The 288358-nt window shown below is 39.8% G+C and overlaps 4 protein-coding genes across 15 annotated transcripts; 3 read left to right on the top strand and 1 right to left on the bottom strand.

Moving 5' to 3' along the window:
- Positions 1–3231: 3231 nt before the first annotated feature.
- Positions 3232–29620, bottom strand: BRD9 (bromodomain containing 9). Of its 9 annotated transcripts, none has more exons than XM_032998885.2 (18): positions 29496–29620; positions 28747–28967; positions 26867–26999; positions 25091–25151; positions 23938–24082; positions 20990–21100; positions 20042–20217; positions 17783–17911; positions 16822–16954; positions 14452–14527; positions 12603–12698; positions 11717–11849; positions 10741–10852; positions 8866–8904; positions 8350–8421; positions 6790–6892; positions 4996–5163; positions 3232–4230 (listed from the first exon to the last, which is right to left on the bottom strand). In XM_032998885.2, the coding sequence occupies exons 1-18, from the start codon at positions 29566–29568 to the stop codon at positions 4130–4132; spliced, it is 2082 nt and encodes a 693-aa protein (XP_032854776.1). In that variant the 5' UTR covers positions 29569–29620; the 3' UTR covers positions 3232–4129. The 9 variants fall into 9 exon arrangements, with proteins under 9 accessions (XP_032854776.1, XP_032854778.1, XP_032854779.1 ...); XM_032998887.2 differs by having other exon boundaries at positions 17783–17872; XM_032998888.2 differs by having other exon boundaries at positions 20042–20157.
- A 52-nt stretch (positions 29621–29672) lies between these two features.
- TRIP13 (thyroid hormone receptor interactor 13) lies at positions 29673–43159 on the top strand. Its single transcript, XM_032998904.2, has 14 exons — positions 29673–29852; positions 30046–30148; positions 31279–31444; positions 31751–31880; positions 33145–33200; positions 35807–35897; positions 37400–37472; positions 38471–38534; positions 38790–38876; positions 39678–39784; positions 40612–40765; positions 40948–41060; positions 42267–42336; positions 42888–43159. The coding sequence occupies exons 2-14, from the start codon at positions 30057–30059 to the stop codon at positions 42981–42983; spliced, it is 1299 nt and encodes a 432-aa protein (XP_032854795.1). The 5' UTR covers positions 29673–29852; positions 30046–30056; the 3' UTR covers positions 42984–43159.
- Positions 43160–79996: 36837 nt separating this feature from the next.
- Positions 79997–233365, top strand: LOC104366817 (collagen alpha-1(XV) chain). 4 transcript variants are annotated; one of them, XM_032998881.2, is made up of 42 exons: positions 79997–80309; positions 80435–80517; positions 126845–127392; positions 129928–130002; positions 130429–130524; positions 140843–140969; positions 142249–142367; positions 147570–147695; positions 148309–148335; positions 151026–151088; positions 157874–157951; positions 160057–160119; positions 162826–162951; positions 169576–169638; positions 171894–171929; positions 172454–172606; positions 177140–177208; positions 182229–182264; positions 185773–185835; positions 186704–186739; positions 186833–186916; positions 192990–193055; positions 193639–193674; positions 195238–195300; positions 197260–197337; positions 197449–197484; positions 202099–202152; positions 202233–202292; positions 204453–204521; positions 204899–204940; positions 207333–207378; positions 211351–211440; positions 215471–215520; positions 217353–217463; positions 218916–219060; positions 223637–223698; positions 225475–225603; positions 225771–225830; positions 227224–227283; positions 228557–228742; positions 229942–230057; positions 230388–233365. In XM_032998881.2, the coding sequence occupies exons 1-42, from the start codon at positions 80299–80301 to the stop codon at positions 230602–230604; spliced, it is 3858 nt and encodes a 1285-aa protein (XP_032854772.2). In that variant the 5' UTR covers positions 79997–80298; the 3' UTR covers positions 230605–233365. The 4 variants fall into 4 exon arrangements, with proteins under 4 accessions (XP_032854772.2, XP_032854771.2, XP_032854774.2 ...); XM_032998880.2 differs by having other exon boundaries at positions 223634–223698; XM_032998883.2 differs by lacking the exon at positions 130429–130524 and having other exon boundaries at positions 223634–223698.
- Positions 233366–250255: 16890 nt separating this feature from the next.
- Positions 250256–286674, top strand: TGFBR1 (transforming growth factor beta receptor 1). Its single transcript, XM_042806778.1, has 9 exons — positions 250256–250424; positions 257230–257481; positions 257892–258134; positions 264445–264675; positions 272024–272191; positions 272917–273073; positions 279413–279537; positions 280251–280381; positions 282291–286674. The coding sequence occupies exons 1-9, from the start codon at positions 250340–250342 to the stop codon at positions 282414–282416; spliced, it is 1518 nt and encodes a 505-aa protein (XP_042662712.1). The 5' UTR covers positions 250256–250339; the 3' UTR covers positions 282417–286674.
- Positions 286675–288358: the final 1684 nt, after the last annotated feature.

The raw sequence follows: 288358 nt of genomic DNA, 5'->3' as shown, positions 1-288358 counted from the left end.
CACAATAGTGCAGATGCAAATTGTGAGGCAAATTCATGTAGATCACAAAGCAGAGAATGAAGGAGGTCTACAAAAACACTCAAGGGTTTGCCTGCCCTTTACTTGCCAACATTTAACATACAAAATCCTGAAACATTGTTTTAAAGGGACAGCCAAGGCCCAAACGGTCCCTGACATGACTGAATGTGCAAAGACCCGGATGCAAAAAGGCCCCAGAACGTCCCTACCTGCAGGAAGGAGAGCACTAAACCAAGAGAGAGGTTCTGGCTCCGTGCAGTGTCAACTCAGTCAATGTTTTTTTAAAAGAAGTAGCAATGCTGCTATTCCACCCAATATTTTAGTGCTGGTTATGGGTCAGATCAGGATCCTATCCATTCAGCTGCCCCCACAAGCTATGCCCAGCTCACATCGTGCAGTCACAGAAAGCATCTGGGCTTATATGTTAAAGACCAAGTCCCAGTTACACAGCTTGGATACTGCAGTGTTATTTGTCACTGGTAAGAGGAAACTCTATAGAAGAAAACAGAAATGCATTTTATCCTCTTTTACAAACTATGTAGAACTCATAAAAATGAGACTCTGTGTAAACATATTAATCATCAGACTTAGTAAGATTCTTCTTCAAGAGTCTCTTACCAAAAGTTGAAACTCTTTATTCTGTATGAAAACAGTAAAAAAACCTTGCTAAGATATATTCAGCTATCCAGAGGCTGAATAGGCAGGGTGTTTACGCATATGATGATGACTTTATGATGTGTACCAGAATAAAGTTAGGTTTATTTTATTTACTTAAAATAATTTCCTCAGGGGTTATTGTAAATCAAGAATTAATTTAAAATTACCAAATAGAAACATGGAGATGTGACCAAAATCATCTACTTGTAAAACGGTCTTCTTGGTTTCAAGAGGTGCGATCTGTGATTTCATATCCTTCTTGATTCATGTCCTGCTGTAACATTTTTCCACAAACCGAGCCCACAATCTACCCAATCCTTTACAAGGCTGGCACAGGTTACTTCTAGGATCATAACAGCAAAGGTTTGGCTTTTCTTTGGAATGGGTGTGGTGTTTGAATAGTAACCTAAGTGTAAGTGTTGAACCTGAATCTCCATTATTACACAAAATCTACGGTAGAGTAGTATATACACTTGACTTGTCCAAAACATCCCAGAAGTTGTTTTATAGACAATCTCTGGTCCAAGTTCCAAAAAATCCATCCCCACAGAATTACACATTTGGACTTCAGAATCTGTTTACTATATACTCAAAAGTAATCATCATCCCTCATTAAATCACATGATGTGGATCTTGGCTCTGCTATGACCTCTACCCAGTCTCCTCCTGCTATGCCAACCCAACTTTTCTTGGCCAACACAACGTATACACTGTTAATAAAAAAAATAAAAAATAAAAATAAATCAAAGAGCTTGCAGACTAATGATTAAAAATACACTCCAACATTTAAAGCTGCAATAGATAAACAGTACAATTAACCAGCAAACTTTCTACACGACTGTCCTGGGTTGAGTAAGTGGTGGAGTTTTTGGCGGCCACCTATGAGAAGCTTCTCGGAGCTCCCCCAGCTCCACGTCAGCTCCACCTCTGCACCAAAACTGAGCCCATCAGCTGCACCTCTGCGATAACGTATTTAAGAAGGGACATGGTGAGGAGGAGTGGGACTGGTGAGGAGGAGTTGGGGCAGCTGCGTGAACACCAAGGTCAGTGGAGGAATGGAGGAAGACAGGAGGGGGGAGGTGTGCCGGAGCAGAGACCCCCCTGTATCCTGTGGGGAGACGGCAGGGCGGCCCCCCCCTGCCACCCATGGAGATATACAGTGGAGCAGACACTGATTTATGGCCTGTGGTTTTCACCTTGATGATCAAGATGCTGTGCCCAAAGAAGGCTGGGGTCTTGTGGGAAAAGGCAGCCCCGCTGTTGTAGTTGGGTGCTGGGAGGATTGCAGCATGTGGGGGAGTCCCACGCCGGAGCAGCTCGGGAAGGGCTGCAGCCGTGGGAGGGAATCCAGTCGGAGAAAGTTGGTGACCCATGACGGAGCAGTGTGGGGAACGCTGCGGCCCGTGGGAGGGACTCATGTTGGAGAGGGTTTGTGGAGGACTGTCTGCTGTGAGAGGGGGACCACACTGGAGCAGGGGCAACAAGTTCCAGAAGCTCCCCCCACCGCAGATGGCAGAAGTGGCAGCACTGACTGCACCCCCCATTCCCTGCCCCTGCGCCCCTGGGGGAGGAGGTAGAGATATCGGGAGCAGAACTGAGCCCGGGAAGAAGGGAGGGGTGGGGGGAAGGTGTTCTCAAGATGTGGCAATGCTGCTCACTGTCCTACTCTGTTATGTGTTGTTAGTGTCTGTAATAAACGTATGCTCTTTTTTTCTTCCCCTAACGAGTCTGCCTTTTGCTCGTGATCATAAAGGGGGATTTTCCCCCATCCCAGTCCTATCTCAGACCCCAAGCCTGGCTCTCTGTCCCTTCTCATTGCCGGAGGGGAAGGGAGAGAGAGCTGCTGCATTGTGGTTGGCTGCCAATCAGGCCTAAACCACGACAACAACCAAAACTTTCCATCTCAGGCTGAATTGCAAACCCAAGGTACTTCTATCAAAGGGGGCTGACATAGGTAAGATACCTCATTTATCAAAGTGTCTTAACAAAAATCCGTGTTTCTGTTTAGTATTGAGACCAGAATGATGTACTGGCGGGGTGAAGGGTAGGTTGGCTGCAGATTTTTTGTTCCGAGAGAAGCACGGATGCCAAATCCTTCACACCCGAGACGGCTCCTGACTCGGGCAGCCTTGCTCTCGAGCTGCCTTTGCCAGGCAATGCCCGTCTCCTGACCCTCACTTCTCAATTTCCAGCTGGGCCACTGCTCCCTCAACTGTTTGGCAAAACTGACTGACTGGGGGGGGGGGGGGGGGAAGCAAAAAAGGGGGGCAGTGAGGGGCTGGGAAGAGGCAGCTCAGGGGAGGAGGGAGAGGAAACAGTCCAGACCACAGACACCTACAGTGAGTGAACAGACCTCCCTCTTTAATCAAGACTTTGGCATCAACTTTCTGACAGACTTCTTTGTTGGTTCCTAGTAATTCAGTTAATTTTGTTTACAGCTATGTGTGGCATGATAAATTTCATCTTCTGAAGCAGCACAAAAATTCAGACCAAAACCCCTCACTACTTCAGCAAATTTTCTCCTGGCAAGAACAAGATACTTACAAACATCAAAAATGGTTTTGTATTTTTATTAATATTTACAAAATACTCTAAATTCATAACATTTGTCCAGCTTGCATATATGAATGGTACAAAATCCCCCAGTTACATCAGCACTGAATTATAAAAGTTTTATTTTAAAATTGCTCAAAAGCACACTTATCCAGTATTTTTTCCATCCAAGTAAACATACACATCAAATTAAAAAATAAGTATTATATTTTCTTTGTTTCAAGACACAAGGGATCACAAAACCATCCATCTTTTTTAGGTCCATGGTAGAATTCTCACAGTGAGCATTTTAATGCTAGTAATTCTCAAATTAAATATTCTCTAGAGCGATTAAAAAAAGATTTAAGAATATGGGGAAGCAGAAACAGCTTCTACAGATGATTAGGGTTAGGAGGTGGGAAACGTAATAATGATCACAATTCGTGCAGTTCTGTCACTGCTGAAATAAAATACTCATCCTTGGAGATGTTAAAGTTAAGACCTAACAGAACTGGTAAATAATTCTACTAGGAACATTTAATTCACTTCTTAGTTTCTATAAAATACAAATTTTCCTAACACATTATTTGTTGGTTTTCAGTCAAGATTCGCACACGAGTAGACAATGAACTCCCTCAACAAAAAATAAAAAAACCCCAAACAAACAAACAAACAAAAAACAAAACAAAAAAACAACCAAACAAAAAAAACCCCCCAAAACATTAAAAGCAGGTTTTGGTACATTGCTAACAACATGATGTACTAAGTAGGTGTTTTTCTCTTGTTTAATCCAGCATATATGATAATATTATACAGGAATCCTCATAGAAAAGAGGACAAAATTGATGTTTCTGCCATGGACAAAAACTTTATAAAAATCATGATACAATTAAAATACAAAATATACATAGAACATGTCAGATTAGTTAGTAGTGGCATTTGAGGTTTCTGGAGACTGAAGAAATTCATAGGGATCGTGAACCATGTCTTGCTGTTCTCCAACACTGAGATGAGAAGGGCTACCTGTAGAATATGAAAAAAAAAAAAACCCAAAACCCACAAAAAAAAAAACAAAAACAAAAAACAACATCAAAACCTTTAAAAGTGCAGAAAAATAACTGAGAGATACTTATGCATATAAACAGTATGCTTATTTTACATGTTCCTTTGAGACTTTTAAAGCAAGACAGACATTTAAGTGATATTTAAACAAGAGATGTTAAAAAAGAAATTACAAGATTCTTCAATAATCTAGATCTTTTTTGAAAAAAACACTCATTATTCCATTACTCTGAGTTGAAAATTAAAATTACACAAAATGTAATTGAATATCATCAAACCAGTATCTCCCACCTTCTTAGAAATGGCACCCAATTGTTCAGCGGTACGTTACCCTGCCATCCTATCTTATCACTGAATTTTACAGTTGACAATGGAAGGCTATTGTAGAATCCCATGTGTTACTTGCTGCATACAGTTATGCTGAAGTAAAATAAACATTATAGTACACACTCCTGGGTATTTCTAAGAGCATAAAATGCAAGTGCATATATTTGATTTGCCTGTCAGTATCAATTTACTTCATAATTACTTCAATCATGACAAATCAAAAAATAACTATAATCAAAAGTCTTGTTAGTCACCTTTGCAATGCATACTTAAAAATTAAAACATGATCCTGTCATCAGTCAGCACACTGTTTTATGAGAGTAGTTTCATGCAAAGATTTACGTAAATTAAAATGTTAGTTTCAACCAATTTCAATTCGAGCAGAAGTGGTAACTTTACCAAGATGATGCTGGTCTCTCTCAGAGGTATTGGAGAGGGAACTCAAATTGGATGATGGCCGGGATCCCACTCTGTCGGCCTGAGCTTCATGAAGGTCCTGCAGCAGCTTAGTTGTTTCATCCAGATGTAAATGGTTATCATCATGGTCGAGCTCCTTCTTCACTTTCCCTAAGGACCACCAGTTACCAACCAAAACCCATAATCAGCGTATGCAGATCGACTCAGCAATTACCAAGTCACTGTAAAAAAATTCTAAATAAATTAGCACAGGTGTTATCTACTACACAGAAGATCTCAACCTTGAATTTTCTTTTGCACTACCAAAAGGCAACAGCTGCAGATCTGTTTTCGGTTTCAAGAAATACATGTGGAAATACATTTGGCAATACTGGACAATGAAGGAGAGCATCATGGGAAATGGCTGAAACTGAACTGATTCCCAGTATTTAAACAGCTATGAGAGCTTCATTTGTCTTCCTCCTCTGTTGAACTCCAGACAGGAAGCAAAGCATTTACTTTGTAGCAAAGGAGAGAAAGTCAGTAGGAAGATTACTTAAATATCTAACTTAAAATACAGTTAAAATAGAACATTTAATTTACGGAGGTGAAAAAATCCCCATCAGAGGTTTTAAGAACAGTATCTTCTCCAGATACACTGATTTTATAGTAAGCCAAATAAAATTGTGAAGTTTGAAGGAACTGGAAGTATATGCCAACACACACTTTCTTTCACCTGAAGACTTACAAAAAAATTTCTCTTGACTTTAAATAGGAAAATAAACTCCCTTCTCTGTAGGCCATCTTGCTAACTTTGTAAGAATTAATACAAAAAATAATGCCATAAACTCTCTCTGGAAACTAAGTAATCTAAAAGTATGATTATTTACAGAAAGATCAAAGAAAAATATAAGCAGCTTTCAGTGGAGCAAGGAATTCATAGTAAGACTGGTATGTCTAAACATTATCTATAAAACAGACATTTATTAATTTTTTACTGAACTGCAATAAAATTAGTGACAGCATAATCAGAGCTTAAAATTGCTTTTCAAAGAATACCGCATTTATGGGAGAAATTTGTAGAAATTTTTTTTCTTTAAGTTTTGAATTACATTGGTTATGTTTTGTAATAGATAGTTTGGCATCTTTCACATTCTAAATTAAAAGTATCTTAAACCTCAAGCAATAATTTTTTTTTGTGTGATGATATTTTTGAAGACTTTTGACCAGCTCAGCCGCCTGCAGAAACAGGAACATTATGTCTTATAGCATTTAAAGGATACCTATCAAAGATAAGTGTTTGAAACAACATCCCAATACTTTTATACGACTGCCTTATTTGAAGCTAAAGTCTTTCCAACACACAGTTTCTCCTGATTTTTGTTTTGGGACATTCCAAGTGGTTATATGATTGAGCTTCACATACTAACCTACTTCCCAAGTTATTTCAAAAGACAGCATAAGAAACAATACCATTTCTGAGGCAAAGCTCCATGCTGATTCTTAAAAATTTACATTATTATATACACAGCAAGCAAGCAAAGCTGTCATAACTGTGAGGTACAAATTATGTGGTTTCTTCAGAGGTACAGGCAATGTTAGCTTGGCTGGCACATGGATGTCTCAAAGGAAAAACAGACTGAGGTTTCATTTATCTTGTACCTTCCATATACTTTATCTATGTCAAACGTAGACTTACTAATACATTTTGAACTTTGTTATTCTTAGTAAATCCAGCTGTTATTTTGCCTAAATGGTACAACTAAACCATTATTGATGGCTTGTTTAATTACTTACCCAACGAACTTAACATAGAAATATCAAGGGATACATCTGAATATGTTTTCATAGAGAGGAAGTCCAATTCAGAAGTGTTACTGTCTCCAGCAGATTCTCCAACCTATTAAAATACAAGAAACAGAAACACTAGCAGCAGCGACAAGCCGTCATAATAACTTTTTCATGTTTAAGGTAAATGCATGAATCCGTACTCTCAGAAGTGAGCACCACCAGACTCAGCACTGGAACATCCACAACTACCTTGGCCAACCTGCACCCACAAGCAGCTCAAACCTGGTTCCAGGACAGACCAGCCGTATGACTAGCGAGGAACCTGCAGGCTAGTCTAAATATCTTTCATCTCATCCCCTGGGACTGTTATACCAACATTGCCAAATCCTCTGGGACTTGGGTACATGCTCAACTAATCCCTGTCCCATGGCAGAACCCTGGTGGGGGGGAAGGACTATCATGAAGTGCTCCCGGATCCTCTTTTCCCCTCACCTTCCCAATGCAACACTGGATTTACTGAAATTTTTAGTATGCGACTAATAAAACCAGTAAGGTGAGCCTCCCTATACACAGTATCAGCTGCAGCTGGTGTCTCAAGTATTTTTTCTATACATTTGGATAACGAAATACAGCCTGCACTACAACTATTTCATTTTTTCCATACCTGCTGCAATACTGCTATGTAATGGCAAAAGTAAGATATAAAAGTCCTTAAGCTTCAAAACACATTCCAACAGAATTCTCTGAGGTTGCCTATTCCAGCAGGAAGAATAAGACATGCAGGTAAATACACAATAAGGTATTATCTTTTAGAAATGTGAAAATGAAACTTAGAGCTTGCATGAATTCACTTAACCAGTCACCTTCTAGAGAAATACAAACATTTCCACAAAACAGAATAATTTATAAAACTATACATTTTATTATTTGCTATAATGTTATCCATATAATTTTTACGTAAAGTACCACGGAATACAGTGCATCTCTTCTGTTGTCACAAATAATTTGCAAGTTAAAACCTGTACCACTCAAAGAAAGATTTGATTAGTAGCTGTGAAAGCATAAGATATGCATTATTCACTCCTCCTTTCTAATACATGTTTTCAATGGATGTGGTAGAACTCATAAATACTACTGTCTTTTTCCACTTTTACAGAATGATGAATCTCAAATATTCATCAGCAGTATTCAACAATTATATTTCAGATTCCTAAGTGGTCCTTCTGCCTCAGATGTAGTTACGCATGCTGAATTAACCTAGAGAATGCAGAACAACAAGACAGACAAAGCCCATAGCTAAAACAGAGTGAGTGCCAGAGAATCCATTTTCAGTACTGAAAGCTCATTCTAGATATTGTAAGTTTAGTCTCCTACCTCAGAGCATGCATATCCCTGATATCCTTGCACTGAAACAAAATTAATAGCTCAAAACACTCTTTTTTTTTTTTTTTGGCTGTTTGTTTGGCGAGGTTTGGTTTTTCTTTTGTTTGTTCTGGGTCGTGTTTTTTATTGGTTTTGGGTTTATTTTTTTTTTTTTTTTTTTTGTAAACACACAAATCATTTTACCATAATCTGTTTGGAAGAATCCGGACAGGTATTACGCAACTTGTGTTCTTCTTTTATGAGAACTGGCAAAACCTAAAGAACCAAATCATATTTTAGATCTTAGCATTTCACAGCTTATACTTATGTTTCCTAAAAATATTCTTAGTTTGTTTAATTTACTGGTTTACCATGAACAGATCCTCGGCCACCACAGAACACACTATCACGTTTTGTGATGTCTGCGTAGGTCCTTTACAAAAAATAAAGACTAGCTCTTCTGTAAGGGGTGACCATATCCATTCGTGTAAACAGTTTAGAACTAACCAAGACAGCCTCTCAGGACAGCCTCTTCTTTATCATTTACCAAGCTTTTCTCTATTATTATACAGAACAGATGCACATTAAATAAAACTAGGAATTTCAAAGTTGGAAGCCCAGAGAATATCACTTTCTCTATTTTAAATGCTGAGTCACTTTTACCAGTTAAAAAAAAAAAAAAAATTAAAACCAAAAGGACTGAGTATCAGCATAACTTACTTTAACTTCATCCGGTGGTTTTACCGGGATGTTTCGCCTCTGGAAAGGAAGATTACTAACAATTACTTTTATTCAACATCAGAGAAAGACCACTCTCTTGTACAATTTCACATACAAAATGAGGCTAGAGACAGCTTTTACGTAACTGTAATGCAATTACAATTTAGCAATTAAGGTTTTGAGACATTTTAGTATTATGCATTTTAACTAGTCTTTTAGCCTCCTTACGCTGTTTCTTTGCCTGTGAACTTTACATTCAAGTGCAGTATCTCAGTCATTACTTCAGTAACTTCTGATTCCAAATCATTTATGGTTGCACTTTCAGAGATATTCATTCTTACTCAGATGTAGCAGCACAAAATACTCGTGCATAAAACACCATGGCCTACCAGCACTGAAACACATTTCATTGCACAAAATCCATACCTATCCACATACGTGACAACTGAACAGCATTTCTAAATATAAGTAGCCATTCACCATTTGAAAGGTATTCAGAAAGTCTCTTTTGGAACAACATTCATAGAACAAGATGGCAAAAAGGGAAAGGCACCTGTTTTATCATAAAGATAGGCTCTATGTGCTGTGTACACACAGTTCTAGATGCAGAATATTCAAATACTGATTTTGAGCTTTTTGAACCTTTGAAGTTTTTTTGAACTAATCCTTTACATTTCTTCCTGCCTCATATACAGTCTTTTTCCAGTAGGGTCTGGAAAAAAAATACCCAGAAAATTCTGAAGGACCCTCTGTATTTTTAATTCTATTGTCTCCCTTTCCCCAAATATCACCCACTCTATTCTACTTCTAGGTCTGCAGAGATTTAGCATAATCTCATGTCTACCATGTCAGGAGTCGCAGAATGGTTTGGGTTGTGAGGGACCTTAAAGATCACCTCGTCCCATCCCCCTGCCCCGGGCAGGACCCCCTTCCCCCAGCCCAGGGGGCTCCCAGCCCCGTCCAACCTGGCCTTGAACCCTTCCAGGGAGGGGGCAGCCACAGCTGCTCTGGGCACCCGGGGCCAGCGCCTCACCCCCCGCACAGGGAAGGATTTCTGCCTTAGATCTCATCTAAATCTGCCCTCTCCTGGTTTGGAAAAAAAAAAAAAAAAAAAAAAAAAAAAAAAAAAAAAAAAAAAAGGAAGTCTGAATACCTTCCGTCTGCCCCCATGTCTCCCTTTCTTTGATCTTGAATCATTCAGAATGCCATCATTTTAAACAGCAGATAATTATGTCAAACTAACAGTGGTTTTCAGAGTGAAGGTAACATGAAACAAGACTTCCTGGTTTCTGGTAATCTATTTTGTCTTGGGAATGCAAGCATTCCCACTAGGATTATACAGACTCCTGAGAAAAATCTATTCTCCAGTCTTAGTATGAATCTCCTAGGCAAAGTGCTAGGAATTTCCTTCAGACGTACTACATGGAGTTTAAAAGTCAGCACTGTTGGGTAACAGATACCTATAAAACAATATTAACCTATTCTCCAACATTTCAATGTTCCAAATAATTAATTCTTCCACAAGGAATATATTTTGCATTTTAACTAAAAAAAAAAAAAATGCTTAACAAAAGCATGGCAGCATTACGTATCAGAAGCAGATATGTAAGTCATGACACTGAGTGTCAGGGCTGCCCAAACACCGTTCACCTGGTTGGTCCCTCTGCATTGGAGAACTGATCTAGCTGGAAGATTACTCCTCTGCCAATTAATTCTGTTTCTAAGTCAGTTCACTGCGTGGTTGCATGAACAGCTAAGCCAGCACTGCTTAAACTGACAGTGGAAAACAAAGCATCCCATGAAATATTAAAAAACAGAAACAGGTCTGTTCTTGTTACGATGTACTTGTGACATTTTGGCGCCTCAAGGACACACCTGCTTTAGCTGATAAATAGTTTTGGAATGATCTCCACTAGTGATCTGGTCCAGAAGATCATCTACTATTTTCTTGCTGTAATTTCCAGCGTCCTTCACAAATTCTTGTAAGCTAGTAGGAACAGAGATAAAAGCATTACAGAAGATGTTTTCTTTTGTAAAAAATATTTCAACTTATAATATGGTTTTCCCCAACTACATGGCATTACACCTACATTTTCCTTGTTCTTTTACTCTTTTATGTGTCTTCAGAAAAGCAGTTAAGGCCTTCTAGATAAGAAGAGGAAGAAAAAAATTTCCCTTTTTTTTTTTTAAATGGAAGTAAATGTATGTGCAAACTTATTTTTCACAACTACCAGTGTATTTTCACTTGAACTATCATTGGTAGTGGGTTAAAAAAAACACAAAGAAAAAAGTTTGCGATTTATTCTTTCCTTTCAAGACTGACAATTTAATGAATAGTAGCATTTCCCTTTTCTAGTAACTTACTGTTTTGAAACTCGTTGTAAAATATCACTGTTTTAAAGTCACTGAAATTCATTACTTGCATATCTAAACCTACTTAATCGCTGGGTTTAAAGCAAAATGCTAAATCTTTAGCAATCTACAATATCCTGTGGTCAAAGACCATAGTAACAAGATCCATGACAGACTTGCAAGAAAACAGAGTAACTTAAAAGTGCAAATAGGAGAAAAAAAAAAAAAACAAACCAAACACCAAACCCAAAACAACAAAAAACCCAAACCAACAAACAAAAAACCCACACTAAAAAAAAACACCAAACCCCACCCTCACCCACCCAACCAGGATAAAAACTAGCTTCAAGTTTTAAGGTTTTTTTTTTTTTATTTTTTAGAATACATTAAAAAAAAAAAAAAAAATCAGGGTTCAGAGGCTCCTTGTTGGAGTTTAGTCCAAATTGCTTATCATAAAATTGCTATAAGAAGTTGGGCCTCCTAATAAGGAAGGACTTACCTTAAGGCACACTGTATCCCAGTTTCATCACCATACGCCGAGTACAAGAGTTCCATTTCATCTGATTTCAAATCATGAAATATAGAGTTGTTTTGCATGGAAGGTGCTGTACTAGCACTTGTAAGAAAGGTAACTACACAGGTAGAAGAAAGAGAAGAAAAACGATGAAAAAGATCACAGTGGGGGGAGAAAAAAATATTTTTTCTTCTGAAACATATACAGGAAGTGCAGTGTGTTTTTTATCTCCAATTGAAATCAAGAGCAGTATCTCATGGACACTTCTAGAGTCAGTGCAACTATTTTAACCATATAAATAAATGTACCTACAGTACCGGAAAAATAAAGAACTAAGTTAACTACAACACTTCTTTTGTGGAAGAGAGTCATCATGCCATCCTTTTTTATATTTTTGCTTTTTGCATGTGCCTGCTTCACTGTTGCTTGCCAGTCAGTTTTTGGAGACCAGATTAGAGACTACTAAAAAAGTCAATAATACTACAAAAACCCCCTACAGTTTGTGAAATGCTTGTCATACAATACAAAAATGCAAATGACCAAAAGGTTTTTTTCTCAACTCTTAAGCCCAATTGCTCAGGAAAAGTTTTTTCCTCCAGAGAAAAGGGACTATCATTATTGGAAAGCTTCTAGTGTGGCTACAACACTAAGGCAAAACATTAATCCATAAACTCTTAATTAAGTTATGCTTAATAAGCAAAAAAGTCAATTTAATTAGAACTGCATTCTCCTGTAAACGGAATAATTACATATCAAAAATAACCAAGTGAACGTTCATTTGGAGACAGGTATAATCTGAAGTTATTTTGTATCCAGAAATTGCTCAAACACTTAATTAACACAAAGTTAAAACATGTTCTTTGGCATTTACCTTTATTTCTTCGTTCATCTTTAAAACCCAGTGTAGTGAAGCCAGGTAACAATTTGCTTGACAGTGAACTCAGATCCACTGGGTGAGTCTCTTCCTCTAATAATGTAATTTAAAAGATAACAATTTTTAGAAGAACATTCCATGTTTAAACTTTATTTATGGTCAATACTTAGATTCTGCTATTTTAAAAAGTTAAAGTTACCTTAAAGGCTAAACGTATTTTTAATCTGTACATTTTTATTGAGGATGGGTAGTATAATTCAGATTGCTCCATTTAAGTTTCAAATACATGCTGTAAATATGTTACCATCCCTTATTCACAAGGTCTATGGATTATTTATTTCCTTGCCAAAGTATACAGCTGCATGGGATATTGTTCTATTGGCTGATTGATAAACATTCAAGATCCAGACACTATGAAGTGATAAAAGCCACTTCCTAGGTAGACTAAGTGGTAGTTGTCTATAGAAACCCAGACATCACTTATAGACCCTTATTATAATTACCATTATGGCTATAGCAATATTTCTTTCTTCTGAAGTTCTGAAAACTGCTTAATTCAAACGGCTCAAATAATGTGGAATACGCTTTTAAACTCAAAAAAAAATCCCAACAACATTTAGGACACTTCCAGTGACTAAATCTCTCTGGTTGTTATGGAACCCAATGGCAATTATGCTCAATTACTGAACAACAGAAAGCAAGTTTATCCCTAGAACCTTTTTCTAGGATAAAAAAAAAAAAAAAACTACAACAAAAATACAGATTATAGTATTAGCTGTAAATTCAGTGTAACTAGTATTAACTATACAAACAATCAAAAAAGATTCCAGAACACAGAAAGATCAGGAAGCAGCACAGTCCTTTACAGCACACAGTTAAAGTATGGTCTGCTCCCATTACCATCACTGTCTAAATTTTCAGTGGCATGATTTCAGAGGTATGAAATCACATTAATTTTATTACTTATTTTTTTCAGAAATAGGTAAGGGCATGATGACAGCCAAAATGCTCAATTTCATCACAGAAAAACTTATTACCAATTGGAAAAGAATTTACACAGTAACAGAGTTACAGGTCTGTATCTCTCAATCAAAAAATCAGAAATGTGACTAATCAAAAGGGTTCATGCATTCATCAATGCAACAACAGGGAAGCTGTGAATGAATTCTCAAAAGGTAAAGAGAAGGACGTGATAAATCAACGTGACATACAGAAACATAAAGACCATGACATTTCATTCATTACAAACTTTTAAAACTTCTGCACTTTGAGCTTGAAACTAAAGCAAGTGGAAAGCATAAGACGATACAAATAATGTATAGTAGTAACACAAACAGAAACCTACAGAAAAGGTCAAGGAACTGAAGAAAAACAATTAGCAAAACCCAATCAACTTAAAACTGAAATTTAGCCAATTTAAATTAGGAAATTAAAAAAAAAGGTAAAAGATGATTCTGTATTTGCACATTTACATAGAATTACAACATTTTCATTCACCTTCTATTAGATTTTAACACTACAAGGTACTTGGAGCAAAAGCCTGTCTTCCAAGTTCTCTATAAAGTTGTAGCAAAGTAGAAGTGCTTACAAATAGATATTATTTCACCTTCTTACTGTTAGCATCAGTAAAACAGAGCATCTGAATGGTGAAAATTGGAAAGGCAAAAGAGAAGCATCTTTTATTGGAGATACTAAACATAGCTGTTGAGGAAAATAGTTTGGGGAATAAATTCTTAAAACCCCTCATCTATACTACTATACAGGATATGTATGTACAGTTAAGACTTCAAAATCTGCTAGAACATGAAAAATTAGACATGTTTGCTTGAAAGATGATGGCATTTACCTTCTGCTTCTGGATCAGAAGAATTTACTACACTAAATAACAAAGTTCCATCTCCATTTTTTTTCAGATAACCAATCTGTAAATAAAACCACAAAGATAAAGAAACAATCATTCAAAACAGTCCAAAGTCAAAGAAGTTGCTTACTTAGACAGAAAACTACAAAAAGCATTTTTAGCTGTATTCAGATCCTGCACTCTGGTATTCCGTTTTTAATAGAGAATCTTGGGTCACAGCTATTTATCACTGCCTAGAATATGCTTCAGAACAGAAGATTTGAAAGTTCATATATCATATATTCAACTCTTTATTCATCTTCCTAAATCAGATCTAAAGTTTGAAGCTTTCTGTCAAGCCTAGAACACACTGGTTTTAGCAGAACTGTAACTCCTATACACAATCTTTCTCACTGTTTCTTTTCAAATCTAGACTGAACTGCTTGTTTTTGTATCTCACCCACAACTTTCTCCAATTTAGAGGTACTTTTATGAATTTTTTAAAATTCTTAGAGGAAGAACTGCTATGAAAGACCTATCAGAGCACAAAACCCAATGCTAAAAAGACAGCCAGAGATGTGAAAGACAACAGAACACGCCGGGGTCTGTAAAGGCAGAGCCAGAACTGATGCAACGAACTCAGCTGATGTCAGAAACAGACTACACGTGAACCGTCCAAAAAAGACTGCAGCTGCTCAGTAAAGATGGAAAATTAAAACTGTGCTCTCCCTAAAGAAATATTAGCAAATACTTTTGAGTAAATTGCACAATAGCTCTCTCCCCTATTTTGTTTCGTTTTTTTCCCTCCCGCTTAAAAAGTTTTAAACACTCTCCATAAGCAAAGGCAAAGCTCATTTTGGCATATAAGAAAAACAGAGGTCACAAATGCTGAAAAGAGAATGAACAGAACCAGTACCTTCAAGTGATGGCAAAAGTTAACAGCTGAACTTTAGGAACGTGTCAGTGTTACCTAGATTCAGTGGGAACTGCAATGGGCTGTCTAGCCGATTAACAGCCTAGACAATTAAGAGCTGCACACCTGGAACAACTCTTTCTGGAACACGGCAAAACTGACTGCATCAACAAGAAAGGTCTTTTCAGGAAAGCTTGCAATTAGTAGAAGATCGGTGTTGTTTTAGAGGGGTTTTAAAAAGCCACTCTTACTCTGGAGGTTTCAAACAGCCTTCAATTCTAGCAAGTCTAATTATCCAAAGAACCAGAAATACACTGATGAAGCTAAACCTCCTCCCACTGTTCTCTGAGGCTTTACTTCCTAGTCCAGTTGAGCCTGAGGTGGCTACGTAACAAGGGCCATGGTCCAAGAAACAGACATTTAAGTGTGAGACAGAACTATTACCACTAATGCTTCAAAGCAAATGTTTTCTCTGCAACAGTTGTTAAAAAAAAATAGGTGGAAAATGCAGGATGTAGCAACATCCTGATTCTTTTCTCAATTGCAGCGGTGAGTGGAGTATGTGACAGAATGAGAAATGAGGACAAGGTACCACGGTGGTAATAAGACCCCACGTGATGCAAGGGAAACAGGATAAACATATCTCAAGGGAGGCCTGTAGCAAAGGCCCATAGCATCCACTCCAACCGTGGCATGGAGCAATGAAGGAATCCACCATTATCACATAGCTAAGAAAAACACTGCCCACAAACAGATCGTGCAGAGAAAACTGCACTAACAGTGTCACTGAGCTTCTCCTTCTAACCCTTGGAACAGCACAAAACCAAACCCATGGAACAGTATCAGAATCACGTTCAAGATGATCGAGCCTGTGGTTAGCACTGTCCAAAATTCCAACACAGACAAACTACTACAATCTTCTCCTAGTCACTGAAGGATGTCTGTTTTGTACTCACAAGGATGCGCTATAGCTGACAGCTACTACTTGTAGGTACAAAACTACAAGAGGTTCTGGACTTCTCATTGAAAAGAGTCATTTAACACTTAAATTTCTGAATTCCTTAGGCTGGGTTGGAAAAACCTAACAACCCTTCAACCTATGCCAAAGTTTGCTCTTTCAGAGGTTGCAACAGAAAGAAGAGTGTGACGTTATTTTCATCACTTCCAATGCTAAGGGTTGCTATTAAGGGAGCCGGATTCAAGACTAAGCAACATTTCACTGTTTTCTGCAAGTGAATTTCTAAATATGTTCAACACACAGTACAACTCGAGACCCATTTAGGGCACCCTACAATGGGCTTCAGCGGGAACTAAATGATAGACAGTAGTCATACTGGTACTCCATACAGAGCACACATCCTAGATCTCAGAAAATGTAATACTGAAGCCTGTTTCCTAAGATGAAACAAAACATTCAATAGTCAGACACAAAATGGAACTGTGAACTTTGTTGTGCAGTAGACCTTGCTGTTGGGTAGATATCGATTGATCCTGTCCCGAGCTTCATCTGCTGCATGTTCCACTAGTGCCAGGACATGTTCTTCAGCAGTGCTATCTGTCAGGCTGCACGCATTTCCCTCAGGTTCAAATATGCAACTAAGAAAGAGAAGAAGAGTAGCTGTAGAAATTAAAAGCTAAAGTAAAACAAAGGTCTGAATTCTGGGCTTGCTAAATAAAACAATCAGTCCCACTCCTCTCCCAGTGTCAGTCTACTTCAGCATTTAAGTGGTATTATGAAACTGAAGTTTTGCAGAGGGTGAGAACTACCAAACTACTGAACTTCAAAAATGTAATTAATTCTGTACCTTCATGAAAATGAAGTATTACAAAACAGAGACTGGGAGTAAAATTGTATTAATACAAGGTGAATGCTGCATGCGTCCTTAAGTCTCCCACATGCACAAATGTGCCATTTTCACAAATTCCAAATAGAAAGATGCAGAAAAGAAATTACATGATGAGGGAGTGGAGACTCTGTAAATCTAATCTGAGGAAAAAAAACCCACAAGCTGCATTTATGAGTATTATGTCATTTAGTTGCTTGTAAAAGTAGGACACTGCTCCCAGTCTAACAGGGAGTCCTTTAATTCCTATGTTTCTTAATATTGGCAATTAGTATTCCTAATCAGTATCAATCACACCATTCCTTCTCATTGAAATTACCGAATTTAACATTAATCTTTCAGTAGATCCCTTTTCATTAGAGTATCAAAACAATAAAAAAATAACAAATAAGCATACCTAAGATGGAACAGGACATATCTTAGCTATTATATAAAATCAGGGAAAGGTAGTATTATAAGGGGAAGTGTGAAGATATCAGTAGGATATGGCAGTCTTCATTACATTATATATTTAAAATAAACTTTGTACATCAAAATCTTTCAGGGCATTATATGGACATTAGACACTAGGGCCAAACACCTTAGGTACTGGGTAGAGCATCTCCTCACACCAAATCCATTTCTCTCTCCTGGGGTATCTTCTTCCATTTGCTTAGCTAAGAATTTCTCTCTGTATAGAGATTCAGATCCGATACACAAGAAAGTTTTGCTATTAAAGACAATAAAAAGATCACAGGATCATACTATTATGAGACAAATGTGTTACACGATTTTTGTTTCATTGAAAGTTTAAGAAAGGGTGTACACAGCAGGAAACTCCTCAACAACTGGTACTTTCTATCACACTCTACAGAATACTTAACGGACAAGAATTTTGAAAGAATGTTCAGCAGCTTGCAACATCCTGGACAAAATTTTCAAAAACTACTTAGATATTAGGATGTCCAAGTGATCAAGTCACTTTTCAAACTACAGTACAGAGGTCTAAGCTGCTGTAACACTTCGCAAAAATTAACTTCAGCTCATTCTCTGTTTCCAACTGTGAAATATGTAGGCAAAAATATCTGCAATTAGGTTCAGTTCTCCCCCCAAAGCTCTTACTGTACATCAAAAATAAAATCTATCCTACTGATGCCAAAATACAAGGGTTTAAAAGGTCAAGTTAATTAGAAAAAAACAAAAATAATTCCAACTACTAAAGTTACATAAACATTGAAAAGAACAGGAAATTAAATTTATACCACAACTGATTGCGAGGAAACTGGTATCAGGATAAAATTAAAGGTCAGTTATTTTTAATTATCTGAATTCTATATTAAGGTAGATCTTAAAGACAAAGCAGTCTCAATTTCTCGCTCGGTTAGCTACCTGTATTGAAGATGAGCACATAAAAAAGTGGCAAAGTATGAAGTTACTCCTGTAGTGGAGTTTATGCAAGAATTAATCAGAAGAGAAAACCTATTATTCTGGGCACCATACAAACCAAATCATCATGCTTTTTAAAAAAAACAACTAAATAAAACCCAGACCACTTCCCCCCCCCCCCCCCCCCCCCCCCCCGCTGTCAAGTCTTGTTTACATAAAGGTACTTTCAGTTAATTCCTACACACAATCCCTTAAACAAAGAACAAATTACACTTTGATAATTCTTCATGATACAGCAACAGGTACATTTCTGTACACTGACATTAGAATAGTTCCAGCCAAAAAAATTACTCTGTTCAAAAATAATTTTTGAAGATACATGTTGCAGTCTCCTATTTCCACAAAACAACTACATAAAAATACTACTTCCATCAGACATTAAGCAGGATTACAAAAATGCTTGAAGTGCAACAAAAAACATGTGGTTGATTAGAACTCTGAAGTTCACTTTTAACAGAAATGAGAGAGCATGAACTTGGAATAGCAAGTCAGATTTCACTTCTTTTACTTTGGATGTTTACAAAAGAAGCCTGCAGAACATATCTACATGATAAGTTTATTTAAGACATGACTGGTAATGCTCTCCTGCAGTTTAATTTTCATAAAATTCCAGTTGATATAATGCTCTACAATTTAAATTCTACATCTATGCTAGGATGTCTATGTAAGAATACTGAGAACAACATAATTCTCTTGTAAATCAGTTTCTGCTAAAATCTCCTCGTAAGATAGAAAATAAACCCCTTTAGACTAATTTTAGACTTTAGCCATAAAAACATGACTTTGTGACATGGAGGTGTCTATTAGCTGGAAGATAGCTATTGCACTAGCAATGTATTTTACAAAGAAGTTTAATAAAATTTAATTGGGAAGATGTTATAATCTGCTCCAGAAATAATCTCCTGTATCTCTATATTCTACCAGATGAGACTAAAATGAAATAAAATCATTCACTGATCTGGGGCCACTTTGCCCTCTAAGAAAGATCCTGTTTAGGTTTTGATAGAGTCAATAATTTTAGGGAAAAAAAAAAAAAAAAGGCGGGGGAGGGAAGACAAAATGCCAGAAGTATTTGTGGCTATGTTAAAAATAAAAGAACATTTCAAACCACTATGAGAAGAAACTACTCGTTATTTTATACAGATACAAAGAAGGATAAAAATATCTATATATATATATTAACTATAAATGTTTAAAAGAATATGCAGTCATTCATTGACTTGTTTGTTTCAAGTTGGAAATCACTGGGTTATTAATCTAGCTCTATAAATAAACAAATAAACAGAATTGCCCATTTATCCTACGGACCACAAGGAGAAAGGCTGAAATGAGGTCTTTTTCCTCAATTCTCTGCTGCTGTCTAATATTACAAAAGCTGCCACAAACCAGTGAGCATGCCCATTAAAACCTTTACCTAATAACTTCTTTATTTTGCTTTTTGGATTTCTTGGTAGTCTCTGCTTGTACAGGAACAACTTCAGGGACAGGTTCCTCAACTGCTGTGTCTTCATCACCCAAAAGAGCTGCCTGCTGAGAAAAATCCATGTCCTGCATAAACGACATGCTGCGCTTCAAAGCTAACAGCCGTTCCTAGAATCAGAAAGGACAGAGCGGCAGGGACTTAACCTTTCCCTCATAGCCAAGATGCTATGATAATGGGATGGGATGGGAATGGCCATGGCCTTATTTTGTTCTTAATGCCTCGTTTCCAATGGCGATGCAACATGATTTGGTCATGGTAGCATGTCATCAGAATTTCTGCAGCCCAACTATCAAGAGAGAAACAAACAAAAAAAAAAAAACTGCATATGCAAAGACAACTGCCTATTTTACACAAAACTTACCATAACTGCAACACATGCACGCACACACACCCACATGCACACACACACAGAGCAGCTCACCAAAATAATTTTACAAGCCAACAACCACAATGGAGTAAAAACTGTGTTTGCACGTGCACATCTATGAAACCCCTGAAACCTCCCCTACACCCACCACCTTTTAAAAAAGAAAAGCTTTCTTGCTTATGGAGAAATACAACTTAAATGAGATCTCGTTTTCAAAGTTTCAGCCAGAAGCAATACTTTACAGCTGGGTTTTATATACATGGATCTTATTTGCTTCCACTGATGCCAGCAGAAGCAGCTCCTACAGACTTCAGTGGTGCAGATGAGGTTCAGAAATAAGGGTGTGGTTATAACAAGAATGCAATCAAGCCCTAAAATACAGCAGCACTAACAGGCACTGCCATCATTAATCACAGCTGGATGAAATAGCATTTATCATTACTATGTTCCTTTTAAGTACGACCAAAAAAACCCCCAGAGTTTCTGCTTTTTGTTTTTAATAGGTCTCTTACTTTGCTCATCATCTTAAAGCCTGTGTGCAGTATCTTCTTGGCTAGCTTGTAGTAAACAGTGTCTGGTCTGTTGTAAGTCATTGCATTATCACACATCAGTTTAAAATCTGCCTGTAAAATACAAAACAAAAGAACTGTTAAAATTTCAAACTCCTTTGTTAAATGACTGGAAGATACCATTCCACCATGGCAGCTCCGTGAAGAACACAATAATATTTTAGCAGCAAGCTCGTGGAGTAAATGCAAGCCAAAATGTAACACAGAATTGCAAAAGTTCAAGCCCTCTTTGCTGCTTCAAGATGCTCAGTTTTGTTGACAGTTGGATTTCTGGTTATAAAAAAAAAAAAAGCTCAGGCTTTTTCCTGAATGGCAAATGTAACATTTCCTCCTTATGCAAATAGACCAAACAGAAGAAATGGAGAAACTGATAGAAGGAATGAGGCACTAAGGTAATTACTTTTTGGCAGTTTTCCCACCTTCTAAATCAGAAAAGACTTGAGAAATACAACAACATCAGAAAGACAGATAGTGTCTTACATGTCATTTTAATCTTAGTAATGTGAACCCATCTCTGGTCACCTGCACTAAAACAAAAAAAGCAATAAAACTTCAAAGCATAAGAAACAGCCTTCTAGATTCTCATCGCATGCAACAGAACAGCCAAGCCTAGTTTTATCTTCTCTTTTGAAATGTTATCTGTCATACATAATTTCAAGTAATTTTTACTCATGCAAGTTCCCAAAACAAAGGTGCAACAAACTCCACTGTAAATTGAACCAAAAAAAAATGTTGCAGATTGCAAAAGCTTTTTGTAGGGTGCCTTTTTTCTAGTCACATGCTACTCATCTGTAGAGTGAAGCACAGAAAGCACTATTGGAAGCTCTATGAAACACTGAATTAAAAAGACATCATTATATATGCCTCTGAAAATCTCTGAAGTTGACTAATCAACAACCAAGAATCATGCAGTAGTCTTTCCAGACACTTCACAAACTGGACCCTAACAAATTAAACCGGCACCTGATTTAAGAATGTATTTTTCCCTCTTAACTTTTCAATGTTTAAACAGTGATTGTTCAGGCTATTAGGTTTCATTTTTTCTGTAGACACAAACGCAAATGGTTTTTGTGCATGAGTCCATTAAAATTTGATGACCTGATTATGTGCAAAAGTGTATGCAAACAGAACAGTAAGCTTTTGGAAAAGTTAACCCATTGAGTTACAGATCAGTGGACACATAAGTCTTTCTAAAGACTTTCTCTGGCACCCAACAGGTTATTTACAAAAAGTAACCTTGCCCTACCACGATGCTGATCAGATTCTGTAAAAACAAAACATTGGTTTAGTTCCTGTTTCTGTACAGGGATTCCAAAGCAGTGGTCTCCTAATCATCTAGTAGTTATCATCTAGCCCATACTAAGCAAGCAGGTGAGCAGAGTTACAACTGGTAGCCTGTGACTTTCTACGGCATTTAAGCCATCTGTCTTCGCTGAACGAGACCATCACAAAAACAGAAATTGAGAAGACGACACGGAGGAGCAACCTGTGAGCCAAGAAGCAGATAAAGAAGCCCATGTGAGCTATACATCTAGTGATGGCCTTTGAAGTGCTACAGAAAAGGACAGAGAAGAGTCATTTGCTTGCCCAATTTTGAAGTAGACCCTTTTTTCAGCAGCAAAACTAATGAGTTTTCTGCAGCAATTTCCTCTCTTCTAAATTCAGCAAATGGTTCTTGCACATTCTGTTCTGCAACAGATTATTTATTGGCTTGTGACTAGCCTTAGCTAGCTGTAGTAGATGTACCAGAAATGAAAGATAACCCTTCAAGAAGGACTTGGTTTAGCCATCAAAAACCTATAAACTTCTTTTCTGGATTGCACAGAATTACCAAGTCGTAAGCATAATTAGGTACACTCATATCTAGAAAGGGGAGTCCAATCTGTCACTGTAAGACAGACAGACTCCTAGCAATCATTTATCGCTCCTCAGAGTATCAGCGGAAACCAAGTCCTTCAGAAAGAAAAAGAATCTGTCAGTCTCAACACTACTGCAATTTTCATTTTTTTTAGGTTGCTATCTCACATTTCACTATTGCAACCTTGCCTGTGATTAAACAGAGCCATGGAGCTCCCATTCAAACTTCTGTTTTAAGTTGCTGAATAAGACAATCCAACAAGCCAACAGGATTTGGAGACCTGAAGGCATTGCTGATGGCAAAGCACCTACAGGAAATAAGCCATTCTCTACTTACCTTGATGGACCTTTCTAAAGAAGAAATTAACCCTGAGAAGCAAGCCAATGCCCTTTGCCAAGTCTATTATATCAACACCACTCTAGAAAACAGTGATACTGAAGGCAGCTGATAGAACTTCATAAATCAGTTAAAGAAAACTCCTTTTCCTTGCAGGTGCTGGCAATACCATGAAAAGATTTTTGACTGCGCTCTCTGTAAAACCACAAAGCATCCAATAAAGTATGACAGCAATAGCAATATAAGGCAAGTTGCCAATAAATTTGTGAAGTTTCTGCCAAAAGACCATTCCAAATGAAGTTACATGGAAAACGGGATAATGAAAGACAAAAAGGTATGTACTTGTTATCAAATCTTATACAAAATGCTTCAGTACATCCACCTCTTCAACCACTTAAGTATTTGTGGTAGTCTTACTCATGTGTATGTCTAGCAGCATGAATTCCATGGAACTTTTGAGCACATTATTGGCTTCCACAGTAATTTGCAGTAGATTGCAGTAGAATCAGACAAATATACAGCTTCCTCAGTGAAAAACAAAGCAAGAAACCCATTCTAACACACAGAATATACAAAAGTGCTCAGTTCTGAAAAAAATGCACATTAAAGTAATTAATGGAAGAAGGGCTCCTAGTTAAAAAGAATCTGCTATTTCTTACTAAAGAGGTCTGAAATAACTAAATCTCTATCAATTCACCTTGAATTCAGTGACTGATTTGTATTCGTTTGCTGCAATTTTTTCCTTCATCGTACCAAAATCCATGGGGTGTTTTATTATCATGGAATATCCAGGAGCAATTGCATCCGTGACTGGAAAAGCAAAAAACCCATGAGGATCCTTCCTAAAAATAAAAACAACACATTTAGATTTGTAACCCGCAAAGAGAATGATCATTATTTTTATACCACATTAATGGTATAAAAAGAATAGTACCACTTAAAAAGAAAAAAACACAAAAACCACTCTCATAAAACAGAACCATGTTTAAAAAATCTCCTGATACAGGAGAAAAATTTTATTACACATACACATACACAGACTTTTTCAATAAGATTCAGCTAGTTCTGCAATTACCTATTTCTTGTATGCTTTCTGTGTCTCTATTTACACTGCAAATGGGTCTTTTGGCTTCACTGAGTAATAACCTCTTTGATTCTTGTTCATGAGGTCCTCTAAAAATAACTAGTGTTTAATATTTTTAAATTAGTTCCAAATTCAACTTATTGTTATGTAATAAAAAAGGAAAATGAAATATTTTGGGGTTGGGGGGGTGTTGGGGGGGTGGGTGGGGTGTATGTTTGGTTTTTTGTTTTTTTTTTTTTTGTTTGTTTGTTTTGTGGTTTTTTTTTTTTGGGGGGTTGTGGGTTTTTTTTTAAGAACACAATGCACAGGGTTAACATCTTATGGAAAACAGTAAAATAAAAAGCCTCTCCAAATTAAGAGGATTATTAAGTAAGCAGGTATAAACTTACTTTGGTATCTAACAGAAGACACAGACCAAAACAAAATTTCTTCAGAACAGTTCAATCTTTTAAACTATTAAGATTCGTAACTGTTTTTTCATTCCTAAACTAAGTCGTTAATATTTAATAAACTTATAATGGTAATGTATCCTCTGTCCAAAACACTTCCTCACCAAAAGCTAGAATTGAATAGTTGGTAATAATTTTCCTCAACTAATACTGCAAAACTACCAGGTTTGACACGTTTGCAAAGGTTACCAAACACATTACAGCCAGTCTTTAGGCACTATTTTCAAACAGAAAACCAGGATAAGAAGTTGTAAAGTAACACCCCTAAATACGCATTAGACACTGAAACACAGCTACAGATACAACACACTTAATACCTTTGAAGCTGGCGAAGGAAGTGTTCTAGTAATTGCTGGATCGGCGTGCTCTCATTTTCAGCTGCGGTTTGAGACAAAAAACACAGATATGTGGAATGAAACAGAATACAGATATATTTATTTATTTAAAAATGTAAATACCAGAGAGAACATCTTAACTGCAAGTACTGCTTGTATCAATCTGAAGATCAATGAAACATGGATTTCAAAGCAGAAGCACATCAGATTTCTAAGCATACAGTAACTATTTCTTCTCCTTTACTAGTTACTAAGTTTTAATCACAATAAAAACTAGTAGACACTAAATCAGATGCAATGCTAAGTCTAGTAGTTGTTAGGAAATGTATTAGTAAGGTGATATGTATTTATACAGGAAAAGAGAAGTTAAACGTGGATCCTCAAATACTGCAGTTGGGAAATCCACATTCTTACAACGTTATCCATGTAATTTTAATTGTTTCTGTACTGTAACACCCATGCAATTAGTTTCTCTGAATCTTTTAATTCAAAAAGAAGAGTAACAAATAGGTACAGATTTGCTGGCAAGAGAGGTGCTGATTACAATTTCATATCCTGTACAGATTAAACAATAAACACTACACCCTAATTACCTGTTCCATGCACGTACTTCAGAGAGATTGGCTTTAATACGAAGTTTGAAAAACTAAAGCAGCAGCATGTTGAAATCTAGAATTAAAACTCCAACTCTTCATCATGATAATGGAGAGACATTTCCCTTCTTAACAAGAACAGGAAAGACAATCTATATGCTTTTGAATGACATTTTTCAAGCAGATGAAAATAGGTACCTTGTCAATATAGATATCAAGTTTTAGCTTGTCAGTTTTTCAAGGCTCCAGACTACCCAGAGACATAAAGCTTTGACCATAATATATCAGTTACCCCTATTAGGTCACCTTGACAGTTGATGGACACCATTACTTAATCTGTAGCCATAATTAGAAAATTCCTCAGTAAATTACCTGGTTAACAATCTGTTTCAAAGACAAGATTCCAAATATTCCTAAAGACCTAACTTTTTGCTACTAAGTTCTATTTCCAGGCATATGTGTACTGAGATCATGATGTATATGAGAATTCTTCTCAGTAAAAGCTTCCACAGGATAACATTGAGTTTCAACTATCAAGCAATGGTGGCAGATAGAGAAAGCATGGCAAAATCTGAACATAATAAATATGCAGAAGTTACCACACACAGCTGAGAAGTATTTTGGCTGGTGATGAGAATTAAAGAAGATGGTAAATGAAAACTGGGGGGACTATGATCTTTAGAGACACCCTATCACAACTCACTGCCATACTTTTGATGAAATAGAGATACTAAAATTCAAACTCCACATATGTTATAAAAAGACCTTAACAACAGCTAAGCAGTCTCCACTAGATTTTTTCATTTGGACTGAGCAAAACTTAGTTTCACACTTTCTGACCGTTGTTCTTTAAATGCTGAGGAGAAAGAATTCGGGGACCACTATAACAGTTTCATACCAGCTTTATTCTGTCAAGTAATAGCAGCCAGAGACAGGTGTCATTGTCAAGTTCAGTCACATGAAAACAAACCTACCAAAACTCAGAGGCACCAAGAGGAATACTGATTTTTCAGACAGCAGAAAAGTTCTGAATGTTGGAAAAAATAAAGTCTCTAGATTTCAGCAGATCCCTATGGCAATTTTACATTTCGGTACCTTTGACAAAAGCTTTGTTGTGCGTGCTTTTGAAAACACCCAAGATGATTTAATTTTTCGCACTGCTCACCCGGCTGAGTTCTGCATGCTCTGATAGGACGATCTGGAGGAGGCTCAACCTCCACTTTTTTCCCAGGATCAAAGTCATCAGTTTCTCCTTCAGTGTCACACTGTTCTTTCTCTCTTTTCCTCTTTTTCTCTTCCTAGCACAGGAGGAAGACAACAGACTTTAGAAGAACATACTTGAAATGTACAATCTCACATACCAAAAGGTAAGAGACAGTGATTTTTCATTTAGAATACTCAAATCTGTATCTGAGCCATAATACGGTTTAAACAATAGTGCATACATTTTCATTGTCACTTTTTCCATTTTCTTCTCCAATTAAAACTAATATTGTTCGCCTTTTGCCTCTTTTATTTAACATACTATTGTTCTATCATGAGTTACGGTACTTTTACTGAAATGAATGTTAAAAACTCTGAAGCTATTTATATGTAAAACTGCATGATAACAAGCCACACAAGAGAGTAAAGAAAGTTAATTTACTATTCAGTAAAGATCAGTCTGTAGCTCTGCTTTGATCACTGTGTTTTTGTTGCCTGGTGCACTGAACAGGAATCAATAAAGTACATGATAATTTAGGAGGCCTACAGAAGAACGTAAGAAATGCTGTCACAGTGATGGCAAATAATGATCTCTTCCTGAGGTTCAAAGTAAAGGCATACCTGAGTCATTCCTATAATCTTACAGACATTGTTCGTGTTTGCAGAGAAAAGCATACTTCCATTAACCCTGTTCAGACTACAGTTTTGTTACTTATCTATCCGTTAGCTTCTTTTGCATGTGCTAATAATGAAGTTCTAGGGAAAACAAAACAAAACAAACAAACAAAAAAACCCACCCCCCCCAAGTTAGCAAAGGCAAAACAACTCGTTTGATGCTGCAAGATCTTGTATTAAAGACAGTTGTTTTGCTGCATTTCAGCTCCCAGCCATACTCTTAACTGAAACACTTGAAAATGTTTGTACAAATAAAGTCTTCCAATATCTATATTCAAGAGGTTCTGAATGATCCAGAAGATACATCACTGTCAAGTAATACAAGCCTAATGAATAAATCACTTAAAAATGACAGATGCTAGCCATACACACACACAAAGCAGTACCAAAAACCTGTCATATGAGATTAGTAAAGCTACATTACAGAAGATAATTAAAAAAGCAGAGAAGTGAGAAAGTCATTAGTATACAAAAATAAATATTATTAAATTAAACCATAAAGCAAACTATCACTAACACCATCTTTCTGATTTCAGTCTCACTCCTGAAGTTTCAGCACAGACAAAGAAAGGTGACCACACCACTGGTTACTCACAAAGCCCAGAATGCAGGTTAGTCTAAACAAGAGCCAACAAGCCAACAACTACCACAGTACTCAATAGACCGGGTTCCAGGAAACTTTTTTGAGTAAGCCTATCAATTTCAATGTCCAATAACTTGGTACATCTCAGGAACAAAAATGCTGCCTGGATTTATTTGGAAAGCTGAAAACACCCTCCTCAAAGGGTAGCAAAACGTATTTCTGACCTGGCTGAAATACAAAACATCCAACTTAAAAACAGAAGGATTCATACCTACAGACAAAGTAAATGGATAAGAAAACCAAGCACTTACAGGGAACAAGATTTTACTTTGTTCAAAAAGGAATCACAGGGATATCTCTTGTAGGTGGGAGAAATACACCAACACACACACACATGGATTTTTTACATATACATGTCTCTAAACAATACGGTTCTTGCAACAGTGATTAAAACAAACAAACAAACAAACAAACAAACCCCCCACAACAACAAAAAAAGTTCTGGTATTCTGCACCAGATTTTAGATCTCAGAAGCAAGCATGAAGAAGACTGCTATGTCTGAATGCTAAAAATCACAGCTTACCTTTCTCTTTCTTCTTTCTTCATCATCTAGGTGCTTTTCTTTATCCTTCTCTGACTTTTTTTTCTTTTTTTTCTTCTTTTCTTTATGTCGTTCTCGCTCATGATCTGATCTGTCATCATAGTAACTAGAATCATGCCCTGACCCAGAAAGTTCAGTCACTTCACTTCCTCCAACTTTAAGCACCAGCTTTAAAGGTTTTTCCAAAGGTTTATCCACATAATCTGAATTCAAAAAGCAAAACATTTCATAAATGCACAGGAAAGTGACAGTATACTGCAATTAGTGATACTCCTTCTAGAAATACTGTATACGAGAATTTACTGCAGTTTGAAAATGTATGCAATACATTTGGAGAGAAAAGTAATAGCCAAGACTAACAAATTAAAGGTAAGAAACAGTTGTTCAGCACGTTTCACCACCACGATTTTCCACAAACCCGCAGCGCGTAAAGAACACGCTCCTCGGTTTTCCCGGCAAACACCGCAAGACCCTTGCCAGCGCCAGGTGAAGCCATGGCTCAGCCCAGCAGGGCCGCGACCGCAGTCCGTTAACGGCTGCACGAACCCGCCAAGACACGGTTGGTCTACGAAACACCATTGCCCGCCCCGCGTCCCCCCTCCCACCGCCACGGAACCCCACACAACACCGCGCCGCTTCATCCTCCTCCTCCTCCTCCTCCCCGCCCCGGCAGCAGCTCTTCCCACCCCAGGCGCTCTGCTGCGACCCAGCCCGCGGAGCGGGTACCTCACCGCTGTACGCGGTGGCGGAAGCCGAGCGCCATTCCGCCTTCTCTGCCTTGTGTTTCTTGTGTTTCTTCCCCATGGCGGAGCCGGCCCCGCCAGCCGCCTCCGGAAGCGCGCAGCGGAGGGGGGAAGGGGGGGAAGGAGCCTTTCCGCCTGCCGCGGAGGAAGATCCAGGTCAAGGGGGCCGGGCCGAGCCTCGGCGCGCCGGGCCGCCTGTTACGAAAAGGCGGCCGCGGTCTCCCGGTGCGCCGCCTTCTTTCCGCAGGGCTTTCCCGCTCTCCGGGTGGCGGAGCCCTCAGGCTGCTGAGGGGACGGAGGAGCCGCCCTGTCCTAACGCTCCGCGGGCAGAGCCTCCGGTTTGAGGTGATTTCCCGTCCCCACCGCGGAGACCCGCGGGGGTGCGAGTGTGTGGCTGTGTCCGTGTGGCTGTGTCCCGTGGCTGGCGCCGCCATCTCATGAGGGAGAGTGGAAGGACCGGCTGTGCCGTTGCCGCACAACGGTCGCTGCCCGCCTGGTTCTCCTCGCTATCGCTTTTCCCCCTCCTCCTTCCCCTTAGGAGCGAGCAGGATGGATGAAGCCGCTGGGGATTTGAAGCAAGCGCTCCCAAACGTCTGTGACAGCGTTCAGATACACGTGGAAGTTCATCAGAAATCAAGCAGGTCTCTGATCAGAGCTTTACTTGCTGCAGCTCTGCCTGTTGCCTTTCGTCCTTGCGCCTGTGGGAGCGCACAGCGCTCCGCTCTGCCCTCTCTACGCTCTCCTACGAGTTTCCACACAGGTGTCTCTTTCTAAGGGTGAACAAACCCATTTCTCTCAGCTTCTCCTTTTGCGCCGTGTGATCCAGTCTCATAATCGAGTTGGTGGCCGTATTCTGGACTTGCTCCAGTGTATCGTGATCTCTTGCACAGCAGAGCCCAAAACTGCACACCATGCTCCAGATGTGATCTCACAAATAGCCAGTAGACAGAAAGAATCACTTTCCCTAATGTTTGCACTCTTGCTAGCACAGCCTAAATTAAGGTTGGCCTTATTTGTAGCAGGGGCACACTGCTGACTCACTGCCAGCTTGCCCACCCGTACCTTTGGGTCCTTTCCTGCAAAGCTGCTTTTCGTCCAGTTGGCCTCTGGTCTGTACTGTTGTCTGGACAGTAGATGGAGAGACAGGATTTCATGTTTACCTTTGTTTAACTTCAAGAGGTTCCTGTCAAACCGTGTCTCCAACCTGCAGAGGGTTGGATGGCAGCCCTGCTCCCTAATATACTGACAGCTCTCCCTACTTTGGTGTTGTTTATAAACTTGCTGCAACTGCTTTCCACCCCATTGTTCAGGGTGTAAATGAAAATGTAAAACCAGTGTTAGTCCCAACATTGATGATACCACTCCACCTTTTCCTGCCTGACTTACTAGCAGCTCTATTAAGTCTTTGTATCACTAATCACAACCCTTTAAGCTGGACAGTCCAGCCACCCTGTTGTCCTTTTATCCAGTCTTTATCTTACCTCTTTGGCTACCTAGATACTATGAGAGAGTGTGTCCAAGGGGTTGCTAAAGTCAAGGTGTAAAATATCCACTGCTCTCTTTTTATCAGACATAAAAGACAGGGAACTGGGAATTTGCACTGGAAATGCATTACTGGAATTGCACAACTGAGTTAAAGCCTTCCTGAAATCTTAAAATGGTAGTCCTTTTCCTTCAGTTTTAGTCTTTTCTATTGGAATTCTACTGGATATTAATTCATACTTCCTTATAAATGTCACTGCCATAACTAATGCTGTTCTGTTCTTGCTAGTGTGGCCAAGAAAGAAGATATCAGGATGAGTGTCTTAAAGCTGTTGAACAGACATAACATCGTGTTTGGTGATTACAAGTGGACAGAGTTTGATGATGGTTTCCTTAACAGCAACGTGCAGTCCGTGTCGATTGTGGATACCGAGCTGAAACTGAAAGACAGACAGGTATTCCCACTCAAGAATGTACAGCTCTGTGCATATGCATATGAATTAGTTGTAGGCAGAGTAGTGATATCCTAAGGACATAAGCAAGACAAGGTCTATAGGACAATGTAATATCTTTTATTTGTCTGACTGGTATAACCAGGAAAACGTGGATAAGTTTTTGGGCCTACACTCCTTAGTAAGGTCTGAAAAAGAAGTAGGAGGCTTCAAAGCTGAATGCCAGCTGAAAACTGTAACTTTCTTAAGTCACAATTAGCTTTGAATGAGAAATACGATGTATTAAAAGTCTTTTTATGTCCATTCTAGCCTATTGACTTGAGCAAAAGCAATCTTTCCCTTCATATTTTTCATCTGAGTGAAGAAGGACCAAGCTCTGAAAACCTGGAAGAAGAGAATGAGGATATCATTGCAGCTAACCACTGGGTGCTGCCAGCAGGTAACCCTGTGATATTTCTGGAAGGTCTAGAGCAATTCCAATGAAAGAAAATCTTGAAAAGGCTGAAAATGTTTATAGGGTTACCTGTTAAAGGTATTATTTGTATATATTACTTGACTTTCTCCTTTGTCAATGGAACCAATATGTTTGGACTTTATGGTTTTGACCGAACTACTATGGGTCTTTCCACAACATGTCACTTATTTCTGCAATACTTGTGGATGAGTGCAACTGGTCTTGTGGAATAAAATGTATAGTCATAATCAGAAGCATGCAAATTTTAAAATGGACAGGCTTCATTCCAGATTTTTCTTTGGAGACCCACAAGAAACTCATCAGTTTAAACATTCATTTTCCAGAGCCTCCTGCTGGCTTCCAATCCCCAAGACAGTGCTGCTCTTATATTTTGAACAAACAAACAAACTGAAGAGATTTAGAGTCAGAGTGTCTCCTGAAAAGAATAGGGCTTTGCTCTGCAGTAGTATGACCTGCCTACTACTGTCTTGTGCTTGGGGAACTTGGATTCTCTGCCTGGAAGGAGATGTACAGGTGTGAGCTTCAACTCAAAGAGACAGTAATTCTGAGATAATTCTTGCTCTTTCCATGTTGTGAAAAGCCTAACTATCTGTTACAATTCTTCTCTTTGGGAAGAATACAATCTGATACTTTGACATTATTCCCATATTATTGTGGTTTGTAATTGTTCAGTCATTTTGCTTTGCTTTGCTGAAAGCTATAACCTAACTGCTAGAAATGATTGATACCCAAATCACACCTTTAATTTTTTATGCATTATTCACCTACGTGCTTTTTTTCATCCTCTACATGTTGATGTTAAAAAAAAAAAAAAAAACAAACCAAAACAAAAACTGCTAAATGATAAAATTTGTCTTGGAACCCTCCTCCCACCCCATCTTTTCACAGCTCTTTATCTTGTGGAAATGTAAGCCCATCCGCTATTGAGGGTGAAAAGAACGATACTTTTACTTTCACGTTAGGAAATTAAGAGAATTATTTTCTCCTCACAATTATTTGAGAAAACAGAAGTTGTAAAACTGCTGAATTTGTCTGTTAAAAAGTAATGTTCATGTTTTGAGAAATATAACTCATATGTTTTTTTCCATATTAATTGCTGTCATAAATCTGTTCTTAATCCTTAATTTTATTTGAGAATAATTTGAAAACTTCTTTGTGCTGCAGTGGTAGAATACAAGTTCCCAGATTGATTTATCCTAAACAGGTATATAATATATTGCTTTTTCAGCTGAATTCCATGGCCTTTGGGAAAGTCTTATATATGACACTGAAGTAAAATCACACGTAAGTTGAAAGCGAATAACAATTAAAGTTGCTTGAGGAGAAGTAAGAGTTGAAATGTACACTGTTTGAAGTTTGATGCATCCTGTGGAGAAGTTATCTGGAAATCACCAGCTCAAGAAAGAATTCTGATGTCTGCTTATTACACTTCTCTATTTTGAAAGGTAGTATAGTCTTAGCCATTTTGCAAAGCTTTATATTCTTGTTAATATCTTTATATCATTTTTGATAGCTATATACTTTTCTGATGTACACTTAACAAAAGAAGGCAGAGCTGGCATTTTGAGATTAAACATGATATCCCCAATGTTTATCAATATGTAATACTGTGAAGTCAGCTTTGCAAAAAGTCTCAGTTTCCTTGTGGAACTGGGTTCAGTGATGCTTATACCACAAATTATAAAGAATTTCTTCATATGCTTTGGCTTATTTTACAGAAGTCAGAAGTTTACCAGCAGGAGGTGTTGTTTTGGTAGGAACTTAAAACCTCTCAGGAGATTTTAAATTTTGCTTTAAACATATTCATCAGCCCAATTGTAGGAAACAATTAAAGTTTTGTTGAGCAGAGTAGGAATTTACTTTATTAAAATACTCCACCTTGGTTTAGGGCTCATTAATTGCATGTTTTACTAGAAGGAAAGAAGAAAATTGGTGGAAAAAAATAACTGCAAAGAGGCTTAGAGAAACCATACACAGCATTCTTTGAAATCAGTTCCATATTTCTCCACTGTGAAGGTCCCAAAAGACCTGTTGTGTCTTTGGTGTGGGATTTTTTTTAATAAGGCAATTTTGGTGGCTTGCTATTGCTGAAAGAGAAGTGTGCTGCTATCAGCTGCACTTGCAGTGCTTCTCTTCTACTGGCACTCTTGTTACCTTGCAGTAAACTAACTGAGGAAACTAAATCACTAAAACTGTTCAACTTATTGTGTGATGGGCCAATTATCACCTGGTTTTGTCCCAGTAATCGGTTCGCTGTGACCGTACCTGATGGTCATGTAACAGAAGTGGTGGGTGCAGGCTAGGCAGGAGGGGAGGGGAATTTAACTGTGCAGTTTTGGCAGCAGCTGGACAATTCATTTGTTCAGCAGTAACATCAGCCACCACTGTTACTGTTCATACAAATGCGCATTGAATGATTTGACTAGAGTGAGTGCGATCCCACCTGAGTGCTGGTAAGACATTCGGAGGAAAGAAAACAGTTCCATGGGCTCATTTTCTAGTTTGAAGATTCTGTGCATTCATCAAAAGTTGTGATGATAACTGCCAGAGCTTGTAGGACTGCAAAACTGTAATGTGAAATTTAGTATTGTGATATGAGTAAAAACTACAAGTGATTCAATTCAGTTGCTCTATGACAGCACTCATTAAGATGGTTATTGTTTGTTAGAAAAAAAAAAAGCTTCTAACTGAAGTTTTTGGACACAAATAACTAATTCATTAGCTTGTTTGTAATACCATAGATACAGTATTCTCACTTAAGTCTTTATAACCAACTATAGTAAAGCAAAACATTCCAATGATTGTGTGTATTCATTTATAAGGTAAACATCAATTAACACATCAACTTTTGTCTAATTTATGGAACTGCTTTCTGAATCATCTGTGAAATGACAAGACTATTGAATTAGACTTACTGGTGTACTAAATAACAGCAAGTTGATCACTGTTGACTGTAAGTCTATTTTGGTAGAGAGAAGTAGTAGCTTTTAACGACTAAAACTAGAACAACTCTGAAAGTAATTGTGCTGGATGTTCATTCTTTAATCTATGGAACTGACTGGGTACAGTTGGATCCTACAGGCTCTGAAACGTTTGCTGCGAATTTTCAAAATAATACAGTGTCAATATAGAAAAACATGGTAGATGAAGTTCAGGTTTTTTGCTGTTGTGTAATTGCTCCATCTTGGGCATGAGGTGTCGCAGGAATACTGTTATATTGTCTTATTAACACAAATGGCTCAAAAGCACATTACAGGTAAAAGCAACAGAAAATAATATGGTATCAGATGTTATTATAGGTAAAAATCAGTATAGATTCACACCTGAGGTTCATACTCATTTTGTTGAAAGAGTTCTCCCGAATTCTAGATATTTCTAAAATGAAGTAGCATTATTTTTAGAAGCAAGCATTCAGGGAAGGACATATAACTTCTAGGATAAGCAATCTACAAATTCCTTACAGTAGCTGATACAAATGCTTCAGTAGAAAAAAACTAAATATGTGACAGAAAATGCTTTGTTTGGTGGGTTGATCACAACAGACATGTAGCTGTACAACATCTACACAGGACTTGGCGTTTGAGTCTTTGTGCTTGGGCAGCTTATGTTTTAAAGCTACACTATAAGTGGGACAGTGGAAAATAAAAATAATTTCACTTCCTTAAAGCATATAATTTGTTCATGTGAAAGTTCCATTTGTGCCCAGTGCATGCCATTATTTTCATGAGGGCAGGAAGAAAATTTGCCTATGACTAAAAGACGTGAGCCCATTTTATTTTAGTTGTTGTTAAGAGTACACCACAGACATAATTAGGAGATTGCTTCTATTTGTCATTGTATTTGCTGATATGCTTCTAATTTGTGTGTCTTTTTTTCTCCTCTTCAATTAGTTGCTTGATTATGTGACGACAACATTGCTATTTTCTGACAAAAATGTTGACAGCAACCTGATATCGTGGAACAGAGTTGTTTTGCTGCATGGTAAAAATTATCTGTCTTAAACCAAGTAGATTCATTGGCCATCTGTTTATGCTTTTATTCTGGAAAATCTTGTATTGCACTTCTGTGTAGTAAAATTAGATGACCCAAAAGCAGCAGAGAATTATTCTCTCTATAATACAAATTTAGATGAAATGTCAGAATCAAATCAATGTTGGCATGTACTATCTTTTGCAGGAATTTAAATTCTAAAATTTATAATGCAATGATAATAGTTTTGTTTGTTTGGTTTTTTTAATTATTTTAAATTACAATATTGCTTTTTTTGTATAAAGTGCAAAAATAATGCAGATACTGAGGACAATAGGAGCCATATATTAGTTAAAGTTCTAGCATAGTATTAAAAAAATGGTTCGTTATGGCCTTATAAAAACTTTTGAGGAAACTGGGAAATCAATCTGTGTGTTGTGTTATTAACACTGTGTTGTACTGCCAAGCAGGAAAGCAGTATTCTCGCTAATTTAGTTATCACTATCTCAGTAAAGTCATAATCTTCAGTCAATTGTGGAGATTATGCCATAAATGAGATTAACATCAACTGAATCTATTTTCCTTCAAAATGTAGCTTGCTATTAATTACAATATTGTCATCAAGACTGGTATTCAAAGGAAAAAAAAAAAGGTCGTACTGGAAATGTTTCTTATAAGTGTTGATTATACCTAAGATATAGCCATCAGTTTAGAAGCTGCGTGATGTTTTTGTTTGGAAAACTTTATTTCAGACTGTTAGATATATAATAGATATATTTAATTTTTGTAATGAGCTCGTTATTGTGATCACAAAGAAGTTAATACTGGGAAATCTACAACTATTGTAGTGCAAAATACACTTACGCCTCAATGGCAGCACAGGCTTTGAATGGAAGTACTGTCATCTCGTTGATGTTATCAGTTTGTTTGGCACCCACACATCAACTTCGATACCTTCATACTCTGTTCGACTATACTTGTACCTGTCTGTCTGGAGAAAGTCTGTCTGGCTCTTCCATAGGGCGCCAAGCCAGATCCAAAAGGTTTGTGCCAGAGCATACTTGCTACGATGCGCTGGATTGCCCCAAGGTAGAAATTTCTGGGAAAGTGCACAGCTGATCAATCTGTGTTTGGTTTGTGTGTTTCAGGAAGGTACAAGTTTAGGCACAGCACTGGTTTTTGGAGCATGCTAGTAAACATAAGCCCTGCTCGGGTGATCCACTTTGCTTCTGTGGCTGTTGAGTATTGTACCTTTATGGTGCCTGCATGCCAATTATTACACTAACTATACTAATAATTGAAAATTATGTAAATTCAGAGCTCAGCTGTAGCACTGTAGTGCTGTAGTGGAGTAAGCAACCTTCTCAAAATATCCTGGTATTCACAATCATTGTCTGCTGTGGTTTTATTCTACAATTAGTGCTGTAACAAAATACAGTAGTTAAAAAGATGTTACGTATCATAAACAATCTGATGCAGATTCTGTGTAATGTATGGATTTTATTTCAAACCAGGCCCTCCTGGAACTGGTAAAACCTCTCTCTGTAAAGCGTTGGCTCAGAAGCTGGCAATTCGGCTGTCATACAGGTGATCATTTTGGGAAATTTTTCACTTTAGTTTGCTATTGTTAATTGTTATTTTGCAGTAGCCCAAAGATATTTAATGTTTGATTTCAAGTAACTGGTGCCAAGTGCTAATGTTCATAGTTCTTTTATAGTGCACCTGTCTAGCAATCAAACTGATCCAGTAGAGACACTGGTTAGGGTATTTTAAGGCCTTTTAAAATGTGTAATTATTTGTGTCCAGGTATGTAAAATAAATTCCAGTGGCAATATAGTAATTTGGTTGTGCTCACATTGTACATCAATTAATATTAAAGGACAAAGGATCACAGAGCACCAAGCCTGCTATTTGTATCTTCATGTTCAAGAAAGCCTGTCTTTAATAGGTAGTGATTTTGTAACCAATTTGTTTTGTCCTTGGATTGTCTGAATGCCAGAGTCTGCAGAGGTCAGTCTGCATATCAGACAAGTAATAAGAGTTAGCCTTAAACTTCATAGCAGCTTAACAAATTTATATAAAAAATAAATGTTATATAAAATACTAGGTGTAACATAAATAATGTGTAATTATTGGAGTGATCTGACTCTGCCCCAAGCAGAATTTATGATAAACATGGACTATGTAATGTGCAGTTGAAATACTTTGTCCTAAGGATATCCATGCAAAGCTAAGTAAATAAGCTTTGTGCTTTTATATGTGTTCTTGCTATACTGAGCAAAATCTTACATGAACAGAAGAATGAGGCCATTAGCATGGTAACTGTTACTTAACCTGTATGTAAATAGCACCTGTTCTAATGAAGGAATTCCGATAGCAATTTAATATAAAGAATTCTATTGAGACACGTTCCTGGAAATTACAATTAAACTCAAAACAGGTATTATGTTTTGAAAAGAAATTTAAAATACCAATTCACAGTATTCCAGGGTTGAAATGGAGGGAACGAGACTTGCGGACATTAATGATATCAGTGACATTTATTTACAGTAGAGTTCATACTTCTTTTTCTCTTCATACTTTAGGTATAGGTATGGACAGTTAATTGAGATAAACAGCCATAGCCTTTTCTCTAAATGGTTTTCTGAGGTATGTATTGATAGAGCTAATAATGTAGCTCGTGTAGACTTTGTGTTTTAGAAATTACACTGTTTCTGTTGAGTTTGTTTCATAAAATAACTGTGTGCACCAAAGATTACTCAGAATAATTAATGTGTTTGAGAACACTTAAATAGAAGCTATCTTAGCTATCAAAACCAGGGGTTTCCAGCTTTAAGTATGGTCAGGCTTGGAAAGTTGTGTGATAAGGAAATAGGTAAACACATGCCTATGGTGTCTTTCTAGAGTGGCAAGCTTGTAACCAAGATGTTCCAGAAGATTCAAGAGTTAATTGATGACAAAGACGCTCTTGTATTTGTACTGATCGATGAGGTATGATTTTAACAGCATTGATGTACATAAAATTTAGTGGAAAGTAAACTGATGGGAAGGAACTGTGATAATTCGCAAAGAAAAATAAAAGCATATTTATGCTTTTTTGTGAGTTACATCACTTTGGGCGGAAGAGTGAATTTTGATCTTGACTACTGCAGATTTGGGAGGAACACAGTATGATTTAGCAGGCAAATTGCAACTGAAAATGAAGCAAAACCTTTCTTGGTGGAACTTCCCTTCCTGCTGTGTGTTTATAAGTGGAGTATTGTTTTAAACTTCAGAGTAGTCTAGATTTGTATTAATTGGGCTCTTACTTATGTTGTAAAGCTCTAGAAATCACTACTATGGTTTGGTTCATGGTCTAGATTCTCTTCAGACTTGCATACATAAGCAGCTTAGCAAATATGTACCTTGTTAGCATTGTTATATTGGAGTTTGTAGGGGGAAGCTTGTTGTAAATTCAATGTATTCATTATTCTGCTGTGTGTCATCCCCCATCACCTCACCCCCAAAATTTAATGAAAATTAAAACCAGCCTCCATTCTGCTGTCTAAACAGGAATTTCACCCACTACACTTTACTCCCTTGACATTCCTTTCCCAGTAAATTCCTACTTAACAAAAGATTTTGAAGATGGTGCTTTAGGTACCAGACACAGGGATCTGAAGGTGTATTGTCTGGGTTATTTGCTTGCTGCCAGCAGTCCAAGTGTGCAATCTTTTATGTTTTTTTTTGGTGTCTGACATTTTTTTGGTGTGTTGTTTTTTTTGTTTCTCTGTTTGGCTTGGTTTCTTGTAGGTAGAAAGCCTCACGGCAGCCCGCAGTGCCTTCAAGGCGGGCACAGAGCCTTCAGATGCTATTCGTGTGGTGAATGCTGTACTGACACAAATAGATCAGATTAAAAGGTAAGCTCATATTATTGCAACAGCAGTCTAAAGCAGACTTGAACAATACATGACTTAGAAACAATCATTAATGATGCTTAGTCCGCCTCGCATGCTAGATTTAGTGCATTTCTAAACCATTTCTTGTTTTAGTGCATTTCTAAACCATTTCTAAACCATTTCTTGTTTTATTCCTGCTACTTCCCTCCCCTTTCTTGGGCAGACTTGGCTTTGCTCACAGAAAGAAAGGTGCCCTAGTATTTGGCTCTGTCGTGCAGCTGATTAAAGTAAGTGGCTTATTCATACATAAAAGTTCACAGGCTTCATCTAGAAATAGCTATGGTTAAGAATGTTCTTTCAATACATCTTAAAGCGAGGAGATGTTACTTCTCTTTTAAGCTCACTCTAATGTCATCCGCAGTTAGAATGTGTCACATTGCCACTTAAACTATATGTTTTCGACTGTACTGAAATGGAAAACATGTAGATTAAAGGTTCAAATTTACAAGTCTTCTTTTCATAATCTTTTTGTTTGTTTGTTTGTTTTTTTGTGGCAGAAACTGTGCCGGTAGGCTCTAGGTAGTTAGTGTATATCACTTCTAAAATAGGGTTGGAGAAACTATGGACACCTGAGAAACAGCTCAAAAGAAAGAGACTGTGCACTGAAATAGATGGGTGGTTACTGTCCCAGGGCTTCAGACCATTTGATGTAATTGCGGGCTGGCAAGTGATGTGGCTGCTTGTTACAAGAAATTGGCTGAGTCATAAGAAGGAAGGTATCGATTTGCCAGTCACAAAAGGAGATAGTTCTTGTACATGTGACCTAAAGATCTGCTTTTATCTTAAAGGTATCCCAATGTAGTTATCCTGACTACTTCAAATATTACAGAGAAAATCGACATGGCCTTTGTAGACAGGGCTGACATAAAGCAATACATTGGACCTCCATCCCCTGCAGCAATATTTAGAATATATCTTTCTTGCATGGAAGAATTGATGAAGGTAATATTTTGAAAGCAAAACTAAAATGTTGTATTTTAATAAATTTGACATTTAAATTATACTTCCTAAATAACGAAAATACACCAATTTCATTCCTTCTTTGTATTTCCACTCTTACTGTAGAATTTATTTTTGAATGTATTTAAGTTTTTCATAAAACAGTGTATAATTCTTTTTTCTAGTGTCAAATAATATATCCTCGACAGCAGCTCCTGACTCTCAGAGAGCTAGAGATGATAGGCTTTGTAGAAAATAATGTGTCAAGGTTAAGCCTTGTACTAAAAGAAATCTCAAGGTAAGATTCTGAAATTCTGCATTTTTTTAATATATATATATTTTTTTAATATATCTAATGATCTGTGGAATGATGTCTAAAAGTAATTAAATTTCATAACAGTTAGAGTTCTGGAACCTCTCATATTTTTATCTATTAGGGTTAGCACAAAGCATTTCATCAGACAAAAGGTGAAAACAATCAGGATTTGCCGACATTTCTTGGTCCCAGATCTGGCTTGGCTTAGTAATGCTTCTGGTTTCTGCTCTGCCCTTTGAAGTCCTCTTGACAAATTGCTGGCTGGATCAGTGAGATGCCTTAGGTGTCAGTGGACATTGTGAAATTGTAACGCAGCTTAGCGGAAATAGCGTTGGCCTTAGTTCCTGCTCAGAAAGTGTCTTGGAATGCCTTGCGATCTACTCAGTCAAATTTTAGCATCGAGAAATAAGTGAACAGAAGCAAAGGGGGATGACGTGTGAATGAAGAGTGTTATGGTTTGCTGAGTATGCCAGTAGAGCGCATAGTCTTTCACAGCAGCGTAACAGTTCCTGAAACAATAAAAACGATACTCACAGTATCAAGCAATATTTTTTTCCAAAGCACTGGTCCCTAGGGAACAAAATAAATTAACATTCATAAGGTCAGGAAAGTGTGTTTTCCTTCTGTTCCTGAAGTATGTAACCTTAACCAGTGAAGAGTGTGGAGTAAAAGCGAGGAAGTTTTCCCAGGCATAGAGGTTTGGGTTCTGTGTACACAGAGTAGTGCTGGGAGGAGACGGAAACGTGTATCAAGTAGGTGAGGTCAAGGAGGCTGTGTGCAAATGGTGGGAAGAAGGACAAAAGCCGTAGCCATGCGGTCCAGCCTTCACATCAAATTTGCCAAGTCCTTCCAAATGTGGCTGGAAGGTTATGTCTGTGCCATACCCCTTTGGCATAGGCATTCCCCCAGATACGTGAGTGATGTGAAGGGCATGGCGTAAGCTTTGGCAGGCAAATGTGGCGATGCTATTTCTGCACCCTTGCTTGCTTTTCTGTCCTGCCTAGCCTCCCAGGGGCTGAAGCTGTGTGTTCGCTTTCCACTTCTGCTAAAAGTGCTGCAAGTGACCTGCTGAATTGTGATTTGCGGGTTTTTTAGAGCAACCTATGGGAGAAACACAGACAAAGGAAAGGTCTTCTTTTAAGAGTGGGTATTTACCATTTAAGCAGCACTTGTCTCTTTTACTTACAGAAGAAGTGAAGGTCTTAGTGGCCGGGTCCTGAGAAAACTTCCTTTCCTAGCACATGCACTTTATATTCAAGTAAGTTTATTCTAGTCAATATATTTTGGTTTGGTTTTGAGACAGGTGGGAAGACATCTGGACACTGCCAGAAGTAAAAGATTGGGCCTAAACCCCTCTTATAATCTAAGTTGCAGTTTCTGCAGCTTTGTAGACTGAAACAATTTTGTGCTGCCCGTAATTTAAAATGAGATTGAAGAAGACAGGTGAGATTGACCTGTGCAACAGCATTCTACTTTTAATTAAATGTTGTGACAGAACATTGATATTGGTTCTCTGATAATTTCTTGCTGAAACAAAGCCCTCTGCCACTTTATAAATAATTTGTTAAAAACCTTTTTTGAAACAAATCCACAGTAATAGTGATTGACTCAAGACTTTGCATAGCTTGACTTTGACTTGATTACGCTAGCTGGTTTAAAAGAAACCTGCAGTTTTATTTTTGTAGCATTTTGAAAATTTTGTAACATGGGAGTCAAATATTTCTGTTTTAAATACTGTGATCTGGATGTAAAATGTTATGTATGCCTATTGCTATAGTGTGTCTTAACAAAGTGTTCTCTTATTTTCAGTCCCCCAGTGTTACAATGACAGCGTTTCTTCAGGCTCTTTCACTTGCAGTAGATAAACAATTTGAAGAAAGAAAGAAACTTTCAGACTGTGTGTGATACTCTACTGTTTTATAGTTGTCTGTATTGTTCACACTGAAAACTACTTATGTTTCATACAAACCGTGCAACTTCTGTGCATCTGTGAAATAGATTTTGTCACCTTAAAAAACCTGGAATGCCTAGTCTAGATTTTCAAAACATTCATTAATAAAAAATTAAGAAATTTTACAGAATATTTTTGAAAAGCTTTATTTTAAATGCTAGTAAGAGGATTGTAAAAAACTTGCTAAAAGTCGGTTTTCATCTTTTGCAGTTATTAAAAGTGGGCACACTTCTGTTCCTTGTTTCTCAGTCACTAAACTTCTAGCCATGCATCAGTTTATATCCTTTGGATTTCTTTTATGTTTTTAATATCAATAGAAAGTCAGTCTTTGGATCTGATACTTCTTCCATAAATGCACTATTTGTTATTGCTTCTGAAATAACAAGCATGAAACTGGGAAGGATTTGAAGTGCTCAGTGATGACCCAGACCTTTTATACGGGCATCTCTTTATCTTGAGATTTAATATCAAGTATTACTTTTAAAAATTATAGCAGATTCAAAAGTTTAAAATCAAGAGATCATTGAATTGTATTCTGCAATACTACTTTTTTGTCTTGTTGCAAGGATGTGAACCAGTGGACTGTGTTTTCTCACTGAAGAGTAACTCCAATGTGTAAAATTCTTTAAAATGCGTGAAGTTTGGGTTTATTTTGTTTTGTAAAGATGACATAAAAGTTACAAATCATCTGTGCAGAAAAATATTTTGTAGTGCAAAAGCCAGGAAATGTGTGCATCCAGTTCCCAAAGGAACAGAGTCAACTTTTATATGGTGAATATATATACTATATACTACTGGTTACAAAACTGTCAACTGTTTCTTTTGTATTTTAAAAGTCTTTTATCTGCAGTCAGCTGAAAGAATGAAATGTTAAGGGAGTTTCCAGATTAGAAGTTCAATTTTTCTTAAATGAAGACAAAATAGTGAGATTTAAGTTGATGATATCTAGTTAATGCATGCCTACTAGCTGTTGGTATTGGAAATACTTTAAGGATAATGTATTTTATTACTTCCTTGTTTGTATCTTTTAAACCAAAAGATTACATTCGTGAGATGAAAGATTTTTATTGATGAACGCTATAAACTGTGCATTAAAAAATTGCACAGAACTTGTCAAGTGGTAGTGAATTTTTATTATGGCATCTATACTTATGTAAAAAGCGTCTCTTCATTAAGCCTAAGTGTCTGTTCATTATATTACTTTTGAAAAGAACTTATTAAATATTATTTCCTATCCATCCCCCAAAAAACAAGGAAGATGGGTGGGAGAAGAATATACCAAATTCAGTCCTTTGCAGTTGTGTACTCTATTTTTCCTCCACTCATTGTTTTGGAAGTACTAATACATGCAAGAAACTTCCATAAAAGCCAGGTATGGGAAGACTACTGCAAGGCAAAATTTTATACAGACTCTAGTCCATAGTGGATTTGTGGCTTATAAAGAGATTTAGAGACTTAGAATGAGTATTCATCCAATACAGGTGTATATTATTATGTGTGCCTGTCCTGATGATCCGTGTAATAGATGGAGTACTTCCATGGTAATGCAAAAGCATGGAATTATCTTCTGGTCTGCATTTGAGATTCCTCAAGAACTGTAGAGGCTTCACAAACTGCAAGTTGTTGCATATGTTTCATTGAGGATATATACATTTCCTCTGCTGCCCAAGCAGACCTTACTAGCACCGCTTGTTTAGTCTTTCTGGAGACTCTGCTTATGTCAAGGCTGTAAAAACTGTGAAGAGAAGCTGTTCCTGCATTTTACACCTTCTGCCCTCATTCCTTGAGCAGAGATGATGTAATTTTCCCCAGCCATGTAGTTCACATCTTTCTTAGCATTTCATAGATATTTTAAGTAGTTCTGCTCAAACCAGGACATGCTAGTATCGAGAGTTGAGCAGAATTTAGAGAAGATTTTTAGTAGGTGCGATTTTGCTAATACATGGATTTGTGCTATGGTTGGCAGTAGCTTAATCTTTTATTAAAATCCTAGTTAACTAGTTTTGATGGGTGATTTATTTTAGGTGGTAATACCAGAGAGAAAACTCACACTATGAGGGAGGCTCATTTCTCTGTTTTCCAGCTGTGTGGAAAGTATTGTCCTGCATTCCCTGCATAGAATAGACATTTTGGATTCTTTTTCTCCTGAGAATTGTAGTTCAACCCAATTTTAAATTCCGAAGACTTTGAATCTGTATCTTTGAAGAGAATCACCTTGAAACAGACTGTGTTTGTTCTGGAGGGAAGTTTTTACCACTGCTTTTGTTGAAGATACATTTGTTTATATCCAAAAGTACATAATCAATGAAACTAGACAACATGAAATGTGGAGCCTTACTACAGCCTAGGGCTTAGGCCATTCAGCTGGAAGAGGGTGCTTGGGAGGTTCTACACGGAACTGTTTCTGTCTTCTATTGAATGACCATCTCCTGAAGAACACACATTTTCTGCAGAACAGAAACATAGGGTCATATCAGCCCCCAGGGGATCTTACTTAGCCGTTCTTTTGCTAACAGGTAGCAATTTTATTTTAATGAAGGCAGACAAAGAACACGCTCTCGTCGGATTGTTTTATGGATTTCCAGGGCGGCTATAAGGAAGGACACGTTGGATGTGGAGAGTCCTCAGAGTAACCTCTGTCGGTCAGTGCAAGTCTATCACAGGCTCGAAAGCAGTAGCCATGGCTGGTCTTTTCACGGGAGACTCGGTGGCCTCGCATTAATCCTCTGTCTTCTTTCCATGTTCGGTTATATATATATAGTTTGGTTATATGGAGGGAATATTCCTCTTTTCCAGGTACAATTCCAGATCGATTTTTTCATTTTCAAACAAAATCATAAATTAAAACAACCATTTTTTATCACCAAAAAAAGAAAAAAAAAATTTACTTTGTTGTCAACAGATTGTTTCTAATTCCACTCAAAGCCACTAGATGGCAAGCATGAATCCTGGCATTTTAGCATGTCATGTGAGAATGGGAATGCTGACTGAAAGTTTCAAAAGCCCTGACCAACAAGACTTACTTTGCTGCAGCAAAAATCCCTCTTCAAAATGTAATGTTAGCTGTAATGTAATGTAGCACCGTAGAATTCCTCTGTGTAGCCTTGAGAGATTCTGAGATATAAAATGTTTTGCCATATAAAAAGAAGGTGAGGTAGAATTTGATCGAAAGATGAAAACCAGTGAGTTTTCCATGCTATGGCAGAAATTATTCTTTACTATAGTTGAACCATCTCATCCACTGGGTGGTGGGTCTAGAAAAATATCTCGGATCTAGGTCACTATAAGCATAAATGATGAAATTTTGGGCCTGATGAAGGCAAAGACTTCCAGCACAGCACATTGAAGTACATGGAATGTGGCATTTTGTAACAGTCAAGTAATCCTGAAATAGCAAAGTAATTTTTTTTTTTTTTGCTTGCAAAGAGCAAACGTAGACCTTTTGCCAAGCTGAGCACTGTTTATTTTATGAGATATTTCTGTGACTAACATTTTCCAAGCAGCTAAAACTGTTAATTTCTGATCCAGATCCTGTGACATAATTTTCAAATTTGGGGGAGAGGAGATTGAAGAGGGAAGGCTTTTATTACCCAATTTACCCACCAGAAATTAATGCAAAGACAGGGATTTTTTTTCTAAAATTAATCTTAAAGCTTAAATAACTGTCTAAAACTTTGGACCTGTAGAAATACACAATCCATTTCAAATGATTCAACTTTGATGGCTCACTGTCAGTGCAGTATTGTACTTTATAATTTTCAGTTTATAAAGGGATGAGAACCAAGGGCAGGAGACACTGAGAACAACTTGACAATTTTAAAGCAAGTTTCTAGAACTTAACAGAGGATTTGTGTTTAATTTATTTATATGTTATGTATGTGTTTGTAAGAGTTTAAGAGAATAAAGTTGTTATGGTCCACTAAAAAATGTCAGGTAATTTGGTGAAGAATTAGGACGTAGATGCATGCATTCTAAGTCAGACATCTGGGGTTGTATGTGAAAACTGCTGGTTCTGAGAGAAAATAGCTTTGTCTACAAATTTTACTGATGGTACATTGAGTTCTCTAAGGATCATCTCTGAGTTTAAATGAAAGATAATTAAGATCATTAAAGTTAATTAAAGAAGCATGCCTCTGCTCAACATCAAGCCAGATGAAGTTATATTTCATAAATAATGAGCCTTTATTAGAACAATGACTGAAGATGAAGTCTCCTGGGTAGACTCGAGTAAATAAAAGCATTGTGTATAAAGCCGGGGTGCTCTGTCCACTAAGAAGTACAAAATATATACTTTGTTTGGAAGAATTCTCTGCTTTTACTTATTAAAAGTGGCATTTAAATCATAATCCTTCCTTTTGTTTTTATCATTTGTTCTGTGCCATGTAAAGAAATCTGCTATTTGCATCTTTGCTCTGACATCCTCTGAATGCATTTCTGGTCAAGTTGCTCATCTTTTAGTTGCCCCAGTTTTCTTACCTGCAATCTTAAATTCATCTGCCCTGCTAAAGTGTGGTCAAAGGATAGTCTAGTCAGTATTATATTTCATTTGTCTGCTAAGTTGTTCAGAGAACAGGAGTGGTCTGTGCCACTCTCATCTGCTTCCACAGAAAGACAGGAATTAGGATGCTTAGTGGGTGGTAAGATTTCTCTACAGAATTTCTAGCGCTGATTGTCACTGCCTTGCATTGTCTTTTACTAGTCAGGCTGCCATAGTGTCCCCTCTCTGCTGCTGTAGAGGTAGATAAGCTCTCTGGGAAGAAATTTCCAACTTTTTACCATCTCTATGTGAGTTGGTAGAGGAAATAGCATTTCCAGTGGAATGCCTGAAGTTGAGTACCATGCTAGTACTCATAGTAAAACACCTTTTTCCCTTTACATTGCTGCTGATCAGCTTAAACTGAAAAGCAGTTTTCTGTTTTCTTCCTTTCTGAGTCTACATGGATTCTTGAGGCACTAATGTGGTAAGTGGAGGTTGGACAGAGCACGTTTCCTCACAACCTGGTTATGAGCGGGTTTGGCCTACTGTGTTTATGAACAGTGGCGTGATGCAGGCAGGGACCGCAGACAGTGCCATAGGAGAGAGTGTCTTTTTCCTTGCTACTGGCCTCAAAGTAGCCAAGTACTTTAAAGGAGTTCAATTTATAATGAAAACAAGAAAACAATAATGTATGAAACTGGATCAAATACAAAACTCAGAATTTTCAAAATGGCATAAAATTCCAGAAAGTAATTTCAAAGTCCAGGCCATAAACAATAAAAAAACCCTCAGAATAGTGGTGAGAGTGACCCAAAATAAGGTAGATTATTCCAGTACACTTCTTAACCTTTTTTTTTTTTAAACCTTGTTGGTTTATACCTTGCATGGATGAATTGGTATCAGCTAGAAAAAAAACAAACCCACCACCACTATCAAATAGAAGCCCCTTTCTCGGTTCATGTCCTAGTTGTGTCACAGTCTGTGTCACGGTTCTAGATGGAAACTTAGATGGTAACTTTTTGAATCAGATTTTGCATACTTTTTAATATCAAGTCAAGAGCTGTTTCTTCTCTTATGGATTCCTTCAGTAGCCTTTCCAGCATACTTTGTTCTGATGTTACATCCTCCCACTGATTTTTTTCCTTCATTCTTGACATGTCTGCTTACCTATATTGTCATTTAAAAGTAGGCATTCCAGTTACTCTGTATTATTTCCTGGATTTATTAACTTTGTGCAGGAATACATGTTTGGGGGTTTTTTTGCATCCTTTTCATTTGTCTTTTTTTTTGACTTTGTTTTCTATTTGAATATTGCCATCTTCTGCACTATCCTTTCAAGACTAGATCAAAATATACTCAGCGATATGCAGCAAGCTAGACTGGGGAGCACGCTGTTTTCCAAGCAACTTTCATGCAGATTTTTTTCTATTATGGTGTATAAATTATCTGTAGTCATTAGAACTGTAGAAATATTTGTTCTGGAATCCCATTTTACATAATCTAAAGCAATGGGATGATGCTGTGTATTTTCTGATTGCAAACGTGCTTTAAATTTCCATCCCCAGCCAATCATTCTTATTTCTTGCAGAAGTTTGTTATCTCCTCATTTATGCTGGTGCACTACTTGTAGAACTCTGTGGAAGAAGAAGCAAAAAGCTGCCATGGAAATGTCATTAAGGATTTTTGCTTTTAGAGAGAATGCTCATCAAATTAACCCATTTGAAGTAATCAATCATTATATAGGACTTACTCTAGTTGGTAATCTTCTAAAAATAGTGCTAGGCTGGTGCTCAGCCTCTTTAGCAATCCAAGTGTGAAGCAGTCAAAAATCACTCTGCCCAAGGGAAGGCCCTATCCTAAAACTCCACAGTTGTTCTCCAGTTCAAAACGGCCCGGAGGATCATGCTGCTGTTGTCTCTCTGGCTCGGGACCATCACAGCAAATTCTGCTTGAGGGACTGTGGGCTGGCAATTTCTTGCTTGAACAGAGCTCAGCGTCGTCTGACGTGGGCCTTGTGCCAAACCATGCTGTGAGCACCACAGCTTGGGGGCCATGCATAAAGCAGAGCAGAACACAAACCGAGGCCACTCATTTATAGGCCTGACTGATATCAACAAAACTGCAGAATCCCTTCTTTTCTAATGTCTTGACATTACATATGGACAGGAGCTTGCTATGTTTTAGTGTAAAACTGAGTTTATAAATACAGATAGATACAAATAAACCAAGTACATTAGCCTTTATGTGTATTTCAGACTGTTAGAGACTTCCTAGCTACAATAAATACTAATCCATTTCCCTACATGCTACAAAGACTAAGATATTTTTTTAAAATAGTTCATTGGCGGTGAGAAGTGCCAATCAGTGTTGTCTGGACTAACAAATACCTCTTCTTCAGTTTGACTGAAAGACCCTTAATGTCACTGCAAGGCTTGGGTCTTTCTTTTGACTTCAGAAGGCTTTGGGAGCGGGCCTGGTCCATGGAAAGGATGTAAGAGCCAGAGCTAGCTTGACACTTCCCTGCACTTGTTCACTGCAGCTCTTCAATCAGAGTCACTAAGAAAGGGGAATCATGAAGAGGAAAGAAGAGCCATTAAGAACTCATTTACGCTGCACCATACTTGGCTGCCCTCAGCACGGCTACCAGAAGAGGTCGACACTTGAAAGTGCTTAGTTTTTTTACAGTTTTGCTGGAGGAGCACCTGAGTAGGTTGTTTATTGGAAGCTTCTTGTCCTGGCAGTCTCTAGAGCTGTCCAGTAAGAGATTTTGCTTCCAAAACTTTTTTTTTTTTTTTTTTTTTTTTTTTTTTTTTCAGAATAAAGGCTAAACTTGGAAGACCAGCCTTTCTTTTGAGGACTGGGAACTCATCAAATTACTTTGTTAAACATTTTCATTAAAGTCACTCTAAAGGCTGATGTTTTCAAAACACTGCACAAATACAGTTGCTGGGACCTACCACAAGTAGAAATGTATCCAAAGGGGACCAATGTCTCAGCTAAAGTTTCTCACTCAGCAAAAAGCTGTCTAGGGGACAAAGTTTGTCTAAGAAAGCAGCCCCAGATCTGATGGCTGTAAGATTATCCTGTCAACTCTACTAGCTGAATGAAATACAGAACAGACTGTGAAACTATACTCAAGTATTTATCTGCTTATTAAGGTGTATTGCTGAACGTTTTGTGACTGTTTCCAATTCTAGCAATTTTCCCAACTACATTTTCTTGATATAAAGCTGGGGGGATTTTTTGTAATCTTACCTTTCAACTCTCTCTAGTTTGTAAATATCTATAAAATATTCCTAAAAACTAACTTCTTGTTGCTTTGGCAAATACTCATATATACCCTGCACTAATGAAGACACTAGTGTAAACTAGCAATTTTCCCAACTACATTTTCTTGATATAAAGCTGGGGGGATTTTTTGTAATCTTGCCTTTCAACTCTCTCTAGTTTGTAAATATCTATAAAATATTCCTAAAAACTAACTTCTTGTTGCTTTGGCAAATACTCACATATACCCTGCACTAATGAAGACACTAGTGTAAACTGGTTTATCCTGAAGCTGTCCTATTCAGGTAGAGCCTGTGGACTCCTCTGCCTCAGACTGCAAAGAGCGGGCTATAAGGTGCTACTAGAGGCAACCAGATCTGGTGAAATAAACGTCTGTGGGTGGTTACAGAGTGTTGGCAAGCAGCTTTAAAGTAGGAAGGGTTGATGACTTGGGAATGCTGCAAAAACTTTCACAGTTTTGAAATGAAAATCTGGAGGACTTCAGCGTAGTCCTTTGCTTGAGTTCCTCGGCGTTGCAGGAGACTCACTGGTGACAAAGTTAGTTTTCTAAAGGACATAGGTCCAAAAACTGTGACTGTCTAAAAGAGTTTTCTTGTGGTAGATTTTTTTTAAGCAGCTGCTTTGTCTAACACATCTGCTGTAAAGCATCTTGTCTGAGCTGCTCTGCCTGCTCTTCTTCCACTTAGTCCAGGGAAAGCTTGAGTTTTTAACGGAATCCAAATAAATGACAACAGAATAATTGTCATGCACGCACAGAGAAGCTAAGGTGTGTTTCCAAGTAATGACTTAATTGTATTGTTTTTATTGCTTTCTAATTCTTGAATTATCTCATTGTACATCCTTTCTGACATTACCAGATAAGTTGTATGGCCTTATTTCAGTGTCTATGCACCTGTGGTATCACTACTTAGGTGCCAAGTTAAAATTTTGTTTCTAGGAATACCAAGGTCTGCAGCCTTGAAAGCATATTTACAAATGAAATATGATAAAAGGAACTTTGGTAACATTTCCTCTGCCCACAGGCCCATAAACATGGCTGAACTGAACTCTTTAAAAAAACAAACAAACAAAAAAAATTCTTGAGCATTCTTGGAAGGTTCTTGCTCAGCCCAAGGAATTATGCAAAGCAGATAGCAGGACTGATAAGAAAAATGGTATGGCAGTATGTCAGAAACTGTACAATGTCACTGGAAGGTGCAGAACAAAAAATCTGCACAAGTGAATATTTCTTTGTAGAAATAACTGCTGAGATCATTTGCATGAATAAATACTGAGATTGCTGATACAAACCAGGAATTTTCCCATAAAGGTGATGATTAGGCAAATACCCCATTTACACAACCGTATGTATGAGTCTCTCTGTGTTAATCATACCGTGTAAATTAGATGAATGACTGTACAAGACTTTTCAATGACAGTGTGCAGCTAATCTATTTGAGTAAAACCTCACTGAATTAAACTTTGGATAATTATAATTTTTATCCTTTCTCAATAAAAACATTTGGAAATTTGACAGAAAAAGCAGTCTGACAACAAGGCTGGGTCTTAGGGGGAATATTACTTTGAGAATTTCATGTGGGAGGGAGGTTTAACATTTGTTCTGCTTTCCTATTTTCTCTCAGGAATATAAAACAAATATTGGGATGGTGCCATGGGAACTAGAACAGCATTTGCTTTTCTGGAAGCCCTTTTTTCTGCATTAACCTCCTGCCAATTATTGTTCTAAGATTCAATTCTAATTTGTAAATTGCATATTAAATGTAATGTAGAGCAACACTTCTGAAACTGAACAGTAATTTATGTCAAGTTTTCGTATACCTAAATCACTGGACCTTTGGGGAGTGTAATGTAGCTCTAAATGGAATAAAATATTCATGTCGACTGATGACTCCTTTGCCAAGGAAACCAAGAGTTAGATGCAGTTATTCTGAAGGTTTTATACTAGAAATCTGAATTTCATTATCTGCATCAGAGGTCACTCCTTTCTGAAGAAACTAACCATGAACAGGTTTCTCACCAAAAAAAGCGAGCAATCAGAAGCAGAATTGGTAAACTCGTCCTAGAAGTGTTAACTTTCTGCTAATGCTTTGTTTGAAGAACTGAGAAGACAAGAACAACAATCTTTGACTTGGAACAGAAAAAAAAACAACACCACACACACAAAACCAAAAAACCCCAGAAACCCCGCACACACCAAAGCTAGTTTTCTTATTTTTTTTCTGAGGAAGATGTTAGAAGGTAGTTAACTTTGGCAGGCCTCAGGACCCAGGGGGTTCCTGCTGTCCCAGCCTGCCAGTTGCAAGCCTGCTGCAGCTCCATGCCCCCCAGTCCAGCCAGTACCAGGACTGAGCATGTACACCCAGTAGGACTATTAACACAGCTGACCCCACCGAGCGTGACAGATGGAAACAGTGTCTGGTCTGACATTTGTTAGCATCACACACATAATCAAGCACAGCCTTGGAGAAAATGGCTAGTAACAGTATTTAATAAGTCAGGACAGGGTACGGAGATGGCTCAGTCAGACAAGCATACTGGGTGGTCTCCTGTTGACACAAAACTGACCTCTTGTCCACTTCTATTTTGCTACACTTGTTCCTCTGCAACCCATCTTGGTCCCCGCCTTTCCTCACCTTTGATCCTTCCCTTTTAAACATCCCATAAATTCTCTTCCCCCTGTATCAAATAACCCCCCATACCCTAGCCCTATACCCCTTTGAGTGATAACCTCAAGACATTTTGGGGGAGAGTTTGTTTCCTCCATCAGTGGGTTTCTCTCAAGGGTGAAGGTACATGGGGGAAATTTTGGTCCTAATTCCAGTCTGTGTGGGTGAGAAAATTGTGCCACTAGCTACTTCTCTCTCACTAAGGAGGCATTGACACCCATCTTGTCAGTGTTTGGAAATACCTACCTGTGTGGAGGTATCACTGTGTAGAAGAGCAGGAAAGCAAGCAGGCACATAGGCAGAACCACAGCTGTGGTCTTCCTGGAAGTTGCACACATGGCAGTTTGGGAACTTATGAGTGCTCCCGATTTAGTGAGTTCGCTTGCTTGTGAGACGCAGCCAGTTTTTAGCGGCATCGGGCCAAGAAGTCTCTTGGTCCCTGGGTATATCAGTTTCTGCATCTGAAAGAAAGAAGATTCTGCATAACCTTGTGCAGTTCCAGACACTTCATGAAACCAAAAAGGCACGTTTGTTCTGGCATATGAACCCAGAGAGATCCAACAGAGAGCAAGGGAAGAGCTAGAGGGAAAAAGTTAGGCAGTTAGGCAGACTTCTGTCAAGGAAACCTTTCCCTTCGGTTTTCAAAAGATTTATACCTGTCTCTGAGCAGTCATCCTGAGAAACGACGCATGCTCGCTTGTTACACTTGTACTGAAAACAGACCTACATGCTACATTACGCTAACGATTTTCAGTCTATTGGCTTTTGGGAAAACCGGAGAATAGAATATTGTTCTTCCTTCTGGGACAAACACAGCCTGCTAATGCATGGAGGAGCCCATGGACCTCAGTCCCATTTGGATATCAGTTCCAGCGCAGACTATTTTCTGATGGACTGAGCTTCCTGAAGCCCCTGGATCCTGGCAGCAGCCGGAGCAGGACTGCTCAGCGAGGGGGGACGAGCTGTGGGTGGGGGTAATCACAGCGCAGGCGCTCTTACCAGCAAAGGGTGCAAGCCCACGGGCATGACGGGCAGCTCAGGGCGTTGAGGGTGCTGAGAATGGTGTCACTTGGAGGTCCCCAACGGGGCAAAAGCAACCCACAAACCGCAGGAGATAGAGACAGGACAAGAGTACAGCACAGATCCAAGGGGCACACCCAGTAGACAAAGTTCCATAGAGCAGAGGTCCAAAGCTGACGTGGGGGCAAGGACTTCCCACCGTCCCACCTCCAGCCCAGCTCAGCAGGGAGTAACACCCTGGGCCGGGGCTCTGACAGTGCCCTGGGGCCAAGGGGCACAGGGTCGGAGGGGGGGGCCTCGCCTGAGCCTGCTGAGGACCATTAAAGTGGCCCTGGTGCTCCCAGAGCCCTGACATCTGGGTGATGGCATGTGCCCCTTAAAGGCAAATGGGGTAAAGCCACCCTAAATGTACTTCGTATTGTTGTTTCTGCATTTTGAAACAAAATAGAGCTTGGCTGAGCATAGGATTGCCTGAAAACCTGCTTTGCAGCTGTTGCAATAGTTTAAATACTTCAACTCTTGTCTAATGTAAAACCTTCCCCATGTGCTTGGCTGGATTTCGGAACCTTCTGAAGGCAATTAGTCATATTCATAAATGGGAAGTGATCCAGGTTTCACTTCTGTGAAGGTTCCTGTGGGATTCACTCTGGGGAAAATATAGTTCTTTAGCCTAGAAATATGAATGTTTTTCTTCCTTTTGTTAGCATTGTTCTTGTACTGTTTTGGTCAGTGTGGTTCTTTAGTTTGCATTCAATACTTGTAATAGAATAATATGTAGTGAGTATGGATGCTCTGTTATTTTTCCTCTTTTTAATTATCCGCATTTGGTAACTGGGAGGCTGGAGTGCTCAGCAAGCGTTTACTAAAGTGATTAACTAAGTTGCGATTTAAAATATTTGAAGGCCTTTTTTTGAGTTACTAAAATAAAATGTTGGTGCATAGTGTGGATCCTTGCACAGGGCTTATTACATTATGTTTTTCCAGCTTTGTTCAGCATACTACTAAGGATAAAAAGACAATCCGAAAATGTGACTGATGTGTTTGAGTCAGATCACTCCTAGTTTTATAATAGTCTGTTCCTGGCTATTGACTGTTAAATAGCTTTGAGCAACATATTTAAGCTTTATCTAAAGTGTATTGAGGTAGTATTTCTGTGGGTGCCCTTGAGATCAACCTTCATATCTCTGTAACACCCGTGCTTTCAAACATGTCAGGAGTATTCCAAAAGCAGCTCTGGGGGACAGGGGTGCAACAGTAGAGAGGAAATCTTGGCCTGGCCACTATAGTAGCCACAATAGGCTTGTCAGAAGACTCAAATCTGCCTAGAAACCAGTGATGTCATCATCAGGGTGATGTAATTAATCACAGGATGATGTCAGCCAATGTCCTATTCACCCGCTTGGTGGTACTGTGTTCAGTGGGAGGTTTGTCTTTTTCATGCATACAGATGAAGCCTGTTTGGCCGTGCCCCCCTACAAACTCTCATGGCAACCAGTGGACAATAGCCTCAACTGCTTAGGGTCTTTGCACAACTCTACCAGAATTATTATGAATGCATAAGTACACAAGTAGAAAAAAAAACAATGTTGTCTTTAGGTGGAGTTGTCTTAACACGTATTACCAGACTTTCAAGTTAGTACTTCCACACCCCAGGTTTAACTTTGCTAGATCAACACTCTGCAAGGGGGCAAGGTCTGATATAAGCCATGGAGAGCTGTCTCGTCCTTGGGCTCTACATTATCTAGCCCGGTCTGTATCTGGGCATCAGGAACACAGTCTCGAGCATTGTGCCTCATGGGCATGGGCCTGGTCTGCCCATCACCATCCCTCCTACCCACGCATCATATGTGTCCTGGGTTTGAGTGAGTGGTGGGGGTTTTGGGGAGTAGGGGAGGGGGCTATAGGGGCGGCCCCTGTGAGAAGCTTCTGGAAGCTCCCCCAGCTCCAAGTCAGCTCCACCTCTGCACCAAAACTGAGCCCATCAGCTGTGCCTCTGCGATAACGTATTTAAGAAGGGACGTGGTGACGGGCAGTGGGACTGGTGAGGAGGAGTTGGGGCAGCTGTGTGAACACCAAGGTCAGTGGAGGAACGGAGGAAGAAAGGAGGGGGGAGGTGTGCCGGAGCAGAGACCCCCCTGTATCCTGTGGTGAGACGGCAGGGCGGCCCCCACCACCACCCATGGAGATCTACGGTAAGGCAGACATTGATCTATGGCCTGTGTATTTTGCCTAGATGATCAAGGTGCTGTGCCCAAAGAAGGCCGGGGTCTCATGGGAAAAGGTAGCCCCCGCTGCTGTAATTCAGCGCTGGGAGGATTGCAGCATGTGGGGGAGTCCCACGCCAGAGCAGCTCGGGAAGGGCTGCAGCCGTGGGAGGGAATCCAGTCGGAGAAAGTTGGTGACCCACAACGGAGCAGTGTGGGGAACGCTGCGGCCCATGGGAGGAACTCATGTTGGAGAAAGTTTGTGGAGGACTGTCTCCTGTGAGAGGGGCACCACGATGGAGCAGGAGGAACAAGTTCCGGACAGTCCCCTCACCGAAGATGAAGAAAGTGGCAGCACTGACTGCACCCCCCATTCCCTGCCCCTGCGCTGCTGGGGGAGGAGGTAGAGATATCAGGAGCAGAGCTGAGCCCGGGAAGAAGAAAGAGGTGGGAGGAAGGTGTTCTCAAGATGTGGCAATGCTTCTCACTGTCCTACTCTGTTAAGTGTTGTTGTTTGTGTCTGTAATAAATGTATGTTCTTTTTTTCTTCCCCTGACCAGTCTGCCTTTTGCCCATGACCATAATGGGTGATTTCCCCCTCCCTGCCCTATCTCAAACCCCAAGCCTGGCTCTCTGTCCCTTCTCATTGCTGTAAGAGAAGGGGGAGAGAGTGGCTGCGTAGTGGTTGGCTGCCGACCAGGTTCAAACCACAGCAATATGCTATCCACCCATCCTTCCATCTGGCAATGCCTGTTACAGCCCACACATCCCAACCTGGCTTTTGTGATTATCTCCTTTCAAATCGTCAGAGTATACTTCCCAGAAAAGGTCAGTCTTTGTCTAGTTGTAGGATGGGCTTTGTAAAGACAGTTGCTTGATCCAAATGGGCATCTTCTGAAGAGCATCTAAAAGGTGGGCTTGGTATTGGTCTCCTGCTGCGAGATTGTCTCTGCTCATACCTCAGAACTGCATGTTGGCAGTATGAATGGGCTCCTACACTCCTCCTCCCCACCAAAAGCCCCTGTGGAATCATAGACCCTTCCAAGAATTTATACTGGAAAGGATTTCTGGATGTCATCTGGTCCAACCCCATGTTCAAGATAAGACCAACTTAGGTCGAATTGCTTATGGCATTTCACCAAAGAACAGAATTTTTGAAGCAACCAGCCCAAACACCTGTTGCATTTGCTCCCTCTCATGCATACAAATGAGCATTCCTGAGCCAGTTTCTTTCAGCTGACACTGAAATATGCTGGTCCTGCCAAAGCTGAGGCTGGTGAGGTTTCACACAGCAGACGCACAGGCATGGGGCTCAAGGCTCTATCACATTCAGATTTTGTGCCCATGAGGGAAATTAGGATATGCATTCTGTGTTCACCTCCCTGCAAGAAAAATGGTTTTATTCCACTCTTCCATGGAACACTGATGGAGGAAAGGCTTTTTCCTTAGCATGCTGTCTCTGTGTTACCTGAGCTACAGGCTGCTAGGCAGACTCTGACTACTGTGTCTTTTTCTGACTGCATTTCTTCACAAAAAGTCCTTGTCTCAAAACAATCTTGCATAGTTTGATTTTTATTTTTGCACTCTGCTTTTTTGGAACGTTTTTTCCTTAGCCATGGAAAGAGAACAGTTTTTATCCAGGGTAAGCCCAGACAGAGGGAGGAGGAAGACCTAATATCTTCAAACGTTATTTAAAACGTCCTCCCTGTCTCTATGCAAAGAAAATATATAGTTGGCTATTGCTTATTTCAAGATGAAATCTGACTCTAAAATTCAGTTAGATATACTTTTTTCTCGTATTAAATCTTTATCTGTAGTATAACAGCAGTAAGGTGCAGGCATATTGTTATCAGTTTAATTGATGTATTTATTGATTATAATTAGTATATTCAACAGCATCGATCTGTTTATGAGGATTTTCTCACCTCTTGCTAAAAATTACAAGTAGATTTGTACTCACATTCCTTTAGAATATAAAGACTGCTATTGAGTCAAGAAACAATACCTGGTTTTCCAGTTGAGGTTTGTCTTAGAAATTCAGGTCCTGAAAATATATCAAACTACTGAGAAGTGACAGAATAACTGGATGCTCTATTAGCACTTCAGCTATAGGGTATTGCCTCTGGAGATCCACAGGAAGAGCTAATCTATAAGAATCACTTTTGTTTTAGCCCACATGCCTGTGATTTTATCACTGCATTTCTAGACTGAATGACTCAGACTCATAGGCCTGGATTTTTCTGGCTGCAAACATGTGTATGAATAAATCTTTAATTAATATGCAGTATACACAGGTGTGAATGCATATGTATAATTATTTAATATGATCAGCTTACCCTAATTATTAATTACATAATATCATATAATATATGATTATTGTAATAAATTTTGCATTCTATTATACACAGGTATATTGACTGTATGTAATTTACACATGGATAACACATTGTACTGAGCAAGGAAACAAAACCACTCTCCTCTGTGCACTGTTGCCATATTTAGTACAGCTGCACATGTGGTGTTTATGCAAAGGAGCCAGTACTTACATCTGCACTGTGGTAACTAAATTCCTATATCCTTAATATTCATATCAAGGAAATGTGAGGCATTAGCTCTAGTGAAAGAAACCTTCTGTTTATCTTCAGGCAAGCAACTCTCATGCACTACTTTTCTCCTGTGTCTCACTGGGAGCTTGGGGAAAGGAGCCTTTAATAGGAACACATCAATCTGCTGTAACCTATTTGATTTCTTGGAGACCTTTCCTCTTTCTGTCACAGTCTACACACTGCAACAGTGAGCTGTGAAGGTGAGCCTGGTCAAATTAATCTCCTTCAAAATCAAGAAAACACATTAGCTGAGAATAACTTGTAATTCAGACTAAAACAAAGTAGGATTTATACCAAGGCTTAAAAGGTAAAAAAAGCTGAGGAAAACTGGCAGTTTTTTGAAGCATTGAGCCTGAAGAAGGATGCTCATTACCTTGTTGAGAAGAAGACCTGTTTTCTGGGGAGGTGAAGTTTGACCTTTAGAAAACTTCCCCAGGATTCCCACATCTTCTATCCTCTGTGCAGATAGACACATTCCTGAGACAGATACTGCTTTTATTCAGGAAAACTTTATTATTATCACCAAGTACAGCTGGTCAGGACTATTTCAGCTAAATATTTTTTGTTAAAAATCAATCACTTTGTCAAATCATCACTTTACAAAAATACTTTTTTTAAAAAGATTTTTTTAAAGATACACAAACATGGTCTTACCGGAAGCTTTTCAATTCCAACGTGGTCCTGGTCATGTTCTAGCTGAAAAACACTAAAGAACAGCCAGCATCATGGGCTGGAATGACTGACGTTCAAGTCCTTGATTTGAGGGCCTACTCTAGACATCAAGGTATCACACATAAAGCCATCTGAAATGGTGGGCTGGAAGAGAAGAAAAGGCCAAGACCTCGCTATCTGCTTTGTCTCTGGCAGTCTGGGTGCTGCTGTTAAGGGAAGGGTTGGGCTTTGTGATGAGGGAGCTGCGTTACTACTGAGAGAGGAAAGAAGCAAGTGCCAGAAGCATCAGTTCTTGGACTACTCCTCCCATCCCTCTACTGGCACCATTATCAAGAAGATGGACAGTCCAGTCCGTCTCAGCCCAGTTCTCCATCCTAGCTATACCCTGGTATTTCTTAGACTCACAGAATCACAGAATGGTTTGGGTTGGAAGGGACCTTCAAGGTCACCTAGTTCCACCCCCCCTGCCCCGGGCAGGGCCCCCTTCCCCCAGCCCAGGGGTCTCCCAGCCCCGTCCAACCTGGCCCTGAACCCTTCCAGGGAGGGGGCAGCCACAGATGCTCTGGGCAGTCTTACAGACTTTCTTACAGCAAGCTTAACTTTCCTGTGTGTCTTCATCCTTCAGGTGGCAGCAAAATCAACTTGAACTTCACTGCAGAGAAGTTGCAAACCATCTTTGTCTGAACTGAATGAACCATAACAAGTTTCCCATTCCCCAGGCAATAAAAGCCTCTGTGACTTAGAGTTTTTCAGGTGCAGGTAGCTTCATGCTTATTACACAGGCTTTTGTGGGTCTCACTTTTGGGCATTTGACTCCCACCTGTGCAATTTAGGGCTAAATTGCAAGGCTGCAACACTCATGCATCTGGATCAAGGGTGCAGAAATATTCAATTTAGTCAGTAACTGAGTTGAAATCTACTGCTTTTCAAATTCTTGATGTCTAGCTTCTTCCACAGAGAAGAGTGTCACTTATCTAAAAGCTAGATTTTTTTTTTTTTTTTTTTAATGTAAACAGATTAATAAAACCTACCAGAAATGTGTGAATGATACTCGGGATCTATGGAACATTGCAAGGGTACCTGGTTTAATAATTCCTCCCTGAACTTCAGGAGTATCATTTGTTACATTTTCCAGGCTGTATCCTGGTTTGCCTGATTATTCCATTCCATCCATCTCTGTCAGGGATTTATGCCAGGAAACCCAGGTGCTTCTCAAGCTGTTTAGGATCTGTAGAAGACAGTGGGACTCTTGACTGATTCCCTTCCACTTAATCTCTCTGAGAAAGATATGGCATATAAGATATATAAAAGATATATATTACTGTGAAAGCAATACAATTTACCTAGATCTCCAGCATCAAAAGCACAATAATCTGTTTCTTAAATATAAATGCTCTTATTAAATAAACAAATTGATTTCACAGCAGCTAATACTAATCCAATAGGGAAGTCTTAACTAAAACATTCTGAAATCAGAAGTATAATTGGGGATATGGTCACACTACAGATCATCAGTGATCACTGTACCTAGAGGAATCAATATTTCACTGGATACAGGAAAAGAGCACACAAGTAAAACCATGTCTGAAAATTAAGTTAAAGAAAGATACAAAATGAAGTATTTCCCACTGGTGATAAACAACTAGTCTTTTGAGTAAATTCTGTGTGAAATCTGTTGAACTGATCAAATCAACTGAGTAGATTCACTGGACAAGAAGAAGTGATTGACAGTTCATTAGTCATTTTAGTGTACTTATTAATTTAATAAATGTACAGTGCAAGATAGAGTACTAGCTTGGAAGAGTCTGCTTGAATTTGGATATATTTTGTGTTGTTTTTTTCATTTTGTCTCACATGCGGGGGAAGACTTTTGTGGCACGATGGGCTTCTTATGGTGTGCAAAACTGAGCAAAATAAAGCAAGCAAGCAGCCTTTCCCTCCTCCTCCCACTGCTTCTGGCTGTACATCCATGCAAATTCCTCTTCCTGACCCTGGATCTCCACTTTCATACAGTAAGCCAAATGTTCTTGCTTAGTTGGTAGAAAACTAGTGCAGCAGATAACTCTTTGCCAGTTTAGTGAGCTCACAAAAGTGAAATGAGTGTGAGAGCTGATGAAGGAGCATGAACAGAATTGTACTGCAGGAAAACCTCATTTGTATCCTTCAGCTTCACAGCAGTTGAACTAAGTGCTGCCTGTCATGGTCTTGCCTATCTGCTGCTACTGGCTGTGAATTCCTGTCCTTACCTTCCACCTGACTCTGACCTTGCTATTCAGTTGCCTACGTCTTTGGGAAACTACATGTTTTTGGTTGGATCAGCTTTCCTGCTCCCAAATCTCAGTGGGACTGCTAGTGTAGATGGTGGTAGTGGATGGGAAATGTTTTGGGGCAGTGGGGAGAAGCAATGGGACAGCTTGTTTTTTTTTTCCCAGGATACTGGCCCTGCCTTCAGGATGTGTGCTTATTAAACTATATGAATATTTTTGCTATTATTTTCCTTAATCAAAAATAGAAGGTGTACTGAAACCACACCACCATTTTCTTGTGAGTAGGAAGTGCATGATTCCCCTGAAAACAATTCATCTGCCAGCACAGGATTTATTTCCTGCAGAAGGCTTCGTAAACTTAATTTAGCTTCTCCTCTTATTTTAATAAAGCTAGAAGTTTATCAGGATTCTGTATACCTCCTTCTGACATACGAACCAGATGTTTTATACACATCTGTGTGCTATTCTTGCTTAACAGTCAAAAAAAAATTAAGAGCCACTGGAGCCATACTGTGTCCCAGAGCCACCCTGTGCACAAGATAGAAGATGACACCAGGGCTACCTCTAACTCTCGTTGAGGCCTCATCTGCAATGGCCCTGGTCCTGACAGTGGAGTAACAAGGCAACTGTACACGAAGATCTTAATTTCTTGAGAAAATTTTTGCTCACTAGTTTTAGACAAAGCCTAATCACTTTGGTTATTTGAATCAAGACTTTCAATAATGAAGAGGTAGGAGGCACAGGCAGTGGGTATCAGACCGTGGAACAAGCAGTGCAACGTTTCTTTTGGTACAGCTAAAACTGCCAAAAAAGCCTATCTTGCAAATGTATTTTGGGGAATACACTTCCACTAACAGAAAATCAGACGGAAGAGTTCCCCTACTTTGATTGATACTTTAAGTATCATATACAAGTGTAAAAAACAAATATTCATCCAAATATAGTATTCTGGAGAGAATAGTCAAAATTCCCCAGGTAAGAGTGAATATAGGTTTTGATTCCAACAATTAATTACTTTTACATTTTCTATATTATGATTAAAATGACTAATTTATTTACAGGTTCAGTACTTGGAATGTAACATGGGACTTTGGATAGAACAGATTAAAGTTTTTATTTTATATATGATACATTTTTTTAAGCATTTCCTGTCACCCTTTGCTTTTCAGCAAGTGTTTTCAGACATGATAAATTTTCAGAATCTAAAATTTCACCTACAAGGATGGCTTTCTAGATGCTGTGGCACAACAGTTTCATAAAATGTAAGGAATTGCTTAGGAATATGAATTTTTAACTACAGAAGCAAAAAAAAAAAAAAAAAAAAAAAAAAAAAAACGGAAAGTAAGTACTGACAATAATTTCTATATCACGGAGAGCATCACACATCCCTCTATCCCTCTCAGCTCCTGTTAGTGTTGAAGGCCAAAGAATGTAGGAACATATAAATATTGCAATGATAAATGAGTCTTACTCTAGACAAACATTCACATTAGTTCCACACAAGATGTTTGTAAAAACTATTTTAACTAAAATGCTAAGCATAATTCTGTATGCACTCCTAGACCTGTTTAAGTCTGCTTTATATTCAGCAGTGGAATGGACTTGCAACTGAGACAGCCACAACAATTCTTGTCAAATATTTTCATTTGAGTGACTGCAGGCATTGCTTTTGTTCCATCAAAACTACGTGTTGGTTGCATGAATCCTGGATCAGACATTGTCTGCAAAGGAAGCTGTATTTCTAGCATAACTATGTAATGCCACTCTGTCAGCCCTGAGCTCATACTTTTGGCCTTTGTCTCCTGCTCCACAGGCACTATTCTACCATATTCTGCATTCAAAGTATTTTTCTGCTCCACCTGCTTTACTGCTTCATGCAGTTATGTCAAATAGGAATTACTCCATAAAAACAGTCTAATTTTCATAAAGTCAGTGAAAATCAGTGAAGTTTCAGATGGCAAACAGAGGAATCAGACCTCTAGGAGTGCAAAAAATGGAGGGAGCTAACAAATGCAGCAATCTATGAAGCAGTTTCCTCACTCTGCTTGTAGATGTTCTAGAACTTGTGGGAACATTTGGGATCTTCAGAGAACTTCTAGGAGTTTTTCTTCTTCAGGGTGCAGCTCCTGACAGATACAGATTTTCCTGTTATTAAACCTCTAGAATAGTCACAGTGTGAAGTATGATTTTTTTTTTTTTTTTCAGTCCATTAAAATGGCATTCTGGGCTTCAGGACTCAAGTCAGTATTTTCAATAAAAACTGGTAAAATAGAGATTATTGTTGCTACTTCCTTTATGTAAAATATTTTCCTTTTAGAATTTGATGAAGCTTTTAAAAATCTTTGTGATTTTTTTTTTTTAAATAGTTGTGATTAACCTAGTTTTAAAGTAAGGAGAGTTAATGATTCCTAACTGTATTTTTCACCAGCAGAATTTCATCAATATAGGCATTTTCCTAATCCTAACAGCTGCATATTTTTCGTAACACTTTGGCACATTTTCAGCTAGCACTGACAGAGGTAGAGTTGTGATACAATAGCTCAGGATTTTGGAGTCTGTATCACCGAGCAGCAAGGACTGACTGCCCCGTGAGGGAAGGTGGGCCAGGAGCTTAGAGTGATCGCAGCTCGGGTAGAGACCTTGCCACGCCTGAGCTGGGTAAGCAGAGCAGGGTGCTCGCAGCGAGGTCCGCTGACAGTCCCAGAAAAGTGTGATGGGTTTGAGTGACTGGAGGGGGTTTGGTAGCTGGGGAGGGGGCTACAGCGGTGGCCCCCTGTGAGAAGCTTCTCGAAGCTCCCCCAGCTCCAAGTCGGAGCTGCCTCTGGCCAGGACCCAGCCAATTAGTGGTGGTGGTTGCACCTCTGCGAGAACATATTTAAGAAGAGACCTGAGAGGAGTAGTTGGAGTTGGGAGGAGGAGTTGCAACGTCTGCATGAACATCAAGGCCAGTGGAAGAACAAAGGAGGTAAGAGGGGGGGGAGGTACACTGGTGCATCCCCCCTGCAGTCCATGGGGAGATGGCAGGGTCGCCCCCTTGCCACCCATGGAGGTCACTGGCAGAGCAGGTGCCGACCTGTTGAGCAGGAGCCCACACCGGAGCAGGTGATACACCAGAAGGGTGCCAGGACCCTGTGGGAAGAAGCAGTCCCTGCTGTTGTAGTTTGGCACTGGGAGGGTTGCAGTGCGCTGGGTGTCCCATGCAGGATCAGCATGGGAATGGCTGCATTCCCATGGGGAGGACTCGTGTCGGAGAAAGTTTGTGGAGGACTGTCTCCCATGAGAGAGGATCCACACTGGAGCAGTGGGAAGAAGTTCCAGATGTTCCCTCCCCCAAAGATGGAAGAAGAAACAGCACTAACTACACCCCTCATTCCCTGACCCCCTATGCCTGTGAAGGAAAGAGGTAGAGATATCAGGACCAAAGTTGAGCCAGAGAAGAAGGGAGGGGTGGGGGGAAGGTGTTCTCAAGATGTGGTAATGCTTCTCACTGTCCCACGTTGTCTGTTAAGTGATGGTGTTGTTAGTGTCTGTATTAAATTAATGTTCTGTTTTCCTTCCCCTAACGAGTCTTTCTTTTGCCTATGACCATAATAGGTGATTCATCCCTCCGTGTCCTATCTCGAATCCCAAGCCTTTTGCTTCATTTTCTCCTTCCCAGCGCCAGGGGGGAAGGGAGGACTGAGTGGCTGCGTGGTGCTCGGTTGCCCTCTGTGCTCAAACCACGACAACAAGTCAAAGCACCCCCTCAGCTCCAGAGCTCACTGAGGGGGTCTAGTCAGAAACACACGGAGACAGGGCTGGAGGTGAGGCTACAGTGCAGGCCCTGAGTCCGTTCAGGAGACAGGCGAGCTGCGGCACAGGACCAAAGCCCAGCCAGGAGCCAGTACCAGAGACAGGACCGCAGCAGGCGCACCTGCAGCACACCTCAGAGACCAAAACCACAGCCTGATCCGTGCTGAGATCTCCGGGCACAGTGCGCACTGTGAGCAGAAGTCCCCGACGAGGGGGACCACAAAGGCCACAGGGCCTGCCAGCCCGCCATTTTTTTTTTTTTTTTTTGCGTCAAACTGAAGGGAAGGCTTTAAATTAAAAGAAGAACAGCTCAGATGGTAAAGAGCTTGGCAGTACCGGCTTCTCCTCCATATTTGCATTATCAGAAGCTGCTTCTTAGCAATAGGTCAGGTGTCAATGTTACACAGGAAATTTAGAGGTAAGCAGACCCTAACTGTCCTTCTTTCTCTAGGCATACTCACGTTGTGGGTAAAAATCATTTATCTGAGAGCTTAATGTATTAGGCTATTTTTAAAAAAATCCGATAAAGCACATTTATATAAATTTATTACTAAATGTAAACTTTGATCATGCCATTAGGTTTATTATTACTGCTCCATCTCATTTTATTTTATAATTATTTGGTTTGGTTAGACTTAATAAATAAGAGCCATTAATACTATCAGAAATGATAAAACAAAAGCAGAGAGCATTGTTGTACTTTAATCACCTAAATATTATATTTACTTTTACATAGTGTTACTATTGTCTTGTAGTTATTTCATATACTTAGCTTGATTCCTCACCATTTTGGGTTTTCACTATCACATGAAAGGAATGAGCAAGTTAATGGCAGAATAACAAAGGGATAAATCCCTGAGAAAATGTTACTGAGGAGAGGAAGTTCATCTAATACAGCTGCCAAGAATGAGGCAAATGAACATCTGCATTGGATTATAATGCTGCAGGAAAGTTAAAATGAGTCTGTGCTAAAAGAACCCTTTGTTAATCTTACTTGTTATTTCCATTTCTCTTTTGTTTACACTTTCTTGGAGCCAAGGAAACACCAGTTTCTTTATTAGTACAACTACCATCCAGATGTGCAAACAAGTGCTTGTAAAATCCCATTTTTATATCTGTTATCATCAGGTCTAGTAACAACAATAAAACAGAATGCAAAACTTCAGGTATTTTTTGAGAAGTCACCTTTGTGGACACAAACTTTAATTGAGACAATCCCTGTGTTCTGCAGCAGCAGCTCCTATAACCAGGAATTGACTTACTCAGTGCTCTCTCTCCTGCTGTTTGTTGCACTTTTAAAGGAAAGAAGGGAAAATTCCTGAGTAACAGAACAGAAGCTCTGTGATTAGCATGTAGCCTTGATCTGTGGAAGGACTGCATAAATATGCATAGGCTCTCTATCAGTTGCATACTGGTCCCACTTTATTAAATGCAGTCAGTCTTAAATTAAAAATTTAGCTTTTTTTCTGCTTTTTTCAAGTTCACTTCTGTGCCAAAAATCCAACGAAAATTTTATAAATTGATGGTGTATTACCAGCTACCAGAATTGCTACCCTGTAAGATCCCACTTCTAGTCTGGGCACCTCCCATGCTGCTGTCATTGCCAACACAGGTGCAACTGGTTGATATGAACTGCTCAGGTTTTTTGGCAATACTCAGGAAAATGTAAAAGCTGGGCATACAGGACTGAGAAGGATGAAAATCTGGACAACTAGTATTTTGTTGCTGTAGTTAGCAAATGGGATTGTTAAATAAGTCTGGGTTTTGTTGTTTTGGTTTGGGGTTTTTTTCCAAGAAACAGAACTGTTCTAGGCAGTCTGAGTCAAAAACATGGAGAAGATGAGAGAAACTACGAATAACTCCTATGCCTTATTTTTGGAAAATCCGAAACCTAAGAGCTGCTTCTCCTCCTTCCTCTTACAACTACCATTCAGAAACTTAGCTTTAGCTTTTCTTAAAAGTATATCTTGCTGATTTTGTTTGATTATTTGTTACATGTATCACTTTGCTGTTTAATTTTTTAAAAGGTTGAGTTTTCCTTCAGTCTTGGAATACAGAAAGAGAAATACCTATTCTTTTTTTTCTCAATTGCTCTACAGTGCATACCCTCATCCTGACTGATGTAAAAGTAACATATGCAAAACCATATTTTTTCCTCTTTGACTTCCTCCTTGCAAAGCATATAATTTGAAGGTTTCTCCTTTTCTTTTTGTTAGTGATTTTGTGTAACCAGTACATCAAAGAAGTAGGTTTTACGCAATTGTTGTGGAAAAACTGAGGTTTGTGGCTGCTCCAGCTGAGCTAGGCAGTTTGAAGAAAACCCTGAAACCCAAGTGAAAGGTCTATATATATGCTTTCAGAAATGGTAAAAATAGGAGTGACGTCGGATGATTTGACTAGGCAGAAGTATGGAAAGGTTAGCTTTTCTTGAAATGCGTTATATGTAAGGAATTAATGTCTGATGTATTGAGGAGTGACTGACAGTTAATATACTAGCACCCAATTTATACTGCAGTAGCACGTATCGCAGTATCACAGTGGGCACCACACTAGCCGGTGTAACTCTACTTTAGGCTTATTTCAGGTGTTCTGTTAATTCAGTCCTATCACATAAACATAAGTGGAAACTTGAAGCATGTTAATTTAAAACTGATAAAAAGAAAACACTGAAAGTGAATGACAATGAGGGTTTTTTTCATCTGAGAGCTGACTAGATTTATAGAAGGCTTGAGGGATGTGCTGTTTGTGTGACTAGCAGAACTGCTTGTTGAAGCACACATCATTCAAAAAACTGTCTCATGCCCTTAAATGATTTATATTTTGCTAAGCTTTGACTAATTAGCTACTACAGTTTCCTACTCAGGTTGTCTGCCTTAGGTTGTGTTATATGGAAAGCTTAAAATAATTCAACGACGTCTGATAAAAATCAGGGAAGTCTTAACAAGCTATGCAAACTTTAAGCTGTTAGAAACTAATATTTGCAAACCCTTAGTAAAAATGAATGGCTAAAATATTGAAAATATCTGCCTGTTCTTGGCTCGTTACTCCAAGCATATTGCAGGACTGCATCAGAACTGAGAGGACAAGGACTAGACTCCTGATATGGCTTACTCTTCTGAGGCCTCTCTGCATGGAGTCATCTGTTTTCAATGATCAGAGAAAAAGAGTCTCTGGGGCAGTAGGACTGGATAACATAGTGGAGGAAATGGTTGAACGAAACAGAGCAGAAACTGGGCTTGCAGTCTGTGAGAACATGGAGAGCCAGGCAGGGACTGGGAGCTGGCAGAAAAAAAATACTTATTATCAGGTGAGACAGTGATGGAGTGGGTAAGGGGAGTGGAACTCAGGGCCCCAGTACGTGCTTCTCTTCACTGTTCAGCTGGTTTCTGAAGCAACAAAATATGATGTCAGAGTATGCAGAATAGAGTCTGTTAAGTGTTCGGGTAGTACAAGACTGTATGTCAGGAAGGGATAAAATAGATGCTGAGTGAGTTAACACTGCCTAATTTGTGTATTGAGCAAGGATGAAATAGTGACAAAGAATTTTGTCGATAAAGGCCATCAGAAACAGACCTGAAAAGCCAGATGGAGGACGTTGGCATGACATTAACTAATTTACTATTTCTGATTCATTTTTTAGAGTTTATTTTTTAGGAAGCAAGCAGTGCACCGGCAGAAAGAATTTGTAACATCAAAATGTAAGCCAAGCTTTCACAGTTGCTTGTTTTTAACCCACGAGCAAGATGAGGCTCACTGCATCTCATCAGCAAAGGGAGAAAAAATGAACACTTAAGGTGATTTACTAACAACCACCACAACAATTATATGTAGTGGGAGCCCTGATGAACAGGCAAGACAATTTAGACTCTTTTGGCTAGTGTCAAGCAGCATGGACAGAGTAGAGCTGTCAAAGATCAAAATTTCCTATCCCTATAGTAGTTCTCATGGCTTATGTGGGAATGAGATTCTCTGTCCCTCTAGGCTAGTTCTTCTACCGATATGAAGGCAGCAGAACTGAACTCCGTGTCTGTTCTGAATGTGCGTGGGACCATCAGTGTCCGTGTATTGCTTGGAGCAGCTTCTGCAGGCCAGCAGAACAGGCAGAAGGTGTAGCGGGAAGCAGCAACTGCAGGTTGCGTGTTGTTCGGGTAGAGGATGCAGGATGCAAGTCTCTAGGAGATCAGGAAAAATACTCTGCATCTTTCTGAAGGCAGTAAGAGAAACAGGTGCACTCTTATTTATCCAAATGTGTATTTGACTACCTAATTTATGCGTCTAAAGCACAGAACTAATTTGGTCACTGGTAATTTCTCCTTTTCAGCCTTTGGATGATGAAATTTTGTTGTTTCAAGAGCTAGCAGGTGGAGATAACCTTTTAATTTTACATCTGATGATGACAATTTACAGTCTGTTTTGACGGAGACCTTTAGCAGCGATGCACACACCATTACACAAAGCACCGCGCATGGATGTAGTCAGGCTTCTCTGTCTCCTGTTCTCATCCTGCTGCCCTTTCCAGCCCTGCGGTTATCAGCGTGCTGATGGTGTACCAGCACCAGCACAGAAGGCAGAAATGTGATCTGTACAGGGCTGTGCTGGGGAGCTGCAGGGAACATCTGGTGCAGATGAGTTAGGCTAGGGCAAATGGAAGACGGAACAATCCCTGATGCTGTCGGGACATGTAGGGTAGGTGGCCCAGAAGGTCCTGCTGGCTAGCAGTGTGGAACAAGCACTCTGGACCCTGAAATTGTGACTGAAGATGGCCTGAGGAACATTGGTGTGCTACTGGTGTTGGTGCTGGGGCCTGTGTTTGAAAGAAAAGAAAAATATATGAATGGTCTAGGTTTTAGCCATAGCTGTGCCAAGACCAAAGCCTCATGATCTGTAGGGAGATGTGGTATATTCCTGTAGACAGTCTAACTGGTGACAGTTAGCAGAGATTTGGGGCACATATATAACATGTCTACCTCCTTTTTTTTGTCCTGGAACTCTCACTTCATTTACTAAGAATCACCTCTAGTTATAAGCCTTGCCTTGATCTGTGCGGATTCTTCTAGCAGTGTTGATCAATCCTTGCTGGTGTGTCAGAAGGCATGCGTTTAAGTTGTGGAGTGGAGGGAGGAAGAGGGTTTCTTCCTCGTTTTGAATAGTTTTTTGTAAGGCATTATTGAGTGTGTTTGTGTGCCAAACAACACTCCCTAAAATAAAAACAATGGAAAAAAAAGTCAGACTTACAACATGTAAATCATGTTGCTGTTCAAAGCTTATTTTTGCCCACATTTTATTTTTAAGATGTATAACTAACTGTGTTTTAAATTTTGGAAAAAGAGTCTGGCACATGGGTAACGTGTTTATTTCTGTCTCGTAACTGTGGGTGGTAGCTATCCTGTAACAGTCACAGGCCACATAAACACACTTTCTGTCCTGCTGGTATTGTGTGTTTCCTTTTTCTGGTACTTGAATGTCTCACTTTTCTTTCCCCTGCTCCCTTAATTAGCAGGGTCACTACCTGTGGGCAAGTTTCATTTTTAACCTCTGCTGCCTTATCCTGAAGATGCATTCCAGAGGTCTCAGACATAAAGTGATCAGAAGAAGAGAAGTCACAATTGGCAATGGGAGGATAGGCAATATGGAAAGCAGAATTTATTGTATTTTGAGGAGAGAGGGAGAACAGTTCACAAAATTGCATTAGTCTGGCATTTGGAAATCATTTTCCAAAAATACACTGATGAAGCGGAAACAGATATACTTGGGTATTAGTGAAGAATGCATTTATCTGCTGAAATGTGCTACCAGTCTAAGGTGGTCATGCACTGTCCTTATTTTTAAAGTTCTTTGGCAGATGGTAATCTCAAAGAAAATTATTCTCAAAGAAAAAATTTCCATTCTGTAAAGTGAAAAGTGAAACCTAAGACATAAAAGTTAACATTTTTATTTAAAGTGGTTTCTACCTTGAAAGCTTTTATTTATTTATGTCCCTTTAGTCTTAGGAACAGATGGTATGAACTTTTTTTTTTTTTAATATTTTACCAACAACCTGTTTTAAAGATAATTTGAAAATGCTTTGATTTTATCTGCTTTTGGGTATAATTAGTTCTCCTAATCTTTACAAATACCTTCCAATTTTAAGACAATTGGATGCCTTAATTTAATCTAAGTAATATAATGACAGCTGAGCTGTTGGGTAAAGGAGATTTGAAGAGGGAAGAAAAAACTATTACAAAAATCTTTGTGACATAGCTGCTTTGTGTTGGCAAATAAAGCTGCCTCCCTGTAACATGGATTTTTGTCACTTTGGAAGTGAAGTTTGGTGTTCATCAGAAATACATTTTCTACAGCACAGATATGATTGTGTCAGCCTGCCAGAAAACATAGCCATCATACTGAGATCATCATACACAGTGGCCTTGTTTGACTGACATTTTTACACTGACAGCTGGTGAGAACTGTGCCTGTTAAACTTCAGAACATCAGAAACCTCTGTCTTCCACCTCCATTATTTGGATATTTCAGCTTAATGTGTGATGGTCTTTTCTCTGATTAGATCTTAGTTTTACTTTATAACTCAGTTTATTTTTTTATGTCCTGTTTTTTATTTAAAATTTTTGAAAATTCCTAAATTCAAAGCAAATGTATCTTAGGGGAGAGGAAGAAGAAACAATCAGCATGAATATAGTATTCCTCCCAGTAAAGAGCTCTAGATGTTGACAACTTGCTGTAAGACTTTGTCCCCGTGGTCAACACCAGAGTGAACCCCCCAACACTAGGACCTAGAGGAGCAGTGGAAGGGTGAGCATAACACCAGAAAAAGGGTAGAAGCGGAAGAATCTGTGTATTACATTTTTAATTGTATTTTTGCTATTATTGCATCTTCTCCTTTATATAAGTACTCTAGATTCTTTCATTCCTTTTCTGCAGTAACCTGATTAAGACTAATGGTGATCCTTTAATTAGACTGTTAAAAATTCCATTATACTATCCATCTCAGAGTCACAGATGGTTGAGGTGGGAAGGGACGTCTGGAGGTCATCTGGTCCAACCCTCCTGCTCAAGCAGGAGTAGACTGGAGTGGGCTGCCCAGGACTATGTCTGTCTGGATGGCTTTCAAATATCTCAAAGGATGGAGGCTCAACAGCCTCCCTGGCCAACCTGTGACAGTGCTGAGTCACCTCACAAGTGTTTCCTGATGTTCAGAGGGAACCTCCTGTATTTCAGTGTGTGCCCATGGCCTCTGGTCCTGTCACTGGGCACCTCTGAGAAGAGCCTGGCTCCGTCCTCTTTGCACCCTCCCTTCAGGTATTTATACACATTGATAAGTTCCCCCCCTGAGCCTTCTCTCCTCCAGGCTGAACTGTCCCAGCTCTCTCAACCTTTCCTCACGTGAGAGATGCTCCAGTCCCTTCATCATCTTGGTGGCCTTCGCTGGACTGTCTCCAGTATGTCCACATCTCTCTTGTACTGGAGAGTCCGGAACTGGACACAGTACTCCAGGTGTGGTCTCCCCAGTGCTGAGTAGAGGGGAAGGATCACCTCCTTTGGCCTGCTGGCAACAAGAATGACCTGTAAGCCATCCCACCATGTCTCTGTGATTCCAACAAGGTTGTAGCCCTGCAGCTGTACACAGTTCTCCAACTCATCATGTTTATTCCCCATGCTCTGTACCTTAGTGTACATGCACTTCAGAGGGGCACCCCAGAATCCTGATTTGCCATCAAGGGACTGAATTTTTCCAACAATGGTGTCTTCTTTACATGGAAATTCTGGAGGTGACACTGCTTAAGCCTTGTTTTGCTGATTTTGTGTTTCCTTTATGACACATCACCCCATGTCCTTTGTTAATCAGCCCAATCCATCCCTCCCTCACAGGGGTGCTGGTAACATTCCCTCCACTGCCATTCCTAGCTTAAATCCCTTCTTCCCAGGTCATCCATCCTGGTGGCAAAGATACTTTTGCTCTACTTATTGAGCCAGATCCTATCTCTCCCCAAATTCTTGGGTTTATTTATTACAGTTTAAGACATATGCTGTGTCTTTACTCATAAACAAAATCCTCAGTGTAACAACTAGATCTGTTGTGTTCTTTGCTATCATGCACATGGAATGAATAGAAGGTTTTATCCTGACCATTATCTTGATCTAAATGTATATTTAGGGCAAGTACGTTGGGTAAAATCCTCACATTGTAGGCATCTGAAAACCCTTTTCAATAAGGCCAGATTTTCAACCTTTATCTAAGTAGAGTACTTGTACACTTTTTACCTGTGAAGGTTGATTATCGGTCCTGTCCATGTTATCATGATGATTTACAAAGTAGACATTTGAGACAATAATCTAATGGTGATTTGGCATTTGCATGATCCTGTGATAGGCTTAAAAAGTATAATTTTACTTTTCTGAAAACCCTACATCATATAAGCAAATGGGACATGATATTTGTCCCAGTGCAGGAGAGCATGCTTTTTACAAGTTTATCTCAAGGCAGTGTAAAAAGTAGTCAGTGAGGTCAGTCTTTGTGTCAAGCTCTATAAATACTCTTAAAAGGAAAACATTTGAGTCAAGTTAGCTTGCACAGAATAGGGAGAGGGATTCTGGTGAAACTTTTTACTTTCTATACCCTGTGGTAGGCTGTATGTGTGTTTGTATGTGCGTGTGTGTGTATGAGAGAAAATGTTTCTTCTGCTCAGCTGAACATGGAGACAGACAGCAAAAGTGCTGCATTTAATTCTTTCTGGGTTTATTCATATAAAAGGAATGTATGACATTTGGTCTGAATGGAGCCTTTCAGTGCAATGCATGTATTTAATATAGTTAAGACTTACTTTTTAAATATGATTTAAAGCTATGTACCCTTCTGCTAATGATAAATTAATATAGCAATAGGATCAGTGTTGACATGCAAGTGGGTTTAAAACACAAGCAGAGCATCTACTTGTGCTTGCTTTTACAGTTGTCCCACATGCTGTATTGAATAATTTCAATTGTTTGCTCAGTTTCTGAACACTGACCATTTTGAATTCTGACTTTGTGTCTCATGCCAATACCATAGACTTCATCAGAAACAGTTCAGCCTTTTCTGGAAATGATAATTTTTGTGACCCCATCAAATAATAGCTCTAATATTTTTGCATTTTGGAACACAAACTTAAAATTAGATAGGGTCATACTGACACTCACATGTGCCATCAGAAGTACTGGAATAGCCTGATTCACAGCATATACCACTCAAATGATTAGAGTATTGTGCAAGACATGCTTTGCTAGTGGGTTTCATGGATGCTTACTTATAGCAGAAGTATGACTGTGCTTTTCCTCTTCTAGTCATGCTGCCTAGCGAAAGACTGAGTTGGAGTTTGTAGAGGGGAGATATGTAGGTCTAAACATTTATTTTTGCTTTCCTTGCCACCTAGTGTCAGGTAACACACCCACACTTCCCTTTTCCTTCTGCTTCCTAACTCACTTTCAGCGCTCTTAGCTTTGTCCTCACTTCTCCCAGCTTCCCTGTCCCAGGCTTTTCACTCAATCTTATTCTCCTTTTTGCACGCTTTCTCTGTTGTATTCATCTGTGTGCACAACAGACCTGGCCTCTTCCTTTTTAAAAATCATCTTCCAATGTAAGTTTTGATGAGAGATTCCTTTCTTCCTAGGGTTTCCACTGCAAGCTACAAGTCTCTGATTCCTCTTTGTTTTCTTTGCCATCCAGTCCCAGATGTGTAAAAGATTTAATTTTTTTTTTTTCCAATGCTTTTTATAATACTGTGAGGGAGGGGTAGAGGTGGCAGAAACACTCAAATTATGTGAAATGAAACACTAAAGAGCTAGAAAATGACAGAATTCTTTGCCTCTGTGACCTTAACTTGTACCCTTCTGTACGATATGGTACAAGCCTGTCTTCAGGTATATAAATGTACACTCTTAGTCGTCCATAAGTATATATTAAAAACAGCATTTATAGACCTTTTTTTTTTTTTTTTTTGGAAGGTGTGTTGTTTAAAGGAGGAAAAAGCAGAAAAACAGTGCTAAAACATTTGTTATGCTTGTGAAAGTGTATTATCACACCACTGTGAAAGTAGCTGTTTAGCAACAGTTAGCTGATGATATTCAAAGCCAAAATGTCATTCAGAGTTTCTGGACTAATTGATACATCCTGGAGCAATCCATCACTTAAAGTATGTACTCGGAATGATTGACAGTAGCTTTTCAGGAAGCCAAGGCACAAGAAGCAAGGTCTGTGCATGGGCAATTGGTTAAAAGAGGGACAAAAAGGTGAAGAATGTACAGTCATACCCTGTAGAGAAATGTCATTTCTGTAATCCAACAAAGATTTGTACTGCCTGCCTTACCCAGCGAGGGCAAGCGGTTGAGTGACTGCTGGGCAGTTAAGTTTGCCAATGATGTGAAGGGTTTTTTTAATAAGGACAGGGGCAGATTGTAAAGAATTACAGATGGATCTTCTAAGAGTGAATGACTGGAGAATAAAATGGTAGATAAATTGATTTCTGCCATGTGACATAAATTTATTGAGAGAGGGAGGAGAAATCCTAGTTACACATAAAATTACCTCTTAGGTGAAAGTTATTGAGCTTATGAGAATTTCATGAAAATGTCATCTCAGCTGCAGTCAAGGAAGTACACCAGTTGTGTTCCTCATCAGGAAAAATACAGAGAATGTTGCTATGTCACCAGAGATTTCTTGGGATTACTTGCATCACGTGCGGTTATGATTCCCACAACCCCACCAAAGATCAGAAGTGATGTACTAGAACACAGAAACTGTGAGAAAAGCTGAAAAAATAACTAGTAATGTGGAATGGTTGCAGTACAAGAAGTGACCAAGTAAGTTCACACTCAGTACAGAAAGCAGACAACTGGAAGGGTTATATAAAAGAGGCTTCTGAAAACACAAGGAATGTGGAGAAAATGGAATGGACAGTGAATAGGTGATGCCTATTCAGTACAAGAACTTGGAGGCATCAAAGAACATCATCAGGACCAAGGTTGAAAGCAAAGAAGCAATGACTTCTTTATGAAAGGCATAACTGAGCAGTTGACCTCCTTGTCAGTGGATATTGTGAATGCCAGACATTTATACATGCTCGGGAGAGGTCTAGGCAAAAGAGAAATCTTTTATTCTTTTCTAGTATGATTCTTAACTCACTCAGGCCTTCATGCATACTGCTTCTTTAACACTCATTTTGCACAAGAATATTCTTATGATTCTTAAATCCTATGATTATAGAGGCTATAAATGTGCAGCTAAGAAATTTGTGTTGCAATCAGGAGAAGAAAGATAAACTTCTTAACACAGAGATTATCAGAAATATAAGAACACCCAGCCAGATTAACTCAGTGAATGAGTAAGAACTGTGATGGCAGAATTGTCCTCTGCCATTTCAAATCCTAAGGAATACAATCAGTTGACAGAGCTGAGGAAAGTAAGCAAAACTTTTGCCCGGAAAATGGAGATTTTTAACCATTAGGAAAACTCCATCTTGGCTGAAGACAGATGGAGACAGTACTGAAGGAAACACTTATGTTCAAAGATGTCCTGCTGTGTTTGAAAAGGAAGAGACAAACAGTGAGGTTAAAACTGAGTGGATGTGTACAAATGTCACTGCCCTTGTGGGAAACAAGATAGACATAGATAGATAGATAGATAGATAGATAGATAGATAGATAGATAGATAGATAGATAGAGAGAGAGAGAGAGAGAGAGAGAGAGAGAGAGAGAGAGAAAGAGAGATAGCAGATATAGAGACCCTGTTAATATTCTGTAAGTTTAGGTCTACAAATGAACACTAGATACTCAGAAATCTCAAGGCCCTACAGGAGTGAGGGTGATAAGTTGTTTGTACTTAGAGATTCTTCTACTGCTACCCATTTAAAACTAATGGAATGCAGAGGTCAAGAACATGCTTTGACTTGTTTTCCTTTATCCAGTAGCACTAAAAATATTCAACATTGGCCAGACATTCATATTAAAATATCCAGCAGAAACTAAAATCTCCCTCAGCAGTATTTAATGTAAATCATCTGCATGAACAGTGTATTGCCTATGGGAGAAGGAGAGGTATTACTTCATTTTTTCTATGGGTTTTCTAAAATCAGAGGAAAAATCCATCAAATTCTAAACAATAGAAGAAATGTTATTTTTTAATGAAATCTTAGTAGCTTATATGTTAAGAAATCCTTCAAGAATAGTCATCTAAATTTTATAAATCTAGAGTTTGATCATACATTTGTCTCTTAAATACATTACTCTAAGGCATCAAAGCAGATGTATGTTTTGGCCATATATACCAGACAAAACCTATACTGCAACAGGAGGCATTATGCAGGTAAGACTCTAACATTTTATGTATAAAGAGGAAGAAGTATTACTATTTAAAGAAGGAAATGAGTTAAAAAAAAAAAAAAATGACAGGATTAGTAATGGCTCTTGATAGCTATTGCTAAAGCTTCCCTGAAAAATATTGGAAGTGACGTAGGTTTGAAAATACGTACATTTTACAAGAACACTTAAAAACCCAGTATTTTCTTCTGGGATAACATATATCTAGTGTCCTAGATAAAGTCATTAAATAAAAGCTTTTGGTAAATGATTCCCACAAATATTGCAAACACTGTTCCTATAAGCAGCACTGCTGTGGTGATAACAAAGGAGAAATTTTAGGGACAGAGAAAGGAAAGAGACGACAGCCTCACGCAGAAAAGGTGAATGATGAAATGTTTTTCAGCCCTGACATAGTACTATGGAACAGAAAAAGAGAGATCCTTCATACTCTGAAGAAGATAAACCACTGTGTGTTTATAATAAGAAACTTAAGTACAATATAGTTTGATCTCTTGCGTCTTATCATTAAGCAGAGGGTGGATAGTGTATAATGGTGGTGTGTGGCTCAGCTGAAAATATACCTGAAGAGAGCTGACTTGTTGTGGTTTCCAAGCTTAATAGGGAGTGGAGGGCAGAATCAAGATTCTAGCTTTTAAGGCCCTAACTTCTCTATTTCCTTATTTAATTAAAAAACAAAACCAAAATCATAAAAACTTCCCCCAAATTGGTCAACAAAGAAAAAAACCCCAAACTCAAGTATTTTATTCACTGTGCAATTAAATTCTTCTTAATTCTGTTTATTGCTCGGGATTGTCCTTTCAATACTGCAAAAAACTTTATTCCTCTCTATCCCCCACACACCATCCTAGGTAAATCAATTTTTAGTTTTGAACCTCCTAAAGTGATCTTCAGCACCAACCAGTCTAGATCTACCAAGAACCCACTGATCTCTTTCCACATGCAACTCTTTCCAGGCTCCCTCCTGCCCCAGTCAAAAAGTGACAATTGCAGTCTTTGCTAAAAATCTCATGATTTAAAAATTGTCTGATTAATCTCAAGTTTATTCTTCCAAAAATTCTTCCTTGAGCAAGAATTGGCTTTGAAGAACTATATGTGTAAAAAAGGCTTTTCATGAAGTTAAGAGGGAGGGGTGAAATAACACTTTTAATGGAAACTATTAGAAATGCTTAGCTACATGATGTCTATAGCAGACACTTATATGTACAGCTGCTGAGGTAGATACACACTCTTAATCTACACGGAGGGTGTAAATCTTTGCAAATAGGAGTATTAGAGAATTTGTCAGTGGAAAGGGTGTGGTTTGAAATTTCTCTGTAGATGACATAAAATCTGTAAGACAGTATGGCTCCCAGGTGTATGCTGCAATTCAGCTGTGAGTGCTCTGCCCTGCTCATGTCCTAAAACTTGCTTCTGTTAAGGTTTGGTTAAAATGTCCAGAGAAATGTCCTATTCCATATAAGAATGCGTATCATTGGCTATATAATTCTGAATGGAAGGGTCTTGGAGGTCATGTTTTACTGGATAAATAAGTGGAGGTTATGAGTGGGCGTGGGAGGGGGGGAAGGGGAAGCTGGAGAAACTATGCTAATATCTGTCAGAGTACACAGTAGTTAAAGACAAGAGTGGATAATGACAACGCTGGGATGATGTACAGCAGTAAGGGATGTCCATCAATAAATAAAATAGGAAGTTTTCGGCAGTGGTCTGACAGGAAAGTCTCCACGGAGTCAGATTTCAGAGCTGGAGCACCGAATTGCAGTGAGTCACACAGAGAGCCTGAGAGCTGCCTTTGTTCCACTTGTGTCTGAACGTTGGAGGAGAAACAGCAGGCTCCAGTTTTTATTAACTTCTTATTTTCATAAGCGTAAAACTCATGTGCACTGAACTTTTTCCTCACTTGAGGTCTTTCAACTGACTTTCAAAAAATGCTCTCATGGTAAGAACTCTCTCTTCTAAATTTTACTTTTTCTTTTTTTCCCCTTATGAATCTGTATTACACTCTTCAGTCTCATTTTTCTTACCCCCCACCCCCTTTTTTTTTTTTTGGCATACCTGCTCCAGGCATGCCTGGTGGACCTGGGACTTGCTGCTACTGATTTTTGGCTTGTCAATCCATGCTGGTCCAGCAGCTCAGATCATAGAAGGTAAGAATTATCCAAATAATGTCTATAAATTGAGAGTAGGGGTTAATTTTAAGATATGCTTTCCTAATATGGAAAGAGATCTACGTATCAGATCTTCATTTTCTATGCTGCTTACTGTTCTTCATGTCAGATAGGGAAGCTGCTGCAAGTTAAGAGCTTAAATTGACACTTGTTCTGGAAATGGGAAAATAAATACATTGGTCCCTCAGCTGTAAGAGAGGCTATCATGCCTGTTCTCTCAATATTTCTTCAGAGTATAATAATCAACAGAAGGTACTTCAAAGAGATGGAGACTATGGAATGGTTTTGGGTGTACCATGTCAAAGAAAGGTAGTAGAAAGCAATTAGGATAGATGCTTGTGTTACTCTGGAGATGTCAGGAATGTGCCAGGCACGGTGTGAGTGCACAGACACAGACGTGATGCTTGTTCCAGTGCGTAGAGATTTATCCTAGAAAGTGTCTGAGCAAGTTGTGATTTTTAGATGTCTTGAGTTAAACGTTTAGTTTTACCAGCCTAGCCTTTATGGACTTTCAGTGAAAAGCCTTTCTGTAATTGCAGATCGTATGTTCTTGTAACAGAGCCAAATCCTTCAGCATCTATTGAAGACATGCCTCAAATTTAGCTTAAGAGAGAGAACACTGATTTAAAAGTTTGCATGTAATTCTGAGAAAAGTGAAAGAGCTTCATACAGTACTTTCCCATTATGAGTAATGATACTTATGTCAAAAAGAGATTTTTTTACTATCTTATCAAAAATAGTCTGAATTTGCTATGCAAATGACCTCTAGACAGCTATGTGAGAGGAGCATTAGAAATTATTGAAGTGAAGTAGATACTAAGATGAAGACTTTAATGTTACTCAGACTGTTTTCTTCCTTTTTAACTTACACTGTCATAGAATAGATAATACATCTAAGAGCCAAAGGTCTGAGCAATTATTTCAGTAGGAGAAAAAGCCACAGATTAGTTATCACTAACAAATGCTGTAAGTGCAGATGAGAAATATGTAATGCTGTATTACAAGTAATTAATTAAGAAAACAAACTGGAACCAGCTATTAGAATGAGGAAAATGTAAATGTATGTCTGAATAGTGACAGAAATACAATAAATTGCATATACATTGGAGATAAATCTGTTGCATTAGGTAAAAATGTTTTTCTTCAGCTGATGAATGACAGTGCAGTGAGTGAGATCTGGACAGGAGAGGACCAAATTTTGGCACATAAAACTTAATAAGCAGAAGCTCATTACAACTACAAACATGGTGATAAAAAGAACAAATACTTATTTGACACACAATTCCTTTCTTGGTGGATTTATGCCAGTTTCTATTGTCTGAAGCTTTGGTTCTTTAAATAACCTACGCTGTGAAAGTCTGATCAGAAGTCAGAAGTGGGAAAGATAACCCCTGCTGATGCAGGACAGTTTCTTCACCTGCAGAATCTTATTACTGCTTTAAGGACTCCTAACCTTGCCATCAGTGAAGATCAAGTGGGGTTATGCAAGTCTCCTTAGATCACCAGATACTTGGAGTCTGTTCTGGGAATGTGCTCCTGCATGAGTATCCTAGCCTAATATTCTTCCCTAATCATTTGGCTGTTGATACAAAAGTTCCTGTTCCCAAAAGTTTACTAAATTTTTTTACATCTGATTTTTAAGTGCCTGATGTAATAGGGATCTCATGGTTTCTATTCCACAACACCAGACTATGTTACAAGCAATATTCTCCTGATGCTTTCTTTAAATGTTTGCATCTCCTGAAATCAGTTGATAAGTGCTAGAAATAGGAATAATCTTCCTCTCTTTCTGGTGCTGCAAATACACAAATAATATAAATTCTCCTTCTAACTTCAAATCTTTTAGTCATAACTATTGCAGAAATAACCTCTTTTTCCTCTCCCACAGTTCCTTTTAGTATTAGAGTGCACAGAAATAAATTGTGTATTTAAGATTAAAATATTTGGAGACACAGGGAGATTAATTGACCCTCTGGTATTCAGGCCTTTTACTGCTATCCTTGTGCTTTATCCAGTGTTCATTTTGTCACTGTCTCCTTTAAGATTACTGCTTTCCAGGATTCTCCAGCTCATTGAATACTGCTGTGCTGCTTTACTGATGGCTGACCTCTCCTCTGTCTCTCCATAGTACATACTTATATCTCTAAATTCCCTTTTAAATAAGAGTAACTGGGAATGAGTACACATGGTTTTGGAGGAACAGTGCAGGTGCCTTCTGCTGCACCATTGCACAGGCTATGTGCAAAAGGGAAAAAAAATTACCTTGAGATGTTCTTGAGTTGGTTAAATAATGTCAAGAAAAATGCTCATGGATTAAATCGTTCATTGAGGAATGGGGAAGAAGTAACTTACAAACCTTTAGAAAAAGCAGTGACCCTCATATAGTTTAGAGGAGAAAAGTTTGTCATCCCTGCTTTCACCTATCAACCTCTTCAGTAAGGTCTAGTGAATTTGCTTGCTGGTATATGATTAGGCACTTATAGGTAGTCTTCTTGTTTTTCCCATGGGAGCACCAAATTGTGGAGGGGGGTTGAGGGTGCAGATGAAAACAAAAGCTTCAGCAGCCCTCCAAGCAAAGGGCTTGAGCTCTGCCGTGTCTTTGTGAGAGATATTAAAAGGATTACTTAGAAACTTTTGATCAGTTTCCTATCAGGAAAAGTGCTTTGGCCGAGTCTTGTTCTTCTTGAAGAAATCATATAATTATGGACAATTCCTATAGAGAGGGAGGAAACAAACTGAAAGTGTGGTGGGAAAGTATAGGGGGAAAATTCAGATGGCAGTCTTTGAAATTGTTTGAGAACTTTTGGGTCTTAGTTTAACTTTTTAGTCAACTTGTGTGATGTTGAGACTTTTGTTTCAGTAAAAATGTTGCCCTCACTTCCAAGTCCTAGAATGTCTGACTACTGCTTTCATTGTAAAGTGGGAGAGAAAGTAAAACTGAGTATTTAAGACCTTATATTTAAAACCACGTGTGATTAACTCACAGTAGCAGCTGAAATACCTTCTTGGTCAAAATGACGCCTGTTTAGCTTGTTAAAATTTTTATATGTTATGTAATTTGTAGATCAAGCTATGTGTTGTGACAGAATGTAAAGAAAAAATCTGAAATATTTCATTCACAATTTTACATTTCTGTTGCATGTTCTGCAAATTGATGAGATTTGGTCATTGTTTTGCCAAAACTCTTAAGAAATACCTTGCCTTAGAGTGAAACTGGAGTTCTGAAATCTCAGAAGTTCATGTGAGTTAGAATTCTGAATTTTTAGTAACTCTATTGGAAGATTTTAGTTCCTTTCACTGCAGCTAGCATTGCACATGTACAGAAATGTAAGGAATTATATGCTTTCTTCCTCTTCACCCAAAACCAGTATCATTTGACCTATGGAGCACTTTTTCTCATGTGTTCATGAAAATTGGGCAAATATAGTACCCTATTCTTCTTCTTTGTGTGGGAGGGTCAAAGATATGGTGGTATCTTAATAAATTACTTCATCACTTCTCCTTTGTTCAATTAAGCATGTATCTATTTGTATATAAAAGTGTAGTCTGTCTTATTCTATCTGGTATTACCTTGTGGTGCCTGTACTTGGCTTTTAATTACACCTGATAATATATCTTGATTTACCTCGATTACCCTGTCTGGTTTTTCCATGTTGCTTTGCATCTTCAACCACAAATTAAGTTAGTGAACAGAAGGTGTTCAGAACACAGTCCTGAACATGCTGGTACCCAGATTGTGGACAGAACTAAAGTTATAAAATCTGAATGCTAACCTTGATGAAGTGTGAACGAGAGAGTCCTCCCTACAACTTGTTCCAGCCTCTTGCATAAGTCATATTTATTCTTCCAGGCAATCTAGGCAGTTATCAGTGTTTTTCAGTTCTTGTCTTTTAAATCAGTGCATGTCTTTAAAAAAAAAAACATATATAGAAAAAAGTTGTTTAAATGTATGTGGTTCTGCAGTTTGTATTATGTTTATGTGCTCTAAAAGAAGCTTTACAAGTTTCTCATTGACATCTGGGTTTTATTATTAACCAAGTTGAACAGTGCTTTCTTGCTCTAAGTAATGTGCTCAGCAATAGTTTACATAAAGTAAATATTTGTCTCTTTCCTTGGCTCTCTGTACACAGAATGGCTGTCATTAAGCTGTTGACATAAACTTTGCACTCGTGACCTGCTGAGTTTAATGGAGAAATCCTGAATTATTGAGATTCATAGGATGTTGATCAGCTGGTGTGATTCATACAAGCAGCTAGCCTGCACTTCTTTTCGCAATGAACCAACATGAGTGTAAATAAAAAATGTGTATTTAAAAACTTGTTTCTATCAAGTAATTACTGTATGTCCTTAAAGTGTTAAATGTGTACAATCACACTGACTTACGTGGTGATAGGGACGGCTCAGTCTATTTCTTCCTAAGACAGAACACAATTACAGTAATGCTGGTCTGTTTGGAGCACTGTTTTTTGTAAAAATAACTTAGATGGCACCATGTCCTCTTGTACCAGACTGAGCATTTGGACATCATCAAACTGTACTTGAGTCTTAATTGAATAAGTCACTGTGCATTTTTCAGGGGCGTCTTCAGGCTGTTACCAGCTGCTGTGCATGTTTTTAATGCGGAGCTGAGCCTGATTTCATAGTTGATAAAATGCCTTTCCATGAAAAACAGTTAATTTACTGTAGAAAATCCGTTGGGTTCAGTCGGGGTCATCTATATAAGTAGGTGAAGAGGTTGATAACACCAGTAGAACAAACTTGATTTAGTAAATTTGTTCCATTTTGTCACTTTTCTAAATGGATTAGTTTTCTGTGTAGTACCCTCTGCACACTAATTCTCTTGGACAATAAACTACATGTTTGCTAAGCTACTCTACAGGCCACAGAAGATAATTTTTTGGGGGCCTTTTTTGAGGCCTCAGCAGGGGAAACCAGCTGGGGTGGATATAACGTTATAATGGCTGTCTTCATTTTCTCTCTGAAGGCATCCGGGTCAGACTGGAATCGTCAGTAAGCAGGTTTTTTCCACCGTCTGAATAGAATTTAAAATCTCAATTGTGCTTGCATTTGCCACTAAATGGTATTTGGAGGACCTGCTCTGCTGGGAAAGGCCACACTGAAGTACTACCTTTCTATGTTGCTCTGGCTCAGCTGTAGACAATGCAATGCAAGGAATTTCCTGAAAAAAGTCCTAGTGGTTTCCCGAGAGTTTAAAAGCATGTACTTCTGTTTGGGTACTGCCGTGCCCACTCACAGGTATCCCACAGCCTTGTACTATGGCTCTGTTACACAATTTATGTCCTATGCAGCAGCTGCTGTGTAAAAACTGCTAGTTCCAGGTACTCCAGGTACTTCTGGTAGTACCTGCTAACAAACATCAATTTAATTAAAATGTTTCAACTGTGATTTATTTCTTATATGTGAAGGACAACACCTGATCCTGATGATCTAGTGTTAGTTACAGAATTACTGCTCCTTGCGGCAGAAGTGAGCGGATGACTGGAGAGAATGAGAAATTCTGCTTTAAGTAGCTAGGAAAAGTTATCAGAATATAGTGATTTATGCTGTGTGCATAAGAATAGCCTTGGTGTGTTTGATTCAAGCAGGTGAACACATACACAAATACAGATTTCAACTGCAAGCTGCCATGTCAGTAAATAAGCAGTGGAAGGGAAGATTTGCTTGCACTATTTATGTTTGGGTTATTCAAAGGGTCTCAAAGGACTTATTTCTTAGTCTAACATGTTAATTCCCAAATCAAACACTGGTTTTGGAGGCTGCCTGTCCCTTTGGCTGTGATTTCTTCCCCTTTCCTTTGGTGTGTGATCTGTGGATTGCTTTGGGTTTTCTCATAGTAATATCTTACATTTGACCAAATTCCTGCAGTAGCTTTGCCAATTTACACAGCGTGCCTTGGCTAGAAAGACAGTGTGCAGTTTGGTGCAATTGTGCAGTTTGGTGAAATCTGATTGCTTTATTTCAGATGTCATTAACGTTAACTATTTAGGAGAGGATGTCTATTTACCACCACTATTTCTAGGTCATAAAACCATCTTTTCCCATTTGGAATTACAACAGGCTTAAAAATCAACAAAATTAGCCAGAAATTTGGACTATGGCGAATTCTATCCATGTAGTCTTCCCATCTGTAGTAGCTCCTGTTCACAAACATGGAAAGTCACAGACAATTGCAAAAAGTACAGTGCAGCTAGAATTCTCCCAAAACATGAGTAAAATGGGCAAACCCTAATTTTAATGTTTTTGCATATGAGAAGTGTGAAACAACAGACCTATTATTCAGGGTATGTTCTGGTAACAAATCCTTAGAAAAAGAAACAGACAGGGCTCAATGTGCTCTGCCAAAGAATTACAGTGTTTTAAAGGAGTATCTGTCTTATAGCCCAATCTGAGAAGAACCAGGGTCTGAAACAAGTTTTTCTGAGGGGTTCTGAGAGGAACCAGGTTTTTCTGGAGACACTCCAGCATGTTTCCTTCCAAACATTCAGTTGACAGAGGCCTGAAGCAGGTAATAGTGATTCAGTGATGAAATTTTAGTTTGAACTGCACCATCATTCATGATCTTTTGATTCATCTTCAGTACAGAAGATAGAATACTAACACAAATGGGCTTTGGCCAGTTCATTCTATGCTTGCGAATCTCCAGGGTCTTATGACTGGGTCTACCTCCACTGCTGCCACTGAATCCACCTTTTGCTGTGGTCAGTTCCTACTACAGTAACATACAACTGCTTAAGTAGCATTGAGTTCTAGTCCTATTTGTGGCATATCTTTCTCTGAATTGTGAAATCACAGTTCCATACATAGTCAGGATGTATGACTATTTCTTTGGAAAGCTGAATATAGCTTTTGACTTCATCTGTAATTTTTTGGTGGTCAGTGATAAGAGGACATCAGATTACATGGTCATCCCTCATTGCATTTTATATCCACTTCCCTTCTTACAAGTGATGCACATCATTACCTAACTCAAGGAGAACAGAACCCACCTAGAAATAATTTTAATTTTGTGCTGCCTGCTAAAGAGTAAGTTGATGACTCTTGAGAGAAAAGACTATTGCTCCACAACGTGCTTTGAAGTTTCCTATAAGCACTAGTTCTGCTGTGTGGATATTCTGAGTAGCCCATAGCTGGGTTTTATTGCAAAACAGTTTCAGAACACAAACTAGTGTGGCATCTGATTCATCTCTGGTGATATTTCATATGACTAAACTCAAACAGTGAAAGGAAACATGCAAGAGGTAGAAATAGGCTCAGGTGGCATGGCAGAAATATAGAGACACTGTCTGAGAGTACAGTAATGAGGTCAAGAAATCCAAAGCCCATGTGAGATTAAAACTAGCAAGGAATATGAAGAGCAACAAGAAAGGCTTCTACAGGTATACCAGCAGCAAAGAGAAGACTAGAGAAAATGTGGGCCTGCTATTGAATGGAGCAAGGAACCTGGTGACAGGGTCATGGAAACAGCCAAGGTACTCAATGCCGCCTTTGCCTCGTTTTTTACTGGCAAGATTTTCCTTCAGGCAACTGAGTCCACTGGGAAAGTCTGGAGCAAAGAAGATTCACCCTCCATTGAGGAAAACATTGAAACCAATTGGACATATGCAAGTCTACGGGACATGATGAGAGGCATCCATGAGGGCTCATCAAGCTGGCTCATGTCATTGATATAGGACTTTTGATTGTCTTTGGAAGATCCTCATGATCAGGCGAAGTTCCTGAGGATTGGAAGGAAGGCAATGACAATCCTAATATCAAGAAGAGCAAGGAGCAGAATCTGGGGAATTGCAGGCTGATCAGTTCACCTCAGTCCCTGGAAAGGTGTGGGAGTACATAATCATGGAAGCCATTTCCAGACCCAGTAAGAACAAGGTGATTAGGAGCAGTCAGCAAATATTTGTGAAGGGGAAAGTCATGCCCAAGAACCTCATAGCCTTCTGCAATGGAATGACAAGTTCAGTGAGCGAGGGAAAGAGTTGATATTTATGGTCTTGACTCATTCAAGACTTTCCATGCTCTCTCTTATGAATGTAACATCCACATTCATAAACACATGAAGTATAGACTAGATAAGTGGACAGTGAGGTGTATTGACAACTGTCTGAACTACGTGTGCTCGGAAGGGTGTAATCAGTGGGATGAAGTCCAGCTGGATGCCGGATACTACTAGTGCACCCTGTGGTGCATACTGAGACCAACACTTTTTAACATCTTCATTAACGATATGGATGATGTGTTAGACTGCACCCTCAGCAAGTTTGTAGATGACGCAAAACTGGAGGGGTAGCTGATATATGGGATGGTTGTGCTGCCATTCAGAGACACCTTGACAGGCTGGAAAAATGTATCAACAGAAATCTCCTGACATTCAGCAAAGGAAAATGCCAAATGCTAAGTCTTGCTCTCAGTGAGGATTAACCTAGTACAAGCTGAGGTAGGACTGGCTGTAAAGCAGCCTGGCTGTAAAGGACTTGGAGGTTTTTGTGAAGAAGCTGATCATGAGCCAGCCACGTACCCTGTGTCAAAGGCAGCCAAAAACACCCTGGACTGTGTTTTGGAAAAGCATAGGCAGCAGGATGAGGGAAGTGATCCTACCCTTCCTCTCAGTGGTGAGGCCACATCTGGAGTACTGTGTCCAGCTCTGGGCTTCCCAGTTTAGGAGACACATAGACATACTGGACAAGTCTATTAAAGGGCAAGTGAAATAATTAAAGGATTAGAGTGTCTGCTTTAGAGCAGCAGTCTACTGAATCTGCTCCAATTTATCAATGTCTTTTTTTTACTGAGGTCCTCAAACCAGGTGCAGTATTCTACATGTGGTGTAATGAGTGTCAAGTAAAGGGGAATAACCTTTTCCCTATGGCTGCTGCCTGTACTCCTGTTATTACAACCAACAATGCTGTTGGCAGCTTGGGCATGCTCCTGGCTCATGCTGAGTGTGCTGCCTACCAGGACCTCCACATTCTTTTTCCCAGAACCCTTGCTCAGCCTGTATTCTTGAAAAGACTTCTTCCTTAACTAGTGCAGGGTTTTACATTTGTCCTTGTTGAATTTTATAAGTTCCCATTGTCCCATTCCTTCAGCCTTTCTAGGTCCCTATCAATTGCAGCCCTGCCCCTGGGTTCATCACTTGCCCCTTCCCTCTCCACCTGCCCTGTTTGATGTCAGCTGCAAATTTCATGACAGCCCATTTCATTGCCTCCTCAAGCCACTGGTAAAGATGTTACACAGGACAGATCTCAGAGTAGACACCTGGTCTGCTTGTTATGACAAGGTAGAGCATGATCCATTACCCACTATCCTCTGATCCCAGTTCTCCAATCAGTTATTTAACCATGTAGCTGCCTGTCTGCTCAGAGTGACACTTCCTAACCTGGATAGAAGAAAATTTTATCCATGTTTGCAGAAGGGTTATAATGGCTGAGTGGTCTAAAGCATTCTGGTTTTAATGGGTTATTTATCTGGTTTATTATCAAGTTATTTATCTAAATAAGAGTTACCAAGACTGGCTTTTCTGTGCAATTCAGAACAAAGGACCAAGCTAGAGTTCTGGATTTCTACGTACATACCTATTCATATAATTGTAGGGACCTGGAGCTTAATGTTACAGCCCATGGCAGTGTAAAAACCTGAAGTTCAACTGCATTATCCTTTTGCAAGCTGCAACTAGTCAATATATGCAGAATAAGATAGACTGTTTTCAGGCCTTCATTTCTTTCTTGCAGTGACCAGTCAGACAAATTTCTGAAGTGACTGAGAACTGAGTCTTCTATGAGAGATAAAATTGTGAGTAGTATCTAAGACAAAACACTCCGACAGCTAAAATACCCAGATTTAGATCTCAACCAATGCAATAAAAACTGATAGACCACAGACATTTCTGAGCCCAGGCTGAAATGTACATGTGGACAGTGCTTGCCTGGTGCATAAAGTAGAGCTCCCAAGAACTTTATGTGTTTATCAAAGTTCCTAAAAGTGTCTTGTTTGCCTGAGAAAGATGAAGCTTCGAGTAAGCCATTTGAATTACATTATTTTGCAAGTGACAGTGGAATATGTGCAATATGGGCAGACAAAATGCAAATAGCACTGCTAGCTCAGAGAAGTCCTTCATCAGTTTTGTGGCAAGAGTACTACAGAAGACCAAAAGACTGTCAGTCTGACAACAGGATCTTCATTTATGTATTCAAACATGTATGTGTACAAGAAGTAAATACAAGAGAAAGAAGTACTTTCCACTTCCACCAAGGATAAAAGATGGTGGAAGACAATTTGTTCCAAGTATTTTTCACTTGATTTTTGAACAAAATGTTATTGAAACTTCAGAGCATAGCTGTTATGTGCTTTCAGTTTCTGTTTAGGAAGTACAGTTTTCTAGGATATAGTGTTCTACTTGGGTAAGCTGTTTAACTAGAAAACACTACATTTATTCTTATGGGCTACAAAATAAGAGATGTCAGTTTTGTCTTGGAGAACAGTAGTGAAAGAAGACCAACAGAAGCTCAAAACTGCCTTGGAAGAAGCCAGAACTACCTCACTAAAGCTAAACAAACCAAACTGAACATGTCTTTTAATGGAAATAACCAACTGATAGCAAACTTGCCTGAAAACCTCAGGTTGAATACAGTCCCATAATTAAAAGTGATCCCTGAAAAAATGTTAAGACTTGTTGAGCCATGAACCATGAACCATGCTCATGGGAAAAACAGGCAGAACTGTTTTAGGTGAGAGAGGAAACAGCAGATCTGTTTTGGGTGAGAGAGGAAACAGCAGATCTGTTTTGGGTGAGAGAGGAGCTATGTAACTTTTCTAGATGTATTATTCTCTCTTCCTTGATCGTACCAAAGAAGCTGAAGACATGCCAGTTTGTATCAAGTCCTTTTTTTCCCCACAATTATATGTATATACTGCATCATAATACGTTTGATGTCTTAATTTGATAACAGCCATCATACTTACATGTACATTGCAGTGTACATTGTTTCCTGAAATATGTTAATTTAGAGTTGTTGCTGTTTGTCCCTGTGTTTCTTTCTGTCCCACAGAAATCTTCTGACTCGGTGCTGTTATGTTTCATTAGATGGTGTATCTTCAAGAGGCAAAGGGCTGTTGTGCACAACTAAAACCAATGTACTAGTATCTTGTTTAATTATTAGGCAGCAACTTGTACATGGTGGTCTACAAAACAAAGTATGTAGCAGTGAAGAAAGTGAGGGGAAAATTATGCAAAATCTAAGGCCCTTCTACAAGTTTTCTCATATTTGAAATTCCTAACATCAAAAGAACCATTGATCAGGCTCTATAATCCTCCTTGCCAGTCCATTGGCTGCATCACAGAGTGAGGTGTGAGGAAACAGTGTCTCTCCACAGTATGGATCTTTATTTCTGCCATCCCACCTTGGTTAACTACACACTAACTTAATACACTACATCACTTCTGTGAATACGATGCTTTTTTATTCTCAGAGGGCTAAAGTGTTAGCTTTTCTTAGTCTTCAGCTTTTCACAAGCTGTTCCAGTTCCATCTGTTTCAACACTTTGCCAAACCAACATAGCTCTTGACTTGGTAGGAAGAACCACTCGTCTACAATGAATGCTCCACAGTAGTACTGCCATTTTGCAGTGCTTGTGAGTGTGTGCATGTATGAATCCAACCCTTCCTTGTTATTCACTGTAAAAAACAAGCAAACATTTCATCCTTTTCAGACAAGCTGTGAATGAGGTTTAACACACGTTTTAATTTCTCTTTTTTTTTTTTTTTTTTTCCTGTCTTTAGTTTTCTTTCATATGCAATTACAGGAAAGGTATATGACACATGCAAGTTTTCTCAGCTGAAAAAATCTGGCTCTTGCTTGGAATAACCTATTAGTTATTGTAGTGAAATGGTGTTAATGTAAAAACATTTATCTGAAAGAGTTTTGAATTTTTAATTAGAGTTCTATGATATATGATATGTTAGTGTATAACTGCATTTGTTTTTAACAATACTTGACTAAACTCAAAGTACTGCTAAAGTCAAATAAGTACCACATGGCAATTTCCTGGCCCAGAGATACAATGAATGGGACAGGTGGGGTGGGGTTCAGTATGAATCTGAACATGCTTAAAATTTAAAGGATACATTTTCAGTGGAAAAATAAACAAATCACTGGTGACCTAAAGTATTGTAGCTCCTTTTAACACTTCTCTTACAGAATTTCAATAAATAGAACAGAACAGTGGAAACTTTGCAACTGCTTTGTCCATACCATCTTTGAATTGTTCAACAAGGAGGTTTTTGTAATTTCTCTTGAAATGTTACCCTTCAGAAAACTAATTTTTTCTATGTTGATCAAAGTTACTTTTTATTTCTGAAAAAAAGACATAATTGGTGAGAAAAGACTGCTGCTCCAACTAGGAGTTAACACAGACACCCCTGAGTATTTACAATATGAATGTTAAATGAATACTTACTTAGCAGTTCTATGGGATACTGAAGTTACTTTTATCGTAAGTATTCTATTTCAAGACATATTATATCTATACACATTGCAAAATTTCCATAAAGAATGTTCAGAAGAAGTTAGTGTCTCATTTAGCTCCTATACAGTCAGCAGAACAAAACTTTATTAATAAATGCATCATTTGGTACAAATCCCTGAGGCAGCTATAGGGAAAGCTAGATTAACTGCATGAATACCTTGTCTTGCCATCTGTTCCATGTATAATTACAATACGGTAGCCATACACTGAAGTATTTTGATAATATTAACTAAGTAATTCCTTACATTATCCCTATGTGATGTGTTTGTTAGATATGAACAACAATTATTTTTCTCCTGTCCAAATATTTAGCTCTGCTGTGTTTTCTCTTCTTTATGGATAAATCTTTAACTGCCGATCAGTGCAGCACAAACAATTCAGACTGAAATCCATGATGGAAAAGTCACAGCCTATTAGAACCCCATCATCATCTGAGTAGGGGGTAGATAGTGTTTATTTCCTACTGAGGGAGCTGGGACAGCAGTGTGCCTCAAACTCATTTTAGTCTTTCCATTCTTGATTCAAAGTATGTAGAAGGAGCAGACTTTACATTCAGAAGCCAAAAGAGGTGGGGAGGCACTCAGCACTTTTTTTCACATCCTCACGCATCTGCACAGGGATCAGGAAGGTTCTCAGTCCTAATGCCTGTATCTTTCCTGAAGTGCAAGTGAATCAGTTTGACAGGCCTCAGGTGGTTGTCTACATATTCTGTAATGGTCATGACACAAAGAGGTCTCAACATTCAGATTCCTTAAAACACATCTCGTAAGTTGCAGGGAAAGCCTAAAGATTGAGGGTCACTTTCATGTTATCTGGGGATTTCCCAAAATGAACCTCTCCTAGTCCAGTTTGGAAACTTAAAACATTCTTCACCTGAAGACAAAACTTTTGTTAAGCAGCTAGAATAGCCTGGAGTATACAATATGTATATACACCTGACATCCTCTCTTTCCTTGCTGGTGCATCACCATTTCATCAGCTGTTCTTGTTCAATATTCTATTACTGTTGACTTGTAAACCCTAAGTGTCTCTCATACACTGCTTCAGCCACCCTGTATCTAAAGAAGTTTTCACTTCTGGGTAAGGTGTTGGCATAGGCCCCTTAATCACTACGTGGGTGGTTATAGAAACAGCAATCAGTCTCTTCTCAGAGGACAAAATAGAGCAAATGAATAAAGAACAGTCAAAAATTTCAAGAAAGCAAATTTTGATTGAACAAGTAAAAGAAACTTCTTCACCATAAGTTATGGAAGAGGTTGCTGGGAGAGATTGTGGGATCTTCCTCACAAGTAACCTAAACTTGACTAGACAGGGATCTAAGCAACCTGATTCTTCAGGTTAGCCCTGTACTGAGCAGCAGACTGTACTGGAAGACCTTCCGAAGGCCCTTCTACACTATATTGCTCTGTGATTTTAAATAGGGAACTTAAAGTTGGACTTTACATACTTAATTCCTTTGTGAATCTGGTTCTCAGCAACTCACCCATGATCACAGAACAGGGCAGTTAAAGATCAGGAGAGTGAATAAAGGTAATACTATAAAACCTGGATGTTGCTTGTCTGTTTAATTCACTGTTACTTCTGAAGATTATTAGAATGAGTTAGAGATCAGATAGGCTGCTAACACTAATTCAGCCATTAGTAACACTAAATCCAATATTTGTTTAAAGATGGGTCAAATAATGTACCCTTTTCCCTTTCCCTTTTACCTTTCCTTTTTCCTTTTTCTCTTGTCCCTATTCCCTTTTCCCCCTTCTCTTTTACCTTCTCTGTTTTCCCTTCTCCCTTTCCCTCTTCCTCCTCCCTTTCCCTTTCCAATTTTCTTTCTCATTTTGTTTTGTTTTGAAGTTCTGTAAAATGCTTTTGGCAGAAAAACCCACCAAGCCCTTGGAGCAGAACACAGGAATATGTTACTGTAACCCTGTGACTTTTCATCTTTCCTCATGGTCCTGTGGATCATGAGGCTGAATAAACAGTGCTCTTGTCCTCCCTTCTGAGGGGTGGAGGTGAAGGATTTTTGAAATGCTAAGTGCTTTCTTGTTCTCTGTCCTTTCAGGGGCTCATGGTCAGACACACTATACTGACCACAAACTCTATGGTCCATCCTCCTCTGCAGCTGTTGCCCCCTGCCTCAGAAAGACCCTGTCGCAGTGACTATAGTAGTATTAAACAACTCACAGGAAGAGAGGCCTTTGGGCATGTGCTTATTATAGTATCTGACCAACCAGCTCATGTCCAGTCCATCCATCTGCCCCAGAAGGACTTGGTAACCTCTTCGCTTGTTGTCTGTTAGTGTGAAGTATTATTTCATCATGGATCGTATTTTCTGCTCAGCAGCATGATGATGAATTTCCTTTTTGTCTAATTACAAGACATAATTTGTTACCTGGAATTAATTATTTTAAAATGCTATCATATTCTGACAGATATGCTTACCTTGAATGTACAAAAACTAGTTAAGACCCAGAGTACTCTGTCCTACATGGGCCAGACTCCTAAAATACTTTTTTTGGTGACTCTGTGAGCTGTGTTTCATTGTTCTGATCCTGTGTTGCTCCTGCTATATACACATGCAAATGTCACAGCAAATAGACAGCACTCTAATTTGGGATAATCACTGAACATTGTGAAAGGTTCCCATTCTGCAATATTTATGTGCATCTTAAGCTTAAAGCAGGCAAGAAGTCCTTGCTGAAACTGGGGCTTATTCAGCTGCTAAAAGTTAATCACGTACATAAATCATTGTAGGATCAGGCCTTGAATAAACAAAGAAGAGTATGTGGGAAGATTAAGAAAACAAACACATATTTCTTCCCTTAGTTACCACAAATTCATAAAATGCAATCAAACCTAGCACAGGTGTACACTCATTGTCTATACTACTTTCTTGTAATTTTAACTCAGAAAAAAACACATGTGCACTGCCCAAACATGGGAATTGATCACTGATGGAAAAAAAATATGCCTGTCTTAGTTGTGATATAAAACACTAATAAACTGTTATGTGTGTTCCTCAGTATGTTAATATCTACAGCTAAATGACCTTACAAAGTATTACTTGTCAGAATTCTGTCTTTGAAGACTAAGAACCACCTGCTTTACAAATTTCATTGTGATGTTATATTAATCTGACAGCACATTTCATGTGTCTCTAGATACAAGAAAATGTTGATACCAAATTACTTGAATCAATTTTTTCATTCATAGTTTTTCTTCACTTAGAAGCCATTTGATGAATATGTCTATGCCCTAAATATATAGTCAGGAAGATGTTACTGCAATTCTTATTTTCTTGATAGCAGATATAGGCTGTCAGTGTACATCAAAGGCTATTCTGTAGAGGTCAGGGAGCTGGAAGCCAACCATCTTAACAAGTGACCTCGCTGACAAGGTCACAGTCCCACCGTAGGAAAGCAAAATGAGCAGAGTATGTTTCTTGGTAACCAAGTTAAGCCAAGAGTCCAAATTATTGCACAAGTCCACAGTGGTGAGGCAGATCCAATGCCAAGCCAGGAATTCAAGTCTGTGGGTAAAGGTCTGGGTCTAGGTGAGCAGGATACGTGGCTAGACATGGAGGTGGCTGCATTGGAGCTGCAGCACAGCACAGGCAGGGACCAAAGACAAGATCCTCGGTCAAAGGCAACTGACAGAAGAAGTGAGGGGAGACCCTGCTGTGGCTTCTTAACATTGTTTTTGCAGGGGGTGTTAGATGTATGAGAGCTATAACTGTCGTAGAACAGTAATACCTCTGTCCCTGCTCTGGGAATTAACCTCTTTGTAACTGAGGTGTCTTCAGATTTTAACATACAGTAGAGAGCACTGTCTTGGTTTTCTGCCTGGATGCAGAATAGTGAGTAGCTCCTCTTGCTTTTACTACAACTAGAATAGTTATATTACTGATGATGTGGTTAATCTTTTCTCACAGAGAATTGTTATTACATTGCATGAGATTTTGATCCAGGCTTTCACTTCAGGATGTAGCCTTATTATTCATCTGTGCATAGGGTAGATTTAGATTAGATGTAAGGAAGAAATTAATTACTGTGAGGGTGGTGAAGCACTGGAAGGCATTGCCCAGGGAAGCTGTGGATGTTCCCTCCCTGGAAGTGCTCAAGGCCACATTGGATGGTCTCTTTAAACTGGCACACTGAGAAAAAATATCCCATTTCCTAAAACAAAGAACCAGATATTCTCTGGGTTTTCAATGACATTTTAACTACTGACATGAAAATTAATAATTGATGCAATGACTAATATAATGACTGCCAATAAGAAAACCTAGTGAGAGCTGTGTGAGGCTCGTATTGATTTTGGGGCAGCATAACTCACACTCAGATGCATAATGTTTTGTTGAGAGAAATGCATGTTGCCTTCTTGTTAGCAATAATTTTTTTTAGCTTTGCTCCTTTGTCTCTGTTATTTTAATGTGGCCAACAGATGAAGTTTGAGAGATGTACTTCTTCAGAATCTCTTTCCTTGGAAAAAAGGGTGTTAGAAGTTTTCTTTACTGTGTCTGACAAAACCCAGCAGCCTTGTAACTGCAAAACCCAAAGTATTTCAGAGATCAGTTTTGTCTGTGTTTGTTGTATCTTTATTACATGCCAAGGGGCTGACAAAGTCCATTGTAATTGTCATTTATTAAACTGTAGGTTAGGAATTACACAGAGGAATATCCAGATTGCTCAGGGAGGAACAGTTATTTATAACTGCTTCCAGCCTGCTCTTTCTCTACATTAAAGGATTTTATGCTACAGCCAGCTGTTCAAATATATAGTTGTGTGTGTGTAGAACACTGACACTTTACTTTGAAGTCTGGATCATTTCAAAAGAAACTACCTTCCACTTTCTGAGCTCAGTATTTGTACTGACTTCTTTTCCCCCTGATTATTTTGAATTCCAACCAGGTGAATGCAGTTTTTCAGTACTTGAATGTAACTCTTCTCAAGAAAAGTTAATTGCAATACATTCTGTAGAGAAAGTAATTGTATTTTCTTTGGCATGTCTACAACATCTCTGACCCCTGGCTATAAACCACCGCACTTGTGAGGGGTGGTGCTCTATGTACTCAGAGTGAAGACATACAAGTGTGATACAGAGAGCAGCAGTTGATCTACAGACATTAATGAAGGAAAAATGCTTTTGGATACCTGTCAACTTTTAATAATTTTTTGTTGTAACAGATGTTATCCAGTTACCATTAAAGGAAATAAACGTTTTTGTACTAATAGTGGCTTAGTTCTTCCACTCTCCTACATCAACATTCATTCAGATGAACTGAATGCTAAAAAGAATCCAAGAGATAGGAAGGACTTTTTTTAAATTCTGGAAGGAATACAGCTCTTGTTCCTCCAGGCACAAGTTGACCAGTGAAAAGATGCAAGGAGTTTGCAAGATTTGAAGGATTTAGGTTTCCCTATGTGCAATCTATTCTGTAATTGCTCATGTCAGATTTTCTTGCACTCTGCTTTGGTGTTGTGGTTTGAGCTCAGAGGGCAACTGAGCACCATACAGCCGCTCACTCCTCCCTTGCCCCCTAGCAATGAGAAGGGGAAAATAAGACAAACTTGGGATTTGAGATAGGGCAGGGAGGGGGAAATCACCCATTATGGTCATGGGCAAAAGGCAGACTGGTCAGGGGAAGAAAAAAAGAACATAGATTTATTACAGACACTAACAACAACACTTAACAGAGTAGGACAGTGAGAAGCATTGCCACATCTTGAGAACACCTTCCCCCCACGCCTCTCTTCTTCCCGGGATCAGCTCTGCTCCCGATATCTCTACCTCCTCCCCCAGCGGCGCAGGGGCAGGGAATGGGGGGTGCAGTCAGTGCTGCCACTTATTCCATCTTCGGTGGGGGGAGCTTCTGGAACTTGTTCCCCCTGCTCCAGTGTGGTCCCCCTCTCACAGAAGACAGTCCTCCACAAACTTTCTCCAACTGGATTCCCTCCCACGGCTGCAGTCTTTCCCAAGCTGCTCTGGCGTGGGACGCCCCCGCATGCTGCAATCCTCCCAGCGCTGAATTACAACAGTGGGGGCTGCTTCTTCCCACAGGATCCCAACCTCCTTCATGCACAGTCACCTTAGTCGCCCATATGAGGCTTCTCACAGGCCATAAATCAGTGTGTTCTCCACCTCCACCTCCATGGGTGGCAGTGGGGTCTGCCTGCCATCTCACCACAAGATACAGGGGAGATTCTACTCCCTCACAACTCCCCCCTCCTTTCTTCCTCTATTTCTGCACTGACCTTGGCATTCACACAGCTGCTGCACCTCTTTCTCGCAACTCCAATTCCTCCTTACCAGGGCCCTTCTTAAATACATTATCTCAGAGGCGCAGCTGATTGGCTTGGCCTTGGTGCAGAGGTGGGGCCAACTTGGAGCTGGAGAAGCTTTGAGAAGCTTCTCACAAGGGCCACCACTGTATCCCTTCCCCTGCTACCAAAAAAGCCCCATCACTCAGTCAAACCCAGGACATTCCACTCCTCACCTCTGTGAATCACGTATTTAAGAATTATCCCGAGAGTCCACGTTCACTACACAACATAGTATGAACATCAACATCAGAAGAAAAAGAAAACAAAACCCAACTGAAACAGTAAAAAAAACTTCCCCACACCAAAATAAAAACAACATTGACAAAATACTGAGGCACAATACACAAAATCCATGCCTAGTCCCTTCACCACACCAGGAAAAAACCTTCCCCACAATTATAACTGCAGAAATTCCAAAGATAATTCCACCAATGGAGTTCAGTCTGTGTTTTGCCTGTTACCTCTCCCAGTTAATATCCTTATAAAATCACATCCCTCTGCCCCACGTTGGGCACCAAAAAGGACTGTCGTGTTTTGAATCCGGTTGGCAGCCAAACACCACGCAGCCGCTCACCCACACTCCAAGCCAGCTGGGAACTGGGGAGGGAATCGAAGGGGTAAAGGGAGATTCACAGGTTGAGATAAAAGCATTTTAATAATGGTAATAAAATAAAACAGTGACAATAATAGAAAGTATAAACGAGCAATGCAGAATCCAATTGCTCATCACCCACTGATCGATACCCAGCCCGTTCCTGTCTAGCAACCCCAAAATACCAAGATCCTGCAATCACAATCCCGGAAGCGAGAGAGAGAGAGAGAGAGCCCCTTCTCAGCTACTCCTCCTCTATATAATGAGTGTGACGTTCCATGATATGGAATATTTCATTGGCCAGTTTGGGTCCAGTGCTCTGGCCGTGCTCCCTCCCAGCTCCTTGTGCACCCGCACACGGGCAGGATGTGGGGAGGTGGAGAGTCCTTGAAATCTCAGCAATAACTGAAACCATCAGTGTATTGTCAGCATTCTTCTCATACCAAACCCCATACTGAATCCGAAGCACAGCACTAACCTATCTACCAAGAAGAAAAAGTAACTCTATTCCAGCCCAAACTAGGACATTTGTTTACCAGCCATCACTGAAGACTGAAGCAAATAGATATCTTGTGAGATAGAAAATGCGCATCTTCTTTGTGGCTAACAGTGTATGACTCCTGGTGTACAGAAAAAAGTTGCCACTTGCTAAGACTGTGCTAGTGTTTTTATTTGCCTCTTTCAATTTCAGACTAAATTGGGTCTAATTACTACTGGATATATCCTTGCATTTGAAGTTCTGCCAAGGACAAGGAAAATCTACTTTGATCAAGCATAAATTTTATTAGCTTGTACTTTTGCCTTCCTTAAAAAGGCTTATGTTTGCCTTGCTTACAAGCTGCGTTCTGGAAAGACTACAGAAGTGAGAGCGAGCTGCAGAATCAGCTTTCTATAGATTTAGCCACTACTCTAGGCAAAAGTCAGTGCTTGCATTCCTTAGGCAATTCTGATACACTTTAAAAAATATTAATAGCAAGAATAATTTGGGGTTTTTAAAATGTAAAGTGAAACTTTGAAACTTTCTCAACATTCCCCCACTTCCCTCAGCAAATTCTGAAATGTTACTGAGTCCTGGAAACCTGTCCTAACATCTCCCATTTCAGTTGTGGTTTCTGAGTGTCAAACTCCCAGCTCTGTGTCAGTTGCGAGATGCTGAGAGCTTGGAGGGGTTACCAGCCATAGAAGTTCTCCCCATGACATGAGAAGCTCATAGCATTTGATTCAGGACTTCTAGAGATGCGGGCTCAAAGGTGAGGCAAATAGAAAGACCTCTTGAGATTGTCGTGCTCCCTGCTTTGAAGTCAAGGTTAGTCCAGGTTCTGCTGGTCCAAGCGATGGGTCTTCCCAGCTCCCAGCTTAGTCTCAGGGCTTCTTTGCTTCTTGTTGTGGAGCTGAAAACAGAACTTTGGAAGTCATGAAGTCCCTATCTCTGGAAATTCTTCAAGATTATTTCTTGTATATATTGTATATCACCAAAACCCCCATATCATTTAGTAAAGTTAACATAGGACAGTTGTTTGTTAGAAACGTTGCCCTTAATAAGGTAAAGGAAAACTTTTACTCCACAGTCCTTCTAGAATAATGCTATTTGTGAAAGGAAGGCTAACATAAATGTTATTAGTGTCTATCACGACTTGCTTCTGCAAATTGTTCTGGACTATATCACTTACAATATTGTTAGTATTTACAGCCATATCAATCATGTTAATTATCAAAAAAACCCCTCCCTGCTGCATGGAAAATATTTTTCATTATATGATCCGTTCCATAGATTATATAGTCAGTGACGATGTAAAAGTCAGTTTTCCTACTGGTTGCAGTGAGGTCAGAGAATGTACAGGGGCTTGGTAAATCAGTTCTGTGAGAAGCATAGTAACAGATAGGTCTTCTATTACCCTGTACCACAGAGTTGGACAAACCTGTTTGTATCTAAGAAACATCTGTTTTAATAATTCTTCATTCAGAGGTGTTTTGTCTTTCCCTTTTAAACAAATAATCCTTTAGTCACCAGCTTTATATCTGGGAGGTTTAATACTTAATGTTAGCCTTTTACTGTAATGATGTTGTGTAGTAGTCTTTTGCTAAAGCTATGTGAAGTCTCAACGAGATGTGAATTCAACATAAATGTAGCCAGAAAATAAAAATGTCTGTTGGCAGGAACAATGAGGATATCACCATATAACAGAGGAAAACTTTATCATTTTCTTAAAAGCACCAAGATGTTCAGCCTTTTAACTACACCATTAGTTTTGTTTGTCAAAAATCTGTTTTGGAAATTTCACATTACTTTGTTAATAACGAGATGGTTATGGATAAGAAGACAGCACAGCCACAGTTCAGGAGAGTATTTCAGCATGTTCCTGCCTTTAGAAACATGAATACTCACATCAGTGGCATGTGACATGTCCCAGAAGGCACATCTCTAAGTGCCATTCTGAACCAGAGTCAAAAAAATCCACTACCTTGCAGCCTACTGATATCTTGAGAAGAGGCTTGAAAATGTCCAATATCTCCCAAAACTGGTAGAAGCAGAACCTGGGAAGCAGTTCTTCCAAACTTCCCAAGATGGTGCCCATAAAAATTAGTAGGATGAAAAATGCTTGGCAAGCAAACCTGTATGAAGTTTAGGTGTTTGTGGTATTGATATTTACGTAAAATTAATGGCAGGGATTTTCATAGCACTCCAGGAGCATGAGACATCTTCCTTCTTTCTTTTTTACTGCAATTCCTACTCACCCTGTTTTCCTAGCATGTGCTGCTTAAACCTCCCTCTCACCCTCATGTACTTTTCTACAGACTTTTTTTTTATAGCATCTTCTTCAAAAGAAATGCTGTCCACCACTCTTCCATTCCTCCAAGATTTTTCTAAAGGCATGTTACCTCCTTAGGTAATCAGAGGAACAGGCTCTTGGCTTCAAATGAATGCATAAAAGTTTACACAATGTGGCCTTGAAGTTGTCAGAGTAGATTTGTTACCTCCTAGTCACCTTTAGAATGCCAATAGTATTCACAATAACGTATTGGTGAGTAATAACAGCTACAAAAGATGACTGTCCACTTGTAAAGCAAAACCATGGAAATGTAGGTTGGAAGGAAAGGAACTCTGAAGATCATCTGTTCCAACATCCCACTCAAATGGGTCATGACCATTACTAGATCAGACCAGATTTGGCTTCGTCTGGTTAGGCTTGAACTTCCCTCCCTGGAGATTAATATTTTAACACTTCTTACTGGTTGAAATACATGGCACTGCCTACAGCCTGGCAATTCAAAGTAAAACATAACTGCTTCTTGGGAAGATGATCCTGCAGGCAGCACTGGCGACATCATACTGTTCTGTGTATGCTGCTACTCAGCTCCATCCTGATTCTGTCACTGGATTCCAGTCACTGGAGTCTGGAGCTGGAAGGGCTTATACTGTCCGGCCAACGAAGAAGCAGGTCCTCTAAATAGTTTTATTATCTTCAGTAGTTCTGGTGTGAATGCTGAAGAGAAAAAAATGAAAAAAAAACTTATGTTTTAGGTACATAAATAAAGTAACTATTTTAAGGGGCTACTGTTTAACTTAAACTTTAATCAGATATTCCTACATTATGTATTCATTTCACTGTCATTAGAAAACAATTTGTGAAATGCATGTCTGGAGAATATATTAAATAAGCATAGAATTTGGACTGCTCTTGGTTCGAAATCTGGTTTGCAAAACCTATGCTTAAAAATGTGAGAGTTATTAAATGTGATTCTAAAATAAATAGTTTCATTCCTCATGGCCTTTCATAACCCTTAGCATTCTGGGGACAAATGAAGTGGAGCTGCACAAAAAAATTGTTAAAACATGGCAGTGGCTAATTTTTTTAAAGATCTGCACCTAGAAAAACAGCTTTCACAAACTGTGAATCCAGACTGTTGTAATTCAAACAGTAACTCCATTGATCAATGTATGGAATGAAAGAAATTCCTATGAAATGTAGCAAACTGCAGAATGAGAAAGGTAGCCACTAGAGCAGTCTGTGTAAAGAAAACAGTCAAGCAGTGTGTGCTTTGAAAAAAACCCTTTCATTTTGTAATAATGTGTTAGATGTGATGCTGACTGATGATCCATTTAGCAGATGATACTTTGCTGGGCTTCATTTTGAGAGGTCAAACACATAAGCAAAATTGATTCAGAAGCAAAGCAATAAATTCCCATCCATTTTAACTTTTTATCCATTTTCTTCCATTTTCATTTTTCAAAATGAAAACATAGAAGAGAATTTTAAAACTGTTTGTCAGGAGCATGACTGTCATAAATATGTACAATGAAATTACAACACCATGAAGAAAAAAAATGGAGAAGGATCATGCTTAGGCGTACAATTAAGCTGCTTCCTCTCTCTTTCCTCTTGGAAATTAAGTAGGAAAATGTGACAAGTATTCAAATGTAGTTTCAATTTACCTTTCCCTAGCTCTAAATTTCCAGAAGTTGAAACTACATGTGTTTATAAAGGATTGTTTCTTTTCTGTAGTGGAGGATGCTTTGTTCACTAAAGAGACTGAACTTTGGAAATATTCCTAGTACATAAATGTATAAATGATTGAGTAATATGTGTAATGTATGAATCTGTGGACTTGATTAGTTTTCACAGTTTTCAACAGAAAAGAAATTGAAAGAAAAGACTGAAAGTCTGTCAGCCAAGTAGAATTATTTCAGCAGGCAGGTCCCAATCCTCTGACTGGGCTGAAGGATTTCTGATTCCACGTAGAAGTAGACAGGTGTGAATTAAAGATAATAATGGTATTGAACAAACAGTCTTTGGAGTAATATCGAAATATGGTTTGGAAATAAAGATAAACAAATACATGTATCTGGCATTACTTTTTTTCTTACTGTGCCCCTACACAGAAAACACTGATATATGTTTTAAAATTCAGAGTTACAAATATTGAAATATTTCTACATCCATGACAAAAAGTGACAAAGTTATACCACATAGTTATTCATACAGAAGTGAATAATTACATGAGCCATGCAGAGAGACTAATGAAAGAAGCAATTGCAGTTTATTCCTCTCAAATAATATATTCCACTTTTCTTTTTCAGAATGTTCATAAAGCATACTTTCATTACTGTATTAATTTTCCATCATAGAAAAAAAAAATGCTGAAATAATTAAGGCTAGGAAGTCTTCACTGATACACCCTAATATGTAAAAGAAAAGTCAGTCTTCTGTTCAGTTTACATATGGATTTGGTAATAGGTAATTTTCTCTGCTTCAAAATGTTTGTTACATAGGAGGGAAGACATCTGTAGACAATTTTATATGTGTGGATTAAGGGACGATCACCAAACTGGTTAAAAAATTGTCAAAATCCAATCTATTCAATAGCACCATTGGATAACCATTAGCATATCCAGGCTTAGATGAATGCAAGAACTTACTTTGTATTATGACAAAGGAGGATAACAGTGTGATCAGTATCTTTTGAAGTAGATTAAGTGTGTTTTCCAAAGCTGAACAATTTATGGAATTGTTCAGTTAAAATATGGCTGAGAAATTGTCAAATAAAGTTCTAGGACCATATTTTAAGATGTGCTGAACAATGGAGAAGATTTTTGATTTTTTTTTTTTTTATGTTTTAGGGATAAGATACAGAAATGTATTCTGCTTTAACAACTATGTAACACACAAAGAAATTGTGATTCTGCAATCATTAATAACTCATCTGTGCATGATCCAGTCATGAAAAAGTATTTATTTAATATCAGTCACGTAGGATGTTTCACCGGTTCGGATGAAATTTTGCTGTATGCCTGCATCTGATCCACATCCAAGTACTAGAATGGGCAGTCCAGGAATACACAGATTTCCACAAAATGCTCAAGGCTCAATTCTACCATATTGGCTTTATAGTACCAGTGAGGAGACAAACAATTCCTGGCAGACTGTAAAGGCATTCGATATAAAGCTAAACTAGAAAATGCTGCCTTAACATTAGGTGGTAATGATATTTTTGTACAATTTCAGAAACCCTGGAATCTAAATGTATTGTATTGTCAAACTACTCCAGAATTATAATTCAAAGACATTTGGCTTGGCTTCATGTTTTATTTTACAATGAGATGATGTGCATCAATGCATCTCGTAAAATAATTACTTGCGTATCATAACAATTTTGTTGTGTTGCTTTCATGAATTAAAGAGGCTAATTGAAACAACTGTTGTACAACAAACACAAAAGGTGTGCATGTAAATAATCAGAGTTCACAAAGCATTTGTAATCCCTGTCGAACTAACTTTCTCTGGCCTGTATGAAGTCTCAAAAATGGCAGTTACTTAATTACATTAGTGGTTATGGTAAGTAAATGTTACAGTCCTGTTAGCAGTTAATGACCCATCAGAAAGATAAATTTACATTTCCAAAAGGAAGTATGTTATTTTTCCAGTTGTCTGTGGAGGGCATGTGCTTTTTTTCTCACTTTTTAGCACAATATTCCTCTGCCTTGTGCCCACTATTTGTTTTTCTCCAAGAGAGAAAACCACAACCATTCCTACTTGAAGTGCTCCATGTCTCCTTGGTGCTTGCTGTATTTGGGTACAGCAAGCATGCTGGAGAATTAGGCTTGTATTTTCATCCCCTTCCAAACTGGTGTTATAAGGTTCTGTGCCACTACTGGACTAAGTACAAATACAAGTGCTTATTTCAGACTTGTCTTAACGGAAATGAATGAGAAATAAATAGCCAATCTTTAGCCTGAAATATCTGTAGCTGCCACATAGGCAAAGCTGGATCAAGTAACATAAGGTCCTGCTGCTAACAAACACTTCACCAACTGCTTCAGACTGAGCAGCTCTTGTTCAGAAGGAAAATCTGTTACCACATACTGTTTTAATGTTTATGGGGATTCCAGAGTGGTTGCATAATTTGAATGAATTTGTCATACTTGTGCATTTTGGATCCTGTAGTCCCAGAAATAAAATTTTTATCATTATAAAGTCACAATTGAATAAGTTAAATTAAAAAAAAAAAAAAAAAAAAAAAAAGTGTGAAAAAGAAGTGTGTGTGTATATGTGCATATATATATACACATATACACACGCATGTATCTCAACAGCTTTGATTGAGAGCAGAGTACAGGCTTGTAGGCTTTTGGTTTATCACCCTGCTATCATGGTTAACTACCTGATCAGTCTGGCAGTTTGCACAGCAAGAGTTATACAGTCTTTGGTTTTTAGACTGTTTCTCCTTAGTGGCTTGTTTTGTTGAAACTATAATGGGACTTCCAAGTGGGAAGTCAATCAGTGGCTCTCTTCACTATGAAAAATATTTTGAACTGAAAGGATAAGAGAAAATGGGAAAAAGAAATACTTTAGAATGTATTCATTGATACTTTTTAATAGATATAGATTATTTTTAATATATATTAATATGTGGCCTGTCTGGATCCCTTCTCACTTTCTTTGTCTCTCAAGAATTTAACTTCCAGTGTTATGCAAAAAGTTGTGCTTGAACGCTTTCTGTTCCCTTTGTTTTTCAAGACACTTGCAGAACTGTTCTACCATGGTTGTACTGCTAGAATCAGTTCTGGATGGAGGTAAAATGTGAAGGAACTGCAAAGATAGGCTTGACTGTCTGTTGTAATCCTGTCTCTTGGTCACCAAACCACAGGAGCTCAGGAGCACAGAAGCATGGAATGGTCTAGGCTGGAGGACACCTCTGGAGGCCATCTGGTACAACTCCCCTGCTCAACCAGGCCCACCTACAACCTGTTGCCCAGGACCAACCACGTCCAGACAGATTTTGAATATCTCCAAGGATGGAGACTCCACAAACTCCCTGAGTAACCCATGCCAGTGCTCTACCACCCTCACAGTGAAAAGGTGTTTCCTCATGCTCAGAGGGTTTCCCATGTTTCATTTTGTGCCCAGGGCCTCTTCTCTGGTCACTGGGCACCACAGAAAAGAGCCAGGCCATGTCCTCTTTCCACCCTCCCTTCAGGTATTTTTATACATTAATAAGACTGTGAGGTCCTGTGTGTCAGGTCCTTGACACTCCTTTGAGAAAGTTGCCTCTAATAGCTACAGAAATATAAGGCTTCAAAGGACCCAAGCTCTCTTTTCTCCAGCCACATTTCCTGTGGTAAACACACACGCATGTGTGTGTGTGTGTGTGTGTGTATAAATATATGTACATATATAACGAAGCTCTGTATAAGTCCTTATAACTCATTCTTCCTCTGCTTGCAAAGTCTTTCTCACAATATGAAGTCTTTTCCACTATGATCAAAGTGATGGACCAGGGTACCACTGTCTCAAAAAGTGTTTATGAAGGCAGGGAAAAGGCACAGAAGGAAGGACAGCAGTGAGAACGCCCACACTTTTTTAACTACATATATCACGTTGTCATTCAAATACGACACTGCTTCATATCTAGATTTTTTGTTATTGACAGACTGCTGCCATGAACTATATTACTATGTAGCTACTACTTTTAGTAATTAATAGCAGTTACTATTAACCACTAGAAGCTACAAAGCAAGACAGGAGTATAAAGATAGCGGTGGTATGGCTGGTATTTTTTCTGAACAGTTTTTCCTCTGAGTCAGAGGTTGTTGGTTCCCTTTCAGACCGACACAGACCCCTCCACTGGGATACAACTCTAGACGCCTACTCACTGTTTTTTAAAAATCCATCTTTACTTTATTGCTTATCAGAATTCACAGGATCACTTCAGGTCACTTCAGATGTCCACATGCCAGATATGAGAGTGTAGCCAAATACATTAACATCTATGTGCCTTTGGCTGTGCGGTCATGTAACAGAACTGCAAAATTTCAGTTGCAGAAAGAGACATCCTGTCAGATCCAAGATAAATGTCTTGCCCTGTTGAGTCTGAAGTTCTGCAGTTGCATTCTGTACGCCAAAATAATTTTGTGATTATTTTCCTTACTTTAAAATAATATATATTAAAAAAAAAAAAAAAAAAAACATAAACAAAAAAACAACAAAAAACCCACAACCTACATAGGACCCCACAGGCTGTATCAGCTAGTTCCTTGGTGTTATTCCAAAGCAAGCGATGCAGCTGCCAAATGGATCACTGGGAACTGACCTGGCTCACAAGGAAGTTAATCTTGACGGAAAAGTTCTTGGAGAGGGTCTGGGGAAATTGATACTTTCAATCTCTGTATTATAAATCTCAATGTTCTGTTAATACCTTCTACTTTCAGCTGCAATGATCATGTAAAATTGTAATTTATGATTCTGTGGAACATATTTAGCATTTAAACAAGAGGGTGATGATTAAACAAGAGAGTGATGAAATAACTGATGAATACAAATTTGGTTATATCATCAACCATATGTTTCAACATTTGTGGAGTCTCAGTTTGGGTATTGGGGGTAGCTGCTGTATTATATAAAATTGTCACAGCTGTACTGAAAGCAGCAGAACTACCATAATTCACCCCATCTGAAAATTAGTTACACTGCTTTGTTTTTCTAACAACTACAGAGCTTTTGAGAACCAAGAAAAAAAAGCCAATTTAAAAACAATCTTTTCTCCTCAATTTTCAGAACTGTTTTATGTTTAACCTATTACAATATGGTTCTGCTGTTACTTGAATGTTCTTGATTACTGCTGCATTTTGTGTATAGAGCAGCACGTAAAAAGATCAAAGCTCACTGAGTGCCACCAGAAGTCTGAACTTCTGAGTGCCCTTCAGCTTTCAGGTGATGAACCTGAACGTTTTGAGCTTTTTGTCATCAGGACTTTTATGACCTGCTGTATGCCAGTGAAAAATCAGTGAAGCTATCCACTAAAAAACTGTGACGCAGGGAGCTGCACATACTCTGTTTTCTAAACAACCTATGTTGATCTATTGGACCATTAACTTCGAAGGAGGAATGAGACAGCTTTGGATTTTTCTACTTGCTTCTTTGATGTCAATCACATTTTCTGGTGCCTGGTCTTTTCTTAAGACATATTTTTCCAAGGGATGAGCTGTGATTTGACAGGGAAGTTGCCAATAAATGGATTTATCAAAATGAACTGCTTCAGCAAAGCTATATCCAGGTGCATCAACTTCTAGGTTTCTCATATAGAAGTCAAGCTGAAAGTGTGACCTTAATTGAAGCTGTATCCTCCCTTCACAATCACACATTGTTCACTTGCATGCATACACTTGCGCAAGAAGGGTAATCTACTCAGTTATGGAATATATTTGTTTCTCAAATACTTTGGCCAGAAAAATAAGTTATCTTTGGTGATTCCAGAGCAATCATGCTAATTGGTGCACCCTCAGAAAAGTGTGCATGCATGTTGCTATTCAATTACTAGGACGGTTTGTAAAACAAAATGAAACAAACAAACAAACAAAAAAAAAAACATATAAGCTTAATAATCTTTTCAAAGGCTGATAAGAGGGAGGGAATATCTAGATCCCATTCACTTTAAATTTTCTTGATAGTTGTGCAAATTTAAGTAGGGAATGGGAGAGAGAGAGACGTAGAGGTCTGGCAGACTACTGTGACATTTTTGTTGTCAAGAATGACAACACATTCAGAAGAGACTGAAGACTTTGATGCCTGTTGGTCTTATACAAGGTCATTACTGTTCCCAGTTCTGGCAGTAGTTTGCACAGCATCCACCACAGAACAAGATTAATCTGTGGTATGTTCTCAGGGAATAGGGCTGCAGCACAACCTACAATATTTTTCAAAAAGTCTAAGGTTTGAAAAATGCCTCCTGAAGTTGGAACTCTGTGCATTGGATGGTACATCTTTATCCAGAGTTTTTGCCAAGAAGCTGCTATAGAAAGTCAGAACAAAGATGAAATCGTGTTTGACTATATATGGCATGGTGTGGGAGGGAAATGACTTCAGCTGATGGTGGAAGAAAAAGAAGGCAAGAGCAGACAACGGAAAGGATCTGGAGATCTCACTGCTCAGAACTTGGAAAGCTGAGCCTTTAGCCTACGTGATGCTGTAATTTCCACTGCCTGAGAACTTCTGTTGAAGTCCTAACACATCAAAGTGCATACTTTAGTTCAGACACAATTAAAACTTTATGCAACATAGTTGTGCTATTATTAACACTCATCTCTGCTTATCACATGGAATTGGGGAAACCAGTGTCTTACAATGCAAATGAGGGTTTAGACAGTGAAAATAAAGAACAAAGCCTATAATCAAAGCCTATAATCAAAGCCAAAAAATGCCGACAGCCTTGTGGTTTGTTGTTTTTACTCTGTGGGTTTCTTTTTTTGGCTTTCTGAATACTCAGTTCAAATGAGCATTAACAAAAATGTAATAAATTCAAAGGACATTACTTTTTCTTCTTCTCGTCACGACAGTAATAGACTTGAGAAAGTAGCCTTTGAAATTTCCGCCAAAAGTACAGCATTTTTTGTCAACTAACTTCTTAAAAGCAGAAAGCCAACATGTCAACACACTTTAAATGGATTTATAAATATTGGATACAGATGCAAATCAACTGTATTCTTCAAGATTGGGACAGCATGCAGTTGAGACTTACCTGGGAAAGACTTTCAACTGTATATCAAGCATAAAGACTTCAGAATAACTGCTGCATGCTCCATTTATCTTTTTGTCTTTTTTTCAGCTCTTGGATCAAATAACATTTGAGGGAACTAAAAATATAATATGCACCAAAAATAAAACTTCTGCTATTCTCTACATACTTTGAAGGAAATTAAGTTATTTTTGGCCATGCACATAATATATTTTTGTGTGGGGAAAAAAAAAAAAAAAAGTTCATTTTTTTCCCTTTGATCATACAACTTTAAATCCTGAATAGAATCGAGCAGAAAATTCAGTTATTCTAGATGCAGTCTATTGATTAATCCATATTGTATACAAGCTGTGGAGATTTGCTCTTGAGGGCAATAAGTTGCAGAAACAAAAGAATTAGTTCAATAATTAAACATGATAGTAGAGCTGTTAAAATGAATGTCAGCAAGTTGGAAAATGTATTGTCTACTATTTCACTTTAAGCCAGTGATCCTACCGTTAATTATGATCTACCTGACAATCTAGTCTATCCAATTTAGTCACCAGGCAGTGATCAACATTGTCATAGCTAGATGACTCAAGCTTCAGTATACCTACAAAATCTTATTTACCTGCTACCATCTGATTAAAATAGTGAACTGCACTGATGAAATATCTGGTCCATTTGGCTGTTCTAATGTTGTCATACAGGTCCCATCATATTTTCTTGGAAATAGCACAAGGGAAATCAGAGAAACTGTTTGTTTTAGCTCTCTCAAGTTTCTCAAGCCACTGTGTGAGACTGGATTCTGGGTCATGTGGTGGGGGCAGGAAAGGATGGCGTGAGGGAGGGACGCGTGCCTGTAAATGTGGTTACAGTGTGAGGAAAGACTTCTGGTCTTCAGCTGCATGGAATAATACACCTCATAGCATGATTGCTTTCTGCACGGAGCCTTTTTGGAAAAAAATCAGGAGTTTATTAGTGTCCCATGGTATTATTTCAGTTAAATGTGGGTGGTTAAAATAAAAAAATGATGATAAATCTTGTTTGTAGAACTTGTCACGTGTATATTGGCTTTTTTGGAGCTATCTGACAGAGCTAGCAGTGAGGCCAGTATAGGTCTGCACCTGAGGATTTATTCTGAATTTGTACTATTTCTGATTGTGAAAAAAGTCCCTGAAACATAGATAATGTAATGTCTGATGCTGTGCGCGTCTGAAGCCAGATAAAAGTGAAGTGACTACACTGATTTACTTCATCTGTATGAATGGGGTACAAAGCCTGAAATATCTATACCCAGCGTCCCATTCATTATGCTAAGTTCAAATGGACTAATTTTTATTTCATTTTTCTTCTAAAGAATACTTTTATCTTATACTTAAGGAAAATAATTCATCTAATAGTTGCTTTACAAAATATTTTTTTAAGAAGTCATGTAGCTAAAATCAGATTTGCTTAGTTTACTGTTGCCTAGGATCATGTGTGAGGTCCACGGTGTCAAATCTGTGGTTTGTAAGTAGTAAAAGCAGTTACTCCACTGAGCTGAAGAAAGAGCTTGCTGTATTTGTGCTCAAGAGAAGAGCTGTAGGCATGTATTACAGTGATGCATTGACTCTAACTTGGTTTCACAAGGAAACGAGGCATATATAATTGCAGCATGTGTCTGTGCCACAGTTTCTGAGTCTACTTTGAGTCTAAGCTTGTATGCACCAAATCTGACACAGTCACAGAGGCCTCACAGCCATTAAGTTCTTACAAGTCTCATGGAACAGGAACGGAGTCAGGGTGGGAAAGGCTATTTGTGTCTCCACTGAGAGGGACTGTTTGGAGAACCAGCAAATTTCCGTAAGATGCCTTAAATGCTGGAAAAGCTTTAAGGAGTGCTTACCTTTTCCCAGCAGCAGAATCCAATTACAAAACAAAACTCCAGTCAAAGTGAGGCTTTCAGCAGTTCTGCTGCTCACAGCAGTTTCCTATTCAGGCGGCCAATTGACTTCTCCTTCCTCTGGAGTAAAGATAAACGTGGCCAGCCAGCTCCTCCGCACACAACAGGTTGGAGTGGATGGTTCCGCTCCTGCAGAGCTGAGAGACTCCTGCACAGAGCTTTTATCCAGGTTTAGGCTAAACTGTCCGGAGAACATTAAACTAACTTGACGAAATTCCAACTGACTTTGTCAGCAAGATTAAAGAGCTTCTGTTTCCATGATTGTGATCTGTTGTGAGGGGACAATTACTCAAAGACCTCTGTCTTATACACCTCTGTCCTGAGGTGGAAAGTAGCCTTTGAACATCACATTTATTTCTGTCCCAGCTTTCTTAGCCTTTTAAGTTTCAATGTGAAAGCTATGGCAGGTGAAGTTGGTCGGCATTTCAAAAACTAATGTCACAAATAGAGAATAAATATAATGTAATCAGCAAGGTGGTTTGAGCTTTCTTGAAAGAAGTGTATCTAAAACAGCTTTCTTACTGAAATTCCCCATCTGAATTTGCCACAGCAGCAGAGTGTGCTTTTGCAAATTATAGTTGCCTATACTGTTTCTGACTGTGAAAGCTTTGTCTGGCCCTAGGCTGCCATTAACAGTGTGCTGTGGGACGTGATCATTTATACTAATGAGTCAGTTTAAAACAAGAAGGTCTTTCACTTCGGACTTTAGCCAGGATTTTAACTTAGAACTTTTTGTACCAGAAATGACATTTTTAAGATATTTTGTTTAATCCATTCAGTTCATTCACTGGGGAGATGAAAAAAACACGAGCATAATAAAAGCATATGTGATTTACACTAAGATATAAAAGTAGTGTAATGTAGCTCTTGGAAAATTAAAATCTTGGGAAAAGAAAGATGGAAGAAGTAGGATTATGTTGGCTGGAATTTTTTTTTTCTGTATTTTTACTGGTGCATTCATGCTATAAAAGCTTTTAGCTGTAAGAAATATTAATGTCCAATACAATACATATCTTTAAGTTTTACTGTTCCCATATCATCTACCTCACAATAATTTTTCAACTTCTCTGAATCCGGCCCTTTATAATATCAAATCTCTTAGCTACTAAATCCAATAGTGTAGAGAATATATAAGAATATAGTTAGAAGGATAAAAGGCAATAAGAAATGTCAGGTACATAAACTGAAGAACATTCATGAAAGGGATGTTCCTGGAAGACAAAAAAAGTCCTCCTAAGGATGTGAAAACAAAACTTTAGTAGCAAAATATTAATTTTGTTGCTTTGCATAAAAGAATGGATAGCTTAGTCATCTGAGAGCAGAATACAGTCCACCAGGTCTCAAAGTGCTGAGTAAGAGTCAAGGATGCATAAAAAAAATCCTTTAGTTTTTATTATCTTAATGGGTCCATAGACCTTGATTTAAATCAAAACAAAAACAAAGCAAAAAAAACCCTGACAAAATAAACCAAACAAAAACTCGAGCCTCAATTCTTGCAATGTTTTTATTTTTCTGTTCTGATCTAACCTGACCCAGAATTAAGTGATCTTCCACTCTCAGATTAGTGAAAGGTCTCATAAAGCTTTGCCTAAAGTTCTGATGGTGTCCTATAGATGTATCAGCCTCCATCACACAGAGACCTTGTTGGATTGTAAAAGCTACACAAATATATCAGCTATTTGTTTCTCTCATGTGCCATTCAAAGACTCGCTGCAGGCAGCCTTTCCAGCTATATTTGGGATAATGCTTACCCTTGGGTGTTCCTGAGGCTCAGCTTGGAAGATCAAACTGCCCACAGCATACGGATCTGGCCTGCAGGCAAGACTCACTGGATGTACCAACTCTGGCTCTTAACACTGTGATGGAACAGAGGTCGTGAAAGTGGTACAAGCAGGGAGCATGACATCTTCTTACAGCAGCACTGACTACGCAAGCAGTGGTCAGGAGCAGGGTTTTCTGACAGGAGAGAGAATTCGGTGTCTGTCATTCACAATGTCAGAGAAGAAGTGGAAAGGCATGCTCAGTTACTCGTGGGAAATACAGGGGGATGGTAGTGTCTCAGATCATTTGATTGAGCTAAGAGATATGGGGTGGTAGGTGTGAGGAGGGAAGGAGCATTTCTGGGTGAAGGTTTCAAATTTTCATAGAGTGAATTGTAGCCCACAATTCCCAGCTACTCATACCCTTCTTAGTCTCCTGGTCCAAGGACAGAACCTTGTAGTGGAGATGGGGATAGCAAAGACAGCAGGAGCAACTGCAGGAGTTGCTGATTAAGTGTTCTCTATCCTGGCTTCCTATTAAATCTCTTTATATGGGATGAGAATTTATATCCAGGTCAGTGTGCCAAACTATGTCAGTGTTTTTAAATAGGTGTCCATTTTTCCACATTTGGGCAGAGACTCTCTGCTGGCATGTACAACAGTTAAATCTAGGAAAGTGTCAGACATTTCTCTCAGCACTTTAAGAGAGAACTGTCTTCATCTTAGAAATACATATTTTGGCAACGAAGGTGTTGGTCATGGCCTTGCAAGAATTTTCTCCTTTAAAATTCAAGATTAAAAAAGAGAGAGGGAAAGAGAAAACAAGAGCAGAAATGTATTTTTTTTTCCCCCCATAAAAACACACAGCAGACTTAGTTTAATGTATTTTGTCTTATTTCCAAGGTCATTGTGAAAGAGAAAGGGCACGGTGATAATTCACATCTGTTTTGTTATGAGCATAATGGAAATTAAAACATCTGCTGGCTTAGATGCTGTAAACGAGCGCACACAGCAGACACTGACACTGGTGATTCATAAGCAGTGTTCTTCCCTAAAACAAATTTCCAATCTAATTTAAGAAGTCCTGTGTTGCTGCCTAGTGGTGAAATGCAAAAGCTCCTGCTCTCCTGCAATCATTAAAGGCTACTTGTCCCTCTAGCTGGAAATGATATTGCCCCTGTCATAGCTTACATATTTACACCACACACAAATTTCATTCCATAAAGCCAGTGTCTGACCTTGCCGCCGGTGCATACTGTTATTGGACACCTGCAATATTCAATACAGGCTCTGTAATTCTTGTACAGGTTAACTTTGTCCAGTCTTTAGGAGGGTGGATGTCTCAGAAGCCTGCTCTTTCCCTCTCAGACACACACCTGACCTACCTGAACAAGGCTGGAACAAGGCTGGATGCAATAGCTGCTTTCATTGTTCTGAGTGCAAGAACCGCACAAAACCCATTTCAAGTGCCAACTTTGTCACAGAAGAGCAGTTGGGACAGAGTTCTGTATTTCTAAAGAAATAGTAAAGCTGCTCAAACTTAGACTTTTGTATTAGGTTTTGTTCTACCACCTTGTGCTGAATCCCTTTTCAGATAAGCACCTCGGATGAGCTCCTACTTATCCCAAGCCCCGTCCCTTCCAAGCCTCCAACCACCCTTCAGCAGTCCAAATTCTGCTGCATTAGTCTCTCTAATTACCCGCAGATCTCTGCTCCCTTCCATCCAGCCTATTTCCATGTTCTTCCTGACACAGATACCAGCATAGCACCCCACACCTCTGTGCCTCTCTTCCAGCTAATCCTTCTTCTCTCTTTCTCTCCTGCTGTTGCTGTTTGTCCAAGTGCCTTAGCCAGGATTCCAGCTGAATGTGTGGCCTTGAGAATATCCTTTTGCTCAGCGAAGCCCCACCGTGCAGCTATTATCTCGAAAATATCCCTGTCACCTTCCAGAGCTGAACTGTTCCCCCCACAACCTGGTGTTTCAGAGAAAGGCGGCACTACTCATCTATTCCACATTCGTGGAGAACTCAGTAGAATTTTCTACAGATAACCTCATTGGGTCAAATCTAGTAATTTGATTTAACATCCAGCAAAAAAGGCTTCTTTCTGTGATCTACTGAGTGTCAGCACTGGACATAAAGAAGCATGAATTGAATTACACTGCAGTGAGAGATGTTACTTTTATGTTATGCTGCCATGACTGTAAATGCTCCTTAATACCTGAGGAACCACAGGTCAGACATTTGGAGTTTTTCAATATGTTCACTTTCAGAATAAAGATCTGGGTAGCCCTTTTATAGAGCTCTGCCCCACTTTATGGTTCCGTTTGAATATTCTGCAAGCTCCTGATCCACACATTTTTAAATAGAATAAACATTACTGAAATAACGCGGGACCAAAGCTCACATCTGTTGAAACTGATGAGGACATCCCAACTGACTTCACAATCAGTAACAGGTCTCTGAGGAAAATCTGACCTTTTTAAATGGGCAGTGTTTAAAGAAGGCACTGTAAATTTAAGGTTCAGTGAAACATATTCATAGGTTCTGATTCCTTCTTGATCTCAAAGTTCAACAAGAGATTCTTCTAGATGAGCAGCTAACAAAACAGTAAGAATATAGACCAGTATTACATGAGAAAAACTGAAGAAAATGGCTTGTAAGGAAGACAATTTTTTTTTTGCTGATTAGCTTGAAAGCCTTGTAATGAAATAAAGTTTCTCATACAAGATAAGATGGGAAAAAAAAAAAAAAAAGACTTTTGTGCAGTGTGGATGTGAATTTAATGAACTGTATTTAGGTACGGGGACCATATCCATGTTTGTCCTGCAGAGGGCAGAAGGATGATGGTGTGAAGGAGGGAGCTGGCAGAATATGTTGGAAAAACGGTTTGCACAAAAGAATGCCGGGCCTGATTTTGTGTGTCAGGAGGTACCGCAGCTCCTTCTGACTGCAGCCTTACTGTTGGGGGTGCAAAAGCACAAAAAGAGCTTCTGAGGTTTCCTTAGGCATCTGAAAGAAAATGCTCCAGCCTTTACCACTGATATATTTGATCCATGCTTTCCAACAGTGTATCAATGGCAGCTAGAAATGTGTTCAAGCTGGGTAAGCAGAGCAAATGCTGGTTTTCCTGAAAGTAGCAATGACACTAGCCTCTTCTATTTCATGTAGCACATCTGAGACTACGTTAAAATATTTCCCTTATTTTTCCCTTTGTAGTACTTGCTTAACTTTTATTTTGTAGATGTGGAAATCCTCCTCTGCTTTATGTTATTGCTATAAATTTTGCTATTGCTATAAATACTACTTGTTAACTGTAAAATAAATACACGTTGGCAGCAGGAAAGAAGAAGTTTCCTTACTGCACATCACAACTACAACCAGTATAAAATAATGTTCTCTCGCAGTTACAGCATTTCTTTGAATGCAAAGTAGGGAAAATATAGGGTGTGCACTGAGCCATTAAGACTGAGATGGTTTATTTACCCCGATGGAAAGGAAGATTACAATCTAAGTTTATGATTATTTGGGCTGAAAGAGGACAGAGAAGCGAGGTCAGCTTGGCTCAAGTTTACAGACATGGAGGTGCCTGATGCTGGCTGCTCTGAGCCTCGTTTGGTTTTGAAAGTCTTCATAGAATATAGCTTTTATCCCATTGCCTTAAAAGAACATGAACAGGAGCTGCCAGCAAGGCTCCCACAGCAATGAACAGCAGTGACACAAGGCGTTCTTTCACAGGATGCAAAGCCAATTGCCATGGGGCAAATGGGCTTTTACAAGCACAGGACCGGATTATGGACAGCAGCACTGGTAAAGAGTATCTGAAGAGAAACAAGGGGAAGCACTAGGTGAAATTAAGTTATAAATGGAAAGGAATGGGAAAGTAATAGTTTCATTCAAAAGCCAGCACCCACCCCACTCCCATCTCCAGACCTCTGGATCCATCCAAGCCCTCCCTTGACTGAGTTAAAAACAGCTCCCATAATTTTAGCTGCAGGGTTGTCAGTTTCTTACATTTAGCAAATAGCATCTGCTTGAGCATGTTATTCTGACTCTATGTACCTGTTAAGGTTCATTGCATAAGGTTGCTGTACGGTGCTAAACATTTTCTTTTGCTCAAAGGACTTGACATCAATATTTTTTTTTTTTTTTTTTCAGACTTGGGCCTTTGGAAAATGGGGCTAAGATGGGTAATTCTGCCTGTGTCAGGGATGACAGCCTTGCCCTTGAACTCTGTTTCTGATATATTTTCTGGTGGTGAAACCAAGGATAAATGTACACTGAGAAACAGTGTCCTTTGTTGTAGTAGGTTTTCTAAAGCCTGTATGCTAGTATGCTTTATACCACCTTAGAAGTTAGGCTGTGTGGAAGTGCAGTGTATTAGCTAGAAACAGGGGCTGTGGGTATTCCATGTTTTATATGAGCTGTGTTAGACAACAGGTAATACAAATATTGTGCTCCAGCTGTCAGAAGATCTCAGGTTTATAACTACTGTTTGTAAGAAAGGTCCAGGTTCTAGTCATATTTCTAAAATAGCTTTTAATATAAAACTATAAATTCCTGATAGCATTAAAAAAAAAAAAATGAGGCAGGCAAATTCAGTCTTGGTGATGGAGTTACATACACTTATATCAAAGCATATGTCACTTAACCTGAACTTGTTAAATATGGATAAACAAGTACATGGATCCAGTGGTAAAGACACTGTTAGTGTGATGCAAAGCCTGCTAGGTTCACAAGGAGTCTTTGCACTAATTTCAGTGGACTGACATTGGTCTGATGCAGCCTGATCATCCAGTGGTTTGGGATCAGGCCCAGCATTGGCACTATCCCACTCCGCATGGGAAAACATGAAGAGGTGTTGTGGCTGAAGACCAGAGTGCAACTGAGCACTATGCAGCTGCTCACTACTCCTTACCCCTCAGAAATGGGGAGGAAAAAAAATAAATCAAAAGGCTTGGGGATCAAGACAAGGACAGGGAGGGATGACTCAACCATTATGGTCATGGGCAGAAGACTCCATTGGGGAAGAAAATAACCATCAATTTAATTTGAACACTACCACCACCACTAATTTACCAATCAAACAGAGTAGGACAGTGAGAAATACGACCACATCTTAAAAACACCTTCACTCCAATCTCTCCCTTCTTCCCATGCTCAGCTTTACTCCGGTTCTCTCTACCTCCTCACCTCCAGCAGCACAGGGAGGGCAGGGGTCGGGGGTTGCGGTCAGTTCGTCACCTGTTGTTTCTGTTGCTGCTTCCTCCTCAGGGTGGGGACTCCTCACACTCTTCCCCTGCTCCAGTGTGGGGTCCCTCCCACAGGAGACAGACCTCCACAAACCTTCTCCAATGTGGGTCCTTCCCACGGGCTGCAGCTCCTCACAAACTGCTCCCACATGGGTCCCTCCTGTGGGCTGCAGTTCTTCAAGAACAGACTGCTCCAGCACAGGCTTCCCTCAGAGTCCTGGCCTCCTTCGGGAACAGGCCCCCGCTCTGGTGCGGGGTCCTCTATGGGCTGCAGGTGGCATCTGCTCCACTGGTGAGCTCCATGGGTGCGGGTCACAGCCTGCTCTCTCACCACGGGCTGCAGGGGGGTCTCTGATCTGGCACACCTCCCCCCTCTCCTCCTTTCTTCCACTGCCCTCGGTGTTTGCAGAGGTGTCTCCCTCGCTGCTCCTCCTCCTCACAACTCCCAGGTTCTCCTTCTTAAATACGTTATCACAGAGGCGCAGCCGCCGTCACTAATTGGCTCAGCCCAGGCCAGAGACAGGTCCAACTTGGAGCTGGTGGAGCTTTGAGAAGCTTCTCACAGGGGGCCAGCCCTGTAGCCCCTTTCCCTGCTACCGAAAACCCTGCCACACACAGACCCAGCACAGGAGGAAGCAGCCAGTATGAGGCCGTGTGTGTGCTCAGTCCAGAGAGCAGTCCCCTGGGTTCCAGGAACCGTAAATCCACCCAGGTTCTGTGCCGCCCCTAAACTGGCAGGGCATTTTTTTCTGCATCTGTGTTCTTTCAGTGATCCACGGATCTTTGCTACGGCTCCCAGTGATGTAGTGCAGATACAGCCCAACCTTTGGATATGTCCTTCATCCACATCTGTGTACTTGAACTCAGGTCTATTTCCTTTCAGGGTGAGATAAATATGTGTGTCTAGATTATGAGAGAGTGATATGCCTCCAGAAGCTGTGAAGTTGGAGCCAATTACCTTTTGGTGTCACTGGTTACTCTCTGCACTCTTTCTGTGAAGACAACTAATGCATCTGAAAGAGGGCTCCTAACCTAAAAGTTACAGATAGGTATAATAAGCTAATCATATGAATCTGGGCATTTCTCTTCCTCTGTCTCCATTCCCATTTATAAGACATAAATACTGGTTTTGTACTTTAACAGTTAAAGCAAATATAATAGACCTTCAAGCAGGTAGGTTTTTCTTTTTTTCTTTCCTCTGTACTTCACCCCTTGTGAGCAGTGGAAAAGTATTTTGGATCCCACATGTTTGCAATTCGACCCTGACTAGCTTGGGTGGAGTGAAGGTGAAGTATGTTTTTCTTACACTACACATACCTGACAGACAGTGATCTGGAGAAAAGCAGTGCCATTTGGGGTCAGATGAGCACCAAGGCTTGAGACACAATATCTGTCACATCACAGCTGCAGTTTCAGAATGGCTCCCGTGAATGCCAGTAACTCCATTTTTAGGAACTTCTTCATCTGCTGCCCTTCTACTGTCAACATCATGTTTCTTTCTGGTCTCCTTTTCTGTCCAATGAGTAAACCCTTCTCCTCCTAACTGTTTAAAAAGAGCTTTGCCTTTTTTTTCAGCCCATTTTGAGCTTCATGATCTTCCACTGTTATTGATTGCTGTGCTAAGGACGCTATGGGGAAACCAGGTATCTTCCAATGCCAAAATGGTGGTTTGGCTTTTTTACTGTTACACTTTTCAGTAGTGAAGCAGTGAGGTAATTACATGCAAAAAAAAATATATATAATTAAAATTAAAAAAAAAAAAAAACAAAAAACAAAAAACAAAACCACTCTACTATTGTCATCTGCAGTCTTGAAACAATCCATATATTGATTTACACGATTATTTTTACAACAGTCATACTTCTTAACTGGTCCCTGAAGCCACTCAGTGGGAATCTCCATTATCTGCAAAATCTATAACAATTCCAACTGTAATATACAGTCACAAATGGTAACAAATGCAAAGAATAGCACAGCTCATAATTCTAGAATTATAAAAATCCCAATTTATGGTATTCTACTACATTCTTCTCTGAGATAAAATACAGCTAAATATTAAATCTGCTTCTGTACAACACCTTCCAGTGCCCCAGTTTTAGGAAACATGGATATAAACAGGATGAATTCTGAATGTTCCCCAGTATTCAGTGGCTTAGTAACAATACATGCTTGAAACAAAAATATACTGGGGCAACATAGTGCTCTGTTGGCTTAAAGGTATTTAAAATAGCAGAGCATTTACCTATTGATTTAAGGGAATTAGAGGGCATTTTTATTATGATGTAACTGTAGCAGTGGGACATGAATTTATCAGAGATAACTGAATGGGAACAGAACCTGTGACTGAGTCCATATTCTGCTATTAAAAGCAACTGTAGGTCCTGATAAATCCATGAAGTGTTGGGGATGAGCTGTAAGTACAGAATTTGTCTAGAAAATTCTAGTTTTGCTTTTCTGTAGTGGATAGGTGCAAGCTTCTACTCCAGTCTCACTGTAGTTCAGACATTTACTGAGCCTCCTGACTTGGTTTACGTAAATGAAAATCCTGATTCTTCTTTACTGCCTTTTGCTGCCACCTTTTGCAAATATGTTTCATTTGCCTCAGAGCCTATACTAAAACAGCAAATGTTTTGGGCTCTGTATGTTACTGTTTGGTGTGTGACTAGGAAACCGCAACTAGAATGCAGCTCCACATGCTGTGTGGGGAGAATTAACAGGCTTCTTTGCATTTGCCAAATCTTCCTTTGAGAATGGGAAGTGGGAAACCATAGTTCTATTCATTAGATTCCCTTCTGTGATGCATCCTGCTATCAAAGCCTGATAAGATGATTGTTGGCCACCTTAGATATTCTCCATCTGCTTTCTAGGTCACTTCTCCCATGGCTCTTTGGAAGTAGGTTTGGTATCTGTGCACAGAACCTATATTCTCCTTCAAGCTTACTATTTTCCTTACCTTTTTACTCTTGAGTAATGGCTTATGCATTTTATTGTAGTTGAGGTTCCTTTTTGTGTATGTATGTGTGAATATAAGATATGACTCAATATTAGATTACCAATCAAAAAATCATTAGCTCTGGCCAGAAAAAAAAAAAATGTGTCCACTTTTCGAACTATTAAGAAGAGGCAAAATCTATCAGACAAAGCATTTGAAAGTTCCTATGGGAAATAGTTTCTGGATAAGGAGCTAGTTTTTCTGCTTCTAAACATGTCTTCTATATTTTCTAAAAATATGTATGAGAAATTGTTTCTGTATGGAGCATATCAGACTTTTTCCAGTTAATGACTTCCCTTAGCAGGTAAGTGCCAAAGCTAAAGTACAGGGAATACGATAGGTTAGAATTGATTTCAACTGGACTATAACATCTTAGCACAGGGAGAACATTTTACCATTTTTTGCAAAGCCACTAGGACAATGGAAACCACTTTGCAACACATAGCCCAGGATGGTACTGCATGTGAATAACAGAAGTGTCTTTCTGAAGAATATCTCTCTAGCTCTTCATCAGAACCAGCTTGCCAGGTTTCAGAGCAAAGTGCAAGATTAATTGATTTTTCAGTATGTTAATCAGGTATTTTAAGTGAAGTTTTTCAGTTCACTTTGTTTGCAGTATTCAGATGGACTGCCATACCTTTTTCATTTCTATTTCATTTGTATTCATTCAGCCTGTATAGCTATTACAGCTAAGGTAACTGAACACATTTCAAAATTGAAAAATACTTCAACAATCCACATTGCACAAATATATACATCGTGAAGGACTTGGGAAAGTTTAAAAAACATGGAACAAAGATTAGAAGTCATGTTATAGCCAATAACTTTGAAATTATTCTCTACAGTCATTTTTGATTGTTTTGTATAGTTTTGTTTCAAATTGCCAGCATGGGGGAAGATCGTTGTCTCCCTTGAGGGATTAGACTGTAGGCAAAGAGGTGGCATTGTCAGTATGATTTTCCTCATATTAAGATATTTTTCTCCTTTTCTCAGTTTAATTTCATTTCATTATCTTCTCTGTAACAGAGGACTCTCTTAATGGGCACTCATTCTGTTATATTCTTGAAACCTCTTAATGAGAAAGAGCTATGGTGAGAGCTGTGAGGTTAATTATCCAATTTCTCCATCTAGATGACTAATTATTATGCCTGAACTGGCCAGCTAATACAAACATACGCAGTTTGAAACCATCCTTTAGCACATGCTGTGTCAGGGGAGGGACGTAGGAGTGCTACAGGTATTGGAAGCAAAAATAGGCTCTGTGCACTTGAGGAAAAAATTGAGATATTTCAGGTTAGCAGGATGTACTAAGCTGAAATTAAAATAATGGTGCAGGGGACAAACCCTAGGAAACCAGGTGTTACAGGTTCTGAAGCAAAAGTTGTAATTATATGTGTACATCCCGTGGTTTTATATGCAACCAGTAAACTTCAGTTCATCCCATGACCAGAGTGTATGGGCTGCTGGTAAAATGAAGGTGATCTCAGGGCAAAATGCATCCAAATCTGGGGATGACTTGATCCTTGACAATTAGGCTGAACTAAGAGCCAGCTCCATGTGTCTCATCACTGGTTACCTTTAGGCAGACTGGAAGCTTGTTTTCCACTTCTGTAAGCACTTGTTCAAAAAAACAGATCTAGGGACTTACTCGTATCTGTTGTCCCCAATGCACTTATAAGAAGACAGGCTGGTTTTAGCTCCTGTCCCCTGTAAATGTCTGCATCAGATTATCATAGAGGGCAACAGTTCTCCTCATGCTGTGTTGAAAATTAAGTGACCATTGAGCGAGATAACTTTGCTTAATGCTGTCTGGGGACATCATCTTCAGGAACTTTCTTGATGCAGAGATGTCACCACAAGGAAGGGCCTTGGGAACACTGGCAGTGGCAGATCTAGTAGATGACAGGCTGTGTAGGTACAAAGCAGTACCTCACCACCATGGATACTCTTCCAGACATGTTATTTACACCCACTGCGGTAGAAAGGGGAAAAGTGAATTATGAGACACAGATTCCCTCTGTTCTTAGTGAGGTTTCACGACCATTCACCTCATCTGTACTGTTCTACCACAAGACCTCTGTTTTCCATGCTACATTTTTATCTGATGGAATTAATCTGAGAACCATAGTACACTGGTGTGTGAGGTAGATAAAGGACCTGGAAAACAGTGGTTCCAAATATATCCTCTCTTTTACCCAGGATCTGGAGATTTTCAGCAAAGAAGAATATAAACCAAGGCTAAGATGTATTTGATTAAGAAAGTGATTTAAAAATCTGACTTTCTTGGATGATGACTGTTTTCATGTCTGCTGAGAAAGTCAGCAGTTAGTCATGAACTGGAGTTTACAGAGTGATTATAGTCTTACATGATGTCACTACATTAAGACATTCCTAGCACTTTGTTTGCTTCTGCATAACATAAGTATTCTCAAAAGGGTGAAAATGTATACCAGTAAGAAGAACAGAGACTTTCAGATAAAATGAAATACTTAAAATGTAAGATTAGAGGAGATTGCAAAGGGATGAAATGCTTTAGATTTGGGTGGAGCTCTGTATAGATTCAGATCTGAATCCCTCGTGATTAACAGTGGTAACTTTTTTTGCTTGTTTTTACTTCTTAGAAGGAGGAAAATGGCAGACCTGTTTCTGGTATGCTGCTAGAGTACGCTTTCCCAAGGCTCTAGTTAAAATTGGGTGAAGATACTTAGTTGTTGTCATTTCTCCTTCATTGACAGGAAGGAGTTGCCTCTCTGGGCATGTTTGGCAGAGATACTTAATTCTGTGTGTTTGCCAAATCAAAAATACTCTAATTTCAAAACTGAATTTTGATAGTTTAATAGTATTTGTTATGTACACAGTACAACTAAGGAGATAAATCTGAGAATAAGGGCAAAAATAAAATCTAACATCTGTTGTAGAATCAGGTAACTGCAAGGGCTAAAGCAAATCCACCGTAATTTTAATCTTGTATTTGTGAAACTGTGTCATTCTGTTTCTAGAGGTCTTGTTGTCATCTTAGTTTGTGAGGATAAAGCATCTTAGTTTATTTGAGGAAACAAAAGGCTGCTAAATCTTCACTGAATCCACTCTGCAAGTACATTTAGCACTTTTCTTTGTACTTTGTGGACAGCTGAAGTGATATGTTGCAGGAACAACTTGTTGCCACTCAATTTCACCAAATTCACATGCACCTTTCTTTAGTATATGAGTAACCTCAGTTAGTCAAAGGACAAAGAATGACACGTGTACTTAGCTAGATGTGTTTAAGCACTAAAACTAAGCTGGGGCCTAAATTGTTAGACATGTTACTGGTATTATAACACTGCATTATCATTTTTAAGGCTTTTCTTAAATCATTTAAATGAAATGGGCTGTGCACCTCAAGCATAAATAACATGTTTTTTTTTTCACACACTTTACAGAACGAGGCTCAAAAGGACATCTTGACCTCACAGAGTTAATAGGAGTTCCTCTTCCTCCTTCTGTCTACTTTGTCACTGGCTATGGAGGGTTTCCAGCTTACAGCTTTGGTCCAGATGCTAACATTGGTCGATTGACAAGTGCTATAATACCATTGCCTTTCTACAGAGATTTCGCTATCGTAGTTACAGTGAAACCAAACAGTGACCATGGAGGAGTGCTGTTTGCAATAACAGATGCCTTCCAGAAAACTATTTACCTGGGAATGAGACTTTCACCAGTTGACGACAGCACCCAGCGAATAATCATGTACTACACAGAGCCTGGTTCCCACATCTCCCGAGAGGCTGCTTCATTTAAAGTGCCCGTGATGACTAACAGGTGGAATAGGTTTACAGTGACTGTTCAGGGAAATGATGTTGCTTTGTTCATGGACTGTGAAGAATATCAGAGAGTTCAGTTTCAAAGGTCAGCTCAAGCTTTGGTATTTGAATCTGGCTCTGGGATATTTGTTGGCAACGCAGGAGCCACAGGATTGGAAAAGTTCACAGTAAGTACTGTCTGATAAATTCACATGCCTCAGTGTTTTGTGCAGGTAGTCTCTACCCAAGAAAGTCTGCCTAGAATGGCTATATCCCAAACGAGGTTACAAATTATATAGCTTGTATTTTCCACACCCAGCTAGGGCTCAGGCAGTGCAGATATATAAATTATGGCTTAAAATGCAAATGTTCCTAGAACCTCAGAAGTTTATTAATGGTCCAGATATTAAGCTCAGTGCTCAGTTTGAATACTAGGAGTTTCAAAGGAAATATATCACATAACTTTATATGGTCTTTTTAAGAAAGGCAGATTTCAGAGTATCTATTTGTTTAACTTCTGAGAAAAATACCTTAATAGAAAGTCAGTATTTTAAACTCTTATTAGCTAGATATGTTTATTTCGCATTCAACATAAAAAAGAGAATGATCTCATCAAAGATAAAGATAGTTGGAAGATAAAGCTGTATTTCTACAATTTATATATCACTTGAAGTTTATCAGGTGCTTTATAAAAATAAAAAGGAACAAAACCACTACTACAAGGCTCCCAAGCCTTCATAGCTTGAGTGCAGTCATTCTTCCTGCTCCATCCCAGCTGGAATTCTCCACCATTGAGCTTCCAAACAGAAATGTCAAAGCTGTCAGGATGCATGAGATTGACTCATTGTCAAACTGAAAGGGAAATGTCACCCTTTTTCTATCTTATGTACTAGTAATTAAAAATGAGAAAAATTCAAGAAAATACGACCACTTAGGTACCCCTCCTAGAAAACACATGTGTGATGACTAGTTGCTGAGATTATCACCAATAGGTCTGTAAATACAGTGACAGGAATACATGGTGGATTACACTCTAAGGCATTTCCACTGAAATAGGCTGTTCAGTATGCTATATCAAGTACATATACTTAACCCAATACTGCGATTGTTTTGGTACTATCAATTGTGAGGTGTACTCTAGGTCTTGTGCCTTTATTCCTTCATGCATCATATGTCACAGTCACTTTTGAGTAGAAAAACTAAATGGCTGATTCCTCCTCAAGCTGTGTTTGTATGACAAGAACTGTTTCACTGATTGCCCAAAATAGAAACAATTCACAGCAGATTGTTCAAATGGCTCTGAATGGATGCCAGTTGCCAGTTCACTCTGGCTAATGGGAATTTGTGTGCCTAAGTCTCTGGTTGCCAGACACAAAAGGACATAATTATAATCAGATTTTATGGAAACAAAAGTAAATTCTAGCCCTGGTGCTTGTAAAGAAAAGTAGAAACCAGACAACAACCAAATATAGCTGAATCAGTGATGACACCGGATTCCGCAAACCAGATTTAGCAGGGAAGGCAGCAGCAGGCACAAGACACAGAGGGGGACTGCAATACCTCATATCTACTGTTCCTACCACGGCAGACTTGGCCATGACTTTCCTGGTTGGAGTGATTGGCTAGCAGCTACACTTGGGAAACATTAGAACTCTCCATTTCACTCCTTCACCATCCAGGGCCACAGATTAGAGCAAGAGGAGAAAAATATGTTCTCCAAAGGGAATTCACTTGTACTGTGAAAACAAAGCATCACTTCCAAGAGACTGCTCAAGTGGTCTGGTTGTGTCTCCTTTCATGCATAATTTTTCAGTGAACTGCTCAGTTTGTCTGACATTGTTCAATATCTGAGTTGCCCGTTATTAAGTTTTGAGAGAAATAGGATTGTTCAGTTCACTGAGCTGTTATCTCAGATTGCCTGAAAACTCATGAGGCACCAGCTGCATGAGTTTCATGGTCTTTGAAGGTACAGAAATTATAGGTTCATGAAAGATAGAATCTTAGATTTGTTCCTTTCTGAAATATTCTAGAAGTCACCAGAAATTTTGCTTCAAAAGTACTTCCTTGCTTATAAACTCCCCAGTGCTTCTAAGACAGGGATAAAAGGCCACTGCAGAGAGAAAAGAGTGAGCAGAAAGTCAGATATATAGCAGTGTATAGCAAAGGTAGCTGCTCCTCCTCTGGAATTAAGTAACAGCAAAGCATACTACTTTTCTCATCTCAACAGCTGTTGCCGTTTTCCCTACCAGGACTCGGGGTTTCTCTACCCATGAGTGAGCAGATCTGCTGTGTCTGTGGTAGTACTCAGCAGACAGAGCACAACCAAGAACTTTGCCTGGTATAAATGTTCTAGCTCCTTGAATAGAAGTCTCTGGACTGAAAAGCATTCTGTGTCTGTCCAGACATAACCTAGGACTGGATCCTTCAGCTGGGGCACTAACAATACAGTGTAACAATTGTATTGTCTTTGGGACACAATAGTCATTTTATTATGGTAGCTTCATTTTTTTTCTACGTTTTGGAAAAGGAAAACATAAGAACATACTTACATTTTTAAACTGGGTTTATTATCATGAAATTTTATGCTTCGGATAATTTTCCAAGCAAATCAGAACAAAGTCTGGGGTTTTTGGTGATTTGTTTAATTCCCACCCCTCCACCTGCCCTTCACACATGCTACTTAAAATATTGCTTCCTTGAACTGTTTTTGTTGTTTCATGTAGGGCTCAATTCAACACCTGACAATCAAATCTGACCCAAGGGCTACTGAAGATCATTGTGAAGATGATGATCCTTATGTGAGTATTCTTATAAACACGTCTTTATCTACTTTCAGTGCCTCAGTCAAAGTCATTTGCCATTAGACATTTTTCATAAGACTAAATATAGTGTTTCTTCTTGGGAACATAGTATCATACTTAAAACTATCTGTATGGAGGAATTTTTTTTTTTTTTTGACTACACAGCCCCTCAAACTGTGATTTTTCAAAAAGCATCATTTTCTCTTGTCTATAACACCTCTAAGAAAATGAACTAGTTTTCTGAAGGGTCATTTTCATGAAATGCTGTAAGTATTGAAATAACATCATCATGACACTGAGGCTTCACCAAGTGACAAAAAAAAAAAAAAAGGTTTTTCTGCACTGAAGTAGCCGATTCCTTGGAGATCATACTTCTTTTGCCTGACTTTTATGAACTTGCTATCATGCTTGGGTTTTGCACAGGCTTCAGGGGACATGAGCGGCAATGGCAGCATTCAAGAAAATGAAGGTATTTCTGAGACACAAGAAGTCCTTGCACCTTCCCATCTTCCCATAAGGGTAAATTTATTTTATTTATTTTATTGACAGTTCTCATTTAGTATTACTTTTTTAGATAGTGATGTCTGGATTTTGTCACTAGTTTTTCATATGTGTCAACTTCCAAAGGCACCTGCGAGAACAACATGCGCCTATCCAGAAGAATGACTGAAGCTTGCCAGATCAAAAATCTGATATATTTGACAACAATCAGCAACCAGTACTTTAAGAAGAGTTAACTTATATTAAACAGATCAGAAACATAAATTTGACACTTACCAGGAATATTCTTTTACTCCACAACAACTTCCATCTCAGGAAATGCTTGAGCCAGGAGTGTATCTGTTTGTGTTTAGTGGACCTCAGCTGTATTTTTCACCCCTTAATTTCTTGCTATGTTTTTTTCAACCCATGAGAATTTTACCATCCTCAGCTTCCTGATCAGAGTTACTTAGCTTACTTAATGGTATATTTTGTGAAGGACTTTCACCTTTTGCTTGCCCTTCTGAACGTGCTAACTGCAGCTCTCATTTGGTGGTTACGGGAAGACGAAGTAAGCAGTTGTCCGTCAATCACTATAACATTTGAGATTTTAGAGATTCCTATCACATCATGTTCACCCTCTCTTTTTGTGCCAGGCTGAAATGTTCCAGTCCCTTCCTCACAATGAAGCTTTCCATGCAGCTTATATCAAGCATTCTTCTTTTATCCAAGTTGTCGTTGATTCCTTTAGAGAAAGCCAGTAAGTTTGTGAGAAATTACTTTACAGAAACCATGCTCACATTTCCCTGATATAACACGTACCTCAGCTCTTTCATTGTTGAATTCTGTGGGTGAATACTCTTTGGTTGTGATGATTTGTTGCCATTCACTTAGTCAGCGTGTTTCCTACCCTTTCCTTACAAAGACTTCAGTTTTAGACATATCCTCTGCTGAGTTTCCTGAGAACATTCTTTTGCAGGAATTTTAACTCTTCCATAGTCAACATGAATGCAAAAAACCTTATTTTTTTCTGCTATGGTTTAAAATTCTCTGAGCATGCTTTTCACAACCTAATTGTGTATTGGCCTGGCTTCCTGCTCCTGACGCGTTTGAAAAGATAATTATTATTCATTTTTATGCCTTTTACATATAGCTCATTAAACTCTTTTTGGCCTGCCTTGTGCTTTTCACAGAATCACAGACTAGAGTTTGAAAGGGACATTTCCACAGAATGACAAACTGGAGTTTGAAAGGGACCACTGAAGACTGTCCTGTCCAACTCCCTTCTCAAAGCAGAGTCACGTATAGCAGGTTGCTCGGTGCCAGTGGGTTTTGGATTTCTTCAAGGATGGAAACTTCACTGTCTCTCTGTTCCAGTGTAGTTTTTTTCTGATGTAGAACTGGTATTTCTCGTATTTTAATTTGTGTCCACTGTTTATTTTCCCTTCACTGGCTACCACTGGGAAGAGGCTGGCTCTGTCTTCTTTATTCCCTCCTATCAGGATTTTGTACACGTTGATAAGATTGCTGCAAGCCTTCACTTGCTGAGGCAGTCCTCGCTTTCTTACCTTCCTCTCATAGGTCAAAAGCCCTCATCCCTTAATGACCTACATGGTCCTTTGATGGACTTGGTCCTATATGTCCATGTACTGGTAAGCCCAGACCTGGACACAGTACTCAAGATGGGGGTCTCACCATTGCTTAATACAGGAGGATCACCTCCCCCAACCTTCCTAATGCAGACCAGGGTGCTGCTGGCCATCTTCACCAGAAGAGCACATTGCTGGCTCCTCTTCCACTTGTCTACCAGCATCCTTTCCTGAAAAGCTGCTTTGCAGACAGTTGGTCCCCCAGTCAATACTGCAGCATGGGGTAATTCCTCCCCAGATGTGTGGCTTGCATTTTACTTGGTTGAAATTCAGGAGATTCCTGTCTGCTTATTTCTGCAGCCATCTAGGGTTCTTCTGAATGGCAACAAAATCACCTGGTGCTTTGATTTCTCCTCTCCATTTTGCTTCACGCCAGAAAAATTAACCCAAAAAATCTTATTGTGCTTTCACTTTTTCTGATTTGGATACAACTGCAGATAATTCAACAAAGACATCTAACTTCACTAGTTTATCCAGAAAAAAAAAAGTCAATTATTTTAACTATTTGTCCTGGTTTTGGCTAGGATAGAGTTAATTTTTCTTCTTAGTATCTAGAATAGTGCTGTGCTTTGGATTCAGTATGGGGTTTGGGATGAGAAGAGTGCTGACAATACACTCATGGTTTCAGTTGTTGCTGAGATTTCAAGGACTCTCCACCTTCCCGTGTCCTGCCCAGGTGCGGGTGCACAAGAGGCTGGGAGGGAGCACAGCCAGAGCACTGGGCCCAAACTGGGCAGTGAAATATTCCATAGCATGTAACGTCCTGCTCGGTATATGAAGGAGGGGTGGCCAGGAAGGAGGGGGTTCTCTTTCACTTCTGAGATTGTGATTGTGGGATCTTGGTATTTTGGGATCACTACCAGGGTGTGGGCTGGGTATCAGTCAACAGGTGCTGAGTAATCGCATTATGCATTACCCATTTGTACATTCTATTATTAATATTGTTCTATTTTATTACAGTTATTAAACTGTTTTTATCTCAACCTGTGAGTCTCCCTTTACCCCTCCAATTCCCTCCCCCATCCCCCAGGAGCGGGGAGGATGAGCAAGCAGCTGCATGGTGTTTGGCTGTTGTCCAGGTTCAAACCACAACATTACTTTCTATGCAATAGTTGTCATAATTACTACCCTATTCACAATTATACACAGCAATAGTAGGGTTTTTTTGCTTTTACTCCTCCTTTTGCAAGACATTATGGTTTAACCTCAGCTAGCAAGCAAGCACTGAAGAGCCACTCACTCAGCCCCCCTGGGATGGGGGAGAGATTCAGAAGAGTGGAAAAACTCATAGGTTGAGATAAAGACAGTGTAAGAGGTAAAACAAAAGTGACACGCACAAACAAAGCAAAACAAGGAATTCATTCCCCGCCTTCCCATGGGCAGGCAGGTTTGGCCATCCCCAGAACAGCCAGGCTCCATCATGTGTAACAGTGACTTGGGTAGTTGTCTGATGTGGTGATGCCATCACTCAAAATATCCCTCCCTTTCTCCTTCTCTGCCCAGCTCCATATGCTGAGTGTGATGCCATATGGTCCAGGATACCCCTGGGGTCAGTTGGGGTCAGCTGTCCCGGCTGTGCCCCCTCCCAGCTCCTTGTGCCCCCCCAGCCACTCGCTGGTGGGGTGGTGAGAAGAGCAAATGCCTTGGCTCTGAGTAAGCGCTGCTCTGCAGTAACTAAAACATCCCTCTGTTATCAACACTCTTTTCAGCACAAATCCAAAACACAGCCCCATACCAGCTACTCTGAAGAAAATTAACTCTATCCCAGCCAAAACCACCACACTAGAATGTTGTTTCTCAGCATAACCTCAGTGTATTATTCACTGTTGCAGAGTACAAAAGCTAGAAAATGCCTATATTAATGAGCAAGTGTTATTGTTACATTGCTAAAAAAACAGTAACACATCTATGATTTATATGAACAGGGACCTAAAAGTGTAATAACTATTGTTCATCACTATGTACCACTCACAGGGATTAAAAATGTGATATTTTCCTTTGATTTTCCTTGGGTGCAAAATGTTATTTCGAGATCTGACAATGTCAAGGTAATACAACCATATTACTCCTTCTTCAGAAGACCTAGAAGTTGCCTACAGTTAAATTGAATTCCATAATTAAGCTAGAATCAATGTGCAGAAGGAAAAATGTCACAGAAAAATTATTACAGAATATAATTTATTATTTGTTAGTGATGAAGTTACCTCATAAATGAAAAGTATAACTTTTCCTGATGCACCTCTCAAAGACACACTTGCTCATCAATGATTATACCATTGCAAATATTTTTCTATTCAGCTGTAATACTTTCACTTCAATTTGTCCACAAATTACTGTCTGTTTTGGTGTTATTTTGTCGTGGTTTGAGCCTGGTCAGCAGCCAAACACCCCGTAGCCACCTTCCCTCCCCTCTCCTCCGGCAATAAGAAGGGGCAGAGAGCCAGGCTTGGGGTTCGAGATAGGACTGGGATGGGGGAAAAAACACCCCTTATGGGCATGAGCAAAAGGCAGACTCGTTAGGGGAAGAAAAAAAGAACATACATTTATTACAGACACTAACAACACTTAACAGAGTAGGACAGTGAGCAGCATTGCCACATCTTGAGAACACCTTCCCCCCACCCCTCCCTTCTTCCCGGGCTCAGCTCTGCTCCCGATATCTCTACCTCCTCCCGCAGCAGCGCAGGGGCAGGGAATGAGGGGTGCAGTCAGTGCTGCTGCTTCTGTCATCTGTGGTGGGGGGAGCTTCTGGAACTTCTTCCCCCTGCTGCATCATTGTCCCCCTCTCACAGGAGACAGTCCTCCACAAACCCTCTCCGACATGAGTCCCTCCCACAGGCCGCAGCATTCACCACACTGCTCCATCGTGGGTCACCAACTTTCTCCAACTGGATTCCCTCCCATGGCTGCAGCCCTTCCCGAGCTGCTCCGGTGTGGGACACCCCCGCATGCTGCAATCCTCCCAGCTCTGAATTACAGCAGCAGGGCTACCTTTTCCCACAAGACCCCAGCCTTCTTCAGGCACAGCACCTTGATCATGCAGGTGGAAGCCACAGGCCATAAATCAGTGTCTGCTCCACCGTAGATCTCCATGGGTGGCAGGGGGGGCCGCCTTGCCGTCTCCCCACAGGATACAGGGGGGTCTCTGCTCCGGCACACCTCCCCCCTCCTTTCTTCCTCCATTCCCCCACTGACCTTGGTGTTCACGCAGCTGCCCCAACTCCTCCTCACCAGTCCCACTGCTCCTCACCACGTCCCTTCTTAAATACGTTCTCGCAGAGGCGCAGCTGATGGGCTCAGTTTTGGTGCAGAGGTGGAGCTGACTTGGAGCTGGGGGGGAGCTTTGAGAAGCTTCTCCCAGGGCGCCGCCTGTATAGCCCCCTCCCCTGCCACCAAAAAAAAACCACCCCTCACTCAACCCAGGACACATTTTAATTTTCTTGTTAAACAGTTTTTAAGATTGTCTGGGAAACTGAACCAGGCTTTAACTATACAAGTAATTTTCTCTGAAGTGCTACACCACAATGTTCATAAAGCAAATATGTATACATGGCAGATTATGATCCTTAGAAAACAAGAAAGAAAGAAGTCTCTTCATAGCTCTATTTAGTTCTACAGAAACTTTTTTTGGTGTCAGATTGTCAGTTTCTTGAACTGTGTAGAAACAATCTTCATATGTGCAGTCCCAGTTACTACTACAGTACCTCTTTGTCTGAGACAATCACAGAAGGGATGATGATACATTGGTTTCTGAGCCAACTAATCATAAGCCTGAAAGGCCAGTAAATTACTATTTTCTTCAAAATACAAGAACTTCATGTGAAAGTATTTCCTTGGATCACACACATATTTGTTTCTAAAATTTGGGTACTTCAAAAGGGCATACCAACATGTCAATAAATATGCAGTCTCCTTTAGCAAAATGTCTAATGTTGTTGCCAGATTAGAAATGTCTAAATGCAAATGACTCATGGGATATGCGTGCCTTCCAGAGTGACTGCCCATGGAGTTTTAATGAGTTTACTCTTTAGAAATATTAAACAAGAGACAGAGAAATAAATGACAATTTAACAATCAGTACAGTCACTGGCAGATGTTTCTGAGAAAGTTTTATTTATCTTCTACTCTGAAAAATAACTGAACAAACTCTCCAAATCAGCATTTCAATGTAAATTGCTATGCTGAGCCAGAACGAAACAAGTCAAAGGTCATACTTGAAAATTCAGTCTCTGAATAAAGACGCTTAGCAATGTTGATGGTGCATATTCTAATGTATATTTTTCTGCTAAATAGTTCAGTGCTGTGTGGTAGGAATGGATGGCATTCTTTGGACTATTTCAGAATATTTCCATTGCCTTGAGAATCAGCAAAGACGGCCTCAATGAATCAGCAAAAAAGACATGTTTAACATTTGTAGAAGAGGTGTCTCTTCATAAACAATTTTTCCATGGAGTCCCTGCTAATTGATTATTTAGCCAAAAACTGTCCTTGGCATGTCTTATCTATAGGGATCTTCAGAAAAATGTAGCCTGAACTACTCTGTATGTCAGAACAATTTTCATAGCTGGTTCATGAGTGTTCAGGGTATTTCACGTGTGTTGCAGTACTAGGTTTGTGTGATTTTTTTCCAGGAACAATACTATCCATTTTGTTTCATTAATCATCAACAGTGTTGAAATGTTGCTAAAATCAAGGTGGATGACATCCACTACTTTCTGCTCATTATATCACATAAGGCAATCAGATTTGTCAGGCATGATTTACCCTGGGTAAATACATGCTGATGGTTCCTAGTTGCCTTCTTCTCTTTCATGTGCCTAGAAACATGTTCCAAGAGGATTTGCCTCTTGATTTTCCCAGAGATCAAAGTGAGGGTGACCAGTGATATAGTGAAGTGGATTGTTCTTTTGGCTTTACAGTAAATGTAATAATCTGAGAGTAAATGTTCCAAATGAGTTTTGCCATTTTAAAACTAATTTTTTATTATCCACATACTGATCACAAGAAATGTAAGAAGTTCTGAATTCTTTTTATGAGGATTCTAAAGTATGATCTGGATTGCATATTAGTATTTGGTATTCTGTATTTGTTCTTGTTTCTTCATTCAGAGCTAAATATAAAATCCACTAACAGATTTTACCTTTCAGTAAACTATTCCCTTATTGTTTATTCTGCAGTCTTTACAGAAGTGACACACACACTTTTATACATATTGACACAAACAAGTATGGAACCAGACTCGTCTCAGTAGTGACAGACAACAAAAGTTGCAAGTTGGAGCTGGGGAGGTTCAAGCTAGATTTCAGGAAAGCTCTTCTCAATAGGATATTAGTGCAACATGGGAACAGGTCACCCAAAGAGGATATCCAATCTCTGTCCTTAAAAGTTTCAAGATTTGGTTAGACAAAGTCATGGCTGAGCTGATCTGCTTACATGAGTCATCTACTTACATGACCTCAAGAGGTTCCTCCCAACTAAAATTTCTTCCATGTGCGTATGCATCCTGTGTGAATCTTGACTCAGTGACATGGCTTGGGGGCCATTTTTTCTCTTATGTCTTTTCAAGTCCCTGTGGCTGGACATAAAGTGGACAGACTGAATACCAAAGAAAATGTATCATAGTGCAAGAGAATGAAGTCCATCATGGAAACAGTTATGAAGTTGCTCTTTCCCAAGGGAGTGATTCCTAAGTCACATTAACACAAGCTTTATCTTGCCGTTGTTCCTGTGGTGGCAGAGGTTACATTAAAGAAATTTCGTTCTTACATTTTGAACATCATCCTGAACTCAAAAGGCAGAGATCAGAGACCAGAGAGCCCGGGAAGACCTGCAGAGCTCTTGCAGAGGCCCAGTGAAGGCTCGTCCTCAACAGTGGATAATTCAGTGACACTCCTTCTATTTCCTAACAGACCAGGCAATGTGATGCCTACTGAGGTCCTTGAAAATCATGTGCACAGCCTAAGTCCTTAGTTCTTAGGCCAAAAAGTTGTCTCCCAGAAAATGTGGAAGCCACTGTACTCTCTGTTAGGGAATGCTAAAACAAGTGTTGATAGAAGGCTTACATAAAAAAAAAAAAAAAAAAAAAATCATGTAATGAAGAAACAGTGGATGTAGATTGGACTGTGGAATATTTATTTCTACTATCACCTCAAAGGAAATGATTAAAATTCCAGTGCTTCCTGCACCTACATCAGACCTCCCTTCTGTTACTGAGGGCTTTCTGTAGTTTCTGGACCTTTCCTGAAGGAGGAAAATCCTCAGTGTCTGAATTGGAGTGCACATATGGGTGCTAAGAACTGTCAAAGAAGCGTAAACTACAAGGAGGTGGTCTAGGTGACACATTCAGTCTTTTCCTTATCACCAGAGGACAGAAAATCTGGAGAAAACAGTAGCTGTGAGTTTCCCAGGAAGCATTGTCTTCTGGGGGAAAGTTTTTAGATGGGCAGGACAGTAGGAGAATATGCTGAATCTGCTTTTATGCACAGAGGCAGGAATAACCTTTTATAACTCTGGTTTTAGGTACCTTCTGAGTTCACTCCTGTGCAGGAGCAAGTCTGTAACCGTCTGCCCTCTCTGTAGTGTCGTCCTATTCATTAGGAGCTGAAGATGGGACTTAGTGCTTCTCTGAGCTTCACTGACTTCTGAGCAGCTGTACCTATGCAAATACAGCTCTGTATATATATACAAATATACTAATATAGTTCTGTAAGAAATATTACTGTGGGCAGTCCACATGTGGTGGCATGCTGCTTTATTCTCTACAGAGCAGGAGAAGATGCCCACCTGTAACCTCCTAATCCCCTTCCCCATTGCCTTTGTGCACAGAGAGTGCGTGTGAACGAGCAGAGGAGAGCCACCCTTCTTTTACTAGACACATCCTTTCAACTCCATCGACTGAGGTTGATCACTAGCCTTTGTGCGTGGTTATTAGATGCTATTTCTTTATTCCACAGATATGTCTTCATGTCTAAACTGACTGGGATTATTTCAAGAGACTTTGTTGTTTTTTTTTTTCCCAATCACTTCACTAAATTAAAAAATGTATTTTTTTCATTATCCGAATTCTTATCATTCTATCAGGCAGGTAATCAATATTATCTATTAATATTATATTCTCATGAGTGTAGTGTGAGGTTTGGGTTGTTTTCTACTATCTTCAAGTAAATATCTCTATTTTTCCCATTGTTTTTTAGTGTAGAGAGTTAGATTTGGGATATTTACTAGTACGAGGTGGGGGGCAGTGGTCCATTTTATATATTTTTTTCATTATTTCTCAAAATGAAGCATTTAAATCTTTGACCTACTCTTGTTTTATTAATCTTCCCAGTGAGAAATAAACATCAGAAATGCTTTATAGACTGTGTGAATTACTTTCTACTGTTCATCTGAAGTACTGGTTATTCTGCATCAGAAGAGGAAAGTTATTGGACATTTCATTTAAAGGGCAAAGTTGGTCTTCCTTTCTCGAAGTAGCCAAGACCCACTCTTATTAATTTTAAAACACAAAATCCTGTAATACTTGACTAGCTTAACAGTACAAGTTTATTATGTTTCAGATATACAGGCTCCATAAAAGGTTTATTTTTCTCTGAAGTTTAATTTAAATATTCCTATACAGAGCATCAAGAACAAGGTATATAATTCTAAGTGAAGTAAGAGCAGAGGAAACGTGCATTTGTTTCGTTTCTGAGTGGAGTAAACAAAACTGAAATCAAATGAAAGTACTTTTGTCAGATATAGTGGGGATCAGATCTGGCCCACTGTGCAGAAGATTTCCTCTCCTCTTCAAGTGGAGCCCTACAACCTATTTTCAATATGCTCCTTAATAACAAGAAGTATCATGAAGCTTTTCCTCAATTATAAGGATACAAAACCAATGGGATAAAAATCATGCCAATTAAGTTACCTCTCTTTCTTTTGTTGACAACTCAGTAACTATTTCAGCAAGCCCTATTATGAGATTTTGCACATCTTAACCTGGTTCAAGACAGGGATGCTTGGCCCATTAAATCTGGTCCAGGTTACCATGGCAATATAATCACTATTCAATTTTCTTTAAATTGCAAATGCGGGTTTGCATGAAGCAATCTCCTCACTGCACTGAGACAGCATTTCTCCAGGTCTCTAATTCCAGCGGGGAGTAGGCTCCTTACATGGCTGCATGCAGCTGACACCAGGTTATTGAAATGGCCACCTCTTGCCCACCCACAACCAGTATGGGGAAGGGTGGGAACCAGCCAGCACTAGGCTCTTCGACCTGCAGTGAAAACTTTACATTCCTTGTGCTTTTCTCTCTCCCTCTGGGTTTGTCAAGTCATCACTTGGTTTGGAGGAAGAGAGTTAAAAGTGTTGTGCTAGTTTTTCTCAAGAGTTTGACCAAATTAGTGTGACATCTGATGATAAGAGAAACAATGTAAGAGCAAAAGTGAAATATGAGGTGAAATAAATTAAAAACTTGTACATGAAAGAGGGTAGATATATAATCTCAGTTTTTATCATAGCAATGACAGTAAATGTTTCTAAGGGTGGCATAAGAGTAAGATACTGGGAAGATATTAAGTGGGAAAGATCTGGATTTCTGTTTTGTTTCATAAATGTGGTAGTTCTGATTACTATACTTTGAGGAAGGTAATCTACTGATTCATGCTTTAAAATGTGTGATAAGCCTTTTCTCTAAACAATTCTTTGGGTTTTTATATTTTTTTTAGCCTGAAGATACATTGGCTGAGCCAGTGGAAGCACCCCCAACTATAGTGTCTTATTTGGAAGAAAACGACTTCTCTGGAAATCACAGACCAGAAGAAACCTCTGAAGCAGATAAGCTTAGAGAACGAGGCACTGCCTTTTTTTTTTTCTTGTCCCCTCTTTTTTTGGGGGGTGGTGGGGTCATTTATATTTTCTAGGCCTGAGTCTGTCATTTCCCTTTATATGAAAAGCCACTGTAATATTTTGAGTGCTGCCAGGAATGCAAAATCCTATGGTTTTGGACATCCTGTGTTTAGAAAAGAATTGGCACATCAGACATTAGGTATTTGAAACTGCAGTCTGTTAGACAGCAATTTGTTAATAGCAGCAAAGGTTGTGGTAGTAACTACAGCCACCGTTCAACCCACCTCTCACTTTTCACTCCATATAGGTGATTATCTCAGTCGTTGTTAATCATGCAGAGAATAGATTTGCACATCTACAGTGTGAAAGTTTCAGTCTACAATTTATATTTTAAAATGAAAAAAAAATATAAAATAAAAGGATAAAACTAAGAAGCTGACCTGAGGAGCTGCTGCTATGATGCTCTACAACACTCCAGTAAAGTGCAAGTGTTAGGCAAAGGGAATGAAAGGAGAAAAATCCTCTTCATTCTGCTCAGGTCAGTGAGAAGCACGGCACTTCTTGAGACATGCCTCTGCAAACAGTGTTACTGGCTCTAAAGTCATGTGGTATCTTTAAAAGGAAATTAAGATAAGTATTTAATTTGATGACCTTCTGTTATGGTGAAGCACAGCCTTTCATGTAAAACTGAATAGCACCACTGAATAATCAACTATATCCTGCTTATATTCCCTGCAAAGTATGTGAATCTGCCTAGTGCACCGATGGGGTGTTTTGGATGTGTGTGTAGGCAGTGAAGTTATAAGAGTAGGGCATGATTCACTGAGGAATCCAGTCCTACACTAGTAAGATAATTTCGGTGCACTCCTAGAAAACAGAAAGTAAAGCTAGTTATCTTAATAAAGCCAAAGACAGTGTTCCTATTTAAATTTCATACATACTTCAGATAGTACCTGTTGTACATACCTCTTATTTTTTATTTTATATAGATGAAAAATGGGCAACCATTAGACTAGAGCTTGAGGCAAAGAAGATGATGTAATACAGTCTTTGTCCTTAAAATAAACTTTTGTTTTATAATCTTATTCTCACTTTTATCTTTTTTTTCATTCCTTTTAAAATTTTCAGAGGAATAAAATGACTAATATTAATCTTTGGAATGTGTTTCGGTCATAATCTAAATCATTTATTTTTTCATAAAACTTGCAGAATCTGCTCTGATAAATACCTCTGGGTGGGTTTTATTTTTTTCTGTCTCTCATTAATAAGTGATTATTTTATTTAGATTCAGGTGTCATGGAAACTGGACAAGGGAACAGTTCATCTACCACTGTCACACAGAAAATCTTAAGAGAAGATGGTGGCTCTGGTGCTAGTTTTTTGCCAGGAGAAAGCAGAGAGGAGGTCTGTACAATAGGTTTATCATATATCTGGTCTTTTTGTGGAAAGAGCAGGAAAACTTATGAATTTTAGGTGCTTTTCTGAGCTGGTAACTTCATCTATTCTATCTTAGAAGCATGCCAAAACCAAAGTTGCTTTTTACATTCTTGAATGTCTTCTCATTACATCAAGCTGAAAAGCACAGACACCATGCAAAAGTCTGGATCTATAACCATTGAGATGGGCTTGAGATTTTGTACTAACAAAACAAATTTGTTCTTTCAGGTTTGCATTTTTTCATTTTGCATTTAAGAAAGTGAGAAACAAAGGAAAGAAGCCACGTAAATCCTCACCATAAAAGCTCACGATTGTTATTGCCTAAAAGCAGCCATCTTGGTCTTACTCAGAGTAACTGCTTTGCAGGTGAAAGTCCTGCTCTGTTCTCAGAAGTGTATCATATAAATGGGTTTAAAATTACACTCTCTGAGTGCTCACCAAGTGTTTCTGTGTGAAGTATCAAGTGCGAAGAAGCACTTAATTATCACAGTGCTTCATTACCATGTGATTCAAAGAGACTAAAATTAAACCACCCTAAACTCCGAAGGAATCCACCCCTAAATTGTATATTGCTGGCTTTCCTTAGGTGCCCATGGACTGATCTGAAAAGTTATAGCTTATGAAAATTATTCCTTTATAAACCCAGTCTTACTTGGATTACCATCCAAGAGATTGATCCTATATTCCATGTTTTGACAAGGGAATGACACCGTGGATTGCACTGGAAAGGTGTCTGCAACTCCTACTTATTTCTTTAAGAAAGCAGTGTATGCTGCCTCGTGACAGCTGCATGCGTTAACACCCCGAGGTGAATAATCAATTAAAAAAAAAAAAAATCAGTGTTCCCGGCATTCACTATAAAAAGGTGCTTTGACTAATGAAATATTAAGACTGAACAACCTTTCCACCCCTAGATGGCCTTATAAAGGATCAAAGGTGAGGCAAGCCAGTAAAGTTGTTTGGGGTCCTTGTATTATTCATGTTCATGTCAGAGCAGTTACATGAATAAATGCTGTTTACAGCCATGTCTAGCTTCTCTCTTGGCTGACAGCACATTTTTTAAAAAGTATTCTACAAGAGGCAATATCTGGATATCTTTCACCTGTCAGAGATGCCTTCCAAAAATCCTGGTCAGTCTGTCTTCTCGTAAGTGTCCAAGCAGGAATTACTTTCAGGACTCTGATGGAAAAATTGATTCTAGAAAGTGTGTGTGCCACCATCAAGTGAGTTGTACACTACTGAACAGAGGAAACTCTGACAAAGATGGGCTGTAATTTAATTAACAAATCATTTCTGCCAGGAGCAGGAATAACTATAAATTGCATGCAAAGCACTGAGACTGGTCACATTTTCAAACTCACTTTTGTCAAATCTCTTATAAAATTCAGTAGTCCTTTTGGGTAGACCCCTGTGGGCCTGGCTCCTAGACAAGGAAATTAAGAGAAAATGCAAGGCTGTAGCCTGTCTCTACTGTGAGGTTCACACAGTGCTAAGAAAAATGGCAGCCCTTTTAACCCCTAAGTACAGAGTACTCCAGCCTACACGACTGCAGGAATTAGAAACCCCAGAGCAGCTGGCTATGCCATATGTAGCAAAGTCACCCTCCCTAGTGAGATACTGAGCTTTGAAAGATACTGTGCCCACTGCATTTGTAAGATGATGTGTAACCTGAATTATGTGTGATTCTGCAAATTAAAATTACATACACCACTCATTTGGAATACTGTGAGTTGGAGGGTTCCAGCTACTCAAATACTTGCCCTACTTGTTGAGATATTTCAAAATAATCAGCTAGCAGTACATTTTTCATTAATTAACATTCCTGATCCAACATCCACCACAGATTTTTCTGAACAGAAAATAAATAATGATCTTTCCTTCCTCTTGCCTTTGTGACTCCTGTGCCAAGAGTCCATTCTTTGTATTGCTTGAAACTGCAGTCAGTTATGGCTGCTTCTGTTTGCCAGAGAACATACAGCATCAAGAATGACAGAACTTCTGTTCTGAAGTTTTAATGCTTTATCCAAGTGTTTAAGCCAGCTCTTTACAGGGTCATTCAGTGTTTCTGTGTTTATTGTGGCAAATTATAAGAAATGGTGAAACATTAGATTAAGGATCAGCCTTTCGTAGCTGACACACAAAAGGCTTTAATATTTTTGGAGAACTTTCAAATATGATTCCTCTAACATTTTCATGTCTACTTTTTTTAAAAAGTAGCAATTTTAATGTCAGTATGAACAATTGCTCTTACCATACATATTTTTCAGTTTGGGGCCATTTTTCTTAAATAAAAACCCAGTCTTGATTTAATTAGTGCGACACAAAAAGTTACATCTATTGTGACAAGTAGTTTTGCTACTTACTAATCTTGACAAAATTTTTCCTGAATTTATTCCAATTTCCACATCCTTTTCACTACATATGTACCCAAGATGGCTATAGAATATGCTACTGAACAATCTTTTAGAAAATAATAATTGTTAAAAATTGGTACTGCATTGAAAAATGGTCTTTGTGAGTAGATGGTAGAAGTGGCTCTATCTCCTGTAAGTTTGCCATTGTACAAGATCCCCCATTGTACCAGTTACGCAATTTATAATCCAATTAATATGGGTGATGCTGATTAGGCACAGCATTATATTTTTTCATTGTTGCATAGAACTCAGACAAATGCCCCTCAGGAAAAATTGCTGAAGTCAGATCAGCAGTGTTACTGTTAACAAGCACCCATAACAAAGAAAATTATGACCTGTTTGTCAGACAAAACCATGGTGATCTAGCATTCATTATGTTCACACTTTGATTTATATTAGACTAGACTAGACTAGACTAGAATAATAGACTATTTCGGTTGGAAGGAACCTACCACAATCACCTAGTCCAACCTCCTGACCACTTCAGGGCTCACTCAAAGCTAAAGCATGGTATTAAGAGCGTTGTCCAAATGCCTCTTAAACACTGACCAGCTTGGAGCATCAACCACCTCTCCAGGAAGCCTCTTCCAGGGTTTGAGCACCCTCTCAGTAAAGGAACGTTTCCTCCTGTCAAGGTTTGAGCCATTCCCAGTGACCTGGCCCTGGGTCCCAAGGAGAAGAGCTCAGCCCCTCCCTCCCCACGTCCCCTCCTCAGGAAGCTGTAGGGAGCAGGGAGGTCGCCCCTCAGCCTCCTTCTCTCCAACTAGACAAACCCTGTGTCCTCAGCCTCAGAGGCCATGCCTGCCAGCCCCTTCCCCAGCTTTGGTGCACTCCTCTGGACGCGTTCAGGGACCTCCGCGTCCCGTTGGGAGTGGTGGGGCTCAGGCCCGCACACCCACTCCAGGTGAGGCCGCACCAGTGCTCAATGCACCGGGACAATCCCCGCTCCTGCCCCGCTCGCCGTGCACCCATGTCTGATGCACCCCAGGAGGGGGGTCGCCCTCCTGGCTGCCAGGGCACACTGCTGGCTCCCCCCCACCCTGCTGCCCACCAGCACCCCCAGACCCCTCCTGCAGGGCTGCTCCCCAGCCGCTCCTCCCCCAGGTCAGACTTGTGCCCAGCATCACTCTGTCCCAGGCATTCAACTCCTGCATCCGGATCGTTGGTACAAAGACTGAGCAGCACTGGCCCCAGACCGAGCCCCGAGGAACGGAGCTGGTGACCGGTCACCAGCCAGACGTAGCCCCGCTCACTGCAACTCTTTGAGCTCTGCCCTGCAGCCAGTTCTTCACCCACCGCACCGTGACCCTGTTCACCGGACAGCTTGTCCAAAAGGGTGCTGGGAGGGACAGTATCAAAAGCCTTACTAAAATCCAGAAAAACTACATTGACCGCCTTCCCTCCCTCCACCACATGAGTGACCTTATCATAGAAGGATATCAAATTAGTTAGACAGGACTTTCCCTTTCTGAACCCATGTTGACTGTGCCTGATGATTGCATTGTTCTTTAAATGCCTTTCAATAGTACTTAGTATAATCTTCTCCATAATTTTTCCAGAAACCAGAAACAGGTCTGTAGTTCTCTGGGCCTTCCATCACACCTTTCTTGTAGACTGGAATAACATCAGCCAACTTCCAGTCAGCGGGGACTTCCCCAGACTCCCAAGACCTTTGATAGATGATTGAGAGCGGTCCTGCCATAACATCCACCAGCTCCTTCAGTACTCCAACAACCCTTATCAACAATCCTGTTATCTCTCTCAGGTTATGATCTTACCCACAGCTTAGCTAACTAGGTTCCCTTCAAGCACTTTTCCAGATGAGAAAAAAATCTCTAATGAGACCAATTGAAAAAAAAATCTCTGGTCTTTAGGAACTTTCCTAGTGACAAAACCCAGGGGGATCTTTAAAAAATCAGCTAGCAGCTCATTTTTTGAAAGCTGTCATCCTGCTAACTTTAAAATGCTTGGATAGTTACTACACTACGTCCCTCTTAGTTCCATTTGCTAGTAATGGAACACAATATTTTTAATTATTGCTATAAAATGTGAGTAAACCCTATTGCTTGTTTCAAAATATGATGCAAAAATTACTTCAATGTTTCTTCCTGTATACTGGATTTTAATTTAAATATGCATTAGTGTCTGAGCTTCACCACTGAAAGGAGTCTTTTTGTTTGTGGTGTATTTAAATCATTCTTTTTATTATTCTTACTTTCCTTTGTCCAAATACGGGTGTTTAGCAATTTTTTGCTCTTGCTTGTCCATTTTTGCTATTTGCTATCAGTTTCCTCATTTCATCTTCTGTCACTTTACTTTTTAACCAAGATGGATATGTAACCCTCTCTTGTTAGAGCTGTATATCTCAAAGGAGTTCCTAAACATCTCTTCTTAACCTTCACAATTTTCTCCCAGACTTTGTTTGTAAAATTGATCTTTTTCAAACCTACATTATTAATTTAGACTGTGCAGATTTGTGCAGATATGAAATTAGACCATGTCACTTGCAGCTAGGTAACCAGCTCTTATTTTTTTTCATCTCAATGAGCAATTTATTTGTACTTGCATGAATGATCTCTAATATGGACTGCCTTTGCTGAATGGAATATATTGTTTGTATGGTACATAACAAGTTTCTGACTGCATTGAACAAAGCAGGGGTCCTAGGAGAAAGGGAAGAGAGGGGGGAAAAGAGAAAGAAAAATGGGAAAAGTAATGCAAAATACTTTTCATATTTCACATTTTATTTACTCAGGGCCAGAAAGGTCAGGAAGAAGACGGGTCCACAGGATCTCCAGGAAGGCCAGGAGTAGAAGACGTGCAGAAAAAAGATCAAGGACCTCCTGGACTTCCAGGGAAACTTGGAGAACAGGGTCAGCCGGTGAGTATTTTCTGTCTGTTGAAAGAATGCCTGTATTTTAGAAAAAATAATAGTCACGCACCACACATGCATAAAGGGCCAAAACGCCACAGTCTCACACACTGTCACCAGTTATACTTCCACAAGATGGCTTTTTAGCCCCACCAGATCATCTCAGGAGCGTCATATCTGCTGTGCACATGTGTCAACATCTATACAAGGGCCTGAGGGGAGACAGTCATCAGAGAGCACGAGGCAAACAACTGCAGTGCCAACGTACTAACATTCTTAGAGTGTCAATTCCACAAACTCTTCAGGCAGCCCTTGCCGGGCTGCACCACCCTCCCCGGTGCCATGTTTGAGCATGGTCAAAGCTGCTCGACTTCAGGCCTCAGCGGCTTCTCTATATCCAGGATGTGTCACACATCATATCCTTCTGAACCATCAGCACAAGATGCATCCAATTGAACAGAGGTGCAAAACAGATCACACTGTGATGCACTACTTGTTACAGTTCTAGTTTGTTATTTTGTCACTACATGACACATCGAGCTATAGTTAATTGCTTTTCTCTTTTGTTGCTTCTTTGTTACAATGCTTTATTTACCTTTCTAACAAAGTTGTTTTATTTTAGGACATTCCTGGTAAATATGGGTTACCGGTAAGTACTTACACATATTTTGGTTAACTGAAGAAAAAAAACCCAACATTTTTTTTATCAGAGACTCAGCTATATTGAAGCTTAAGCAGCAAAGTGCTTTCTCCATGTGCTCTCTTTAGAAAGCAGCTCTGGCGCTGTAGTTGACCCCCTCAGGTTGCCAAGGGAGGCCTACCCAGGTTTCTAAGAGAAACTTATGATTTCCCAGTTGCAAAGAACATAAGAGCTATGGCATGTCTTAAGCAGCTGTACAAGGATTCCATCTCTGGTGAGGCTGGCTTTTTTGCAGACAGGAACTTTAAAAGAGGACATGCTCAGACCCAGAACTCTTCCAGGGCAAACCAAAGTGCTTCATTGACCCTTCAAAGACACATGCTGCCATGTTGCCTGCTCCTAACCTCAGCTGCTATTAACATTAGAGATGTACCTCTCACCCCTCAACTCTTCTGCAGTAATTCAGCTGCACCTTCTGCTTCACCCTTCCTTCTTTCCTTCCCCTACATTCCTCTATTTTATCCTCTCTTCTGTCACATTTGCTGTCATCTTCCTGAATTCCTGAAGGTTCCTCCCACCCTTCTCCAGATGGCTCCCACCCTTAGGTCTGTTCACCACGAGCCGCTGGCAGATTGCACGTGCGTCCTCCGCGCTGAACTATCGCCCAGCAATGCACACGATAACAAATCCCTAGCTGTCATATTCCATGAGTGCCTCAGCTGCTGTTGAAGCTTTACTACCCAGCTTCTCTGTTTCCTTACTCACTATTTGCTGCTGCCACTTTGTGGATCTTTCCCTTCGCTAAGACCTTCCCATCCAGAGACTGTCATCATCATCATCATCATCATCATCATCATCATCATCATCATCATCATCATCATGCCTGTTCCTTCTTTCCTACACCACCATGCACCACTGCTGTGAGCTACCCCCTCCAAGTGAACCTCAAATTAAACTGGTGTGTTTTAAGATATTTAAAAAAAAAAAAAAAAAAAAATCAGTAGTCATTCATGGGATTCTTTATTCAGCTCCTGCAGGAATGCTGCCTGAATACATTGGTATATGCTCAGAAAGATGTAGCTGGTTTTGCAATTATTTAGCCTAAGATCAGGTTATGTGTTGTTAGAGAATTTATGGGCAAGAGGTTTACATCTGAATTAACAGAAGTCTGACTACTTTCGAGCAGAACATTTTGAAAGAAAATTCTATGAAACCAAAATAATGGGGAAATGTCTTATAGAAAATTCTGCAAATGTAATTCAAATGTTTCAAAATAAATTGTTTTGTCCTTGTAAACAAATCCTTGTGAAACAATCTTACTTCCTATTGTAGACATTTTGTTGTATCTTGTAAAATGAACCACTGTCCATTATTTTTTATATATACTTCTTTGTCTGTGTGCAGCTGGGTTACAATCATGCATATACCTATGCAACTTTACTACTGGATTGACGGTGCTTCACTCAGCAATAAAATTATTATGCACTAGATTTATACTGTCCATGTGTTTGCCACTTTTCTATAAAATCGATACCAATTACTCTACAGGAAAAAGAATAATAGGAAGAGAAATCCTTTTAGTATTACAGATACATTTTTCTTCATAATATGTTTATACAATCCATCTTTAAACTTAGTCCAGCCCTAAAACTTGAGCAGTAGAGTCAATAATTACAGTTGTCAAGACTACCAAAATGTTATTAGGGAAAATGGAGTTTATTTGCCTCCTGATTTTTTTTCCAGTGTCCTAACCAAATTCGTAAATAGCACCACTTCACAACAGCACTGACTTTAAAGCTGGTGGGAGTTCTTTCTAACCAATGATCAGGCCTCTATAGGAAGAACATATGCATGTTAATTGTAGATAAGATAAACACGTATAGAAAGGTTATTTGGGATTAATTTGGCTGATGAAGTTTAGAATGGAAAATGCTATGTAGTACCACACATTCCCTGTCAGGTGCATGTACTCAGGAGAGCATCCTACTTGGTAGGAACTGGCTATATTTAGGTGGGTCAAGGCAAAAAGGGTTTCAGTAGAAGGTGGGAACAGGCTAATGCCAATGGTATGATTTGGTGCACTCAGGGCAGCAGTTTGCAGCAGTGTGTTACAACTATATCTCCATATTCTCTGTTGACTATCACTTCCGCATGAAATCAAAAATAGATTTCTTCCAATTGTCCATTTTCTCATAGTTTGAAAGTTGTTAAGGAAGAGGCAGAATTCTAGCCTGGAATTTATCTGCTGTAAGCATATTCAGCAACTTTGGAATAAATTAAGACTTTCTTACCTCTTAGATAAGTAAATGGCCAAGACACAGGAAGTTTTAAGAGGACTTTTCAGACAGCTATCACTATTTGTTCTAATATAACATTATGGAATTCGAAATATGTTTCATCAGTATTGTGTGGTCTGCTTAACATCGTATCAAATCCAAACGCAGCCTGCCAAGCATTGCCATGGGTATCCCCCAAACAGGCTTCACTGCCACTTTGCTGTAGGCAGAGCAGATGTGGCAGGAGGCACATTTTGTGCACTGCCAGCTGCACAGAGATGTAAGTTCCATATCTCCTCTTGCTGCACAAACCAGGAGTTAGAGTCTGGCACTCTTACGGCCAGCCTCTGCTGCTAAGTGTACAGCCTCTTTAACCTGCATAAAAGATAATATATATTTTTAAAAAATTTTATTTCCTTTTAGGGTAACAATGGACTTCAGGGGTTACCAGGACTGAAAGGAAAAGCAGGCCAAAAAGGTGAAAAGGTATGTGTCCTGTTAATAGCCAACAATCAATCAGATCACATTTATGCTTGGACATGTGTTAATTTGGTACACTCTGAGAGAAAAACAATAATAATAATAATAATAGGGAATCACAGGAAGAGTTTAAACATCCTGCTGTTCAGCCATGAATCTGCATAAAGGGCAACCATAACAGAATCATAAGGATTTTTCAATAATATGAATAAACTTCAGCACCAGAAAAAAGTTGGGCTTTCACAAGAGAGCTAAGGAAGATATATTTAACATTTAATAAAGAAAACTCCGTTCTTATATATAACTTCTCTGTGCAGCTTACTCCACAGGCTGATCTAAGAGAAGCGGTATAATCATATTACCCTTATGAAATGAACATAATTGAAGTAAGAGCTAAACCATCTGAACTTACATCACTTCTAAGATGAAAGGAGCTATAAGGGATTGATCTATCATTAAAGCACACACTGTACACAAAATTTGCATTCAGCCAGTAACTCCAAGTGCCAAATTAATACTCCGTTTCATCTGTTTACCAAAACAATCCAATTTTCATAAAATCACAAACATAATCCATATGAAGTTCATGTATTCAGATTCAATTTGAAAGGGTCCAGAATCATTTCAAAGTCACAATTAGTATCCAGTACAGGTGTCAGCTTACAGGACTGCATGGCAACCTCCCATCTCCCCGTCCAGCTGAGCAGTCTGTCTATTGTAATGGAAAAACATGTTGGGCAAAGGGTCATCGTAAGCTGAAGAGAGGTGAGGGCATGTCGGGCAGTCAGGCAGCATCCAAGGTGCAACACAGTGGGGGACACTCGCACTCGCCTGGTGAAAGCAGCATGTCTGGGACCCCTCTCGGGTCCATGTTCACCAAAGCAGGCAGAAGATGAAGCAAACAGGAGGACTTAGAAGTCCATGCACAGTTACAGGGCTAGCAGCTCTCTGAGGTTACAGAGATGCGGTGGGATAGCTCGCAGCTGGAGCGCTGTGGTGTATGGACACAGGCCCTTCAGGGAAGACAGACTGGGAGGGCAGATTATCAGCAAGATATTAAACTGGCTGTTAACAGGCACTGCAGGCACTCTGTACAGGCATCTCAGAGCCTCGCTTCTGAAACCTCTGAGCAGTCTCAGATCAGCAAAGGGCAGCTTGATGGAATTCTTGAGCCAGGAGTCTCTTTCTCTCCACTTTGTCTCTCCATTCCTCCCCACTCTTCACCCTATCCCCAGCCCTGGATTCCACTGGCAAAGTTTAGCAGCAGAAATCAGAAGAGTCTAAACTGCAGGGGAGAACACAATTAGAAGCAAATTCCAAATAAAGGACTGTGCTATTGGTAGAGGACTTGGACAAGGTGCCACTTACATATCCATCAGTGCTAAAACCTGCAGCATGCATCACAGAATTCCAGAATCACTGAGGTGGGGAGGAGTATCTGGAGATTGTGTAGTCCAGCACCCTTGCTCAAAGCAGAGGCAACTAGAGTGGGTGGCCCAAGACTGTGTCCAGTCTGGTTTTAATATCTCCAAGGATGGAGATTCCACATCTCTATGTAACCTGCTTGAGTGCTTGATCACCCTTAGGGCTAAAAAGAAAAAACAAAAAGAGGGATTGGTGTACATTTAAATGGAATTTCTTACATTTCAATTTATGCTCATGCCCTCTTGTCCTTTCCCTGAATACCGCTGAGAAAATTCTGACTCGATCTTCTTCATTCGCACCCATCACGTATATGTGCACATTGACAAGATCCTCTCCATGTCATCTTTTCTCTGGGCTAAATAGTTTAATCTCTCTCAGTCTCCCCTCAAAAATCAGAAGCTCCAGTCCTTCAGTTGCCTTTGTGGCATTTAACTGGTCTCACTCCCCATCTCTCTTGTCCTGGGGAGCCAAACCTGGACACAGTACTTCAGGTGAGTAGAGCAGAAGGATAACCTCCCTCAACCCGTCAGCCGTGCAGCAACTGGTACATGGTATCACCTAACAGTTCTGTGGTTCAGACACTAAAATAAGTGATTGTGATACCACCAAGAACTGCAGTGCCATTAGTCTCACTTGAAAAATATTGCAGCAGTTCTAGATATATTTCAACAGTAGCATACACTAAGTAGTGTGGCGTAACTCAGTGTGCTATTAGAGTACAAGATAGGCTAGGCTAAGGTTTCCAAAGCTAGAAAGAGTAGCAGGCACTGATTTATGGCAGTCATGTACCTAGAACTGTCCCTACTCTAATGAGTCCCTCAAAATCACTACTGAGTTTGTACGTGGATGCCACTGGTATGATTTATGTGGCATTCAGTATTATAAGCTGCCAGGTAAATACCACAACACTCTTGATGATGGCATTATGAGATGATTTTTCCTTCCGTTCTGAATAACCTCTGTCATATTTTCATATCATTCCAAAATGTGCAACCAATATAATCACTTTCCAACAGAGATGGATTTTCTACAGCACTTCCCAACCAGCTCAGTGCTTCTAAGTTAAATCACACAAACGTCACTGGGAATAGTAATATACAGTTTCTATGCTTTACTAATAATAGTAATTTTATATGTAATATTAATAATTAATTAATTTGGTATATCTCAAAGGCAAAATACAGTTCAAGGAAATATGTTCTGCTACAAATTAGTTAACAAGGTCTTAAGTGATGAACTACTGATGTTAGGAATTAATGTCACGGTTCTTGTCCGTTTTGGACAATGCTGTATCCAGAGACCAGCACTTCACTGTACTGTGGGAGGAGCAGACTGGTTTTGCCCTAGGAGCTCCGTGGACTCAAGATCCTGCCAACTCACTATTCCCTTGCATGAGTGGACTGCATGACAGGATGAAACAATGGCTGATCTGCTCTTGCAGAGCCATCACTGGGACAGTGATATGCAGGAATAGTACCACCTCCTAAGCTTGATAACATGTGGCACAGCAGTCTCTGAGAAGGAAGGTACCATCTTGCATAGCCCCACTGGTGAAAGGGATTCATGCTTTGTTTTGAGCTGGCACTGGTCTCAGACACTTTGTGTCTGGCAGAGTGGTCTATCCTTCATGACATGTCTACACACTTGTCAGCCTTTCCATCACTTTGTCTGAAGCCCTTGAGCAGAAATAGAATCTCTGGATGTAGCCCAGGAGCTGCACAGGTGTCTGAAGCCCATGATTTCCTATAACTCTCCCTCCCCACCTGGCTAATTCTCTACATTTTTCCTTCCTGATACAGAGCTGATTTGGATAGTGCCTTCCCTCTCTATGGACACTTGCCAGCAGCCTCCTTTGGTTCTTCTGCACTGTGGAACTACTATAGCCCCTCTAGCAAGGGCTCATCTTCCCCTATAGTATTTGTCAATCACACAGTGAAGATGAAAAAAATGGCCTAAACATCATTTGACCATTAGCTTCCCAAGTTTCCTGCAAATCTGCTCTGGTCATTCTTGTGACCAGAGCCATTTCCAGGATGTTTGGTACTGACAGAAATAATTCATGTTAGTAAACCACAAAATCAGTCAAACTGCTTTTCATGAAAACAAAACGAATGGAAAAGATTTCAAGATTATGGTTGTTTACATTTCTTCTACTTATAAGCAAAGTACAAATTCGCAAAAGAAGCTCTATTTTGCAGCTGCTGCTGCTGCTGATGTTGTCAGGTAACCATTCTGATCTCTGGCAACGAGTGCTGCGCCTGCCATGCCAAAAGACACAGGCCCAGGAACTGCCTGAATTGCCAATGGTCCAGACTTGTGCTCATGGTCCCTGACAATGTTTTGGCCCATGTCAAATAGTCCTCTCTCAGACAATGCCTCGGCGTTGTTCAGGGGTAGCATCGGTTGCTAACTGTTCCCAGGCTGCTGCCAGATGGGACTGTGCACAGGCTGGCTCTGTTCGTGCTGCGTGCTCCCCCAGTGCTACCCCAGCAGGCTTTGTACTTTCAAATACTTGTCGTGCTGACAGGTTGCAGGTTAGTTCTCCTGTTATTTGATGAAAATTGCACAAAAACCCCATACTTGAATTTTAGTTTTGAACATACAGGGCTAAAAGGAGGCCCAGGGCCAAGTACCTAAGTACTGTGAGCACAGCTGGTCCATTCCACCTGACCTCAGGGCCAAAGAATGGTCCACAGCCTTATTTTATTGATTAGAATAGACATCAGAAGGAGATCACTTTGTCAGGAGGAGAAGCAGCTTAGCTAAAGTGAGCTGAGGCTATTATCTGGAAGCAAAAGACTCCCACAGTTTGTTCCCTATATGACTATTTTAGCTAAGATATCTTAAGCTTTGTTTTCCATTTTTAGAATTGGGCTAATATTTTCAAGGGATACTTCAGAGAGTAATTGTGAAGATAACAGCTGCTAAAAGTCCTAATGATATGTTCAAAAGCACTAAGGAATACTGACAACTTCATATGCAGATATTTTTCTTGGCAATACTTTAACCAGACCCAGTTCCTGCAGCAGAAAGCAGAACAAAGAAGGCACTGCTCTGATCCTCTTTTACACATGTAAATAATTTTTAAATTATTAGTTTTCCAGAGAATTATTTCATTATCCCGATCAGTGTGATTGCCTAGTACCAGTTATGTTGGTAGGATGAGCAAAGCTTAAACAATTGATCTGTGTACACACAAAAACTTCAAACCAGTTATGCTCTCTAAAGACGATCAGCAATTTTTCAGCATAATATTTAAATCTGAGGAGCAATAGCAGTATCCACCTGCCTGTTTCTGGTTCTTCTCATTGAAAATGGGAATCTGGGAATAAATGGGGTGCTACATATCAGCAGAGAGTGGGATGCTGGCTGTCACTTTATCACTGTGGTCCTTGTTCAGTGCAGAGACACAGCCATGAGATACTCCTTAGGAACGGGTACAGTTAGGCTTCCTAGACATTACTGTGATCCAAGTGTGAGAGCTCAGGTTTTTTAATTCCTTGTGATACACGCAAAGTGGAAGGAATTGCATGAAAACAAGCACAAAACACTGACGGGAGTTAATGTGATAATCACTGAAAAAAAAAAAAAAAGCAAAGAGTATGTTAAAATGAATGAAGAGCATCTGTAAATGAACACACTGGCAGACAGTGAAAATAGCCCTGAATTAATTAAACACATTCTCTGTGAATATGACTGAAGTATCACTATAGGAACCATTCGACAAAGCCACAGGGAACAAAGAAATGAATGAATACATTTATCTAATGAACTCTCAAGCATAAAGAGCAAGTGACAAAGAAGGTAAAACTCAACATTTCCTGCTATGTGACCAGATATATGAATTTAGAGAACACAGTTAAAATGCTCATAAGATCAGGTAACAAATAGACAGGTTATAGGGTAAAGCACAGATCAGTAGGCTGCTACCAGTGTCAATTATGTCTCTGTGACTTCTACCCCTTTGAGATAGATCAGTGAAACCAGTCTGGTTTGTCTCCTCCTGGTGCCAGGTGGGAAGGAGGTTACACCTTACAGCTCTGCTGTGTCATGATGGGTGTCACGATGGGTGGGTAGGAGTCTGTTCTATGTGAAAGCGTTGGTAGAGGGAAGGCTGAGCCTCTCACTCCCAACGGTGAGAGAAGCTCTGGGATATGAGCTCTTTCTTCCCCTCTAAGTGTACATCTGTCCCAAAACTAGGAGCACCGTGTAGGAAGAATGTCCAAAATGCACACTGAGGGACTCCTCAGAACAGTGAACTGCAGTTATTGGATGATGAAGGCCAGAAATGTGAGACAGACAGGGAGGGAGAGGAGGACACTGTATTTCCTCATGGCACTCCCTCTATCAGACGTATCAGGTAAAAAGCAAGTGGGATCAATCACTTTTAGATGCACACAAGACTTCAGAAAATGAAATGAAATGAGTGTCAATCATTTGATGAAAACAACATGCATACTAAGAAACCATAATGTTCTGGTCTGCTAGTTATTCATGATCCTACTGGCTCCATTTTAGGGGATGCAGAGGCATATCCTTCTGCCAAAAGAGTTTAAAACACAAAAGCCGAATTCTGCTTAGTGAGCTCTCCAGAAAAAGGCACATAGAATGTTGAACATAAATACAAAGACATGTTATAAGAGTTTCAATATAGGATTAGAAAAGTCGAGTCAGAACCTCATTTCTTGACTGAAAAATGCTAGAGTTGATCAGAAAATGTAATGGAAGTTGTAAATATCTTAAGCAGAATCACTTCAAACTAACCTCAGAAAAATGTCAGAGCTGATGTAAGAAAGCTAAAGAAGAAGAAATGGCAGTAATTATGACAGAAAATGATAACAGTTCTGAACAGGGCCTTTCATTGTGGTGGCAGTGGATAGAGGTCAACACATAGGAGAATCATCCTGACATGGTGGGATTGGAAAAAGCATTACAGGTGGTAGAAATAAAATGAATAAATTTATCTGTTGAGTACCATGGTGTGACTACATTTTCTACTTACTTACTTATGGGGGGGAGGGGGAAGGGTCATATAATGAACCCTAAAAATGCATGATCCACAATAAAACATTATTCTGACGAGAAATATACTCTGTCTAATGCTATTAACGTTTCTTGTACATTTGCAAATTCATTGCAGAAGTCATAAAGAGAAAAATCCTTTCTTCCTTTGACAATGCAAAGATCATGTTTCTTGGGAGCTTATCAGAAATGAACAAAGTTCATCTGTGCCCTTAGGATCTAAGCAGACACTTTCATTTTTTCCTGTGACTAGAAATCCACACAGATTACACCTAGTGCTGAAAAACTCTGGTCTGCATTTATTTGATTAAATCCTTGCTGATTTACCCTCATTCATGTTTTAGGGTGATCCTGGTGAGGGATTGCCAGGACCTCCTGGACTACCAGGACCCGCAGGACCATCTGCTCCTTCCAGAGGTTTAGTGAGTATTTGGGGTTCTCTGTCAATGAGCTCAGCTTGCCATAGGGAAATCCAGAACTAATAGGAGGTTTTCTCAGGGAAAGTAGCTTGACTGCCACAGAGATAATCATATTTCCTAAAACACTCATGCAGAAATGCAAATAAATGTCTGGCTAAAGAGTGTGAGTACTGTAATCTACATAAACACCCAGTATTGACATTTTAAAAAGTCAGGGGATGCGTGTGATCTCCTGTGCAAAACCAATAATATATGGGAGAACAAGAGACAAAAATTTCCTCAATAGGGTGTTACAAACGTGAATTATTCATTTCTTCCCACTACTGAACACAGAAGTGGTTTGACAGTCACTTAACGTTTGCTGTCATTAAATACTACAACACATACCAGCATGGTGACAGTGTTCATATTTTGAATGCTCAGTACTCTGGCAATGTTAAAAATGTTTCAAATTCATCTCTCTTCTGTACTTGGACCTTCCCCACTGTTTCCATGAGGTTACATGTGTACGCAGCCGAAGGAGGAATCTGGCCTGAATTTTCAGTTCATGGTGTGGGAGCTGATTTTATAAGTAGACACAACCCACCATTGACACCAGTGGAAGTACTGTGGTGAGCTTTTAAACAAATCTGTCACATTGAGCATTATGAATATTTAAGAAGATAGTTTGCAACACATTCCAGTGACCAAAATGGATTATATGCTGCCCTGATCTAGAGTCTGCTAAGTTATATCAATCTGTTTCTGTGGCAAAAAAAAAAAAAAAAAAAAAAAAAAAATAGAGAAGCAGCATTATGAAGGGCTGCACTATTTATCCCCCACTGGTACTGACTTCAAGAGACCAGCAAAGCAGCTCCAGATCACTAGGACAAGGTGCTCCAGTCCAACAGCTTTTCTCACCCAAAGGCCACTTCTCTAAACGTAGCAGTGAACACCAGGTCCTGCACTGCCTTTACTTTCTTACTGGCTGTGATACCAAGTTCCAATGCCTTTTATTCTGGAGTGAAGGGAAAGAAATCTCAGTGCAGCCGGGGAATGAATCCCTGATCCCTGGGCTTCTGAAACATTACCTTTGGTACTGTCATAACAGATTCAGGTACTAGTTCTCTGTGTACTTTGGGCTGTAGGTTACAAAGAATACACAGCCATGAAACTCATCAAGGACTTGCAATGGGAAATTGTAGTAGTTAATTTACTTTAATATGCGTTGACATTATTACATTTTAAATGTGGTGGAACTCGCACATGTAGAAAAGTTGTATTTCAACTGCCAAGTTTATTTGTTGCACATTTTGGTTTATTCTTTTTAAACTTTAAGATTATGAGTTCTATAAAACTTTCATAGCAGTTGCTATAATCTTAAAAAACGGATAACTGGACTTCCTTCTACTTTGCTATATATACTATGCAGACAAATCATGGAAAATTTTCCATGAAAAATACTTCTCTTTCTTTAGAGATTTTAAAAAATGCTTTGACAGTATGTGCACTGACTGCAGTTTGCACTATAGGTTCCATAATATAGGACGTTGGTTTGAAGCTGAAAACCTTGAATCTGAAGTTGTCTTATAGATTAGTACAACCAGATTGCAATATTAAAAACAAAAAGTTTTACTAACCAAATGTTTTAGAAAAAGCTTTAGTTTATTAATTTCCATTTATAAAATGCCTCTTTGGATTCCAGTTGTAGGAATCTCAGAATTTGTCTTTTGAACTAAGAGGCACATTCTAGGAAGCAGTGGCTAGTTGTTAGGCATGCATTTTAGGATATTCTTCATGTTGACAGGTATCTTTCCAAAGTTTAAATTTGTCTGAGATAGCTCTTCATCTTCAGTTCACTTAAACAGTCACACAGCATGTGTGTCCTCAGGTTTGTAATCACTGTACTCACAGAGCATCTGCAGGTAAATATACAGAGGAGTGTCTACACAAAAATATGGTATGAAACACCAGAAACATGACTGAAAAGTTGTATTATAATTTATTTCACCAGTGACACTCTGCTTCAAGGATATTGACTATAACTGTGTTTGCAGTAATTGGTGAGTGATATTTTAATTTGTCATCTTTAGAAGCAATATTTTTAAATGGAATTCTCTTAATTTCAGAATAGACTGGAACCTGAAGAATCGGGTTCTGGAGACATTGACAGAGAGACTGAGATTTTAAGAGTAAGTATATAATGATGTTTATTTCTCATTAACATAATAAAGAGATTTATTTTTCTCAATCAGATTATAGAAGATCCATTTCATAATGCAAATTTTGTACATGCTTAATTCACAATATCCAGAAATGCTTTGTAGGGTTTCATTTCAGGATCTGAAAAGTCCTAGGTGCATGTGAGTAGGGAAGTGTGAGAAAGAAGACAACAAAGAAATAATGACAAGATTACTTTTTAAAATGAGAAAATCCTTTTAATCTGATTCTGAGGGGACAATAAAGAGGAGAGAGATGGAAATGATACTACTCTGCTTTTTTTTTAATTTGGAGTACCTGCTCTAGAAAATACGCATGTCTGTATGAAGTACTTTACACTGCAACTTCCACTGTTGATCCTTTGTGATGGTCGTTTGAACTTCCCTGTATCCTTGCCTTTGTGAAGAATCGTAACACCATCACATCAAGGCTGGCTAGCAGAGGGAGATGCTTTGGCTTAATGAAAGTTAATAAGATGTTGACACACGTGTTCACAAAGTGAGGCTCTCTAGGCTGTGTAACATGGTAGACAAGACTTCCATCACTGGGAAGTATTTGTGCCAGGTAAACCTGAATCATGGGTTATTAACTCAAACTTGGCCATTGGTTAAACTGCGATAGTCAAAGTAGTTGCTGTCTTAGATGTTGACCTCATCCTTCTCCTGGAGGTGTCTGTCTCATCTTCAGAAAGAGTGAACCTTGTGAACCTACTGAAGTACTTAATTTTGCAGACATCATATTCAGGAAAGTCAGCATCAGTTTCAGTTCACTTCAGTAGGCTGTGCTGTAAAATGCAGCTTTCAGCGGTGCTCAGGATCAGCAGGCACAAGGAACAGAGCAGAACAAGTGGGATGATGAGTACTGGTTTAACAGTCTGTCACTCTTAGCATTATGTGTCAACAGCCTCAAGTAAGATTTGGGTTAGGGGTTGATTTGTTACATTGGTCTTGTTCATTGACTTCACAGAGAGTTGACATATTTTGAGAGACAGAACTCAGATGGGCATGGCTCTGGATTAAAAATGGGATATCTGGCCTGGTTTTCTTGCTCTGCTTCTGAGCTGTTGAGTGGCAAAGGAAATATTTGGAGTGGGAATTTTTTTCTACTTATTTTTTTTTCTGGACTATTGTTTTCAGAGGAGAGGTTATCTTTCCTATACATCCTACACAGAACAGTGTGCCTTTTTCTGGGAAAAATAACATCAATTGACTAGAACTTGCTGCCAGATCTGGAATTATTTTGTATGTTTTGTTTTGTTCTTGAGTCACTTCTTCACCCATTATCTCTAGTGAGCCAAATCTACTTTTATCATGTTCCTGTTGAAAATCCAAGTAGCAGTCTATAAAATATGTATTGCAGTTGCAAATAATGTGGTTTTCCATCCACAGAACCAGTCAGATATATAATGAATCAGGCAACGTATTACAGATAAGGACAAATGTTAGGAAAATGAGAAGTCAAGTGGCTGAAGTTGAAGAGACATAAATGGGAAGGCTTTTGCCAATCCATCTAGGAGTGAAAGATAGTCTTTCATGCAGTCTTTGGGACGGAGCACTTCCACCCTTTGATTAGAAGCTGTTCCATCAAGAATGCTGAAGCTTTCTGAGGAATTAACTCCCCGGATGCCTGTCTCCTATGAACTCCAGAATGCTATAGCATTCCGAGGCCTCTGTTTTGCAACACATTTAGTGATATTTTTCATTCTCTCAGACTGATTTCTGCCTCAATACTTCTTTTCTGTTTTTTCTTTCCTCCAAAGTGTCAAATACGTTGTTCCCAAGGCTCTTCAGGCGGGAGTTGTCATGTACTGAAAGTTAGTTATCTTGCCTGGTGTAGATGCCCTTTAGATGCCCTATATAGTTAACCAGACGGGTGAGTGCATGGAAAGGCTCCCTGCAGAAGGATCTGTTGACCATACTGAAAATCCAGTATGACCATCTTGCTAACAGAATCCTGTAGATGACTCTAAATCAGGATTAAAGAGTTCTTGCCTTACATTGCCATGACCCAAAATTTCAAACTGTCCATATTTGCCTGCTAATACAATCAGTAACAAGGATGGACTCGCACATGAGAGAGAATATTTGCAAATTTATTATTTCTCCTGAAGTAACATATTTCATTCATTTTATTCAATTGAAATAGATCTGCTCATGTCCGTGAAAGATAGATCTTTGGAGCAGAGGCCATTTTTACAATATTAAGCACAGTCAGCTCTTTACCATGAGTACAGATTCTCAGTATTCTCAGTACTTCAGAAACAGAATGGAGAAAACTTTTGAAAAAAAATAGAGAAAAAGCCTAACCACATCTGTCTGTTCAGTGATCCCTTGTTTTCATTTTGGTTAAGTTTCTTAATATTAGGTTGACTGTTGAAATATCTAAAGTCTTCCCTGGATTACAGAGAGCTGACACAGAACTTTTTGGTTTTTAAATTACTGCTTGCTGTTGTATTCCATGAGGTGGCACAGAGAGCAAAGATGGAGCAGGTCAGTGTGACCCTATGTAAGGAGTATATCTGTGAAACTAAAACTGGTTCTTAATGAAGCCAGAGGGGGATGGTAACCCAAGCTGAGAGTTTTATGAACCTAAACAGACTGTGTGAGCTTTTCCTGTTCCATGTCTGTACAAATGAACCTGGCTAGGGCCATTTCTAACAATGCTGCTGATTTATCCAGGGTCTTCCTGGGCCACCAGGCCCTCCAGGACTGCCTGGTCTTCCGGGAAAACCAGCACCTGATGCAGGTGTAGGACCTCCTGGGTCACCAGGGGAAGATGGAGCTTCTGGTGAACGAGGCCCTGAAGTGAGTACCTATTTGTGCAAAAACATTAATGCTGTTTCTGTCCCACAACACTAAGTTCTAAAGCTTACAGTCTGTATAACTCTTAATAATATCACAGAATATTTTTAATTGAAGGGCTTGGATTTTATGCACATTCTTTACAGAAAAATAGCAAAATAAATGTCTTGTTAACCAAAGCACATTACTCCACAGCTGAATGTACATTTGGCACATAAATACTGGTGAATCTGGACCAGAACAAATAAAAAGTAAGGATGATTTTGCCAACACTAAATAACGCTAAGGTTTATTTTTCCTGTGGTGCTTTCAGGAAAATTAAGTTTGCTAAATCACTTATGTAATCTGCAGGGAATTTTTAGTATAAATTGAATTTTCTTCTTTCAGGAACTCTCTTCCTTCTTTTTCTTCAGCTAAGTAGAAACACTTATTCCTGTAGACATGTGAAATACAGTTCTGTAAAAAAGGTTGCTAAAAGTTTGAATGTTACCTACTCATTAATATATCCTCAATAAAGTGTTTTTCAGTGAAGAAAATCTTTTTTTTTTTTTTTTTGTAGCATTGGTTAGCTTTGTGAATCCTCTCTGGAACTGTATTTACTCATATGGTTTCCTTATTCTCTATCAACCATCTGCCAGTAGCAGTTGTTCTCAGGACTAGATTGGATCTATATGTTCATGTTGCTTTCAAAGTGGGGCACAATTGCTATATCTGACAAGGTGTAATTAGCACATATTAAAGAAGTGCATCAGTGACACATGTTAATGAGGAAATCTCACTGCATCTCAGCTGTGCTGGATTTTTTTTTTGAGGATAGAAACTCCTTGAGTCAGGAGTTAATACAAAATCTAAGGAGGTGGGTATGGTAAATTTTGTTTGTCTATCAAGTTAAAAGGCAACATCCTGTGTGCAAAGAGAAATTAAACACCTGAAAATCTTTAAAATGGGATCCAGGGAGCAAGTGCATGGGAAGCCAATGAAAACCAAGACCTGAAGATGTATGTACCCTGTAAGGAAACACTGAGAATAGCCTGAGTTGTATATATGATATCTCACTTAGAGCTGCAAGGAGGTACCTCCATCCAATATCTCAGAGCTTTATCTTGAAAACTAGTCCTTTTTCTGTCAGGAGCTGGATCTCATACTCTCAGGCTACAAGGAAGTGTAAGCCTCACAAATTTTTGTTCATCCAGGCTCTAGGTCCCTACAAGATGTAGTGTCCATTCAGCACATGTCAGAAATCAGGGTAATTTGGGGATTTTAAAGTTTCAGTCTTCCCTCTTGGAATAAATTGGATCCATATGAACCTCATTAAATTAAAGCTGGGATAAACAGAGTGCAGACGATGTAGCTGTACGTGGACTATTATTTTGCTGAGCTACATACAGTTTCAGCATTTGCTGCACTCAAGTGCTTTGGCTATGTTTTGAGTATTTGCTTGGTTATTAACTGAGATGCAGTTTTGTTTTACAATTTTATAGGTGATTACTAAGGCAGTTGATTGTTCTGGCCTGGTAATGAGATGTTTCACTAAGGTGAAACAACCTGGTCCCACAGAAGGAGACTCAACAAGCAGTATTTTTCACGCAGGCTTTTCACTGACATGTTTCAGAAAAGACCTCCTCTGTAAACTTTGAAGCTTTGACAACCAGGCTGCACCATAATTAACAGTTGCAGTCCAGATCCTTAAAAATGTGTCACTGACTTAAATTTGAAAGTAAATAACAAATATTTATTGAATTAGTGTACTGAAAACATTGCACTTTCTTCTGTTATTCTTTGCTTTCTAGAAATTATCAATGGATTTTTCAATGGTTTTATGCAGTGACTGTGGTAAGATGGTGTTCTGCATTCTCGATGGTTTGTTCTCAGTACTATATACAGAGTTAGGCTCTGGCCCAACAACAAGATGCACTCAGGACAGGTTTGCCCTGCAGTTACAGTAGCATAGGTCAGTTCTTGTAGACTTCAGGTAAGGGTGGAAGTAGTCAGCAGTGCTGCTGAAGCGGCATGGAGCCCAGAGCGTGCCAGCCACAAAGCCAACACGGGCAGCCTGCACTGAGCTTCATGCTGCTACAACAACAGTGACAACCTGCACAGGCTAAATTTAATGCACTCCTGGCATATCCTGCAAGGAAAAGCCTTGTATGTGCCTGGGGTTTCAGTGTTTCTGTCTCATTAAACACGTCTAAGCTGTGGGGCCTGGGTGAGCTGCTGTGTTTTAGATTGTCTGACCTTGTCGTACCCTGAGAGCGTAAAAGGATAGGACCCAGCTGTCTGCAGTGCCTTTCCACCTACATCATTCCACAGCATGGTTCCCATGGAAGAAAATCCCAATGACTGGGAAGGAAAGAAGTGGCTGGTCTGGAGGATGTAGGGAGCAGGACAAAAGGATGTATTGAGAGCACACTTGCCCCACTAGTTGTTAGGAAACTTGCCATTAACAACCCAAGGGTTGTGATAGCAGGAACCCATTTTTCATTCTTTTCTCTTCTTAATTATTCTAATTAAGGAATTAAGTCTTGAAGAGCCCATGGCTTAGTTGAAAAGAGCTATAGGTGGACTGACAGCAGCTCTCCAGTGCCCTGCGCAGTGGCCACGCTCCGAGTATGCCTCCCCCATGCTCTGATTATCCTGATGTACTCATGGCCTATCAGTCCTTCCTGGGTGTTTTCTGCATTGATTGCAAAGGGGAAAAATTTCCACTGCCCAGCCAGTCTTTTCAAACTCTTTCACAATATGCCAGACCCTCCCTCCCTGGCAGCGACAGGAGAAGGAGGTGAGGAGCCCATCCATCAACACAGTCCAGACCAGCACTGGATAGCTTACAGTCTCTAGCACAGTACCAGACTCCAGGACAGGGCTTGCTTACTTGATTTATTTTACTTGTTTCTTTATTATCAGGTTATTATTTCGCTAATATCATAAGCTTGGCTGAAAATCCATGAGATCTGTCTCATCAGACTTTTTATTTGTCATCTGGACTGTGAAATATAGTATCTTTGACAAACACATTTTCATGTTTGTGGGTTTGTTTGTTTGTAACCAAAAAAACTTGTTGTTTCAGTTAAAAGCTGAGATTCTCACCTGACTATGGGGAGCATAGCCAATGTTGCTAGACTTCCAATAATATTTCAAGACTTCAACATTGTTGGAGAGTAATAACAAACTTCTTGACCTGGGTTTTTTTAAGATGTGCCCTAAATATTTCCCACTAAGCACCATGAATACTTCAGACTAAGAGGAGCAAGTGCTGAAGACCATGGCACTGCAGTGGTTTGGGCATATGCTTCATCACACCTTTTGTCTCACTTTAAGCATAAATAGAATTCCTTCTAGAATATAACCAGGAAAAAGACAGTTTTATTACATTAATGCACTGCTTGGGCAGTTTTTCCTTGTTTTCAATTAATTAATTACCTTACTTTGTATTGTATTGTTTGAATGTAAGTTATTACTAGTCTATAGTAGTCACTGAACAACTGGCTTGAACCTAAAATAAATCACACCCTCTGGGCATTAAGAGAGTTTCCAGTATTCTGAAAATGTCTATTTTGGCAACATTTCTCAGAACCACAGTATCTTCAGAACCACAGCATCCTCAGAGAATAATTGGAGGTCTGTCCTCTAATACAGACTAGTGTTGTTCCCTAGTGGTCATATATTTAAAACTGAATTTTTTTTTTTCTCTAAAATGAAGATGTTTAGCATCTTAAGGCTTACTATCAGAAGCAGTCTGCTTTATGATCAGGCATATTTTCCCATAAAAAAAGGGTATTCTTTATATTTAGATAAAAATTCTAAAACAAAAAAAAAAAAATATAAAGAGAGTCTGGGATCAATAACAGGAAAGCAAAAATTAAAGATGTAAAAAAAAAAATAGTAACCACATTATTCAGTCAGCTTCAACATGAGATATAGTGATCAAAACTAATATCCATTGCTTTTCATGCCTGAGATACAAACAAAACCAAAACCCATATAAACTTGCAGCATAACTTAAAAATAATAAATTAAGAGACAATAACTTTAAATACATATGTGCTTTAGCCTGACTGGGAATGATTCATGAAGTTTGGAAGATGGAAAATTCCCCCACAACAGCTTAAACAGAGTAGGTTGTATTGGGATGTGTTTTTATGATCTAACCTGATAGCTGCAGAATTGTGATTCTCTTAAAATAAATACATGCTTTGGGCCTCAGTTTCCCTCCCCTTTGCCTTCTCTATTGATGCAACAAATCATACAGGCCTTGATGTGGCCATTATTCTCTGCATCTACTGATTGTTATCAGGATGGTGCTGTAAAATACAAAAGCCTGAAATGCTGGCCAGATCTCTACTGTTATGCTCCCAACACTATTTTTTTTCTGAATCCAAGACAGATCAAATTTTATTGATGATTATGACTGCAATTTTAAGAAAATCCATTGGTAAGTCTTGTAAAATAGACAGTTACCCTAAGGTTTTGTTTGCTGCATTTGACAAAATGCAGTGTTATACTAAAAGGTCCTCTATAATAGAGTCTTTTCTGTTCAAAATGTATTTTCAACATCATGACTGTGGCTGTTTCTGTATCTGTAGAAGACAGAGTACCTAGAATGGTCTAGAATATGTTGTTAAAATTTGTCATAAAGTAATAATGTGAAAAAAATTTAAAGAGAATGGAGAAATAAGTACTGATTCATCTTCTGTTTCAAAGATGAATGTGTTCCATGTTGTCCAATCTAGGATTTCACAGGCTATCATATTAACTACTTGTAGCCAGTCATTTTTCTGATACAACAGAAATCATTGTTGTCCACTTTCAGGATAATTCCTGGGAAATATATCAATTGAAAAAGTAGAAGTTAAATGTTAACCAGACTACTAAAGTGCATTTTCAGAAGAATCAGACCATGACAAGTCTGTAGACTACTGAAGGAAAACTCCAGCGACCAACACTACAGACCCATGCATTCCCACAATTTCAGATGACCTTAGAAACTGTAACCCTGCTCTCCAAAGATCTGCACACATTTGCACACCCTGGATAAATGAAGTGAGATTTATTCACAGCAGAAATTTTTGGATCTGAATCCTCCTTCCGGAACACGCCGGAAGAGTTGTGTAATTAAAGGTCTTCAGTTGCAAATCTTACTTGCAGAGGACTAGCCTACTTGAAGTTGGGTGCAGGCTTAAATCCTTGCTAAATCAAGAACTTTGTGATGTAATATCTCTTCTCACGTGAAACATGTTTTGGAAATGTTTGGGTAAAGGCTTCCTTTTGTAACAGGAAATACCTCTTCACCAACTGCTCCACATTGCATCTGATGCTGATGTGATATTGATCTGATTAAATACATATTTCCTAACCGCTACATGAAGTTAAACTGCCTCATGGCATTGTATAAGGATATTTTCTGTGGTAATTTTTTTTTAAAGTAGCTAACAAATGCATGAATACTCCCTGAAATGAATAACAAATCTCCAAGTGTTGCTTGCTAGCTACATAAGAGAGACTATTCAAAAGCTTTAAAGGAAATAAGGAGTTTGGAGCAATTAAACTTAAAATTGTTAAGCAACAGAAGGGAAATAGTCACTAAAATTTAAAACAATTATTGTTGTTAGCCCAACCTCTCCTCTAATCCTCCTCTATATAATCATGGCAAAATACAATATGAAAATGTTTGAAACATACTGAAAATATTTTTGACCTTTTTAATATTAAAAAGAATTGATTAGTTATTCTATCACATATAGTGCATCTGAAGGGCAAAAACAGGGGGGAAAAAGTAAGGAGAGCAGGGAAAATGAGGCCTTTGTGACCATTCTGAAAGCACCAGAGAAGAATGTTTTCTGTCTCCTTCTGCAACCATTTACATCCTTCCCCAAAACAGATGAATAAATAAATGGATAAAAGATTCTCAGAGGCCAGAATGCATGCTTGTAAATTTAATTAAAGGCTTTCAGAGCCCAATTTTAAAAACACAGGGCACGCAAATATGCATGTAACTGTTCTGTTTCTTGCATGTATAGTTACTCTGGGCTGGATTTCAATATGTATGTATTAACTTGTTGACCCTACAAAGCCAGTTTTTCCCAGCCTGGCTGCTCACTCAAGTGCATGCTAAATCATGGACACAACACAGGAAATTGGGTGGAGAACTAAATATACATTTTCCAAGGCAAAGTTAAAGTGAGGCATCACACAGAAAACCTGGGACACTTTCTGACTTTGTCAATACCAATATTTTCACAGCTAGCTTTCATCTGGCACTGAGGTTGCCAAAAGTGTAGGTGGCTGAAGTGCATGTGGATTTCAACCCCATCACATTTCTGGTAGAGTTATCAAAATCTGCTTGGATACACTGTTATTTTGCATGCTAACACTATATTTACATTATGTTATTTTTGTGTCTGTGATTGTTTGATATAGTTTTCTATTAAAATATATTTAAATACTGTTTGGATGCAAACCCAAACTCTCAGAAGACAAGAAATACAAATGTTAGAACTTAATGGTGTTAGGTATTACATGTTAGCCTTGCATAATATTGTATCATCAGTTGGCCCAAAATACTTACACACATGTGCTAGGAAGAGGGCTCTCAGCTGGCATCTGCTTTAGATTTACTGTCCTCTACAGGGTCCTCAAGGTCTTCCTGGTCTTGATGGAGTGGTTGGCCAACCTGGACAGAAGGGAGAAAAGGTAAGTTAAACGTCTGTCTTGCCCCTACTTCAGTGGAAAATCTTTGTCAATTCTAGGCTTTAAAGATCATAAATAGTTGTCCCCGCAACACAGTGTTGGCCGACTTCAATGTTTTTTTAATTTAATCCAACTGCTAACGGCTTATTAGAACACATCTCAAAATACATATTCAGAAATCCAGAATTCCTTATTGGGTACATTCTCATTTTCTGCAGCACGCAATAATCAAAATGTAATGTGAGCTGCTCTGTTGTGATTCATCAGTAAAAAGCCAGCCGTGCCAGTGAGTCCACAGGGGGAAAGGAAGAACTCCAGCTAGTCCAGCCCGGCACAGGCTGATGGCACATTCCCTGTGGAAAGCACCCTCTGTGAAAGAGTGGGGAACGTGTAAATGAAAGCAACAAACCATAGCATCCAGCAGAGATTTTCTTGTGTTGCCTTAGAACCAAAAGCTATGTATTGTAAAACTGCCACTCTTGTTAAGTTTCCCCAAATTATTACATCCGTTTTTTTTGCACACACCTCCCCCCTTCAAGAAGGATGTGGGGAAGACAGAGTTGGTGCATCAGAGAGCTATGGAGATGGCCAGGGGCCTTGAGTACATGACAGATGAGGAGAGGCTGAAGGAGCTCAAACCATTTAATCTGGCAAAAAGGAGACAAAGGCATGGCCAACAGATATAAAGTTATAATTGTAATCCTTTAATGAGGGCTAGTGAGTCTGCATTTGAAATACTGAATCCATTTTTTTTCACCCCACATCAGGAAGGATGTGGCAAAGACAGAAACAAAGACTACAGGAAAATTTCATCCTCTATTGGGTTTCTACACCACACTTTATGCACAGGAACCTGAAAGTAGGTTCCCAAGTGTGTATTGAAAGCTCACATAGTGTAAGGGAAATTAAAAGTCAAGTCTTAAATGGACAGAATTTTTTTTTTTTTTTTCTAAATTACAAGATTTTCTTTGGTTTAAATCTCCTCTGGAGACTGAGGGATCTGAGTTGTGATTTCAAAAGCCTGAGGCTGGTAAAACTGCAACACACATGGGAACTAGCTGCTATCCAGAAAATGCAGTATGTATGTTACAAAGCAGGCATCCGAAACTTGTGCCCATTGTAATCAGTGTTTCACATAAAGGAGTCTAAGAATAGAAAGAAGTCTAACTGAGGTAAACTGAACCTGAATTGCATAGTATAGGAAGAGACTGATGTGGAAAGGGAAGTAATTGGGAAAATTAATAAATAAATAAGGGCATAATCCTTGGGAAAAAAGGGCAAAACTCAAATGTTTTGCCTCACTGAGTCTGTTTTCTGAATTGTATATATTTGATAAAAGTTTAATTAGAAATTACATACTACATATTTACACCTGCTCCATATAATCCCTAGCATTTTGGCATAACAGGATTTTTCCATTTCTACTATTAATTTTTTTCTGAAAGCCTCGATTTAACCTATTTTTAACCATTATTCCTAATTCCTAATTAATCCAGAGAAGATTACAGGGAGAAACTGCAGGATGCTCTGAAAGTAAAGTCAATTTTTTTCCCCGGAGTGAAATTTTATGTGTTTTTTTGCCATTACTTTTGAAGAAAACATTGCTATCATTTTACTCCTGGTGCTTACTCATTTTTTTCAGTCCTTACTCAAGCAGTATTTCTGTTGAATGAGTAAGGACAGGAGCTTGCCAATAAAAAACAGTTCCATTAGATTCAGTGCAATTTGGAAAAGAAGTATTTGCATGCTGTGACTGTCTACTACATGAACTAGAAGTGTAAAATACAGTATCTAAGTGGATAAAAGCAAATCAAATAGTCTGATTGCTGCAGAGGAGCCTTAAAGTCATCATATGTCTTGTTTGGAATGGTGCCCTAGACATCTTGTGTGGGATCAGTTTCTGCTTCTGTTATATCCCATGAGAGTTTTGACATTTAAATTCAGAAACATGAGGATGTGACCTGCAATGCATAATTCTGCGTGCTCCAGACCTTTAAAGTCTACAGCCATAATTGAAATACAAGATGGCATCCTGTCTTCATACCAGACCAGAGCTATTCATTTGTCATCATAATTCCTGAATTACAGGTTATTTCTTTTTAACTAAGAGGTCTAACATTTCATGTAAAGGACATTATGACATCAAATTAAACAATATAGAAATCTGTGGGTATTTTAATTAAGCAAAAATATTGTGTGTTTTTGTTACCTGTCTAATGCTTTTACAGTAAGTAATTAGGATTTGTTTTCTTTTACAGGGTGATCAAGGTCTTCCTGGTTCTGTTGGTCCAAAGGTAAAAAAAAAAAAAAAGACAATGTCTTTATAGGATATCAGTATAACTCTGATACAGCACATTACTGAAAAGGGCTGAGATGTCTTAAAGGTTATTATTAGGAAACCTGATGAAGTTGGCAAACTTAGCTTCTCAGTTTATCAAAGTATTTCTCTAAGTGTGACCAGCAGGTCGAGGGAGGGGATTCTCCCCCTCTGCTCCGCTCTGGGGAGACCCCCCTGCAGTGCTGGGGCCAGCTCGGGGGCCCCCAACAGCAGAAGGACACGGAGCTGCTCGAGCGGGGCCAGAGGAGGCCACGGAGATGATCAGGGGGATACCCCCTCCCTGGAATGGTTCAAGGCCAGGTTGGATGGGGCTTTGAGCAACGTGGTCTAATGGAAGGTGTCCCTACCCCTACCCCAGAGGGATATGAGCTGGGTGATCTTTAAGGTCCCTTCCAACTCAAACTGTTCTATGATTCTATGATTGTACTTGTGTCTACTTATGCATGTTCAGTATACCAATAGACTGACCTTTTATTTTAGGGTGATACTGGAGTCACTGGATCAATAGGCCCCAAAGGAGAAGCTGGTGCTCTTGGGTCTCCTGGGAAACCTGGACCACCAGGGCCTCCTGGGCCCCCTGGGCCCCCTGGACCTCCTGGACCCCCAGGACTAAGCTACGGTTTGGGATTTGAGGTATTTTGCTATTATGGGGTTTGTTGTAGCTATGGTCTACTTCATTCAGAGGAGAAGCAGCATAATCACCTGTATATTTCACAGCTGTTTAAGGCTGAATTGACGACAGATAAGAGTCATTTGCTCTAGATTGAAATTTGCCTAGGAGTAACCCACAATTCCTTTTACATTTGACTGCACAATTGGCTATGCTTAAGCCATAAAAGTAATCAATTTCTTCTACAATTTTCATGAAACTATTCAGTAGCAACAGTATTCAGGTGTTATTTTTGATACTTACATCATTGCTATTATAAAAAAACTTAAATACTATGCCACAAGGGAAAACTCTTTAGCACTTTTTTTTTCATGTAAATAATTTAGAACAGTGATCTAATTATACATAGAGCCCTGACAGTATTCATTAAAATTGAACTGCAGGTCCCCCTTAAGCTATGACTTTTCCTGTGTTGCCACTCTTAAGGCCACAAGTTTAGTTTAGACATGTCACTTATGTAATGTGTACAGATGCAGATGTTGGACATTTTTGACCTCATGGTCTGTTCTACTCAGAAGAAAAATATTCTATTAAAAAACAAAACAAAACTAAACTAAACTAAACTAAACTAAAAAGAATTGAAGATGCTACTCTTTCTACTTCTGAAAATAATACCTTCATCACTTTAAAATATGAGATCTGGACAGCTCAAGCTGAGCTTTACATGTCATTTGATAGCTGCTCATTTAGATGATCTTTTCAGAGCAGAAAGTGGCTTAGCAGTACAAAAGCAAAAGCATCACACTCAGGTTCAAGAACTAGAGCTGCTGCATTACATCTTTGTGAAGGGAGGTTGACAAATGGCCTACATCAATATTCACATATGGGTTTTCCCTTTTTTTCTTTTTAGATGTATTTTTCTTTTCCAATTTAGCTGTTTGGCTCAGGAAAGTCTTTTCAGAGTTTTTGGGGGTTTATGTCATGGGACATAATACAAGTTTGAACAGAAACGGAGGGCAGTTTCATCAGAGAAGTAAGCAGTGTTTGACCAAAACTACTGACCATCTTTAGAACTGCTGCAGTAAAGTGGTGGTGTTTAAGAGAACAGTTTACTCACACGTTTCTCCTAGTATCTATACTATCCCTTTTGTATTTCTCTTTTGTCTGCTCTAGAGTCACTTTGAGTACTCCAAGTATGGAGGTGACCACTAACACTTGTTTAGAGACATATTCTGATTTCTGGTGTCTGACTAAATAATACTGTACTATATACACTGCTGGTTAATAATGTCACTGATGTTAATGGATGAAAAAAATCTCTTCAGCTGTTCACAAGTTCTTAATTTCCAGCACTGCAGTTGTTAGCAAGGAACAGCATAAAGTCTAAGCATACGAACACTCCATTGCATTAATTTAGGCACACTATAAAGGCTGGTACAGAGTCTCCCCTGAATAAATACATACTTGTCTCAGAATGAGATAAGGACTACTGGCAAGCCACATCTTCATCCTAGGCCTGGTCTGAGTTTTAGCCCAGGATGATGTCTTCTCTGACTTAGTCGTCTTCTGTGACCCTTGAGTGTTAAGAGATTCTCCACTCTTCCCCATTCACACTATTTGAGTAGAAGCCAATTTTGCCTCATTATGCCACCAAAGAGTTCCTCTCTTTGGGGAACCACTGCCACTTCTGATACCTAAGTCTCAGAGGAGCAATATTAGCAAATGTGAAAATGTGAAAACTGGAATTCCCCACTTTTGTGGACACGAACCCAGGAGGATTCCAGTCTAACTGTAGCAACAACATCTTTATCTTGAACTTCATCTAGTCCAAACAGTATTGGCATGTCATTTCCCTGAGAGGAATACTACTGTTAACAGGCTTGCTAGTTCTAGTTGATCTTTTGGATGCCTACCCCTGCCATCTGTTAAGGCAGCACCATGGTCTGCCAGTTCGTTAGGGCAACACTACCTTTTGGTTGGCAGTCTGTTTATTGCTATAAGGCTGTTTCTGCAAAACATTCCTGTTAGCACTCGTTAGCATCTGTGATCAGCTATGTGCAAAAACCAAATGGCATGGGGTTTGCTGGCACTTATGCTTGCCAAAAGAACAGTTTGAGCTGCAGAAGGTACCTGGTAAACCTATTAAAAACATGCAGATGTCAAAAGCGATGGTGTGTTATATAAAGCAGACATCTAGCACCCTTTTAAAGGGAAAAATACATTGGCACAGTGGAGGCAAGGGAAAGTAGGACCCAGAAACACAGCTTGTGGTTTACACTAAGTAGCAAGCATTTGGTTAAACAGGCCAAACAGAGTATTAGCAGATTTTCTGTTGATATTTGATACACTGATAGCTGATGGAGGAGCAAGATGAAAGCATGAATAGCATTCAGTCTCAGGTGAATTTGCATGAAAGGACTTGAGCCAGTCTGATGACTCAACATCTCCCACCTTGGTCCCCAAAAGGAAGGACCCGATTCCAGCTGTGCACTCCTCCTGCTTCTCTCATTCTTGCTCTCACGGAGTTGGTGGAAAAAGGCAGAAGAATGAATCTGTCTTTTTCGCTAAAGTCACATCAGTTGATGTTTTCCATAGCTTCGGCATTAAGCTGTCATTCCATAGCAGCTTAAGCTGACCTAATTGGTCTTCCACTCTTTCCCTTACACCATCTCCAGAGTGCGTCAGACCTGTGGCAATCTGGGCCATTTCAAGTCACTAACTAGCAGAAAGCTAAGTAGGCAAGGAGTATGGGTCCTCTAAACATGATAAGCTGATACAAAGGCTCATTGTCACTAAGAGATGAAGATTCTGCTTTGCTCCTCTTCCCCTCATCTACAGCCATTCCTGGCACATGCCTGTCTTTCACAAACATCAACATCCAGTGTTCCATAAATTTTTCCACAAGTCAATTTAAGTTATTAAAATTTTAGAGAACCATACGACCCCAAAAAATCAAGGTATTTTCAGTCATTTTAGTGATTTAAAGTGTCTCACAGGAAAGTGAGAGGATTTAACACATGGAACCGATGTTGAAAATTAAGGCTGTATGGCTGTGAGCAGGGAAGGGGAGCAAAGATCAGGATTTTCTCTTTTCAGAAAACAAAACAAAACAAAACAAAACAACAAAAAAAAAAAAACCAAACAAAACAATTAAGGCAACACAGCTGCATTTAAAACTATGTCTAAAAGCAAGCAAACAGTCTCCTGCTGGTGTGGTTCATCCAGATGGTTTGAAGCACAGTCTGACAAGTTCTGCCTTAAGGCAAGGGATAAGAACATGTGGCTGGGATGGTGCTGGGGGTAACACAGATAATTATGGCAGCCTGCAATTTAATTTCTTGGGCTGCTTTGGAACTGGCAGCTCCTGGTTCTGCCATGGATTTGGAATGTCGCAGTCAGAATGAGAGCTGGAGGGAGGTTGCAGTTTTCTGTGTAGTCTCCTTTAAAACCCCTAGAAAAACTCCACAGGGAATACGGATGCTGATCTCAAGGACTTCCACTTCACAGGGATCTTTCTGCAGTCAGTGGAGGGCAACAACACCGGTCAGTGGGCTGGAGCAAGCACATGATCCATGAGGAAAGACTCAGGAAACTGAGCTTGTTTGGTCTGGAGAAGGCTTAAGCATCTTAGCAGCCTTTTGATACCTAAAAGGAGGTCATTGAGAAGAAACACGTTCAAGATCTTTAGAGTAGTGCACAGAAAGTTGAACAACAGCAATCATAAATTGAAACAGGGGAGGTTCTGACTTAAGTAAAATATTTTTCACCTTGATGACAGCCAAACACTGGAACTTGGAGAGGCTGCAGAACATCCATCTCTGGAGGGTTCCAAGACCTGAGGGAGCAAATCCCTGAGCAGCCTGATTTGAATTCAGTGTTAAAGCTTCTTTCAATGGGAGTTTGTACTAGGTTGCCTCCAAGATCCCTCTCAACGTAATTAATTTTACAATTTTGTGATAGAACTATATTTTTCTTCACAATTTCATTTCAGCAAGGTGCATTTTAGGCAGGAGTTCAACATTCAACTGTGAGAATTAGGAAGGACCTTTATATTTGAACAATGATTGCTGTTCTTAACAAACTGCCTGCAAGTTCCCCCTGCCTTAAATCAGTTATGTAACCCTTACTAGTCATTACAATATTTCAGTAGCCGGTTGGCAAGTAAATGTTAAACAGAAAAATACTGCTACAGCATGCTCAAACATAGCATATACTTAAAACTGTTAATGCTGTCTCACTTCTGCCTGATGCTGACCAGCCTGAAGTGCTGGAGAAATGGCCTCAAATTGGCAAGACTGTAAGGACCAGTTTCTGAAAGGAAGATCAACACGTCCTTATCACATTTGAGTGGAGCCTATCTCCAGAACATCATGCACTGAACAAAAAAAAAGGTTAATGAGAAAAGATGAAAATGTTTGTGTACAGTATCTTTCCAGTTTTTTACAGAACTCCAGAAAACAGAGCAGTTTAAAAAAAAAAAAAAAAAAAAAAAAGAGAGAGATTGAGAAAAGTAAGATTAATTCTTAAATTCTGTAGCATTTTTTCTTTTCCATTAGGACATGGAAGGATCAGGTAGCATTAGCCTGTTAAGTGAATCCAGAATTCCAGGATCAAGAGGGCCAAAGGTAAGTGGGTGTTTGGGGGGAGGGGATTGTTTTTTATTACTGGGATGTTGTTTTATTCAAAACCAAAAGTGTCCTCCTCTCTGCTTTTTGGAAACTTAACCCCAGTCAACTATAGATTTGGAGTCATTGCACTGCACTGGATTCAGTTGCTCCAGAATTACAGTAAAATAACTGTCTCCTTCAAAGAATCTGAATGGTATTTCTCTGATACCTGGTTAGCTGATGATTTTTAGTTTCTGCTCTAATATATTTTGAAAGATTAAAGGATGAAATAAGAGGGGTTAATTATCTAGCTCTCTATTTCTTGTTTCACCCTAGTAGGTGCCCCTCTTGCACATGAATTACATATACTGAAATGTTACACGTAAAATGAAATGTTATAGTTTGGCAATCAAAGGTGCATAATCTGAAAAAGCACTTAAACTAAAAAATGTTCCCAGCAGTGTTGAAGCAATGTCCCAGAAGGAGGGATGTTTTTTCCTCCATCTCCATGTCTCACGAGATTTTTGCTAGTGTGGGCCACTTTAAAACACCAAGTAGGGAATATAAGAATACAACACATCAGTACTTGGATTTGTCTTCATTCTTAGCAAAACTGCAGCCTAGGATGCCTTCCCCAAAGCAGGCAATTATCCAGTATTCCTCCTCCCAGAGCTGCCTGCATTGTTCTAGTTTGATCTTCACAAGTCCTGCCCCTGTGCTCACTCCAAAAGAAACATTCGAACTTTCAAATCATAACTTTGAAAGAATGGGTCCCTTTGCCCAAGTTTGGAGAAAGTGCTGCTGATGCTGACCTTGGGTTACAGTAGATGCCAGATTGAATAGTAGACAACATGCACTATCACTGCAAATAAGGCAAACTCTGTAGCGGAATACATCAGAAAGAGAATTGCCAACAGATACAGAGTTCTTGTTATCATAGCCCTTTACTCAGGGCTAAGAGGCTGCATTGAAATACTGAATCCATTTTTCTTTATACCCCACTTCAAGAAGGATGTGGGGAAGACAGAGACAGTACAGCAGAGAGTTGTACAGATGGCATCAGGCCTTGAGTACGTGACCAGTGAGAGGCTGAAGGAGTTCGAATGGTTTGGTCTGACAAAAAGGAGAGAAAGGGAGAAATAGCTACTTACAAGTCTTTAAGGGGCAATTGCAAATACGAGGAAGCCAAGCTGTTCCTCCTAGTGCCAGATGGTGCAACAAGGGACAGTGGTCACAGTTTGCAGCTTGAGACATTCAGGCTAATCCTCGGGAGAAACTCATTCACTAGAAGGTTGGTGCAGAACTGGGGCAATTTGCCCAGGGAGGTTGTGGAAACTCTGTTCTTGGAAGTTTCCAAGACTTTGCTGGACAGACGTGACTGACCTGATCTAGAGCTGGTGACGGTTCTACTTCAAGGGGGTGACTGGATTAGAAGGCCTCCAGGAGCCCTGTAGAACCCTGTTTCTATGGTTCCATGAATTGTCAGAAATTAACTGAACACTGGAGACAGGAGCAAGCTTGAGCAGCTCTTCACTGTGCTCATTTAAAGTACTACTAATAGTGAGTCACTGAAGTTATAGCTGACTCACTTTAATATCTTAGAGACCTTTGCCCCATCTTATATCTTTTCCTAGATACTAAAAATGTGGCACAAAAAAATAGTTACAAAAATAAGAATAGAACTCGTTAGCTGAAACAAACTAGTGTCCAAAATGAGATGTCCAAAACCCGTACAAAAATTGCCTATTCTGACCTGCCTAAATGACAGCCTTACTCAGTTTTGGTTTTATAACAGGCATTGTTTCCAAGTCACTCAGCTATAAATACTGAAAAAATGTCTTATTGCAGCTGAACAAAATCCTGGAATTTTGTTCTCATGTTACTGCTTAGTCACTCTACAAAGTTTGAGTCCATAAAGAAGGCACATAAGAACTTTCCTGTAACCATGAAAATGATTACACATACTTGCTGGTACTACATGAAAGCACAATGAGCCACTTACACCCTATGATAACCCCAGAGGTTCCTGATTGTGTTTGAGTGAAAATAGAGTATCTGCTTCTAAGAGGGCTATAACTCAAGGCAGCTGCTAGGATATAAATTACATTTGTTTGCACTATATTTGTATCTGTTATTTTTTTAATTAATCTTTTATGAGAAAGTAGTGGCTATGTTTTGAAGTAGAAGCATCACATTTATTTTGTCTGTAGGCTCAACTATCACTTCCAGGGTTTTTATTCTCTTTCTTCCACAGATCAGCATAAAGTTTTGTTGGTGTTTGGTTTTTCAGTGTCTTGTCTTCATATTCCAGATGAAGACAACTCAATCACTTCGCTGAATTCTTTTTTTTCCATTCAACTTTCTAAACTGACCAATAATGAACTGTTGTTCATTTTACCATCGAAGAGTCATAATTGTACTTTCCAACTGATATCACCATATAGAGATAAGAGAGGAATTTGCATCCTCAAATGTTTGTTTCAAGATACATTTAAACCTAGCAAGATAATGCTGTGTTGCCTTCAAACTGGTAACATATCTTAATATTAGCCAAGGAGGCAAATTCAAAAAATGTTAAGCAATTGAAAGGAATCCCTAAAGTAACAAGGAACACTTGAAAGCTAACCTATTTTGCTCTGGCATATATTTTTTTTATTTCTGTATTCCCAGCATTTGCCTTAACAAGACAGCTTTTGTTTAGCATTCATATACTGACTAAGTACGGGACAAATTTTATTTCCATTTACACTGGGTATCCACCCAGAATGTGTATTAATAGGATTATTTCACATCTCCATCAGAACAGTGAGTAAATACCAGCTGGGCCGTTACATTCCAAGGCAGTTCGTGTAACATGGAATTTTTGTTTAATTTTTTTAGGACATTTGGTAGTTTCTCTTTGTCATTCATTTATACACCATTCTGGTTTCCAAGAGGTTACATGTATGCTGTTGAAAGAGAAACCTGCAAGAAGAGACCTTCTGGTATGAACCCAGAAAGTGATAGGAAAATGTTCTGGAAGGTGCCAAGGGGGAAGAAGGGAGATGTCATGACTGCTTTGCCTTGGTTTTGATTTGAGCTCAGTAGTCACTGAATTTTTCCACTTTGATGCTGCTATTGGTTAAATAACTCATGAGGAAAAAACAGAGAAATCAAAAACCAAATCAAAAAAAGGACAGATTCACAGAATGGGGTCTTAGACAGGAAGAGGGTTTTTCTATTCCTATATAAAGCTCAAGTACCACTCAGGTTTATAGTAGAGCATGACAACACCTTTTCAGCACCTTAAATGCGGAGTTAAAGAAATGTGAAGTCTTCACTGCCCTGGGAAATGACAGCAACATTGAGAGAGCAGGAAATGGAAGAAAAAAATAGGTGGAGACCCTATCCTCTCTACCTAAAATTTACACCTGAACACACACCGCACCAGCCACTGACTACCCAGAAAGCAAATTGCCAGCAATAAGTGCATGTATCTGCTTCATAGAACAAGAGCAATTTGAGATCTGGCCAGTCCCCTATGCCTAGAGTCTGCAGAGCTCAGCTTATAGTACTGAAAAAAGTCCTTCCATTGAGTACTACTCTTCTTAATGCTGGAGGACAATACTTGTGAGTCAAAAATTAAATATTTGAACAGCACATGCTAATGAATGATACTGCAAAGGACTGGCTAGAATAGATGCACTTTCACATGATGCTGCTCTATGAATACAAGTAGGTGTCAAGTCTACATGCTGAAAATGCATTTTTTGTTAAAAAATTATTCTCTGCCCTTATCTAGAAATTTTGTTTCTAAAATATTGTGGAAATACTGTTTCACAAAGTCTTCAGAAATGGAGGTAGAATCATTCCTAGGATTTAGGAACTGGCCTGGGACTGAAAAGATAGTCATAAACCTTGGCCAAGAGACTTTACCACCACGTACACTAACATTTTAGTTTTTTAATTTAGAGACGTTCATCCCCAAGATTATTGAGACACAGAGACGAACATACTATTCCCTGACTTCTTACAAAATCAAGTACACTACAGCAAAATTAATATAAAGTGGTTATAATACACTACCATTCTCATGGGGATGAATTTCACACCCACTTTTCATGATTATAAATGACTTCACTAGGCAACAGTGGAAAAATACAACCACCACCCACTGCCAAAAACCAAGAGCTAATGCATCGTGTGGAGTTTAAGGTATAGTTATGTTTCATACGTCCTTCATCCTTCAAATACCTCAGACTAGTAGAGCTGTCAGAGAAGGGCTGCTGTGATCAAAGTTTTCTCCCTTTCCTAGCAAGTAAGTATAGATCCAAATTCTGCTTTCACTTTGATTATTATGAAAAACTATTTTCATTCAAAAACAGCCTACAGTCTTCATGCATTCATGAATACAAGCACTCCTGAAAGACAGTAAGCATAAACATATCATTTGAGGCAATGGCTGTAGCTTCTTGCTGGTTTATTCCTGTTTATATTCTCTACCTCAAATGAAATAAACTAAATTTATGCTCTCTGCCATGAAATCGAGGAATCGTGTCCACTCAGAGGTAGAGTACTGCAGAATCCATCCCGAAGCTGTAAGAGAGCAGCACTCCTTAGAGTGCTTGAAGCAGTGGCGGGGTAGGTGGGGAGAGCAGTAGCGTGGGGAGGCTGAGTGAACTGGGCTGAAGGAAGACGGTGGGTCCTTCGTGGAGGCACAAGGTCACTGTGGCATTGGTAGATCTGGGGAATGTTACCATGTGCTGATTTCAGACACCAAAATGAAGGTTCAGGCATTTGGCTTGGTAGACGCTCAGCAAAAATAATGTGTGGTGACCAGAAACTCTAAGATGTGGGTGGCAACTGGGAGGAGGTGAAACACCCAGAACCATTTCACCAGTGTACACTGAGCATCGCTTTACCAAAAATACGCTCTATTTTTGCTAATCATTTTACTCCGTTCAGTCCCTTTGTTTGTAAGGGAAGTAACATGCATGTTTAAAATCCTTGTAATTACTGTTCACTTTGATATTTGAGCCCTACTGTGTCTCCGTTTCAGGGAGAAAGAGGCAACATTGGTCCACCAGGCTCAAAGGTGGGAAATTGATTTAACTTGATCTAAAACCTGTCATTTCTTCCTTTTTGTTTCCTTTCTTAATGCACTCGGGGGAATAATGAACATTTCTTGCGCTGTCAGCATATTAGAGCCCAGGGAGGCTTCTCTGGAAAACCAGAACCCTTCCTCAGTTGAATTTTGATTATCAGGAGCCAGCGTAACCTGTTACTTCTGTTTAAAATACAGCTAAAATTGCATTTTAAACCCTCAGGTGCGGGATGCCATAGTGTTCTGTGGGGACTTGGCATTTTCACCGGAACGGAAATGAAAATCAGCAAAGTTTCTACCAAAATCTAAGATCGGCACGCCCGCCGCCCGCCGCCCCCCGACTCCTTCGTACCGCGGCCTGCAGCCAGCAGGCCGCGCCGGCGCACGCCGCGCCGCCACGCGGCTGTGGTACGGCAGTGGAGCCACGCCAGGCCGGGCCAGGCCTGGGGAGCCACGCACAGCCCCAGGCCCCACAGAGGCCACTGCTGTGGCCTCTGGCTGTGTTAGCAGCTGCCCAGCCAAGCCCCGCCTAACCCACACCTGACCGCTCGGGGGGTGTAAGGTTAGGGTGGTTGGAAGGACCTCCTGAGGTCACCTAGCCCAAGGTCACACTCCGAGGGGTGTTATCGCCAACGCTAGATCACATCAGCGATTGACTTCTCTCACTGAGCCTTAAATACCTCCAGGGAGATCCCAAAACTCTTGTTCTGGTGCTTCGTCTTTAGGCAAGACAGTCTGCCCGACGTGCAGCCCGTACCCCCCAAGCCGTGATTTGTCCCGGCCGTCCCTCTCACCCCACGCACCCCCCTGCAGCTGCCGGACACGAGACCCCGTCGGCGGGGGAAGCTGCCGGCGCGCACCACTTCACACACAGCGTTCGGCCGAAACGAACGGAGCCGGACTCCGTTCTTTCTCAGCTTCCCTGCTGTTAGCCCCGTCTGTTTGGCCCGGACTCCTCCTGGAGCCCAACCCAAAGCTCCTGCCTGTGCCTCTGCGGCTTTTTGCCAGTCCCTGGCTGATTTGCGTGCCTTTTGCAGGCATAAACCAGCAGAGGGCAGTGCTAGGACTTAAAATAAAATTAAAATAAAAATAAAATATCATTTAAAAATAAAATTAAAATAAAATAAAATAAAATAAAAAATATAAAATAATAAAATAAATAAAATAAAATTAAATTAAAAATAAAATAAAATAAAATAAAATAAAATAAAATAAAATAAAATAAAATAAAATAAAATAAAATAAAATAAAATAAAATAAAATAATAAAATTAACAAGTAAAATAAAACAAAAGCTTCTCTTGTCTTTGGAACAACACTGAAATCAAGAGTTGCTCTAGGAAACAAGATAAAAGCAATTATAAATCTACCCTTCTGCTTGCTGAATATTTACAAGAGTATTATCGCAGTCTTCTAGCAGCATCTGCTTGTTTATTTAAAAAAAAAACAAAAAACAAAAAACAAAACAAAACAAAAAACAACAATGTAGCAGGACTCTGCTTGCCATAAATTCCATCTGCTGTACATATTTTGAGTGTTGCCATTTTGCAGAGATATTTGTCAGCATGATAATTAAAGCTGATGCATTGGTACACAGGACAGTTGTTTAACTCTTCTTTTTAATCTGTTTGAAACTATAGATCATTTTCTTAATTATTATACATACAAATGTTTTGTTCTGTAGTCCTAGTCTGAGTAATTATTACTGTTGATGTGATAAATATGTTTCAAACACATGTATATATTATAATAGGAGAGACTACAGTGCTATTTAGAAATAATCAATCTATCTCTTCAATCCTCAGATTAAAAAAGATTTTAGTCCTTTTATATTTGAGCAACGAGCTACATTCTTAAAATATAGAGGCACTTAGAAATAAGAATGTCTCTGTATACATTATTTATAGTAAAACTTCTTACCTAACCTGGGTCTTTCCTTCCAAATTCAATTTTGTTAGGAAAATCAATTGGTGAAATTATTCAGCGTTTGTAATAGTAGGGAGCTAATCTGCATGTACCAACATGCCTGAAATGACAGCATTCTGTTGCAGAAATGCTGCTGGTCCAAGGTTATTTCCTCTGCCTAGTTACCTTTGCTGCAGATAGATACATATAATTTTCCACAAGCACTGAAAAGACTTAAGTCCCAAGTACTATTTCTTCTAGTCGTGAAGGTGCCTAAATCCCAGTAGTTGCTTAGGTGCCTAAATCCCACTAGCATCCAAAGACACTTTTTATCCTGCACTTGTCTATAAAATTAAAATTAGAGTGCTTCAGAAATTATACTTTATCTTAATAAACAGAGTGTTTATTCCTGAGCCACGTGCTATGCTGATCACAGACAGAAATTAGAAATAACAGTGAGAACAGTGAGGGACCTTCTCAGCTAGAAATGGTGAATGAACCACAATTAGATCTCTTCAAGTGAACTTGATGTCTCCCTTAGAACTCATGCAAACTTCTACAATTTACAAGACCTTGGGGCAGGATGCTCCGCCACCTTAAGAAGACATCCCATTAATCTCTTCCAGCTACTTTCATTTGATGCCCTCTATTTCTTCTGTTAGAAGAGTGAGGCCTTAACTACTCTCTACTTTTAGAAGCCTCTACAGTATTCTTCACCCAGCTCCTCATTTGTCTCTTTTCCAAGCTAAGGAACCGAAACAAACTTTTCCTAAAAAAAAAAAAACAAAACACTGACAACCACTCCAAAACCAACCAACCAAACCAACAAACAAACAAAAACTCCTACCAACCAAACAAGCAAGCAAACAAACAAACAAACACAAAAATATTATCCCACCACTAAAACAAAACAGAGCTAGTCTGTCACTTGGATGAATCATTAGACTGTTCCGTATCATTTCCTTTGCTCTTTCATGACATGGAGAAAAACAGATGCAAAAAATTTAGTTCACTGTTTATCTAGCCCTTTAAGAATTCAGAGTCTTCTTTTATCCACTTTTCTCTGGGCAAACTGCATTATCACTACTGATACTTCTGTTTCGCCCATAGAATAGAGTAACTGATCAGATTCTTAGCAGTAATATACAGTCCTGCATTGAACTAGAGCAGGGGCTATCAAACTTTTTGCCCCACGAACCAGCTCTTGTCTGCATTTAATGCTTCTCCCTCCTCTTCCTCCAGCCTGAGAGTCACTTAACAGAAGGGTGGAAATAACCCATGAAATGTATCTTGGGGAAAAGCAACAGAATTCACCCTTTTGCTAAACAGAGGTTGGAGCGTGGAGAAGAATAATTGAAGCTGCATTTTAAAAAAACCTTCTCTGGAGAGGGGGAAAGAGCAGGAGGAGTGAAGAGAGCAGATGACTAATGAGATGATGCCGACTCCACAGACACCCCCCCCTATAAAAATGCCCCCTAATCCATTCAGAACCATACTGTGTCCCTCCCAAGAGCCTCCTGCTTGTATGAAACTGAACACAACTTGGAGCAATAATAACGGTATGAGCAATAATAACGGCATGTTTGTCGTGGCAGGGAATGCCGGGTACAGATGGAAAACCAGGCTTTCCTGGCATCGCTGGACATCCCGGAGACGTGGTGAGTAGTCATTACCTAACGTGCACTGGCTCCCAAACCTCTGCCTGAAGGATCAGCAGGAGCCCCAACAGCACTTGCTAGAAGTGTGTGGAGAGCTGGGCCTGGGTTTGTCCTGTTGAACCTGGAGCTGTTCCCCCAGACACCGAACACAGTGAGCAGAGCATCTTGCTCTCGCCGCCCTCATCAGTCAGGAGTGATACAGGCGTCTCCAGAGGCTAGTTCTGATTCTTCAATGCCCCTTTTTGTTTTAATTATTCAGAAATCACTTCTGCTTTTAATTAGAGAGAAGCCAACAGGCTCATAGGTGATTTTAATTTATTTCTCACACTTAAGAGCCATGAGGATTACAGAGATCTGTAGCTGGGAAGTCCTGCTGCTCATCCCCTGCCACCTTCCTCTCACTCGTGCCAGACAAGCTGTCTGCATCTCCAGCACAGTGAGTTGTATCAAGAGGCTGATCAAACATAGAAATACCTGCCTGAAATGTGGCTGTTTAGCTCAGCTGTGCGCCCCTGCCCAGCCCACTGGGAAATCCTGGGCACAACTGGGGTGGTTAATGGTGAAAAAGGAAGGAGCAGCCAGGCATGGCTGATTTCAGTGCAGTGAAAGAAAGGCTTGTTGAATTAATCCCCCACTAATGAAATGTTGTGTGCTCATGTGTTTCTAGTCATCTGTGAACTCTGGGGAGAACTTTTCAACATCAAATCCTCAGAGGGTCTTAGTTGAAACCATCTGTGTTTTGAGAGAGCTGGGGATTCACCATTCTGTACATGCATTTTACTGTTGTGCTTTGGTGAAGCCAGAGAAAGCACATTTTCACAATTTTTCCTTTTAAATCACTTATGTTAATTTTTTCTATCACATGCAGGGTCCAAAAGGGGAGAAGGGTGACCCAGGACCTCAGGTGAGATTATGTGGATTTCATTCTTTGTGAGAAATCTATGTGAAATGTAGTACTTAGTAAATGGGTTTTCCACCCGTAATGCTTTTGAAATAGGGTGAACCAGGGCAGGACGGGAATGGTATCGTGGGACCGCCTGGACCACCAGGACCACCAGGACCAATCATAGCAATACCTGAGGTAAGCATGTCTGTCAAGCACTAAAGTCTCTGTAACTCATCTTGTAGAGAAGAGGGCACAAGCAGTTAACAATCTGGCAATTCTGCTGTTGACTTTGAGGTCATAAATCTACTCCTCAAAACAAAAAAAAACCTCAGCATGTCTCTATATCAAATGGGTTTGTTTTGAAAAGATGAAATAGGAAGGAAAGTGGGTGAAAAACTTACATACAAGAATTATGGGGTCATATTGAGAGCTTCTTGCAAACTCTCCAGGTCATTCTGCAGGGGTTGTGAACATCAAATAAAAATCAACAGAGAAACACAAAACTGGGAATGTTTAACAGAGCAAAGCACCTGAGACACAGCAGTATGTTGGAGAGAGAAACGTTGTGTTTTCTGACAGGCAGCCACTATACAAACCAGAGCACTGACTGTTGTGGAAGCAACAGACAAAAGTACCAAAGGGTTAAATGCTCATAAAAACTGTCCATTATCCTTTAGCTGCATGTATATTTTCAGTCAGTTTTGCTTTGTGTAAAAGCCTTTGCAAAAACAATACTAGTTAGCAGTAGTGAAGGCTAGAGATTAGGATGAATCCCATTTCAAACTGACAACAAAAATTTTTGTAGTTGGCTTGATATGACATTAAGAACTGGAGAAGCTGTGAGTGGCTAAAGGAAATTCTTCACTTCTGAGAGCTGAAGGTGCCTAAAAGAGCCAGACTCGCCCATAGAAATGCATGTAACGGCAGTAAGAAGTGATTTGTGATTGCAAGAAGGGAAAATGCCCAGCTGAGAAATCTTATTAGGGAGAGCTGGTCACCAATGTTATCATAAAGCTGCGCTACACATAACATTTTTTGCTGACTGAAACAACTACGCTTTCACTTGGGTTTTTGCTACTGATAGTAAATATAGCATAAGTTGACATCCCTTAGCCCACATAACCAGTCCCAAAAGAGCTGGGTTTTTTTACTGAATTTACTGGGTATCAACCCAGGATCTTGGATGAGCAGAATTATAGATTCACAGAAATGTTTGGAAGGGGTGTCTGAAGATCATCTGGTTCAAAGCCCTGTTTGAAGTGGGACTGTCACCAGCTCTACACTTTATCATGTTTCTGTTGGAGTTTCCTGGAAATTCCTCAATAGCTGTGGAAGAAACGCTGATGTAAAATTCATGTTCTTTCTCACAGCCCTGCTACGGTGTCACTGCAGGACCTTAACTCTTATCAGTGACTAAACAGTTCTGCAGTAATAATAAACCTGAGTGTGTTGCTCCTCAGGGGAAGGACAGTATGTATAAGAAATGTAAAAAGATTATTGAAGATGACATAGCAAACAAATGACACTGGTTTGCTGGAGGTTGCATGGCTCCCTACACGTTGTGATAGTCGCTGTCCATATGTCTACCTAATGCGTAATGTCTGAAGAAACCTAGCATGCATCCTCTGAATTCTCCAGAACTTCTGCCTGAACTGCCTTTACTGTGCATTACAGAAATGTATAGACCCTGGTAGAAGCTGTACTGCATTAGGTGTATTACAAACCCATACAGAAACCCATTTCCTTCTCTAAATGCCTTGAAGTTGAAGAAAAAAGCTCTCTTACAAAGTAGGATGCATAGTATAGGTGCCTTTATGTACATTTGGGCAAACAGGTATTCAAACAGGGGTACAGTAAGAACATCTATCCTCATATGCTTCAATTTCTCTATATTGTTAATCAAATGATTTCTCTGAGAATTTGGAATGCAGGATTTTGATACAATTAATTAAACGTGTGTGCGTGGGTGTAAGTATACGTCACTATGTATGACCGAGTTCTTCCTATCTCACAAATGTTTCTGTAAGAACAGGACCTTTGATTACTATACATGTGCTGAGATAGAAGATTAAATTATCCAAATACATTTTATTGACTCGTTGTCTCATCTTCTGTAGTTAGCTTCAGATATGGAAATAATTACTATCAACTGCAGTTGGAATTACAGAATTAGAATAAATACCAGTACCAACTGTTGTAATGTGGATATTGGCTTGACATGAGTAGAGCAACAGAGATCAATTAAGTGATCTAAGGGAACCACAGAGCAGTTAGAGAGATCACTCCCTGGGTCAGGGTCTGTTGGTTCACTCATTTAACCATTGTGTAGCCAAAGACAACAATATGGAAATGGGCTAGTGGAAATCCAGTGGACTGATCTTTCAGAGTTGGAAGGAAGTTTTCTTATGAAGGGCTGTGTGGCTACAACTAAACACAGTTTATGTTACTTGATCAAAATCAAACAAATTAAAGAGCCGGTGCAGTTTCCGTCTTGTTGAATTGTTAAGATCTGACGTAGACAGCTGTGGCTCAGGGCCAGGCTGCACCAGTATCTGGCCAACAGCACATTGATTGACCTGCACTGAAAGTGGACCTTGGTTTCCTCCTCATTTAACCTGGTCCCTACGTGAACTGAGGGGATTTGATTCCTTCAGGAACCACTTTTAACACTTTTTAAAGACATAGTAAGATGAAACTGAGGTCTGCAGCGGAACCTAGCTGTTTCCAGGCTTCTGCAGTACCTACCAACACCGTGGGTCTCAGAGGCTTGCAGTCCTTTCCACCTCCAGTGTTGCCTCCTGCAGTCAGTCAGGAAATATGCTCTGAACTGCCCTGTTTAAAAATCAGTGTCCCTCAGTTTGCTGATGTTTGATATTCCAAAATTCTTAAATCAATATTCCTCACCCTATAGTGGTTATTTTGCTCTTTTGGGACGTAATCTCTGATACTCAGTTCATTTTCATGCATGGAATCATGATATCCAGGAAACCATATTAATTGCTGCTTTGACTTTATCACTCCAATTTAGTTGGGTACAGTACAGAAATAATTTTGAATAGAGAAATTTTATTGGATTTAAATTTAAAACTTTTAAACAATTATCTGTTGCTGCCATTATTCACCCATAGCTTAGGTACAAGAACTGAATGAAAGGCCTAGAGAAAGGTTAATGTTGGGAGTGTAAAGCAAATGTCAAAAGATTTTGTGTTCCTTATGTTCTTTCTGTAATTCTAATAACGGCATATTTATGCCATTTGGGTACAAAGCTGTTTTATTTAGAACCCAGCCCAGATGATCATGCTAGAAACTACTGTTTCTGACTCTTCATAACAGTGAAGAAAATATGAAAACTGATGTCGTCCTTACTTTGTAGTCAGCACTTTCTGAACTGATTCGATCTGTTGAAAAGTTACACTGCTGGATTGTTGCTATTGAAGCTGCTTGCACACCCAGAAAGGAAGATAAATAACTATATATCTGGAGCAGGTTTTGAAGAGTGCAGTCTTTTTCTCTATTCATCATCCTTGTACCCTCTCCTTTCAGATCTTCCTCAGCACTTTGTACAGCTTTATGACTTCCAACCACAATTTCCATTTGCAGCTAAACTCTATTTATGAAATATACAAAGTGCCTGATCCCAAGCTCAGCAAAGCCTTTGGAATTCTTTCCACTGACTTCAATACATTTTGGACAGAGCCCCAAAAGAATGAATGCTGAGTAATTCCACAATGAAAAGACAGTGTAAACCCAGAGCTCCTGGATTTCTGCCACCAGCTGTAGATAAAGCAGAACAATTACAGCAGCAAGACCCTTTTATTATTGTCATTAATGTAACAGTTCATGTCCCATTCCCTTTCTGGGCCATATAGAGCTGGGAATACAGTGGGACCAACAGCATTGTGCTAACCCTGGAGCAATGCAGCAGAGAGCTCATGCAGGCTGGGAGATGGAGTGCTGCCTGCAGGACTTAAGCCATCCTTTTATTTGACAGTTTTCCAGTGTTTTTTGTAGAACATGAGGACAGGGAGCAGGGAGCAGCACCCGGTAATACTAACAAGCTTTAGCTGCAAGAATCATGTTGCCAACATCACCTCAAAGTGCAGAAAGTTGACCATACACTGCTGTGTTCAGACAACAAAGGCTAGGACAGGACAGGACAGGATAGGAGGGTGATGTGACCAAGCAGGTCTGTCCTCTTTTGTGTCCTGCTTCACAATCCAGATTAGAAAAATAGTATTCAGAGACTCATAAGACAATTGGAAGTGACCTCTGGAAGCCATATGGTCAAACCTCCTGCCCAAAGAAGGGGTCCCTCCAAACTTTGTTCCTATATACTGTATTCATGACAAAAGCTGCAAAATATTGCAATCTGGATGCATTGATCTGCACATGGTTACAAGCAGAAGAGGAATTCAGATTTCACAATATCTCAGTGACAACATGCTTGTTCATGTGCTAAGTGAATCCCGGGCACCTGAAGGTGTGCCCTGCCCTGGCCTTGTGAAATTCAGAAGATTTTCATTACATTGAATGAGACTATACTGCTGCACACAGAGCCTTGTATTGAAATGGATGGCGTGGCTTGCCTGCTAAACGAGTGGACTAGTTCAAGCCTCTAAGGAGATTCAGTACATATTTCTGAATCCAAAACAAATCTAAACTGTCACACAATCAATGGGAATGTTATAGTGAAAGAAATGTAAAAAATGACAAAAACTGAGTAAGGATTTCTTTCCACCTACAACATTTATGTGGAGCAAGCACTTACATATTGTCTGTCCTTAATTGTAATGTATGACTATATGGTATATTATCGGGAACACCTATTTAAACCAGCAAGTTAGCAATCTGAAACCAAAATGAAACCAAAACGTAAGCCTAATCATAACATCGGGATAGGAATCTGGTTGGGAGCAGCTGACGTGGATTTACTAATGGCAATTCATTCCTGACCAAAATGATTGCTATCACCAAACCAATGGCCTATGAAGTGGAAAAGCGGATGATAAAATAGGTGGAAAATTGGCTTAGCTGATGGACTCAGAGACCTGTGATTGGCATTCGTGAGACTGCTTTTGGAGTACCGTGTCCAACTGTGAGATCCCAGCACAGGAACAGTACTGGCATGATGGAGCAGAGGGCGCGCAGGGCTGCCAAGGTGGTCAGGGGACTGGAGCATGGAGAGAACTGGGTCTGCTCAGCCTGGAGGAAAGAAGGCTAAGGAGAGACTTTGTTCCTGTGTACAACTACCTGATCAGAGGATACAGTGAAGATGGAGGAAACCTCTTCTTGGAGGTGTGTGACAGCATTATAAGATGTGGCAGAGACAAGCTGGAACATGGGAAATGCCAATTAGATTTAAGCAAAAACTTCTTATGCTGACAATGCTCAAATACTGTAACCAGTTGCCCAGAACAGTCGTGGTATTTCCACCCTCAGAGATGTTCGAGACTTAACTGGACAAGTCGCTGAGAGACCTGATCCAACTAGACCTGCATGGAGGAGGGGGTTGGACCAGATTATGTCCAAAAGTTCCTGTCCACATTCATTATTCTGATTCTGTCATCAAATTATGCAGAAATGCCCGAGCTAATGCTGAGCTCACTAATTCCAGGACAGGAATCAGTGTAACAGCATTGCTATTACACGGCTCTGTTCAGGCCATTTGAGACTCGGAGCTGATTAGCTTAGGTGCTGCTCCTGTCCAAGTCACTATGCTGTGCTGGGAATCAAAGCCGTTTTTTCTGATTGCAGATACAGCAGCACGGCTAGGGCTGACTCAGGAATCACTGCACGGCACTGCGTGGTGTGATGCAGACATCTCCAGAATACAATTATAACTTCAGCTCTACAACAGGATGAGTGTGCTCAGACCGATTCACCATCTTAGAACACCAGTGACATACTGGACTATAAAACCGTCAGTTTGAGCTTTGCTTTACTGAGGAGAAGTGACTTCAGGCTGCAACATTCGGTGTCATAATCTCCAAATTAAAAATGAGAGTCAGTTAAAGTTTTGAAAGCATTCTGAGATCCTTACATAAAACAACCATAAAACATAAAAGAACCATAAGACAAATGCCAGGTTTTGTTACTCCATATGTACAACAAAAATTAATAGAGAGCCTTTTCCATGGCCTTATTTGTGTTTTTCTCCCCATAGTTACAAAAGGATGCTTTAACTGTCTATACATTTCTAAAAATATATGTGTGCCCTAGATAATGAATTTGGTATCTGAAATAACCTGTTCCTTAACCACTTTTTTAGCTACTACTCAATGATACAGATGGAATTTTTAACTTTACTGGAATTAAAGGACTGCTTGGGCCTCCAGTGAGTATATGCTGCTTTACTAAATCTTCATGTTTGCTCTTTCTTCAGTGTTTTAATTATCAGCTAGAGCTGAGTTTCCTGTGCTTTAGAATTCTGTTCCTGCTACCTTCAGCACTAAGCTCTGTGGAAGTACCTCAGGGCAGAACTGAATTCTGTGTGAATTAATTGCTTTTACACATTTGTATGAACAACAGGAATTGGCTTAGCGCTGAAGCTGAGCTATATGATCAGAATGATAGAAATGTGGAACTGATGCAGAAACAGAGACCGAAATTTATGTAGCATTTCTTTCGGTTTTTCTCTGTTCTTGTTTTTAAAGTCATAAAGTGTTGGGTTAAAGCGTTTTGCTCAGTTCTGCTTGAGACTGCAACTAGGAATGCTAGTTCTGTGTCTGAGTTTAGTCACACAACAATTATAGTTGTGGACTAAAAGCTGGAAATTTCATGATAAAACAACGGATGTGAAATTCTTAATCCAGTTTCAGATCAGTTAATATTCACAAAATACACAATACATGGAAAATGCATACTCTGTTTTGCAAGTCTGTAATATGTGTTTTTAAGGAGGTTTTTGCATTTTGCAGGGGCCAGATGGCAAGCCAGGTCTACCAGGATTTCCTGTAAGTATTATGTTCCTTGGATTTAAGTACATATTTTTCAATATAGTTTAATAATTTTAAAATGTATATTGTACAGAATTTACACAAAGTCTAAGAAATTTTCATATGAGAGACTAGGTCTTTATGGAATCAACAGATATGGTAGAAATTAAGTATACTGTGACATGCACATCTCATATTTCTGCTTATCACAGAAACAATTCTGTAGTTTAAATCTAAATGTAATTGACTGTGATGAAAAATTACTATCTAAGAAAAAGACCCATGCCAGGAGAAACAAATGGAGCAAATGGACTTCTAAAAGTTATCTTCATGTGCATTATGTAATTGTATTATTCTTTGGACTTTTTCTGTCACCACTACAGAGTACAGTAAAGCCTTATGAGGTGTACCCTTTTTATTTTATCCTTTGGGAAACATTTCTTATTTTTTTTATAATAACATAGCAGTGCCACCATGAAAGCATTGCACAGCCATAGTATCAAAATGTGTCTTATACTATGCTACTGACCTATTGTGCTCAGACTGCCACACTATATAAACATTATCTGGCTTGTGACTTCATTTAGTATTGTTTATACTATTATATTTCTATCCTACATAATGTGCTATAATTATTTTCCTTTGTTATGCTTGTTTTACAGTTCAGATGCATGCATATGGTCTCAGGATCCTTTGCTTATTGCCTGAGAATAACTAAGGAGAAAACTAGGAAAGCTGAAAAATGATGTTGACAAAATGCTGGCAAATTGCCCAAAATTCTAGAGAAGGTTGTTTATTAAGTCCTGGGTTTTGTGGACTGCATAGGAAGCCAAAGAAAGGGGAAAGAAACTCCTTAAAAACACTTTTCATTTGAAAAAGAGCTGATAATCTTTACAAAGTGATATAATGAATTCTTAGTGTCTCTGTCATTTACAGAATTTCTACAGGCTTGAAAATACCATTCTTGTTTTCAGCTCAGGTCTTTTCTTTAGCTCTTCACTAATGTAGCAATCATGTAGACTTGAATTTAGTTATTGGTGGGTAAAAAAAAATGCTTCTGAATGCAGTTAGAATAGAAGATTGTAAACCAAAATGTGATCTGAGCAGCATGCTTTCACCACAGAACAGATAGAGAAATTATCTCATTTTCAAATACACAATCTTTATTTCAGATAAAACCATTTTTTTTAAAGTACTGTTAAAAATATACCTTTAGAAATTCTGTTGAAAATCAGTCTGGCTGAATGATCCTGGAGGGTGAGAATAGAGTAGTGAGAAAATAATTTCAGGCTGTATTTCCACTCTTGTTAATGTTTGCATATTTCTCTTTGTGAATGTGTGTATCATCTACACTGCGATAATCATCAGGGGAGTACTATTAACAGATTCTCCCTATATGATGTTTGTTTTAGGGAATACTTTGCTTCAGACAGCAATTCAGTCGTGTAAGACTTCTTATATTGCAACCAGAGTGATTCAAGTTCAAGTTTTCCAGTTATTTAAAATTACACTTAGTAGAAGGACCTAGCTCCATATTCTTGGCAGATCTCACCATGGATTCATGTACTTGCTTTTGCTTAGGGCCCTCGGGGACCAAAGGGTGATACTGGTTTGCCTGGATCACAAGGACCCAAAGGACAACAGGTAAGAGAAAACGCATAGGGAAATGTACATTGCTGCAAAATGTGTTACATGACAAATACTTAGTGACATGAAAAGTTTAATGGTTCTAATTTTACTAGGGATTGGGATGTTAATAAGTTTATGTGAAAAATTTACTAAGTGGAAATGGAAAGAGTGCTAAACCAAATACCTTGATATAATACTACTGAGAGCTAACATTCCTGCCCCAGTGTTGAAATTCTGCAGTGCAGCATGTACTTATCGGAATTAGTTTGCATAAAGATTAAACATGAGGTGACCTCTTCTTGCAAGTTGATTATCTGTGCTGGCACACTGGGATCCTAACCGCAAGGGCAAATAAAAAGGGATTAATCTTTTCCTCCTCCTTTGGCACAGAGGACTTTGCCTACAGAATGAAGAATGCAGTTTTCCACTCCCAAAGAAAGTATAAGACTTGGGGAGCTCTCTCCTTAGGATCCTTTCTTTTCTTCCTGCACAACAGTGTTTATTTTGTGACACTGTTGAGAGGTGACTAAGGACTGACTCTGTTATTTTGTAGATATTGCAGCTGTTGTTTTGTTATTCTTCCCCTTCTCATCCACCTGCAGGAAGCAGGAGAGAGGAACATCTAAGTTATTTCAATCTTGGGGATAACAAAAAGTGAAACAAAAGCACTTTCTGCTTATTCTTTGCAAGTAGCTTTCTCACAATAGGAAGGCTTGGAAATGGTTAACTATGGTTTGAAATGGGATTGTGTATGAGCAGCATCTTCATTTCTCAGAATGAAACATCTCAGGCCACAAACACCAGTCCTGTCGTAAAGATTCCTGTTCTTTTACAGGGTGCATAAAATTATCAAGCTCAACCTTAAAACCAACTGGGTGGCTTTTGGGTTGGGTTGTGGGGTTTTTTTGTTTGGGGGTTTTTGTTTTCGGCTTTTTTTTTGGCTTCTGCTGTCCTCACTAGAAGGAACTCAAATCTTTGAAGCTGTTATATTTTGTTCCCACCAATAACAGTGATGTTTCTTAGGCTGCTTCTGAGGTGTGGACACCAGGTTGTGCTCAAGAGTAATGAAGCTGGGAACCACAATGAAGCTGCACAGATCCCTAGGAGCATTTTGTTTTAAGGATCATGAGATGCTTCTGTGGCAAACTCAGATCCATAAAATCACAGAAGATAAAGTCAGTGAAACCAAGCCTTAGGGAGCCTCCAAAGTATCCTCAGGGAGACTCCAAAGACTCCAGATATTTAAGAACCTGTAAAAGGAACAGATTTCTTCCATTAGAGATCTTAGGAAAGCTCTTGTACCAAGCTGCCTGAGCTAGGAGGAGGAAAGTTACAGCTGAAAGATTCAGAGTGGGAACCACCAGCTGGCACTGGGGACTGGTGATTCATGGCTGTGCTGTCGTTATTCAAAGGAACTACCCCTTGAAGAAGCGGAATGCAGAGAGTCATAATTTGAATGCTAGGAACTGGCCTTCATTAAATGTAATGAAGCTGCATCATGCTAGGCGTATAGGGAGAATGATTTATGCTTTACTGATAGTAAAATCAAGACACTTAGTGTTCTATCAAGATTTTACCTTTCCAGCAGGATTTCCTGACCGCTATCTAAGCTGATGGTACACAAGAAGACACCAATAGCCTGTCTGTCTTTGGCAGAGATCTCTTTGAACACAGCATGTTTCACATAGTTACTCCACTGAGACCAATTTAAAGTCTTTTTAAAAAAAATGATATTTATCTCAGAGATTTACAGGAGCAGGATCTTTTTAGTGTACTTTATTATATTTTAAGAAAGATCAGCCCTTTTGTCCCCCAGAATCAAGTTTCACCCTACTCACGTTGATATCACTTTATGTTTGATATTACAGCGTGACTAATCTGTGATGCTTCAAACAGCAGCATTGCTGCTTTGACTTCTCCTGATTCATTGGGAACTGCTTTGTAAACTCTACAAAATTACTTTGATAATTGCAGGGTGAAAAGGGAGAACCAGGAGCTATCATTGCTGCTGATGGATCTTTAACTGAATTATTAGGACGAAAAGGGGAGAAGGTGAGTTAATACTGTGTTGGGTTCCTCCAGAATGTTTGGTGGCCTTGCTACCAGCCACCTCTGCTAGATAGTTCAGGAGTTCTCCTTGTCATGTGTGTCTGTCCTCAACAGGGTGAAGCTGGAGTGGTGGGACCAGTGGGACCAATGGTAAGACATTTCCAAAGATGAGTGGATTCTTTTTTTTTTTTATTTTGCTTTGGTTTTACAGATAATGGTAAATGTAAATGTAGCATGTTTTAGCTTTTCATTCCTTCTGAGTAGGGATGATAATGAGTATTCATGCTTCAGGATGATCAGTGTCCTTCAGAAAATACTGTGGTTATATATGTGGTTCTGTAAACTGCTGACTAAATTCAGAATTTAAATTCTGGTAGCACAAATGTATCTGCTACTATCTAAACAGACAGTGAAATATCATCAGAGCTAGAAACTTACATAACTTGTGACTCTGAGAGGGCTGGGTTTGTTTATCCCTGAAGATAAAAGGCTGAAAGGAAGTCTAATTGCTCCCTGCCACTGCCTGGAAGGGAATTATAGAACAGACAAAGTCAGGTCCTTCTCGGAGGTGCACAGGCAAAAGATGAGTGCCAGTGATAACAAGTTTCAGCAAGGGAAATTCCAACTAGATATAAATAAAAAAAAAATCACAGTAGAAGTGGTTAAACACAGAAATAGGTGCTCAGAGAGATGGTGGATTGTGGATCAAGGTGCTGAGTGACATGACCTAACTTGGAAGTTTGTCTTGCTTTAAGCAAAAGGTTGGACTAGATGATCTCTAAAGTTGTCTTCCAAACGAAATTATTCTCTATTTCTGTGATTTCCATTAAAGCAACTGACTGCATCAGGCTCAATTTCTGTTGGTGCCAATAATTTTCAACTGCTTTGGATTCTGAGGAAGCTGCAAATCAGGCAGTAGAGTCAGACCATTTACTAAAATCAGGATTTAGATGCCTTCTCTCAGGTACTTGGCCTGATAATTTTGACTGGACACAGTTTGTTCTATGAAAGCACAAGAAATTAGTTATAAAGTAGGAACAGTTGCCTAGACTCAGTAGTGTTAGAGCAGGAATTAATTTCTTCTGCTCTAGTATTCCAAAGATCAAGGATATTCAGTGTTTCTTTGCTTTGGCTTTTGATGTAGCCTGGCCTCTGTTGTCCCTAAGAGAATGTTAGTTGGTGTCATTTCTGCGTACCAAGCTGCGTAGGAGATTTTGCCATCAGTTTCCATGGTCTTTAAGAGGGGCTAACTGGGTGTACTGAGTAACTGCTTTCTTAACTACCGTCTAACAGAATACCTTGAGGAGGCTATCCTAACTTACCAGAAGGGGAGTTTCTTTCCTCCTCCTTGTATGACTGCAAGATGAGTCTATCCTTTCAGCTCGACGTAAAATCACAGAATAATTTAGAATGGAAGTGAACTTCAGAGATCGTCTAGTCCACATCACCGCCCAAAGCAGGTCTGTTTAGCTCAGGGACTTGTCCAGTTGAGTCTTCAGCATCTCTTATGATAGAGATTCCACAGCCTCTCTGGGAAGCACATGCCAGTGTTTGACAACCTTTGGGGTAAAAGAAGTTTCTCCTTCTATTTATTCAGAATTTCTTACATTCTAGCTTGTAAATATTGCCAGTTCATCCTATTGCTGTGCACCCTTCAGGACATGTCCTTTTTCTATCAGTCACAAACTCTCTGTTTACATCTCCTTTTGTACTGCCACGAGACACTTCACACAATTCAGCATGCAGACAAGGCCACTCAGAGGAAGTTCTTGCCAGCACTGGTGCGAATGATTGCACTGCAGGAGAATTTGGCACACAGAACCTGCCTCAAGACTTTGCTCAGCCAGTTCCTCTTCTTAGTGCAGAATTCGAGTTCCATCATCGCTGCTAATGTGGATGATTCATTCTGATGTTGTCCCATAGAGAAAATCCCTTTGTAGTCAGTGGGAGTCCTGTGCAGCAAAAATATGCAGACTTCAGAGTGCTGGGCCAGAGCCTTTGTGGTATAAGTTATCAAAGTTTTCATTACTATGGTTCTGTTCCACTTTGCAGGAAGTAAGACTCTGGCCCAAGAAGGGCTTTGAGGTAGCTGGAGACTCTGATCATTCCTCTATGCTATCAGGGCACAATGAACTCATACACAAGTTTCCAGAATTTAAAAAAAAATTCCCTACTCATTGCTCCCCTCCTTTTTGAGACCAGCTGGACAGAAGAGAGGATCACAGGAGCTTGGAGCATGAGGAGCTATAGAGAAGTAGTCGTTGGGCAGATGAGCGCTAGGGATAGTCAGGAGGTCAGTACTGTAAATAGCAAAAGCAAAAGACATGGACTGAATCCAACCTCCTGCCACATGGGAAATGAGAATCTTTGGCCTGCTCGATTATGCTGTTCACTCTCAGCGGAGCAGACGGCTGCACGTGACTGAATAGGTGCCCTTAGTAAGAACTACAGTGTCAGCCTGCCCAAGTCCACTCTCTGCTGTCATAAATGACATTTCCTTTCCTGGTAAGCAGCCTCCTGTGGCTTCCTCACTTCCTTCTTTCACTTCCAGCTGTGACTGCTGGCTTCTGTCTCCCGGAGCTGCTAACATCTGACAGGGGTGGGCTGGCACATTGATAGAGGAAACAGAAAAGGTGGCTCCAGCACGGTCAGCTCTCACGTTGTTGATGGTTATTTAAAGTCCCAGCTAAATCATGAGATCCAGGCACTTTGTCTAAACTAATAAAAATGTCTGTTTCCAATCAGCTTCATCACTCAGTAAAGCTCAGATTTGCATATTCTTTAAAGGCTCAAATACCAGAAAGTGAAATAGAAAAATACCCCACAACGTTTTGGATTTCTTGGGTTTTTTTCAAACGCCATTATTGGATATGGTAGCACAGAAGGGTGGGTTGAATCATTTTGAAAGCTTGGAGACACAATATTGAAGTTCACATCTGCCAGAACATATGGGCAGAAATTACCTTCAAACTGGAAATTAAATAGTTTAATAAAGGTCCTGTCATCTTCGAAGAGTTTCAGCTGCCATTAGTGAGCTTTAAATTCTGGTTACAGTGGTGATGTTATGAATCTGTATGTTCACATGTTAATCATTTCTGAATTTTATCCCTAATCTAATCTTCATTTTTGGCATGATAAAAATTACAACAATTCATGAATTTCAGCTTAATGCTAAAATAAATCATCTCATCATTTTCAGATAAATTTTCCATGAATGTACGTCACTTTTCGATGAAATGGTATTACATAAAAGAAGGACAAACACTTGTCAGTTCAAAAAAAAAAAAGTTTTGTTAATTGAAAATTCTGTCAATATGGCAATAATTTAATTCATAAAATGGATTTGTAAGAGACTGGTATTTGAAGCCAGATGGTGTTCCCATGTCAATATTCTGCTGATCAGGTGAGATGCAAAACTCTGAGTATGCAAATCATCCCAGTACAACCATTGGACTATTTCTTGCAACCTTTCTTGCTCTTCACTTGCCCGCGCTCCTTCTATGCCTTGAACTGAGAAATAACACTGCAACAGAACTAGACTGTAAATAAGGAGACTCAGTTCTGCCACAGGCTTGCTTCCTTCTTAGTCTCCATTTTCCATAATAATCAAGAGCAAGAGAGTGGCAAGATGGGGATTTCCTCTTGGTTTTTGATTGTTTGCTAGTTAATATTTGAAGTAGCAGTCGCAGTGAGAGCAAATGTTTACTGCTCTTAAAGTGATGTGCTGGAATTGTGGTTAGCAGTGTCTGTCTTCCATCAGCATAGGTCTGTGGTAACCACCATATTTCAGGTAGCAATAGAAAGTCTGTTGCAATAATCAAAGCGAAAATACTGTGATTTCTCAGGATTAAACATGTCAGTTGTCACCTATAAGTGGTATCTGCATGAGATCTATAGACAGAGATTATTTAACCAATAATGTAAGAAGGGGTATCTCTTAGCATTTCACAAGACTGAAAAAAAAAGGAAATGAAACTAGAAAGGTTGATAGATATATATAAAGAGATTGTCTAGACCGTTGTGGTTTTGTTGAGTTTCGGGAAGCTGACAGCAGATGAAAGTTTGTGGTATCCTTGGGTTTACTGCTTTTTGTTGCTCACTTGCTGGCTGCCTAGAAGTTGCATGCTTGCAAATGCCAAATCATAGATCCCCCATAGTCCTGGACCCCTTTTGCCAGACAGACTGCTTGCCCTTTCTTTTTGCAGTCACTTGCATCACTACGTGAGGCCTAATGGGTCAGTCACTCTTGTATAAAGAAGGATCTGTTACATTTCAACTATCAGCCCCATAAATCCACATACCCAGGCTGGCAAGAGGTGTGTAGAAGCCTGACACTATATGAATTATCAGGTTGATCTACAGATATTTCCTCATAGGGCCTGATTCAGAAATAATTAGAAAAACAAAGCAAACAAAAAGGAGAAGCACAAAGTATACATTACTAGCCACCTTTTCTCTACTGATTGATACATTTAATTTTCCTCTGATACATGGTGGCTCAGTTTTGAATTGCGCATGTGACAAATGACTTCATTTCAGATAACCAGTCTTTTCCAAGACAGAGTTGACTCTTACACACCAGCCTCAGCTTTTGACATCACTCAGCAAAGCAAATAGAGAGGACATTCTGTGCATTCTCTACAGACAAACACGGACTGATTTTTAATACAAATATAAAACTATGCCTCTTATTCTAAATAATCAAATAGATGTCAAAGATATGTTCCATATATTCTCCATAATCACATTTTCTTTTTTGTCCAGGGACCAATAGGACCTATTGGACCTAAAGGAGAACTTGGTTTCCCAGGACGTCCAGTATGTATTATGCTCTCAGGTGAAACAAAGATAAACAAGCTTGTTTCTGACACATATTACATTATTTCTATTTATTTCAGGGCCGCCCAGGACTGAATGGACTGAGAGGTGTGAAAGGTGATCGAGGCGAAGCGCTTAGTGTAAGACCTTATGTATTGCAATTAGCTGAAAAAATCCTGTTAAAATCTTAAGTCAAGTCTGATTTAGATTAATTCCTTTAAAATGATGACAGGACTAAAAACCTGAAATGATCTGGAAATAATTTCATGCTTCTGCTACTTCTCATATCTGGTAACAATCATTGAAAAGTCAACTTCTGAGTCCATCTGGACAGTTCTTGCAGATATACACAGTTGTATCAGCTCCCAGGTGTAACAGTTATATGTGTGATTCACTGTTAGCATACCTGGTTCAAATAGCAAACAATCTGGGATTGACAATTCTTTCTATATATCAAAGGCTTCCTGATTCAGGCTATCAGTATGACCCCTCATGGTGTGAAGATACTCCCAAAAGCTCTCACAGATCTAGCACAGGTAGAAACAGCACTTGAGCATACCACATCAAAGTGGCATCTACTCTACTAACAAGGAGATTCTTGCTAATACCTACTACCTGTTTTAGTTGCCATGTACATGCATTCAGAATAATGACCACAGCATAGGTGATAGCATATCCATGCCCACCTACAACCTGTAATTATGGAATGACAAGTGATGAACCAAGGTCCTGGTGCTGCAAGTCTGTTCTGATGCAAAGACTTCATAGAAGTGGTCCCATGGTAAACATGAAGACTGGACTACACAACAACAAACACTGCTGAGCACAAGCAATAAGTTTCACGGTAGCAGAGCATGTAGAAGTTCTGATGTCATGGGGTAATCTGTGCTAGAAAAATTGGTACCCATACCACAACAGCAGCAAATAATATTTCGTCTGCATCCAAGATATGCTGAAAAGAACAAACAAACAAACAAACAAACAAACAAACAAACAACAAACAAAAAAAAAAAAGAAAAAAAAACACAAGTATTTTACTGTGTTAGCATAGAAATCATAAGATAGGGATCAGCTAGGCATCAGAAGAGGTGACATAGTTGATATCACTGTCAATATATCTAGCTGATATACACTGATATCAGCACACTTTTTTGTAAATTAATTTTGTTATATGAGTCCTCTGGTTCTACTTTGTTTAACAGAAAAAAAAAATAAAATATGGCTCACAAATTGCAAAACACAAGTATGTTGTCTATCTGGACAATAAATATAAGTGAGATGATGATATTGCTTTATCTGACTAACAGGAAGACTGAGAACTGATAAGTATCTAAGTATCTTTACAAAAAGAAAAGACTGGGTACTAAGGGTTGCTTGCAACTCTAAAGGTGTAAATAGACATATAGTTGCTGGAAGGTGAAACCAGAGAAAATAGACAAATTCTAATTGGAAGAAAATGACAGAAAAGGTGACTAGCCACTCCAGAAAATATTAAGGGAGAAGTTCCATTCCTCCATATCTTCAAACAGTGTCAAGGTTTGTTTTCTGGACTGTCTGCTCTAACCAAACAAAAAATATTAAAGCAAGTATAACTAGCTGATGTACATCAGGTTGCAAGATTAAAACAAACAAGCAAACAAAGCAGGCTACAAGTTCTAATAGTCGTTCCTGGAGTGCCGAAGGAAGATAAAATCTAATAGTTCTCTAATTATTGATGAGATGAAGTATCATCTCACAGAAGCTTGCATTGCTGTGGAGTGAAAGGTGGACATGGCAAGGTGCCAGGGTTTTAAATGACACAGTAAAGAGTTGGCATATTTGTTTGTAAAGGGCAGTCACACCTTCAGTCTAGCAGGGTTCCTTGAAGGTGCTAATTAGCACACAGTTATCTGACTGGCACTTGAAAATATATGAATCTCAGCAGTCTTGAGAATCCCAGAGCAGTCTTGGATACCCAGTTTTCCTTGGATGAGAGATCCACAGCCTTTTAGTTTCGATTTTTAGTGCTTTGGGGTTTCTGCTTTGGGGTTGGTTTGTTTGTTTATTTGTTTGTTTTCTGCTGGAAACAACAATCTTAGACCATTTTGTTCTCCACAGAGCGACTTAGATTAAATGTTAAAATTCACCTGACAGGTTGGTCCCCATAACTGAATGCTCAGTCTCTTCTCAAGCCATTTAACACAAAACTTCTTGGTTCAATGGGGCCCTCTGAGCCCCTTCACCTTCTTTCTGTAGCCTCCGTTGTATTGTATATGATAAGGCCTGTCTAATATCTTCCTTCTTTCACTTTCTCTTACCAGGGCCTTCCTGGCTTGCCTGGACCCCCAGGACCCCCTGGACCTCCAGGACGTATAGTTTATATCAAAGGAGTAAGTACAACCGGGGATCAACTACCGGTCTCTCGCTGTAGCAGGAACACGCTGCTCTAAAAACAGTTTGGAGAGGGAAACATCAAAACTTGTTTCAGGCAAGAAAAGTTTATAGTGGGTGACCTTGCTTGTGTGCATAGGAAAAAAATCTAACTGGGGCCACCATCATGTAGGAGCTTTGCCTCCCACGCAGTGGGACCTACTGGCAGACCTGTGAGAGCTGCCAGGCAGCCGGCTGGGCTCTCTGCTCAGAAGGTGCCAATTTTTGTTTCCAGACGTGTTTTGTGTCCTGTCACGTCTAATAGATCTATTTGCTGTGTTATCTGCTGTATTATACTTATGTTCATTAAAATAATTTCCCCTCTTGTTTTCAATAGACAGTTTTCCCAGTCTCTCCTAGACCTCATTGCAAAATGCCAGTGAGTCACACACAGAATATTGCTCCTAGTAAAATGCATGGCCACGATAGTACATAACCAAAGTAGCTATATACATAACCACAGTAGCTTTGCAGCTTTTCTCCCCCTGCCTTCTGCTTTGCACCAGAGATGTGTTTTACCTAGTCTTCAAGATAACAGATTTTCAAGTGTTTAGATACCCAAAGTTAGCCATATATAAAATATAGAGCAGAACTAGAAACTCTAGAACTTTTTGCTTAAAGCACTTTGATTTCTTGGTTGTCCTAACACTTTTAATGGCTTTCAAAGCCTGTGCTTCCATAGTTTAAGAGTTGCTTTGGAGAGCTGAATGTTTATACATACATGTACACCCATTTTTCAGACATATATATTAATACCGTCCCCATGTTGTTATGCCTTTAGCCATTTTCCATTTCCCTGTCCAAAATAAGACTTATTGTGTATTTCATAGTGGCATAAAATATGCATCAGAAAAGGAAGTTCATGTTCTTTATTTGACGTTCAAATGCAGTCTATTCACATATAAACATTTATTATCTCAGGAATATCAGCAGGTGAAGCTCTGTCCCCACTTCCCAACAGAAACGACAAAGCCCCCATTACCTTCAAAGGACCTGCAATTTCACACATAGTGTCAAAATAAAGGAGAGAGGGTTTAGATTTTCAGAACACCATGATGCAATTTTTGTTTAATGAATCACAGAAATTACATCCTACAATGAATTGTGAACAGAAGTCAGTCCTGGAATTACTTTCCCTAGGGCAATATTGTACTTTTAGGCCATGGGTTAGGTACTTGGAAAGGATTCTGTCTGAGAGCCACAGTCCTCCCATGAATAGTGTGATGTGCAGTATGGCTGTTCTACTTTTCTGTTAGACAGTATAGCTCAAAATAGTATTGTGCCCCCTCCTCCAATTTCCACTCCAGGTTTTTTTTCCGATATTTTGGAGAATCGGCTCTTTACTTACACTGCAGTAAATGCAGTGACACTTATCATAACCCTTACTGATGAAGAAAGATGTATCCCAGTTTATGGATCTTTCCATTAATTAATGATAAATGGTCATTACTCTTATGGTAATTTGACATTTCTAAGGTTTTGGCCTACCACCTCCAGGCACCATCTTTTTCCCTCGTTGAATTCCTCCCTTAAATCCTCCCATTCCCACTGTATAACATTCCTGTATGTTAATCATATATACCCATAATCATATACGGGTTAGTCAGCCTCCCCTCCGAAACCTGACTGGACAAGGCCCTGAGCAACCTGATGTAGTTGATCCTGCTTTGGGCTAGCAATCGCCATAGATGCCATCCAGCCTCAACTCTCCTGTGATCATCTGTGGAATGATTCAAGCAATACAAGTCTATTTTAGCTTAATTTCAGGTAACAAGAAAAAGTCACTTTTCAAGAAGGTTACAGTCAGTGAATAGTAGCAGTAATTTTTATGTGCACAAGTAATAGAAACCTGTACTTATAAACACCTCTTCATGCATCTGCGTATTCTAGATAGGCTTGTCCTACATTTGTGAATAATCTCCTAAACCTATCCGAGTTTATAGATAAGAAGTCTGCTGTACATGCCTACATAAATGAATATCGATAAAGAACTACAGACTGAACCCCACAAGTTTTCCTCATGTGAACTGAACTTCTGAAGTTAATGGAGCTATCCATGTGAGTAAGACTTCTAAGAGCTAATACTACAGGATTAGCGAGATGCAGCACCTTCAATTTTTTTTTTTTCATACGCTTGCTTAGATTCATATAAATAGTACTAGCTAGTACTGAGATCTGTCCCTTTCCAAGCACTGTGCCCAATTTTAGTTCCTGCACTGTCCCTGTGTTGAAGACAGGAAGTAGAGGTAAGTCGCATGCCCACTGTTCCAGGTGGCTGGTGTCAGAGCAGGATAAACTAGAACAGCTTCTGCCTCCCAGTTGTGGTCTCAATGCATCTGGAGCACAGGTTGGCATCAGACGGCAGGCATAGCCATGGTCTGACGGAAAATTTACAAACTCAGTCTGTTATCTTACAGCCAAAAATCAAACCCTGCTTTTGAATGCGGTGATGTAAATTCAGAATTGTTCTTGGAGAAGGAGTTTTCTGATGCTTCACTGGCATGACTGAGAGTAGGATTTGCTGATGCCTCCAAAACGCATGTTGATACCCTCTCGCTGAAAGCATGTTGCATGTTAAAGAGAGCACAGTCCTGAAAAAAGCTTGATCAGCTAATGCTCAGACTTTGTCAAACTGGAGATAATCCCAGAGTGTTGTTATAATTTTTACTGTGATAGCATGCAAATTTTCCAGGCTCTTCAGTCACACCAAGTAATGCACTTCCATTGGTTATTGCATATGGAAAATTTTTAATGGATTCCTTTGTCTCTAGGTGAGCACCCTTTACCCTGGAAATCAAGAAGCTGTTAATGTCCATGGTGAGTATGTGTTGTTCCTTGGTTAAATAAGCTTTTTTTGCTTTTTCTTAGTTAAGCTCTTTTTGCTTTTTCTTGGCTATTCTGTAGATGGTTTTATGGGGGCGAAAAGGGAAAAAAAAAAAAAAAAAAAAAGCTGGTCTCACTTCTTTTTCAGCTGAAACTGTAAGATCATGTCTTGATCCAGTCTCAACATGATGTAGGCCAAAGAACAAATGACCATAGGTCTGAACTTTGAAGACTAAGCTTTATAAATTGAGCAGTGCAACACAGTTTCTGTAAGATCTAATCTTAGAAGTCCTCTGTCAGAGCAGAGGTGTCACACATGGCTGCACCAAATCATTACTCTCTGCTCTGTCAATGTTCCTAGGATGAAAATTCTGAAGTCCACCTGATATTGCATCCCACCAAGCAACCAGGTTGTCTCATTCCTCCAACCACTCGTTCCTCCAGTGGTTGACTGGTGGTGTCAAAAACACTTCCCTTCTCTGACTGACTGATACCAAAAAACCTAAGCTTGCCATCCTTTTCTTGAAAGAAAATTACCACAAGTTATTAACAATTCTTTCTGTGAGGGGGTGGTGATTTTTCTGGCGAGACAGAAGAAAGATTTCACATCCCCTCCTTCCCTAGAAAGGTGAGGCCTTTGAAAATAAAGTTGTTTCTGGGGCTTGGGTGTCTCTAGAACAAAAACCTGACAGGCAGACAAGGGAAGTAAGATTAATGGGGAAGGAGGATGAGAGACTCCACACATGAGGACCCTGTGGAAATTATTACAAGGTTGGAGTAGTTCTGTTAATTTTTTCTCTTTTTAGTGGAGGGGGGGTTCAGGACATTAGAGGGTCAAACCTGTGGGGTATATTGATGACCTGAGCTTTATTTCTGAATCCTTAATGCTGAATGACTGACTGACCGCTTGCTAGTGAAAGCCTAAGTCTTCTGCTCGGCAAACTGTCCACATTTCTTTAAAGCTATGTCCACAGAATTAATCGTCCATAGAGCCTAGGCTGTTCAGTGATGTTCCTAAATTCAAAGGCTCCCAATTGTTTGTCTCCCCCTGTACACAGAGACTCCAAAAGATTTCTCTGCCCATATTTTTATTTTTAATAAAGAATCCATTATCTAACAGAATAAATGCCCACAGAGTGCCCCAAGTTCTTGGTTCAAGGCATTTTCCTTATTTCTAAGAGTTGACTCTAAGCTGATAAAGGACATTCTGCTCTTTTAGACTTTCAACCTAGGGAAAACTTGATAGTGAGGATTTTTACTACAACAATTTTGTTTAAAACATGTCAACTTTATTCAATTAATCATTATAGTTTCTTTTCTCTAAATGCATACTAGTTCTCAACCCAAACAGTAAATCCTAAAGTCACTCCAGCATGCATCCCTTCTTCCTTTGGTTTAAGGAGGAAAAGTCACCATTTATGTACAATTTTCATCCCATTTTAAGATTATTGTAGTGGTCTGCCTGTTCCCTTCTTGAGCTAGTACTCCACCAAATAAGCATGAAGTGGTCACTGTGCACACCAGGCATTAAAATAAATTTAAGTCTGCATCTGTGGTTCAGTGTTTCTGTCCTTCCTCAAAGACATGCTCCAAGGATGGATTCAGTTACATGTGAAGGGAAACAGGTAACAATTCTGCACCAAAAAAAAATGGTGAATGTTGATTGAAATAGTGCTGCCTTGACCAAACTGTGTGGAAGTCCTTCAGTTCCAAGGATAGCAGAAAGTTCTGTGACAGTTTTGCCCCTTCACATCTTCCTGGAGCTGGAAAAATAGTTGGGACATTAAAGCAAAGTCCCATAGCATCCACAGGGAGCAGCTAGCAGTTTTCTTATGATCCACTAGTACACAATGGAGGAGGTCTTCTCAAGATCACAAAGGAAATAATGTCAGTGGTCTTCTTTTTATTTAACTACTTATAAAAAACATCTATTCCTGCCTATTTATTATACTTTCAGAGTAATTTTGTGGAGAAAAAAAAGCAGTACTGCAGCATCTAATATACAGCCTGAAGCTGTTTCCCAGGTTCCATCTTCTTGGGAATTAAATCCCTGTTCCGATCACTCTGTAAATGAGTCTGGAGAGCTTACAGTTCAATCAGGCAAGTCAGAGCCAGCGTGGCAAAAACAGTACGTGCAAAACAAGTTGAATAATGCAGCAGTAGTATATGTTATATCAGCTCCAAATGCTGGGGCTTGGGGCTGTTTCTGGAGGAAGAGATCTCCAGCGTGGTGGAGGGAGTAGGCAGTGGGCTGCTAGCAGCTGGAACAGCTCCTCTCCTCAGCAGTGACTGAGGCACTTGGAAAGACAAGGCCGTCTTGATCCAAATGGCAAAAGAAAGGAAGAGAAGGAAAAGAGTACAAGGGATCAGGGTAAGGGGCAAGAGTGGACATAATAAGTGGTAAATAAAGGTATCTTGAAGAAGAGGAAGTCAGAGCTTGCTGGTATAATCTCTGTATGGGTCTCAATATATTAAGCTGACCTAAAATACTGATGGCTGGATTGGAAATCTGCCTGGAAAATAACTCTGAAGATGTCACAGTTGGACAGTTAGGGTTCAGCTGACAACTAGGAAAACTGTCTAACTGCCCACCTGAGAGACTCTGTGATTGGCCTCAGTGCAACATAAAATGCATCTCCACTGTTCTGTCAATTGGCCTTTGAACATGGGCCCACCAGCTGGAGGCTGTCACCCCATAGATCATGGGAATATGACCAGCTTTCATCTTTCATGACTGAAAGACAAAAGAGAGGGGCAGAGAGGAACTGTCTAGAAACTTCTGTTGTAAGATGGGGCCCTGAAAGGGAAGATGTCCATCTCGTTCTTCTATATTTGTAGCCATTCTGCACAACTAGAAGGAAAAATGCTGTAACTATTTTTCAAATCAAGGCTTTCTTACCAATAACATCTTATTTATAAGTGGCCCAGGTCATGGCGCATGGCCTGGATACCCAAGCAAGAGATTTTTTCCATGCTTTTCCCAGTGAAATTCACAAGTGTAATCGGATCAGGTTAGAAAAGTGAGTGTTCTTAGTGATGCACTGACTACCAGCATAGATCACTACTGACTACAGGGGCTGCAGATATCACAGGCAGGGAACCATTAAAAATTACTTCAAGAGATGTGTCTTGTATCTGCTTGTCATTGTACTTCAGCATCCTTCCTGCTCATAACTCAGAATAAGACCACCTCACCTTAAACTTGAAAAGACATTTCTACCTAAGGGAATTGACTATAACATGTTATTTTGGCAGAATGATGTTATTTTACATGACTCTTGCAAAGATATTAGCAATTACTTAGGCAGAACAAAGAGAGAAAGCAGATCTAAGAAGTCTAAATACTCAGGGGTTTTTTACCCAGATATTTTTTAGGGTAAGTTTACTGTGAAAATTGAATAATATCTGGAAAAATAGAAGGTTTGGCCAGATGTATTTGGGCACAATTCTACCCTCAGCTCATCCAGATGGAAAATTATGCTAAAAGCATTTCTGTTCTCAGAGAACATTTTCTTCATTATTAACGCTTTTATGACATGAAAGAGAAATAAACAATAACATTTTTGACATTCACAGTTGCAGACATTATCATGTATTGGTCTGGTTTGGAGCCTGGCGATAGTAGAAGGTGTGGTATTGAACACAGAACCAAAACTCAAGAATAGTCTCTACGCTTGTCACAGTGAGAACAGGTTTCTTCAGAGGGTCTTAGACAAGGTGGTTAGGGAAGGGAGAGTGAAAGACTGTCTTGTAAAAGAGAGACTGTCTTGCATGTGTTGGGGTTGATAAGAGAGGACAATGAGGCAGCCATTCAATGTTCACGAGAGCGAGACAAGCATATAGGAACTGGAGCCATGTGCCCCACATGTATGGAAAAGCCTGCTCACACTTTCGGTGGTTTGGTTGTCACTGCTATAGTCTCTGCTGTTTGCAAGTTCTCACGAATTTGTGATTCTTTTATGACAGGTGGGAAAGCACACAGAGATTCCTGGGGGCTGCACAGCTCAGCAGACTTAAAAGGGGAAAAGGGAGACAGAGGTGATCCAGGACCACCAGGTACACTAAATATGATATGTCACTGACATCCTGTAAAGGAATACACATTTAACTTAAAAAGCAATTCAACAAAGTACTTTGGTACTTACCCCTGCAGCCCTGCCTGCCCAAAGACTTACATGTAGGTTCCTTGCTGAACTGACCCAGAGAACAGCAAAGCCCATAATGTTATCAAAAATGTCTTCTGAAAAGAAGTATCTGTACTGCACATTTCTGGGTATTATGAATGTTTTAAGTACAAGAACAGATATTGAAATGTAACTGGCTGTTCAGAGATTTTTTGAAATATTAGAAGGATATCATGTCCACTTCCTGAGATATCATTTTGTTGTCAATTGTTTTGAGCCAGTGCTTCCCATTTCAGGGTAACGCACCTCTGCATTCTGAGTTCAGGGCAGTCATTTGTTGGTGACAGTCCCGGCAGGAGCTGAAACTAGATGATCTCCATTTCAGCTTTTTAATATTCTATGCTCTATTTGTGATAATCATGAAAAGTCTGTGTGAACTAAAAATACCAATTCACTGGTGGTAAGAGCATCATAACAGATGTTCCTCACTGAAGATTTACTTTTCTGTATCAAAAAGTTGATACACGTTGCTAATTCTTACACATTCAAAAATAGTTACAGAAATAGGCATCTATTTGAAAAGTCTGCTGTTACAAACTCTTCCTTTTCTATACATTTTTTTAAATCTCATATACTGAGATAAAGCTCTGGTCAGAGCCAGAAATCATTTGAAATAGAAGAAGAAATATATCAAACTAATGTTGTTATACCATATTTATAATCTTTGTTGTCTAATGTGTTGTTAATAAAAACAAAACTACATCTATATGGATACTTCTGTCTTTGTTCCAAAGGCACAGTTCTGATGGCTGAAGATGACATTTTGGTTATTTTTAAGAGGACTTCTGTTTGCTCAAATAAAACATGTTTCATTGTCTTGTCCTGATCAATACCCAGTGCCTTAAAATAAGTGGTTAGTGCTTCCTAATCATCAATAAACTTGTAAAAAGAGAAGCAAGAAATATTTATAAACAGAAATTAAGAAAAATTTCTCTTCTGTACTTGTTTATCCACCATGAACTTGTCTGTTCTCTCCCAGGTTTTCTGTTTAATGCAAATTAATGTCCTACAAGTATTTTTGCCTATATCTGATGATTTCAGGTGCTTCAGAATGACAGGATTATGAGAGGATTATGTTTACGAACTTGTTGTAAAACTGCAGCTAGTGAAGGATGGTGAAGATAACACAAGTATTCTGGTTAAACTGAAAATTGAAGTCACCTTTCTCCTAAAATAACAGAGATTTATTAATTTGTTTGCCATCTGAATCCAAATAGGTTGACTACCTTCAATATTTCATGAAGTTAAAATACGTTAACTAAGACCAATTCTGTTGTTGATGCAAAAACTCTTTGGTTCTTGCTCACTGATATGTTTGCTAAACTGTTCTTTCATACAAACCAATTCTCTAGGTCTCACAGATATCCACATAATCACTGACAGTGAAAGTTCACAAGCCAGAAGTTGCAGAGTAGTAGAAATTGATTAAAGTACAGGAATTTTTCAAAACCTTCTCTGAGGGACAGATGGCTGAAGCTCCTTCCACTACAGTATCTATTGAGTTCCAACAATCAGAAAAGCTTTCTGAACTGTGGTACTTGTCCATGCCATGGATTTAATTTTTCTTTTCACAAAATGTCTCCTCTCCAACCTTACAAACAGGCTCTATTAATTGGTACCATGCAAAAATATGAATCCAACATGAAAAGTGGGTAAATGGCAGGCCACACTTTATTGAGCTACTCCGTATAGAGGCTGTGCTCCAACCATACGTGCAATGCTTCAGCACAACCCTGGTGTTTCTGGCTGGAGGAACAGAGTCTGGAGCCTTGTAAGAAAACACATTTAGAAATAGAGGAGCAGACTTCACTGTATCATAGTCTCAGACCCAATTGCCTAAGGCTGAAGATCTGCTGATCACAAATGCAGTGTACTGGCCCTTGGCCATATTCACCCCCCTTCCCTCCTGCAGGTCATTCCCCAAAAGGCCAACCTGGCATTCAGGACAAGCATTTCATCCAAATCCACACTTTGGCCTGTTTGTTTGTCCTGACACCTTCTTTTCTGTATGAAGAAGTTTCACCCTTTCCTCTGTGAATCCTGGAAGGAATGGAACTAAAGGAAAAACAGTAAGGTAGAGCAAGATGGCCTCTCACTGGTCAAGCATTAATTCTCGTAATAAGGGAGTTCTCTTGCTCCAGGGACTAACTTAGTTTCTAGATCAGATCCCAAAGCTGAAAGCAGTGTATCTTCCCATTTTCTAAAAGAAAGGTCACCAAAGTTCTGTGACTTTATGGTTGTTGGGAGGGCATGATTTTGTTATTGATTATGTGCATGCAAAGTGCCATTAGCCTGTTCCAGCAATGCCTGAGAACAAACTGAAATGAAAATGTCTGGTCTACCAGCAGAAGCAACACAACAAAGCATATTTCCCCCTGCCTAGTGTTAAAATCTCTACAGGTCCTGCTAAAAATTGCCTACCAGCCCTCCACTGAATGTCTACAGAAAAGGACTCAACTAGACTTGCCCATTGAGAAGCCATGCCCATCAAAGTTCCCTGTCTGTGTATACTAGGAAACCAAACAGATCCAGGTCACAAAGGACAATTGTCTTGCAGTTTAATTGTTCCCATGTTTCCTGGCCTGGATTAGGCTTACAAGAAGTAACACTTTCCAAGACAATGGGATGGTCTGGGGGATAGCTTAAGCCAGGGACTGGTGCAATAGGCTGTATGAGTCTCTCATGCTTCGGGAGTGAGGAGGACAGTTTAGCTATACGGATGTGCCGCTTTACCTCAGGGCTGAGGAACTGGTCTAATACAGATCACCTACCAGTGTAGGTAGAGCCCACTGGTTCCCTATCACAGATTTTTGACTTCCACTTTGAGTGGTGACCTCCCTCTTCCTCATGTACCTTGCCCAGGCCTAGTCTGCTTGCTGGTCATCCTAGAAACATCCCAGATATTACCCAGCATAGAGGTTAATACTAAGCAACATCTGAGAAGGACACCTCCCATTCCATTCCACCTGTCTGTTCCCCATCCCCTCACATGGAACAAGCAAATCACTGCAGCAAGCTGTAACTGACAGAGTTGGAATAAAATCAAAATAGCTGCTGTAGTGGGAATACATTTCTGTCCCAGAGTACAGGTGTATACAATGTCTGCTTGACTTAATTGTAGATGAGATAGCATATTGAGATCTGAGTCTTATGGATGGCATAGAGCTGGACCCAGAGATCTCAAAAATTAATCAGAACACGTTTGAAGAAAATACGTTGAGCTGTTACGAGCAGCTGTAAAAGTCTTTTTTCCAAGTGTATGCCAGAGAATATATGAAAGCTTTTTAGACTTTCTGTGCTGACTTCACAGCTTTGTCTGACTAACACTGGCAAACACAACACAGGTGGTGTAACCATTGATACTGATATTGGTTTGTGCTGCAGAAAAATGTCAAGGGACAATTTATCTATGATCAACAGTATGGCTGTAGCACTTCCTATTTCCCTTGTCAGATATGGTACTGTCCTTGCATGAAAGATAATGCAACTACTGATTGGCCACCCCCACCTCTGGAAAAACATAGGGAAAGCTTTTCTTTTACCTTCATTGCCATCAAAGGGGTTAATTTGAATGCTTCTCTTTCACCCCCTGCCCAGCTGCCATTTTTTCAGAAAACTGATATTTTTTCATCTTTGAGCCTTCTTTATTTTCAAATTTGTCTGAAAATCACGGTCAGATTCAGAAGTTACTAAGGTTGGAGGAGTGACAGACAAGATAAGGCATGTAATCCTTGCTTTGTTAGGAAACCAAACTAAAAATTATCTGTTAGATTTAAAGGTTAATGTTATTATTGTAAATAATTTTCCTTTAAACTCCTAAACCAGTAATATCCAAAGCAGTGCTTTTAAAAAGAAAATTACAGATAATTATTGTACTTTGTTGTATTTTCTTAATTTTTCAGGTCCACCTCTGTCTCCATCATATTTCAGCCACTTTATTAATAGCATAAAGGTAATTATATCCCATTTGTGTTTGAGTTCTGTTAAGCTTTTTTTTAAGTGTATTTTACTATAAATTAAGCATAAAACAGTATACCATGTTGAAATATATAAAACAGATAAGAGCATCAGCAATTACAAATTATATAAATTTTGTAAACTCCAGCTGCATAGACAAGATTTTTACAAGTATAGAGATAGCAGATGTCAGTAGTATATAGAGATTACTTTAAAAAAAGAGTTTATTACTGAGGCTTTTTACCTTCCCGGTGGTATTAAAGTGAATCATAATTCAATGTTACCTAACAAAAGTTGGTATAAATTATCTGCCATAAATGAGTGCTTTTGTTCCCATGCCAGCTCAGGTAAGAGATGTCCATTACCTAAACAGCTTCTAGAAAAATTCAGCAACAAATAACACATAGAGGTTGGGGGATGGGGAGGGGACAGGGGGAGGGAGGGAATCACTTCAGTGTAATACTATTTATCTTTTAAGCACATTGAATAAAGTAAGTTAAAGTGATGGAAACTACTTTTCCTGGAATCTCTTACAAGGAAATACACCCATACCTTGATGTGTTTAGTCTCTCTCTGTTCCATTATTCTCCTGACTGCTTCAAGTGACAAAAATGAATACCAATGCAGTATTATTTTAAATGTTTTTGAGTGAACAAGGCTCTTCATCAGTAGATCCGAAAAAAAAATAATCAAGTTATCATTTAATGACACCACGAAAAGCAGAGTACTGTCAGTTTCCTTGAAAGACTCTTAGTGCCATCTTGTTTTCTGATTTTGTTTCTGTTTGAGTGAGGGCACCTAACTTATTCCCATGACATAAAGTGCCCCATGCATGCATGGCAGAGCTGAAAGGACTTCTTTGATCTTATAGAGTAGCATCTGTAGCTTTACAGCTTTAGCTACAAAGAACTCATTTTTCATCTACTCCTTCATGTCTGCAAAATGGCATGCCATACAGAAAGCTTTATAGTCCTGTTTACTGGGAAACTAAAAAAAAAGAAAAGTCAGAGGAGGAGCTATATATAGGCATCTCTCCTGGCTTTCTGCAGCTACCTGCCATTCTTGCTTTGCCCTTTGTATCTTCTATTCACAGATTTATTTCTCTGAAAGGTGAAACAAAGTAGATCAAAAAAAGTCAAAGGAAAAAAAAAAAATCAGCAGATAAACAGAAGGAAATAATGTGAGGAGGAACCTACAATTGCTGTGGCTCAATTTGCACAGAAAGACAATGACCTGTTATTTAAACGCTTCTCCTTACCTGTCACTCTGTTCCCCAAACTAACTGATATTCAAAGATGAAGGACAGAAGACTTGCAGTTCAAAGTGTCTGCAATTTTGTGTGGTGTCTCTTCTGTTATCCTGGTACACACCCCTGCACTCCTCTGTCATCCTATGCACGGTAATCTTCACTTTGCCACATACTTTTAAATAGCTGGCCATTCCATGACAATCTTGCTTTGTTTTTTCCTTGATGATGGAGAAAAGCAGAAAGCCAGGCTTTTATGCTTCCTCTGACTTTCCCTTTGCCTCCAGCTACAGCACAGGACAAGGTTTTGCTGGGCAGAAGAGCAGGAAATAGCAACAGAGGCATTTTCTCTGCCACCACCTAACCCCACCGCCCCCAGCCCCTGCCCTATTGAGCCTTGCAGCCTCAGTAGAGAAAGCAGTCCTTTTTGTTCCATGTCACTGAAAGAAGTGGTGTCAAAAAGATTTTAAGCGGATGCTTTTCTTTATTAAGCTCAGAGATTTCATGTATATTTAAAAGGTCAGTGAATAGAGTTCTGATCTCATTTCAGCTCAATGTTTTAAAATATATTCTCTTTAAAGGGTGAAAAAGGAGACAATGGAGTCACTGGTGTAAAAGGAGAAAAAGGAGAACCAAATGGAGGGTTTTTTCTGACAGGACCTCCTGGACCACCTGGAAGACCAGGATTAGTTGTAAGTCACGCAAGTTGTAGAATAGGGATATTTGTGGGTATCCACTGTTTTAATTTAGAATGTACTAAAAAAAGACAAACATCAAGATGATGCGAACTTTATAAAAACTTATATGCTAACCATTAGGTGAATATGAGAGAGCTGCATTAGGCATAAACACTGACACTTCACTCTTGTGCACAGAATTAATTTGCTATGAAAAGTTGATACAGTGTTATGCTAGCTGCCTAATACAACTACATCAGTGTATAGATTCATGCTATTAATAACATTACAAATCAAGGCAGTATGTATAACTTGTGATGCTACTACTTGTATCCTCATAGAGGCCAAAACAGGCTACATAAAGTTAGACAGAGCCTGACTTGAAAATTATTGGCCATCTAAATAATCGATCTTATTTTCTACACCAGTAATCCAAAAAAATTGATTAAAATTCCAGTGTGTACCCATCTGGATCATTCCTGTAAAATTCTAGTACTGTCTAATCTCTACCTGCTTGTTTTACGTTCTGGTAATGTCCACCACAACTGCTTTGGAGTCAAATGCACTAATTCTTTGGAAACTAGTTTATTCCTGAGATCTAGCAACAAATGCGTGGATTGCATTACTCTATTGTTATGTTCTGCACCAAGGAGCATGAATGGGTGGGTCACAGCTGAGGACAAAGCGTTAGGTTAGCAAGCACACCTTCAGAAATCCCCCTGGTGCTATTCCAAGTCGCTGAGAACCATCTCAGTGTTTAGAAATTGTGCCACTGGCAAGAAGGAGTTGGATGGCAGAGCTGAGATCCACCAGAGACTGAGCACTCCTAGTCCAGGGTCCAAAAACTCTTCCATGTACGCAGGCCAGTTTGAGCACAGGGAGCACAAGCCCTCCTCACTGAGGCTGAGGACACATTGCTAAACTGAAAATGTAGAGAAATTGAGCCTTTTTGATCTGGAAGAATGGCAGCTGGAGAGCTCAAGGGGTATGAGCTGGCATTTTATCACAGGAGTGAGAAGACCACATTCATCATGAGATGAATGAGACGAATGTCTCTCTATGCACAAGACCTTGTATAGACACATTTTATGTTAAAGCTTTCCACCGTGTACCTTCAGACAAACTTACCTTATAAGCACATCAAAGCAAGTAGTCTCAGCACGATCAGAGTTGAGATCCAGGACTCTTGAAAGTATTGTCTAGAGTTTTGCAGATATCAGCTACTCAGGAATAGGTGTGAGGACTTCCAGAAAGTTTTCTGAAACTTAAATTATTGAATTTAGTTTAGTATATGATCAAATATTTCATTTTCCATTAATATCCATGCCTCCTTGAAGAAAAATACCTACAGACTCATGTCTAAACAGTGGTGTGGTGACAGTGATTTAGAAAACATTTCCATCAGAGATGAAGGCCCTGCAGCAGTGAAACTGATACACTCAAAGTAATACTGTTTATCACTCATAGGGACCAAAAGGGGATTCACTAGTGGGACCCAGAGGACCTCCGGGGTTACCTGGCCTACCTGGCTTACCGGGTTATGGAAAAATTGGACCTCCTGGCCCACCTGGCCCACCAGGCCCACCAGGACCTCCTGCAATATATGGCTCAGGTGAGAAGGTGTGATTTTGCTTTTCACTGTATATGCAAGTGCATAGGCATGCACCCACACCCCCACACAGGCGGCCGCTTCCTTTACACACCTCTTCTTCCCTCTGCCCGCCCACTCTGGACACCCGAGTCAGGTTGCTCCCCTTTCTCCTCCTGCCCTCCACTGATTTCTCCAGTGGGGTGAGTTGGAACTGGGAGCACAAAAGGGAAAATTACTCTGCAAACAGTTTTCATTGACTAGTTCCATGAGAGCGCTACTGCATGAAAAACCTTACCGTGTCTGTGAGGAGTTTACATAACGGAGACAGGCTGCCTTAAGAACTTTGCAAAATCTATCAAACTGAGCAGCTGGCTACATTTGGGAAGATGTTAATGTGGGCCAAGATGCTTCTCTTGTCGTGAATGGATTTAAATATAGTTGGCGGCCAGTCACAAGTGGTGTTCCCCAGGGCTCAGTACTGGGGCCAGTTCTGTTTAATATCTTTATCGGTGATCTGGAGAAGGGGATCGAGTGCACCCTCAGTACATTTGCAGACAACAGCAAGTTGGGCAGGAGTGTTGATCTGCTTGGGGGCAGGAAGGCTCTACAGAGGGCTCTGGACAGGTTGGATCAATGGGCCGAGGCCGACTGTGTGAGGTTCCCCAAGGCTCAGTGCCAGGTCCTGCACTTGGGTCACAACAACCCCACACAACCCTACAGGCTTGGGGAAGAGCGAATGGAAAGTCGCCTGGTGGAAAAGGACCTGGGGGGCTATTGGTTAACAGGTGGCTGAATGTGAGCCAGCAGTGTGCCCAGGTGGCCAAGGCCAGTGGCATCCTGGCTTGTATCAGCAATAGTGCGGCCAGCAGGACTAGGGCAGGGATCATCCCCCTGCACTCGGCACTGGTGAGGCTGCACCTCGAATACTGGGTTCAGTTTTGGGTCCCTCACTGCAAGACACTGAGGTTCTGGAGTTTGACTGAAAAAGGGCAACAAGGCTGGTGAAGTGTCCAGAGCACAAGTCTCATGAGAAGCAGCTGAGGGAACTGGGGGGGTTCAGCCTGGAGAGAAGGAGGCTGAGGGGAGACCTGATCGCTCTCTCTAACAACCTGAAAGGAGGCTGTAGCAAGGTCGGGGTTGGTCTCTTCTCCCAAGTAACAAGTGATAGAACAAGAGGAAACAGCCTAAAGTTGTGTCAGGGGAGGTTTAGATTGGATATTGGGAAAAATTTCTTCACTGAAAGGGTTGCCAAACATTGGAACAGGCTGCCCAGGGAGGTGATGGTGTCACCATCCCTGGAGGGATTTAAAAGATGTGTCAGTGTGGTGCTTAAGGACAGGGTTTCAGGGTGGACTTGGCAGTGTTAGGTTAACAGTTGGACTTGATGATTTTACAGGTCTTTTCCAACCTAAATGATTCTATAATATAAAGGCAGTACCCACAGTAAAGTTTAGGTCTAGAATAAAACTGCTGGAGAACTGCTTCTAAAAGCTAGTTGCTATGCAAATACTGAATAGAAGCAAAACTCTGGGAGGGTTGGTTACTCTACCTTTAATGATTTTCGATTTATTGGATTAGAAAAGGAGTTAAATGTGCCACAAATAATCACATCAAGGGAGGAACTTTGCAAACCAGGTGGCACTGGAGCTTCAGGTGGATTATTTCAAACTTTCATCAAAGGGAATATGTGTCTATAAATCAAGTGTCACTGTTCAAGACATTTGTGCTTTTGACTTCTCCTGGGTCACAGGTCTACTAGTGACAAGGCTCATACTGTTAATGTCCAGCCCTTACATTAGGTTCTGGTGGATGGGGTCCTGGGCCCCTCCGACGTTACTCGACAGTTCCGCCTGAGTGAGTGACCGACTCCTCCCTCTGGGAACTGTGGCCAGCATGGGAATCCAGCCAAGTGAAATCAGAGCAAATCATTCCTTAATCTCAACTGAAGATGGCATACTAACAGAAAGGGAATTGTTAACTGAATAGAGAGGCTATAATGCAGATCTGTCCTGCCTAAAATTTGGGCAGGTCTAGGTAATATAGAGATCTCTCTTTCTGAGAACTAACAATCAGTCAGTTTCCCCACAAGACCTGTGCCTCCAGTATGCTAGTTTGGGGAGCACACCTCTCTGTCTCAAATTTGTTCTCTCCAGGTATTTCTTGAACCTGGTCAGACTGCTTTATACAGCTGCCCAGGGACAAGGTGAGACTACCAATCTGTTATCCAGTAAATATCATTAATTGAGTGTCTATCAGAAGTGTTCATCCTCTGAAAACTATTTCAGAAAGAAGAAATCCTTAATATGCTCAATGTTGGAACATAGGCCTGTATCTGAATTAGCCTCTGATCATCATAATATGGACAGATCCTCAGCATCCAGAAAGTCCATAAAGGCTTTCAGGCCTTTTCCTGTGTAATCTCTATCAAGCAGTTCTGAATATTAGCTAACAGACCCAGTCATACAAACCAAATTATTTTTAGTATTCCATCCTTATACTTTCGCTTATCCTCTCTGCCATTAGTTTTCATCATCCTCCTACACATTCTCCTCTTTGCTTTGTAAGAAACTTCTTTACACGGCACACTGATAGATGTCCATTTTACTAAACATTATGAACACAGATGTTTATTTATTTCCTAACTTCAAGGCACAGTTATCTCTGTTAAAGCTCTGATTGCAATATGGGGCTCACGTACTGTAATACAGGAAAAGAGGAATGGCTTATCTGAAGATAAATAGCCCTGAACACTTCTGAGAACTGAACCTCTTTCCCCTGACATTGACATGAAAGAACTACTCTGGAGGATCCTTGTAAATGCTTCAGAGCCATAGATTCTTCAATTTGTAAAAGGTGATTTCAAGGCTTCTCCAGGTTTCACAAAAACAAACATTTTTGAAGACTATAACTTGCTTTATTGATGCATAACTGCAGCCTCCTAATTCAAATTGCAGATCAGTAAAACACAAGCTCTGGAATGCAGCAGTGCTCTCAGGGTTAGCCTTTACTGACTCTTCAATGGCTCAAACTATATTTTAAAAACATATCTCTCAATCCTGCATTCTGACTATCAAACTACTTCAGAGTGGAAAGATACAATAAAAGAGAAGATAGCCAATACTTTTTCTTCATTGAATGCATTTGTGGGGGTGAGGGGAATTTATAGCTCCACTTTCACTGAAGATCACTGTGATCCTGATTCCTTTGAAAATTACAAAGGCAGAAGGTACGCTCCTTTAGCTTATCTGCTGTTACTCTCCTTCAGTCCGTTTAGTTGCTGTATCCAGCAAGCCATGGAGGAGTACACTCTGGTTATTGTGGGAAGGGCTACCAGGTGTGCTTACCAAAATTTCTCCAAAGGGTGGTTTCAGAGAATATTCCTACATTCCACCATTTCTGCTTCGCTTTTGGGGATCAGTTCTGTCCATATTTGGGTTTATGGTGCTATTTGCACAGCTAAGAGCAGCTGAACACCATTTTCAAGTGCCCAGCAAGGTAAGCATTGCGGAGTGGTTAGGAGCTGGACCTTGCAGTTCTTTGTGGATGTTTCACACTCCAGATTCACCAGCACGCTAGGACATGCTAGACGTCCCCATGCTCAGGTAGTCTGACAACTATCCACCAACTATTAGATCTCTTCCTTCCAAGTCATACCAGCTCTCATCATGCCTTTCTGTTCCTAATCAGATTTCTTACTGAGCCTTTTATATTCCCCCCCAGCAGCATACTGATGTACTCTCCTGGATACACCTGGACCTGTTTTATTACCCCCTACTTTGCATCTTTCTTTTCCTCTGTAGAAGGAGTTTCTACTTATAGTTAATACAAGGTCTGCCCAGATCTCAGCTGCAGAGCCCAGCTGGGACACACCGCAATGCTCAGCAGCGTCCATGTGCAAATTTCGGTTATCTTGATATGCGTTTTCATAAGATGCTTGCATTCAGTCTTCCATATCTTTCCTTCTTTCCTTCCTTAAAGGAAAGGAGTTTTCACTCCAGAAAGCAGGGACTTTCAGCTGAAGGTGAAATTCAATTTGGGAGTAGAGACAGGTACTAGGTACTAGATATTGTGGACTGCAGACTTAGAAGTTCAAGTTCACACCACTGGAAAATTGTCTGTTGCTTTGAAACATAAGCTGAGCTTACACCTATTAATTTTTACCTACGAAAAAGTTAATTTTTGTTTACTTCTACAGCAAAAGAAATGGTGAGTCCCTCAAAGCCTATATGGGCAAGAGCTGAAAGCTCTTCCTCTTTCATATGCACATCATTAACAGCTAGCAGAAGAACACTATGGTCAATTTAAGTGGATCTGGTTCTTCATTTGCAGAGTATCTACAACAGATTGCAATCTGTTGACCTTAACCTCCCAAGTAACAGAGAAAAGACTAAGTTTCACCACTGCTTTTAAAAAATCTTTAGAATGCATTTTCTGTTTGAACACAGCTATTCAGAACTTGACTATGTAAGGCCTATGGCTATTTAAGGCTCCCACTATTCCTAGACACCACCACTAAGTCCTTTCTTTATGTCACTCACCTTCTTTCTCAAAAAAGGTGACCCTCAATGTGTATTATATGCTTGTTTTATTTTAGCAGCTGCGATGCCTGGGCCACCAGGTCCTCCTGGAGAGCCAGGGTCACCTGCAACCAGGAATCTGGTAAGACAGCAAAATAAGGAAGTTTGCCATTGAAACCCTGTTTCAAATCTTTTGTTATTCATTGGTAGCACTGAGAGAGGAGGGAAAGCTCCATCCTGTGTTTTTATTTAGTAGAATGTTTCCTGGTTTTCTGAACCTCAAGATTTGTCAGCAGGGAATCCACATAGCTGGGAATAGTGGTGAGAAGAGAAGCCTGTCCAATGTCTTTTTAGTAATATCCTATTCAAACAAATGCAAAGATTGATGGAATGCTAAAATAATGGAAAAGTGCTTATTCCATGTTCGAAGCAATGTCTCTGAAAGAGTGTGGAAACTTAGCATGGTGAGATACTAGAATAACTACTGAATGCCCAGTTTCCATGAAAAAAAAAAAAAAAACAAAACACCCACTTTACATTACTGGATTAAAACTCAGGAATATAAGTCATTTGATGCTAAGAAGAAAACTCTAGATTTCCCTAGCACATCTAAAAATTGTTGTGACAGAGAATACATATAAATTTGTTTCCTTACTGCATGAATCAAATCAGAATCATATTCCAGATATCATTGCAGTAAAAATGACAGCTAAGGCTTCTGTCTTGTTAATTTCTAAATTAAATATTTGTAGTTTCTGAAAAAAAAAAAATTATTTGAGCTAGCAGAGGAGGTTCATTGCCATTTTTTTCCTTTTCCACACTCTCACATTATGACAGAAAAGCAAATTTGCTGGATATCTTTGGCAATCATTTGAGAATACATTAATAAAGGAGCAGACTTTCAGATCATCTACATCATATCGAATGAACTAACAAGAATCTGAGTGTAATTTTCTTAATGCCTTCCCACCATAGTGTCACCTCAGCTAACTGCTTCTTCTCATAGAAATTCAGGACCTGACAATGATTACAGATCTGGGGAGAAACAGATGTTCAGAGACTGCTGCTCCAGGGTAGAGGACTGTAGTTACAGTCTGGGAGCTACAGTCTTAGATAGGAGGTCCAAGCCCACTTAGGTCAAAACCAACATTAAAAAACAATATGCAAATCCATAGTAGGGTCTGCATGATTCATAAAGCATTAATATGCCTTCTGACACTGAAGAAATGAGAAAGAAATGACACCCAAGTTTCAAGAAATGACACTGTCAAGAAACTTGCATCTGATTTTACACTAACTACAATTATCAAACAGACTGTAGAAGCAGCCCCTCTCAGGACTGTGTTCTTATCTTCAGATGACAAAGACAGAGGTAATAGGTGCAATGTCCATATCTGGCAGACATCAGTTTAAGCCTCCTGATGATCTATAAAAGAGAAACTGAAAAATACTTGCTGTGTAAACCGGCAGGCAGCATTCAGAAACATAACAAAAGGGGTGGAAGAAAACACCCTTAAAGAAAAGAGATCACAACAACACTAAGAAAAATACAACAGAAGCAAATGTGTCTGGAATTGTGTGTGATATTTATAAGCCTTATCAAATCTCTTCTGAACTCTGCCAATTTGATCTAGTGTGCTAAATTGTAGAGATGCAATGATCTTCACTCTGTGCAAAATTAACTATTGGTGTAGTTCTACTACAATCCACAGTATGATGATGCTAATATGCCAAAGTAGCAAGATATTCATGTTACTGAAGCTTTTTGTAAGAAATTACGTAAAACTGACTTTATGACCATTTACTGCGGAAGAAGCCTTGACATTCATGTGTTCAAATGAGACTTCAATTTAACTATTTAACTTGCAAAACATTTTGTGTGTCTGATGATGCGTGTTTCATTTTTCCTACTTGACAGGTTACAACATTCAAAAACATCGAGGGTATGTTGGAAAAAGTTCATTTGGTAGCAGAAGGTACGCTAATCTACCTGAGTGAGACCAGTGAGGTTTTTATCCGTGTTCGAAATGGATGGAGAAAATTGCAGGTACTATTGCACTACAACCTAATCTTTCCCAACTCCCTTACTGCAAGTGGAGTTGTTGCAGACATTTTTTACAGGGGTGGAGAAGTATGGGTGCAAAGATTCCTTTTTTTAGTTCAGAAGCTCCTGCTGATATGTTTTTGTTTGCTTTTCCTTTTGGGTTCTTTCAGCTTGGTGAGCTAATTCCTATCCCTGCTGACAGCCTTCCTCCTCCAGCCCTATCAAGCCATGTAAGTACAAAATATTGGACTGTGAAAAACTGAGTCTAAATGTGCAAAACCAGGTGATACACTTGGCAGAAGTTGCAGACAGATCTCTGCGCAACACGATTTTCCACTGAGACTTGTCAGTTCAAAATAAGCATCCTACCACTGCATAAGCTTGCAAATTAGTTCACACCAGCCAGTCATCTGTTTCCATTATCTTCTGAGACTCCAAACACTACAAAGCAGCATCTACAAAAAGCAGAACAAAGCAGGCTGCCTACAAACAAAACAGAAAAAGAAAAAAACAACTCAAACAAACAAACAAAAAACTAAATAAAACCCACAGTATTTCCTTTTGTAAAACTGAAGTCAGTCATGTTAAGAGCTAGCCTATTTCAAGGAAATTCAAGAAAGTGTTTCTGAAAAGCAGGTTTTCTTTAAAAGATTATAGGCCTGTATTCAGGGTACGTCATCATCACCTGCATGTATCATAGCCCACAGCGTGCTGAGGTCTGTTCTAAATCCTCGTTGTTAGTTTGTACCTGACCCCATTCCGCAAGTTATTGTACCAACCTGCATGTGAACATGCTGTCTGTCCCGAAAAGTCACAGGAGGATGAAAACCAAGAAATGGAGAAGGGGATAGAGAACAGTCTCGTTGATGACAGGTTAATTGATCTGATTGCTAAGGTAATGAAAGGGCATGAGAGCTCAAGGAGCAGTGAGAAGGAAGATGGCCGGAAAGAAATAAAGAAATGTTAGAGAAGGTCAGAGAGAAGTGCATTTAGCACACTGGGATAATGTCTAGACCTCATGTTATAAGAAATTGTTTGCAGTCTCCAGCTGACACCACACGAGTTTCCCAACTGGTACAGTCAGTGGCTTGTTACTCATACTTGCCATAACTAGAGAAGAAAATTTTGCTGTTCCTGAAACAGCTCTAAAGATCATCGACCTTCTAGTCTCTACATGCCAATTGTTCAGGAGAGGGAGTCACCGAGGCCTTGAGAAATATTCCCACCCACTACATTTTCTGTTTCCACATCCTCCTCGCCTTTTCCGTTTTAATTTGCCTGAACGAGTCTTCTGCTCCCGCCCAGAGCAGGCAGCTTCCATGCAGCACTCCCAGCGCGATCCGCCTCCGGCCCCGGCTCCAGCAGAGCACCGCGGGTGGGTACGCTCGGGGCTGGCAAAGCTGCTCTGGCATCACAGCTTTCAAACACACATTTATGGGACACACCAGACTGATGTTATGTAGCTAAAGTGTCCTGGCTACAAGGTTCAGGTTTATTTTTCAGAGGCAGGACAGTATCAGATTATCCAGTGTTCAACCTCTGTTTTATTTAGAAAATTATTGAGTGACTAACATTCTGATTTAACATGTTTAACATATCTGTTTGCATGTGTTGCAATAACAGGGATTTCAGTCTCTTCCGGCACTGAGTCCGATATCAAATATGAACAATGGGAAACCAGCAGTAAGTATGGGATCTGTATTGCAACTGCATACCTGTGGTTTGAAATATGACAGTTTGCATCTTGAGGGAAATTTGTGATATTCCCTCTTCAAATTCACAGATTTTACTTTAGAAATTTACAGAAACCCTTCTTTAACTTGTTTAGACATCTCAGAGACAATTTTAAATTCTGTCCTCCAGATCTATTTTCATCATCCCAGGCCCTTTCCTATCTCAAAGCAAAAAAAAAAAAAAAAAAAAAAAAAAAAAAATCCTGATTCTGAATTAGGAATATCTCTTCACTTACTGATTGTGCCTACAACACACAGTAATTTTTAAGTTAACAATAGTGTTACAATTAAATAATTGAAATATTCATTAGAATATTTTCTATCTTCATGGCACTGTTTGTTTTAGATAGACACCTTTAAATCTAAGCCTTCATTTATAATACTTTAAAATATTTAGACAAAGAAAGAAAGGTAACTGAGTTATAGCTAAAAAGAAATCAACCAAGATAAATAGGAAGGTAGATAGATAGATAGATAGATAGATAGATAGATAGATAGATAGATAGATAGATAGATAGATAGATAGATAGATTAGATAGATAGATAGATAGATAGATAGATAGATAGATAGATAGATAGATAGATAGATAGATAGATAGATAGATAGATAGATAGATAGATAGATAGATAGATAGATAGATGATAGATAGATAGATTGATAGATGATAGATAGATGGATGGATGGATGGATGGATGGATGGATAGATAGATAGATAGATAGATAGATAGATAGATAGATAGATAGATGGATAGATAGATAGATAGACAGATAGATAGGTAAAAGTGGATTAGTTCTTGCATCTGTAGTTTGATTTAAGCATGCTACTTCTTGTGGTTTATGACAGTGAATTTTTAAACAGTACATGGTCTCTTCTTACTACTTAGTTCCATGTTTGTAGGATTTGGGATTTTGTTTATGTGATAACTCCAAGACTTCTGCTTAAAAATATTAGCTGCTTTTTAAATAATTTTATTTATTAGGAGTATATAATCTTCATGGTTTCCTTAATGTTCAAAGATAAATAGGTATTTCTACTATGGGTCTCATAGGTTTAAGAAATGTAATGTTATCAAATAACTTTCATACCTGGTATGGAAGGTACTAGTTCATGTGCCAGTAGGAGGAGGGGGGGGCAGGTCTAGTTTGTTTCCAATATATGTCTTCCTAGTACTACAAACTTTAAAAAAAAAATTGTGGCTTTTCTTCTTTTTTTTTCTTCCAGCTGCATCTGGCGGCTCTAAACTTACCATTTTCTGGTGACATGCGAGCAGATTTTCAGTGTTTCCAACAAGCCCAACTAGCAGGCTTGACATCTACCTATAGAGCCTTCCTCTCATCACATTTGCAAGATTTGGCCACAGTTGTCAGAAAAACAGACCGATACAATTTACCAATAGTCAATCTTAAGGTAAAAATGAGCGCTTAGTACCTGTTATACTTGGATAGGCTGTAGGTGCTCCAGAATCTTGGAAAATGGAAAAAGCAGAAAGTTTCAACTCAAACTGCATTTTATAAAGAAGTAGCTTTGCTTCATATTTCAGAGTAAGGTTCAAGAAACAAAAAAGTAGTAATAAAGGGTTACAGACTGTCTCACATTTCCTTTGCATTTTCAAGGGTTGCTTTTTTTCAATATCCTAAGGCTCATAGTAGAAATAAAGCCATGAGAACAAGCTACTTCGGGCAGACAGCTGACAAAGCAACAGTATGATGTTCAGCTTTCTGGATACCTTTTATAACAGCAGAGAAAGTGCATCCTCATTTCTCAAAGATAGCTATTATGTTCTACTTTCTAGTATGATCACAGAGTATATGAGGCTAAAATACCTATTTTTCTCATTTCTAAAGATAAAGGCAAATTCGGTGCTTAGGAGCGATGCTGGATTTACCCCAATGAAACTGAGAGGAGAGTCTAGAGCATGAGTCATTTTGTGGTCTCACATAAACAGACACACTCTAAAACTGAGGAAAACAAACCATGTCTCTGTAGAACTGGCTGGCTCCCAGAGCAAACGGCCAAAAGAAACCTACAGGAATAGCACGTGATGCTTGGAACGTGCTGAGCAGATGCTACGCCGAAGTGTATGCAAATACGGAGCCTTGGAGACAAATTTGTAAAGACAAGGATGTTTCAACTTTGATGGAAAAACTCAAAAGCAGTTTGAGAGGTAGACCGATGCAAAGCTTTTGCCTTGAACATTGGCAACACTTTTCACAAAATTGTGACCTCGGCAAAAGGTCCAGTACAAATTATCTCTGTGTTTTCTCTGTGACTACAGTAGTTATAAGCAAATTTTCAAACAAACCTTTAGAGAGTTAGGAGAAAAGGACAGCGGAAATGGGGATGATCAAGCTGAATATTTGGAGTGACAATAGAACAGAGACACAACTGTGAGGCAAATGTGTGGATCAGAGAGCTATTAGCACAGAGAAGATAGATGAGACGAGTTTGTCCAGGAGCATCATGCAGAAACTGATGTGAAAGCTGGAATCATAAGTGTTCTTAAATGCAGATAAGAATTTAGATGTACAGATAAGTCTATAAAAGCCAGGTATGAGATGCGGTTTGGATTTGGTTTGTTTGTAAAAGTGGCTTTGAAATTTTAACAGGGAGAAATACTTTTCAATAACTGGGAATCTATATTTAATGGAAATGGTGGACAATTCAACATTCATGTTCCAATATATTCCTTTGATGGGAGGAACGTCATGACTGATCCATCTTGGTGAGTTTACATTACCATTTATAAGTTTTACATTACATTTATTTTTACCAGCTAGTACCAGTATCAGTATCTTGGGCTACAAGAAATGTGACAAAAATTTCTCCCTTTCCTTATGCCATCTTTCTTTTCAGTTTCTGATAGCCTGAGAATGGGAAATCACCTTGTGTTTTCCTTTTCTTCCTCTCCTTTCTGTCTTCATCTTTCCCTACGCGCTGTTTGCTTCAAGCAGAAGGAAAGCAAAAATACAGGTCACCACACATATAGGTGTGCAGTTGAATAAAGCAAAAAAGAGACTTTTTCAGGAAATAACTTCTCAACATTACCTTTCAGGCCTCAAAAAATAATATGGCACGGTTCAACTACAAATGGGATCCGACTGGTTAGCAGCTACTGTGAAGCCTGGCACACAGCTGATATGGGAGCTACAGGACAAGCATCACCACTGAAGACAGGGAAACTTCTTGATCAGAAAGTTTATAGCTGTAGTAATCAGTTCATTGTTCTCTGTATTGAAAACAGTTTTGTATCTGATCCCCAAGGAAAATAATTCACCTGTTGCACATAGGAATATTCCATTTTACGGCAGAAAAAGCTGACACTGAAATTTCATCTGAAATGATGTAAATATTTTATTTTTTGTAATTGCACATTTCAGGAAAAAAATTAGCCAAAGAAAACATACCTCAACACAAACCACATTCCAGTTAGGTGGAACAGCCAGTGCCCATGCGGCTGACTTAAAGCCCTTCCCTCCGCTTGAACCCCACACGGTTCAAAGTTTGCCAACAGCTAACGCACAGCCCCCTTGTCTTTCTGGCTGAGCTGAAGATCACTTACAGGGCACAAGTCGTGCGTGGGCTATGAGGAAGCCCCAGCTGCCTGCCTCATAAACCGTATGGCTCGGCACGGCGGCTGCTGCTTCACCGTTGAGAAGCTGCCCGCTCCATGCTCTCCTTTTCACCGGCCTAGATTTTGAATACCCAAGGCACTACTCATATATATGTATACAGACACACTGTCCCTGAGCAAATAACGGGAGACTTACATCTTACAGGGCTGGAATTTTCAAAAAGCTTTAAGAACCAAGGTGCTCCCCTCCTCTGGGTTTCAGTGGAAGCTGAGTACCTAGCTCCTGTAAGCTTGTACAGATCGCAGCCTGGTGCTTACACATAAGTTTAGCAGCTTCCACATCTTACTTCAGCTTTTTTCTTTGCAGATTCTAGGCGTAGGGCTTTATGCAGGAGGAGTGAATTTCACCTCGACAAAATCTGGTCCTTATTTTGGTGCTATCGTTACCAGGAAACCTGGAGCAATGTTAATAGAAAACATCCTGTTTTACTGGTAGAACTGTGCAAAGTAAATGCAGACAAATGAACCATCTGACCTTTATTTATTTCATTACGTATTAGAGGAAGTCATTTCCTGTTGTGGCAGACTGCTGAATGAAAGATGTCTGTCTTGATTTCTTTAAAATAGGTTCTAGACATTGTTATCCCACTAAGTTATATGTAAAGTGATTTTCCTTTTTGTGAATTTACCCTTCTCGCATTCACATAATTAAAGAATTGTTAATATAAATTAACATCAGCAACAATAGGAATTATCAGTAAGTGCTAACATTCTTTGCAAGCAGTATCACTATAATATCTGAAGTCTTTTGCCTATATACTTGCCTACTGCATACTTTGAACAACATATTTACTTATATTTTATCAGGCAGTAACTATGGAGGCCAAACTCCACATTATCATTTTTTATGATTTAATCTACAGTCTGTGCTCATTTGATGACAAATAGAGTATTAGATTACTAGATTGTGACCTTCAAAAGAGAAAAACAAACCACACTTACTCTACTAAACTCATACAATTATATAGCATAATATTGTGAAATCCAGCTTTCTTTTTCCAATTTACTATAAAAGCTTATTTCCCAGGGTCAGCTGCATCATATCTTCTTTTTTTTTTTTCTTTGAAAACTCATGACTCCATTATCACAAGATGGCAATGTGGCAAAACCAGTTTATATTATATTTAAAATGTATGTACAAGAATTCACTGCGCTCATTTATAGCCCATTTCCCTAAAATGCTGAGCGCTCTTGCGACATGTCAAATTCCTTCAGTTCACACAGTGGGAGGAGTTGCGTACGTACAGCAGAGTTTCACTCCGAGTCACATAAGGTTCGAGGGGGAAAATAAAATGCTTTTACGTGCTTCCAGCAGGAACTACCTCCCTGTAATCCTGTAACTGCTGGCAGACCCCCAGCTCGGCCGAGGCACGGCCGGCGGGGTTTACGCTCGCAGCCAGTCACCCCCCAGCCACCATCCCCAGCCCTCGCTCTTCCATGCAGCCGGGGGGCTGGCGATTTCTGTGCCTATAACTGCAGGGACACGAGGGGGGGGGAAGGTGGGATCACACGGAAGAGCTGTGTGGAGGGGATGGAGAGAAGACTGAAAAGCAGCACGCGGTTTGGGGGAGATACTGAACTAGCGTTTAAGTCAGGCCCGGCAAAAACGCCGCCGGAATTCTGTTTGTGCCCGTCCTCTCACAGGGCTAACCCCTCTCTGGATCCTGAATAGCTGCTAGAGCTTAGCAGGGAACTGAATTGGTTAAGCATCATCAGCGAGATGTTACAGGACTCTCCGTGGTTGCTTCCCACCTCTAACGTTAATCTGCAGGCTGCAGGAATTTATTGCACAGCCTTCAACTTAGTACAGAGCATGAACCGTGCGTGGTCTGGGCTGCAGTGGTGCGAAGGGCACACGCCGGCAAGGGATACACCTTACCAGAGAACAGCACGACAGATCTGTTAGAAAGATGAGGGTTTCCTTGGAAAGAACACTTTTTGTCATTTTAACCAGAGCCAGTGAGGCCCTTTATACTCCCTAGTATAACTGAAGAGAAACAGTAAGATTCATCGAGGACATGACAGAAAAAAATAGCCCGGTACTTAAAAATAAATTAGCTTTCCCTATAAAAGCAGAATACTTCTTTTCAGCATGATTCCAATCCATAGGCCATGTGCACTCAAGGAAGGACATTTGCTAATTCAGGTAAGGAACTGTGTATAAAGCAAATGAATCACTAAAACGAGCACCAGAGCAAGGTTGAAAAGCATAACTGCACTTAGAAACCTATGTAGCAGTCTGCATGAATGAAATCAGAGTATGAGGAAAATAATAGCCTTCTGTCTTTAAGAGGAAGGCTCTGGCTGAAAGAATCCATTTGTTTTGAAGCTTTGATGCACTTTAAAATGAAGAAGTTAATGCACTGTAAATACAGAGGAGATTAAAATCTTATAAACCATCAGAACTCCCAGGCTGGTTGATGAATAAAATACAGCAGATTCATTTCAGCTATTGGAATGAGTATTTCCAGAAATCAAGCTCATAGCTTTGTCTTTATACGAATTATAGGCACAAGCTATAACAACAGAAGTTTCCTTTAAATCAAGAAGAATCCACAGTGGGGTTTGCTCTTCTGCAGAAGAACCAGTTCCCCATTAAAAATAATTACAATTAAATTTTAATTAACTGGTGCTTAACCTGAAAGAAAAAAAGTAAAAAAAAAAAAAAAAAAAAAAAAAAGTAAGGTCTAGGAAAAGTTAATATCCATTTGAAAAAGGAATATTGAATTGTTACTGGAAAGATTCATTTTTTTATCACAGATACTTTGGGGATGGTGCAAAATGCAGGAATATATAGTTGAAAGCTTACTACAGAGTCGTTCTAAGTGAAAAGAATTTTTTGTTATGAACATGAATTGGAACGATTTAAAAATTGACTTTGAATATATCATTCCAGATTAGACTTTGTTAGACTCACACAACAGTTTTCAGCAGAAACATCACTTTTTACTGCAACCTTTTACTGGTTTGTATTAAATTTGACAACTATCTTCAGTCCAAAGAAAGCAACAGGAGACATTATCTGTGTCATTTTCAAAAGACATGCTTTAAGTTGAAACATTTTTCTTCTAATTTACTTGCTCTTCAATAATCAAAAGGAATTAAGACTCTTCAGTAATAAATGAAAACAAATTTTCATTGTATGTCTTACTTCCCCAAGGACCATTCTTCTTAAAAAGTACTAATTCTGAAGCAGATCCCCTCCAAAAATAAAAAAAAAAAACCAACCACTTGTTAACATCATCACTTTATGCAGCCAGAATATAACTCATGCCAGCAGAGTAAATGTGTGCTTACAAATTGATAACTCTTTAGTGTTTTGAAATCAGTTCAACACAATCAATCTGTCTGAACTGACTGACCACATCTAAAGTACCATGTGGTGCAATGGTTTTTAAAATCACCTTTTACTCAAAATAGTAAGAGTTGGGTTTATTTTTTTTTTTTCTTCTGAGTTTATAGCACATTCTTCCAAATCGTTTAAAAGTTGTTGTGGGAGAATATAATTTTTAACCTGACTAGGAGAATGGGGGGAAGTCACACTGGGAGAAAGGGCAGGTGTGTGCATGCATGCACATATAAATGCAGGCATACTCATCCTCAAATAACTTTTTTCATCCTTGCCATCTCATACCCCATGGCTGAGTTAGTCTTCAGCTGCCTGATCAGCTGCTTTGACCTCATGCAAAGCAGGTAAATGTTATATTAGGATGGAGGAACTTCTGACAGCTTACAAATCCGAGCCCAACAAAAATGTGGCTTCGCCTCAACTCACTTTCCTATGGTTCTATTTCTCATGATAGCAAATATTCCCCCACAGGGTCATGTTTGTACCGAACTGTGAATATTAAGCAGCAGGTGGCAGACACCCCGCCACCCTGTTCCTGCCCACTGATTTCCTTGGCAGTAGGTAATCACCAGGTCTTTTGCCCTTTTTAGCTCAGAGCTGTTTTCTCTGGGCAGTCGCAAGGCATGACACGTTACCACTGGTCAGCAGTGTGTTGCTCTGCCTGGGTGAACTACAGTGAGGTGAGCCGTTTCTCCTCTGATGGCTGTTATCAGCAAGGCAAACCTGTGACTTTCTGCAGTGCAGCATATACGCCTCAAAGGACTGACAATCAACAAAACTACTCCTGGTGTAGTCAAAGAATGTCCTGCCCTGCTTCTGAGCCGTGCATTCAGGTGAGAGGAAAAATAATGAGCTGCCACGCGTCCTGCTTCAAAGACTCCACAGTTGCTATTCTTTTACACTGAGGCTTAGGAGTTCCTTCTGAAGTAACACTTGCAATTCTTGGTTTTGCTACAGTCCTCTGCCTGGAGAAGAGAACCTGCCTTCTAGGTTTTAAATGAATTAGACAATAGAACTGCAATTTCACTTTGGTGTTCAAGTATTGGAGCTAAAGGGACGCATTCATCTTAAAAAACATCTGATCGGGGTTTGTTGGTCTGGTGCGTAGTTAGAGCCCACGCTCTAACAGTTCCTCCCTGCTGCCTCTCCTTAATGCTTCAACAATAACTGGCCAGAGACAGAAATATTTCCAGATGAGCATCTACTTAAGTACTTTGCTACCATAATCTGAACCTAGCCTCTCTTTTTTTAACCTGTCGGAAGGCTGATATTTCTTGTGTCTTAAAAGGCCTGTTTTGCATCTCAGTGTAACTTCCACTGTTACCAGTTGATCTAAAATTTTTACTTACCAGATTCTCTCCCACTGTATCCATGATCCAAAAAAACCCGTGTTCTACTGCTAAATAGTGGACATGTATACACAACCTAATCTGGAGGTGCACCCACCGTGGACGGCTCAGCTCTAGCAGTATTGGGCTTTGCCTGGGGGGGAAAGAGAACAAGTCAGAACACATCTTCATCCCGGATGGGCAGGAGAGAGAAATGGAATGGGGGTTTTTTTCCATTTGTCCTCTCCTCCACCTCGTGATTGACCTCCTCCTTCACTTGTCCTTCCCCAACCTTTTTTATTTAAAGCTTGTGTTGCTCCTCCACGGAAAAGCTGGACACTGTTCAGAGCTGCACATAAAAGTTCCACCTTTCACATGGATCTTCTGCACACTGTTTCCCACAGCACCCAGATAAGCACTGAAGGCCAACTTCCACTTGCGTGTGCTTTGCTGGGAGCACTGGATAGGCTGGTAAGATGGTAGGGAGTCCAGAGACATCCCTTTGGAACCAGCAAGAAACTACAACTCTTCCTTCCCTTAGAAAGCAGCTAGCCTCCCTGCGTGCTCCTGCAAAGTGCGATACTGTAGCTCTTCCCAGCTCAGCGCACAGCCAGCACAGGCGGTGGGAACTTCTACATGTGAAGTCAATTCAGCATCACACCCTGGTGTTGATCAGGGGTAACATTATAAACTGCTTTCCTCAGCTGGTCTCAGGGGTACCAGAGATGCTTCAGCGGAAAAGGGGTTGACATCACTACTTTGCAAAGTTTCTCTATCATTATAGCAAAGCCATTCTTAAACCACAGTCCTAACTCAGCCATTTTTTGTTCTTGATCTCAAACATCCAGGATTCAGAAGTAACCCTTATCACAAAGATATGTCAGTCTTGACATCATACAGAAGTCAAGGTCTTTCAAACATATCCTGAGACTGCTTGCTTCCATTGTTGGGATAACCAAAGCCAGAACCACTGTACAGAAGCTAACTGGCTAGTGGGTTGTAAGATTACGCTAAAATTTGCTATGGCAGAGCTGATCAGTGTAATTAAAACATACACTGCTGACAAAGCTTGAGCACTGGGAGACTTATTTACAAGTGTTTTCATCCTTCAGGCTGCAGAATGCTTTTTTCATCCAACTAAAGCTTACAGAAATTCAAATGAGAAGACATAAGACTGCTGTTTGTGCGAAGGGTTCAGATCCAGCCAAAGCTGATGCCAGATTAATACTCGTGAATTAGAAACGGACATACAGACTGTTACTCAAAAGTTTTTTTAAAAAAATACTTATTAATAGCCAGATTTCACTGAGATCCATAGATTAAAAGTGCATTCACTATCTCTCTCCCTGCCTTCCTGTAGTTTGATATGTCTTAGAATGGTAGAATAATTTAGATTGGAAGTAATGTCAGAAGATCATCTAATCCAACTCCGGGCTCAAAGCACAGCTAAGATAACTTTGAAGTTAGATCTTCTCAAACTGCAGGTGGAGGAACTGAAGGTGCCTCGGTGTGCTCCGATGTCTATGCCTCCATTTTAAGAAGGGAAGTAGCTGCTATCTGTGCACGTACCACGATACTTTTCTGTTAGGGCAGGAAAGTATCTAGTTGGTGAACAGAGGTAATTGTCACCAAAGTCAGAATAGAGTTGTGGCCTGGGCCTCTCAAAATATATCTCCTGAAGAAAGGCCTCTGTTTTTACAGAGAAAATGTTGGGGGAGAGAAGCAAGATAAGTTAGTTGTATCTAACTCAGTCACCTCCTAATGTCCACATTTTTTTCCTGGAAAAGAGTAGAGTCAACCTTCTCAACCTGGCTACTGATGTATCAGAGGACAGTGCAAGCCTTAGGCACACACTAGCAAAGTCCAGTTCCAAATCAAGTGCCACATAGTGACAGATAATAAGCTACTCGTTCTGTCAAAGTCACTGAATCACAGTATCTTTCTTACAAAAACCCAGCTGCTCATCACCAGAAGAAAAGGTCAGGAATACTGATGAATACCTGGAGGAGGGATCAAAATAGCCACTTGCAGCTGTACCCTCTTTTACTGGTACACTCAGTAGGACATAAGGTAGGAAGGGAGAAGGGTAAAATGAGTCAAAAGGATTGGGAGGAGGAATCATAAAGCACTGAAGTTGTGGTGAATGCTATGATTGAGAAGTTAGAAGAAAATAGCAAATTATCAGCTCTGTGTAGGATGTATGAAAGCAACTCTGAAGGCGGTAAACAAGTCAGTCTACAGGTTGGAGCTAAAAAAGGGACAGTGAACTCAGAGGAGGTGTTTGTGAAGAGCAACCTAGTTAAATCTAATAGATGTCAAACACAGTGACGAAAAGGATTTCTATATCCATGTCCAAAACTCATGAATCTCTAGCTTCCTCTCAGCCCCTGGTAAATAACCATAGGCAGATATGCTTCCATTGACATTTGGGGCAATTAAAGACCAAGAATCTCTTTCTGTAGCTCGTGAATAAGAATCCACAGACACTGAAATAGTTCCAATAGGAAGGACTCAGAACAGTACTCCAAATATCCTTAGTCTTGCAATTAAGTTCTGTGAGCACAAATTCCTTGGGCATGAAACCTGTATCTCCCACTAGGATAATGGGTTAAAAGGTAACAGCTTCCAGGTAGTCTTTTTCAGAAAATCTCTGATTCTTAATAGAAACTTAACTTTGTGGAAAGAGTGACGAAGTTTAGGCAACCCTTGGTGCCTTGCTCCCAAGATTTTCCGTTCATTTTTGAGTATGTCTCTGTACATTGTGCAGAGCACTTAAGCACTCAACAGTAAAAAACTACCGTTATAAGACCTGAGCTGCCTAAATCTAAAATAATGAGCTACTTCTAAACTACCGAAACCTATTTTAATCAAAGACAGGTCAAGATAAGAAGTAGAGCAGCAAATTTTTGCCATCCAAAATTACAGCCTGATCAAAAGTTAGTCCTTGTTCACATGCAAAAGAAGCTTAAATTTGCTTTAGCCCAAAGTAAAATACAGAGGATAAATGTGGTAACAAGCCACCTATTCCACTGCTTCTGGGAGAACTTGTCAGTGTCTATCACTATCATCAATAGTGCCCAGTAAGAGCTGTGACTCTCCCATCCAAGCCAATGCAGACAGAGAAGTAAGCACAGGACAAAGTTCGAACAGCACAGAACAGGGCAGGAACCTGCTGAGACCTAGTTATGCCTCTACAGGTTTTGGTAGCAATGTTCAAATACCCACTGCATTTTAGACACAATGGTTTATGGTGATTTCCTTTTCAACAACAATTCTTCCTCATTTTGCTCACAGGAAATCAATGTCCAGAGAACAAACCAGGATTATTCTTCAAGGGCAAGGCTGTCTGGAAAACCCCAGCTTCATATGTTACAAATGCTGTAATGATAAAGGCATGGTGTGGCCAAAGAGAAAGGATGATCTCATGTTTATGGCAACAGAACAGTGCCCAAAGGAACTGGATTCTGTCTCCGATTCACAGTGATGGAAAGGATTTATGTATCCACATCCAAAACTCATGAATCTCTAACTTCCTCTCAGCCCCTGGTAAATATAGGCAGATATGCTTCCATTGACACTTGGGGCAACTAAAGACCAAGAATCTCTTTCTGTAGCCCGTGAATAAGAACCCACAGACATTGAAATAGTTCCAATAGGAAGGACTCAGAACAGTACTCCAAATATCCTTAGTCTTGCAATTAAGGTCTACGAGCACAAATCCCTTGGGCATGAAACGTGTATTTCCTACTAGGATAACGGGTTACAAATAGTGTGGAGTAGATCAACATGCAATTCCATGAGAATTAAAATTGACCTAAGTCAGTTCAACCAGATACAAACACCTTTGTGCTCCATGTCCCGCATTCTCCCTTGTGCCCACCCTTGTTATCACAAAGGCCCACAGAGGGCACAACAGACCAAAACCAAACCCTACCAAGTAAAAGATACTTGTCCCTTGCTGATTTAGCTCTTTGATTTGGCTCCTGTGGGATAAGATATGAGCAGGTGTCAGCAGAAGGGAGGGCAGAACCACGTAGCCACGGGTGCAGAGGACACCAGTGCTGGCTTATGTTGTTGGAGGTACTGCACACAGATGCACAGGCCACCTACTGAGCTGTGAGAATTAAATAAATTCTTGACGAGCTGATCACTAAGCGGGGTCTGCTTATTTTGTGCACTGAATAAGGCAGGGATGTCGTAAATATGATTACAGATTTTGAAAACACACTAAAATGTATAAATCCAAGTGAAAATGGGGCACCAGTAACCACAGTTCTGACACTTCTGAGTGCTTTACTTCACAGCATTGAAGATTTTTTTCGATCGTAGGTTTTCTGTATATGTGTAATTTATGACATTTTTTGTACACCTAAGCATAACTCCTTTTGTCTCAACTCCAGGATAATCCTACAAATGCTAAGAAGCATTTCTTCTCAGCCGGGCTAACAGAACAAAGTAATTCTGGTGTGCTTGTAGGCCAACCCGTTTTTCAGAGTTGATTCAATTAGAAATTAAAACTGTATTAAAAAAACCAACCAACAAACAAAACCAAACAAACAAACAAACAAAAACCAGCCAAACAAACAAAAACACACAGAAACCCCAAAACAAAACAAAACAAAAAACCCACACCACATCCAGTCTTCAAAATGTAACACTGACACAGTTCTTTGGCTAGTCATAAGGTTTGAATTAAAACTATCCTGGGAAAAGATAAAGCATTCAGCTTCTCAAGAAAATCTGTTCCTCTGAAAACTAAGAGCATGATAGACTGGACTTCTAATGACTTCAACTATAGCTACAAAAGTAGTAGCCTTCTCTGTAAAACCAAACTGCAACAGAATGATACTCAAGAGATACTCTAATCTTCTGCCCTAGTGAATATTGAACATTTAGTGAGCTCTTCATTTTCTGCCCTGTAATACATTCATTAACTTTGACAAAATTAATCCCATGACTAGCTAGTGAAACTGAAAAGATCTCCTTGCTGGTGAAGGCTTTTCCTTTCCCATCTCCTACTCTTTATTAGATCAAATAGATATATTCTTATTATTATCATTTCCAGTATTTTATTGGCAGAATAATCCAGTTCCACGATGGACATTTTCCTGACATTCATTTAAAATGCTCATTTTCTCCTTAAATTTATCCTGTCTTTAAGTTAGGAAGTGACGCATTCCTCCTGATTTTTTTGGCAATGGTCACCTTTAAACACCACTGACAATAGGCAGTTTGGTCGAGCAGGTGTGATGAAAGCTTATTTGGCACTACTATTGCAGAAGTTCTGGGATATGTAGGTTATCTAGAGCCTTGATTTAACCAGATGCAAGACATAGGTCAAGTCTGACTGGGTAGTATCTCTTTAATTTCAGTTTTGACTAGTGACCTCTCTTGACTTCAGGAACAGGAAATACTTGTGATGACGGCAGTGGCAAGAAATTTAAACATCCTCTCAGACTTTAACAGACATATTTACTTCTTAGCGTCAACTTCCTCTTGCATTTCCTGTTTTGTGGCTTGGGTTGGTCTCCACGCAGTTTAACAGCAGTTAGCATTCACTATCAGAAGTATAAAAGTAAGTTAATAGATTTGATACACCCTAGCTTTCGGGTGCAGCTCTTCGTGAATTTTTATAGGAAAGAACGACTACAGTAGAGCGGTATTTACTGTTTCGTAATCTGTAAAAACTAGTCCTCCTTCAGAGACCAGAACCAAATTCTCAGCTTCCAAAGTCCAATACTACTATCTGCTCTTGCCAGTGGATTGCAACGTGACACAGAAGCAAGATGGTCCCCAGAAAGGACAGCTGCTTTGTTCTGAGTACCAAAAAGGGATGGGGAGTTAACGATACAAATCTGCTAGGGGTGTTATCTTCAGGTACATCTTATCCAAAATGATATCGGTGAACTGAAGGGCATTCAGTGAAAAGCAGCAAAACAATAGATCTACATCATCAGATGGAGATGCTAAAGGCTGGCAATCAGCAGCAACCACCACTGAAATGGTAAGACAATTGTCCATTAACATTCATGTGACAGAGGTATTTTCTGCTTCAGGACATACCACTCTTGAAACTCTTTGGTATTTTCTGCTCGCACCACATGCCCTTCCTTTCAGCATTAGTAAGCTAAGACACCAGTCTTATGCTGAGGTCCAAGTCAGCAGCTCTGGGTTCCTCAGAAGCATGTGGAGAAACCATATGATGTACTAGCATGGGATTTATATTTTTAAATATTTTTTTTGTACATCTTCCTTCTTGCACAGTCACTTAAATTTGAACCTAGCCTATTCAGAAATTAAGGCAATTGGGCTGCAAGAGGCTGCCCCCCCAGAAAGCAGAACACGGTTAATGTTGTGGGAGGAATGCTGAGCCACTTTTAAAGTTGGAGAGCACTTGGGGTCTGGATTCTGGCATCTATCCTAGTAGCAAAAAAAGACCTGGTTACAGCAAGGACTGCTGAGTATATCGATTTGGCTTTGACGGCTGGATAGCCAGCACCTAGACGTCAGTGCTCAGGATTCTGCTCACAGTCCAGCTCGATGAGACACAATGCAACTTCACTCTTCTGACCATCACCAAAGGGGATCTGCGACCTGCTCACAAATATCAGCAGAAGCAAGCAACAGAGGGTAAGACTAGAAACCCACATCTCTTGGCTCCTAATTTAAAAGATATATGAAAAAGCCTTTTCCCTGTCAAATATATTAAAAGTATTTTACCAGATGTAGGCAAGCCAATAACTGAGTGCCAGGAAACCTGTATGATGCTTGCTAGGTCTGTGACTGTGCTGTGCTGTTGCAATGCTGAATTTTTAAAATGAAAACAAAAATGACTCATGACTTCAGGAGAAAAGCTTTATTAGTAGACAAAATTAGAGGTGTGAGTCAACCATTATCTTTATGTTCTAGGAAATTCTGAAAAGTTTTTAGACAATATTCCCATGAGATTAAATACCAGTTAAAAAAGTCTTAATTGACAGGAAATGGATACCAGCAGTCAGCTATGAGGACCTGTCATTAGAAAGGCTTTTTTCACCCTGACTTGAGTTTATTTAATTGTGTGCTGTAAGACCTACCTACTTTCACAGACACTTGGGGAGAACATTACCTGAGGAACTCACCAATTGGGGTTGACAACAGCAGGGAAAACAGATATGAAGGACATGATAAGAATGATTTGTTTTCTTAGATTTTGAAAGTCAGAATCTTAGCTTTGGTTAAAAAAAAACTGATGGAAGAACTTAAACTGTGTATCAATAAAAGGTTGTTCCCAATTGCAACTTCTCATTTTTTCTCATCTTATCTTAGCAACTGTCACTCTTCCAAACCATCATAGCTAATATTTCATACTGTTTGGAAGCAGGATAGTTAAGCTTTTGAAAGCAGTGCTGTTGCAGATGTCGTAATATTTGAGACAATGTTCCAGTTAGAACTGAAGTTACATCAGGAGGAAAAACAAAATGGTTCAATAATTTGTTAATCATCAAAGATAAAAAATTAATTCACACATTTTTTAGAAAGATAGGCTGATGCCAGGTAATAACAATATATCATCAGACATTCACAAGAACACACATTACAATGTAAGCATTAGTCATTTGCACCAGATACATACATAGACAAGAATATTTCCATATCCAAAGACACAGGAACTAAATATTTGCTTGGTCTGGTTTTGTATACAGCTATTAGGACCTCGATAATCAGTGGTCAATAACCCCACTCAGAAAACAAAGACCCAGCCCGGAAAAATGCCTGAAGAGTGAACGGAAAGCAAGAAAATGAACAGTTATTCTCTACCAACAAAACATTCCAGATTCAGTAAAAAGAACATTTGGTTTCTTGTTACTGGCTCAAAAAAAAAAAAAAGAAAAAAAAAAATCCTGCTTCAAAACTTTGTTTACTAAGGCCACAATTTAAAAATACATCATCCCAACTGGCTTATGGTGCAGATGAAATAATTTTTCAATACATGAAACAGTTTTGTACATCCCTAGCCTTTCCTAAAAGAATTTGAGATTTGAGAGCCTCCATCATCTCCACAGTCTCTCACTACTTTTTCATCCTTACTGTGTTCTTCAAGCCTTATGCCTTTGGCTAGCTGTGTTTTAGTACCAGCATTCTTGATACATTCTTAAATTCTCAAGAGAGACAGTTTCTTCAGAAATCTAGTATCCAGTCTAATAAGACTTCTTGGATAAAAGTCAACCTTTGGCATTACACTTAAGGGATATGTCTGATGGAAAATTATCTCTGCAGAGAAACAGAATGAAGTAAGTTCTTATTATTTGCAACCAAATGTTGTTCAGGAGAATTGCCATACTAACTCAGAAATGAAAACAGCGTGAATTATTATTTCTGGATAGGTTCAATGACAGAAGTCTTCCCCATTAATAATGTCACTTGGAAATGGAGACATAACCAAGGACTTAAACGATCTCAAAATTATATATTCTTGGAGAAAAGTTAGAAACTTAACTGCTCGAGAACTGGTAAAGAACAAAGTTGTTCAATTGATTTCTACCATCTCTCTTTCACTGAATGTTGTGTCATCTTATTCAAGTAGATCTGTAGTCCATTTTCTCTTTTTTTTAATTCCTGAGTAGGTACAAAATCCATTACCTGATTTATAGGCAAAACCACCTTTTTAGAACACTGCAGAAAATCCCCATATAATTTTCCTGGACTGCTCAAAGTACAGGACCTTTAGAGTGAACTCTAGCTATCGTTTGCAAACAAACATGTGAAAATTTACAGCAAACATTGCTAAGAGAGACTACAGAAACACAATTTTGAAACAACCGGGCAGAACCTGAACTGTGATAGAAAAGCTTGACGTTATCACTTCAGGTAACATCCAGTCACTGGCAGTGAAGAATGAGAGTGGATGGGGAATATGTAGGAAGTGTAGAAAAACTGCAGCAAAACAGGCAATTCCTACAGCACGATATAGGAGAAATTCTCTCTTCCATCATTCTCAGTTTGCAGGGTTAATAAATCAGTGTCAGGATTTAATCATTACTGAAGGTGTATTATTTTCTTCTCTCTCTTTTTTTTTTTTTTTTTAAATTGTGGCTTTACACTTAACTGAACAAAATGTTATTTTAATGACAGAGTGGACGTTTTATTTAAAAACTGACATCTTTTTTAAGGATGACTGATGTTTAATCCAAACTGTATTATAGATCCCCAAATCTAGGGCTTTGGGGCTTTAGCAATTTATCACCACGATACCCGCTTCCTGCTCTAAGAATTTTCTTGCGTGTAACGAGCCCGAATTCCATGGAAGAAGAAGTCAAGTTTGTCAAACTCATGGGATGCCTACATGCAAATGGGTACACAAAAGTCGATAATAGGGAAGCCTCATAATCTGTGCATTGCTAGAGAGACTTTAACTTTTGGTGAGTTACACACGTTACTCCTTCCCCACTCAAGTCTAAACTGAGACCAATCTCAAAACTGGTTTCAGGGTAGGAGGGAACTGACCTTTCTCGAAAAGCAGAATGATATTATTACTTGCACCATCAACTCGGTATGAGGAGTAGCGTACAAGCTGGCAAAAGCTGTACTTCCATAGGAAAAAAAATAGCCTTTCTTAATTAGAGGCAAGCTACTTCAATGCATCTATCCTTCACTGCAGTCGTAGGTGAGATACTCATGCAGCTGCGGGGTTGCTACAGCAATATAAGGCCTTCAAATAGATAATGACGTACAGTCTAAAGTCATTTCCAGACCCTGTTGATGTCAGCCTCTTTGCTTCTGGCAACCCCTCCCTAAGCTAACCAGTCGTCTTAGTCACTTCTGTGTTTAGCCACATGTCTTGGACTATATACCTCTTCCCTGCTTTCAGCATAAATGATACCTCTCTTTAATGAGACCTGCAGTCAACACTGCTCTCCGAGTGCATTCATAGCTGATTTCAAATGAAGCTGGATGTCGTAAGGGTAGGAAACAAGCTCGGCAGCTGACAGACCCTACAAGCTGGAAGAAAACACTAAGTTCGATGGGTTTAACAGCAGCAGTGCAAAACTGTCATCACTGAGATCCGCTTAACTGCAGAGTAAGAACTTACAACGCTGTAACATATCCACAAACCTGTTTGCTGTGCAATAAGCAGAGCGTTAGCCGGAGGGATCAAGCAGCTGCATACTGACGCGGTGCACTGCTGGGCTGCCCGAGCCATAACTCCGAGATGGGGATCTGCTGCGCTTCACAGACCCGGAATTAAAAGCGAAAAGGGTTTCCTATGTCTTAAGCTTTAACTGGCCTGTTAATGGAGATGATTAACCGGGCTGTGAATAACTCAAAATCTCGCTGTATTTAGTTTTGGAAGCACTGATGAGGCAAATCAGGCAATGTTTATAAAGACTACAAAATGAGTAATTCTGAGTCTTTTATAAAGCAGTGACTTGAAAAAAGTGTTTTCTTTTGCCTGTCTCTGATTTGGCAAGACCACAGATCTTTGCTAAACCTTCCGATTTGTGCGCTTACAGAAATTGCAGAGTAATAAGCACTTTGATCCTTTCTGTCCTAGTTTGAGTAAAATTCCTTGGGAAAATCTAGGACTGGTAGGGTGGGGGCGGGTGTTTGTTGTTTTGGGTGGGTTGAGGTTTTTTTGAAAATAGCTTATTCTGTTGTTTTGGTAAATGTTACACGTTCAGTATTTTTCCTCTTGCTGAGTTCCTTGGTGAACATAATTTGTATATATGATGCACTGAATAGTTCTTTAAAAAGCGTATAAAATTTAGCTAATTGCCATGGAAAGAAACTGTTAAAACTGCAAATGAGGTTTTGCAACACCTTTATTTCCTCTTGCTCTAGCACTAGCTGTGCATATTTGCTTGCTGAAAGATTCATTAGAACTCTTTATTACCCTGATACAGTATCTCTTACTCTGAAAGAGTAATAAAGCTTTTAGTACTCACCCTCAATAAAATTTCCTGCCATATTTCATACATTTTTACTTTATAAGCTAAAAAAAAAAAAAAAAGTATTTATCAGTGCCCATTTTCTTACATAAATCAGCTTATAAAGCAAGAACATTCATATCCTTGATCTTAATCAAAGACTGATCTATAGAACAATTCATTTTGTATCATTATCTACCTCACCACCCGTCCCTTTTCAAAACTGGTTATATTTTAATGGTCTATGTAGTTTCTTGATATGTGGGGGTTTTTGGATTACAGAGTTCTGTTTGAACCTTCCATGCAGTTGCAAATACTTTGCTTTCCATCTTCCAGAAAGAAAGCATAAGAAACATTCAAAAACTGACAATAATTCTTGCAAGAAATAAAGCTAGCACCAAGTAAAGATTAATCATTTCATCCTCTCTCCCTGTGGGTGCTGCATATGTGTATAAATGTCATATTCTAGTACAGGAGCAAGAAATTATCCTGTGTTTAAATTGCAGATATTCCCTGTATAATAACCTGCTTTACTCAATCTAAAAAGCGAGGATTTTTAAAATAGGTTTAACCATTTTGATGATCTAAACAAATCTCATAAAGCCAGGTGATTTGGATTTTCTAAGTTCTCTTGCTTTGTGTTCTATCTTGCATTTTAAAAATTATTAAATTTGTTGCATCTTTCATTAAACAGAATGGTGGAAATTCATTAATTTATGACATAAATGAGGCTAGACAAAATGTTTTTCTTGCCTATTCTTCTAAATGTATTTCCACTGACTACATTATTTCCATTCTCAGTAAGCACTGTGAAAACAAAGATGGATTAAACCAGGTAAGAAGTGATTTGAAGAACTCCCTCAGATGAAACGCTGAAGAACAATATTTAATACATCCAGTTAAAATATCCTAAACATATAATGGTGAGGAGTTGCTTTCTGTTGAACTTGGCAATTTTGTAGAGTGACATTGTTTTTGCATGTTATTTTGGCAGAAAAAGGCCACGCAATTATTGTAATTTTGAAAAATATGAAAACGCAGAAGTTATTTTCTTCCTAAATAAAATGTCATTTTACAGAAAGACATATCTTGAAAACTGTTTGCTGACTTAGCCTCATTTGCCTAACTAGCATATTTAAGGATGAATGTAACTAGGTGCAGTCATAAATAAGATCTCCTCATTTTCTTTGGTTTGTCATTCAGTTGTTTGCAGACACGGGGAGAGAACGATGATTTAAATCTTCTCAGGCTATCATTTGTATTTTATATTTTTAATATTTATATATATTTATATATTTATAATATTTATATATTTTGATATTGTTGTGGTTTATATTCCATCTTGTATAGCAAAAAAGACAGATTTTTTTATTAATTATCAAACAGAATATGTAACATGAACTACTGTGCAACTCAGCAAGTAAAATCTAAGTACCTCTCACATAACCCTCCTAAAGATACAGTCCTACCCAGACCAGCAAAGCCCCTGCTTGCACTAGAAGCTGTTATGAAGCTTACATGAAGGAACAGGAACACTGACATATCGGAAGAGGAGAACTGACTGCAGGATAGTGGGAGAAAGATGATGGAAAAACATGGGGATGAGTCTCACAGTTACAAGAGGGAGCTAAGGCAGGAGTAGGCACTGACCTTCACGGCCAGTGACCTTCCAACAAGAACAAGATCCAATTGTCTACCAGAGCCCTTTTAACATCAAGAGTCTGTATCGTAATCATAAGTTCTTAGACACCACCTTAATCAAGACGAGGAGCTGCAGTCCTAAGAATCTGGAAACACAGAATAGGAGCATGGCAAGAAAAGAGGCAATTCCGGACATACAGAACCCATTTCAGTAGCTTTGCAGTTGCTGCTTCTGCTCCAGGTTTACTTTGGCTTTTGAATCTAACGTGGTACAGAAGATTACAGACAGGTGCCCAGGGATCAGGACAGGGGATGACATAATTGTAGTTATTTCTTCAGTAGTGGTCTTTATCTCATCCATGTTACGAAAGAAGTAACATGCATGAGGCCTGGCAAAAATACTTAATTTGTGGTGTCACTGTCCGCTACTTTAAAATGACCTGAAACCATTATAGCTGGTGAGCTGTTACCTGCAAGTTACTGACTTGTTTTATTCTTTCTATGGCCGGCAGCCAAACATGGCTCAGGATGCTAATTCAGAATGCTCCCTGCAGGACTGAACTGAGAGCCCTGGAAGAAAACCTTCACCGTGCTCTGCATCCTGCCTTCCTTCAGAGATACTGTCTGTGGCCCATCCTTAAATCCAGAAGATCTATGATGAGGAAATGAATAGCAAATTTTTTTTTTCCCTAAGCATACCATTTTCTTAACTTATAGATGCAGTGCTATATATGAATTTAAAAGATGCCTTGGGATTTGAGTAATTTTAACAGTGCCTTGGAATTTGAGCAATTTTAACAGTGTTTCAATATTTCTTTTTGATGCTAGTATATTACTTGAGGATTAGCCCTTTACATACGGATAACTAAGAACATGTTTGCCTGGTGTTGTCAACTTCAGTAGTTCATTACGACATGAATCTATATCAAATCCAGATGTTTGGTCCAACATCTGTCACAAAGGACATCTGTCATTAAAATACTATTTTGCAAGAGAAAAGGCAACTAGGGTCTTTGTATATATGATGCTGGTCATTGCTCAGAAAGAAAGAGAAAGAGGATGAATTAATAAAAATTTACGTCACTTTCAACTGTTACATTATCCAGAGTCTTATGCAGGTGAACTGTACTGTAGGAGAAACAAGAGTTTTTAGAAGGGCTGTGTTGACTGAAATACTGCACGTAAAAAGGAGAGAGGAGAGCGGTGTGACCTGGAAGGGAGTGGGCACTGAGGAGCGTGGGGATTGCTGCCCTGAACACTTAGGAACTGGGAGGTCACCCCCTGGGAGGGTGAAGCCCGCAGGAGTGACTGCAGGTAACAAGTGGGAAAGCACCTGCAACCTACCCGGCCTGTCCTGCGGTTGGAGGGTCACACAGCAAGCAGAACAAGCAACAAAAGTAGTACAAAAGCATCCACTGAGCTTGAGGGACCCTGAACTGACTCAGGATCTGGACGTAACAGCCAGGTAACGGATCCAGGGCTGCGGGGGAACAGGGTGGATTCCCAGAGCCAGCAGGTAAACTGCTGGGAGAGCGGTTACCTGATCCCAGGAGGGAAGAGGAGAGGCTTTCCTCCTTCCCCGCCACCCACGCAAAAGCTAATAAAGCTAAGGATAAAAGTAACAGCCTCCGTCACGGCAATTTTCTTCAGCGGCTGGATCATAGCTGCCGCAGGCTGTAGGATGAAGCAGAACCTCAGACAGCTATTTGCCGTCTGTCCGTCCGTCCCCCCGCACGCTTCCCCCTCACCGCCGCCCTCAGCGAGGCGCCGCCAGCCGGCTGCCAATCACGGCCTGACCCCGCCCCTCGGTCGCGCCCTCCAGCCGCCTGTTGTTGTTGGGGCTCCCGGCAGCTGCCGGGGGGCGGGGCGGGGTGGGTGAGGAGCGGGGGAGAGCGGCCAATCAGGCGGCGCCGCTGCGTCAGTTACATTAGCGGCAGGAGCGAGCTGGGGAGGCGCAGGCGGCGCGGGCGTCTCTCTGTTTCTCTCTCAGGGCGGGAGGGGGGGGGGGAGGGAAGCGGGCGGGCGGGGGGGGGGGGGTGGGTGGGGAGGGGGGGGGGGTTGTTTTTTTTTTTTTTTCCGTCTCCAGGCGGAACCCGAGCGGGCGGGCGCGGGAGCGCGCCCCCGGCTGTACGGTTTCGGGACCGGACCATGGCGGTAGCGGCCAGTCGGCGGCCCTGGGCCCTGCTGTGCGTGGTGGTGGTGGTGGGCGCGCTGCTCGTCCCCGGGGCGGCCGGTGAGTGCACGCGTGGCGGGGCGGGGGGGTGAGGTGGTGCCGGGGGGGGGGTGAGGGGGGGGGTGGAAGGAGAGCGGTGGGGTGCTGCGGGTCCCCGTCGGTTCCTTTCAACAACATGGCGGAGGGGCCGGTTGGGGCGGAGTCGCCTTCCTTCCCCCCCCCCGTCCCCCCCCCCACACCCCCCGGTGTCCGAGCCTGGCGGGGCCCGCGGGCTGCGCGTCCCTTTGTCGGCCGAGCGCAGCGGGGGGTGGCGAGGGGCGGGCGCGGTACCGGTACCGGCGACGGTTCCCCTTGACATCCCCCCCACACACACACACACACACACACGCCCCGGAGCAACGCCGCGGGTGGCGCCCGCCCGCCGTAACTTTTCCCGCGCCCTCCGTGGGCTGTGGCCTTGCCCACGCGGGCACGGGTGGCCGGTGACCCGCTGAGGCAACTTGGTTAGCCCCTGAGGGCTGACCCCCCGCCCCACGGGGTGTGGAGGGGGGGCCCGACCCCTCAGCGGGGAAAAGCCGCTGAGCCTTCGGCGCGCTGGCAAACGGTGCCCCGGGGGAGGCGAGGCGAGGCGAGCGGCGTGGGCTGCTGGCGGTACGTGTTGCATGTTTCCACGTCGCGAAGGTGAAAGGCTCCCCCGAACTCCCACGTCAGATGGTTTTTAGCTCCGTTACACGCCGCGCCGCGGTGTGCTTGGCAGCGCCAGCCGGCATCGGGGTGACTGAGGGGAGGGTTGGGGGGGGTGATCCTCGGTTGCAGGCAAACCTGGACGCGCTGCGAGGACCAAACCGGGAGGAAACAAAATCTTTGGTGAATGTCGTGCAGTCTAAACGGTCTTGTGCCTCCAGCCTTCTGTACCTGTGCGCTCTTGTAAGAGAGACGTGGTATCAGAGGGGTGCTGGTGCAGAGCTAATGCAGGAAAAGGGAGTTCTTAATAGCATTCAGAAATGCAAGAAAAATATATATTTTATTTGTTTATTTATTGGGGAAAAAAAAAAAAAAAAGCCTATTCTGTTCTTTAGTTAACAGTTTGGGCAGTATGTCCTCACGGGGCCTGTAAATGTTATAGGCACCTTACTGTAATTGGTTTAGTTTTCAGTTTAATCTGTAGCAAGTTAGGTGATGATGACAGACACACAAACTGTATGTTTTATAATCAGTCCACCTCCTAAATTCTTCTGTAGGTGGATTGTATATTTCTTTAGGTTTTGAAGAGGAGAAGCACCAGGACTTTCTTCTTCAATTACAGCTATAGGACATCCCTTGATCTGGATTTTTACTGTGCTGTTTGTAATTCAATCTAAGATGGTACTTGTGCTGTAAAGAAAATACTACTTAAAGAAAACATAACTTGCTATGCTAAAATGCTGTGCTAGTTACCCATATTCCTATTGAAGAAGACAGAGAATCTGTGGAAACAGTAAAATAATCCTCAGTTACCTGTGGTGATTCTTGTGTTCTTTAAAAAGTGCAGCAGGCTTTAATAATTTAAAGCTTTCTTATGCAATACACCCAATTTAGATGTTGAAGGAAATTTTACCTTGATTTGAGCTTTGAACTTTTCCCTTTTAATGTCTCTGATCAGTCAACAGTTTTCATTTAATCTCAGTCATGAAATTAAGCTTTACATGGAAACAAGGCAATAGACTTCCATATAAAAGCTTAAGTATGGAAGTGTGTGCTACCTTTTTTTTTTTTTTAAAAAAAAAAAAAAAAAAGGATAAATCCTTCCAGTCCAAGGGAATAGGTGCGTCTGCAGGGTTCATGATCCATAACTCCTAGACAGGTCCTGTCCCCCTAGTAAAAGGTTTTATTTTGTCTGAACGTTGTGGTTTAACTTGACAAAGAAGTGCAAGGTATGATTTAGCTACCATTACTTAGTATTCTTGTCATGGGTTGACGAAAGTTCGACATTTTCTGATTGCTTCTGATGCTGCTGTTTCACAACATACTAACATTACTGTGATAATGAATCGCCTTGTGATATGGTTTATATGGAGATCAGGCATGTAATGATTCACAGCAGCTAGCTGAACAGTAGAACAGCCCTAATTTTTAAGACCGAGTCTGAAATTTGGGTTGGTTTGTTTAGTTCTTTTTACCGTGTAAGCCATAGTCTTTGGTCTCCCCAGAATTCTGGGGAGTGATCTCTTGGAAACTCTTGCATTCATACAAGTGCTCCTAATTGGAAATAAAGATGGAAATCTGATTGGTATGCTAAAGTAATTTAAAAGTACAGATGAAGGAGATCTTTAGTCTTTCTGTTTTCATAACACTGGTAAATTAAAACCCAGTCTTTTAGCTTTAAATTTCTTTTGTTTTTCTAAAGCATATTCTTCTATGAAAGATACTAGGAACAAATTTTTACCCTATCTTGCTGTAAGAGGCATGAACATATCTATGAGAAGCAAAAAAACTGATAGTGCCATTTGACACCTGTACTACGGAGAATATAATGCTGCTTTTTTGAAGCTGGGTTTTTTTCACAAGGCTTTATCATTATTAAGGCGCTATCCTCAACTTGCAAATAAAGTAGTTTGTTTTATTGAGTGCATCACTTTGGTTGCCAAAACCTGCTCTTTTCAGTGGAAGTTTTGCTTAACAAAGATAAATAAAATGTATATGAAAGTTGTCCTGGAAACTTGATATCTACTGCTGTTACTTTACAACAGATGAACTTAATTAGTGCCTTTGCGAGAAGAATGGGTTAGTAAAGGTCATGAAGTATCTTGGTTAAAGAAAACCATACCCATGTCTCAGATATTGTAAGACCTAAACATTTTTGTATCTTGAGCTAGAAGAATTCAGAGATGAGTCAGGTGTATTGTTTGGGGGGATTGTCTGAGTAAGAGACTAGGAGGAAGCAGGCGGCACATTTCTGTATTACGTTCTTTTGCTTCTGGCAATTTTTTTCACAAGGGAATAAAAACCTACCAGTAAACACTACAGCCGTCCCCAAAATCTATTACTGTCTCTTGCACATCAGAGCCTTGCTCTGTTATACCTTGACACTCTACATCTTGTGGAACCAAGAGTCCTGATTGTTCTTCTGAAGTTCTGCTTTCTGGTGAAATTTTTGTTTTAAAAGTTGTCTTTTCCATGAGAGAAGAGTTACAGTGTCACAAGAGAAGGATCTGGAGTTTATTCTTCAACATAGTGCTGTTTTTGGGGGCCCGAGATTGTCTCATCTTTGTTTTGCAAATTTAAAAAAGGTAAAATAAAAGTATTAATGTAAAATTGTTTATTACTCATAATGAGATGTGCATTTGTGTTTTTTTTAGAGCACCTCACAGGTTTTAACTGCTGTAAGACCCTTTGTTAGCATCCTTTGAAAGACAGTATTTCAACATACTGTTTCCAACCACAAATTCTTTGGCTGAAAGTGGTGTTCTGTGCTGAACTGTCTGGTTGAAGTAGTTCTGCAGGGTGTTAGCAAGTGCTATATAGTGAATCATAGTGTATTATGTAGTTCTAAAAATAAAGGCTTTGTGCAGATTTCTTCAGAAAGACAACAGATACAAAAAAGGCTGATGGGTACCTAATGGTACAGACCTCTAAAAGTTAAGTGGATAGGCTGTACTTAATTATCTGTTCACATTTTGTATATAGGATTAATATCTGAGCTCTTGGGAACCAGCTTGGTTTAAGTCTCATCAAGATGTGTAGTTTCAGTGTCTAGTTTATGCTGCCAGCTTGCTTTACGTTCACTGTGGGCCGTGACACCCGTGGAAGAGAGACTTCTTGAAGGGAGTATACCACTGTCAAACTGAGAGTCTGAGCCTGAGAGATCACCCAAGTAATTGTATTCAACACAAGAGGTTAATCTGTTATTAAATCAGATGGAGCTATGGGAAGTACACTGTTGGTAACTCTTATGACATGATATGTGTCATAATACACACACTTCTGTAACTGCATTGTCTCACTGTTTCCTGCTGTGGTAGTCAGTCACTTAAAGCTGGAATGAATATGTAGGATGGTGGTGGCACAGTGAGAAAATGCAACAGAGGCGGCACTAAATTACTCTGGTGACCCAATTTCTGTTCGTGGCTTTGACACTGGACAACATCAGAGTTGTTCACTCATCACATCCTGTTATCAACTAGAAACGTACATATTAATTTAAGTGAGCCTAGAGACCTGGCTGGTTTCTGTCTGCGTTTTTAAAATTACTCTAATGTTTCTCTGAGAACAAGGACTACTTGGAGACAAGGCAAAAATTATATCTCTAAGAGGACAACAATAGGACATTTCTTTCTTTGAGATCAGTTATAAGTGAAAGCACTTCCTTATGGGACTGAAGTGATTTAACTACAGTTGGTCATTGACATCTCCTCATCCCACTGATGTTAAATCTCATCTACAATGTGTTCATATAGCCACAGTCTCTGTTCTTTTACATATAGATAACTGGAGAGTGAGACATGGGCAAGGATATTCCAGTTTCATTTCCTCTCCTTTTGGTATGGGTTGTTGCTCAAGATGCTGAAATAGTTTTCCTGTTAATAAAATGTGGAAATCCCGCTGTTATCCACTTGAGTTGGAAGGCATGAAGATTTGTAAATGGTGAGAGTAGGAAGAGGCTGAAATATTTCTAATGTGGGGGTTTTTTTAAGAGTATTTCCACTAGAGAGCAGCAAAAACCTGTATTCCTAGAAGCTTTGGCTATTCAGCTGGTAAGGCGTTGTTTTCTGCTTTTAATGGAGGGGGAGAGGGGCTTGGGAAGGAAGTAGTGATCTGTTTGTGCTGAGGAAACCCTTGAGCTGTGTGGGACAGTGTACCGTGCCTTGGCAGGGGACTGGAAGAGAGTGGCATCAAAGTGGAACAGAAGTATAAATTGTATCAAATTGCATTCATTGAGAATTCTGTAGCAAGAAAGAGGTGGGAACAAAATGCATGAGGAAGATAAGACACCAAATGCTTTATTTAGTTGTAGTGGTATCACTGTGTCTCTGCAACTTCACAAGATCGAGAAGATGAATAAGTGGAACAAAGTCAACCCAAACCTCATTTTTTAGTTCAAGTCACTCTGTACAGTGACTCCATGTAAATATATCTAACTGAATATCTGTCTCTTACAGTAGGCATTCAGATGCGTGCATGGTTATGATGAGCCAAGAATATTATTTAAATAGAAGAAAACTCATGGATGAAGCAAGTGAGATAGACCTGCTTCTTAAGAAAATTGAAAGAAATATCAGTGAATATATTAGGAAAATGTAAATGGTTCCAATGGGTTAAAAAAATAATTTGTTCGAGTATAAATTACCAAAGGCACACCACCAGGAAAAGAACTGTTAAGTGTTGTCATAGTTAAACACTGAATAATAAGACTTTCCTTACTTATCTGATGGCATGGGTGTGAGTGGGAAATTGCATCTTAAAAAAGAGGTGCTGTTAAGGAGCCTTACTGACAACGGTGTGCCGGTTCTCATTTCGTATACCTTATAATTTTTTCAGTAATCTTCATACTATACAAATAGTTTTGCAATTCCATTCATGTTTTTTTCTCCCTTTTTCTGACTGGTCTATGGGCTGGTGACTCTGAAACATGGGTTGTCTTCCTGTAGCTGGTCCTAAGAAGTTTATTATATCTTTCTGTAACAGTAGAGGATGATTTGTTTCGATTGAAAATCTTGGGGGAAGGAGGTGTTTTCAGAGAAAGGGGTACAACTGGGAATCAAGACATTGAGGTGGAATATATATTTGAGATCAGATTGCCATTTATTTACATCTGTGATATCCAGTGGTAGAGAGGTGTAAAATCCAAGACAATTCAGGTGGCTATCTTAAACTCTTGAATTTCAGCGAAAATTTCAGGTTTTGGAGCAGCTTTTGCTTTGCTACCTATTAATTCTCACACCTTTGCTGTGAGATTTTGTATATACCCTTGAAAGAGTCTTGGTTATGGATCGGTGCATTTTTGTGTTTTGGGCATGAATATTTGTCTAAATTTCTGTATTTTAGTCTATCTACATGCACATACAGAAGTTCCATGCTAGCTTTTGCTCTCCACAGATGAACAAGTGGAGTCGGAGTGTGCTGATATTTTAATTGTAGCTGCTGCACTCGTTTCTGTCTGGCTTTGGTCCTGTAAGTGCAGGAAGGAATGAAGAAAGAAATTTGAAGTAGTAGTCTTCCTTCTCCAAGAACTTCTGCAATTTAAAGAATGAAACCTGATCATCTTAAGACATGTTTCATCTGTCATTCCTGCTTCCCTCCCCATGCCCTCCTCCTTTACTAGTGCAATTGATAGCTTTAATAAACCAGGAACTTGAGTAATGTAAGGCAGTGTTTTCCTGTGGCTTCACAAATAACAAGTCTAAACTATATTCTGCTTGTGTGAAAGGATATGTTCTCAGGTCACTCGGGGTTTGTTTTTTAATGAGGATTAAGCTTTTATATGCCCTTTCCTCAGCACAAAATTGAAGCCATCAAGTAATGTTTAAAGTATTAATCTTGAGTAGCCAACAGCATCCTATTTGTGAAAAAAGTGAGGAACTGTAATGGAACTTCTGTACCTGGAGAAACATCTAGGATTGGAGCCTTTCTCTTCTAATACATAATTGTGTAAGAAGAGGTGACCTCAGCTTTGAATTTTACTTTCACCTGCTAATCTCCGTATTTTTTTTTTGTCCCATTAAAAAGCCTTGTAGAGTTGTTCTTTAGTGTTACAGTTCTGTGTTTATGTAACCAAAAAGATAATAAGCCTCCTAGTGTTTTGAACTTTTATTTCTTTAGCCATTCAAGTTGTTTCTCAACTCAGAACATGTACCAATACTAACAGTAATGTTTTTTCTCAATACAGCATTACAGTGTTACTGCCATCTCTGCACAAAAGACAACTTTACCTGTGTGACAGATGGGCTCTGCTTTACCTCAGTAACACGAACTGCAGACAAAGTCATACACAATAGTATGTGTATAGCAGAAATCGATCTGATTCCTCGAGACAGGCCATTTGTGTGTGCCCTCTCCTCCAGAGATGGAGTCATTACTGTGCCTCATTGCTGTGACAGAGACCACTGCAATAAAATAGAACTTCCAATTCCAACACCAGGTAAGAGTTCTGGACGTATTTGATTTTTTTTTTTTTTTTTTTTTTAACCAGAAAATGTTGTAAGAGTGGAAGTTTTAGTTTTGAAGTTGTAGATGAATTTGAAGGCCTAAAATACACTTTAGATTCTGCAAATTAAATTTCTTGTTCCAAATCTCTTGAAATTTTATCTTCTGGATGGGGATGTTAAGTCCAGTTTTGAAGACTTATATGCAAGTTAAATGGAAATTCTGAGTAAGCATATAGTTGCTTTTGTCCTTTGTAATACTTGTTTTGATTCTTGAAAAAGTCACTGTGCAAAAGTTTTAACAAATACATTGAAATAATTTGAAGTTCACTGCGAAATATGATAAACTTAGTTGCATAAAAAGGAAAGAAATAACTTCACCATTTTCTTTTATTTTTACTGTCAGGCCCTACTCCAGGAAAACCAGCTTCTAATCTGGGACCTGTGGAATTGGCAGCTGTCATTGCTGGACCTGTCTGCTTTGTCTGCATTTCACTGATGTTGATTCTATATCTTTGTCATAATCGTACTGTAATTCATCATCGTGTGCCAAGTGAAGAAGATCCCTCACTAGATCGTCCCTTTATATCAGAAGGAACTACTTTAAAGGATTTAATTTATGATATGACAACTTCAGGCTCTGGGTCAGGTAATGTCACACTTCTAAGTAATAATTACTCTATGTTTAAGAGCCATGTAATGCTTTTTTTTTTTTTAATATTATCAAATTACTTAAATCTATATTAACGGGAGAAATTGCTAGAAAAGCTACTTCCATGTAGATTCATTCAATATCAGTGAAGATTCAATATATGGAAATAAGTGAAATTAGCAGCAATTCAGTATGTCTCTCCTGTTCCTCATAATTCTGAGTACAGTCTGATACACAGGGAATATCACAGTCAACTATTGTAAATTATTGTTTCTTCTCTTAGTCAGGCTCAGTCATTTACCGTTTTGTTCTGCACAGTATATCTAAACTACTGTCTTCTGTGATTTTGAGATAATTTGTAAAGTTTTTCTCTTTTGGCGTTAAACTGAAAAATCATTTATATCTCTAGCTATTGGTATATGAAGAATATTCTGAATTCCAAGTATGAGTTAATATTTTAGCCAGTTCTTTCCTTATGGAAAGTAGTTTTCCAGTTGCAAATAGACATTCCATGTGTATAGAATGGATGTGGTATGCAGACCACGTCTAAAGAATTTCTATCACTTGATTTCATTAATTTGTGTTTTAATTCTGATTTTAACACGTGTTGCCCTGGGAACGTGAGGCAGTAGTCTGATCACTGCATATAGTCTCTGATTTCATAATCCTGACATCGTTGCTTATGGGATTGTGGTGGTCTGTGTCACAGAAAAATGGTTTAGTAGGCACTGATAGGGGATATGTGTCAGAGGAGTCATTGTATAAATGAATTAATCTCTGGTCCATGTTAAGGAGCAAGACATCAGACTGTGTACTGCAACCTCTTCTCAGCCTTCTATTATATGAAAAATTTAAATAACTTAATACTGAAAATTACTCCTACTACTTGCAAATGTATGTGCTGAAACATCCATGCCCTTTCAGAGTACTTTCTGCAAAGAAAGACTGGTGTTTGTTTCTCAAAGGCTGAATTCTTAAGTTTCCCAGAATTGGAAAAAACTGTAACAACAAAACCCAAGAGGCTAGGTTGTGTTTATTTCCCAAGGGCAATACCTGGTAAAACTGTTTAGACTCTGTTGCTCTATGAAGTAAAATCAATGTAACTTGCTGAACATGTTTAGAATATAGGTCAGAATAAGTCATCTTTAGTCATATCTTCACTGAAAAAGGTGAGGTTGCACTGAGTGTGTAGGCAATTATATTTCCGTTGAAAAAGTTTTTGTGTCCAAATAAGATTTGATCATGATAGCGCCAGTTGCTCTCTGTCTGGAACTGGAGCTTTAGTAGTTTGTGTTTGTCTCAGTTTTCTCGTTTACTAGCAGCGATAACTAAAATAATGAAAGTGATTACTAGAGCTTCCAATATATTGGGTTAGAATTTGATCAGCGTAAGTGCTGAGCTTACTTCTCCAGTTACATTCTTTCTCAGAAGGGTATGCAGCAGAAGTAAGAGGCTTAGAGAATATGAAGGAGCCAGAGATTTACATTTCTTGGAATGGAGGAAGCTATGATATAATTTTTACACTATTAGGAGCATAAAAGTCTTTACTGTCTGCAGGTGTACTGACTTCTCCTAAAAAAGGCTTAAGAGAAATTCTAAATTAAAAAAAAAAAAAGTTAAACCCTGAAAGAGCAGGTGTATGTTCTATGTGTATAGGTAGTCATCTGCAATGTACTAGCTGCTCTCGCTTCAGTAAACCCAGGAAAGAAAGCTTTTAAAGCATCCCCTTGAAACTGTTTAGTCATACTTGTTCTAAAGTCCTATCTGGTTACTAGTGCCCTTCTAACTTCTGTAGACAATCAGAGCACTTCTGCCACTTTGTTTTCCTGCCCTACTTTAGATCAGAAGTCAGGCCTATGATGATGTTAATTCAGACTTAGCTGTCAATAGGCCTTTCTATTTGCTGTCAGGAATATTCCTTCATTTTCCTTCTGGCCTTTCCCTGTGGTCCCTCTGAGCCTCTCGGTGTTTGAAAACTCTGGAAGTACTCCTTCAAAATAAGCTCTTGAAAAGTGGGGAATACCAGTTAGAAGAAACTTAGGATTCTTCCTCCAGAGCAAACGGTTAAAAACTAATGACTCTTCCCTTGCCTGTTTTCAAATAGCACTTTCAGTAGAAGCAGCATGCCAGGGAATTACTTTGTTTTCAGAGCTTCAGGACACTCAGGCTGGCCTGGACTCCCTGCACACCTGACTTACTGTAGTATTTGAGCATTGGCAACTGATGGCTGCATCAGAGAGAGAAAACCAACAAATACGATTGAATTTGACTTACCCCTAAGGAAAGCTCTTCACTAATTTGTTTTTATGCTTGAAAGACAAAGCCATGTTCCCTGTAAAACAAGACTGGATGTTTGAGTGGTCTTTTAATTCAGCTGCAGTAAGATCGATGCTGTTCAGCTGTTTGTAAGACAAGTATTAGCCTTATTTACTGTTCTATACATCCTTTTTATTATGATGGTGGGATAGGAGGTGCTTCAAGTACTTACTTTCTGTACTGTTGGCAGTGTATATATTTGCAATGACTTGTATCACTTTGTTTCAAGATTAATCACCTGTTGACCAGATAAATTCACAGTGACCTAGCTCTTGAATGGTACTTTCCTTGTGTCCCAATATACCTGCAGCAATTCAATCTCATTGAAATGTGTATTTTAATCCAGACTCTGGTACAGCACACTTAAAAATTGCAAAGACTGTACATTTATGGAATAGAGGTGGGGAACAGGGCCACTGAAGGGAAAAAAGTCAGAGCTCATAGTTAAAATAGTGCTTAACCCTTTCATAAACTAGACTGTGTTAAAGGGATACTGTTGGTGCAAGAGGTTGCAAGAAACAGAGTGAAAATGTACAGAACAGTCAAAATATTCTAGGCCCCAGAGGCATGGCTAAGGAAGTATTTAGTTTGGTGACCTAACATATGTGCTCTTAAATTCATGCTGAGAAACCAAAAGAGAGCTCTTAGTCAAATAAGCCAGTTTCGTATTATGGTGTTCTCTGAAGAGAAGCCTGTAAAACAGAGAAGTGATCAAAACTCTAAAAATGAGCTTCCTACTCAGATCAGAAGGGAAGTAGGATTCATTTTCTGCAACGATGAATAGTAAGCTGTTATTAATTATTCAGTCTTGACTTTGGTTAGTATTGCCCTGTTGTTCCATGAAAAACAAGGCCTGAAACAGCTAGAGGCTTGGTGAACAGAGCTGATGAAACATCTAAAATAGAAGCTGCGGCTTCAACAGAAGGATCTAAGAGAAGGATTTCAAAGTCTCCTGGAGCTGACAATGATTTTTCAGATCATGATACAAATCTCTAAATATCAAGTACATATTGTGTAGACAGATTGTGAGTTGGAAAGTAACAGCTGGGCATCCCAAATGACAAAGTAACTTAGTTGCAAGGAAATAGGAATAATTGTCTAAAACAGAGGGGAGAAGCTTTGCTTATTGGTAGGCGACTTCAGTCAGGAATGTAGTCTTAAGAAATCCAGAGGGTCACAAAAATCAGTGTAAAGTTGAGTCAGTTAAGTGAATGTAAAACTCCTTAAACTTATCTGTGGTTTATAGAAGCTTGGAGGGAATGAGATTTTTCGCGGCTCATGGGGCTGGGGTTTTTTATTATTCTTCAGAAATCATCTTCTGGGCAGAGACAAGAACAAAGTTCTGGCTGCTACTTTTGTTGGCTGCCTTTAGTGCTTTAGAACTTAATTCCTTAATTCCCAAATTATCCAAATCAGTTACAAACTTCTTATGCATTGGACAGTCGTTGGTCCAAACTAATCACAGTACAGTTAAGATATGGAAAAGCAAAAGAACTTTTGTTAAACTCTCAGAAGGCTTGAGGATAGTTTAAGATGTACAAAGACTATGATGAAGGCTTCAGGGAAAAGTGGGATGGCCTAATACAAGATGCCAAACGTGAGCTGCTGTTGAATATAACACGGGCTTGAATTTTCTCATCCTCCTAATTAGCAAACTGACTGTCGTCTTTCTTCATGCCCAGTTAAAAGAAGCTGTACTCCAAGAGCTTGAAGTACAGTTGTGGCCAACGCTGTAGCTATCTCCAGGGAGCTACTTTTCGGGCAGTCTGGTTTACAGTAAAGCAGTTGCTCGAGTTCCTGACAATACATGGCTGTGTTTCCTCTATAGCAAAAAGAGGAGACTGCTCAGTTGCAACAGAAAGTCTGTAAGAAATTCTTATGGATGTAAGGTAGATGTGGATTCCAATCTCCTGGTTTTGCTCAGCAGCAGTAGTAAGAGAAAGCACAGTTGGAAAAAACAGAAGCAAGTTAAGTCTTGTAAATATTGTAAAAATAAGCATAGGAGCAAGGTGGATAAATCAGTTAGCAGGGTTTTTATTGTACTGTGATAGGTTAACATGATGATTGGGTGTTTGTAATGTGAAATTGAAATACTTCATGTCTGGAAGATTTAGGGGTCAGTATCTGTTTTCGGACATAATCTTTCTTTTAAAGATGAGAGATGTCTGTAAATGGTATAGCAAAAGATAAGGGGAGATGTCTGTAAATGGTATAGCAAGTTGAGAACAATGCATCTAAAACTGTACAAACAGTTTTCTGAAACAGCTGTAGGAGAAAAAAAAATATTAGTCATATGACCCATTTCTAGTATACAAAATCAGCTTGTATTTAACATTTGCCAGTGGAATTTTGGTAGTACATGAGTGCTAATGAGGAAGATTTCTCTGGCCAACAAAGTCAAATATTGCATTTTCAGGATTGAGTTTGGTCCTGTGGTTGTTCTAGACTGGCCTCTTCTGCATTTCAAAAGTCTGTCCATGAAGAATGCAAGTTAGGCTTCACAGATGAGCCTTTACAGATTGGACACGCAGCGCAATTGACCTGAGGACAGCTATTACAGCAAAAATTTTAACTTTCTCAGTAGGAATTATTGCAGCATCTGACAGTGATTAAATCACTGGTATGGTGTCTGTTTTTTTCCCCTCCTTTCTTCACGTAGGTATGTCGTCAGATCGTGGAGAAAATTCCTGTAGGTCTGGAAGTCTTGAGGAACTCCTGAACACTGCAGTGTTTTAATTTCCACACCTCAGCCTGAGACACAAGTGTGGCAGCGCTGCTGACCTGATCTAGCAAAAAATGTCCAGAGGTAGACAGGAACCTAGTTATTTGAGCTATTGGGATTTATTTTCCATAGCATAAGGAAATACAGATGCTGTTCTGTCAGCTATTAGAACAGTGCTTATGGAGTAATAGATTACTTTGTAAAGTGTTTGATTTAAGTGAAATAATCCCATACTAAGGGAGTTTATTGTGAGCAGATAACCTGGTTGATGCATTCATCCTGCCCTGTAGTATCACTGCAGGATTCCATGAGAAGCCTTGCAGTTACAACGGAAAAGATTCAAACTAAACAAAAGCCCACTCTGGTTGGGGGATGCCAGTGCTGCTTGTTTGTTACATAATTTACTGAAACATGTTATGAAGTGCTGTGAGTTGAAAGCATCTAGACATTCTGAAGCTACAACACCTTTGTGAATGTAAGCATTCTTCTCAAGTATAATTATAGTGAGGTCCACAAGAATGGCCTGTAAAATGGGAAGCTTGCGTTACAGGGGTGTTTTCCTATTTTACAGTGGCTTGAGAGTACTAACAGGCTACTGGTGTACTTGGGAATGAGTGTCAACTTTTGACAGCCAGTGTTGCTGATAAGCATGGTTTAACTTCGAAATGGACTGAGTCGTATCTAGTGCTAAATCAAGCAAATGGATCAGTAGTGAAATTGCTCTTGAACTGCTTTGCTGGGAGAGTTATAGGCAGATCCTTTTCTAAAATGAACAAATCAAACAGCAAAAAGGTAAAAAAACAAACAAAAACCCCTAAAACAAGCATACAGTCAAAAAAAAAACCCCAAACAAAAAAAACAAAACAAAAACAAAGAAGAGCCAACCACATTAATCCTGGTCCTGATTGCTTCAAGGTTTGGGGGTTTTTTTGTTTGTTTTTTTGTTTTTTGTTTTTTTTTCCCATAAAATAAAACTATGGACCAGCAACTGTCAGAATTCTAAACTGAAAAGAAGTTTGTGCTTTATTTTTAACAACTGTAGAGGCAGTTTGTTGCATAATATGAGTACTTTTTTTGCTGGCCTTTTAAGGTTTGAAGGGAGCATCGTACATACATGCTTGTTAGCAGTTAACAAGCTGACAAAATCTTAAAAGTGTTTATGTGCATTCTAGTAGAAGTATCTTAATGGAGTATGGATCTTAATGCTTATCATAAGTACTTATTTTGATAGAGTGATGTTTAAGGTTAATGTTAAAATCTTCTTTTTAGGTTTGCCTTTACTTGTGCAGAGAACAATTGCAAGAACTATAGTACTTCAAGAAAGCATTGGTAAGGGTCGCTTTGGAGAAGTCTGGCGAGGGAAGTGGAGAGGAGAAGAAGTTGCTGTGAAGATATTCTCTTCAAGGGAAGAACGCTCATGGTTTCGTGAAGCAGAAATTTATCAAACAGTAATGCTACGGCATGAAAACATTCTTGGATTTATAGCTGCAGACAACAAAGGTTAGTGATACTATGAATTAATTTTGATTGTGTACCCAGTCAGAATAGATGGTAAATGGAGGGGAAAATAAAGTTGTAAGGATCCAGTTAAGAGCAGCAAAAAAATAATTTGGTTACTAGAGCATTTCAGGGTTTGGCAAGCTTTTTATAGGTTTAATGAAGGAAAAAGTACATCTTCCTTTTCCTGGAAAACATGTTTTGTTTAAATCTTAAAAAAAAAAAAAAAATATTGCATGTTTAATGAGGTATAATTTCTACAAGCAAATTAAAATACTGACAAAGTTTGGTATCAAAAAGAGGTTGCCTTGTCCTGTCAGCCCACACATCTGCTGAATACCTGTACTTCTCTAATAAGATAGATGTGTGGGACCAAAAGAGATGCTGTCTAATCCTGTTGTCCTTACGTAAAGTAGGAGGTAGAGGATGCATTTTCAGGGCTGAGCTGTGAGAAGTTACTCATTTAGAACTCCAGTTACAGAAGAAATTAGAAAAAGAGAATTAATTATTTGTTCTTGGTATTAAAAAAACTGTACCTCTTTCCTGAAGCTCTCCTGATGAGCCTTTAAGTATCCACTAAGAGGAACAGTTTAACCGTTTTTTTCAACTTGATTTGTTGCAGTTTCAGTCAGATGAAAGCTGCTTGGGTTTTCCTGCAGTCCAATTTCAGACATGAAAATCCAGCAAAACCAACAAATTTTTAATTTCTTACATTAAGGGGAGCTAAAATGTTACACTGTTTCATTGAATTATTTTAATCTAAAATCACATGTTCCACCACAAATGGCCTTTGACTTTTTTGTGAAGAAAACATTAGCAGGAAACTGTTACCTTAGTGGGAAATTCCTAAGTCATTTTAGTGTAGTTGGAGTATGAGTGTAAGTAGAGCTCTTTTTATTTATCACTAGATTATATAGATACAGAAACTTAAATCTGTAGAACTGGAACAGAACCCAAGAGGTTGTGCAGAACACTTCCCCAGGAAAGGGTTAGCTAACTTGCTCCTAGCAGATGTTTGTGCAACTTTCTGACCTCCGAGAGCTTGTAGATGTGTACAGCATACCGGGCAACTTTTTCCTGCAGCTTATTCTATTTACCATTAGAAACTGTCTTACTTTCATGCCTAAAGTTGTGTTGGATATTAATAGCTCCCATGAGAGCTTGAGTTTGTTCTGATGGACTTAGTGGAGTATCTGGAGCCTGGGTTTAAAATCAGATCAGTTGCATTAAAGACATAAATAAAAATCCATCTCTGCAGAAGCCTTGGGTACTACATCTCACTTAAAAGCATAAAGGATATATTGTTATGCCTTAGCTATAACTTTTAACAAAGTCTGTCTGTGGTTGAGCATAGCAGTCTCCCATTTTGCCACAAACCTATAGGTAGTTTGTCCCCAAAATGCAGTTGATGACAGTGCAGAGGAGATATGAGGAAGGTTTTCTGAACAAGTGGGTTCCTAAAATAATTTCCTGATTGCTGGCTCAGGTCCTAGATGCAATAGGATGAAATTCCATTTGACTTGGTCATATTGAGGTTCCTTGTAATATAATATGATGCAATGTGAAATTGTTTCTGGTTTCTGTTCTTAATATGCTGTACATACAAAGAAAAACATCCTTAGTTGATAGGTCATGCTACTATATGAGGCTTTAAGGCTTTAGGGCAAGGCTCTTCTGTGTTCTTGAGAACTGGTTGGTAATTGGTTTACAAAATATAAAGACATGTTTTGAAAATGCCACCATTCTTGACTCTGTCTTTCTAATAGTATTGCTGTCTGAGCAGATGTGGAAAGCTGGATTATTTTTAACCCACCAATTCAGAATTCTCAGTGTAACCTTCTGCATTGTCTTGGTGAAGAAATATGTACACACCACTCTCTCTAGGTCAAGCATTCAGAGGTCCTGAATGTTGAAGAAGGTTAATATGTCAAGGCTTGTTTAGAATACCTCAGGCCATATGTATCCCATTAAATGGGAGAACATAGAGGGACTATTGCAGAGGTAGTTCTTTCAGTTTAGCAGGTGTGCTGTCATGGTACTCACAAAGGAGCAAGTGTGTCACAGCAAGGCTTTAGAGACCAGTAGCTTAAAAACACCTATTAATAGTCTTTTCACTGTAGATGCTGGTGCTAACTGGAAAATGCTTATTGGGTGCCTGCTGCAAGATGAAGTATTAGTTCACAGCAACAATGGCTGTGAAGGATTTCTCCATGGGGCAGACCTGATTTCATTCAGGAGTTACTACAGCCTGGCTGGAATGCACAAAAGTCATTAGACTGTAAGAATCTGCCTGTGTGTCTGAGGCCTTGCAGAGATACGGCAGTGCAAGGCATCACTTGTGCCAGCCCGTGCTTGCTGAGAGCTTCAGTGATATATGGAGAAGAATTCGCAGCCATAGGTTCTCATGCATCCATCACGAATGCTGAGGACTCTTACCTCCTGACATGTAGTCTGTGGTGTAAATGTGGGCCGTGCTGCAACTCTCACTACTAGTAAAGGCATTAATTAAGTCTCTCCTGAATGCAGTTGCATACTTTTCACAACTGCTGGGGAGCATGTAGCTGGCCATTGTGGCTGTAAGATTGGGGGGTGCCTGGAGGTAGAAGGGTGCATGTGTAGATTAGAAAGTGTTGACAAGCACAGATAGATGGGTGGAGTCATAAACCTTGTGACTGAACTACTACTGCCTTCACTCCTTGGTCTGCTACACCGTTTAGACATTCCACGTGTCTTAATGGCACGTTCTCCTTTTCCTCCCCTACTTCCCCACAGCTGTATGGGGTTCAGAAGGCTACAGGAGCTTGTCCAATCTGTCTGCTTTCCCATCCCCAAATTTACTGGGAAATAGGTGCTGCTGTTAAGCCAATTTAAGGGCTGAGAGGCAATGAAGGATTTTAACTGCACTTGTGTTCTGTCTGGCTAGTGTGTTTGTGTTCTGGGTAGCTCTTGACTTAGCCAGGAGTATATACTAACTTTGCAATACTGCTAGGTCAGGGAAATTCCTTTCTGGGCCATGTGTTGCCTTGTTTTGAGCCACCTAATCGGACAGTTTGGTTTCTGGGTGCTTTTTTTTGTTTTGTTCTTTCTAGCGTAGATACTGAATTGTAAAGTGTATCAGGGTCTACTTAACTGCACTGCTCTTCTGCTGGTAACCTCCATTTACAGTACTAAAGGTTTCCCTGGATTAGCTGTCTGTAGTCATGTTACAAGTAAGGTGAAGTCTTGTACTGCACACTTTAAGATAACTTCAGGCACGAAAATATTTTGCCCTCTCCATTCCTTCCCCTTAATTGAAAGCTGCACTTCCCTAGGTGAAGGTTTTGTTCAGTCACACTACCCTACATGGTAAGTAGATCCCCCCAGAAGGATAGGCAATGTGCTGCAGAGAAATGAGAATCCCTTCCTCTTGAGAAAAGTAATGTTTGAGCCATTTGTTCTTTCTGAAGCTTTGGCTTTAGCCTGAGAAGAAGGAATTTGACTGGAAGATCTTGCTAATCTACACAGCTCAAGTGCTTTTCATCAATTTAATCAGATGGCTGTCTCAATGTGATAGTCAAGCTGTTTCACTAACAAAATCTCAGTCCTCTTCCAGCCACAGACAAAAGTGTTTTCCCAGACATCTCCCTGAATATCTAATTTCTAAGAGTTTTCTAGTTATAGATCCCATCTGTATCTGATCTTGTCACTGCTTTTTCTTCTGTGTGTTTCTGTTGCATTATCTGCATGCCAGAAAAGGCTAATGTGTCCTACTCTTTGCTTTGAAACACTTTACTGCATGACACTAGACAACACATGCAATTAGGTAGTTTCTGTAACTTCTTTTAAACATTCAACTTGGAACGTAAGTCTGTGGTTCAAAACTCTGGTACCAAGCAATACTGTCCACACCTATTTGGTTTAAAAATGTGCACGTGCCAAGTCCAAATTTTTGTTTGCTAGTACCAATGTGGGAAAAAGGCATTTTTCACTCAAGTGACTTCAGTCAATTCAATTTTAATTGAAACTTGATTTTTTTAATATATATATATATATGTGTGTGTGTGTGTATATATATGTTGATAAAACAATTGTTATAAATTCCTTTCTTCAGGAGGCAGCTTGTCAGAGGTGGGTGTTGCTTGGAGTTCACTAATGTTTTTCTCAAACTGTAATCAGTCTTCTAATAATAAATCTGAGAGCTGCTTTACTCAGAAGTTCAGATTTTGTGAGAAGTGCAAAAGGAAAACCTACTTCTGAGTGATTTTGGTCTAAAATACTTCCAGGTTTCTTGCAAATGGATGAAATAACCATAATTAATCTCTTAAATAGGATTCCAAGAACATGCATAAATTTTTGGAATGTTCTTGAACTTTCTGAAATTGCTTGAGATTCTTGATCATGAGGTGTATATGAACTAAATTATGCTACTTTGTAATGGAAGGACTGAGTGTAATTCCTTTTTCTTACCTGATAATGCAAATCCTGTGGTTGAAAGCTTCATTGCAGATGCTGTTTACTGTGCAGCTAAAAATACTCAGGGTCAGGTTAATTATTACTCGGTAATAATTAACTACTGTCAACAGTATAAAAATACTTAAGTTCATCATAATGTGTTCTGCCTAGATTGCTGAACGAATGTATAGCTTGTCAAAAATAGCAAGGTTAAAAAAAAATGTAGTAGATTCCATCTAGTAGCTGGACACTGTACTTTATTGCTGTATTTCAGCTCATCTGTAATTAATATTTTTCATGTAAGCTTGGATGTAACACTATTCCTTCTTAAAATCTGGTTGGAGGGCCACAAATAGGACATACAATAGGAAGGAATCGCGGCTCCTTTCAGAATGTACAGTAAACCCAGCTTTGTATTTTCTCCTTTCAAAGGAAGGTAAAAACAGACCAAATATTAATACTCGCAGGTAATAAATATAATAAAACTGAAGTAGAAGGGTCTGTAATCAGCAGCACATTCTCAGGTGGGAACCCAGAGTTAAGAGGGAAAAAACTTTATGCAAAGACACTGTAATCTTGATTCAAAGCAGCGATAATTCTTCAGAAACTTTGTGACATCTTTAAAAGATCTGTTTAGACGAAGTAGGTATGGTAAACTACTTAAAATTAGATCACGAATTTCCCTACTTGTTGTTGTCTAGTTTAGACACATGCTGAGGTATCCCATTCATAAGAAACCGGAAAAGAAATAAAATACAGGATCAAGCAATGAGTGTGCATAGTATTACTGTCCAGGAGAAGATTATTTCAGGTAAAGTAGGGTCATAACTGGTGAAGCAGTGAAATAATACTGGGTGAAGGGAATATTCTGAACTAAGTTAGTTTATTTTGAACTTCTGCAGCTTTTTGGAGCTCTTTGAATGTATGTATTTGAAAGCACATTTTATATACCTGTTTCTAATGGTTCTGTGAAACTGGTTCAGTGAAGCTAACAGTGTTGGACTGACTTCTCAGACACCATAATTTTCTTTGAAAAAAGTCACATTTAATAGTATGCGGAGTTTTCGAGTCCATGCTTGGATATGTGAAGTAGCAAAAGAAGCAGCAGTCCTACGTATAAAATAATTTAAGATTTAAAAAAAAAAATCTTTGATTTCCTTTTTTTTTAAAAAAAAAAAAAGCTTAGGAGTCACTTCTTTGAGCATATAGGAAGCTTCCACTACAATAGCAGTTTTCTAACAGTCTTTTACAGACTAGAGCATTTGACAGCTTGCTTTTGCCTGTTTCGTCTCAACTAAGTTGTTAATTTAATCTGTGAATGTGGCAAGGCAGAATTCTTTTTTCATTATGAAAACTGCTTAAATGTAGATTAGACTTCTATTTCCCTACTCTGAAGCATTTGATGGCTTTTTAATTTTTTTTATTATTATTTTTTATGTCATTACTGGCCTCCCTAGAAACATCCAGGTAGGAGGGAAGCTTGGAAGTTTTCCCACCCTCACCCAAGTGCTTATTGAAGGATAATCACCAGTACATGTATTCAGGCAGTTTCTGTCAATCTGTGGATTCTGACTTTGAGCCAAGTGTGTTCTTTGAGGGGAGTGGAGGAAGAGGGGAAGGAAATGGAAGAAACTTCTATTTGGAAGCTAATAATTTTTCAGTATGTTTATGATAGGAACTAACTTCTGAATTCACTTCTCTCCTTTCTGTTCTTCACATTTAGCTCCTGAATGTGCATTTTGATAACCCTTAGGGACTACCACATAAAGAAGTATCTCTTTGGTTTATGCCAAGTTTTCATACTTGTTCTTAGGTAATAGTGGCTGTATAATTCAGGATAGAAGTCCAACTGAAATATTTTGTGATAACTAGTCTTTTTTAAGAGATGAAAGACTCTTCTACAAAAGTACCTAGCTATTGAAACACTTCTCAGATCTGCCACACAAGAGTTGCTTTTATAACAAAATCGGAAAACCTTTTTGGTGGCAGGATTGTTCTTTTATTGAGTATATTTCTACTTATTGGCTCAAAAAAAAACCACTTTTGCCCCCCTCTTGATGTAAATTCCTTTAATAGTCTTCTCTCTGTGGATTAAACTTCAAGACATTTTTTGTCCACTAGTTTAATAATGTGAATAATTTAGTTCTTACCTGTCATCTGTATGCCTTGGGATGTCTGCATATGTATTATGGCCTGTCTCATTCTTCACAGATGAGTGAAAACTCATACAGCAAACTGGTTTTCTCATAATCAGTGTTTTCCATTCTCTTTACCCTTGTGCCTCCTGGAAACCTCAATTTTAGCCAGCAACTTAAAGGTCACCACAGGTGGGATTTGACTTTGTTTTCGAACTAATGTGTCCGATTGCTGCCTGCAGGCTTCTACTCCAGGAGGTAAAATCTACCAGCTGCTGGGAAATGTGGAAATTGTCTCCCAGGCTGAGGCTGGATAGGTTATGGGAAGACTGAAGGAGTTATGGGGCAAAGCTTGAAAAACTTTCTATGGGCAGTCTGGACAATATTGTGCTAGACTGATAGTGACAGGATTAGTTTTGCATCATGCATTCAGCGCTGTTTCCCCCGAGCAGAAGAGTTGGGGGAAGGCAGGACCTGGCTAATACCCTGAATAATTCACCTTGGAATCGAGGTGACATTGGCTTTCTATGGTTTGTCTTGTAGTTTAAATAAAATACTCACTGAGCTATTCAGAAAGTCTTGCATGGTAGTATCAGGCCTTACAGAGACATTTAAATGTTGCAGGGAGAAACGTAAAGATTTAAGAGTTTAACTGGCTGAGGTTACTTGTAAAACATAATTTGTACTTCATCAGCATTGTATAAAAGTGGCATATATGATTTGCTTGGTCTGTTTTGTGTGTGTGTGCGTGTGTGTGTGGTATTCATGCCAGTGTTATTTTGCAGACAATGGTACATGGACTCAGCTCTGGTTGGTGTCAGACTATCATGAGCACGGATCACTCTTTGATTACCTGAACAGGTATACAGTAACAGTGGAAGGAATGATAAAATTAGCCTTGTCTACTGCCAGTGGTCTTGCTCATCTTCACATGGAAATTGTTGGCACGCAAGGTAATCTTACAACTATTCAGCCTGTCATGTGGATAATACTGGACTGTTTTAAAAATGACACGTACCTAGCTCTTTCTACTATAATTCGCTTTAATTAGAACATTCAACCTTTTCGGGGTGGAGTTGCTTTGCACACAACTACTTGTGTGATGGGAAGGCAGCTGAACTCAGCGCAGATAGGCAAGTTAATCCCTTGCAGAGCTGAGTGAATTGAAAAATGTCTGTTTGGCACCTGTGATAGATAATTTCTGAACTAATGGAACTTCTTAGTTTGGAAGGCTTTTTTTACCTTTCTTCCTGTATTATTCCCAGGTTTTGTGATGTAACAATCCTTCCTACAAAATACTTATTAAAAGGCACTAAGTGATGGTGCCTGTAGTATCTTCTTAACTTTGATTTGAGACAACACTATGGTCTGTTGCCACAAAAAAGTTTCTAGTATCTCTGGAAAATAGTATGTCTACACAGTAAATACTTGCAGGAATAGGGAAAAGGGCAGTAGAACAGAGTAATATGGTAGACCTGTAAGGCACTTTTTTGGACTGCCAGTCCACAGTGAATGATTTCAGGAGCTGCCTTGATGCACATAAAACAGCAGGACTGGAAGGAGTTCTGTAACTTCAAATAAAATCTGCCCCAGGCTTTGAATAATAGCAATTACATTTTTTTCACAGATGTGTCATTTCTTTTTTTTTTTTTTTTTTTTTTTTTTTTGTCCCTTACAGGCAAACCAGCGATTGCCCACAGAGATTTGAAATCAAAAAATATATTGGTAAAAAAGAATGGAACGTGCTGCATTGCAGACCTAGGATTGGCAGTTAGGCATGATTCAGCTACAGACACAATTGATATTGCCCCAAACCACAGAGTGGGAACAAAAAGGTAAAAGCATTAACATGATGTGTCAGGCAACTTTTATAATAAAATGCCGTGGGGTTTTTTTTGTTTTGTTTTTGTTTGTTGGGGTATTTTTGTCCTTGTCGCATACTGAAGATATTTATAGATACAAACACAAGCAGTGGGAAAATGTAAATGATGGCAGGTAGAGTTCCTACGCACTTTCTTGCCAGCTGGTAAAGTAGACAGTAGGTGCTTGAAAAGCATGTTGAATCTTGGCATCTATTACTAGCATGTGTGAAATACCAAAAACTTGCAAAATATTGTGGGGCGCAAGTATATATTAAAACAATTAGGAGACTTCATGAATGACAGTTTTAGACACTTCACTGCTGTATCTTTTTTTTGCCTTGTGTTGCATGGAAATGTTGCTTGCAGCCCCATCTGGAGTGTAAGACAGGATATTGACAGTGAAAGTAAAAAGCTGGAATTTTTTTCAGTGTGAAGCCTATGTGGTAGAACGTACAAGGTACAGACACTTGGATGTGGGCTTTCATGGCATCATATTTTTGAGAGAATACAAGAACTTAAAGCAGCAGTCATCTTTGTCAGCTAATGCATAAATAGAATTATTAATGAAAGAGTTGTTATACTCCCTTTCTTGTAAAGGCCTACTTTTCTGAATTTGGATGTATGGACTTTCTTGTTCTCCAGAGAACTCAGAGCTGTTTAACACCATCAACCCAAGTGCAATTAAACTTACTGACTGTAATTTGTCATTGCTGAACCTTCAGGCAATAATAACTGGAAGCTGTTCTGAAGAGAAGATGAATTTCCCTTAGTGGTCTGTGCAGCTACACAGCATACAGAGATAGCAGCACTGACAGTGAACCACAGCACCAGAGTTGCGCAATGTGGGCAACCTTTGGTCCTTTTGATACCTCTAGGTTCAGTGGTATGTCAAACTGAAGTTTGTGTGCCTGTCACAGGGAAATGCGTGGAAGCCCAGTGGTTCAGGGCAGTACTTCAGCATATGCCCTAGCAGTGTTGGGGAAAGTGCAGTGTTGATGTTGCCCAATCTCCAAACCATACATAAAAATACATATATTTTAATATATCTCTTTTGTGAGTGATACTGGGGGGCCGATAGAATGTGACTTGGTTTTACAATGAACTGGGATGCCCCTTTAGTTGTGGCTTTTTGGAAGAAAAAAAAACCTTTTTTTTTAAGGCTCAGTGAACAAAAGCTTTTAGAACATGTAGTGAAAACTTATTTTACTGACGATTATATTGCTGAAATTACTTTGCTTTAAAGCACTGCTGTACTAGTCCTTTGCCAGCTTTAAAAATACCGCGCAAATCTTCAGAGAAGATTTATTTTCTGAACTAGTACTAGATTACAAAGTACTGGACATTCTTGTTTCTCAAAGTCTCCAGTAATCATCGGTCGTAAAACAGCAGACTGCTTTGGAATTCGTCATTGCAAACTTAGCTGTGTGCAGGGCGCACACCCTGTGGGACTTTATTTTCTACTACACCTACATGCAAAGACAAATGATGTGCAGTTACTTTCTCTAGTTCCAGTCTTTGGAGAAAGCATCGTTTCAGCTGTGTCTGTAGGTCCCACTTGCAAGATCTCGCATAGGCACTATTAAATTGCTTGTCCATCTGCCTTACGCTTCTTCACAAGGGTAGAGCTGTAATAACTCTCTTACTTGCTGCAGTGGGCAGCAGCAGGATTAAGTCTGTTTCCCACTTTAAAGACGTGAGTCACTTCTACCTCTCTGAAAATTGTTGATTCTCACAACAGGCTTGGCCCCCTCTTCCTCGCTCTTGCGCCTCCTTAGGTAAGGAACTCTGCACCTCTGATTTTTTTTCCGTAATAAAGTTCAGATCTTACCTGTTCAGTGACAATTTTAACTTCTGTTGATTGCCACTGCTGGTACCTCTTCTGCACATGGAAGTCCTGTGTGCGAATTAAGGGAGATTTCACTAAGCTCGTATTTTTCTAATGAGTGTCTGTTGTAAAAGTGTATGGTCTAGGGAGCGCAAGCAAGACTCACTTTGGGGTGAGTGATCTAGGTGCCAAGTCAGACTGGTGATCCTTCTCCCTGACTGAATGAATCTTTATCTCTTTTCTGTTCAGAGGCTTAGCTTTACCAGAGGGTGTGAACTATGTGCTTTCACAGCTCAGCCTGCAGCATAAAGCAAGGAATGTGAGCTTTAAACTGAGAAAGAAATAGAATCCAATCCCTCTCTCACTGCCTGAGGCAAGTTAAAAAAAAAAACACAACTCATTCTCCTTTTTTTTTTTTTTTTTGAGAAGTGTGACCCAACTGTTACTTTTGGTAGTCGAAATAATCTGTGTTTAAAAGATGTTTGGCTGCAGATTTTGCCTTAACATGAGTGCTTTTCTGCAGTTTACCTAAACCCAATATGAGCGGAATTCTAGCTATGCTTGTGGAGAACAGGCTTGGTGAAGGGAAGTGTCACACTCAACATGTTGTGTGTGGATCCTGTTTGATGACACCAAGTTCCCTATACGTTGTACAAGACATTTAGGCAACTAACACAGAACTTGTGGACTAAAAGGGGCAGGGGGGAAGAGGTCAGCAGGCGCCCAAAGTTTGGCAAGGCCGTGCTCAACGTAATTCTTTGTAGATTTATTCTTTCATTCTTGGGGGGTACTGAGCTGCAGACCTTGTTCAGAAGGTCAAATTTAGTCTCTGTAGAGCAGTTCTCTCCAGAGCCTAAAATGCTGTTTCTGACAAGCAATGCATTTCCCATATATAAGCTGAGAAGGAGATGCATGTTTCTCTCCCTTTTGTCTGATAGCTGTGAAACGGCTGATTGGCGAATGGCAAGGGATGACCTACTTGCCTTTCGCCTCTCTTGTTCCAGCAATAATCTGTCAGATTTTTTGAGCAGTCAGTCACCATTCTGGGTTATGGAAACGAAAGCCAATCTAAAAGCATTGAGCGAGGATGATGGTAAGAGGTCAGTTTGCCAGTAAATTCAACGGGGGTCACCTTGGAGGGGGGAGATGGGATTTTTTTCTTTTGAGGGTATGAATTCAGCTCCATTGCCACATTCAGGCCTCTTGTGGTCTTTCCTGTTAAAACCCTTGTCCTTAGAATGTCTCAGTTTCTGTAAATCAGTCTCCTTTACTACTTGTGTGAGTGGTTCTGGCTGACAGTCTTGCAACATGGTTGGGGTTTTTGGTTTGGTGTTTTTCCAGCTCCAACACTCTTCTCATCACCAAGCGATCTTAAAATAGATTAAATATTCTTTTAGACCCAAAGCTGATCACTATACTGTCAAGTACATAAAGTAGCCTAAGAAGATTATCCAATAATGCAAAATCCTTGGAGATCATTAAAACACCCGCCACAATCTTATATTCTTGATTTAAAAAGTTTTTGATGTGGGTGGCCCAGAATAATTTGAGCCTTGTCCCTATCAAAGATTAAGAAATATGTAAACTTAAGACTGTCCTTCCATTCAGTAAATCCTGTCAAAGCAAACCTTATGTTCCTCTTTAGACAGATGCCCTCTGCTTGTGCTGTGTTTATCACTCTTGGGGAATTTATATGCCTCTGCACTGTTAGGAGAACTCTTATGTCAGTAACCCTTGTTGAAGTTCTGGACTACTGGCTGCATTTTTGCTCTTTTGTTGATAGCCCTTGCTACCTTGTATGTATGTTGTTCACATAAGATAAGGTAGTTCTGAGAGCATTCTGAAAGGTCTGACAGTTCTGAAATTTATTTTAAGTAGCGTGTCTTGTATTCTGCCTACCATCCCTGCTACTAGGAAGAGAAAATCTTAGTATTCTGTTGATTAAATTAAATTGTGCGTAGGCTTCTGTGGCTGTTCCAGAGGTTGAGCTACTGCCTGGCACTATTCCACTCCAGTATGCAGTATGCCTGTTGCTTTTTTACCAGTTACCTGTGTTCTCCCCAAAGCCCTGCTGTCATTGCTCACCTGCTTCATTAATATATCAGCTTGAGATTGATGGGGCAGTGATGTGGAGAAACACCCTGAACTGTGCTAAATATTACATATTGGATTTAGCTGCCAGAGCTCTACCAGATTAAGAGCAATACTACAACTGATGTTGACTGACACAGCAAATACCATTCATTCTTGCCAGTAGGCAGCAGGGATGCTGCTGTCAGTGACGCTCACAGTGCAGGCCACACTGACATTTTGCTTGATGTTCCCACGTTAGGCCTAGTCACTAAGCAGGTAACAGTCACTTGGATGCCATGACCAGTTTTCAGTCCTTGTTTCTCAGTTGAAAGTCTGTCACAGGTTTTTGTTGTTGTTGTTGTTGTTGTTGTTTCAGGAAATGTGGATAAAGTAAACTCTTCTTGCCAACACAGTTTTTAATATGTAACCCAAATAGGATTTACTATTTAAAAAAAAAAAAAAAAGTCTGGCATGGTTTATGGTGGGACTTCCAGACTGTATGATGAGGAATCAGTTACTGCAGTGGTAGGGAGCCTTTGTTCCCAAGGAGTGATTAACAGGGATGCTTTCTTTTTTTTAAACCCACCCTTCGTGTCTGTTCCCTCTCTAGTCTTGCTAGGGGATGTTGTAAGTGGCTGCTCTGTCTTGGCACATTCCAGGAGCCGGGGCTTCCTCCTGCCAGGGCTCTGGAGCCCAGCCTGCTGTGTCCAAAGGGCTGGGGCTCTGTCCAGCCCAGGCCCACAGACGCGGCTGCTGCTTTCTTAATTTGGGCTTTAACCAGCAGTGAGGCTGGGCGTACGCAGAGACATACAGTACTGACAGGGCTGCTTACACAGATTGCTATACACCATGTGCTGTCTTCAACACCCACATAAAACACTGTCAGAACTTGTATAAAATCTAAGTATAGACAGCCAAGTCTCTTTCCTTCTCAGCTGATCAGGATTGAACTTCTTTAGTGAAAACACATGCTCCCTTCTGTAGCTTCACAAGCCCGTGCATGCTTATGAATGCCTCAACAATTGGTATATCCCTTGCTCTGTGTAGTGCCCTCTTCTGTGCTCCACTGGTCTCCTACTCCCCGCCTGGGCTGGGTTAATGCACAGTAGCAAACTGATGCATGTGCTCATACGTACACCTGCGTGCCTGGATCCCTCAAATACCAGCACAGGTCCCTCCCCCTGTCAGATATCACTGCCTGCACCCCAGTCTTTGCTGGCCAGACCAGCTCCAAGTTTGTTAGGGAATTACCCACCCGCACACCAGGTTTGAGGGAAATACAAACCTTCTAGCCCACCCCAGCAGCTGGCACCCACACCTCGGGGCCTGCAACTCCCGCTCCAGCTGCTGGTGCTGTGAGGCCTTCGCTCTGCTTCTCTCATCTCTGTTCCCCCCAGTAGCTGTAAGCACGTGGCTGTGAAGCCTGTGATCCACTGCCCCACTTCAGGGGCTGAAGCAGAGACCTCCATTTCCTCCAGCTGCTGGCACTAGGGCTGTCTTCACCCCTGTCTGACTGCAGTTGCTGGCCCAGAATTAATTCACGCTGGTTCCCCCGACAGTAGCTCCAGATACGCGCTCTTAGGATCCGCAGTTCCCCTTCCAGCTGCTGGTGCTAAGACCCTTCTATCCAGTTGCAGGTTCCCCAGGCCAGAGGGCAACTTCATCCCCTGCCTGCCTCCAATTGCTGGCCCTGAATTCACTCATGCCTGCCTCCAGTTGCTGGCACGTAGTCCTCAGAGCACGCGTGCGCAAGTGGTTGAGAGCGAGATTGCGTAGAAAGATAGTTAGGATTTGAGAATTTGAGAAGAAGATAAAATAGACTGTGGTGAACAGTTGCTGGCCTTGGTCAGACAGCGTGGTGACTGACCACTGTTTATGCAACTGGCCCCTTTGATACCCTTTTCTGTCTATTGCCTCCCTTTTGTTCCTCCCAGTTACCCTTCTCCTAAATGTTCCTTGGTGAGCGTCGCCTAGTCCCGCAGGCCTCCCCTGAGCATCCACCGACCTCACGGTCCTCTCGTTTCCCACTCACTGGTGGTAACAGCATCCAGACTGGCCCTCTCTAAAGCTATGCCTGGAGTTCCTCAGTAGCCCATCAACTAACAACTGGAGACTTTTGGTCTTTGTCATTGTCTCTGTTATCCCATGTCTATCAGGTTTATGGCTCTATTTGTTTACTGCTTCATGTTTTAGTTATTCCCCCTATTATTTTGCTTGTTCCTCTCATTTTACTTATTATCTATCCCCTTTGCACTGAAAGGTCTTTGATTGGATAACCTGAATGAAACACATTTTCCTTTGTCTCCTTTTCTACATAAATGCTTACATTTGGTTTTGAGCTGATCAGTAGCACTGAGCTTTCTCTACAGTAAGTATTTCTGAAATGAAATATTTTCTTTTTTTATTGCAAATAGGTACATGGCTCCTGAAGTTCTAGATGATTCCATAAATATGAAGCATTTTGAGTCATTCAAACGAGCAGACATCTATGCAATGGGATTAGTGTTTTGGGAAATAGCTCGGCGATGTTCAATCGGTGGTATGTGTCAGTCTTTACCAAATTGGACATACTGAGGAATTAGAAGTAACTTACAGAAACTGAATAAGTTTGAGTGTAAACAGTTTGCTCTAAAAACAGTGCAAGGTAATAGCCAGTGTGTCTCAGACTTTCTGTTAATCCTGTAAAGGATGACTGGTTTATTCAACCTCTTTGTAAATTGATGAACCGTACCTGTTGAAGAAAATAGGAAATATCCTCTATTAATACTTTCTTCTGTCTGTGTGAGATTTTCTGTATTAATTTTTCTTCTAAAGCCTTTACATAGAGGGGAGAAAAGGCTGAAGTTCAATGTCCTTGAGAGCAAGGGGCCAACACCACAAGTAAGAGCTAGCTATAACGTGTTCAGATAACGTCTGCACCGCATTTAAAATAAAACATGCTATTATAAATCATACGCTTCTAAGAAGTGTGGCTTTAGTATAGCATATGAAAGGTTTGCCATAGCTTCAATCTTCTCCAAATATATAAATTTCAAAAGTAAAAGTTCTTCAAGGGTAATGTAGGCACTCCTAAACTATGGTTAAGGATTTTCTTTTTTTTTTTTTAATTTATATGTCAGTCATTGTAATGTAATTTTTAAAAATGAAAGCCAAAAAAGAAAATGGTGGGACACTGATAAGGAACACAGTTAAAAAGTAAAGAATATGTAATTTAGCGTTAGTTAAAATAAAGCCTTTTTCAACCTATTACAGGAATCCATGAAGATTACCAGTTGCCGTATTATGACCTCGTTCCTTCAGATCCTTCTGTTGAAGAAATGAGGAAAGTTGTGTGCGAGCAGAAGCTAAGGCCCAATATTCCAAACAGATGGCAGAGCTGTGAGGTATTAACTAACCTTGCTAAAGCTGCTTTAATGGACACTAGTGCTTTTATTGATTTCAGTGGCTTAAGAATTGTGCTTGTTGTTGAAGAGAGAAGGGTGCTTCTGAAAGAGCTGACTTGCATTCTGATCGTTGTGGGTTTAATGAGCATCGCTGATCCTTGTTTATACATCAATATTTAATGTAATTTCACAAAAATTGATAGCTAACCCTGCGTGGAAGATTCTGGGATCCCTTCCTGTGAAGCACAGGTGGCACTAATGTAAATTTAAAGCTTGTCTGGATTACATTACACAGGAAGCAGCGTTGCAAATAAATTGTGCAACTGGGGGTTGCACTGGCTCTGACTGGGATTGAGTCAACGTTCTTCCTGGTAGCCCGCGTGGCGCTGTGCGTCGGGTTTGCCACCAAAACGGTTTGAGAGCACCCCGCCGGTTTAGCTGTTGCTGAGCGGCGCTGACACAGCTTCCAGGCTTCCTCCGTTTCTCGCTCGGCCTGGGGGGCTGAGGGGGGAGCACAGCCGGGGCAGCAGGCCTGGCTTGCTCAGAGGGATATTCCGGACCGTGGAACCTCACGCTCAGCAACAGAGCTGGAGGAGGGGGGGGCAGTGTTGGGGGGGTCGCTGTTGCTCCGAGACTGGCCGGGCGTCAGCCAGATGCGATTGGTTTTGCATCCCTTGTTTCTCCTTTGTTTTGGCTTGGGTTTTCCCCCCCTTTGCCTACTAGACTGTCTTTTATCTCAACCCACAGATTTTTCTCACTTTTGCCCTCCCGACTCTCCCCCCCCATCCCACTGGGGGGGACTGGGCGAGTGACTGTGCGGGGCTGAGCTGCCCGCCGGGGTTAGCCCGTAGCAGGGGGTAGTAAAGGCACCTGAGCTAACGGGGTCTGCGCGGGCTGGTCTGTAACTGGGCCCGTTACCTCTCGGCTCCTTTCAGCTCCGTGCTCTGCCGGCGCTGCCGCCCTGCTTGTCGGGACACAAATGGCATCTCCAGCAGTGCTCTGCCGCCTCCCGTGAGCGCTCGCTTGGAACGAACGCGCTCAGGGGGCTTTGCCCCGCCGTTCCCTAGCAAAGCGATATCCTACAGACTGGCCAAAACAGTAAATGCCTTTAGGAATTTTCCTCCAAAACCGGGGGGGGGGGGGGGTGGCCCTGAGTACTTGGCGTGGCTCAGATCCTGTGCTGTACGCACTGACTGAAAGGCGCGCAGCGTTATTAGGAAGCTGAGACTCGACTTTGGACCGCGCAGCGACAGCCCCCACCCCTGCCCCCGCAGAAGTGCCTCCCCCGGGTCGGGGCCGGGCTTGGCACGCCGGCGGGCGCCGCACTGGCAGTCCTGCAAATTTACCTAGCAGCCATGCAGCTCTCGGTGTAAAAATCTCGGAACGCAGAGCTATTACTTCGTTTCGTCTTCAGTTTTTTTACGTTGTTGCTTGTGCAGTAGCATTCACAGATTTCAAAGAGTGGCGGTTTTGAAGGAGAAAACGACTCCAAACATTTTCAGAGTCGTTCTAGAGCTTCGATTTGAGGAAGACAGCTGATAACTTCTGGACGGCTGTACATTGAGCTACCTCCTTACCCGGAGGTACACTAAAAGAGAGTGTATTTTTGTCTGATGTGAAAAATCACAAAGTGATTACAGACGAGCTGCTAATTTTTCACTAAAATATTGGGGGGGGGGGGCTGAAATTCGACTGAAAAACTCTAGCTCTGCTCTGCAGTATTTCAGAGAATTTAATTTTTCTGGAAATAAAGTACGAATTGGAGTGTTTTATACAACACACTCTTCCACGCAGCTGTGCGTGCTAATAATAGACTTCAGAAATGCATGAAGCAGCTCAGGCAGAACAGAGGTTGCATGGGGCTGTGTCGGAACGGCAATACATGTAATTACTTGTCTTTCCTTTGCAGGCGTTACGAGTGATGGCAAAAATTATGCGGGAATGCTGGTATGCCAACGGAGCTGCTAGGCTAACAGCTTTGCGCATTAAGAAAACATTATCACAACTTAGTCAACAGGAGGGGATAAAGATGTGATCCTGGATCTGCTACCGAAGAATGCTGTAAAAATCCGTATCCGCACCAGAGTGGCGTGTTAAGAAGGTTAATTGTTCTACCTCACTGGGGGAACAGAAGGATATTGCTGCCTTTTAGTACTTCATAGGAACGTCACTTATTAGGATTTTTGTGGACGTGCTAAACAGTTGTGTTGGGTCCTTTCTGTGCACTATGAACCTCTTTCCCAGGTTACTTACAAAACATTGTGTAGTCTAGTTTTATTTTTATTAACCTATAATTTTTTTTTTATTTGGAAAGTTGATAGCTGGTCTTAACTTCTAGTTAACTGTGCTAAAAATAAGAGGTCACTTTAAAATGGAACCGGTTCGCTATATTGTTCTAGAGTGCATTGATGGCTCTTTAAGCAACTTTATTCCTGGCTGGTACATTGACTGTTCTGAACCACTGTCACAGTCCCTTGATTCAGATTGTGAATGTACTGCTGGCGTACACTTTGCTAGCTATTAAGGTAGTATATCTTTTGGACTCTTACCTTGATTTACAAATTGACCTCATTCAGTTGTGGGAACATAATTTATGCAACTAGACTTTATACATGATTACTGGGTTTTTCCACTTTCTCAGAACATTGCATTGCCTTCAGAATAGATTGTATTATACCAGTAAGTGCCGCTTTTGAGTCTTTTAATGCAAAACAGTAGGAGCATACAAAGCCTATGGTACTTTTGGTTTCAAAAACATGAGTTATAAATCTACTGTTCCTTTGCCTAGCTACGATCTAATTCACACTCGTTTCAGCAAGTGAGTACATAATTCATGGAATACCTTTAATTTTACCAAAATCTGACTCTTTAAACCACTGTAGGAGTTTTAAATAGTGTAAGCTAGTTAATTCACTGTCATAATTTGTAATTGTCGAGTCGTGAGTCATAATTATATATAAGATTTTTTGTTTATGAAGTGGTACTTCTGAAATGCTTGAAGTACCTAGCTACTTCAAAAAAGTAGCAAGAAGAGGAAGGTGTTCTTAAGGGAGATGTTGCTCCATTAAATCAAATAGGAAAAGCATCTTTTTTGTGCAGTTCTGCACAGTCTTAAGGCTCAAAGAACAATATTTGCAATTAAATTAGGATTAAGTGCACCTGTAATTAGGGAGAAGTTATTTGGGCTTTCGTACGAGAAAGCTCAAAGCTGCTTATAAAATTTATGTGCATATATTTTGTGTGTGCCACACACAGAAAGTAGTGAGCTGCAGAAGGTGGTGAGCTGCAGGTCTTTGGATACAAATACCAGAGGATTTCAGCAATCGTTTTCATAGTTACAAGAACAAAGCTTATGGTGACTTGTGTTGTCATAAGAACACAGGGGGATATGCATGGCTTTAGTCAAGATTTGCCTGAGATTTTGAGGATATCACAAGATTTTTGGAAGCTTGTTTAGAAACTGATTTGCTTCCTGCCCAAATGTGCAACTTCTGGAGGGGACCGGGGGAATGAACGTGGAAAATTCTCTTTAAAAAACTGCTGTTACCAGGATATTTTTTTTTTTTTTTTTTTTTTTTTTAAATCCGTTTTGGATTTAAAGAGTCTGCTTGCCCTTTCATTTCGTTAATGCCCAAAAAGCTCAGTAGTATTTCAGGACGTGCCTGTGTCTGGTGATGAAGGTCCCACCCAACTTCTTAGTCTCCGGGACGCGAGTGCCTGCCCCGTCAAGCAACGCACGTGGCGACCTTTAGCTCTGCTGCCTGTTCCTTCTGCCGCGTGCGGCCCGCTGAGAGCTGTTCCCGGGGCGGGCGGCGTTCTGCGGGCCGGGCTTAGGTGGGGGCTGCAGCACCACCGTGGCTGGGTCCCTGCACGAAGAGGCCGTAGAGGTGACATCAGCCTGAGGGGTTCGCTAACTCGGCTGTCTTTCCGAATTCCCAGCGATTGCTCGGGGGTGGGTTTGAATGCCGTGGGAATTGCAGACCTTCCGAGGTCGAACTGCAAATCGTGAAATGCACCTGGATGGGTGAGTCTGCTCGTGCTGGAAGGTGGCATCCAGGAGGAGAAGAGCTGTCGCGTTTGGCATTGCCTGACCAGTTAGGCTTACGTGCTCCAGGCCTTTGTCAATCAAAGCTGGATCAAAAATGACTTCGTGCAGGTATTTTAAATAATCGATGCCTTTGAGCAAATGGACAGCTGTGCACCGCAGAGTTTTCCAGGTATGACTGTTCTAAAAAAATGATGGAATATAACTAAACTCCCAAGTCCATCTACTTGGCATGCCTCTCTAACAAGTCCTATGTATCTAGACAGATATTTAAAGAAAACGGCTCAGCATCGAAGTAGAATTTACTGTATCTCCATACTAATTTCAAAGGCTTTGTAGTTAAACAGTTTAACTGGGAAATTCAGAGTTTTTCACAGGCATGACTGGATCTTTACCGTAGATACAAATGGGAGTGTCCATACTTCAGAACCGCCAGGCTTCCGGCATGCTTCAGGTCTTTATAGTAACCCTGATGGTAGCAGGAGAGAGCTTCCAGTATCATTCATCAGGGAGTTTCATTGGTGGCTTTTTTCAGCACCTCCAGAGCCTTATCAGCATAACGTTGAGGTTCTGAAGACTCTCTAAGTTTCCTCAACTTCTCTAAGGAGCAGTTCCGTTGCATTTAAAAGAGAACCCGTGGCAGCGGAGCAGCCTCGTGGCAGGCAGATGATTCAATCACCTCCACGGTGGTTTGTTACATCTGTCTCATCTCCACCACCTGCCAGGCTTCGTTCTCCTGCATTGCCAGCAGCTGTTCTTACATGGTTCTACCTTTCTGCTTTGTAATGGAAGCTGGCGAGCGCAAAGCACAGGAGGGGTGCTTGGTACAGTGTGTGTGACGTTAGGAACATTATTCTGGGACAACCTTATTCATACTGGAATGCAGAACAGGAAAATTCTGAGTAGACCTATGTGTATCCTCAGTTCTGACACCACAATTTCAAGCTTTGTTCTTCTTTTCCATTATATAAACTGAACACCTTTTACAAAGGCTGTGTCTGTATATATTATGTAACTTTAAATGTTACCTGTGTAAGATCATATCTTATATATATGGACACGGGTACACATAAATATTTTTTAAATTAAGATTGTAATATCACCAGATCTGCTCTTGGAAATCCAGGGGGACCAAAATATTTTAGCATTCAAAATATTAATTTTGTATCATTTCAAGTATATACCAAAACCATTTCTGATGAATACTGATGCAAATGTTTATTGTAAATATTACATACATTATACATTCGCTTAAGTTTTGTGGATTTAATCAGTTTGACATTTTAATAGCATTGAAGCCTCAGTTTGGTTTACAGATTCGTGACCAGGTGGATGTGGACATGGAGAATAAGGAGCATTGGAAATGGTCTGATGCCGAAAAGCCCAAAATGTTGGTTTTGGAATGCTGGAGTTCTTCAGGGTCCTTCCAACCTTAAAAGCTGGAATTCTGGGATGTTTCTCAAGCTGGTTTTCCATGTATGACATACTGTCACCCTCCAGTGGTTCCACTTGTAATCCTAAGAAACGCTTTGTATATAGGTAAAGACATTGGGATTGACTGTACGGGGACATGAAGGTGTCAAATGACAGAAGAGGCTATTTTATTTTTTTTTTTCAGTAATGGTTCTGAGTGCGATTGCCATGAAATTCACCTTTTAGTTAGTTCCTCGTTTATATTGTGCCATTGAAATGATTGCAAGGTGTTAATCATTTTGTGTTTTTAAAAAAAAAAAAATAATCTTCACCATATCAGTTGCTTTAAACTCAAATTACCTCTTGAAAGACCAAGGTACATTTACCTCGTGTATATAATGTTTAATATTTTTCAGAACATTCTCCAGGTTTGCAGTTACATGTTTCTAGAAGTATGGGTATTACTAAATTTACAACTTCAGCGGTACTAAATGTATTATCTGGTGCCCCAAAACACTTTAATTTTCTGTATTATATTGTATTAGCAAGTTTGCTGCTTTGTCACTGTAGCACCTGCCCTTACATAACTGTGTGGATACTGCCTTGTAAATTTTACTTCTTGGATGATTTGAGGATCCTGTACAGATGAGTGTCACTTTTTTAAACCTTACAAAATCGTGCATTTCCCTTACATTTCTGAAAATATGTATTGTATTTGTAGAGTATACATTTCAATGGATTGTAAATAGGACAGTAGAAGAGTGGATGCTTATGTTAAGTGCTAACACTACAGTAGAGAGATTAAAGCAGTGAAAATAAATAACTTTTTTCAAAATGCATGAGTTGTCTTTCAGAGGAAGAAGTTGCAGGTAGGTACGGGTGTGCTGTTCCTACCTGACAAAAGGTGGGTTTACTGTGGATTTCTTTCTTCAGAAGGAATTTCTGCTAGTACAAAAATGATAAAGGGGTTTGCTAACGCTAAGGCAATCCGTCTCGTGCATGCTATACACTAACGGTAAAGTGCCTGATCTTCCTTGTGTCCTACAGTAATGGCTGAGTAAGCGCCTCGCTGGTGTCCCTGATCTCTTGGACAATATAACGAACGTCAAAGTCTTTTAAATTTTGGCTCAGAAATGACCAGACAGAATTACCAAAAGTCCTTCTTCCAACAAACTCTCGCTCCAGAATGAGAATGCCAGAAGGTGTCTAGAGAAAACCAAAAGCTGCTCCACAACGCTGTGTTCCTGGTTAAACCCCTTCACAGGAGGTACAGGTGTTCAGCTGAGAACACGCAACCAAAATTCAGGGGCGTCCCGAGTCGCCCTCGTACATCTTAGCAGGGGAAATGTGTGGTCTGGAAACAGCTTGGTAGGCAGCAACATTACTACGCTTAGTTTTTATTAAATAGTCTTCTGTGCTTGATGCTTAGAGGGGCTGAACCTAACTGAAAATCCACGAGCAGCAAACAATTACCACAAGTAACTTAGATGTGAGGCTGTTTTAAGATGATTTTAGAGGAGATGCTGAATTCAGGAGGTCTCCCTGCTAGCTTGGGTGACAAGTCACCATAAAGAGGGGTAGACTTTTAGCTGGTTGATTTTTTGCCTGATTTTTTTTTTATTTTTTTTTTTTAAGTGTGGGGCTGTTGAAATGGGTCCTTTTTAATACTCACTGCGCTGAAGTAATGAATAGTTTGTGCGGGTGCAGCATCACTGTGTATAAACAAGCCACTTTTATGCAGTGCCAAGGAAGTATTGCCATTTTCCTTCGGTCAGTGTTTTGTGGAATGGGTAACGGGGGGGCGCGCCGCAGCGTCGCCGCTCCCGAGGGCTGGGCGACCACTCGTGCGGCAGGGGGCTCGCTCTGCGCGCCGGTGGAGTCCCGCCCGTTAAAGGAGACGTGGGGAAGGTACCCGGCCTCGCTTGCACTGCTTAAAGAATCTTTTTTTGGCTTGGAATCCGTAGAAGTGTTCATCGTTTTGTTGAAGAGTTACTGAAATCTAGCGCTGCAGTTCCCCTTACTGAGGCGATGGGCTGCGACGGTTTTGAGTTTCATAGTTCTGGCTTGGGGTGGCTGGAGTTGTTGCCAGGTCTTCCAGGTTTGGACAAAAAAAAAAAAAAAACAAAAAAAAAAAAAACAAAAAAAACGTAGACCCGGCATTTCTGTCGTTAACTTGACTAGACTGCAAATAAAGTCTCCAGAAATCCCTGGGAAACCCACAGCCATGAGTCTTCCTGGGAGTTTCTTGAAAATAAGATTTAAATCCCTCATCTTTGAATTGTATTGGTACCTGGAATCATTGCCTCTCTTTGGAAGAGAAAAAAGCTAGAGTGCTGATAGGTTCCTGTGCTGAATTGCAGTGGTTCTTGGTATTAGAATTAGGTATACGGAGATGAAGATTCAACATCCTTGCAATGTTTCTCATTAGCTCAGTCAATTCTAATTAGCTCAAAAAAGAGCTCTCCAATTGCCAGTAGCAGAAAGTTTGTGGAAGCTGTTGGAAGAGTTGGGCACGTAAG

The sequence above is a fragment of the Tyto alba genome, unplaced genomic scaffold (assembly GCF_018691265.1).
Source record: "Tyto alba isolate M040663 unplaced genomic scaffold, T.alba_DEE_v4.0 Super-Scaffold_48, whole genome shotgun sequence".
In the NCBI taxonomy this organism is placed as follows: Eukaryota; Metazoa; Chordata; class Aves; order Strigiformes; family Tytonidae; genus Tyto; species Tyto alba.
The sequence above is the reverse complement of the archived record's forward strand: the minus strand, read 5'-3'. Positions and strand labels throughout refer to the sequence as shown.

Bases quoted from the DNA above. Each gene is read 5' to 3' on its own strand.
- BRD9 (XM_032998885.2), bottom strand. From the start codon at position 29,568: ATGGGGAAGAAACACAAGAAACACAAGGCAGAGAAGGCGGAATGGCGC. The intron at 8,422-8,865 runs GTAAGTTATGCT...TTGGTTCTTTAG, and splicing joins AACCACCGGATGAAGTTAAA to GTTTTGCCAGTTCTCATAAA. The intron at 6,893-8,349 runs GTAAAATGATTT...GTATTTTAATAG, and splicing joins ATTCTTCCAAACAGATTATG to GTTGGAGAATCTGCTGGAGA.
- TRIP13 (XM_032998904.2), top strand. From the start codon at position 30,057: ATGGATGAAGCCGCTGGGGATTTGAAGCAAGCGCTCCCAAACGTCTGT. The intron at 33,201-35,806 runs GTAAGTTGAAAG...CTCTTCAATTAG, and splicing joins ACACTGAAGTAAAATCACAC to TTGCTTGATTATGTGACGAC. The intron at 40,766-40,947 runs GTAATATTTTGA...TCTTTTTTCTAG, and splicing joins GCATGGAAGAATTGATGAAG to TGTCAAATAATATATCCTCG.
- LOC104366817 (XM_032998880.2), top strand. The intron at 197,485-202,098 runs GTAAGACATTTC...TTTTTTGTCCAG, and splicing joins TGGGACCAGTGGGACCAATG to GGACCAATAGGACCTATTGG. The intron at 202,293-204,452 runs GTAAGACCTTAT...TTCTCTTACCAG, and splicing joins ATCGAGGCGAAGCGCTTAGT to GGCCTTCCTGGCTTGCCTGG.
- TGFBR1 (XM_042806778.1), top strand. From the start codon at position 250,340: ATGGCGGTAGCGGCCAGTCGGCGGCCCTGGGCCCTGCTGTGCGTGGTG. The intron at 264,676-272,023 runs GTTAGTGATACT...GTTATTTTGCAG, and splicing joins TATAGCTGCAGACAACAAAG to ACAATGGTACATGGACTCAG. The intron at 272,192-272,916 runs GTAATCTTACAA...TGTCCCTTACAG, and splicing joins GGAAATTGTTGGCACGCAAG to GCAAACCAGCGATTGCCCAC.